Consider the following 288,358-nt stretch of genomic DNA (forward strand, 5'->3'; position numbering starts at 1 on the left):
ATTTGAGGTAAAATAAACACCCTCTCAGAAATTGCCACCCACCCCCTGTCTCTGGGTCATCCAGACCTTTTTGGTTATTTTTTTACCCACTTATTTTTCTTAGCTGGTTTGGAAAATCAGCAGTTATGTTGAGTTAACATCAATTTCACTGGAGCTCACGTCTCTACTGTAATTATTTATCCTAAAGCAAAAGCAGTTCATTTTTCAGTTTCTACCAATGCAAAGCACTCCTATGCCCCCTGTTGGTTCTTAAAAGACAGTTAGAAACAGAAAAAGTTGGGATAGAAATGAAATGGTCATAATAAAGATTTAATATTTTTAAAGATAGATTCAAGCACCTGCTAATTTATGCCCACCAAGGGATGTTTGGGATAGATTTGTTTTCTATTGTAATTTTACACGTTGCTGCATCCCCACTTAGCACCATAACAGAAAAAGAAGGTGGAATTTTCCATATCTGCAGGCAGATCTAGCTCTTTGGAATTTAAAAGATAAAAGATAAAAGGGAGATATTGCATGAGCCGCTAAAGAGTTGTGGACGCCGAAATAACATATTGCTCAGTCTTCCTACAAAGGTCCTGGACATTCAGCTGAGGCCCAGTAGAAGTTTGTCGCTATACATTTATACATTTTGTGGTGGCAATAGGTGACCAGGAGTGTAATTTCATGCACATTTATATATGTGTTACATTTACATACACACTTGGTTCCTTCTCTTTCCTTTTTATCCCCACAACAACAGCCCTGCGAGGTGAAATTCGGCGGAGAGGAAGCGGCGGGCTCACTCACAGAGTAAAAAAGCCTCATGCCGCACACGGTCGACTAAGGATTAGACTGAGCACACGCCCTACATTTAGGCACATTCCTCTTCAAAGAATCCCGAGAACTTTATAGTTTCCCACGTGCTGGGAACTGCAGCACTTTAGGTTCCCAGGATTCTTTGCATATGTTTCTTTTTAATGCATGGTTTGCCAACATTTGGCGCTCCAGATGTGGCTGGGCTCCAGTTCCCATCAGCCCAGCCAACACCGCAGACTCACCACCCTCGCCCTAATCACTATGCCAGACTGCCTTTCTGGAGTGAAGCTGGTGGATCCTGCAATGCTAAGCAGCAGGAAAAGCACGTGGCGGAGGGGGCGGGAGAAAGAGTTACGCTAAACCGGAACACGGGGGGGGGGGAAGAGCCCACACGCAGCGGAAGGCCTGTCATTCGTCGCCATGGCGACAGGCGGCCGGAAGTTCTGGCCGACGCATGAAGCTACCCGTTTGCCAGGATCTCTTCCTAGAGCGGTGCCGCTCTAGGCCTCGGCAACTCTATGGCGGAACTAACGCCTTCCTGGGAGACCGCGCTTCCGTTTCCGCCTACCTGTCTCCCTGTCTCCTGGGTCCGTCTTGACTGTTCGCGCTTCTCTTCCAGCCAGCCCCTGTGCGTGCTTCCTCCAGAGGAGCAGGTTGCCCCTAAGGCGAGCCTGGCCTCTCACTTCTCTACCTCAGTCCTCGAGGGACGTGGCCCACATGGCTACTACATCTGTGGTAAGAGTGGAAGCTGAGGAGGTAGCGCGGGGCAGTGGTTAGAGTGTCGGCCCCTGAGACGGAGGACGTGGGTTCAGGTCGCCCTGCCGCGTAGCTCTTAGGGAGGCCTAGCCTCTGCCTGCCTAACCGGGTTCGTTGTGTTAATAAGCGAGGGAGGGACACATGCGACATCCTAAGTGGAGGGCCGGCCCATGAGGCTATGTGAGGCCACCTCCTCGGGCGAAAGAACCGGCTTCCAAGGAATGTATTGCCAGGCTTCCGCTGCTGCAGAGGCAATGGCAAATGAGGTCGGATCCTTGGAGGTTGCTTTGTTCAAGAGTTTCAGCTGTGAGGCCACTGGGAGATATCGGGCCACTAGTGTGCTCTCTTTCCCTCTCAGCCTAACCTTACAGGCTTCTTATGTGAATGGAATGGGGAGGGATGGAACAAACAAGTATGTGGTCCTAGGTGACCATCACGGAAGAAGGGCCCACTACAAAGTTCATGGTGCAGGAGCACATCCCCCCCCCCCCAAGAAACAATCCCTTCGCCTTTCTCCTAGGACATAGTTCAAGGCATAACTTCACTGCTGCTTCTCTTCCTCTGTTTATGCTGATACTGTCTGGGACTGTTTCATGTAATTATGGTTGACAAAATCATAGTCATAGGTCATTTCTGGCAGTCACTTATATAAAGTTGTATGGCTTTGGGGCAGGGATTACAACAAAGCAAAATTATGGAAGAGATTTCCATCCATTAGCCATACTAGCTCTTGTATGTCACAAAAAGGAAATCAATTAGAACTTTACAAAATGGAGTTCCCTTCTCTGCATCTGACATCTTTACCTTACTGTTGACACCCTTCAAAAATGGTTTCATTGAGCTGTGTTTTTATGTTTAGAACTTTAAAACCTATGTGGATCAAGCTTGCAGAGCTGCTGAAGAATTTGCAAATATTTACTATGAAACCATGGATAAAAGGAGACGGGTATGTAGATTCCCAACAGCTTTTGTGTTTGGTGTGGGGTTTGGTTTTTTTAGAAGAATTATTTACTGCATTTCACAAAGTACATATCTTGAGTTTTGATGTTGTATGTGCTGATATTATTCATGCTAATATACATATTTGTACATGCTGAGATTATTAGATCATTCCATGTTGTCATGGACACAGCCTTCAAACACATGTCATTTGTTTCTATCTCTTAACAGCTTGATCCTCTGTATGTTTACTCAAAAATATGTTCAGTGGGAGTTTACTCTGTGAGAATATCTGTAAAGGACTGCATCCAAAGGCTACAATCCTATACCACTTGCCTGTAAGTCCTATTGAATGCAGTGGTGTTTAAATAGACATGTATAGGATTGTGTTATAAATAGTGCAAACAGGTACACGGAAGTGTAGAAGCAATGACTGAGCAGTTCCAGTTAGTTGACATGAAATGGTAGCTACTTAACCTGAGTGTTTCTCCCTTTGAACTCAGTGGGGCTCACCTTTCTGTAGACATAGAACCAAAGAATTGGAAGGGACTTTGGAAACCAAGTCCCAGCTCAGTGTAGGATTTGCAATGCAGGGTGCAACTTCTTGCATCCCTAACAGATGGCTGTCCAACCCCTGCTTACACACCTCCAGCAAAGGAGACTCATTGCCTCCCAAAACAGTCTATTTCGCTGTTAAAACAGTTCTTAATGTTAGGTTGTTTCTCTTACTGTTTTAGCAGGTGCATCATGCTGCTTGCTCATACTTAGAACGTGACCAGCTAAGATACTTAGTTCCTTTTCCACTGTACTGCTGCCAAGCAAGGTCTCCCACATCCTATACTTGGTGCTTTGATTTGGGTGTGTTAATTGCAAGACTTTAATGCATCTCTGTGCATTTTGTGGGGGGACTTCTTTAAAAAGCCTTACATATTTTTTAAAAAATAAAAAACCCTAAAGGAAAGGCGAAATTGTAAATACTGTATCTGGATGCAGCAACCTATATAGGAAGGGGTGCTGTAATTAAAGCACAGTTTCCCTTTGGATTTCATGTAATGCTTCCTAATGTTTCTCAGGTGTTGACCAAACTCTACCTGGACAAAGCGACCCTGGTTTGGAATGGGAATGCAGTATCTGGGCAAGCAGCACTTGCAGAATTCTTTGAAATGTTGCCTTCAAGTGATTTTCAAGTTACCACATTTGATTGCCAGCCTGTTCATGGTAAGATGCCTTGTCAAACAGTGTAGCCCACAAATCAGGGAAGATAGCTTGATTCTAAATATGTAAGCAGAATTATTTAACCTTTTCACATTATGTAACTTGCAATCATCCCAGTTTCAGAAATTTCAGTTGTTTCTTTGCGTTTCTGAATTATGTGGTTAAATTATGTCTACCCACTCTGTTCTTGTGACGTTTCTGCATATTCTTCCAAAAAATTGTAGAAATGGAAAAGCATCCATAGTGTCCCTGATGGTCTTTTGGAAAAGGTTGCGAGGAACAGCTTTGTTCCTATTTGTGCTGATCTTCGTACCTCAAGCAGAAAACTAGTGCAAAAAGTGTGACAACATGCTTTAAAAACGTGCTTATTAAATATTTTTTGTGATACAAAACAAATAAACAAGGAAAAGTACATATAGTGTCTCCACTTTCAACTCATAGAGTCTTTTTCACAGTTTGCTTACGTTTGGTATGAGACACTATTGTCACAGACTTAGGGGGAACAGGAGAGAAAAAGAAGGAGGGAGAGGGTTGGGGGGATAGTGGTCTTTTCATTCTATTGTGCAAGATTTTTGTGTCAGCATTTCATGGGTAGGTCCTTTATTTATATAGTTATTGATTTTTATTGGCATTGTGAGAGATTGGAGAGTCCAGAGCTTGGTTGGTTGCGTTCAGTTGGCTGCAGTATGGTTTGTTTGTTTGTTTGTTTGTTTGTATGTGTGTGGAAGGGTGGTGTTGTGTCAGATTGGCCATATTGATTTGTATGCTGTTGTTGGGAACAAGTCATTGTCTTGTTAGACAGTATGCTTTTTAGAACATCATTTCCTATCCCACCTTAAAGGATGCTGGACAGGACAGAGCAAAATCCTATGAACTGTAGAAAGAGTGCTGGTGTGGACATAACCTGAATATAATTGTTTTTAGAAGCCTTAAGGTTTAATTTGAGTTTCCTGTAAGTCACCTCTTTGGACAGTCCTTTGCCCAACTTATTTCATATTTTTAATTTTTAAAATTACATTTCTATACTGTCCTTCATCTGAGGGTCACGGGGCGGTTTACAATGTTAGCATCCATCTGTCTAGGGAGATAATTGAAGAGCTCACCTTTGGGGGTAAAGTCAAACCACTGGAGAGTTAAACCCCCCTCTTTGGCTGTAGAGTCCAGTAGGGCAGATGAAGACGTTTGGTTTTGCTGCTGCAGGTGCACCGTGGCATTTCTTCTCTTTGTGCTCCTTTCAGTGGCCATTCATCCTCTGGTCACTGCTGTGGACACACAGCCTGACTGTCTGTCTCCAGGCATTGCAATTGTCTGTAAGGGATTGCCATACAGTGGCAACCCCAGCCTCCATGTCACATTTGCAGACATCTTTGTAACACAGAGTCAGTCTGCCAGCAGGCCTAGTCCGTGAAGCCAGCTCCACTTGGAGCACATCCTTAGGGATCCTGCCATCTTCCATTCTGTGTAGCTGACTAAACTAGTGTGGATATTTCTGAAACAGAAATGTGAGCATGCTAGGAATGTGGGCTTGGGAGAGCACATCTTTGTTTGAGACTCTGCCCTGCCATGTGATGCCCAAAATCTACCTGATGCAACACAAGTGAAAGGCATTGCGGCTTTGCTCCTAGCAGGTGTAAGTTGCCCATGACTCGCTTCTATAAAACAAGTGTGCATAGCATAGTAACAAGCAAAACATAGTCAGGATGGCGAAAAATAGCACTGAAATTATTGCTATTTTTGTAGATTCTGTTTTCATGTTGCATTTTTGTATTTTATGGTTTTAATTTTTACTTCTAAACTATCAACAGAAGTATTGTTATTGGATATATACATATTGAAAATGAAATAACGAATAATGGTGGTGAGAGTTTGCTAGTTGGCAAGTTAGAGAAGAGGCATATCTCAGTGGCAGAGCATCTGCTTTGCACACCGAAGGTCCCAGATTCAGCCTCCAGCCTCTCAAGATGGTACTGGGATAGAATCCCTGTCTGAAATCCTGGAGAGCTGCTGCCACTCAGTGTAGACAACACTGAGCTAGGTGGACCAATATTCTGACTTGGTAGAAGCTGCTTTCTAGACACCCATAGAACATTGTAAAGTGGCACCTTGGACTAAACCATTGGTGGGTAAGTTGTGGCACCAATGACTCTCTTGTCATCCCTGACTTTTGGCTATGCTGGGAAATGAGAGTCCAACAATACATGGAGGGCCACAGGTTAGCCATCCTAGGGTTAAACAGTATAATAACAAGATGAACTTACTAATACTTCTTGAGCTTCACACACATGCGCATACCTGTTTCACGTTTGCACTATAATACTGACTGTATTGTTGGTTGCATTTTACAGGTGTTTTAATTAGAAAGAGGAGGAAGAAGCAATAACTTTGAAATGCCTGATAGCAGTTTTGTATAAACGTAGGCTTGTGATATACTGGCATGCCTTAATATCTTCTGTTCTGTTTCTTTCTTTAGAGCAAGCCACTCTGAACCATAACACCATCCTTGTTGTGACATGTGGGTCTGTCAAATTTGATGGGAGCAAGCAGCAGTACTTCAATCAGAACTTCTTGTTAACAGCACAAACCACAAACAACAACACAGTGTGGAAGATTGCGAGTGACTGCTTCCGCTTCCAGGACTGCCCTAATTAGTGGGCAGCAGCAGTTGGCTATGCTTCCTCTGGACAAGATAATTGGCTTTCAGGATGGTCGTACTCTGGATGTGAGAATGTACCTTCTCTTTGAAAGAAACTTCCTCTTGCCAGGAATTACCAACTTCAGAACAGCAAAAATCAAACTTACTTATTTAAGAATGCTGGTCTGTGGCTTCGGTATTTAAATCAATATAGGAAAATACTCTTATGGTTTACTTGCATTGATGACTCATTCATACACATTGTATACAGGCACCTTCTGTCACAAGTTGTATTTGTTTTGGTGAGAAATTAAAATAGCTGTAACAACAAGGTGAGGATGCAGATCCTGACTAACTTGAAGTCTTCCTAGAATCTGAAAATCTTGGTGCAAATAAGTACAGCTGGGAGAAGATTGTGTGAAGGAGAATGATAATTGTCTCTGGGCTTCCATGTATTTCTAGTAAAGGAAGCTATTGGAGAGTTATTAGGAAGACCTCAACACCCTGAGGCTATTTTTTTTAGCTGCTTTGGAACTGCTTTTGATACACTATGTTGCTTTGTGCTGTTTTATCTATGATTTGTTGAGTTTGTATGTAACCATTTAACTGGCTACATAAAAAATATATATTATTTTTTTAAAGGGGGGGGGGTTGGAAGAGAGATTTTGACTCTTTTGTAGCAGAGTTACGCCCAATGGTGATTGCTCCAAGCATATTAAAACTTGGTTACATTTTGCATCTACCCTCATCCACCTTTAAATATTGGTTTCCCCATGAAAATACTTGAGCTGGAATGCATCATAGACACTTAGCTTTGCAAATAATTAAACTGCTTGCATCCACCAGGATCTTAACTCTGCTGTTACAGCAGAGGTGACCAAGGAGTGTCCAGAGCACTGTCTAGTCCTGTTGTGTTGGATGAGTTTCAGTTGGTAAGGATCGAGAATGTAGACAAGGTGCTTGGATTGATCAGGACGGCCATTTGCATTCTGGAACTTAGTTCATCTTGGATGATAAAAACTAGCAGGGAGGAGCCAGGTGGCTGGACCAGGGAGGTGATTAATGTCTCCTTGCAAGAGAGGGTGGTCCCTGCCTGCTTGAAGGAGGCCACTCCTTAAGAAAGCCACTCCTTAAGAAACCCTCACTGAACTCGGAAAATCTAAGGACTCAGAAAAACTATTGGCCAGTTCCTAATCTCCCCTTAGGCAAGGCCCTGGAGTGGGTGGCCACAGATCAGATCCAGGTGCTCTTGGAGGAAACTGATTTTCTGTATACATTTCAATTGGGATTTAGGCCCAGTTTTGTCATAGGAACTGTTTTGGTCACCCTGTATGATGACCACTGTTAGGAGAGAGACGGAAAATGTCTCCTTGTTAATTCTTGACCTCATGGTATCCTGGAGCAGCTGTCCAAATTGTTGGAATATTCTGTTCCACCTTAAGGAACAGGCATGATTGTTGTATGTCACATATCTGTTTACACTCCAGCACAGTATGCTGGGAACTTCCGTTTGTGTATTGCTTTTGCTTTAGTTTTCTTGCTTTGGACACGAAGGAGATTAGACATGTTTCCTTTTGCCCTGATGTACGCTGAATAAACTGCTTGTAAATATGCTCACACAACAACTCCTGCCTCTTCTGTTTGCGCGGCGTTTACTCTGCTGAGTAGCGTGCCCTAGCTTCTGAAGCTCGGGTTGGAGATTCATGCTGCACCAAGGACTGGAGTTCGCCCAGTACACCGGCCGGTGCATGCCAACACAAATTGGGGGTGGGTGGCACTCCTTTGTGGTGGTTCCAGTTGTACTTGTGTGGTCGTTTCAAGGGAGTGATGCTTGGGAAGTTCTTCACCTTGGAGCCTTCAGTGTGGGGTTTCTCAGGGTTCAATTTTATCCCCCATGCTGTTTAACATCTACATGAAACTCCGGAGTACGTTGCCAGCAACCAAGCTCAGCATACTGCCTTTACACCTGCCGGTGAGGCAGTGGTTGTACTTGACCATTGTCTTGCCTCAGTAACGGACTGGGTAAGAGCCAACAAATTGAAGCTCAATCCAGGTAAGACTGAAGCACTGTTAGTAGGAGGTTCCCTAGACTGGTTGGATGGGAGGTTGCCTCAGAAGCAGTAAAAATAGATTTTTATGGTTTTGGGGGGGTGAAAATGTTGGAGAATTCTTGTCTCATGCTACTGCCATACCCACACTGTAGGGGTTCATTAGCACATGGGTGTAGGTGGGTGTCATCCTTTGGCCTCTATATATTGAAAACACGTAAGGCTATTTCACTGGGTTACACAAGTTAGCCATCCCTCTTGATGATGCCACAAACGCCAGCCACGTGGTGGTTTGTGTGAATGAGTCCTATATGAGTATCTGCATACTCATTTTGGGCTCCACACAAGGTAGAACCCTAGGCCAATTGGGTTTTCTTATCATGTGGAATTGTACTTGTGTGTGTTTGATGGTACAAATGTGTGGGGCCCTTTGAGTTTGGGTGTAACCTTCAACGCCTCCCTCTCCATGGAGGCACAGGGTGCAGCTACTGCAAAGGTGGCATTTTTCCATCTCCGCCGTATCAAACAGTTGGTCCCTTACCTTTCCTGCCCTGATTTGGCCACAGTGATCCATGTGACAGTCACCTCCTGGCTTGATTACTGTAACTCGCTCTACGCAGGGCTGCACTTGAAGTTGTTCCAGAAACTCCAGCAGGTGCAGAATGCCGCGGCGAGGCTCTTTACGGGGTCCTTGCCGCGGGACCACATTCACCCAGTGCTTTTCCAGCTGCACTGGCTCCCGGTGGAGTACAGGGTCAGGTTTAAGGTGCTGGTTTTAACCTTTAAAGCCCTTTGTGGCCTAGGACCCTCGTACCTACGGGACTGCCTCTCCCGGTATGCCCCACGGAGAGCCTCAAGGTCCATAAATAGCAACAACCTAGAGGTCCCGGGCCCTAAGGAAGTCAGATTAGCCTCAACCAGGGCCAGGGCCTTTTCAACACTGGCTCCGGCCTGGTGGAATGCTCTGTCTCATGAGACCAGGGGCCTGCGGGATCTGATTTCTTTTTGCAGGGCCTGTAAGACAGAGCTGTTCTGCCTGGCCTTTAGCTTGGAATCAGCCTGATCCCCCCACCTTTCCTTTTCCTTCTGTGATGGAACCCCTATTTGGGGACTTCCCTGGCTTTTTTCTGGCCAACATAGGACCAGTCTGGATAGTTGGCCTTGGTGAAGATTTGACGTTTCCTCCCCCAAACAGTTTTTGATCTGGGCTTCCACTGAAATGAGGCTGCATTTTAAGTTGTATTTTAATCCTGTTTTTAAGTTGTATTTTAATCAATTGTTTTTATACCTGATGTTAGCCGCCCTGAGGCTGGTCTTGACTGGGGAGGGCGGGGTATAAATAAAATATTATTATTATTATTATTATTATTATTATTATTATTATTATTATTATTATTTATTTCACACAGCCTTTGCATAAAAAGCCATTGTGGTGAGTGGTTGTTTCATTGGCAAGAGGGCTGGGCTAACCAGAATGACCCAGCAACTCCTTCATCCTAGGGTTGCTATATTTCAAAAAGTGAAAATCTGGACACAAAAGTTGTGGTACTTTTTTAGTTTTGTCCAAATTCCGAATGTATGGCTATCCTATTTCATCCAAGGTTTCAATGTATGAACAGGGTGATGGGTGAGATGAATTGCTCAATGTGGACGAGGTTGCGGCAAAAGACACACATTTGCTGAAAGGCAGTAAGCCTCTGTTCATAGATGAAGTGATGGAATCCCATGTTATGCAGTAAATAGTGTTGGGCAGCCTCTCCTGAGAAAGAGCCCCCCTCAAGTGCCTTACACCTTATATAGTGGGGAGAAAAACATTGTCTGTGGATGGCCTGTCTGAACCATCTGAAAGACAAAGCCTCCTCTTGTGATTAATCAATATTTTGGGATGGCTTTTTGTGCAGCCTTCAGAATAATTCTGTGTGTAGAATTGGACTGTTTGGCTCAGATGATGAGTGACACCTCAGACAACTGTGAAATTTTATCTAGTTCTTAGTCTATAGTAACAGTGTTTTTCTTGTTCAATCACAGCATTGTAACAGTGTTTTTCTTGTTCAATTTGTAGGCTGTTAAAAAAAGAATATTTACCGCATAATGCTTTACTGCTAACTCAAAAACATTTGACAAAGACATGTGCATTTGCATGTGATTTATTCTTCCTGATGTTTCATTGTGCAGGCATTTGTCTTTGTATTAGCAGGAGTCCTATGTGATAAAGTAGAATGCCCCTGGGTATGCTGTAATCTTTTTTAAAAAAATGTACATAAACCTTATGCATACTTTCAACCATAAATGTATGGCATTGGAATTAAATTATTTTTTACTTTACAGAAGCTTCAAAGGATATGCAACTGAAGAATGGTGTGAGGCCCATTAATATAATTTGCCTTTCTTTTGAAATCATTTTTTATTTGGTTTTTACAATGCAAAATTATAAAAAAAGTAATTACATATCCATATGGAGAGATTCCTCCGAATCTCAGGACTATATAATTTGCCTTTCAAAAATGTTCTTTCTGAAAGACACTGTATTAGAGAAATCTTTCCATCCAGAAGCTTTTACATATACAAGAGTCTCACCAAATTGTGGGAATGTGGACTGAAACATGACTATAAAGAGGTGCTACATTCATAGAAGGGTCTCTCCAGCTAACTTGCTTTTTCTTTGCCTTCCTTTGCCATGGCTCACCCTTCTTTACACCACCTGCTTCCTCACTTGTCCTAAATCTTCACCCAGCCCAGCTCTACCTTCCTTGATGTCTCCTAAATTCTGCCTATTTTGCTTTTGCCATGCCCCATTTTACGCCACCTTCTTCCTGCCTGCCCCACTTCATTATAGCTCGGCCTTAGAACTATGTTACGATGCATGTGGCTGTTGTAACGTATGTGGAAATATGGCCTACGGACAGGAAAATCAGATTACCCACCCTGGCAAAATGTCATTCTTGAAACCTTGATGTCTAGTACTTTCTTTTAACAGTAGAGGGAACTGGGGCTTAGTCAATTGCTCACTCACAGCTGCTACTGCCCCTATTCTCTTGATGCTAGACAAGGGCTAAACAAATTCAAAGAGGTTATCCAGTGGCTACTAGCCACAATAGCTATGCTCTGCCTCCACAGCAATGCTTTTGAATGCAAGTTACTGGAAACCATGGGAGGAAAGAGTGCTCTAGTGCATGAATCCTGCATGTGGGTTCACCACAGGCATCTGGTTGGTCACTGTGAGAACAGGATGCTGGACTAGATGGGGCATTGGCCTGATCCAGCAGGCTCTTATGTTTTTATGCAGGACATCAAGTCCCAAATGCAGGTAGGACAAGAGTGAACCATGACAACAAAATTAGGGGCACGTGAAGTCTGCCCCTCGGAAATGTAGTGGAAAGCTAATCATTGCAGTAACTTGTCACAAATACAGTAATTAGAAAAAGTCACAGAAATGGTATATTAATCTAAATCAAGGTAGAAAAAACAAAACACTGGAAATATAAACACTCCCATCTCCCAAATACATGCAGTTGCTAGGTGTATCAAGGTCTACACATGAAGTGTATCAAAGTCTATACATGGGTATAAAATTGCTCCAAAGTCCATGAACACAACAGGCAAAATATTAATCCATTTCAGATTATTATTCTCTCGACAGGAACAAACAAGCACTCGCTTGCTTCATTTCTAAATGCACTGCAGTGTTTGACATGTTGGACCTTTATCAAAGGAACAGAAAATTCCCTGTTACTGAAAATGACCATCGTTTACAAGGATAATAAATACCGTAGTCGTTTATTATCACTGTGGAGCTGCAAAATTCTGTTGATAGTGGACTTAGGCTGAAGTTTAAGGTCAACCAGTAAAATACCTAAGAGAGACTATAACAGGTCCCTGCTGTCAGCCAAATGTTTTTGCTTCCCAGTAACCGCAAATTACAACTGTCATTTATTATCACTGAACTGGAGCCAGATTAAGTTAGTTGCACTTAAATCTTATTCAAACAAATTTGATAAGTCACAATTGATTTTAATGGGTCTTCAGCACAACTAACTTATAGTGCAATCCTATGCACGTTATTCAAAGGTAAGTCTCAATGTGTTAATAAGTATTTAGGATTGCAGCCTTAGAGTGCAATTCTATAAATGTCTACCTAGAGGTTAGTCCCACTGAGTTCAATGGGGTTTACTCTTCTCTCTATACACACACACATATACCCCATTGAACACATTGAGAGAGATTGTAGACACTAAGAAAGTCACAGAAGTCAGCAGAAGACATTCATTCCTCAGTTACATTGCATTTGAAGGCAAGTTCATTGTTTTAAAATCTTCCCACTGGTATATAAAAAAGCAATTTTGGGGTGTCCTGGTTTTTACTTTTTGAAATATGGCAATCTACACCGGGAAGAAGACAATTCCATATAGATGTTGGCAACAGGACCTAGCATTTTTTATTATTTAAAACATTACTTTGCTGCTCTTTAATTCAAAATTTTCAGGATAGTTTGTGATATTTAATACAAACACTATAAAAAGCATAAGAAAGGGGGTTTGGGGGTTGTTGTTTTTTAAAAAAATGACACCTAAAAAATGATCAAACGTACACCAGAGGTTAAAAGCTTGGGAGGGAAATCTTGCCTGATACCTAATGGTATTCTTGATGCAGGCCAGCCTTTCCCAACCTGGTTCTACTGACTGTTCTTGATAGGTGTTGTAGTCCAAAACACCCGGAGGACCCCAGGTTGTTTAAGGCTGTGTCAAGAGATCCAGAACACTTTCCAGCTGAAGAGAAAATGGCAGAGCATGCAAGACTGGAGGTAGCCCACCACCCCTACTGAAAAGTAGAGGCACTGGTATTCATTTCTGGGGCAGGGGGTCCTCTCTTCCTCTGGGGGCAATTAAAGAGAACAAAAGGTTTGTGCTGTTAAAATCCAAAGCGGTGTCATACCAGGTCTCCAACCTCAACACACACACCCTTCCAACCCGCATGGCTTGCTCTCTTTGTTTCCCTGGCCAGCACCCCTCCTCTTAGGACTATTGATGGGCTGTGCAGCTGCTGAGGGTTGCAGGGGGCTGTTGCGGTGGGGAGAGAAGCTTGGAACTCAGGGCCCCAGAAAAGTATTTGCTTGAATGTCAGGGTTTGTGTGTTCACAGCCAAAGCTCATTGTAACATGATATTTTGAAGATAAATTATCCTCTCCTTTCCAGGGTGGTGGGCACCTTTTAATTGGAAACCCATCATCAAAATGGAGGTTAAGCAGCAAAACAGCTACAGATACTTTATATGAAATCCTCTCCATCACAGGGCTGCCTGCACAATATAAAGCACATTCCAGTGCCCACCACCCTGAAAGAATCTTATCTTCACACCCTTAACAAATTACAGTTCCCAGGATTCTTTTGGGTTGTGGGCAGCGGAATGTGCTTTAAATGTATGGTGTGCAGGCAGACTTTTAAGTCCTGCAAGCTCCCAAGGGAACCAATAAACCTGTCTGTCTTCCAAACAGAGCCAGAGATGGATCCCAGTCCTGGTGACTTGTGTTCTCTAAGGGAGAGAGCATCCCACGGTTAACTCCACCACCACATGGCCTCTGGCATATGTGTCCACTGATTTGTTTTGCAGTCAGCACAGTCTAATCTGGAGATGGAGAACCTAAGTTTCCCCCAGATGCATTTAAAGCACATGGCTACCCCGGAAGAATCATAGGAGCTGGAAGTCTTAGTGGGAACATCCGGGGGGACGGGGACGGGACAGGTTCTGCACCGCTGGTGTAAATACCTATATATACCTGCACAGCACAACGCTCCCTCCGCTTAAGACTAATTACAACGCTGAGCACCGAACCGTCTTTTTGCCTAGCGCCATCTGCCTCCCCATTCAAAGCTTGCACGCGGCTTCCTCGTGGGGCAAATGAAGCTTCTTGGTTAATTTTTGTTGTTGTTTCTTTGCCCCCGCCGAGCTGAGAGGCGCAGGTCGCAGTTCAGAATTCCAGCCTTTGAGCGGACCGCACCCCCCACCCCCGAGAGCACTTCTTCAGATTTGGGGTGGGCCGATCCGATCCTCCTCCGGAGCCTTCCCGCTCTCTCACAGATGCTCGCTGTCGTCGCCGCTGCTCCCCCTCTCCCCCCCGGCAGCCGCCGGCATCCCCTCGCCCAGGCTAGGCTCCCCGGCCGCCACCGCCAGCTTCGCTCCTGGTCCTCCTGCACCCCTTCCCAGGCTTCCCGCTCTCGCCGTCCAGTCGCTCTCGATGTACAAGTGGTAAGGGTCGTGCTTGGACTCCAGCTTCCTGGAGCGCGTGTAGGCCAGGATCAGACCCCCGGCCAGGCAGCCGTAGAATATCATGATGAGCAAGATGTACAGGTAAGCGTCGTCTGCGCCCGCTTTGCTGCCCGACGCTGTCGCCTGGCTTGGCGCCGGGAGTGAGTCGTCGAGGGGGCTGCTGCCTCTGCGGATGGCATTGGGAGCAGCGCCGCCGCCGCCGTGCAGCTCCTGCCAGAGCCGGCTCAGGAGGACCTGGATTCGGAGGCTTTCGCTGCAGTTCATCGGACCCTGCATCCGCCGCCTTGGCACGCTTGCTAGCCTCTGGTCCCTTTTGGCCTCCTTGCTCCGCGCCCCTTTCCTTGCAGGCGCGCACCGCCCGCCCAGCAGCAACACAGCCGTTGCCTGCTGGCCTCTCACGCCTCGGCCATCTGCTTCTCGCCTGGCGCTGGAGGGACAAAGGCGTCTGCAGCCTACCCCACCCCACCCCCTTGCGGGAGAAAGCAGGGGGCGCCTGCCTCTCCCCCTCTCTCGGCCGCCGGCCACCCAGAACTCTCCAAGGGGGATGGGCAGGGGGGGAGAGTCTCTCCGCCTCTAAAAAGCTTCTTTGTTCCTTAACTGGCAATCCTGGAGTCTGGCTGCCTTATGATATTGCCAGTGGTCTGCCCCCACCCCCCATCCCGCCCACTCGCCCATGAACTGAAATATGGGAAGGTGTCTTTGAATTTTTTGGGGGTGCTGCTGCTTTGAGATCTGAGCCCCCCCTTACCTATCACGCTCAGCGAATTGTGTTGGGGGGTATGGATCCATCAGTTTGTTGTTGTTTTTTTAAAAAAAGGTTTAGCTGTCATCATCGTTTTGCTAAGTCTAAAACTTTGCTTTAATTCTGGTGGTGCAGATGAAAAGCGAGGGGCAAGGGCATCCTTACTGGGTCTCTTCTTGTTGCTTTCCATAAATGTGCACAATGATGCTTGAGAAAATTTCTGTGCAGCCTTTTCCAAGCTGGTGCCTTCCAGATGATTTGGACCACAACTCCCACCAGCCTCAGAACCACTCTCTGGAAAATGGAACAAGCTGTATGACCAAGGCCCTGGGAGTGAGGGGTGGCACCCATGATCTCTGCGAGTGAGGCTTGCAGTTGCTGTGGTTTCGGAAGGGCCAAAACCAGATGGGACACAGGGACACCCATAGGAAGCTGCAGTTCAGACTATTTGTCTGTCAGGCCAAGCAATGTTTGCACTAGTGGCTCCCAAGTTTTTTGCTATGACAACCCACAAGTCCCAATTTACTTGGTATGGTGGCCCATCAGTTTATTATCACATTACATTTTGGACCTTGGATCTTCTCTGCTGCCAGCCACCAGACAGCAGTTTCCAAGGTTGAAATGCAAGAATTGGAGGTTTGTGACATTCATTTGCAAGTGCTAATGCAGCATTATAATACATGAACAAAAAAGCCCATCATACCAGTCAAGGATTACAAACCATTCTTATTTAGGGTTTGTTTATAAAGCTCATGACTCACTTGTGTGAGTTTTGCAACTCACCTGCATGCCATCATCCAGAGGTTGGGAAACACTGGCCTACACCAGTGTTGGGGAGCCTGTGGCCCTCCAGATGTGGATGGACTCTTAACAATTTTGTGGGTGTCAGGAATGACTGAAATATGGCAACCCTATCCAAAGGGACCTTCCCCATGTAGAATTTGTGCTCTGACACTGTTTCCTGGTGCATGTGGAAGGCAGGCTTGAAGTTTCATGCACTTAAAGTCTCAACTGCCAAGCATCACCACAGGATACTCTTCCATCTCTGGGCTTTTTTTTAAATGATGGGGGGGGGGCAACTTGGACTCGCAATGCAGAGGAACCACTGCATTTCGCCATTTTCTACAATCTAAATCTCCCTTTTTGCCCAAGCGGTTATTAGCCACACTGGTCAGAAAATACACACAATATTTTGTGTTACATTGGTTGGTCTAATAAAAGTACTGCCCTAGTAGGGATTTTGGAATTTTTCTTAGCTGTCAACACGGATACCTTTACTCTTTGTTTTAAGCACAATACTCTCTCTCCTCAGGTCAAACTGTCCAAATTAAGACATACATTAGAATCCTGGGAAGCAGGAGACTTTTCCCCTTATTTCTTTTTGCTGGTATATGTGTGCTGCAATTCTCAAGGTGACTGTAAAAAACTAAACACTGTTATTCTCCCCACCCCCTGCCCACCTCAGGTGGTGGCTAAATATTTATTGGGGTTGTCAGAGCTTTGAATGTGGCTTTGGCAATTTATCCACATTTGAGCTTTAAGAGGGATTTTTGTTGTTGGCTGTTTGTGATTTGTTTTTGTTTCGGGAGGAAATGCATTGCTATTGCAGTTGCTTTTAACGAAGTCACCTAGATGCTTTTGGGTAGGCTATGCATACATGAAGTAAATAATAAAGGTTGCGTGACATACATAGGACATTTTAAAACCCAGAGCTATCCTCTGTGTTAATTCATCTGGAATGTTTAAGACTCACAATCACCAAGCTGGATCGAATCCTTGTTTCACCCGTAAACTTTTGCCTTGTAAGGCCTTGGGAAGAGCTTCCCTCAAACTACTTGCTGTAGCTACTGGAGAGACGAAAGGAAGTTCTCCTTCATATTACTAAATATTTGACTATCTGTCCTTGACTATTAGTTATGGGACAAGTTAGCAGTTTACCACTCACTATGGCACAGCAAGGCTGAACACCAGTTTGTGGCAGATATACAGTAGGTGAGGACTACTGCTTTTAAGTCAGCAGTGGGGAACCTGTGGCTCTCCCATCATCGCCAGCCAGCATAGCCTGAGGTTGGGGGTGATAGAAGCTGTAGTTCAGCAACTTCTGGAGGGCCACAGATCTTGCATCCCTGCTTGTGGGCTGCCTGGAGTCATTTTATTGATCACCAGATTTCAAAATTAGCCAGGCGCCAGACACATTTTGCACCTAGCTATTGGCCACTTGTGACCAAGTGAAGATGCCTGGGTGGCAAGATGGTGCCTGACGTCTCCACCATCTGGAAGTGCATACCAGGGGATCCTTGGATCTTGACTGTTTTAACACAGTAATCCCACAACCTGTACAATTCTATCAGTTATATTTTATTTGCATGATCAGAACGAATTTCACGAACCAAAATGCCTTTTTTCTGTGCAGCCTGAACAGGAGCAGTCAACAGCATTAAAATTAATTGTTGTAACTTGTTTTCACTTACCCCACCCCACTGTCCTGCTCACAGTTGTGAAGAATATCCCTACATTATGAATGGTCCATGTCACCATTAAGAAAAAGAGGTCGGAACAGGCCAATATATATGTGGACCATCCCTGAATCAAGTGACTTTTCTTCTTTACGTTCTCAAAGCTCTTAAGACCTGGTAAGGCTGGGCTAAGGTAAGAGCTGTTTGTGTGAAGGCATTAACGAGCCCTTAAGCAGAAACCTGTGGCATGCACTTCTAATTCTAGATCTTGCTTTCTCTTTCCTTTAGTTTCCCTTTTGCTAATATATGGGAGAAATTTGAAGGTTGGGACTTGCTGAGCTGAAAGCGGCTAGATCTGTTCTCCATCAGCCAACTCACAGTTCCTCCATGCACAGAGCAATGCAGCAGAATGACCAAAAAAGGCTCAGACCACAACTGCATTGGCACCTGTTCTTAACAAGGGGCAGCTTGTGGAGCTCTGTATTCCTTTAGGACAAATGGATGGCTGAAAAATACCATAAATAAAAAAGACGTATATGAACAGGTGGTTTTGACTTTAAGAACTCACTTAAATCACGGCACCATCATGGTTGTAGGAATAAATTGGGACTTTGCTTCTGCTGTCTTTATGATACACAAATATACTTGGGAGTAAGCACCATTTTGTTGTAGAAAATGACATTAGATGTCTTGCTGCTCAGCCATGCCAACAAAAACATTTGCAAATAGTGTCAGCCAGTGGGACCTGGCATACCTATGCTGACCCAGAAACTGTTGTGGGGCCTGTTGTGCTGCAACCACCATCTGCCACATTGGCTGGGTCTGTGCCTCCATCACATATTGTTCAAGAGGGTTCCCTAACCCTTCAGAGATTTGTGGGGGTCACAGGGGGCGGCAGGATGAAGAGGAGGGGGCAGGAAACTTTCCTTCCATGAACATCCTTATCTTTGGATCCAAACTAAGAGTATCAGTTGCTGGGTGGGTAGGGTGATCAAATTTTGGACTTCAGCATGTAGCCAGGAGTTACCAGTAGCTTTTTTCCTTCCATAATATTAAATCAAATGCCCTCATTAGCCCTATATTCTCCACTTCCAAAAACCTCTATATTTCTTCTCCACAAATACTATTGTATTTTCTTTTGCAATAGGAAGGACCAATAAAGGCTGGCATAATCACAGTAATGTTAAGAATTCAGTTCTGAGTTTATATGCTATAATAGCAGTGGCTACACTGGGGCATCTTGGTTCTGTGGGAGTGTCAACTTCAGTTCCATATGCATTAGGTGGTTGAAATCCCCGCAATAATTCCGCAAGTTAGGTGGCAACATCCTCATATTGCAAACCTGGGGCTGAGAGTAGCTAGTCTTAAGGTCTCCTGGTTTTTGGCAGAAACACAGAACTTTGCTGATTTGTGCTCGGTCTCTTGGTCCCAATGCTCACATAAGCTGATCATCACATCACGGAAACAGGTGTTTAATACCCCCACCTCAAATCCTCAGTGTGCTAGTGCCCAACTAGTGCAAAATGGCAAAAACTCTTTAGGTATTCAAGTAAACACATGAGCAGGGTCTACAGCATGGGTAGGCAAACTAAGGCCTGGGGGCTGGATCAGGCCCAATCACCTTCTCAATTCGGCCCGCAGACAGTCCAGGAATCAGCGTGTTTTTACATGAGTAGAATGTGTCCTTTTATTTAAAATGCATTTCTGGGTTATTTGTGGGGCATAGGAATTTGTTGATTCCCCCCCCCCTTCCAAAAAATATAGTCTGGCCCCCCACAAGTTCTGAGGGACAGTGGACCGGTCCCCTGCTGGAAAAGTTTGCTGATCTCCGACAGGGATTAAGGTGCTAACTCCATCCCCCACTGCTATTCTTATTGTCCTTCAACTTGTGCAAAGTAATCTGAAGTGAGGATGCCCCTGTACACATGGAAGTTTCCCAAATTATAGAATCCTGGAAAATTTGGGTTCTAAAATACAGTGCACCTCCAGGAGTGCATGAGGCTCCCTGCTTCAAAACAAGGCTGGAACTAACACAACCACAGCCCCTGTACAAGTAGGCAGGTATATAGTTCTATGGCATAGGCAAACCTACTAACCCCACTTTGCCCTACCTGTGCCACTCAGTAGTGCTGGTTCCAGGTTGTTGGAATTTTTTTTTGGGGGGGGGTCTCCTTAGTGGCTTCCAGCCTGTTCACTGTCCATTTACTTGCTTCCCCCTGTGGGCCTAATCAACAGTACCGAGAGAGCAAATAAGGCATGTAGACGTTACTTTGCCTTCTCCTCTAATCGAGGAAAATATGCAAGCTCCAGTGATCAGTAGTGTATCACCCTACAATGGTGGAGCCTTCATAGGTGTCCAGTGATCTAATCCCCAATTTCTGTTATGTCTTCTTTAAATTTTGGCTCACAGCTAGAATTACCATGTGGTGCAAGCATACATCTTTGCCTTCAGCAACTTCTAATGGGACCTCAGAGAGTAACCTGTCTTGTTTTATAACATTTTGTGAATGCATGCGGTTTTCTTCGCAGTAGCCAGAAACCACCCATAAAATGATCAGCCAACATTTCTTAGTAACTCACATGTCTATAGCCAGAATAATGTGTTTTCAGACAATACTAAGCAGTTTCATTTGTTTTGGCAAATCTTTGGATGTATAAGGTGGTTTGCTTTGGCTTATTTCCTGTTCAAGCACTGAGGCAGTGCAAATCTAATTATGGGGAACACAATGACATAGCTGAAAGTTAATATTTTTTGTCATAGCTGGCAATTAAAGGCAAGCAAGGGTATTTGATTATGTTCTTTCTTTCAGTCCTCCTTTTCAAAGGCAGCCCCATAGTTAAACTTTTTTTTATTAAATATGAACTATTAAGATGTCATCTCAGTAACACCAACCAGGGCCTCTCTCAAGCTTTATTCTCTGTAATAGCCACATTTTACTGACTGATCTGAGTAAAAGCCAGTATGTGCTCTCCACAAAACCTTGCCTTGAAACAGGCAAATGCTAGTTCCTTAAAAACGTGCATATTCCAGTTATATTTTCACACATGGGAAAGAAAATTGATCTGAAATTTGGTGACTTAGTGCCTAATTAATTGATATCAAGGTTTTTTTTTACAAGCTAGTTCTTTAAGAGCCACTTAGAGCTAGTTTTCACTCTTGAAAACTTTCTATAATGCAGTGCTCTAGAAGCCTCTGGCTGAAGAGTGGTGTATTTTTTTAAAAGGAGAATCTAATAAAAAAGCAAAGAAAGAGCAAAGAACAGACAAATCAGCCACAAACCTCAACTCAACTGACAAATTTATTGATGTCTACTCTCACTTCCCAGCTATCCCAGCATCAATTTAGGAAGATTTTAGGGCTTATTTCATACTTTTTCCAGTGACAAAAAGGAGCCTTCCAATCAGCGACTGACCTGGTTTGCGCAACATAGTAAGCCAAACAAGTTTCGCAAGACTACGTAAATGTGCAGCCTCCTGCAGAGAAGCAAGCGGCTGCTTTGTTCCCATCTACTATTTTCTATATAGGCCAAGCTAAGCCAAGGCTTGGCTTAGTGTGTTGTCCCAACTGGGGGACTTGTATTTAAGCTCTTGCGGTAACAGCAAGCTATACCCAAGAACAACCCTGACTTTAGCTTGTGGTTAGTGAGAGAACTTAAACATCAATTCAGCTGACATGGTTAAACCAAATCTTGGTTTAGTTTGGCACAGCAGGAAAAAGTACTTTGCTAAAGCTTGGCTTACTGTTTCATGCAAATCATAGCCTTAGATGCATTGGATACAGGGGGGCCTCTATTTGTAGTACCATCACCTGGGCTCTGCCTACTTTAGGTTCCCTAAAAGGGGGAAAAAAAACCACACTCTTGTTTATCTCTCTGCAGTTTCTTGCTAAAGCCCTAGAATATTTTTCATTCCAAGACAAAGATATGAAAATGTAGGCGATATCTAAAAATTATGTAACAGTCCATCTATAGCTGCTGGGAAAGTGTACTGGTATGCAGGGATTCAAATTATGGAGGTTAGAAAACTGGAAACAAATGAGTTCCACAGAATGTGTTCCCTCACTAGTTTGTCTATAGTAATTACATAGGATGTAAGCTGCAGGGGCTGCATAACCTAGTTAAGGCTATATTCACTTGCCTGCAGGTAAGTTCCATTGAACTCAATGGGACTTACTCCTGGATAGAAATGTAAAGGATTGTGCTGTAAATGTATTTTATGGAATAGAAAGTCATGTGAATCTTATATGGACTTGACTTTTTTAAAAAACAAAACAAAAACAACTATGATGAGTCTTAAGCTGTGGGAGAAAACTGCGAGACTTTCACAGTGGGAACTTTTAAAAGTATATCTTCATGAATACCAAAAATGAGGTTAGTCAATAAAGGCCACATTAACACCAGAGCAAAGAGACTATATAGGTCAGAGATATACTCAGTGCATTCTAAACAAACACTACAAGCTGCTGTTAAGATTTAAAAGCACACAACAGCTATTAACTCCATACATTTGTTGTTTAAAGATTTGTCGTGTTTGACAAAGTCAATATAGCAAATTTGTGTCTAAGAAAGAGCAATTTTTATCACATACTGAATATAGTAGACTTCAACAATGAGCTCATGGGGGGGGGGTCACTAATCAATAGTGAAAGGATTTCCTGTTTATGTAAACAAGTGTATGTGTTTAGTGAGGAACTACCAAGAGGCGTTTTTCTGGTCCCAATGTAGGACTCGTCATACATTAGCAGCCCTCAGATTGGACTCGACAAGTTCAATTGGCAGTGTGCTGGTTTGATGGGAGAAGGATGGTTGAAAAATTGTCTAAACTATCCTTGTGCCTCAAAAATTAAAATTGGTCCTTAAAGACAGAACAGCTAGTTCTGGCCAGAACAATGGCTCAATAGGTTTGACAATAACTGAAACTCGTGATTTGTTGTTGCTCTGAAGGTTGACTGACCCACACATACACTTCATAGAAGGAAATCTTGCCCAAATCTTGAGTACAGGAATAACATTTCATACAAAAATCCCTTCATCATTTAGAAACAATACTGGATTGTTTTCTTTTGACCATAATATACACACTTAAATATTATGAATAAAAGAAATCTATCTTATAAATATTTTTAGAGCCAAGTCAAAGTATGACACATTGCAATCAAGGGTCACAGCTGTACAAAACTGGAAGCAATGTATAAAAAGGTATTAAGAAAAAAGTGCAAAATAGAACAGCATCAAGAATTGCCACATCTTACAGCATTTCTAATTCAAGTGTGAACTGCTAGCAAGGATATAAAAGTCCAGAGCATGAACTCAAGGGGGTGGGAAAAAGTAAGAGACAGCTGAATGCAGTACACAAAACACAAAATACAGGAGAGTTGCTGCCTTACTCTCTTCTCAACACACCAAGAATTCCAGTTTTTAAACAAACGTTTTCACAAAACAGAAGTTTTAAATACAGTATTTTCCCTTTAAACACATCCTCGAACAAAAACTTCCAAAGACCAAATTCATCACTCACAAATACAAAATTAAGCTTTTACATATGACTTGTGTGGTGTATTAAAAGAAATAGAAATGCCCTTTCAGAGGGGAAAAAAATAACATAAAAACCCATAGGACTTAATTTCTGGTGTTGATGTGCTTGGAAGAGCAGGCAGAGATCCCAATTCACCATACTTGGTAAGTAAAGGTGAATGCTTAAGAAAACAGAGACTACTGTAGCCATCAAACTTGTTTAGTCCCATTGATTTCAAAGGGAGTGTGCTAATGATCTGAAAATTTATGGATGCTGCATTATCACTGGAAGTCAGCGTAGTGTTGGAGGTGGTAAAGATCACAAACTTGTCATTTAGAAAAGGATTTTTAGATCCTTTGGTGTTTGAATAGGGGGAGTCTCCTTGTGATAGTATAGGACATAACCCTTAAGGAGCAGATAGGATGCATCTGAATATGGATTACGGATCAGCTCTGAAGTGTACTTGTTTCCCTTTTAGACACTAAAAACACTGAAAAACTGGCAAGCGGAATATCTCACCAGTAGTGCATTCTTTGCCCCGTCCACATTAAATTTATGAACCGAATGATGTGGTCTGTGATCAATAAAGGGCAGAAGCTAGTTTTACAGTTATTCAGTGTAGGGTAAAACGAAACTGGGTCTTTAATACCATAAAAAGTACCACAGGTGTCTCTTCTTCCAGAGTATTTCCACACAGCTAAAGTGTGCTTTTTAGGAGCCTAAACTATGGCCAACTGCACTCAATGTGTATTCAGTTAACTATCAAAAAACCCCCACAGTACGCTGTGGTAACATTTCTGTTCCAAAAAAATCTGATCGGTTACATTTTAATAAACTAAATTGCTGTGTGTTTACCAAACACACACATGGTGCAAAGCAGATGCATGCTAGGATCATTGTGGATCTGTTTTTGGCTGTGTGAAAGTAGCATTCAAGAGAGAAACATCTTTTTCTGTCTTTTAGCTCTACATAATGACAGTCAAATTAAAAGAAACTACTTTCTCTACCAAAGGACCTGAGATTGCAGATTTATGAGCAGCACTCTGGAAAGTATAAGCTTCATTCTGCTTACTCTTTCTTCAGTTTTTCCATATACAACACATAAATTAAATACAAGCTCATTTTTTCCTCCACTTGAAAATCATCATAGTGAAATTATTAAAGATGATTTAATTCCTTATGAGTAAGGGAAGCCAGAATATAAAAAGATAAAAACAATGGTTTACCCAGTGAGGGAGTTTCATATGGACACAACCATTATTTACTGGGAGTGAACAAATGAAACTACGGCAGTGGGTCAGTCATTTGGACAGCATCTTGAAAGTACAGTTCAGGAAGCCAGTACTGTTCCTTCTTGAAAATGAAGTGTAGCTTTCATCCATTTCACAAAATGCCACTTCTCCATTTATAATTATAGCCAACGTTTGGGGAATGACATTTGTTGCTTTGTTTTAGAAGGAATCCTGCACAACATCTTGACTCCCGATGTCTGGAGATTATTTACCGCCATACATTCGCTCAATGTCGTTGAGGTAATGGTTCTTCAGCTCTTTCCTTTTCAATTTGAAAGCATCTGTGACTAGCCCAGTCTCTGGAGTCCAGGGCTCTGGGCTTAACCGCACTTTGACTGGTATTTCAAATCTTTCAAGTTTCACTGCAGGATCAATTTGGGAGAGTGAAAAATGGAGATTAGGAAACATGACAGTGGTTTAATACTCAACTGATGTGAGCTCATGAACATGGCCTGCACAAAATATTCAACTGTGTGAAGTCTAGTAAAGAGAGAGCTTTTACTGCCTAGATTAACACAGGAAACAACACTGATTTTCAAGCTTCAGGGAACTCTTACCACAGATGTTTGTTCATCACTGCTCTCCTGAATGTCTGCCATGGAAACCTCATGCACTGAAGCAGATTCTGCATTTTCAGGTCAAGTCTGTTGGGCTTTACTCACATGTGACTAAGAATATGTCCAAGACATTCCTGCAGCTGCACATTGCAGTAGGTTTTTTTTTTTTTTAAGTGAACATCACTCATTGCTGCTAATTTCACTGAAGAACCCCTCACCGATAATCATAGAATTATAGAATCATAGAGTTGGAAGAGACCACAAGGGCCATCGAGTCCAACCCCCTGCCAAAAATCTTCCAAGGAACACTAGGGAACTGACTAGACTATATGAATTTTTGTTTTTTGTTTTTTTTAAATGTAAATATGCATATTGGTTACTCAATACAGAAACCTCCAAAGCATTTTGTTTACAGTGGTACCTCTGGATGCAAACGGGATCCGTTCCGGAGCCTCGTTCGCATCCAGAGCAGAACGCAACCCATGTCTGCGCGTGTCGTGATTCGCCGCCTCTGCGCATGACATCATTTTGAGCACCTGCGTGAGCGGCGAAACCCGGAAGTAACGTGTTCCGTTACTTCTGGGTCGCAGCGGAGCGCAACCTGAAAATGCTCAACCTGAAGCTACTTTAACCCGAGGTATGATGGCACTTCCAAGCTTTTGCCCAGGGCCAGTGGATCAGATCAAATTATACCAATCCTTAGACATCTTCACTGGTTGCTAATTTGTTTACAGGATCAATTCAAGGTAATATAGAAAAGTATGGTATAAATTAATTTAAGAAAGCAGAGCTTCATGTGCTGCTTTTCTGAAGTGTGAGCAGGAATGTAACTCAATAAGTATATTTAATTTTAAATTATCATTATAATATAACAAGACATTTAAATAAATTTTGAAATAAAATTAAGGCTATTGATTTTGCCAGAATGTAATAAACATTAATTTCGGTGTGTTGTGCTTCTTCAAGTAAGAATTCCAGTTTTGGCTTACAATGAATTAAACTGGGACTTCTGGAAAGCAATTGGTTAACAACTTGTTTTTATTGCTGTAGGAACAAGCAAGCTATGATGAGTTAACTGCCAACGTGGAAGAAATTAATTTAAAAGCTCCCATTTAAAATGTACCAATTTTTGTTAAGAAAGTACTTATTAAAAGACTGCCTGTTCCCATATGAACATAGTAATCTTGTTATTCTGTGGGTAAAGGAATGGTCATACTGTTCTTTCATTACATTTCATTGTTGTTTTTTGTCAACACATTACTGCATAAACTGGTGTTTTAGAATATTTGCTCTACTGTTTATAGTATGTTAATATAAACTTGAATTGGTAACTGCTGTGAGAATTTTGCTAAAAATATGAGGCAAAATAAATGAATTGAATTAAATAAAGCCTAAATGTTTTGCGGGTGTTTGTTTGTTTTTTTTAAAGAAAAAAATGGTGTACATATAGCCACTAGATGGCAGGAGAGTAATGAATTAGGATGTTCCCAAGGGCTGTCTGTATCCCAAGAAGCAATTCCGCTTTTTCTACCCTTACACAGCCCAGTTAACTTTAACTGACCGTTCCCCACCCCCGGTAATCAATATATTTAAATCTATTGAACAGTTATGGCATATCCAGTCCCTACATTTTGAGAGAGAACCCAGGTCAGGATCCATTTTTGCATTTATTCCTAATGCTTTCGGGTTTTAATCAGATCCCATTTCCTAAAACTCTTAATTTGAATTCTCTTTGCAGTACAGTTCTTGCTATGCCCACGACACATTCAGCTATGCTGCAGTGCTCGAGTACTAGACTTACACTGCTTGGCAAGGTTCATAGCATGAAATACCACGCAGCAAGTTTCAAGTAAAAGGAAGCACAGCAATGTTGCAAGTAAGCTGTGTATTCAGCATGCATCCAGGAGCTGGAATCTTGGGAATGGAAAGGATGGCAGTCCTGGACAGCTGAATACCGAATTCCCATGGGCTATTCCAGTACAACTTCTTTTAAAATGAAAGGGAGGAGGGGAAAATTGGATCCCTAAAAGGCAGCATTTCAATCAGTCACACAATATCCCCCACTTTCTATGGCAAGTAACCAAAAAGTGTTTGTCCAGACCTTTTCCTGCCTGCCACCCAAAGAAACAGAACAAGCATGGAAACAAGAGGAAAGTGTCACTATGTTTGGGGAAAACAGGTTTCTAGGGGTGTATTTTAAAAATAAACAAACCCAAAATAAAGACATGGCTGACACTCCAAGTATGAGTGGGGTTAGGCGATAAGGCTATATATGGCCTGGGGTGAGAGGCAGTGGCATGGAAGAGTCTTGAGGGCTAGTTAGAAAGCTTGTGGGGCTCAATGTGGCTCTTGCGCCAAAGAGGGTCCTCCACTCCTGCTATTGTCTCATTTTGTTTCAGGTCTGACTTTTGTATCATTACAATGGTATTCTGATACCCAGAAATAGCTGTTTGCTTACTTTTGTTAGCCATCTGCTTAATCTCTTTCAGGACTTCAGATTCCATTGTTGGATTGTTACAGATGTCCACCCAGCTGCCAGTTGCACCTTTCTGTTCAGCAAGAGCAGTTAATTTCTTCTGATTAGGAACCACAAAACTGATGACGTAAGATTGGTCACTAGAAAATAATGCAGGAGAAATTGATTCAGGACCAATAATCATACTTCTTTGCTTGCAAAAAATATATGCTCCTATGTGCTTTAGCTAGAAAAGTACTCCAATCCTTCAAATCTGTAGTGTGGGTTGTATCCAAGGCTAGTCCTTCTCAGAGTAGACACACTGAAATTAATGGCAACAACTAAAAGGTTCATTAATTTCAATAGGTCAGCTCTAAGTAAAATTTAGTTGGATATAAACCACTGGAGACAACTCATTTATCACAACGTTTGATTAATAGTCGTGAAAAGAAAAAAAGGAGTGCATGTAAGATTCAACACAATTCCAACACAGAAGTGTTAGTAAGAACAAAAAGGAAAATACAGCCCCATGTTTTTCTGCTACTTATAGGAAAAGTCTGTTGCTGTTAATTATCTCATTTCTATATAAAGACTAAAGATGAAGAAAAAGAGGGTTGCTTTTTTACTTGTAAAATGCTGGAGACATTCAGGTGCTACCTATTTGGAATACAGCAATTCTTTCCAGAGCTATGAGAGAGTTAACAGCTGCTGTTTCTCTGTGCCAACTTAATGTACCTGTAACCTGAGCTAGGGAAAGGCATGTGTGTCAGCTCCAAACCTGTTGAAGCAGCCCTGTGTCTAATTTCCACTCCTGCAATTCTATAGTCATGCAAGAAAGCCTTTAGATAGTAAAGAACAAGGCTCATTTTAACTAAATATGCTACTTTGCTTTTCAAAGTAATTTGGGTTTTTAAAAGCCTCCCAGAGACCAGCAAATCAAATTTATGAGCACACAAATTCATACAAACCTACCTTTTGGCATAAGCACATATATTGTCAATAAGTGGACAGTTTTTCAGAGCTGCCTCAACTTTGCCCAGCGATACATATTCTCCTGCCTGCAACTTCACCAAATCTTTTTTGCGATCTACGGAAATAATTGGGTGAAATGGTGCTTTAGAGAGAGCATGCAATTTGATCCTATACATCTTTACTCAGAACTGTGTCCCACTGTATTTGTGAAGCAAATACCCAGATAAATGTTTCCATTTACACCATGTGTTAGGAGAAAGCTCAATATACAATCAGATGTTTCATTTTGTTATTCAAAGTGACAAGGGATTTGCCTTTGCAACAGGGACTCTACTATGAGTTTGATGCCAAAGTAAAAAATATATACATAAAATTTAAAGTCAAGATTAAAAGAATTTCTGTTAAGATGTACAGAAAGACAGAATTTGGTTAAGGCTCTAATATAGCACACTCCTGTATAACAGGAAGACATAATACAATGGGTGACTGAAATCCAACCAACTCATATTCAGAGTAGATTCACTGAAATAAATGGAAGCTATTTAAGTCCACTGATTTCTACAGATCTTCTCCAGTATGACACACATTGGATATTAAATGTTTAAGTATCAAACTTTGTCCAAGCAGAAAAAAAGATAAGGCACCTATGATTTGCAGACAGCCATCAGGATGAAACTCTCCAATGTCTCCAGTGCAAAACCATTGTTGACCATTTTCATCAACAATGAAATCTTCTGCTGTTTTCTCTTCATTTTTGAAGTATCCCTTTGAGACATTAGGTCCACCAATTATAATCTCTCCCCTAGGGTTTGGCTGGTCTCTGTTCGTATAGCCTCCTGAAAAGGTTATATAAAATAATTAGCAATAACAATTATAGTTCTTGCTTTCCTGCAATCAATGAGAAATAAAGCAAAGCAGCTATAAAGCAGGCTATAAAAATAAGCAGTAAAGCTATATAAAAATAAAATGCTGTACTGAAGAAGTGAACATCAATGATTAACTGTATCAAGATACCAAATTCACAGGGACAACAAAATGCCATCCTTTATTAGGAATGACAAATGCCTACAATGCTTCCCCCCCCCCTTTTAATGCCAAGCCAATTGAGCCTGTTACATGACAGGAATGAAATTGACACAAACTCTGGCCTATGCATGGTTACTCAGAATTAAGACCCCCCCCCCCCAAAAAAAATTATGGGGTTTATTTCCAGTAAGTGAGCATACAATTGCAGCTAACACAGCCATCTTGTACATGCTTACTAAGCAAGCCCTATTCAACTTAACTGGAATTATCTTCTGAACAAATATGCATAGGATTGGTCTGTAAGTTTGACTGGAAAAGTTTTTCAGGGTTTATACGTGCATTGTATTAGTAACTGAAAAATGGAAAGTGCAGCTGTAATTTGTACTGGACATGCAGTGCTCTCTTACCTTCTTGCCAGTCTCGCAGTTTAATCTCACAGCAGATTAGAGGAGCCCCTACTCTGCCAGTGCTGTAGTCAGAAACTAGAGGAAAATCAGAAAAGATTTAAGACAACAGCCAAAAGAGTTTTTCTATTTTAAAATTCTAGGTGCTTCCAGACCTAGGTGCTGTTTTGTGGATGATATTCAAGCAGAAACAGGCAAATTCAACTAATGCAATTAAAGTGGATTTGACGCTCTTGTGCAACAAACCCACTTCCAAAATAAAACAAAATAAGACTTTTGTGGTAAAGAAAGCAATGGGAAAATGACTGAAAATCATGAGATAACTGCTTGATGCAACATTGCGTAACCTACCCATACATTTAAGATAACAAATCAGATGAATGCTCAACAAACAGATTCTCTGGAAGCACTGTAAGTTAAACTATAGAGACTAGATAAAAGAACAACCAGCAAAAAGTTAATTCAATTACTGTATTTTTTGCTCTATAAGACGCACCTGACCATAAGATGCACCTAGTTTTTGGAGAAGGAAAACAAGAAAAAAAATATTCTGAATCCCAGAAGCCAGAATAGCAAGAGGGATCGCTGCAGCGATAGCTGTGCAGCCTGCATTCGCTCCATAAGATGCACACACATTTCCCCTTACTTTTTAGGAGGGGAAAAGTGCATCTTATAGAGCAAAAAATACGGTATTTAGCAGAAAACCATACTGACCTCCTGGAAACAGAGATGATGTAACCCTAAATTGTTACCTTCAGTAATTGTCCCTGCTCCACAGGTTTCTGTTAACCCATATCCTTGGCCAACAGGACAGCAGAAACAAATGTTCATGAATCTTTGTGTTTGAGGTGAAAGGGGTGCTCCTCCTGAAAGCATCATGCGTACATTCCCTCCTAGAAGTGCTTTCACCTTGTTAAATAAGAGTCTTAAAGGAAAAGAAACTATCTTTAATAAACAAGTATGGGCAATTCCAATATCTCCTTCCTGACAAACAATGTGAACTGGATTATGCCCTATTGTTACAGCAATGGCTAGCCATCCCATTTTTAAGAAACTAAATGGAGGCATATTTATATGACATCCAATAATAATGGCGGTGTCTCAAACCAGGTTTAGACTGTGCAGTTCAAATCCAAATGTGCACATTCTGACTGCAATGCATTCATCCAAAGCCCACTGAAATGTCAGGAGAAAACTTTACGGTTTTAACTTCCACTCTATGCCCTTTGTTGAGTGCTAGCACTAAAAATGTTTCATCTGGTAGAAAGGTTAAAAAGGTTTCTTAACCTAGATGACATTGGAATAGTAGCCTAAGGTGCAATACATTAAGCCCTACATAAGAATTATTCAGATACACTTGAGGATGTACAGCAGCAGGACCATATTTGGGGTGCTTCTTGCACTGGTTCTTTAGAATACAAAATTAGGAGAAATGCATTTAGTCAGTTATTGCTCCCTATATAATTACTCGTAGCTATATAATTACTTGTAGCTTTAACATATTAACTGGCACATATATGAAATATACTTACAAATTACACAGAGGTGCATCATAACCCCTTTTTATTTGTTCCAATTTATAGTCATATCCTATCTTGAATAGTGTTTTCTGGATATAGTTCATCTCTTGAACTTTGCTCATAACGTTCTTATAAATTCGGTCCATGATTTCCTATAGAAATATTTTTTTATAAAGGTGAGTGTTGAGAAAAAATACCATTCCTGCTTATACTAGTACAGTCTGGCAATCTAAAAAGGCAACAGGAAACAGGAATCTCATTCATTTTAAACAGCTTAGTTTTTCCTTAGTTGTGCAATGCTTACTGTATAGTCTAGTTAATCTATTTATGGTCAATGTTAGCCGGGAGCCATTCTGCGTACGCAGAAGCTGAAATGCACAATGGAAAAATTGAGCTTTCCTCCCTTTCCCTCTGAGCTATGCTATTTCAACAAGATTTTAGTATAGCACACTGGTTTTTAATGTTTAAGAAATAGTTACAACAGTGTCTAATTTGCATCACTATAGTATCTGAGGACAACCTTCAAGGTCTGCAGTTCTAACCACCCCATTCTTTTCTTTTTGTTAATAATAATAATAATAATAATAATAATAATAATAATAATAAATTTTATTTATATCCCGCCTTCCCCAGCCGAAGCCAGGCTCAGGGCGGCTAACAACAATAAAACAGTACAAAAGTACAGCACAAACAACATTCTAAAATCATTCATTATAAAATTAATTAAATTCAAGCCACTGGCCACCATTGGGCCAGAGCTCCGCGAAGATTGCTGAAGGAGGGAGTCAGGCTGTGCCCTGGCCAAAGGCCTGGCGGAACAGCTCTGTCTTGCAGGCCCTGCGGAAAGATGTCAAGTCCCGCAGGGCCCTAGTCTCTTGTGACAGAGTGTTCCACCAGGTCGGAGCCACAGCTGAAAAAGCCCTGGCTCTAGTTGAGGCCAGCCTAACTTCTCTGTGGCCTGGGACCTTCAAGATGTTTTTATTTGAAGACCATAAGTTTCTCTGTGAGGCATACCAGGAGAGGCGGTCCCGTAGGTACGAGGGTCCTAGGCCGTATAGGGCTTTAAAGGTTAAAACCAGCACCTTAAACCTGATCCTGTACTCCACCGGGAGCCAGTGCAGCTGGTATAGCACCGGGTGAATGTGATCTCGCAGCGAAGACCCCGTAAGGAGTCTCGCTGCAGCATTCTGCACCCGCTGGAGTTTCTGGGTCAGTCTCAAGGGCAGCCCCACGTAGAGCGAGTTACTATAATCCAGTCTGGAGGTGACCGTCGTGTGGATCACAGTGGCTAGGTCAGGGCGAGAGAGGTAAGGAGCCAACTGCTTAGCTTGGCGGAGATGGAAAAATGCCGCCTTTGTTATAGCTGCAATCTGCGCCTCCATGGAAAGGGAGGTGTCGAAGATTACACCCAAACTCTTAAATGACAGTGCTGGCACTAATTGCGCCCCCGCAAGAGATGGGAGTTGCCCCCCCAATCCCATATCGTCCCGTCCCAGCCACAGGACCTCTGTCTTCGAAGGATTTAGCTTCAACCGGCTCCCACGTAACCATCCAGCCACAGCTTCCAAACATCTGGTCAGTGTGTCTGGGGCCAAGTCAGGATGGCCATCCATCAACAGATAGAGTTGGGTGTCATCGGCATACTGATGGCAACCCAGCCCAAAACTCCGGACAAGCTGGGCGAGGGGGCGCATAAAGATGTTGAAAAGCATCGGGGAGAGTATTGCACCCTGAGGTACCAAGGAGTGGCGCGATGACAATTCCCCCCCAAGTGCCACCCTCTGTCCCCGACCAGAGAGAAACGAGCGCAGCCATTGAAGGACTGTGCCCTGGATCCCCACGTCAGCAAGGCGGTGGTCCAGAAGTTCGTGATCGACCATGTCGAAAGCTGCTGACAGACCTAGAAGAATCAGCAGCCCCGACCCGCCTCAATCCAGCTGTCTACGAAGATCATCTGTTAGGGCAACCAGAGCCGTCTCGGTCCCATGACCAGCGCGGAAGCCGGACTGGAATGGATCCAGAGCCGATGTTTCATCCAGAAACCCACCAAGCTGTTCAGCAACCGCTCTCTCCATCACCATACCCAGGAACGGAAGATTCGAAACCAGGCGGTAATTGGATAGATCTAAAGGATCTAATGATGTATTCTTTAAGAGCGGGCGCACCACTGCCTCCTTCAGTTCCCCTGGGAATGTCCCTGTGCCAAGGGACAAATTGATGATATCCCCCAGGAGGGCCTGCACCTCGTCTGGACACGCTCTAATCAGCCAAGACAGGCACGGGTCGAGAGGACAGGTGGTGGGCTTTCCAGCTCGGAGGAGTCTGTCCACATCGGCTGGGGATATCCGGTCGAAGTGGTCCAATACTGGACCTGAGGACAGTCGAGGGGCCTCCAGTTCCTTTTTGTATCCAAACTGGCAGGGAGGTCATGACAGAGCAACAAGACCTTCTCCGCAAAAAAGCTCGCAAATGCCTCACAGCTGTGTGTCAAATTGTTATTTAAATTTGGCTGTCCCTCAAGGGACGTTAAAGACCTGATTATACTAAATAATTGCGCCGGGCGAGAGCTAGCAGATGCAATGGAGGCCGAGAAGTAGGACTTCTTAGCAGCCTTCACCACCATCTCGTAGGTTTTCATAAAAGCCCTATAAGATGTTCTTGCGGCTCCGTCACGGGCACCCCGCCATACTCACTCTAGCCGTCTGAGGTCCCGCTTCGTTTTTCAGAGCTCCTCGGTAAACCAGGGAGCCCGGTTTCTGCGGGGTCGCAGAGGGCGCTTCGGTGTGATCTCATCGATGGCTGCCAGGAGCTGGATATTCCAGCCCTCAACAAGCTCAGTCAATGAGTCGCCAGGGGGAGCAAGGTCCCGCAAGGCTTGGCAGAATCTATCAGGGTCCATCAGCCTCTGCGGGCAAGCCCAAATCGGCTCGCCACCTAAGCAGGGTGGGGGTGGAAAGTCAATCCTGGCTTTCAGAGCGTAGTGATCAAACCATGGCACCTTCATCGAAGGAGACATGATCACATCTATACCTACGCCAAAGATCAAATCCAGCGTGTGGCCTGCTTGATGTGTGGGGCCCGAAACAAACTGGGAGAGTCCTAGTGTTGTTTAAAAAAAAACCTCATAAAGGAGTTTTCCAATTGCCCCAGCACTGACTTTTATTTTCTGAGCATGCTACTTTATATGGGTCAGACTTATGGGACACTCATGAAACTTAATGAAGTAAGTTCTTTTTCTGCAAGTTGGACTTTCTGCCATAGCTTGCATTAGGTCTTTCACAGTGCAGTCATGTACATATCTATTCAGGAGCAAATCCCAGTGAAATACAACGGAGCCTACTCTTTGGAAAGTGGACATAGTTTTGTAGCCTCAATTGCTGGTTAAAATCACAATATTTTGTGGTGGCAGGGAATGAAGATAAGTTAGGTTGCCTATATTCAACAGCAAGTCAGCTATGTAAATTACTAGCTGCTAAGATATCTATAGCAATAGCATGGATTATTTGCACTCAATCATGCACTCAAATATCCCAGACTCAAGGACCAAATATAATTCTAAAATGTATAATATATATATTGGATTGCAATCCTATGCACAAACTTATTGGGGAAGATATGTCACTGTACCTTTTAACTACTAAATTAAAATAAAAAGTTACCATACAGATTCACTCTACTTCTTAGTGTTGAGGCTGTTGGGAGTGAATGATATGGAAAATAAAAGGAGACTTCTGGTTTGGGCTTGCCATGGCGGAGGCTATTGATTACATCTCTGCCGTTTTGCGCAGGACATTTTGAGGATGAGGTGGAAGTAACCATCCTTCCAACCACCCCAGGGCCGGGGGGGGGGAGGCAGCTTCATCCGCAGATCGCCCAACACCTGCCCCCCAATCTGGTAGGAATGAGGGGGCGCTGGGTGGAAAACACTTTGTGTCTCTTTGGCAACTCTCCAAAGTCGCCACCATGAGCGAAGAAACTCCTGTTTTTTAAGAGATAATTCAGACTTACCGTATTTTTCACACCATAGGACGCACCGGACAATAGGACGCACCTTGTTTTAGAGGGGGGCGAACAAGAAAAAAAAAATCTCCCCCTCTTGTTTTCCCGCTCTAAAACAAGGTGCCGACCCCTTTCCCTCTCCAGGCTTCAGGTTCCTTTCGACCTGGTGGTGGGGAAGCCAACCACCAGCCCCAAAGAGCAGGTCAGGGAGCAGCGGAAAGGCACAGCGGAGAGGCTGCTGCCATAGTTGCGCGTCACCTCTCCAGCTGGGAGAGGGTCGCAGGGCTATGGCTTCTTTTGCTCCGCGCGCGCTCTCCCGGTTGGAGAGGTGACGCGCGGCTATAGAGGCTCCAGCCATAGCCGTGCGTCACCTCTCCAGCCGGGAGAGGGTCGCGGGGGGCTTCTTTTGCCCTGCGCGCGCTCTCCCGGCTGGAGAACTGACACACAGCTATGGAGGCTCCTGCCATAGCCGCGCGTCACCTCTCCAGCCAGGAGAGGGTCGCGGGGGGCTTCTTTTGCCCCGCGCGCACTCTCCCGGCTGGAGAGGTGACGCGCGGCTATGGAGGCTCCTGCCATAGCCGCGCGTCACCTCTCCAGCCGGGAGAGGGTCGCGGGGCTATGGCGTCTTCGCTCCATAGGACGCACACACATTTCCCCTTCATTTTTGAAGGGGGAAAAGTACGTCCTATAGAGCGAAAAATACGGTAATTAACGAGCATGCTCTGAGTGAGGGGAGATAAACTACTCTGCCAACTGATTCAGCCACTAAGGAGCTAAATGATTTGAGTGGAAGAGAGATTATCTTTACTATGAAACTGGTATGTCAGAATGGAAAGGGGGGGGAGGGAACCACCTTTGTTTCTTTTTGATATACTGCGTATTTGCTATTTTACTTGGCAAATCCCCCTGGAAAGTCTGAATACCGATTGATTATGTATGCAAGTGAGACTGGACTGTATCGTAATATTGATATAATTTTGATCTAATTATTAACTGTGTGGAAATATTTACGAACTTGCAATTAATTCTGATGGGACTGTTAAGAGCGAAATATGGGAACTGAGGCTTCTAGCCAAAGTACAGGCTTATCTGTTCTGGTATGGTATGAGACGAAACGGAAAGGTTTGGACATATGCCTGTAACAATTGACAGAAAGCCAGATTTCTTCCATTTTGGGATGTATTGTATTGGGTAACAACTGGCATGAAGAAGCCAAAGTGAAAAACATGGAAGAAAATAAACACCCACACAGAAACATACTGTTTTGATATAACTTGCTTGCTGGACGAACTCAGAGGCTGTGAAAATGAACGAAGGATTAACATCGGATTGATTTATGGGAACCACCTGGACTAATTAAAAAAGCAGCGCAAATTTGAGATGATGGCAATCCTCCAACCTCAGAGCATAGGAAGTCAAACAAAGATTTGTGGTTTGGCTTAATATTTGGACTGTTTGGATATTTTAAAATTCGGAATATCTTTAATGTGGCCTTTATTGGATTGTTAAATTGGAACACTTAATAAATATTATTTTTTTTTTTAAAAATGGAAAATAAAAGTATTTTACTAGCCACTTGTCCCAGCCCATACTTACAGGCACAGCTGCCATCAATGTTGGTTTCAAAATAGAACAGTCTCCTTTGCTTCCCTTTTTAATTTTACTTGACTGCAAGAAAAGAGTATGAGAATCTCGGTTAAAAGTACATTAATAGCCCTAAGACTGCCACATTCCAAAAACAATTACTTTATTCCATTCAGTGAAAGAGAATGAACCTCAAAAACACAAGGAAGCCCACTAACAATACACTTTTCAATACTAAAAGAAACAGCAAAGTTGTATGTGGTTATCTGCAGGCCTTGAAGCAACTAAGTAATGAGACAAAATACTGAGGAGTGGTGCTCTTTGAAACCTAGCTTAAATCCATTTATTCACACAATAAGGGAGCTGCAAAACTTTTCCTGGCATCACAGATCTGTGCATGCTATTCAGTTAGTGAGCAAGATAAATATTATTTATTGCATGTTCAACATATTATAGTGCGTCAGGGTAAGCAACTGATGGGCTTGCCTGTTCAAGACACTCCATTATATACACATATATATGGGCAGGCTGTTAAGAGTGCTATAGATGGGTACAATTCTTTTTATTTAGTTGTAAAGCTGATCCTAAAGATGACTATGGGTGGTGAGGGGTGGATTATGCTGTTGAACTAGATTTTTCTAAAACCAGTTTCCTGAGCAAGGTTTCCTGAGTGCCTTTTTGGATGTTACACTTTCTTACACTAGCCACTAATGCGCTTTGAACATTTCAATGTGGCAAGACTAGGATTGCTAATCATCTCCATGCTATTCACAACTGTTGTGTTAATTCAACTGAATGTTAATACATTTCTTTCTTTCTGAACAACCAACAGGAGAGGTCAATACATTTGCTTACCTGGTCTGATAGTGTGAGAGGAGAGGAATATCCAATCCTGCAGCCGTAAGTAATACAGGAAATTTCTGCTGTCAGTTCTAATACATGAGCCAGAGGCAAATAGCCAATGTATGTGTCCTTGGGTCTAAAGGAGAAAAATTATGTGATTCAGTATAGCATGCAGGTTATCTGAACTTAAAAAGAGCCCTGCTGAATCAGGTCAAAGGCCCATCCAGTCCAGCACTCTGTTCTCAAATTAGCCAACCAAATGTCCATGGAAAGCTTGCATGCAGAACTTTAGTGCGGCAGCACTTCCTCCACCAGTGATTCCCAGCAATTCTTGTTCAGAGGCATACTGCCTCTGACAGTGGAGGTATAACATAGCCATTGTGAAGACTAACCTCCGATAGCTTTGCCCTCTGTGAATTTGTCTAATCCTCTTTTTATAAAGCGCAGATAACAGTTTTTATTCTACATTCCTTTTTCATAATTGAGGGCTTCTTGGATCTATGTTCTCTAACATATAGCCAGGCACATTAGATTACTTAACAGATGAAAGCTTTAAAAACATCTCACCAGTGGAAAGAATTTTGAACCTACTATTCAACTTCCTGGACTTGTCAATTATTTTCAAGCAGAGTATTCTCTCCAGCTTGGAGACATCAGGTTAAAATAGGTTTCCACTGTTGTTTTATTATTGCCCTTCTTAAGGCTACAACAGGTTTCCATTTAAAGTATGTTTCTATTCTCCCACTTCCTCACCAATAGTCTTCCAGACAATAAAAAAAATAAACCTTCCCTTTGGTGCATTCATGTCAATTCCAAGATGTAACCAATTTCCAAAATACTGGTGAAGTATCAGCCACCAGCACTTAGGTTTCCTTTGTCTGGTCTTCTCCCCACATATCTAGCACAGTTTGGTGGGGCCCCATATATGATGCCCAAAAAGTCTATTACAAAATCCTCAGACTAGTATTCAAACATTTCAGACCTCTGTTTTATAAATGGTTTGTTTGTTTTCCATTCCTATGTCTCCCCCTTAACTTTAGCAGCACCAGAGTTAAATACTCTATCACTACTGTTGCTGTAGTAAAGCCTTAGAATGATCCTGTCCAAGGTGCAAGGTTATAATCCAGTAAGAAGCAAGTAAATAGCCAAAGTATGAACCTAGGATCAATAAATAACATTTCCTAGGAAAAGCACATAACTTTTATCTTATACAGAATAATTTATCTCTTCTTTTGAACACTGTTCTGTTTAACCCATTCTAGTCCTTGTCAGTTAAGTCTCATGCTAATGATTCAGCCAGAGTGCAATCCCCCTCTCTATCTGCTGGGGGTAGGATGTAAAAACACATAGAGAAAGGAATGGAAAGTGATAGGAAGAGAGTTTAGAATGGGCCAACCTAATCCTCTCTGCCCTCCCTCCTTGCTTGTCCATCAGTAGCTGCAGTTAACAGCAAGTGCCACCCACCCACATGAACTTTAATAATTGCTAAGTGACAGGTGAGAGGAAGCACCAAAAAGGCGTTAATTGGCCCAATTCCTCTGGTTGCCATGCTGTTGACAGCTATGCTGCTATGCCCTGATCCTCCATGGGGAGAAAGCGGGATTGCACCATAAATGATTACAGAAAGACAGTGTTGCCTTTAAAAATGGAGTTTGAGTTTTTGATATACATCTTTGAAAAACAGGAAATGCTTACCCCAACCCTGGTATCCGTTCACACTGTCCTGTCATTCCAGCTATCAAGTTTTTATGCATCATCATCACTCCTTTAGGTCTCCCAGTGGAGCCACTGGTGTACATTACTAAGGCCATATCTGTGGCAGTAGGTCGACTTGGGGAGAGATTTACTAGAAAAAAGATCAGGGGCAACAAACATTACAGATCAGTACATCACAGAAAATGAATTAAACTGTATTTTATATTTGATGCCACTTAGCTGAAAAACAAGGTATAAACAAAATTTATAAAGAAATTTGACTGTAAGTGCTTTCTCTGTGTGGGAAACCAAAACCCGAATACTCTTATCTGCATTCCTATAAAAGGTCAAAAAGTCCCAGAAGTTTCTGTCTCTTAGCTTAGAACTAATTGGAAGGGCTTCTTTCTAGCAATGGAAATTTCCAAAGCAACTTTAATCTCACTGGGAAGAAAGTAGTGAAAGACTAAGATATGTGACACATCTACATGCCATTTTTATGTTGATGTTAAATCAAAAGTATCCTGCTTGGAGAAGGGCTCAAATAGTTCTCAGGAACGGGATCCATACCCTGCTGGTGTCGTTTTGATTATATCCATTCCTGCTGAACAGGATGAATGGTTCTGGCTATGAGTGAAAAATAGGCTTCATCTTTATTGACAAATTAGCTGGTTGACTGGGTGCTTTGTTTGCCCCTCTGCCAAGGCTTCAGGTGGACTTGAAAGAACTATCAACTTATAGCTGACATCTGGAAGTTTCAGTTGTTTTCCTGATGCTTTGCTCCAATGTAAGCACAGAGGAACAGGATAAAGCTCTTCCACTGAAGGTGACTGTCATGAGGCAAGTTTTAAAATGAATGCGAGTGGTGCTGTGAACCTGGAATCCAGCAGTGACCAGCACACCAGGTCAGAGGCTACAGTGTCACTAGCAAAGGAACCAGACCAGATTCCTGGCTTTGAGCCTGATGCTAGGACCACTTAATTTGAGGCTTGCAGGCAGGAGCCCATTGAACTAGCTCCTATAGCAGCAGGACTGAAATAAAACCAAATCCAGTATTCTTATAGGTGTATTTCCTGGGCCTGAGGGCCTACACACTTCTCCCACTACCTCACCACTTTACTGCCACAAGGACTACACCAAGTGATAAGCCATGAACTGCAGGAGATTGTCTGTCTTCAGGCCAGAGAGTTAGTATTTTAAGAAGGAAAGAACAGAGGTGGATTGGAGGCAAAGGCACAAGAGGTTTCAATTCACTTCCAACCCTTGTCAGAATAAATTGTTCACTAGTCTTCCTTGGTGGTGTGAGAACCAATCTTGCCTTGCCTTGTGGGCTCATATGCGGGACCAGAACAGGACAAGTATGGAATATACCCTGGGGTAGTAATTCTGTCCACCTACCAAAGCTTTAGACGTGGGAACTGAGGGAGACAGTGACCAAGCAGAATTAAAATCCCTGCACAGGGAATTCAGTCCTGCTTTCTGCAGCTGATCCAGCCACATATCTGCCTGTCCTACATCCAACTTCACATATGACATCAATGTGGGAGAGGTGAGCATGGTTTTTGGAAAATTTGTCAGCCTGGTGGACCAAATGGGACCCCATCCCTGGAATATTGCATTATCAAAATTTTAATACTCTACTCACTGGAATGAGAATAGCCAATCTAGAGTGCCTGTGGAATGCCCCCTCTTTAGCAGTGCAACTGGTGGTGACATTGTTATTATTTCAGCAGCATGTAAGGACTTACTTGACGCAGCATTTTAAGAATTTGATAGTTTGATTTTACCTGCTACTGTACTTTGATTATATCTGCTTCTATTTATTCACATGCACAGTTTTATAAGATTATTGTATGGCTTATTTCTATTATGTACTGTACAGTATATATCACCCTCATATCTATAGAGATCAGTGTTGGGGAACCAACTGCAAGCCCAAGGGCCAAATGTGGCCTTCTCTATCTGGCCCCTGGGACACTCTCCAGACCACACCCATCCCACAGGCCAAACCTTCCTTTACTCATTTAACCTGGGCTGAAATGTGTTACTGAACTGTGATAATGCCGCTTGCCTGAAAGGAGGCTGAAGAGATGTGTGGTAGTTATAGAAACCTCATGGCTAGAATGTAAGATACTGTACAAGGGTAAGAGTCACACCATTGCTTTGCCCACTTTTGCATCTGGACCCACCACCACAGGTATTTGGCTCCCAAAAAAGTTGCCCATAAGGCAATGTGTCTCTTGGGCTGAAAAGAGTTTCCTATCCTGATATAGATGAAGGATGGGCTAGAAACATTTTAAATAAATACACATGTGCATACAATATTCAGGGAGAAGCTTATATTTTAAGCAGCTTACAGTTTCAAACTTCTTCCTCATGATTAACATATATTTACAACTTTGCTTACTACAGTGAAAGAGGTGTTTTATAGCTTTAAGCAGCTGTGATAGCCTTTCACATGGTCCACTTACAGTTTTCTGATTTGGCTCCCAGTTCTTCTACTGCTTGCATGCTAAGGATCTCTAGTGTTTCGGGATAGTCTGACTTATTGATAGTCTTCTTGTCCACATAAATGATATGTCTGAGGCAGGGGATTTCTGACAAAACATTCTGATGAAGAAATATTTGAAGGTTGATTACACAGTGTACAGCAAAGGATCTTAACATACTGCATGTTTATTTTGATACCTCTATCCTTATGATGGTTTGGGCTAGATCAGTGCTTTAAAAATCTACTCCCCTTACCTGCAGCCATTAAACATCCAGTCCAAATGGAAGCATATTTTTATATATTAGTTCATACCAGAAGTATGAAAACCTTCAAATGAACCTTCAGAAGCTATCAATAATGTTTGCACTTTGGCTTTCCAGCTTTGTGCCCAAATCATGGTGGTCAGTATGCTACTTGTTTGTTTAGAATTTTCAAATAATTTCAAAGAATCATAGAATCATAGAGTTGGAAGAGACCACAAGGGCCATCGAGTCCAACCCCCTGCCAAGCAGGAAACACCATCAGAGCACTCCTGACATATGGTTGTCAAGCCTCTGCTTAAAGACCTCCAAAGAAGGAGACTCCACCACACTCCTTGGCAGCAAATTCCACTGTCGAACAGCTCTTACTGTCAGGAAGTTCTTCCTAATGTTTAGGTGGAATCTTCTTTCTTGGAGTTTGGAACCATTGCTCCGTGTCCGCTTCTCTGGAGCAGCAGAAAACAACCTTTCTCCCTCCTCTATGTGACATCCTTTTATATATTTGAACATGGCTATCATATCACCCCTTAACCTCCTCTTCTCCAGGCTAAACATGCCCAGCTCCCTTAGCTGTTCCTCATAAGGCATCGTTTCCAGGCCTTTGGCCATTTTGGTTGCCCTCCTCTGGACACGTTCCAGTTTGTCACTGTCCTTCTTGAACTGTGGTGCCCAGAACTGGACACAGTACTCCAGGTGAGGTCTGACCAGAGCAGAATACAGTGGCACTATTACTTCCCTTGATCTAGATGCTTGATCTAGATGCAAAGAAGGGAATTAATTGAGAGTCCCACTGATTTATAAGCCAAGACAATACTTTGCATCCCCACTACAAAATACACATAGCCACAAGTTAGTCCACATGATCTCCAGAATTTCAGCCTAATGATGAATCAGTTTTCCATGAAACTTAACAGCAACCCAACCCATATCTTTTGCAAGATTACTATTATTTATACCAAATGAAGATATCTCATCAAGACTTACCTTGAGTTTGCCTTCTAAAAGGTCTGTGCTAGTGATTAGATAAGATGCTCCAGATTCGTTCAGTCCATAGGTTACTGCATCTTCTCCAAGGGTCGCATATAAAGTAACAACTGTTTAACAGAAAGGGGGAGACTGCTTTAAAAAAAAAAAAGCTAAAACCAAATCTGTATTTCCTTAGCCATCATCAATTATTTTGCATTGAGGAATGAGTAAAAGCATTCTGGTTTTTCATGTTCATTTTATGTTTCACATCTACTGCAAAAAAAAAAAAAAAACCACCACTATCCCAAAGAATAATAAACCTGACATACCAATGCAAAATTCTGAAATTTGTAAGAAAAATACAGTGACTATTCATGCAAATCAAGAGACTTCCAAATGACGACTGTGCTTACCCTTGTGTACATTTGAGTTTTACACAGAAACATCATGGACAGTAAACTCTGGCATTGTATTTTAAAGTTACATACCAGTTTTGATAACTAGGAGATAACATTGCAGTGAGGGGGGAAATATAGGACCAGGAAAGGAGGGAACAAGGAGCCTGGGGATCAGAGTCCTATTTTTCAACAAACTTGCTCATATATGCCAGATAAAGCATCAATACTCACGAGGAAAGCTGTATCGGAAACAGGTTTGTGCTGCAATCATCCATTCAGTTCGGGTTTCACAAAAAATAGCAACTGTGCTCTTTGGTTTTAGCCCAAGTGAAACTAATCCTCTCCCAAAGTTGTTCAGTTTCTGGTTAGTTTCCTCATAGTTCAGCCACCTATAGTTTCCTAAGATCAGCTGGTTAAAGAGTAAAACACTTGTTTAATATACAAGAACTTTGGTTAGTAGGCTCCTAAATAAATAAGTAAAATATACTGTTGAATGACTTGATCAATATAACACGAGAAAGTATTTGCTAGAACAACAGTACCTAAAAACTAAATATTTTATTCATCATTAAGAAAGTCAGCCACAATGTTGGTCTAAAAGAAATGCAGGTTAACTTTCAAAATAGGCCAGCTGTGTTTGTAGTGCTAAGAAACCTGCCCAGTAAGGTGTCTGTGCAAATACGACGTTTTCGTACTATATCAATACAGCTTGTTCAATAACATTGTTCTCTGAAGTACTTTAGAATCCTCTCCCTTGATTAGCAGCCAACAATCCACATGGCAATAGAAATGCCACTGAAATATATACAAAGTAAATATCTTCAGACAGAAGCACATAGTTCCAATACTTGGAACAAGTACAGTATTAAACTTCATATCTATGTTTGCCTGACAAAGTAACTTAACAGTGGGTGATGCCTTTTGAAATGAGCACTGACCTATTTATTACTAATTTAACAAAAAAGTATTTGTTTTTTAAAAAAACCTGAACTTACTATTTGAATAGTATAACAAATAATAAAGTGCATAGATTTCAAGACCCTCTAAACATACCAAGTGCTTTAAAAAATGATCCCCATTCATTGCAAGTAAGATATTTAAGACATTATCAACCTTTTAAAAATACCTTATTAATGGTGTTTAAACATTTACCAAAGTTATTACCTTCTTAAATACTTTTCCATGGGGCTGCATTTCATTCTCTTCACTCAGGATCTCTCTTGTTCCAAGACAATCTTTTTTCCCAAATTTTGCAACAGCATGGTCAAACAATTTGTCCAAAGTGTCTGCTCCAGGCAAGTCTATAGTGGCTAATGACTCAAGATGTGAAATGGCTCTGTATGGGCTTCCAGGACTGTCCGAGACGGGTTTAGCTTTTAATCGCTTCGCCATAGCTTTTTTCTTCTTAGCATTTGTAAGAAAATACCATGGAATGAATATAAGGGCACTGTACAGATTTATCAACAAGTACACAGGAAGCAAGAGAAAGATGCGTAGTCCTAGCTTAGGGTTCATAATGGATGGCTTCCTGTCTCCTGTCCTTCAGGGATTCGAAGTGCCTTAGTTTTTTGCACGACAAAAGTAGAAGCAGCCGCAGACAAAAGCAGAATGAAGGTTTAGGTGGTTCAGTTTTAGAGTAATCACTGCAATGTTAGAAATACTGGAAGCCAGCAGCAGATTATTGGTGGTTGAAGATCATAGGTAATCAGATAACAGGAGGCAAAATTAGTAACAGTTTGTTAGCTTCAATCCTTTATTGGTTTCATCATAAAATGCAGCTAGATACTGGAGGTTGAAAAAACTGGTTTCATACTTATATACATCACATAACTGATTTTAAGGAGAATAAAATTCAAATAAATATTTGTTCCATCTACCCCATCTCAAATATTTTTGAGAAGCACTCTTAAAATGTTATACTTTTAATCCAGTTTAGCAAATAAGTATTGCATCATTGTGTTCAAAAGTTCATAGCTTTTTCTTTAAATATTTTTACTTGAGCAGGAGAGGATTTAGCAGTGCTGTTTATGACTCAGAAGCTACATTAATTCACTGTTTACTGGACTTGCGTACATTCAGATTCCTTGGCAGGCCAAAATACTGAACTGTTGCATTTGCTTATTGCAAAATGCTTCCATAGCCTCCCTTCTGACCTTGCTTTAAGACTGGCAAACAGTTTGATAGAAACAAGGTCTTTAACATATCCTAATATTCAGGCATTAGCCAATATAGATATGTGATTTTGGCTTCTTATGCGGAAGGAGCTTCTTCTGTTCAAATAACAGCACTGCAGTTTAACCATGGTTTCATAAAACCTATCCTTATATGCAATCAGATCAGCCTCAGTGGTCTTGTGCACAATATGGACATATTGCAGGGGATTGGACTGGATAACCCTCAGGGTGCCTTCCATCTTCATAGGTCTTTGATTCTATATGGGAGTTAGGGTTTAAATTTGCAAACGGAGAAAGTGAGTGATGGATAGAGGAATGATAGGCGCTGACTGAACAACATTCACTCCCATTTCACTAGGGCTTTCTTAAATATTCCTCACAATTTCCAGGGGAAATGCTGGAAGGTGCACAGAACACTGCTTTGTGAAATGGGCCCAAAACATTCTGATATGAGGGAGCAAGAAGCGAGGATCATCTCTTTACACACTTAATGGAGGGTTGCAGCGTGCTTCAGGATAAGGACTATTTTGGACAGATTGATGAAGCATAATGCAGAGGAACCTCAGGACAGGAAATTCCTCAGGAACAAGGAATTCAGACAGCTATACCCCAGTATTCAAAGTGATGTATAAACATATTTGATGTTTCAGGATGAAACACGCTGTGCTTTAAAAATAGATTTTAAATGACTGACTAGCATGTCAATAATTAAGATTCTGCAGCACCCATTATTTAATCATGATAATTGAATTTGCTCTAAGGTACAGCAGCAGCTACAGACTAGTAGCATGTATTACTCAGCTGATAAATGTTATTTAATTATATAGTGCAACATGATAAATTTCTGATTCATATTTATAATCACAGTAAAACTTTATCTGTCAAGGCCTCAATTCCTTTGAGGAAATTTAGCAAAGAAGCCAGCCATGTATACCATCAAAAATAAATAAAAAGATGTGCTTCATATTTAACAGCCATATGACTTGTAAGAAATCCCCTAGTTTCCATTTTATCAAATTGGAATAGTAATTCCTACAGAGTGTCTAGCTTTTATAGAAACATAAATATATGATTTACATCCATAGGTGAAAATGCTTTACATTACCAATATTCCAAAAAAGACATTTCCCATGAATTTAAATCTAATTTAGTTAAATCCCAAAGCAACTGTGGTACAATAACTTTTATCAGAGTCAACCAAAATATCACAAGGAAGTGGGAAAGCTTTCTAGTTTCCCAGGACTTTCACTGAGCTGCTAGATGTTCAGCAAAAAAAAAAAAAGGCCGGGGGAGTGGGGAGGAAAAAATATGGTTCTACGGCAGCAGTTCTGAACACCTTTGTGCTTGTGTGGATGACTTGAAAATTTCTGGGAGTTTCAACTTGCACTTTTTCGTAGTCCATATTGACACTGTTAAAAACAGCACTGTATTATGATGCTTTAAGCCATGGCGTTGTTGGCCTTATTGATAAATATGGCTCTGATCAAAACAAAAAATGAGTAAAGTGCAAACTACAGATATCCTCAACTTTTCTGCAACCTTTAACATGGATCACCTGGTGGCTTGTGTACCAGTTTAAGAGAACCAGTTTAAGCCTGTTGGGTCAGGCCCATGACCCATCAAGTCCAGCGGCCCATCTAGTCCAACATCCTGTTCTCACAGTGGCTAACCAGATACCTGTGAGAAACCAGCAAGCAAGATTCAAACACAAAAGCACTCTCCCCTCCTGTTGTTTCTAGCAGTGGCCATTCAGAAGTATTGCTGCCTCCAACTGTGGAGGCAGAACACAGCTATCATAGCTAGTAGCCATTGATAGATAGTCTTCTCCATTAATTTATCTAATCCTCTTTTAATCTTTCCTCCTGTGGGAGTAAATTCCATAGTTTAACTATGTACTGCATGAATAATTTCCATTTATCTAAAAGCCTCTGTCTGAGGGCATGATTAAAATACCTCCCCCCCCCCCACAAGTCTGCATGCTGTAGCAAGATGGAACACAGTGTTTTGTAGATTTTGAGCATGATCTAATGTAGCTTTATATAACAATTGACATGCTACATTTTGATGTTATAGACACTTTAATTCCCCCCATCATGCTCCAAAAGTTCATTTTCTCCTATCCTATCCCTTTCTTTTTTTAAGCTTAGCATCTAGCTGAAGGTGAATTCTTTAAAAATGAAAGCTTGCTTTGTATTTGCTGATATTTGAATTGTTCTGAATAAAAGCTACTACTGTTGCTTTCTCTTGATAAACTAGCATGGCTATCTGCAAATTTAGTTATTTTTCGCATAATGGCATGCTCATTTTGTTTTCCCATTTTAAAATGTGACAGCCATGGCTCTCCAATGAAGTATATTTTGACAGCTCCAAATAGGACTTCTAAAAATATATTGTGTTTGCCAAAAACAAAATGGTAGTCCCAAGACTTTCAAGTAAATTTCATTAATTTGTATTAGCTCTTTACTTAAAACCTGTTTTGATCCCCGCCCCCCCCCCGCCCCCAGTTAATTAAACACTCCAGTAGCAGTAAGTTGCACATAACACAAAAACACATGGGCAGAAATGTTAATGCTAGTTAAAGCTCTAGTGAGGAACAGTGATACAATATGACATAATTTAAGAAAAGATCTGGAAAATTTGTGTTCGAAGTCTGACAACAGACAAAGCATGCAACACCAATTCAGAGCCTAACTTTACATTTATACATAAATGTGTGCATCTGAACTCCCTTCTCCTTCCCCTCCAGGAAAAGCTTCTTTGGAATGGGGAGATTTTGACTGGAGAAAGTTTGTGTGTGTGTGTGTGTGTGTGTGCACGTACGTACGTGTATGCGTGCGTGCACAATTTCTTAGCTGCTTCTGTGCTTCCCATCACTTCCCACCCTGTCTCCCTCACCTGGGTCCAAAATGTAAAACATGCACTTGGGCTCCATGGAGGAGATGCAGCAGAAGCAGCAGATTGGTTAGGGCCTCGCTATCATCCACCATTACTTCCAATCTTCTCCTCCTAAAGTAACTTTTTTGGGCTGTGGGAGGGGCTGCCTCAGGATTCAGTTTCGTGCAATATACATTTAAGATGCTCGGAACTGGCCAATGCCGGTCAATATACAGTTTGCAAAAGGCTCAGTGCTGTCATCTCTATTCATAATGAATTAATAGCACCAATTCCATAATAAAAGATCTGAAATCAACGCAGGCTACCTAAGCAACATAAATAATCATTCAATACTAAGGCTGTTGGAAACTGCACTGTGCAAAGTTTAAGAGTAGTTATTAAGGAGCACCTCCCTAACAGACTGAAAAAGCTATACAATGAAAATATACTGTACTTTTCTGTCTATAAGGTGCACCCATGTATAAGACGCCCCCTATTTTGGAGTGCTCAAATTTAAGAAAATGGGGGGAGATGGCTTAGAGTTGTTGAGCTTTTTCGGGGGGGGGGGGAATGCCCATGGTTGTTGAGCAATTTGGGGGGGGGGGATGCCGAACTGAATATCACTCACCCAGCTGGCAAACGCTAACAATCGCAAGCAACGCAAGCCAAATTGCCGAAGTGGCAGCCAATCCAAAGCAGCCCTTGCCACATCCACTAATAACCTGCCCATTTGACAAAGCAGCAGCCAATCCAAAGCAGCCCTTGCAGCAGACACCATTCACCCACCCAATCGCTAGATCCTGCTCGCGGATGCAACCTGTCGCCCATCCCCCCTCTGCACTACCCAGGTATAAGATGACCCCCCATTTTTTACTTTATTTGGGAGTAAAAAAAACCCTCGTCTAATACACAGAAAAATATGGTATCTTAATGTAGAAAGTAGCATGGCCCAAAGGTGCTCCATTTATTGTTTTTTTGAAATGATGAGGAAAAGTCTCACCATTAAACAGTGTTTAAATTGTTTCCATATTATTTAAGGTCAACCCACTGGCATCAAGAAAAGTGCACTTCAAAGCTTTTAAACATAATCTCATTAAAAGTTTGTGCACTTCAGAGTACTCCACCAGTTAAAAACAGAGTGTGATATGAAAAAAGCTTATATCCGACTGTGGAGTTAATGCCACATAACCTATTAAAAGTTTGGGTAATTCTAATAGTCACATAAATATCTTATTTCATCTTTTTTCCAAGCAGTACCTGAAGTGTTACCATGAAAATTGCATGGTAAATTGCACCTGAGAAACTTTCAGATCCAGATGTTTTAAACACCTAGAAGGCCTGTTTTGAAAAAGTTGCTAGTCATCCCAATTCAAAGGTTGATAACCACACACCCAATCAAATACTGCTGTAGACATTAAATATATGACAGCAGAAAGATACAGGCTATATTTAGGATATATTTCTAAACAGGAAATTACTTCAATCAGCACACTTTAAAAACAGTACATAAAAAACAGATACATTAATGAAATATATTCAACAATAATTATTGGTATACCAAAATTCAAACTTACAGTTTTTCCAGGAGAAATGAGAACTCTTCAGAAGTTGCTCAGTCCACAGTAAGATGGGGATGACTGTTTGTAACTCTAGATTTAAAGTTACACAGAACTTTAATTTTCAAGTTTTATATGGCTATTTATCATAAACAAATTTTGCTTTTCAACAAAATGATAGTTTTTTGTTTTTAAAAAAGGCAACATCAGAACTTAAGAATAGTCTGTCAAATCAGGCCAATGGCCTATCTAGTCCAGTATCCTGCTGTCATAGTGGCCAACCGGATGTCTGTGGGAAACCAGTGACCAGAACATGAGCACAATAGCATTCTCCCTTCCTCAGCAATTGGTATTGCTACCTCATAGCTAGTAGCCATTGATAGCCTTCTCCATTAATTTATCTAATCCTCTTTTAAAGCTTCCAAGTTAGTGACCATCACTGCCTCTTGGGGGAAGGAGTTCCAAAGTTTGACTATGTAGTGAGTGAAGAAGTGCTTCTTTTTATTTGTCCTAAACCTTCCAACATTCAGCTTCATAGAATGTCCATGAATTCTAGTGCTATGAGAAGGAGAAAAACATTTCTCTATCTACTTTCTCCATGCCATGCATAATTATTTTATAAACTTCTATCATATCACCTCTTACTAGCCTGATCTCTAAACTAAGAGAAGTCCCAAATGCTGCAACTTTTCTTCATACGGGAGTCGCTCCATCCCCTTGATCATTTTGGTTGCTCTTTTCTGAACCTCTTACAATTCTACAATATCACAAAAGGCTTCTTGGAACAGAAGAACTGAGAACACAAGATGATCATGTTGCCCAACAATGACATGCCATTCAGGCAATCAAAACATTTGATTTCTGAATCGTTGCTTGTTTGGAACCTATTAATCATAGTGCCTGATCGCATGTCAAGGGAAACTATAGTAAACTGTAGCTTTTGTTTCTGTGCTCGCACAAAAGGAAGATCAAGGGGACCGTGTTCTAGTGCTTAAAGTTTGTGCATACCCTGCCTTATTGAACTAGGATTTGATTGTGTGAATTAGGCCACTAGCCTTCCATAAAGACTGAAATTTCAAAACGTTTAATTAGGACCACCATTGAATAAGTGTGCAATTAAATCTGCATGTGCTGCACAGATGGTATAAAGCAAATGGAAAGCACACTAGCAGAAGTATACTCTGTGACAACATTTGCTTCACATAGTAAAATCAGTGAGACAGACAACCTAGCTCATACATTTATCCACTACAAAAGAAACAGTTTTCTTACATATGCATAATTAGAAATTAAGACAGCCTTGTATTCAAGTACTAGCCCTGTACCCACAGGTGAGAAGGGACTGCATGCAAGGAAAATTGCAGTTGTGCTCTCTTGAAGGCGTTTCCAAAGCATGTTATATAATGGGTAGGATATCAAAATTGCAACCAGAAAAGGGGGGCACTGTTTCAAATATGTCATATTTTTTATTTTCTCCAGTCATTCAGACTGCCATCCTATGCAGTTATTTAGAAGTAAGCACCACTGACCTCAGTGGGACTTGTTTCTGGGAAAAATGTACATACTGAACTGACAATGGGCACATTAGTGTTTCTTTTACAGCAGGGGTAGGAAACCTCAGACCCGGGGGAGTCAAATGCAGTAAAATTTACATTAGTTCTTCTCACTTTTGTCTCTGGCATCACCAACCACAGGGGGAATGTGGTCCTCAGGCTGAAAAAGGTTCCCCATCTATGTTGCATGGTTACCTGCTACATGACCTTATCTTTTGCATGTTCCACTTCTAACATGGGACAGCATTTTTAATATTACAAAATTGTAAGAGTTTCCTTGGAAATTGTAAAAAGTTATTTGTGTTTTCAACTACTTTTGAGTACATTTTCTATTTTTGACAATATAGGGTATTACTTACAAGTACATTCAAGTTTCCCACCTCTCACCCCCATTTCCCTGCTGGGGAGAAAGGGGTAAGTTCATTCATTCTCATATATATATATATATATATATATATATATATATATATATATATATCTCCCGGTTTGATGTCACAGAGAAGTAACTGGGGAAACCCAGCCAGATGGGTGGGGTATAAATAATAAATTATTATTATTATTACTACTGATGATGTGTCAGCTCTATCAGGGCATCTTTGGAAGTGGAGTGGACGGTACACCAACAAACTCCTAATCTCTCTCTCATCCTTAAAACAAGATAGCAGTACAGTCATACCTTGGTTCTTGAACAGAATGTGTTCTGGAAGTATGTTCGACTCCCGGAACCATTCGAAAACCAAGGCATGGCTTCCAATTGGTTACAGGAGCATCTGGAAGCCACAGAAGCCATGCCAGATATTCCGTTTCCAAAAATTGTTTGAAAACCAGAACACTCAATTTCAGGTGTTGATTGTTTGGGAACCAATTTCTTTGGGAGCAAAGGTGTTTGATATCCAAGGTATGACTGTATCACCAAAGTAGTACCAGGGTTGATTATGCTTCAGAACCATCAATCCTATAAGAAAGATGCATCAATGCAGACACAATTTTTTGCAGTGAATCTGCCTGCAATACTAGAAAAACAACCACAACTGCAACAAGAATGTTACTGGCTCATGTTGAGGCAGTTCAGTGGCTGGTATTAGGGCTGGGCAGTAACTGTTTTCCAACATCGTAATATACCACCAGCTAAACACTGCAATCTATATCACAATGTCAGAAAGAAGCCCATATCAAAGCAATAGATGAGGCAAGTGTGCTAACACTCTGTTTGCCTGCCTCATGCACTGCATTGGCATGGGAAGAGTGGGGGAGCGAACGGGCTACCTCTCCCTCCCTGGATGAAGAAGCAGCCCGTTTATACCTCCTCTGCCTGTTCCAAGGTGATGGAGGCAGCTGGGGCAGCAACCTCCACTGCCTTGGGAAGGGCAAGAGATGCAGGTGGGCTGCCTCTCCCTCACAGGGAGGAAGCAGCCTGTTCGTGCCTCCCCCGATCCGTCCAAAGGCAGCAGTGGGAGCTGAGGCAGCATCTGCTGCTGCCTTGAGACAGAGGGACTGGTGAGGCTCAGCTGGGGGGCAGGAGTCTTCTCACCCCTGGCTAAGCAACCACAACCAGCGTGCATCTGCCAGAGGGACGGGGCTTGTTGAAGCAGAGGAAGGAACAAGCTGTATCACACCTCGCTGATGCAGCTTGTTTCTCCCTCTGCAGCAGTATGAGGGCAGACCGCGATGATGGCTTCACTCAGCGGTATATCGCTGGTAAAAATGCTACTGCTCCCGAGTCCCTCTGCCTCCAATGCCCGGCTGCAGCTTGTTTTTCCCTCAGCGTGCAGGGCACTGGTAGCAAAGGGACTCAGGCAGAGGTGGTTTCACCAGATATACACCACTGAGTGAAACTGTCATTGAGATCTATCCCTAATACCAGTCCTGGCCGATATATGGATATATTGCCCAGGCCTAGCTGATATGCAGTATTACACACACACACACACACACACACACACACACTCCTTTCTGGACTGCTAAATTGGTTTTTTTAAAAACAATCACTTGTAGAAAACATATTAGGAACCAAAAATAGAGTTTCTTAATAGTGTAACTGCCTTTGAAATGGGATTGGGAGAGGAGAATTTATTTATGTCATAAATAATGAACTCTTCTATCGTAATATATGCAGTCAGTAGTCAGGGATGCTATGGTATTATAAAACTGAAGACTGAGTGAGCAAAACTGGGACTATTATAACTCTGTTTGTGTCTAGTTTAAATTGGACTACAGAGATCAAATTCAGATGTTATTATCTGGCTACTGGGAGTATTCTAACTCAAATACACCAGCACCTCTTCCCCTTGGTATCTATGGCATAACATTAAATCTCCACTGGCATTAATGACCATACTAAGTCTTTACTCTTATGCTCATGTAACTTGGAAGCCCCACTGAACTCAATAATACTTCTGAGTAGCCACATATATGATTGAGCTGTTGAAACTAAAAGCAGCTTCTAATCCTTGTTCGGTCTCCAATATAGGTTCTTTAAAAGTGATCAGACAAAAAAATCATACCCTGGGTGCACTTTTCATTGTGGAATTTAGACAGATGTGAAACTACAACTCAGCAATTCTAGGACATTGTTTATTTCTGTTCAGGTGACAATGTCCTAAAATTCAGCCACAGCTTTATTTCTGTCAAGTCCTGGTTTGCCCAACAATGTAAGCCAAACTATGTTTACCAGGATAGTACAGGTTTACAAAGGGGAGTTTGCAGTTGCTTTGCTCCCTCCTGGTCCTTTTTACTGTCGTGCCAAGCCAAGGTTTTGTTTAGCATGTTGCCAAAACTGGGACACATGGTTAAGCTTTCTCCCCACTAATCACGACCTGTACAGTAGAGGCAAAAACAGGTCACAAGAATAATGAGAAGGCCCTCTTGTTACAGTATCATTAATTTTTAAAATGCGGCACATGGAATAAGCAGAAGACAAGATTACATTTTCCATAACTGCTTTTTTCCTCCACTCCAAGGTTTAATGTGAAAGAAAAGATACCAGAGATTACAACATTCATACAGAAATATACTTGTTATTTTCTATCAAGGAAGGCTTTGAAAGGCACTGCATAATTAAAAGGTACTTTTGTTCAAAGTTGTAAAGGTTTACAAAGTTGTAGAAGTTGAAACTTTTATGTCCACTACAAAATATTTGTAACGTTATCAAGGGCAGGTAAAAAGTTAAATATGTGACTTTTTAAAGCACTGTTCCATTTGCACACAGAAATGGCTAGCAGCTTAAAAAAGAAAACAAATGGTTGAAGATCAGAATATTTAATGCTATTGAACCAGAGGTGTTTGCACATCCAAGTCAAACTACCAATATGCACACAAACTGCAGCTACTCACCAAACGAAGCCTTCCAAGTCTGTCTGCTAGTCTGTATATGCATTAGGAAACTTATAAGGCTACAAGAACACGCCTACTAAGACAATACGTTTTTCTTTTTAAGTAAGCATTATGACCTATTACTTCCGATTCTGGGGAAATGAGTCAATACTTGTCGTGGCAACGGTGATGTTTCTGAAAGGTCAAACTGAACTGACCATTTTTGCAACTGCTGTTTTGTTGTAATATAAATATTCTGCATATGGTTAAGCACTTTCCTACATAGCCACAAATGTTCTCATGATGTATTATAAATCCCCAAATGCTTATTTACAATGAGGAGTCATCTGTCTTGCAGCAGAGACTAATAACCATGGTTGACCCTTGAGCTGATGTTCATCTTGAATAGCTAGTCACTAGGGTATGAACTGTAAAGGATGTGATAAAATATTAGTGTACTGTTAGTGGAGAATGAAATCTGGCCCCTTATCTTTCAGACAAGCAGTTAAGACATTTTCTTTCTAGTAGGCTTTTAATAATTTTTAATCATGCTAGCTACAGTGCCCTTTTATTTGTTTATACTCTGTATTGCTTTTAAAAATTCTATTAACATTTAGGGAGCAAATATTCTTCTTTCCCCAAAAAGCACAATATCCCTTTCGGATCCTGTAAATATGGGATTGCTGAAGTTGCTGAAGTTGTCAGCCACATATTTTTATTTGTTTTAATGGTTGCAGACAGCAATCATTTTGGCAAAAAGCACAATTTCATTGAGTCCAAGGATCAAAGAAATTACAGGATAAAGTTAACTGTTTTAGCTGGCAAGTTTAGATAAACCTAGCATGGTTTTCAACAGCTGTGTTTAAACACTTGCTTGGAAACTATAGACAACAACAAATTCCACACTGGTGAGTGAACAGGCAGAGGAATTTTGTGGTCTTGCACCAGAATAGAAACTAAGTAAATTGCGGGTAAAGCCCTCTTTTCCACACTCAAGTGTAGAACTGTAGTGAGACACCTTGATCATGAAGGTGGTTTTCCCAGGGTGAGGCTCATCCATTGCACTGCGGGTGTGCTGACCCCTGCGATTTCCCCAAATGCGGGAAACTCGACTGCATAATTTGTGGTAGTGGGGGACTGCGTTCGCGCTTTCCCCTACACCAAAAAAAAATAATAAAAAAAAGAACTGTAGTGAGCTGCTGGAAGAGTCATGGTGCTCCTTATCTCTCTTCTTCCAACCCCCCCTGCCACAATAGCAGGCTCATAAACGCCTCCCCCCCCCCCGCACAGTAACATTTTATAAATCATGTTTTTATAGTGCTGCAAGCTATAACATATCACACTGACGTATGATCATTAGCACACACTCCTCTGGGTACAAAGGAAAACAAATTGTATGTCCCTTCTTGCTTCATTGATACAAGCTGCCCACTTTTACGTAACTGGGAGCAAAGGGCAATTGGCAAATAACCTTGAGTACTATTTTAATTATTCTGCTTCGGTGTTATTTTCATAAATGTAAATTAAGATACACTGCATTTCTGTTGTTTGCTTCTTTCATCGGCATAAGCCCCGCTGTTAGTTTTAGACTGTCCATCCATCACATAGGTGGTCATCCTCTAGGGCTTTTGAAATTGTAGGCTCTCCATGTTAACACTGCTGTATTCCATCAGTCTGAATTGCATCTTGTCACAACGTTTTTAACTATGGCAAAATCAAGATTTGGGATAGCAGAATAGGAAGTTGTACTAGGAGCCACAGAGCTTCCCCAACTAAAGATGATCACTAAAGATGATCACTAAAGATTAGCATTTTTACCAAAAAAAAAAAAAAAAAAAAAGGATCTCTGCTCATTAAAAAAGAATCTCCAAGGGAATCAGAAACATGCTTAAAAGAAAGTCACTTTCTGATGTATTCATTTATAGACTACACACAGCTATGTATTTGGAACATTAGCTTTCAACATTTGAAGCTAAATGAGAAAATGGGCAGGTCACCCAATATATGATTGCAATGTAGACTATTAACTAAGTTCACACAGCCTGGCAGTTCTGTCTGTGTGAGGTGTGTGTATATGGTGGTGGGGAGAGCAGAGGGAGTGGTTGGCTGATCATGCTTTCCACACACACCTGCTTGCAGTTCACACTGATCATTGGAGACATTCACAAAGAGTCAGATCAAGGGGAGTGTCAGTCGAAGGATCAACATACTGGTTAGGAAAAGAAGTCGCAGAGCACTATCAAATTATCAGTAGTAGGTTCCACACATTTGGTTCCTGCAAGTGCCAGCGGAGTTGTCAGTGGAACAATTCTGCAAAGCTTATATCATCAATGGGAACTGATAGAGCTGTCCAAAGTTTTCCTTGGTGGCAATTGGAACCCTCATTGTTGCAATGATGAACAGCAACACTTAACACAATCCCTCAATTTTTTCTCCAATCAAATTGTTTTTTACTTCTCAGATTTATTCAGTCATTCCTACTTGCAGTTTTAACCAAGTATAAAATTACCTTAAATGTTCAGGTGGGCAGTATGTTTTGACCATTTCCTTATCTTAACTCCCTGTTCTTGGCACAAAACAACTGGAGCACGGTCTGTACATGATACTTCTGTTTTTGTGAAAGAACAAGATGCAGCCTAATAACCTAGTTCTGTAGCTTGCTTACCAGTGTCCCAGTATATAAAGCTAGCTCTCAGTATGGTTGGCTAATGGGGTGTTCAGAATGGAAACAGAAAAAGTAATCTTTGTCCCCTTCACCCCTTCCAAAACATTTTTCCTTGTTGGTGCTAAAGTTCAGAACAAGCCACAACATTTAATTGGGGGTAGCAACTTGCATGCTTAAAATTACTACTGGGAAATACAAAAGATAAGTTTGTGCATGTTGAATAAAATCCTAATTGTAGATCAATAGGAAATAGGATTGCAAAATTGTTAGGGTTGACAGAAATGGTGCAGTAGCAGACTTCCTGCAGAAAGGGACATCACTCATAAGCAATTTTAAGTTGCAACGTATCAGAAAACAGCTTTCACAGGACTTGCTCAATAGCAATGTACTTCCTGTAGGAAAAGCACACAAGTTTATGAGTGATGTCCTAGAATAACCTCTTGACTACGGAAGTGATGAAGCATATTCTTAAGAAGATATATAGCTGTACAATAGTTGATGACCAAGTAACCACATTATGTAGGTTATTAAAAAAGCAAATTTCCATCAGCTCAATTGGGACATTCTAGATTACCAATCCAATTACAACTACTCCAAACACAAAATAAGGAACTTTCACTAATTTCAAGCTAAAATCAGCATTGGATTAGCACAAGCCTCTTGTGCTCTTTAGATAGCCGGTGCAAGCACACATTGTCTCCATATTTCATTTGTTGGCTTTTGAAACACAAGCCATGTAATCAAAAGGTTATTGTAAGTTTGTAACAGTTGTAACATCAACATTAAACTACTGTACAAGGATTATGAGGGAACTGTTGCCCTCTTTGGCATAATTGCCAAATGGTCATGTTTACCATAACAAGATAAAGAAAAAAAGATTCTTACTATGAAGTAGTCCTAATCTGCATAGTTTGGTTCCCTCTCTAGCTATTTACCTAGCATGAGAAGAACCTCCAAATGTTGAGAACTGTAAACAAGAGGTAGGAGAATGTTCTAGCTTCAGAAAATTTGTTGAAAAGATGGAAATATTGTGTCATTATTCTCTCCCCTCCACCCAACACCATTAAAAAAAACAAAAACCTGTGCAACTATTCAACCATAATGGGCCACTGCACAAGTAGGCAGTTCCAACAAAACCAATAAGCAGATTTCAAGGGTTTTTCATCTTAAAACTAGAGTTTCTAAATTAGCTAATGTTACTGCCATTATAAAGATAGTACAGGAGAGCAATCCTGAAGCCATTTGGACTCTTCCAGTGACCTCAAATATTCTCTGCAGTGAGGAAGGAAATGGGAAAGCCTCTCCATTGTCCCTTTGTTCAAATCCAGTCTTAAGGGTGTATTTGTGTATGGATATGGATGCAGGTGGCGCTGTGGTCTAAACCCCTGAGCCTTGGGCTTGCCGATCAGAAGGTCGGCGGTTCAAATCCCCACGACAGGGTGAGCTCCCATTGCTTGGTCCCAGCTCCTGCCAACCTAGCAGTTTGAAAGCACATCAAAGTGCAAGTAGATAAATAGGTATCGCTCCGGCAGGAAGGTAAACGGCCTTTCCGTGCACTGCTCTGGTTCGCCAGAAGCGGCTTAGTCATGCTGGCCACATGACCCGGAAGCTGTCTGCGGACAAACGCTGCCTCCCTCGGCCAGTAAAGCGAGATGAGTGCTGCAACCCCAGAGTCGTTCGCGACTGGACTTAACAGTCAGGGGTCCCTTTACTTTTACCTATGGTGAGCCTGTGACCTGGATTCAGTAACTAAGTATATAGCATCTCAAAAGGAATGGCCAGGCTGCCTAGGTGGAGAAATCAGTGATCACTGTCATGTATCCTGACAAACAGGATTTCTGTGGTAGACTGCCCTGTGATGTATTTCTGTTGGAGACCACCTCCTTCTGTGATGTATGTACAGTGGTACCTCAGGTTACATATGCTTCAGGTTACATATGCTTCAGGTTACAGACTCCGCTAACCCAGAAATATTACCTCGGGTTAAGAACTTTGCTTCAGGATGAGAACAGAAATCGTGCTCGGGCAGCACGGCGGCAGCAGGAGGCCCCATTAGCTAAAGTGGTGCTTCAGGATAAGAACAGTTTCAGGTTAAGAACGGATCTCTGGAACGAATTAAGTATTTAACCTGAGGTACCACTGTATGGTGCTTTGGGGGGTGGTCTTGAGCTACAGGGTGGGTAATTTCAAAAGTCTATATAAGGGCTTGCACACCATTGTTCGGGGTTCCTCTCCTCCCTCCCTCCCTGTGTGGAGTGAGTGGAGGACCCTGTTGCAACAGTTTAATAAAGATCGGGCTTATTAGCTGCTTTGCTTCTCAATATTCTCTGGTTGGCCTCTGTTACTTTCTCCTACCGAGAGGGAACCTGCTTAAGGTCTTCATACAGGCTCTTGGATACTCCATAAGGGAAAAGGAGCAGTTGTTTTTTTCTTGTAACACTTACAAGATTGTTAAATACCAAATTTGCAGTCTTTATAAGCACCAATAACCTATTTCAAAGAGTTAATACACACATAAAGATAAAAGCAAAAATGCTTCTTTGGAGAAACATCATTAGGTTCTCTAAGAGCTGATCATAATCTGGTTTAGAATGTCTGCAACAGATCCCTTTTTGCCAACCTGTGTAAGACAATGGAATATATTAAGAGAAACTGAACTGCAGCTGTCCTGGGGGGGGGGCGAACTGCACTACCCATTAAATGACACTGTTCCTCTAGCAAAGGGGAATCACATTACCCCAAGCCCATCTAAAACTGCTACAGAATACAATTGTTTGTTGGCTACCCTACCAACTCATTTCATTTTCTAGTTTTACATGGAGTTTGTGTAAGGATGCCCAGAACCATCTCATAACAATTCCAAAGGCGCTAATGCCAGTTCCCCTCTTCAATAACACCACCTCCAATACTGCATCCTGTAACTTGTTCTTAGGCTTTATTACTTCTCATATAGCAGTGATTCCCAACTTTTATGAACCCAAGGTCCTTTTTTAACCTCAATTATTTTGCAGACACCCATATGCTAATTGTTGTAATTTTAGGCTCTGCTAACTGATACATGGCAAATAACTATTATGAATATTGCAAGGCCTCTTATATACTCTTGCCCAGAGGAGGTGGTGGAACCAAAGGTTGCTTGCTGTGACTTGTTTGCACAGGATAAAATTGCTTGCATTCACTGGCATCTTGAATCCGCTATTAAATTCACAAAGAGTCAGGTAGCATTAGTGCTCCATAAATCACTACTACAGCTAATTTCAATGAAATTTAACAACTCACAAACCAGCTAAAAAAAATATTGATCCACATCCTGTTCTTACTTAGCCAGATACTGGATCAAGTCATAAAATAGTCAAAGAGAAAGTATTACTTCTTAAATAGCAGTAGATTATAGGCTTTAATTTAGTCCATGTGCAAGCAATTGAAATGAAGTATGGACTAGTGATGTGAGATGAGAAAATTCTCAAGAATGAGAATATTCTTGAGAAATATTCTCTGCTAGAAAATTCTCCAGAGAATATTCTCCACAAACTGTAAATTCTAATGTAAGAACCAGTTTTACAACCCACATTTTAAAAATCTAGTAAATAATAAGTCAAGCTGTGATATTGCCAGTGTTAGTAATTGTCAGGGGTTCAGAAGGAGAGACACAGGAGGGGGAGCAAATGGAGAGTGAGGAGGAGGAGTACGAGGGGGGAGCAGGCAGTGACAGTGGAAAGAGTTATTCCACAAGCCTCTCCAGCGAATCGGAGGACTCACAGAAGGGAGTGCCGGTGGCCAGGGCGAGGGGGGTTCCAGGGGGGAAGCCTCAGGAGGAAGGGGCCAGCGGGGAGTCCCTGAGCAGCAGTTGGAAATCAGGACCAGCTTCCCCACCAGAGCGCAGTGGGGAGGGGGAGTCCCAGGAATCGGGACCAGTGCTCTCACCACCAGCGGGAGGAGAGGAGTCAGGTTTGGTCACGCCCACATCAGGAAGCGGAGAAACGGTCAGGAGGAAGGTTACCGGCTGGGCGCGCGCGCCAAGTTCAAATGTACAGGCGAGCGGCACAGCAGGGAGCCCGGGTAGGGAGCCAGGTCCTAAAGCCCGCCGGAAGGAAGGGGAAGACCAAGGGGGGTCAGCGTCAGAAGAGTCCAGGAAGGAGGAGACCCCAGAGGGCAGAAAGACCCAGCGAAGGAAAGAACAGCGTAGGAGGTGGAGCCGGGCGAGGATCTTAAACTGGTGTGGAAGGAGCAGTGAGTCAGAGGGGACTTAGCCGGTCTAGCGTCGAGACGTGGGTCTGCGCGCCCAGAGCCTTGAAATGGAAACTAAACTTCAATAAAGACTTTGTATATTATATCCACCGGGCGTTGGTCCTCTGTGAGCTGGGATCTAGAGGCAGACCTGACAGTAATGAATAATGATTTTTTTGGATCCAGTTACATTACTGGGCATTGTGTCATTCACCACTGGCAGTTTTGAAATGTGAGCTACAGAAAACCTTTTTTTAGTTTTAAAAATGCTATACTTTTAATTTGATGAACATTTGAATTTGTATGTATTTCAACTATATGTAATAGCCATTTTTCTATTTTGGTGTGACCTTATTCTTAGTAATTCTATACTGTTGGCCATACAGTGTGATTTTTTTTTACAGAAAGTAGCTTTAATGCTTTATACATTTAAAGTACCTAGGCCTATATGTGTAACAGCATATGAGGTGGCCTTGATTAAAACAGTTGACATTTCTATATTTTTATTTAGTGCCAGTAACTGGTTTTTGCAGTACCATTCAATGGTACAAGGTGCCATTTACCAGAGATTGACATACTGAAATATATTATCATATAATGATAATATATTTAATGTTAATAGCTTCTTTTTTATATGTATGCATATACAGTGGTACCTCTGGTTGCAAACAGGATCCATTCCGGAGGCCCGTTCGCAACCTGAAAGGAACGCAACCCGCGTCTGCGCACACACAGGTCGCCGCTTCTGCGCATGATGTCATTTTGCGCGTCTGTGCATGCGTGAGCGGCAAAACCCAGAAGTAACCCTTTCTGGTACTTCTGGGTCGCCATAGGACACAACCTGAAAACGTGCAACCTGAAGCAAACGTAACATGAGGTATGACTGTAGTTTTGTTTATCAAGCTGTGTTTTAGTCACCAAAACAGTTATTAAGTACTAGAACTATTAGAAGCACAAGATAGCCTATTACAGAACTTATTTGTATCAAACCTTAACATGCCAATTGCATTTATTGACTTGTCCTTTAACATGTACATTTTCTGATGGAAGAATAAAATATGATTTAACTACTGAATTTCCTTATACCAAACCTTAACATGACAATTACTGGTGCCATCACCTTAGAATGGTTTAACTTTAACTATAAAACATGTTTTACTTTTTAATTTGATACTTGCAAGTCAAGTGACAAATAGGCTTGTGCTTATATATTTTCACTGTGGTTCTTTTACTAAATATACAGTTAGTGGCAGGCTTAGTGATTAACATGAGTCATTCACGTTGAATTTTCAATTTCAAGTTTGGCACAAAAAATCAAAGAATGTGAATTCACTGCATTGCCCCACTGAATAAAAGCATCTGTACAGGTTTTGGCTGCCATCTGAACAAGATTACACATGAATATTACATGTATATTAACTAATTATATAATTTTCAATACATTAAAATTATATCATTTTCAATGCATTAAAATGATTATTCTCCTATTTTAAATGAAAATTCTCTAATATTCTCATTAATTGAGAATATTCTCTAAAAGACTATTCTCAAGAATTTAACATCACTAGTATGGAATCTATTTATGGGTACTCTATGCATGCATCTTCTGCACATGGAAGAGAATGTTATACTGGGGCATCAGTTACAGGACTCTTCTACTCTTCTACTCTGAAATTATAAAATCATTTACCAAAGGTACTAAAATAATAGAATTATAGAGGTGGAAGGGATTCTAAAACTCATAGTCCAACCCCCTGCAATGCAGAAATTTTAACAACACCATCATCCAATGTGAAACCATACTGGACCCTGCTTAGCTTTACAAATGTGCTAGCAATTTTATTGCTACACCAATTGTTGCTTTAAAAAAACCCACTGCAAGAAGAAATTAAGAAATTGTTCCACTGAGCAAGAAATCATAAAAGGAAAAATCTTTTTGTTCCAGACCAGTCTTTGCCTCAACTCTAAAAACGTGTGACAACCCAAAAGGGCAACTGTATATGGACAAATCCAAACCCCTAGGAATGGTAGATTAAGAGCTCTAGAAAGCAAGACAGTAAACATCTATAAAACGTTGCTTATCTGCTTTTCCATTTATTTAAATCCTTTCCCAGAGAAACTGCACATGAGAATATTAAGTGTGCATCTGTCCTTGAACAATCATATAACTGAATATCTACCTGTTCTTTAAACATTCTTTAAGACTCTGCCCTGTCATGCTTATGGTCTAGAGATGTGAATGACTAGGATTCAAAAAAGGCAAGGGGAAAAACAATCTGGTCAGATAAGTATTGGTGTTTGCATATTTCACGTTAGCAGAATCAGCATGTCCGAGAAAAGGGGGAGGCTAGTCACTACAACCATTCTAGGAAGCATAATGCTTGTACAACTACAAAATACCGTATTTTTCACTCTATAAGATGCACCAGACCACAAGACGCACCTAGTTTTTGGAGGAGGAAAACAAGAAAAAAAATATTTTGAATCTCAGAAGCCAGAACAGCAAGAGGGATCGCTGCGCACTGAAAGCAGCAATCCCTCTTGCTGTTCTGGCTTCTGTGATAGCTGCGCAGCCTGCATTCTCCCCATAAGACGCACACACATTTCCCCTTACTTTTTAGGAGGGAAAAAGTGAGTCTTATAGAGCAAAAAATACGGTAGTTATGACTACTCAAAAGCAAATCACCTCCACCATTTAAAATACAAGGACATTATGAAGCTATTGTTAATCCAGTACCCTTGTAGGAAGTGACTCCTATGCTCAAATTTCCTTTCCATGAAAAGCCAGTCACACTAGAAACAAAATCCTACGTCAAAAATAAACAAAATATAACATGAAAACTAAACAAATACTTCAGCCATTTAAGCTGCTCCCGCTTATGTGGGAGCAAACTCCACAAAACTCAGTGAGCCTTAATTCCGAGATGACACCATGATGTTGTTGTTGCTGCTGCTGCTGCTACTGTTGCTTCATACCGCCCTATACTCGCAGGTCTCATGTATAAAATTTCAGTTTTAAACAGCTTTAATTTTGTTAAAAGGTTCTATTCTGCATGTTCTCCTGCAACAAGAGTTCCCCCCCGAAGGGGGGAACTGTATTACCCCGCCTCCCGGTAATAATATATACCGTATTTTTCGCCCTATAGGACACACTTTTTCCCCTCCAAAAATGAAGGGGAAATGTGTGTGTGTCCTATGGGGTGAATGCAGGCTTTCGCTGAAGCCTGGAGAGCGAGAGGGGTTGGTGCGCACAGACCCCTCTTGCTCTCCAGGCTTCGCGGACCTCTCCGCAAGAGGGGGGAGCGCTCCCGCCGCTTGCGGAGAGGTGCCTGCATGCCGAAGCCTGCGCGCGCTGAGCTCAGCGCGTCCAGGCTTTGCGGACCTCTCCGCAAGCGGGGGGAGCGCTCCCGCCGCTTGCGGAGAGGTGCCTGCATGCCGAAGCCTGCGCGCGCTGAGCTCAGCGCGTCCAGGCTTTGCGGACCTCTCCGCAAGCGGGGGAAGCCAGCCCTGGGCTCCCACGGCTTGCAGAGAGCTGCCTGTTTGGGGGCTGGGGTCGGGGGAAGCTCGGGCGGGCCTCCCCCGCCTCAGCCCCGCGCCTGGGGGGGAAATAATTTTTTCCCCTTTATTTCCCCCCCAAAAAACTAGGTGCGCCTTATGGGACGGTGCGTCCTATAGGGCGAAAAATACGGTAATCACATTACATAGGTAAAAGGTAAAGGATCCCTGGACAGTTAAGTCCAGTTGAACTTGACTATGGGGTGCAGTGCTCATCTCTGTTTTCAGGCCGAGGGAGCCAGCATTTGTCCGCAGACAGCTTTCTGGGTCATGTGGCTAGCACGACTAAACCACTTCTGGTGCAACGGAACAGTGACGGAAGTCAGAGCACACACAAACGCCATTTACCTTCCCACCACAGCAGTACCTATTTATCTACTTGTGGTGGTATGCTTTCAAACTGCTAGGTTGGCAAGAGCTGTTACATTACATATTACATTACATTACATATTAACCTGCTCAAACCAAGAGCAAATGCTTCTATTTTCTTTGTCTATTCAGCCAAATATATATCATGATTCCAAATACATTTAATTAAGATTGCTATTCTTCAATAATAAGGAAAACTATTTTAGTGTTTGATAGCTTACACTGTTTTGTAATTAATATTTTTGCCATTCAATAGTTTTTTCTTAGATTTGGGGGTGATACAAATGAGAAGTCAATACAACAGTCCATTGATAACAATGAAAGCATCCCCATTAAGGTTTCAATCAACAATTAAGTATGGGAAAGTTGTATAGATTGCATAAGAGTACAAATAAACAGTATTATGTCTGATAGAAAGTTTCCAAATAAAGATGACCACAAAGGCTGTTTTAATTGCCATTCTTCTACACTGGTACTTCGGGTTAAGTCTGTTCTTAACCTGAGACTGTTCTTATTTTAGCTAATGGGGCCTCCCGCTGCAGCCGGAGCACAATTTCTGTTCTCATCCTGAAGCAAAGTTCTTAACCCGAGGTACTATTTCTGGGTTAGCGGAGTCTGTAACCTGAAGCATATGTAACCCAAGGTACCACTGTATTACAAACCTTTTGGCCAGAGATAATGCTTGATCATATTTAGCAGCAATGGCCCTGTTTGTTTTATGAACACCCACCAAAAAGAAAAATACTGTGATCACAATATTCATTTTTCTAGTTACCCAATCCACAAAACTGCATTTTTATATGAATGGCTGGAAAGGGAAAGCACAACTGGCTATGTCTGCAGCCTAAAACAATTAGGAATGTAGCACTGATGAATAAAAGTCAACTGACTATTTATATCCTGCCGTCATCCCTCTATGTTGGGACCTAACAAAGCTTCATATCCTATTCATATCCATAATGTGCCTATTTTGGAAGATAACAAAAGAGTGATAGTGTGAAAGGTAAAAAATATATAATGTCCTGCTCTTCAGTACTGCATGAGACAATGCTATTAAACCCTGTGGTGTTCAAATAATTGCTTTATATCTACAAATTGGCTAATTGCTGCCATATCAGTGACTGCTTTCCCAATATATACTGTATATACTAAATAGAAAGCTTACTTTTTACCCAATGAAGAAAAGCCACATGCATCAATTAGTTCATATGAGAACACAAAACATAGCTGATGTAGCCTTTTACCTCAAGCGGAAGATAACACTTTAGTGTCCACTCTTATCATAATAGACAAGATGCAATATGCAACCTTGGAAGCTGCTAAGCAGTGAATCACATTTTCTTGGTTTTCTTTCTCTCTTTCTGCTCCCCCCCCCCTTGTTACATCAGCATCAGGCCACATCCTGAGCCCAGCCTCCTGAGCTGCGTCTACAAAGGGGGCGTGAGAGGGAGGAGATTATGCTACTGAAAACCAATGACCAAAGGAAACCATCTGGTCTGAAGCCAGAAAGATGCTACTGATTCAGGGAAAGAATCACAAAGAACTGCTTACTTCTCATTCAGCTCCTGGGAAGGAGATACTCTAGCTGGACAAAGGCCAGAATCAGCTCACAGGGTTGTTTGTAATCCAGAATATAACTCTTTAAGGTACATTACTGACAATAAATATAACATCTCTTTCTCAAAAGCAACAGAATATAAACATTTGGGAATGCTAGAACTAAAAAACGTGGCAGACAGGAGGAACTGAAATGACAATTAAAGCAGAGTGTAGCAACAGTGATGAACATATGCAGTGATAAGCCACATATACCTACACACACACCCGTACCTGAGGCCCTAATAAAGGCAACATTCCAAATGATATGCAAGTCAAAGTGCATTTCTCACAATGGCTACACAACACATACTGACAATTAAGGGTTTGCTTTTGTTTCTTTGCAAGACCCACCTCTTGCAAACTGTTAGAATTACAAAAGTAAAACTGTTCCAAATGGAACAGAAGAATATAAATTTAACAGTTTTATCTGTTTTTATAATTGCATGCTATGTAGCTGTAACCTGCCCTGGGACCTTATGCTGAAGAGTGGGTAAGAAATTCTATAAGTAAAATAAATATGAAATAAACATCTGCTGCTGAGTTTTGTTAAGCCTATTCTATAGATCTCTCTAATATTAACAAAAATATTCTTAAATAACATGGGCCCACATATATTCACCCTACCACTGCAGCACCCCATTACAGATAAGAAGGCTATCTAGAATACCCTGAAATAAGCTGCCTCAGATTAAATCTTGAAATCTGAGCCACTAGCCCTGATCGGCATGCATATGCTTCTCCAACTTGCAGGATCCAATCCCTATTTGGCCACACTTCATCAACTTTACAGATGCTTTCCTCCCCACTCCTCTGCCAATTCTACACTTCTTTTCAGTGTTGTCCACATGAACCTCATCCCAGGTGACCACCTCATACTTAGCGTTCAAAATTAGCCCCTTTTCAGCTGGCTGTTGGCCACTTGCTACCAAGTAAAGATGCCTGGGTGCCAAGATGTTGCCTGACATCTCCACCATCTGGCTGGCTGGTGCTCAGTAGCGGTTTTTTTGCTGCTGTGCTATGGCATGCGTCAGATTTTAGATGGAGCTGATAATATACACAATTCATTTTCAGCTTTGTAATCTTGTAAAAAAAAAGCGCCTAAACATTCAGTTTGTGAGCCTGTAACCTAGGTTTAAGGCACCATTTGGCAAAAAATAATAATTATATCTGCTTCTAACACTGCTCATACTCCACCGTGATACTTTTTCAGAACCACACACCTATGTCGTCCCTTCCTATTCCTCTCCTTCTATTTTTTTGTTCTCTTAGACTGTTGTCTAAATCTTCATTTCTGCTTTTCTTTCTCTCCTACTCTTCTGCTTCTACATCTCCCACTTTCTTAACAGTGTTGTCCAACTTTGCTTTCCTCGAAAGTCCATAAATATAAAGTGATCATCATAGCATGATTACCAATTTCCAAGAAATGAAAGTTCTGCATAGCTTAGCTAGGGAAAACACATGGTATCAAATAATTTCTCAACTTAGTTACCAAATAGCCTGGGATTCATTTCACTGACCAAGACAGCGATAAGAATTAGATTGTCCCATACAAGCTAAATTGCTTTTAAAACAGATTACAATCCTAATGTTGCAAATATATCCCATGTTAGTTATAATTCTTCAAATTCATAATAAAACATATATAAATTGGTGTTATTCATAAATATATTACACACAAATTTACGAATGTCTACTTGTGGTTAAGCCCCTTTGTCTTCAATGGGCTGTACTCCCAAGCATTAAGTGTACCCAGGATTGCACTCTTGGCTGGAAGTAAATTCCATTGAACTCAATCAGTTTACAGATGAATAGATATATAGGAAATTATGTTGTGGTTAAGTCTCCTTACCTAAATGTAGCCTAATGTGACAAACAATATACAAGAGAGGCAATTAAAAAATAATATAGCAGCAATTTATCTCCCTTCTGAGAGCTTAAGTGCTGCACACCGTTGATACAAGTATTTGTGCTGCTGAAAGTGAAAAATCCTATGACAACCCCACAAACAACCTCACCCACATCCACACAACCCATCCTTTCTGATGCAACAGAAAGAAAGTGAGCTCACAGATGAGTCCATCAACTCAAGCACAATGTAGCTTTCTCTTCTAAGCAAGATCATTATCAGGATAAAGGGAAGATCATTTTAACTATTATCTGCTTATCTTAAGATGGTCTCAAAGTATGTTATGACTATTAGATTATTATTTTGGGGAAGGGAAATAAATGGCACAGGAACCACCATTACCTAGCCCTTATAACTTCCTCTATCCAGGGTGAAACATGATGTGTGTGCGGCATTTCTCAGTTTTCTTGTAGATAAAAGTCCTCTGTCGTGCATGATCTAGTTGAGATTCCTGCATTGCAGGAGGTTGGATTAGATGGGATCCCTGGGATCCCTTCAACTCTACAGTTCTATGATTGTATACATTTCCTTTTGCCCAAGCAAGGCCAACACATACTCTCACCAACTCCTGAATCCACAACGCACAGAATGTTTTGACTGGCAGGAAGATACAAAAATCTAGTGTTGATTTTCACAAGCAATAACCTGTGCCTTTCTCTGGGGTTTATGCCATCTCCCTATCTCCTGACAAAGTATCACACTAGTTACCCGCCAAATCTAACCTGTATACTAAAAAATACCGTCACTCAATCCAACCTGGGTGTGAGAGCCCTTAAAAATGGGCTGTGATATGCAGCCCTTTGTCCTTTCCATGCCAGACTACTAGTCCCTCACGTCAGGGTCCATTATCAATAATCAAAACCACTGCAACAGACGATCTATGGTGTGTTACTCATGAGACCAGAAGCCTGCTTTCTGGATTCCAAATTGTGTTTACACCAACCTCAAGAATTCTAGAAATCTCCTACATACGTAACCACTGAGCGTATTCTACTGGGTGAAAGTGTGGGGGTAGATAAAAGCAGACTTCTTTGTTTCCTGGGAGTCAGATAAGTTGAGTACTGACTGAGAAGTGCAGAGTGTGCTACCTCAGGATCCCTCTGAAAGCAATTGCTTCGTTTTCTCAAAATTCACCATGCCTGGGAGCTGAAAGAAATAATTGGCAGGTGCAATGGCAGCAATTACCTGATAGTTAAGACACCGCTGGCCTACTCTACAAAGCCGTTGTGCAAAGGAAGAGCAGAGCCAGGCTCTCCTAACCTTCCTGTTCTGTTATATGGCCACATGATCCAGAAAGCTGTCTGAAGAAAAATGGGAACTCCCTTGGCCTGAAAGCAGAGGTGTGCGCCATACCCCATACTCAAATTTGACTGGACTTAACTGTCCAGGAGTCCTTTACCATTTTACCTTATGTTACACGCCCTCCCCTTCTCCGTTTTATTTCCTCATCTTGACACTAATAGGAGGACTAAATACACCCGCTCCAGGGCTAACTAACACAGTTTTAGGCCTTTTTGGAGGCATGTTAGGGAACAAGGGGGTATGATACATTCAATACCTCCTTCAACCTGCTTCATTTTCAGGATGAACATCTGCTCTACACAGGCATCAAGTACAGAGACTTCCTCAGCTGCAAGATCTTAGGACTGCACCCTTAGTCAATTAAGTGATTACATTAGCCAAGGCTGTAACCTGAAACATACTTACATGCAACCCCTAAACATACATGAACAAAGTGGGATTTATTTCTGAGTAAACATGCAGAGAGGATTGTACTGCGCAAAGCATTCTGATTGGCTAAAAGGTGCTTCCACAATCAGATTTATTAAACATTTTAAAAACAAGCACTCTAATTAGCAACACCCTCTTGTCTTGTGGCATCATACTGACACACACATATATTGTCACATAAGCTTTCATCAACTATGGAAACTTATGCCACAATAGATCTGGTCATCTTCAAGTTACCTGAAGACCCTGTTGTTTTTGCTATAACAGACTACCATGGCAACCCCTCTAGAAGTTCTCCCTGAAGAAAAATTTTATCCTGTGCAAGAGAAAACAGAAGACCTATTCTGGGATACCTATTGCAGCCCAGGAATGCATCATTTAAATAAGAAAAGAAAGAGAACCCATTGTTTTTTCCTCATAAGCAATTATATGTAGATATAAGAGATTAATTTGTAGCAGAATCCATACATGCCTATTTAGAAATAAGGCCCTCTCAGTTCAGTAGTGTAGACTCCTAGGTAATTGGGAGAAAATTTTAGCCTAAATCAGTCAAAACTCATACATATAAACAGCAAAGGCAACAATTTTACACTGCCAGTTAACTTAGAATTGTACTGCATGGAAACCAAATACAGTGGTACCTCTGGTTACGAACTTAATTCGTTCCGGAGGTCTGTTCTTAACCTGAAACGGTTCTTAACCTGAGGTACCACTTTAGCTAATGGGGCCTTCCGCTGCCACCATGGTGCGATTTCTGTTCTCGTCCTGGGGCGAGGTACTGAACCCGAGGTACTACTTCCAGGTTAGCAGGGTCTGTAACCTGAGGTGTTTGTAACCTGAGGTACCCACTGTACTGGAATCCTCTACCCACCTACCAAAAGTAAGCCCCCCTGAACTCAATAAGCAGACATATAGAAGATTGCACTACTAGTTGAGTATTTGTATGAATTTTAACTGATCTGATTAATCTATGAAATGTGTATAAAATGTATGTGTTACACACACACACGACTCAAGTGTGAGGGCCGTCATGTATACCGAGTTTCTGTAATGTTTTATTGATGTTATTGTATTTTTTATTGATTTTTTTAAAAAAAAACATTCAGAAGGTCAACAGGCAAACAAAAATGGCATTAATAACATATATTTGAAGTTTTGATGCCCAAGCAGAATATAAATCCTGTTGAATGGATTAACATTAAACATACAAACACAAATTTTAGGGCTCTCATTTGATTAAAGAAACCCTGGCTTAGGGAGGAAAGCAGTATGCCCTTTCCCTGCCAGAGAACCACATTTCTTCTCATGGACAACCATTTGGGAATATAGCGGTATGGCCAGAAGCAAAAGTGTGAGGAGGAGGAATGCAATCCTTACTTTTCTAGGCTGCATCACAGCCATGCAAATTCACAAAGAGGTTTCCATACACACACCCCTACATCCTACCGGCAAGCGGCTTTGAGGATGTACACCTGTCTAGGCAAAAGTAGCGCCACCTGAGTAGGGGTTCCTACCCCTGCCGATTAATCGGATGGCCTTGAGCTGATTGATCTACCGCTACATCCCACACTGAGGGGAGGGCAGGGGGTCAGTGAGGCTGAGGGGGAAATGGGTGGCTCAGAGAAAAGGGAAGCTGAGCAACGCAGGTGGCGTGTTAATAAAGGCGAGGTCAGAGGAAAGCGACCCGAAAGCCAGCTTTGAAAGAAAAGGTGAAGTGAGATCCCCGCTTCCTGCTTCTACCCGACCGGGGAAAGAGCTTTCATCCCCTTTGGCGACGGCTGGAGGGAAGGAAGCAAACTGTCTTTCGTAAGGGCCACGCAGCATCACTCACCTCATGCGGCGAAAGGAAGCGGCGACTCCTTTCCGGCACATATATATGTACTCTATATATAGGGTGGGCAGGTGAATAATCTCTCCCAAATAAAAATGGGCGGGAAGCGATCTCCTCCCCCCCCCTTAAGAAGCGGGGCGCCGCCAGGCGAATCTCACCGTGATGTGGGGCGGGGAACGAGCGAGAACTCTTTCCTGTCCCCGGCTGCCGTAACCGAATCTCTCCTCTCCCGCAACTGAAGCCGGTCCGCTGCCCGCCTCACGCTGTTTAAAATGGCTGAGGGGGGAAAGAAAGCGAAGCAAGACCACGGGAGAGGAGGCGGGGGCCGAGCCGGCTGAGGTAACAGGGGGGAGGGGAATTGAGGGGGAGGAGTGGGTATGTGCCCCGGCGCGTAGACCAATCCGAAGCCTCGCTCCGCTGATTGATGCGAAGGGCAGCCTCACAGAAAGGAGGAAGGGAGGGCGCGAGCGAAAGAGAGAGAGGGGGTGGGAGGTTTGGTGGTGGTGACAACGGAGCCGGCCGTGACGGTGTTGTCGTCTTCGTCGACGGCGTCGGCTGCTCAGGCGGCTGGAGGGTGAGGTGATGGGCTGGAGGCGGGCGAGGTAGGAAGAGAGCCTCGCCCAGAGAGGTGGCGGTGGGCGAGCGCGAGATCTGACAGGAATTCAAGCTATTCTCTCGATCTGGGTTGTTGGTTTTGGTTTTTTGACCGCCAACGTATAACAGATCAGACATATATATGTCTCTCATAGGTTTATTTATTAAATTTCTATACAGCCCTTCATCCAAAATATCTTATTAAATTTCTATACAGCCCTTCATTCAAAATATCTTTGTGTGTGGGTGTGTGGGTGTGGGTGTGTGTATGAACATTTGTGCCCCACTCTAAAGTAGTCAGAAAGGCTGCCAGAGCAGCATACATAGTTAAAACAAAGCAGTCCCTACTCTCAGAGTAACAACAACAACAATAAAGAAAAAGTACACCGCACACAAGGAAAAAGGGACAGGGAGGGAAGAGGAAAATCAAAACAAGTTTGTGAGCTTGCTCGCTAGAATGGTACATGCCTTGGTTATCTCCCGCTTTGACTGCTGCAATGAGCTCCATGGGGCTACCTTTGAAGGTGACTTGAATACTACAATTACTCCATAATGCAGCTGCTAGACTGGTGTCTAGGTGTGGCCACCAGGACCATATAACACCAATCCTAAAAGACCTATGTTGGCTCCCAGTACATTTCCATGAACCATTCAAAGTGTTGGTGCTGACAATTGAAGCCCTAAATGCCCTTGGCCTTGTATATCTGAAGGAGTGATTCCACCCGTCATTCAGCCAGGACATTGAGATCCAACTCCAAGGCCTTTCTGGCGGTTTGCTCATTGGGAGAAGTGAAGTTACTTGGAACCAAGCCAAGGGCCTTCTTGATAGTGGGGCCTGCTCTGTGGAATGCCCTCCCATCATATATCAAGTAGATAAATAACTGACTTTTAGAAGACATCTGAAGGCAGAATGTGTAAAGGAAAGTTTTTAATGTTTAACGGTTTATGGTTTTTTAAAAATTTTGCTGGGAGCCACCCAGAGTGGCTGGAACAAAATTGCAATTGTTCATTAACAGCAACAATGATAATTTTGGTACACAAAAAATCATCATAAAAGGACAAATCAAACAGTGGCTTCCCCCAGTTAAATTAATTTAAGGACACAATGAAATATTCAAGAAAATTACTTCATGACCCCCAGTTAAGTTAAGAGCACAAGAAAATTAAGTGAAATCTAACTGGATAATCATGTGAGTTAAATCCATTAGCAGTACTATGAACAATGTAACAGTACAATAAAATTGTAGGGTGTATGGGGTGTTAGGGGAGGAGGAGTAGCTCTGGTGGGGAATACATCATGCTCTATCTGGGATAAATTGCCCTCCTTTGATCCCTACCCTGCACTCAACTCTCACCTGTGGCTCCTAGAAGCTGTCAGCATGCGACTGTGGTCACACCCCAGTGTGGTTGCCATATTTTGAAGAGTAAAAAAGATGATGCTATGACGGCCATTCAAAGGAAATAAATGCAATCTGTCTCAAATTTTACCCCTGAAAAAGAAGTGTGCATGCACACGAAAGCTCATACCTAGAACTAACTCAGTTGGTCTTTAAGGTGCTACTGGAAGGATTTTTTTTATTTTGTTTTGACCATGGCAGACCAACACGGCTACCTATCTGTCCCTGAAAAAGAGTGTGTCCTGGAAAAAGAGGACACATGGCAACCCCCAGGAAATTGCTTCAACTGGCCAGCTAAACCAGGTGAGGGTAGCTGATTGGTCTCAAACCCTCATAAGTTAGTGACTTCCCCTGCATGAGAAGACAGACTCTAGAAGATTGAGCAGACAAAACCAATAGAGGGCCAATGGTCAAGGAGGTTTCTGCATGTGCTGTAGAGAGAAGTGAGGGGCAGATGGGGCTTATCAACCTGAGAAGGTAGTCCATCTAGGAGAGTGAAAACTTTGACCCTAAACCTCCTCTGCTTTGTGGGATATCTTTGGAAGAAGAAAATGCTAAGGAGTAAACCCTACACAAATCTAGAGTGGAGTCCCTAAGATGGTTGGATGGCACCTTGTATGCCTCCTTCTGTCAACTCCTGCAGCCAAGCTAGTGCCAACTGTATTGCTATTCATTCCTTTGGACTACATCACTGAGGCTGAGAAGGAGGCAGCCAATAATAATAATTATAATAATAATAATAATTTTATTATTGATACCCTTCCCATCTGGCTGGGTTTCCCCAGCCACTCAGCCTAGGACTCCATTCACCCTGTTCAGGCATGTGCCCTGGGGAGGTTCACTTTGGTGCTGCTAACGCAACAGTTTGACTTCACCTCCAGAGGCTCACTCACTGTCTCTTGAGAAAGAGGGATACCAGCAAAAAACACAATAAAATCATGTAAACTTGATGTCGCCACAACCAATAATTTCTTGAAAACCATGATAAACTAGTGTAAAATATCAAGCTATTAAACAAAATTATGTTATTCAAAATTATGATGGAAACACAGAATCATAAGATATATTTACTTGGACCGCAATCTGGTATTCATTTTCATTGGGAAAAGGCCAGTCTAATTTGGTGTGGCTTACTTCTGGCTAGACATGTATAGGATTTCACTATTAAGTAAGTTCAGTGAAGGAAAGTTTCCCACCCATTCCTCCCCACAGCAGTCCCCTGTGCCGAATCCCTCATGTTTTCATTTATTGCATTTATATCACACCTTTTTCTTGCAAGGAGCTCAAGGATCCCCCTTCCTCTTTTTCTATAGTTCTATTTACCCACTGTAGAAAAAAGAATGCAACAGCTATCCCTGCCCCCCCCCACCCCAAAGCATATTTGGGTGAAAAACTGGAATTTGTGTATGTAAAAGGATATAGACTTGGCCCTGGTACTGAATCAGGCATCAGAAATGGGGACTCAGCTGGGTTAGAAACAGCTTAACTAACCAAATGCACCTCTAGCAGTGAATATTCACATGGGGAATAGTGTCACATAGTGACTTTGCATCTTTCCCAGTTAACAATGGATGATCACCAAATGGGTATCAGAGAATGTGAACTGATTAGAGATGCTTTATACATTGTCCAAGTACAGACCCTCCAAGTATCCCTATTTTCCAGAGACGTTCCTAATTTAGAAAAGCCGTCCCAGTTTCTGATTTGATCCTGGAATGTCCTGCTTTTCCTTAGGACATCCCTATTTTCATTGGAGAAATGTTGGAGGGTATGGAATTATCCAACCCCCAAGCCATCTGAAGGCAATCCTGTATAGGGAAGGTTTGTTTAATGTTTTATTATGTTTTTATATATGCTGTAAGCTGCCCAGAATGGCTTGCGCAACCCAATAAGATATGTGGGGTATAAATAGTAAAATTATCATTATGGAATGGGACATCCCTATTTTCATCAGAGAAATATTGGAGGGTAGGCAAGTAATCAACACAGTACCCAAGTGGAGAGAATATGTATATCGGCCAGTCAGTGCACACACCAATTAATGTTGATACTCATACAGATCAGCAATGCATGTGGTGGTTGCATAGGAAGCAGAAACTGCACAGTTAGACTACTGAATAAGGTAACAGCTTTTCTGTGCAACCCTGTTCTTGTTTACTCAGAAGTAAGTTTTACTTTGCTCAGTTGGGCCTATTCTCTAGAACGTGGGTGAGCAGATCTTCTTAGCCTTGTAGGATTAGCGTTGGGGTTTTTGCCTTTTTAAGTTTATCCCTGACATCCACTTCAAGATGCAAAATAGTGGCTCAGCCAGATGGCTATGAAATAGAGTGCTTCTGAACAAATGCTCAGCCCAGGAATTTGAGATCAGTACCAGAACCAAGCTTACAAATACTTTCAGAGAAAAAATCACTTCGGGTTTTCCCCCAAGCATACATTTTCAGCAACCTAATATTATGTGGAGGCAAGCTTTTCAGTTGTTTCTGTTGTTAGACAATTGGAAATCGATGTCACCTGAAGATCTACCAGTAGATGCTAATCTTCCTTCTTCCCACCAACACGGACCTAGAAAGTGTGTTTGGATTTCAGCTTTAAACACCTACTATTTGTAGCACGGAGAGAGGCAGGTATGTATTGACAGGTTCAATGACATTTAAATCAGATCTGTTAGCTTAATATCCAGATTCCTCATTATTAAATCAAAGTCCACGGATGTCTGTTATTTGTATACTGTAATTGCAGCTCAATGCAGTTTAGAAATATAGATCCACTACTTAATCATACAATAAACTTCCTTGTGGGTTATTTTAAAATGTGTGAAATTGAAAAAGGGAAAAATAAACCCTTTTGCTCATCTTTAAGATTATTTTTTTACGCTAAACTTTCATTTGAGAAGTCACTTAATGAAATTGGTGGTTGAACTCTTTCATAAACTCAGTAACTTGAGACTCATGAGAAAAGAGTGGGAAATGGAAACTAAAGTGTTGATATAAGAGGAACTAGAAAATGCAGCTAGGACAGATCTTTGTGCTAAAATGCACATTGTAAAAAAAATAATCTTAAGTATTTATTTATTCCCATAGACGTTTTCAAATTCTGGATTAGTGGCCTTGTACACACTGGTATGAAATATTGTGTGCTCAATAGACTGGTTTGGCATGCAAATAATTGAAACTTGAACTCTTCTCATGATTTTATCCCCTCAACTTCCAGTTTAAAGACATGACCATATTTGGTGTAGGACTTCAGAACTGATTCTTTGGGGTTGAAGTTACGTACAAGATGTTATCAAATGAAAAGGAAGAACACAGTCAACAAGGCTTTGTTTTTCTGCTGTATATAGCACACAGAGGATGAGGAATCTCTCCCCACCCCCATTTCATCCAATCTGAGATCACAACAGTCACAGTTCCTTTTCTGACTACATAGTAAAAAAAAAAAAACCAAAACTGCAGCAAGCTATAGTGGAATTTAGTGATTCATTCAAAATTCGAATGAAGGTCCATTAAAATCAACAGAATGTGATTCTAATTGTTTTGGATGAGTATGCCAAATCCTTGAACTGTTTTGGGAAATACCAAGGCAAAATTGTTAATTGATTCCTAAGGTTTAAGCGCACATTCCCTGCCTAATCCTTGAATGAAAACCCCACTTTCTACCTCCTCTCCCCTTTCTGTTACAACAGTGGATGGATGTGTAGTCAACATCCAGTTAAATCCTTCCTTATTCTTTCATGTGAGATAGAAATGCAATCTTAGCTTACAAGGCTGCATATATTATTAGCATGAGTGGATATGGTTGTCAGATACTGGATTTTTCATACCAGGCTTGCTGGATCATGTCAAGGGCCTGTCTAGTCCAGCATTCTGTTATCACTATGGTCAAATGGATGCTTATGTCAGGCCTGCAAGCAGGATCTGAGCACAAAAACACTCTTCCCATTGCACTTCCAAGCAGCTGGTGTTCAATGGCATTCTGCTTTTTTTGCTGTGCAAACTTTTCTCCCTCTTTTGGTTCATTCGCATTTCCATTTGCCCTGTAATTTCTAGGCATGGGTCCAAAAGGTTCTTCCTTTGTCCTGTGTCCAGAAATCATGGGACAAGTGGAAGTGTGGATGAGCCCTTTTTGTGAATAGTTTGTAAATACACCTTTGTTTCGTTTGCTGTTCTGTCATACAAGTGCACACACACAAAAAAGGCGGTCAACTTGTGTATGTAGTACGAGGTTTAACTCCTAGCTCAGCCTTCCTCAGCCTGGTGCTCTCTAGATATTTTTGACTACAACTTCTGTCAGCTGCAACAAATATGGCTATTGTTACAGGATAATAGGAGCTGTAGTACAAAACATTTGAAGGGAACCGATTTCTTCTTCTTCTAAGAGTAGTCTCTGGTAAAAAGGCTGGAAAATACATTTTCCTGAAACTTGAATAGCCTCTGCCCAGCAGAGTACACAGTACCGTGCTAGAACTGACTCAGGATAAAGAAATTATGCCACACATATCTGTAATGTGTTCTTCAGAACCTCTTTGTTAACTAAAGAAGCAATCCAGCCTTTATAAGGCAGTGGGTCATTTCCATGGCCTTAAGTGGAAAGGTGAATTGTACAGTGGTACCTCGGGTTAAGAACTTAATTTGTTCTGGAGGTCTGCTCTTTACCTGAAACTGTTCTTAACCTGAAGTACCACTTTAGCTAATGGGGCCTCCTGCTGCCGCCGCACGATTTCTGTTCTCATCCTGAAGCAAAGTTCTTAACCCGAGGTACTATTTCTGGGTTAGTGGAGTCTGTAATCTGAAGCGTCTGTAACCCGAGGTACCACTGTATTGTTAATTGAACAGTAAGACTTCTTACTGCTTTCTGAGGGCCAAAATAGCTAAACTACAGGAAATCTGTGATCATATTCCCCAATGTTTTTTGGATTCAGATCCCAAATTGGATCTAGTCTGCAACACTAAAACGAGATATGATCCTTCCCCTCATACTGTTTGCTCAATCTAAATTGTGTGCACATGAACATAAACAAGTTGCTGTTTGTCCCATTGAGTGTCGAGGACCCCCAAGACACCCCCAAATAAAACACGGTTCACACATCATTTTTGTTTTGGTTTTTGGCATAATTTTGGCCACAACTTTATTGAATTACAGTATGTGAGTGGTTGCTTAGGCATTGGTTAGCGACTGTCTGTTCCCACTTGGAGGTAGGAACAGAACTGACAACCACACCCGTGTGGAAGTCAGTAAGGGCAAACAATTTTGGGGAGAGAATAAAGCTGGGTGCCAGGCTCTCACCTTTCCCCAAATGCTCCCAGGGGCTCTTGTGTGGCCCTGGTCCTTTGCCAGGGATTCGGACAAAAGCATGGCGAGCCCCTGGATTCCTTTAATGGAATACCCTTGCAGAAGCAGCATTGGAGGAGCAGGCACAGCCAACCACATCCCCTCCACCAACCAAAAATTAACCAATGCCTAATCACAACCTTACAAGTTGTGATGATTTGCTACGCAGTAGGCAAAACCCAAATGGCAACAGCCAATCAGCCAAATAGTAAAATTCGTCCGAGCCCCCGCTCTAAAGCAGACGCCCCCATGACAAGAAGAAGAAGAAGAAGAAGAAGAAGAGGAGGAGTTTGGATTTGATATCCCGCTTTATCACTACCCTAAGAAGTCTCAAAGCGGCTCACAACTTCCTTTTCCTTCCTCCCCACAACAAACACTCTGTGAGGTGAGTGAGGCTAAGAGACTTCAGAGAAGTGTGACTGGCCCAAGGTCACCCAGCAGCTGCAGGTGGAGGAGCAGGGAAGTGAACCCGGTTCACCAGATTACATGTCCACCGCTCTTAACCACTACACCACATTGACAAGGCATAGCAAGGTCAGTTTGAACAAACCCTAAAGAAAGGGAGGGTGGGCGAGTAATCCAATGTGCGCAGCGAAAAGAGGAAGCTCAACGCTGCGCACAGGGACCTATATAGCACCCCCATCAATCAAATAAAATTGCAACAATAAATTTTCCCCAGCAACATTGGAGGTGCCCAATCAAACTCATGGCCATCCAAACTAACCCGCCCAGCAACAGAGGAAGTCATGGTTACTCCCACCACAACACGTGCTCTCTATGAAGGAGAACCCACTTTGGAGAAAACATTTCCATATAGGTACAGAATAGTTAATGTTAAGTTGTGGGTGAACATATCAGACGACACAGTGATTCTTCAAACAGCTCTTGTTTATTCAGAGGCCAGAACAGAACTGAACAGCAAACAGCTCAGCCGGCCTGCTTTTATAGGCAGCCCGCTGTCAACATTGTAGCAACAACAACCCAGGGTTTCCCGCTTAAAGTAACCGACGTGGACCTGAGTGAAAACTATATACACGATACTCCTGGTGGCCAGGGTGAGAACTTCAATACATATCAGTTAAAGACAGGAAGGGAGATTTATATCGGAAAGTGACATTGGAGGAACAATTAACCCTACGCGTTCCAGCAGACCAGCATATAGGCCCATTTCATTACTGTATAGTTGCCTAAAACCTAGGTAAATTTGTAGCATCATGTCTGCTTTTCTAAGCAGCTCTTTTTGTTATCTTCTTTGTCTAAGGGAACACAATTAAATCAAAGGCAATCAACATGACTGGCCTTAGAGACGATGTGTCCCTTCGGCTCATTGCCCAGTGTGTGTGTACTGCTCACCCAATCCTAATCTGCCCTGAGTGAAGCATGCACTTTTCAGATTTATAATGAATTATGCAAAAAATAATAATTATGAAACATTGCAGACCCCAAAAATAAGCCATAAGGATTTCTAGTGCCTTCAACATACTGCCATTTTAATTTTCCCATTTCTATTATTGGCCATCATTTCTATTATTAATGGATGAAGCCTGAAACCCACAAAATTCCTAGCAGGCCCTAATTTCAATCTGCTGTCTCCTTCCACACTCCATCTTAAGACTCTAAATGTTTGTCCTGTTTTTATTTCATCTTAGAATGGGTGGGTGGGTGGCTGGCTGTGATGGGGGTTAACCCATTTATGATATTTTATTCTATGTTTTTTAGCATGCTTGTGTCATTTTTATTGTATTTTTACTTTGTACATGATTTGGGGTTTTTTTGTAGGGAGAAGTGATATCTATAAATTTAACAAATCTAACTTTCTAACCTCGTGTAGATTTGTTGGCTTTGCTGGTCCATTTTTTTCTTCTTCTCCTACTTCCTCTTTGTTTACTATCTAGCCTATTGAAGTGTTCTGGGAAACGCCTGCACACTATTTTGTAACATTTTAGTTAGATTAATAATGGTATCGCCCTAATGTGGATTTTTGATTTCCCCCCCCCCCCTTTACAGGCCAGCATAACTACCTCTTGTGTGTGTTTACCAAAGACTATGTAAGCTTTCAAGTTCTGCAAAACTCTCCAGAACGGAAAGGTAGCAAAAGAGAGTAGGCTTACATGTCCATAGGAATAATGATTTGGCCACTTTAGACAGTTAGTGATACAAAACATTTAGTACTTCAGACCCAGTGTAGTGGCCATGATGGCCATGGCAAAGATGATTTTGAAGGGGTTTAGATAAATTTATGGAGTGTATGCCTAAAACTCTTATTTTCCATGATAGCTTAAATGTAATTTTCAGGTTCGGCGTACCTCTGGATACTTGTTAGAAGGCATCTGGTGGGGGAGTACTGTTGCCTTCCGACCTTGCTTATGAATATCACAAAAGCTGGCTGGATGTCCACAAGCAGTGCTGGAGTAGATGGACCCTTCGCCTTATCTAACAGGTCAGGGCACTTGTTTTTACACAATAGCTAACTGGTCAATAGGATCATAACCCTATGCTTGTATGTGAGATCCAAGCTTAATTTTAAAAGTCATATCCTTGTGCTGTTGCCTATGCCAATGCTGTGGCATTCAGTCTGGATATACTTCTATAATGTATGGTTGAGTTCACTCAGTGATGGTTGGAAAGTACATGCCCGGATATACTCAGTTTATTTTTACTCTGCAACATGTCTACATCTTTCAGACCCGAGTCCTGGTTTGAATACAAGTCATTGCAAGCTACTGCTTTTCCTCTGCAACACTATCACCACAGCTGGTTTCTGTGCCATCAAAATATTCAGGCACATGCTGCTGTATCACAGAGAAAATTGGCTAGTGATGAAATAGATTATTGTGGGGTGAAATGGAAGGCAGGAGGAGACTGAAACACCTCTCCTGTCCACTTCTCTGTTGAAAATGGCACCTTTCCCCCCACTAGCTCTGTCGTGACGTGGGTTCAGCCCTTAAAAACAGCTCTGGATACTTTTTTTGGGAACAAACCGTTTCTGCTGGAGATGTCAGGGCACATCAGGAATTTTCTTGATGTATGGCAAGCCTTTGGAGGGGCTGCAGAAGTAGTTGTTTTGCTGATACTGACTAACTCACCTATGCCTCGGGAAACTGTGGAGACGTTTGGGTCTGATATGGCTTTAGGAGAAGCAGAAGCATCAGGGATTGCATGTCGTATAGAAATGTTGTTTTGTAGAAACATTTTATTCTGAATTTTATTTTATTCCGAAAACTTAAAAAAGATCAGGCTGTGACCAACAAAACCCAGACAAATAGATCCAAGCCAGAAGGTCTTCTATCCACTGATGTTACCTTTTGGAAATATATCCTTGACTTACTTCATAACCGTATGGTGATAAGTTAAATTATTCATACAAAAACAGAAACTGAGAAATTGTAGTTCCATCAATTGCCGTACAGCAGTTTTGCCGTCACATACCCTTGAAGTCTATTTTTGACTTCTGATTTGGCATGAGTACCATCTCTGTGTGCTTATATGCTTACAATCATGGTGCATTATAAATAGCCAGCAAAACACATATCTGCAGTGGAAGTGCAGCTTTGTAATATGCTTGTATATAACAGCAAACACCAGTTTTAAGCCATGAGATGCCAGTGACCAGCATTAACCTTCGGCCTAGTAGGAATGAATAACTAGCAACAGATATTTCACACTGGGCTGCCAAAGCATGTGTTAAAGACTTGCCTTGCTCTAGATGTCTACAGCATGTCACATAACCAGTGACCGAGAGCAGCAAAGAAGGCAGCAAGAGCATGCCAGCAAATTCTTTAAATACATTTCATCATCTTTCATATCAACATAGATTTCTAGCTAAAGTTAATGACTTGGTTTTGCAAGTGAACTACTTCTCAGAAGAATCATAAACTTGTAGAGTTGGAAGGTACCCCGTGAGTCATCTAGTCCAACCCCCTGCAATGAAGGAATCTTAACTAAAGCATTCAAGACAGATGACCATCCAGGCACAGTACCACCAGGCAGGTCATGCTCCCCTAAATCCACTTCTGTTGAAAACCAAGTTGCCCAGTCATCTAACATCCTAAGACAGAAGTTCTCTGCGTAATAATCTGGTGTGTCTAAAGCATAGAATACAATGACTTATGCTTAGGATGTCTGTTTACAACATCACTATCATAGAATCATAGAACTGTAGAATTGGAAGGGACCCCAAATAGTCCCACCCCCTGCAATGCGGGAATCTCAGCTAAAGCATCCATGACAGATGGCCATCCAACCTCTGCTTAAAAACCTCCAAGGAGGGAGAGTCCACCACCTTCCAAGGGAGTCTGTTCCTCTGCTGAACAGCTCTTAGCATCAGAAAGTTCTTCCTGATGTTTAGTTGGAATCTCATTTCTTGTCATTTGAAGCCATTTGTTTGGGTCCTACTCTCAAGCAGGCGAAACTTGCTCCATCTTCTATTAGATATTTGAAGGTGGCTATTGTATTATCCACATATTTGATGAGTAAGCCAGGTGTGTCCACCCCATCTAATATTTGTGCATCTGGTTCTTCCTGCCTAAGTGCAGAACCTTACATTTGTCCTTATTGAAATTCATTTTGTTAGTTTAGGGCCAGTTCTCCAATCTGTTAAGGTCATCTTGAATCCTGATTCTGTCTTCTGCTGCATTAGTTACCCCTCCCCAGGGGTGCAATCTCGCCCTCAGGATTGTGGGGGCCCGCCGCCATAACACGGATGTGTGACGTCACATACACACACCTGCACATAATGTGTGTGATGCCACACACAAGACATGCAACATCACATCATGTTGGGGGAGGGGGGGCTCCTTCAAAAATGCAGTGCAACATTGCATGTTGTGCATGTGACATCATACGCACTATGTGCAGGTGTGTGCATGTGACGTCACACATCTGTGTTGCGGCTGATGGTGACTCTTCCATCTCCTCTCCACGACCAGAGAGGTATCCTTTTCCGTTGGGAGGAGCTCAGACTTGGAGGTAGAGAGACTCTACCTCCATGTCTGAGCCCCACCCAGAAAAGGGTGACTCCCTGGCTGCGGAGGGTGGAACTGAACTGATTCTCGGGGGCTGTGCCACAGAGGCTGGCTGACTGCCTCTCTCCAGCTTTGCTCATTGACTTTGTGGGTGCCCAAGCACCCACGGCCCACTGAAGTTGGCTCTTATGCCCCTCCCAGCTTAGTATCATCCACATATTTGATGAGTATCCAGGCTGACCTGACAGAATATGCATCCTGCAACCAATTATGGTTATTTGTGCAATTGTGAGCATGAAGTAAAGTCAAAGAATCTCTCATTTAAAGAATCTCCATAGCCCACCTTCTGGAAAGTGCTATCCCAATGCCTTATATTATTTTGGTGATAGTGAATACTTTTCTGACAACCAATGGTGCCTAATTGAAATACTGGATCCAGGTTATGAAACTTCAGACCTGCACCTCCCTTGTTTTCCTGCCCCTCCTACTCTCAAATCTTTTTCAGGAATTGACCCACCAGTAATAGGTGAGAGACAAGCAAAACAGAAATGCATTTTTTTTTCTGTATTTTTTGATTTTTGTTGCATTAGGCAGATTATTATCCTGAGTCAACTCAAGAGGATGTTTCATAACCTGCCTATGTCTGTTTATTGATTTGCAAGCCTGGGCATCTCAATCCAGCTCTGTTTTTCCCCCCTTTGGTTGTCACCTGGCTAACTAAAAAGGCATTTTTAATTTTTACTCCTAAAACAATGAGAGCACAACTGGCAGGTTTCTGCTTGTCTAACATGTTGTAATTAATGATTCAATTCAGACTTTGATCTATTACATCTCTTAGTTTCTTGCCAATTGTAACAAAGGTCAGGAGCTATGGAGTTCATGGTATTTCATCCATATAGCATTGTTATCCATTCACCATGGCAGCTCTGTAGGAATAAGATGGTGAGAGAATTTAAATGCAAATGCATTCTTTTGTGATAGAAATGTGTGTGAAGCTAACACCTAGATGTTCTTTAAGATAAAAATAACTCAGATAAAAACCGCTCATATGCATAGTTGTTGTGATTAAAAATGCACAACTCTTTAGCAATATGCAGGCAGCCAGATTCTAAGCATGTTTCTTCAGAAATAAATCCCACCGAGTTCCATTGTATTTGGGACTAAGCTCCTTTGAAGCTACAATAACAATACTGTAGTGGGTTCTGTTAGGTGTACCTGTGAACCAAGGTATTCTTAGCTCCTTATGGGACTCAGTTGCATGAGTGCTCCCAGGTAAAGGCTTTCCTGAGTGGCCATCATGCTGAATCAGTTTGTGTTATAACAGCTATCAAGAGCTATGTGGCAAAAAACAATACTATCAAAACTCCACAAAGTCAAGCACTGGTAGCACTAACCCTGCATGGTAGTTGATGGCTAGTGCATGAGATATGTCCTCCTCCCACTTCCTTTTCTAGTTTGATAGTATCTTGCGCTGGATTTCTATTCATTTATGTATGTAAAACATTTTACCTCGCTTTTCAGCTTATTGCCTGTTGTCTGCCTGCCCCCCACACCATTCAGGAAAATTGCAATGACATCAGTGCCAGGACAGCAGCTCTGCAGCACTGTCCCACCACACTGGCTACTCCTAAATATCAGCTTTGGACATGACAAGAAGTTGGGACAATAGGAAGTGACAAAATATCAGCTTTGGACATGACAAGAAGTTGTGACATTTCTTGCCCTCTTTATCCCTGCTTGTCCTCAACAACAGTCATGACACATTGTACTTGCCATCTGCCTCCACTGAGCGGCAACTTGGTGAAGGAAGTTGTCATAGTACAAGTTATACAAAAGGGTTTTTGCATCGGGGTCAGCCGTAATGGATGCAGGCTGATGTTATCCACACTGCAGCTGTGCAGCATAAGTACTTTACGCCTCCGTCATCACAGTATTGTAGCTGCTAAACTTCGTGAACTGAGTCTTTTCGTTTTGGTCAGTAACTTTCTGGACCTTCCACCTTCTTAGGCTTCTACTCAGCAGTGGCAGAAGAGAAATGTAGTGTTCCCACCCCACTCTTCCAGGTTATAACCATCACGGTCACAGCCAGTGTGGTGTAGTGGTTAAGTGCTGTGGACTCGTAATCTAGTGAACCGGGTTCGATTCCCCACTCCTCCACATGCAGCTGCTGGGTGACCTTGGGCTAGTCACACTTCTCTGAAGTCTCTCAGCCCCACTCACCTCACAGAGTGTTTGTTGTGTGGGAGGAAGGTAAAGGAGAATGAATGAGACTCCTTCGGGTAGTGATAAAGTGGAATATCAAACCCAAACTCTTCTTCCTTCTTCACTCACCTTCAGTCACAAAGTAGTTTTTAAAAAAGTCACTTAAGATTACATTGCTGAGTTTTGATGCTTAAAGCAAGGATGAGGAGTTTAAGGCCCTCCCAAGGCAGTTGGATTATAACTTCCATCAGCCCCAGCTGGTGATGATGGGAGCTGTAGTCCAAAAACATCTCCAGGGCCCCAGATTCCCCATCCCTGTCCTAAGGCATGTATAGTCATCAGAGGCATGGACAGCAACAGCAGAAAGGCCTGCAAATTGCATAAAGACAGACCTAGCCTTTTATCAGCCTCTTGTGTGCTATGCTCTTGCCTTATCCCTGGCTCAAAAGACTAGAGGCACACCCACACCCAAGCACAGGTAACAGTGCACACTCTGTTGGATGCAAAACATGACGCAAGCTCACACTTAGGATCTTTATTTGTGGCATCTTTAAGTACATAGCTAGCCACCACCCAGGTATGTGCCACTTCTTTGATGAGAGTATTAGGAACATGTTAGGCCACTATCAGAACCAGTGGCCCTCCATACGTTGCTGCATCATAGCTTCCATGCACCATCCCTGCTTATTAGCCAAGGTTTCTTAGCCATTTCTGCACTTTTCTTTCCTGCTGCCATTCCCACCCATCATGTATAAATTGGCCTCTACTTCACAATTGAAATCTAAGCCTATACCTGTTTCACCCATTGGATTTATCAGAAAATAGCCATAGGAGTATTTTTCTTTTATTATTTTTGTGCCCTGTGAAGCTCTTCTATTAAGTTTTTAGGATGTTTCTCAGCAGGTTATTCCTTATAGGCAGACCAAACATACTCTCTTGTCTATTTTACCTTAGCCTGAAGGAACAATACACGGTCTGTACAGTTGCGCGGAATGAAATGAATGAAATGCACTCTTTATTCAGCAGATAACCACTACTTCGTGTTTAAAGTAATTAAAGTGACAGTTATACAAAATGTCCTTGTACTTATTCCTAGTACAAAGTGGTCCATATTTTGACTTTTGGGAATGCTTTGTTATAATTTTTTGTGGGCACGCATGCACACGCACACATGTCCATGATAAGATCCCACTTTACAGGCTTCAACCCATCTTCAATGAATCCCTCTGTCATCCTGGTTCTGTCTCCTAAGCTGAGTTCTTTGCCCTCTTGGGAGAAATGGATGGGGAACTCAGCAGTGGAGAATGGTGGACTCAGATGATCAAGATCGATGCTTGAGATGGGCTGCGCCATTCTGACTCTTTATAATTTGAGCAGAAGTGATTGCATTTGTGAACACATTTGCTCTGAATGTTTGTTGCATCCCTATCACAAAAAAGGTCTTCCCTTGCCACAAAAAATTGTAGGTGGCAGGCAAGTTTCAAGGGGAGACAATGCCTCTCTGTGGTCTTTGCATAACCCTAGAGTGCCTCTTCCCAACCTCCATTGACCTAATCTCTGAAGGCAGATGCATCTGGAGAGGGACCTCTGATGATAAACTGATGCACTGGCAATCTTGTGCCTTGGCGTCCTTTCCTCCAGAGATCTTTTATTATTGAGCCTGCTTAGATATGTAACACAGCTTATTTTATTGACTGGATGATTTTATTGATTGACCTTCTTTCCCTCCCGAAGGAATACACTGTGGAACAGTTAAAACATGCTGGGAACAATTGAGTTAAAAACATTCTAAAAGCAGCTACAGTTAAAAACGTTATTCTATTCAATGATCTTGGGTTTGCTAGGAACAGTATTCTTCAGCAACAAGAATAAACTTTGCCTTCAGTTCAGAATATAAAGAGCTGTATAGTTAGTAATGATAAAGATATTCTACTCCTTAATAGAATGTCTATTAAGAGGATATCAAGAATATCAAGAGGGAGGTAGCAGCAGACTTAGGTAAACCTCAGGGTTTGCAGAAGTACCAAAAAACTTAGGGGGGAGGGGAACTCATGTGTGAAATCCCTTCAATGAAGACCGAGCATGCCCAGTGGCCATGGAATGCTGGAGGAGTTGGCACGAAACCTCCAAGGGCGAGGGTTAATAGAACAGAATATCCTGGAACAGAGCAGAGTTCCGGACAGCCAGCTAGGAACAAAACACTCCACAACACTTGCATTATTTTTTGTCATGTTGAAATTCATTGTATTTGTCATAATTTAAAGCCACAAGGGATAAAAATGAATAAAAATACAAAAATACAATAGTAGGACAACTATGAATTAAAGGTCATTTCTTCAGTATTTTAGAAGAATTACAAAATAGAATCAGTGAAAGCCTCTCATTCAGGTACTTGTCGCTTCCATTGTCTTTACAAAGCAAGTTTATTTCAGTAGCTCCTTATCAGGCAATCTATTTCCATATTGGTGACGGCAGCATATTTCTGAACAGTTGGTTCTTGTTGCTGCGGACAAGAAAAATATGCAGGCTGGGAGGCACAAATTGTGCTGCTCTTGTTCTCTTCTTACCAAGAGATTCGTACCACCCTCCCTCAGTGAAATAAATTATCCTTGAGTCAGCACTACCATCCCAGAGGAGAGTTTCTCCCCCACCGCTTCCCAGACGGGACATAATAATCTATCATTCATTGTCTTGTTGAGGAAGGCTAACAAAGCGGCTGCCTTGAATTCATGCAACTGGAGCATTACGCATTCCTGTGCCTTTAAGATGAAAGCGGTTGCTATGGCTGCAGTGACGTGGTGCCACTGATGGAAGGAAATCCATGAGTGTGTGTGTTGTCTTTGACAATTCATATGAGAAGTTGCATTGCTGGCTAATCCTACAAGAGAAAACAATGAGGGGTCTAAGATGACATTGGAGCTGACAATTCAGATAAACCTTCATTAGCCCAAGAGAGGGTCCTCTTTTTTAGAAGGGCGGGAAGCCTACCCCCCCAAAAAAACAACCCACCCCTCCAACGTTTCACAGGTGAAAGTAGGCACACACTTGTAACAACCCCATTCTCATGTCAACAATTATTTCCTGAGGCTTTGAATCACCACCACCATAATTTTGCTGAAGGATAATAATCTGTTTTGTTGTGTTCATTTGCACTTCCTAGCCTGTCCTGTGCTCAGGGGTGCAGCTAGGTAACCTTAGACCCTGGACTTACTGGTCTTACAGGTGAGTAGAGTCTGCATCTGGTAAGAGCATTAATATGGCATGTGGGAGGAGGTAGCAGACATTTAAAGTGGGCTCTGTTAGGTGCTACACAGTTTTCAAATTTCATACCATGGCCAATTCCACATCTCTAGAATATAAAACTCTATTGTTATTCTTCCTTGATAGGAAGAAAACACAGGAAATGATGCAGTTTTTAGATGTGCAAAGCTGGATATTAGTTTTAGGTGGTATGCTAGCCTAATGAAGAGTTCTAGAGAACTTGAAAGCTTGCATACTATCTTGTGACATTTTTGGTTGGCTACAATAATGGTAGGGATGCAGGTGGCGCTGTGGTCTAAACCACAGAGCCTAGGGCTCGCCGATTGGAAGGTCGGTGGTTTGAATCCCTGCAATGGGGTGAGCTCCCATTGCTCGGTCCCAGCTCCTGCCAACCTAGCAGTTCAAAAGCACGGCAAAGTGCAAGTAGATAAATAGGTACCACTCTGGCGGGAAGGTAAACGCCATTTCCGTGCACTGCTCTGGTTTGCCAGAAGCGGCTTAGTCATGCTGGCCACATGACCCGGAAGCTGTACGCCGGCTCCCTCGGCCAATAAAGCGAGATGAGCGCCGCAACCCCAGAGTCCGCGACTGGACCTAATGGTCAGGGGTCCCTTTACCTTTTACAATAATGGTAGCCAAAGTCCTAATGAGGAGTTGTTGTTAATGAATTTCCTTACTGTTAAGCTGAGAGAGACCTCTGTTTGAAACCCGGGAGAGCCACTTTGTTTCAGTAGACAATACAGTTAGATGGACCAATTTATGTCTCAACGTAAGGCAGCTTCCTAGATTCCTATAGTTCAGTTGGTAGAGCATAAGACTCTTAATCTCAGGATTGAGATTAACCCCACATTGCAGGGGGTTGGACCCTCATAGTCCCTTCCAACTCTACAATACTATGGTTCCATGGTTGCTAATTGCTGGAGACATTGTGGTGACTATGAATGAACATGCACCTGAGGAAGTTTTTCCCCTTGCAATCAAACAGTATATAACTGTAAAGAATTAAAAAATAAAATAAAAGGTTGCTTCCCTGATTCCCAAAGTTCACTACCTCTACCAAAATTAGGTTTGAAAGAAGTCCTCTACTGCAGTAAATAAAGTCAGTTGTGCTGTGTATTTGGTTGCATTTTGTGTGTGGCACCCATGATAGTTTCTCCAGTTTGCAAATTTGTGCACAAGCCCAAAAAGATTGGCAACCCCTGCTAAAAACGATAGTCAAAGCATAATGCATTTGGGGTTTCTGATTACCTGATTACCTGATTATGTTCCTCTATGGTGTTCTGTAGCCAAGCCTGCCTTCCACTCAGCTTCTTTGAATGAGAATTGTTGTGTGCCCAAGGAACATAAATTCACACCTGTTGCTATTCCATTTCTCCCAACCCTTCCGTTATGCGGCATATGAATGCTGGCACTGTTCCTGTCCCAGCAGCTGGGGGCTCTGACTACTGCTCCCTATAGGTCATTAAAGATTAACTTTTAATGAGAAACTAACACTTTCAATGTCAGTTTGGAGGGTATGAAAATAAGCAAATGCCAATCAGGCACATTGGTGTCCCTTGTTCCTCAGCCTCTCCCATTTTTATTTTCTTTCTGCTGCTTGTTTCTCTCATCTTCACCTCCCCTCCCTCTATTGACATTTGTTAGACTGTAAGGTCTTTGGGGCACAAAGCTGTTCTTTCTCCCCTCTCTGCAAGGGCCCAAACAGTCATGATATTAGATCTATGAATGCATCTAGAAGTTCTGGTCTCCCACCTCTTTTAACGGCAGTAGCCAAAGGGGAACCCAAGCAGGATCTGGACTGCAGTGTGTAGGAAGTGAAGATTACCAGGGCCTCTGCTGTCTTAAATCTTCAACAGAGATGTGTGGCATGGAGCTTGGAAGAGATGTAAGCCCCCACCTTGAGAATTCTAGGGACATACCATAGCTGAGTGGCAGTAGAGCATATGCTGTGCATGAGAAGGTATCAGGTTCAATCCTTGTCATCAAGTTAGTGGAAAGTGTGAAAAAACAAGCCTGAGACCCTAGAAGGCCACTACCAACTAGAATAGGCAATGCTGAGCTATGGCTTATCTACATTTACCTTCTTTCTTTCTTTGGCCCCATGAAGTCCCACTCTTTAGTCTTCAATCAGAGCAAATGTCAATTTAGGTTTTCTGTAGGTTGCTGTTTGTTCTGATTAGACTTTAAAGGGCAGGGGCTTTTGTGGGGAAAGCTGTGGAGCAAAAAGAAAGGGAATGCCCAGACATGGAGCTCTAAATCGCAGACCATGCCTTGAAAGAGCAGAGGGAAGGTAAGTATGGATAATCCCCTAGATGGACGCACAGTCCAATTTGACTTAAGGCAGCTCCCTGTGTTCCTGGGCTAAGTTCCTCATAGATCTAAGTAAGACAGTAGCAAGGCCTAATGGATGACAGGAGAAAAAAGATCTATCTTTCAGAATAATGGACACCTTGCTTTGTTAAATACTTCTGTACCATTCCTAGACTCTAGTAGGACTGAGATACCCTTAATTGCTAATTGCGAGTGCAGAGCAAATGTGGCTCAGGTTGGGGCTTGAAGGTGGAAAACCCAGTTTAAAATTTCTTCTCAAACATGAAGCTCCCTAGAAAGCCTTGGGCAAACCACCGTATCTCATCTTAACTGACTCACACAAGCATAGAACCCACAAAAATTATACTACATCATCATCACATGCACACACCAAAAACAACAACAACACTCACACCTTACAAAGTCCAGATAATCCAGACCCATAGATGCACCACACCCCAGCTCCAAGTGCTTGCTTCAGCTTGCTATCCCAGTCAGGAATGGCAGAGGCAGGTGGGCTGCACTTGGAAGTGAGTAAAAGCAAGTAAAGGGGGAACATTTTCAGATAGTGGCAGAGCAGTGACAGTACTGGGTGGGCAGCTGCAACAGTGGCTGAAGGGCCATTACTGAGTTATGGCTTCTGGTGACAAAGGGACTTGCCACTCTCACTTGGAAAGTCAATTGGCAGCAGTTAAGCTCACTGTGCAGCCTCAGGTCATTCAAACTGTGTGGGTGGAGAGTGCATTTTCACACTTTGGCACAGCAGACCAAAAATATGTTTTTAAAAACAAAGGAGCTGAAAGTGAAAACAAAGGAAAAGGTCTTGCCCTTTGCTTTTCTGGCAAGAAGCCAGAAAGCAAAGCAAAAAATGAACTGGCTGGTTTCCCTTGTCATTATTGTCTGCCCAGTTTTCCAAGCACCATAGCACCTGCTGCGTTGGTAACAGCACTCACAGTGCTGTTCTAAAGCCAGGCGGCTGAGGGTAGCTAACCATGGCTGCAACAATCTACCTACCTGTTAAGTTGTGGGTGAACATATCAGACGACACAGCGATTCTTCAAACAGCTCTTGTTTATTCACAGGCCAGAACAGAGCTGAACAGCAAACAGCTCAGCCGGCCTGCTTTTATAGGCAGCCGGCTATCAACACTGTAGCAACAACAACCCAGGGTTTCCCACCTAAAGTAACTGACGTGGACCTGAGTGAAAACTACCGTATATACACGATACTCCTGGTGGCCAGGGTGAGAACTTCAATACATAACACTACCGGTACTTCCCTGCAAATATGCCCCATTGAACTCAATGAGACGTACCTCAGCAGGTAAACCGAAGACTGGGATAGCCAGTCTTGAGTCATTTTGCTGCCTGAAGCTAAGGACAAAATCATGCAACTGTCCATTCCTCATACATAAGCCAGTCAGACTGGCACTTGAATCTTACTTCACTACTGAGGCAGGATCCTGAGGGCAGCAGACTAGCTTGGGTGATAGCAAAGCAAACTGCAGCACTCCTTGTTCCACAGCCCTCAGCACCTGCCCCGACTGATGCTGCCACTTTGCTTAATGAGAGTAGCCAGCAAAAAGAACGTAAGTTTACCCTGCCAGGATGTCCTTAGAACCTGGAACAATCCACAATATTATCTTTTCAAAAAATAGTATCGTGAATGAACAGAAGCTTTAAAACCCAATACACCAGGATTTTTATATTTTAGCCCGCAGTAAACAAAATTTTTATCTGTGGTTACCTTAATTTATTTAATAATTAATCAAATGGCTTAATAATCTTTATTTCTTATTCCCCCCCCCCTTAACAAAGTACAACTCCTAAACATGGCACACAAGCAAGGGACAGAGGGCAATAACACAAAATCCTTTTGCTCACTGCTCTCTCTCCACTACAAATCTGACTCCCTTTGTCTCTGTCTCCGTCTCTTACACACAGTGTCATTTCCTGGATTGGATTCCACTGTTATGGAAACAACTCTTTCATTCTCTAAGAGATTTCAGAAGGTGTGAGGGAGGCCCACACTGTTCTGGGAAACTGGAAAGAGAGGCCAGAGGCATGTACAAATGAGAACAGCAGAGTGCTTTTCTCATTCATCCAGTCTTCCCCACCCCCTTCCTGTCTGTACTGTAAGCCATTAGGCAATTGAAGTTTCCTCCTGCGCTTCCTGAAATATTTTTGGAACGCAGTAGATAGAAGACAGAAATTTGCTAGCAAGCATCTGAGGACATCCTTTCTCTATTACAGTACTGTATTGGTGTTGCATCACTAATTGGTAAGCCCAGGGGTAGGCAACCTAAGGCCCGGGGGCCGGATGCGGCCTAGTCGCCTTCTCAATCCGGCCCACAGACGGTCCAGGAATCAGCGTGTTTTTACATGAGTAGAATGTGTGCTTTTATTTAAAATGCCTCTCTGGGTTATTTCTGGAGCATAGGAATTCGTTCATTTCACCCCAAAAAATATAGTCTGGCCCACCACTGTCTGAGGGACAGTGGACCAGCCCACAGCTGAAAAAGGTTGCTGACCCCTGGGTAAGCCCTTGCCCAAAGTATCTTGAGGTTTGTCCGCTGAGGTGAGGAGAGTTCTGCTCAGAGGACAAGACCCGCTACCATCAGCCTCACTGATGTGGTCCAAAGGAAAGCCAAGCAATTTCTTTGGCACCAGCTTGGTTGCAGGAGTTGCTTGAAGGAGACGTACAATGTGCCACCCACTCTTAGGGACTCCACTCTGATTTGTGTAGGGTTTATTCCTTTGCCTTTTCTTGTCCTGAAGATATTATGCAAGGCAGCAAAGGTTTAGGATCAGAGTTTTTCTTCTTCTATAGGGGCTCCCTTTCCAGGTTGATGAGCCCTGGTAAACATGCTTAACACTGCTCTGCAAGTTTGGATGGATTGTATTCATGATGTACCAGATATGTTTTAAGGATTTACCATCCAAATGCCATCAACTACAAATTCACCTGAGGCACAACAGCTGCACTTGACTCCTTCTTTTTGGCCGTTGGATAGTAAAACAGCATCAGTCGATGGAGGACAACAAGAGTAAAAAGCGCATCACCTGACAGAGGACCACACAGTTGCTGCAGCTGGGGGATGAGCTAGGATGAAAGCCAATGGGAGCTGCCACAACAACCTAATGTTAACAGAGGCAGGGGAGAGAGATGCTGCTTCCAAGGTACATTAAGTGTTGGAGGAGAGAGAAGCAACAACAACGTAATTATATGTTAGTAATTTTAGGTAAGCTGCCTTGAGGATCCTTCTGGATCAAAAACCAAGACGAAAATAAAATAAAATATATAATACCTTCAGGCAATTTTAGTAATTAATATAGCAGCAGTCATCTCAGGAAACATTCTCTGAGGGCTCCTGAATCACAGTAAAAATAGAAGCATAGCATAGTGTTGTTTCAGTATTATAGGAAACTACAATTTGAAATACTAAGAATTACAATAATTACATTGCTATTAGTGACTCTAAGAAAGCTTACTCAATACTTAATTGGCAAAAAAAATTATTTGTTTCTGAAGCCTTTGGAGTCATTTCAAGGCAATGCAAATTACTGTTTTATGTTCATTGGAGATGAGTGCATTATTTTTAGTGCTACAAATAGAAATAACAGCTGTCATTTACACAGCCCAGCCCCTTGCAAAGTAGTTGAAAGACACACCCAAGCAGCAGCAGCAGCAGCAGCAACAACAACAACAACACAATAACAGCAGACAAGCCAAGAATATGTTGAGTCTGCCACTTCTGTTTTCATTTTTTGAAAGCTGCACAACTGGAAGCCTGGACAAAGCAACCCAAATTGGAGTGTGCCATCAGATAGTGTAAGGATGGTGTGCCCAATATCACCTCTTGTATTATGGGGACAGCTCAGCATATGTCAGTCCTGCCAGCCCTCCTGTCATCTGAATAAATAGACATAGGAGTGATACATACTAGGAAGCCTGGAGGTTTGGGTGAATGGAAGGATCACATCCAGTGTGGCTCCCAGTGTGTTTCTGGGCACAAATCAAAATATTGACTTAATAAAGATGTATTCCTCATGCTCTGGACTCATTTGGTTACTTCTCCATTGCCTTGCCCAAAAGAGCTATGTTGGGCAAGATCCAAGAAGGAAGTCAGATAGACAGCCGCAAGCACCTTGTCCAGATCTGTAGGCCTCTAAAACCAGAACTGATCCCATGTAGGAAGTGGATCTGCAGAAAAACCTCGCAGCATTAGCTTGTAAGGTACAGATTCTTGGCACCAGAGCACAGTGGTTTAGGACGCACATGGAGAATTTGGGATAAAGAAAAGGTTTATCCTGATCATTAGAGTCTTAACTTGAAACTGATTGTTTCATAATGTAATTTTAAAAGCTATTCTCCATAATACCAGATTTAAAAGTTTAGTGCAAGAAAACCATACTAAGCACCTTTGGAGGGCGACACTAATGCTAATTGAGCTTGATAATCTTGTAAATCTCGCTCGTTAGTGTTGAACAAATCTTTAGCTACACACCAACCCTTTTCTGTATTAGCCTAGACCATAAAGAGAGAGAAAATATACTAAGGGCTCATTCACACTTTGCTCCACACTTTCTAGGCATAGGTCTGTGTTTTCCAGACCCCTGTCCAGGTGGTTTCTTTCCCCCCATTTTTCTTTTGGTCCTGGCACTTCCCCTGGGAAAACCCATGCTTTACCACTGAAATACATTATACGCTTTATACCCCATATACGCACACTCAACCACTTTGATCTGTTGCACTGCACTGTTACTCATTTCACATTTATAATAACTGATCTTTTAATGGCAGCACCTACACTTTGGAACTCCCTGCCTTTTGACACCAGGCATGTTCCTTCACTGTACCCTTTTTGGCACCTTCTAAAAACATTTTTGTTTAGACAAGCCTACCCAGATATCTAGAATACTGATTTGGGTGCCAATCTGCTTTTGATTGTTTTAAAATGTTGCTTTTACTGATAATATCACTGCTTTATCCTTTTGTAAACTGCTCTGTGTTTGTGTGAAACAACCAAGCGGTGCATAAATTCTATGAAATAAATAAAATAACTGTTGAGGGTGATCATTGTAATTAGCATTGTGTCCAAGGGGCCCCCATTACCCACTTCAAATACATAAGACTACGGAAGAAGCCTGGTGTGGTGTGGTGTGGTGTGGCTCATATGCTCCTGTGGCCAGGCTAGGAATGTGAGAGCAGGCAGGCTTTCACTGATAAAACAGCAACTAGCCACAATGTGTAATATGGGAATGCTGGATGTAATTGGTGAATCAACCCACCCAGAGGTATAGCTGGGTTTCTGTGTTTAGTGCTTCCAGTAGCTGAGAAACAATTGCAGAAACTGCAGCTGGGCCATACATTCTTCTGGACCTGTTTTGCAGAATCTGTTGCTGTGGACTGGTATTCAGATTTCTGGAATGCTTCCTTTCTACTTGAACATACTTATATACTCCCAGAGACCACACATCATTGCACTCCAGACCCAAATGGACCACTGAAAAAGTCTGGCTCCTTAACACCACTATAATCTGAGGGGTCCTGGCCAGTTGGAAAGAAACCTTTGCCAATCTGATGTCTTCCAGATGTTCCCACCAGCTCCTACCTTTTAAATCAGGGGTGGGGAACTTCTGGCATGTGAGCCAATGTTGGCCTGTTGGCCTCCCCAATTTGGCCCACTAGGCTGTTTTGGTCAAGCTGTGCCTGCCTACCCTGCACCAGACATCATATTGGACATCCTGCTGGAGAGTGGGTTAAGCCACTATGCTGCTTGGGCTTGCCGATCAAAAGATCGGTGGTTCGAATCCCTGGGACGGGGTGAGCTCCCTTTGTTCAGTCCCAGCTCCTGCCAAACTAGCAGTTCGAAAGCACACAGTGCAAGTAGATAAATAGTTACCTCTCCATTTCCACGTGCTGCTCTGGTTTTGCCAGAAGCGGCTTAGTCATGCTGGCCACATGACCCGGAAAAACTGTCTGCGGAAGCAGATGAATGCCAGCTCCCTTGCCCTTTAAAGCGAGATGAGCACCACAACCCCAGAGTCGTTCGCGACTGGACTTAATTGTCAGGGGTCCCTTTACCTTTTTACTGGAGAGACCTTTAGTGGATGTTCTCTAAAGCACCTCCCTCCCTTTATTAAAGCTCACTGGAGCAACCTTTAATTTGGGGGGGGGGTGCTTTAGAGAGTGGTTTGCCTCTCTGAAGCATTTCCCCCTCCCTATCTTTAACATCACTCCAGCAAAATATTTTCAGGTGGTCAGTGTCTGTCAATCATGTGATCTGGTAATGTCATGCAACTGACAAGTGGGTAGCCCTGCCCACCTGTCAAATTTGGCCAGTGAGGCTGATCCTGATAAGGATCTGGCCCATGGAGCCAAAAAGGTTCCCTGTCCTTTTTAACATCCCACAGTTTTAAAACATGTGCAGAACACTGATACAGAAGATTAATAATCAGGTATCTCAACTGATTTAAAAGAAGGCTCTGTATTTTGAAGGCTTTCAAACCTTCCCACTACACCTTCTCCCCCCCCACCCCGGTCTAGTGCACCCTCCTGCTACAAATCTGATATTTGCTCCTGGGGGGGGGGGGGATACAACAAAAGCCCGTGCATTTCCTCCCTGTCAGTGAAAGTAGGAGTTTATTCCTGTGTGTTTCACTGAGTTATGTGGGAACACCCCCACCTCTGACATCATGGCTCCAATCAAACCGAGAGCCCCTATGCCTTATTTTAATAGGTGGTTGAAGATGCAATCCTCTACAGAATTACTAAGAGTCAGCCCCATTTCTGAGTACGTACGTTTGGGCTAGCACTATGTGTCTCCTGCATCACATATTGTCTGACCTTCACTTCAACATGCAGAGTGTTAGAGCTGAAGACAACAGGTTGACTTAGCTCTCAGCCCCCACTTGTGGTCAGATAAGTCATAAAAATAGCAGGAGTAAGGCTGGACAGCAGCTGGTGTCAGCTGCCTCAGCGCTAGTCATGATGACGTGTTTATGTGGAGAAATAACAGATGTGGAAACAAACAGAAGTTGACGTTACGTTACAGGAGAAACACGACAGGAACAGGGAGATTTTCGGAAGGGGGGAAGAGGAAAGTCTCCTAGCAACAGGATGAACAACTGTTTTTAGAAGGGAGCTTGATTTGGCTAAAATTGGGAAGGGTTGGGTGGGGCTGGTAGACTTCATTTAAGTTTCCTCTCCCTTCCCCCCGTAAGTTGTGCACTGATAGAGGCACCATTCCTCATGCCCCATGCATTACTGTTACTTTTCTCCAGCAACTTTTCTTTTTAGTCGGGGCCAAAAGAAGAAGAAGAGTTTGATATCCCACTTTATCAGAATGAGTCTCAAAGCGGCTAACATTCTCCTTTCCCCTCCTCCCCCACAACAAACACTCTGTGAGGTGAGTGGGGCTGAGAGACTTCAAAGAAGTGTGACTAGCCCAAGGTCACCCAGCAGCTGCATGTGGAGGAGCAGAGACGCGAACCCGGTTCACCAGATTACGAGTCTACCGCTCTTAACCACTACACCACACTGGGAATCAGGAGACTGACATAGAGAAGAGGGTGAAGAACCTGTGACCACCCAACAGCCATAGGACTCCAGATCCAATTCACTGTGGTACAACACCTGAAGAGTCACAGGCTTCTACCCAAGGTGTACAGCAGCCTTCACCAACCTGGTTCCTTCCAGATGTTTTGCACTAAAATTCTCATCATTCCTATCCATTGGCTGATGTGAGTTTTAGTTCAAAACTACTAGAGTGCAATAGGTTGTAGAGCATCTGAGCTGTTGTTCCATTTCTTGGTGGTCAGGCCACCACAGGAGCATGCCTTCCACACTTTTTGTCAACAAAAGGCTGAAAAGGAGTGTAAGAGACAGGGTGTGCTCCCTGCTGTCCCTTAACACCAGAAAATGGGAGACCACTCAATTCAACCACCTTGCATTTAGCACCCTTCACTGCCACCAGGAAGTTTTCCCAGTGGGAAATAAGAGTTGCCCAATAAGAAGAACCCTGTAGCTGGAGCAGGCTTGTGGTCCATCTAGTCCAGCACTCTGTTCTCAAAGTGGCCAGCCAAATGCCCCAATGAGAAGCCTGCAAGCAAGACCTGAGTGCAACAGCACTTTCTCCTCTTTTGGCTTCCAGCAGCTAGAATTCAGAAGCATATCACTTGTGACTGTGGATGCAAGAGTGCAGCCATCCAACACAGTGTTCATCAGGGAATTAATTATTTAACTATCTTGTCTTCTGTATTCCACCTTTCTTCCATCATGGATCCCAAGGCAGGATACATGTGACCACCATGAAGTCAGACCCTTTCAGGCAATAGCTGGACTCCAGGTGGCAGCCTCATGTGCCTAAACAGTCTATATTCCACAGAGTAGCCACTTGCGGGGTGAGGTGGCCACGTGTCTCAGAGCAGCTCTACACAGTAACTACTGAAAGGGGAGTCATGTAACTCCCAAGATGTGCTTGCCCAACTAGAGCGCCAACAACTTCAGGCTGCATCTCCTGATAGCAAGGCTAATTAGAACACCTTGATCACTTTCGGCAGAGAGTGGTACACACCCACTCACCTTTTATTTTTTTCATGACTGCATACCTGCAGTAGAAACCCTGCCGGGATTACTGTGTAATTAAAGGCAGAAAAACACTTGGGTGTTGAGGAAGTAGCAGAGCACCTGCCTTGCATGCAGAAAGTACCAGGTTCAACCCCCAGCATCTCCAGGCAGGACTCGGAAACTTCCCTGTCTGAATCCCTGGAGAAATGCTGTGATTCAGTATAGGCAATGCTGACCCAAACAGACCAATGTTCTGACTTGATATAAGGCAGATACCTTAATGCATGGACAACAATGATCACAGTCTTGCTCTCTGCCTGCATAGTAATAATTTCCCAAAGTTGCCCAGCCTGATTCAACCCCAAAATGTTAAATCAACCCATATGAATCATTTGTCTCTTGAATCAAGTACAGTGGTACCTCGGGTTAAGAACTTAATTTGTTCTGGAGGTCTGTTCTTAACCTGAAACTGTTCTTAACCTGAAGCACCACTTTAGCTAATGGGCCGGAGCACGATTTCTGTTCTCATCCTGAAGCAAAGTTTTTAACCCGAGGTAATATTTCTGGGTTAGCGGAGTCTGTAATCTGAAGCGTATTAAACCTGAAGTGTATGTAGCCCGAGGTACCACTGTAGTGGCTGATGACCACTGGAGCTAGTGAGCCAGTGGGCAGGGCAGCTAATGGACAGTAGAGCCCGAAAGTCAATAGAGATACTCATCTTACTTGTTTACTTCCCATCCTCCTCCATTTCAGAAATATAGTGGACACTTAAGCAATGTTCAAAAACAAGCACCAGATACTTAAGACCAAACCAGCAGCAAGTTGGATGCCTCTGGAGGAATGCAACACCATACTATTATCTTCATTCCATCGGGGCAAGCATTTCTGCTTGCCAGATTAAAGGACCCCCTGCATCCTCCTACAATGTACTGTTCTGGGGATTTTCTCAACAAGCCAGAGTTGATTTGGGGAGGGCACATGGGGGAGTAGAGGGTGAAATCCCCATTACGCTAGCAGGATTTGTGCTGGCTTCTACTAGTGCAATGGTTGAGTTAAAATTTTATACCTTATACCTGGAGAGCTGGACAGGAAAAATTCCAGGGAGTCTCTGAGTGATGAAAAATGTATGAATATGACTCTATGGGACACAGGAATGCTGAGCTGTAGCTCTGGCTTTTAGGGTGTAGGAAAAATAACCATAGGATTCTAACACTCCTTGCCTCTCCTGCCCGAATCCCTCATCCTTACTTAACAGAGCATGCCAATACAATATGGTCAGATGCCAGTTTATTGATGTATGGTTGGCCACATGTGGCTTTGGATGTGAGCCACAGCACCCTCCTGTCCATTCAGGAGCATTTCCATGAATTTGGCTGGAAAAGCACAAGACAAGAGGCATAGAGCAGTGGCAGCCAGTGAAATGAATCTCCAGGACAAACTGCCAGGTGGCCACTGCATCACAGCACAAGGAAGCAGGAGGACATTCCCAGTGGTGGTTTGTTCCTCTTGGGACTGGTACGCTTAAAGGCAGGGAGACCAAAAGTACATGGAGCCAGAGCCAACGATAGGCAGACGCACCCCACGTGCATCAAGGCCAAGGCAGCAAAACACTATACACAAAATTAGAAAATGTGTGAAAGGCATTTGAAGTAGAAGTAGCAAGCACAGGAAGCCCAAATCTAGATTAGAACCCTGGTGTGCTGGGCAGAGAGGCAGGCTCTAACCCCTTGCCCCCTATGCTATGATCCAAATTTGGGCTGAGCCGCCCTGCCTGCTATTTGAATTTAAAGGAAATGCCTCCCTTTTCTTTTATTTCAAGGCAAATAACAGGTGGAACATTTTGTGCTGAGGCAATTGGATGCCTCCAGGAACCAAGAGGACATTTTTTTAAGGGAACATATCCTCATTATTGACCTAATTAGCACTACATGGACGTATGCAGGGCAGGCCCCACAGGGTTAGATTATTCCTTTGAAGATGCACTTCAAAAGAAGAAGAGGAACTGTTGCTTTCAGGTCTGGGCCTTTGTCCAAGGGCCTGTCTTCCCTACGTCTCCCTTCTCTTGCACCAGGTATCTGCCTGCTCTCCCCGCCTCTCTCAGCTTAAGAACAAAAGAAAAGCCCCACTGGATCTGGCCACATGGGTACCTAGTTCAGCATGGTGCTTCCTGCAGTGACTAACAAGATACCTCTGAGAAGACCACAAAAAGGGCTTGAAGGCAATAGTCCTGCTCTGCTTTAGTAACCAGTGTTATGTGTTAACAGTGACTCAGAATGTAGCAGTTAGTGGTCATAGCTTGTGGTCACTGACAGACCCATACTTCTCCAAGCATTTGCCCAATACCTTTTTAAAAGACAGTGGCCATCATCCCAAATTCATGTTACCTACTTCTTTCCCAATCTGCCAGGCTCCTTATTTACTCATAGACTTGCCTGCCTGCTGCTTACCTGTACTCTTGTTTCAGCTGCTATTCAACAGTGGCACCTACAGATCACCTTACTTGCTTAGTTTAGTATTTAAATGTGTATGCTCAAAGCATTTCATGACAGAACAAAAAAAAATGCAGACGGATATACCATTACAATAACAATATAATAACAATAATATTACATCATTTCAAAACATAACAATCCCAACAAATACAGTAACTCAGTTTGATTCTATGAGCATTATAACGTTTACAGCTCACATGCTGGCCTGCAGCATAATAACACAAACCTCCTCCACCTGTTTTCTTTTCTCACCTTCAGCATGTGAAAGAGGCTTCCTTCCTGCCTGCCTGTGCGCTTCTCCTCTCCAGTGTGGTGGAATTGCTTTCCTGGCTCATCACATCCATGCTTCAGATGCTGAAGATCCTGCTCCAGTACCTGCAATTTATTGGTATCCACCTATCCAGCCTTGGCTTACTTTCAAGGCCTCCGCCCAGCTAGTCACAACTCAGTCCCTCCTTGCTCTGCTACTACTTCTGACAAGTCCCGTCCTTTTCCATCTGATGTCCCTCCTCCACAGCCTTCAGACTTGGGTTTATTTATTTTGCTGAGTATGGTTTTGCCCAATATGTTTTGGTGCCTGAAGATGCAAATCCAGGTGGTTCCTCCCACAGCTTACCGTAGGGCACAGCCTACTAGGGAGTACTTCTGCACAAGCCCTGCTGGAATGAACAGGTATTGTGAAGCACGTTTGAAGTTTCAGTGGTGGCCACTGGCCAGTGAGGTGGGGAACAGGGCAGTAGGTGGCAAAGCATCCACTATGCATGAAGAAAACCCCAAGTTCAAGTACCAGCATTTCCAAGCAGGACTGGGAAATATTCCTGCCTGAAACCCTAACCATGGCTTAGTGTTATGTGTACACCCTGCCCAGCAGTTTAACCATGGTTTATTTATTGCCAACCACCAGGATCTTAACCATAGTCTGTGTGGCTTATGAACCTTGGTTTGCTTTAATTGTGGGTTGGTGTTATGTATGAAGCAGGCCACTATCCTGAAGTGTTCTGGGAACAGCAGCTGAGTAGGCAAGGCAAGGAAGAGATGGTTCATCATTTTTTAAACCATTTGAAACTATTTTTTTAAAAATAATTTTTTATAGGGGCAATGATTGCAAGCCCCCAGTCCTTGGGGGCTCGGACATGGGTGTCAATGCAGGTGAAGAGTGAGCCCAGAGTAGGGGGCCAAAAGTCCATATTGTTTTTAAGGTCCTCTGGTGGAATTAGGTCTTCCCCTGGGGTCTTCCCCAGTCTTTATCAAATCTGAACTGAAGCCTTTTTAAAGGCCAGTTATTGAACATATTCTGTTAATGTTTGGCGAAATAAAAAAATTAAGCAGTTGATAAAACAGCACCAACTGCAAATATTTTTTTAAAAGGCAAAGTGGTTATTTATGTTCATTTTTAATACAATATTTCTGTTAAAACTCCCCCCTTTAAACACTATTGCACAGTGTTTTAATAATTAAAAAAGCATGAATTAAAATACTGAAAAAAATATGTGGCTATAATGGGATCTACTGAAAAGATGAAATAGACAGTGTTCAGAGATACAGCTGCATGGAAATAGGCTCAACCACTCAGTACATCACTACATGTAGCACAACCAGGTGTCTTTTAAAGAAAGAAGTGTAACATGAAGGCAACCACCTAACTTGGGTCAATGGGAATTGCTGTCCAAAGTCCTGGGGGAGCAGCACCAGGTGGGTGAAGGCTGTGCTAAGGCCATCTACACCTGGCAGATATTGTGTTCTGTACTTTCCAGAAAGTTTGGATTTTCTGTAATTTGAGAAAAGGTGGAAATAACACAAGGAACACAGAGAAGAACAGTGATTTGATGACACTACGTAGATGCTGTTTTAAAAAAACACAGCAAGTTTACATAGGCATTTCCATGTTCTCCTGACCAGAGTCTCCTTAATGCCTATTTTGGCATTAAGAGGTATATAAATTGACCAACTAAATGAAGCACGGTTATTCCACACTAAATGCAAAGTGTGGAAGCAGCTGTGCAAGGCAGCAAGATGTTTGGTGCTTGTCAGCTCAGAAGAGGGACAAAGGACTCATCAGAATGAATACTGTTATGAATTTGGAGGATCAGCCTGGATGATGCCCTAAATTCCTCCCAATTCTTGGGATCCTGTATCTGAGGGGCTAGAATGTTTGAGAGCAAGTTTGCCAAACCAGTTCCTTTGTTTAGGTACTGTCTTTGGCTGATTAATTAAGCACCATGTTTTGCATAACCAAAGGAGTTGCTCTGTGCCATAGAACAAATGGGTGGGCCCCCCCATCTTTGTAGGAGAACAATAGCCAATGTTATACATCAGTTGAGCTGGAAGTGGGCTGGTAGCTGGAGACACAGAGACATGCTCGCTAAGGGCTGGATCCAAAGTTGTGGCTCATGGAGATTCAATATATTTGGAAGTGTTAATACTGTGAGCATCTCCATCCTATGCTCAGGTTGTTTATATATGTAAATAAATCCATAGATGCTAATGACACGACAGTGTCTGCCGACCTTCATTCCAAGGAAATTGAACTCAGGGCAAGTGCTAGAATCCCTGGCATCTCTTACCTCTTGGAGACTGGAGTAGCATTTAACAATAATTTTTAAAAGCTCTTTATTGGCAAGCCAGTAAGTACATTGCAGACCCTGACTTATTGCAGTAACTTTTGAATATCTCATTACAACTGCAGCAATGTTGTCAATATATGTGAAAGTCACCCTTCTGAAAACAAAACACACATAGATATACCAATAGGGAATTAAAATTTAAGCAACGAAGTGAACTTGAAGAGTTAATTGCATTTTGGCAACTCTCACCTGTAGCCATTGGCAGAAGGGAGCCTAAGATTTTATTGATTCTGAATGAATTCATGCCTATTAAAAGAAAATGCAGGTATTACCACAGCCCTGTTTTCCACTTATGGCAGACCTGTTTGCATCAAGTGCAATGAACTGCAACGTTTATTATTGGTTGTACAACTATAGCAATATTTCAGTTTAGAAGACATGAAAAGCAATAACCACAAATCTTACAAGAGAAGTGAACTGATCTGCACCTGCCTTCAGCAGGATTGAGATGAGAGAGTATGCACATTTTAAAACAGCAGACAACCACCAGGAGGCATCACACTCCACAAAGTATAATTAAGGAGCTGACGGAATTAAAATACAAGCTGAGTTCAAAAGGTATACTACATGCCTTTGTCTTTTTAAAAAATGACATTCTTTTTGTGTTTTCCACCACAGAATTCTAGGAAGGACTGTATAATTTTCTTCTTCTTTAATAAACCAAGGGAGGGGTGGAGGTGGGGAAGCTATATTCTATAATTTATTTATTTGTTTTCTATTCCAAACACCAATATAAATATTCTTAGGGTGGCTCACAGCAATAAAAGAATCAACAAGATTTACGATTCATGATATTTATGAATTACGAATCATGAATTATGAATCACGAATTATGATTCGCGGTTCATGATATTTATGAATTATGATTCGTGGTTCATGATATTTATGAATTATGATTCGCGGTTCATGATATTTATGAATTATGATTTAGGATTCATGATATTTATGAATTTTGAATTACGATTCATATTTATGAATTATGATTTACAATTCACAATATGTATGAATTATGATTTACAATTCACGATATTTATGAATTATGATTTACAATTCACGATATTTATGAATTACGAATCATGAATTATGAATCACGATTTATGATTTCCAGCAGCGGGGGGCCGCTAGGGATGCATTGGAAGATGGCCGACAATACCATCTCTCCGTCTCACACAAGGTAATTAAGAGGCTGATATGGAAGTATGCAGCCTCCCTTGTTACCCCAAGGGAATGGGGAACACTGCCTCGCCTGTGGTTGCCATAAATCACCCCCGAGTTTGAAAGAAGGGGGTGAGGGCACAAGGCGCACAGCACTCGTGTGGGATAGCTCTCCCGGATGCTGTCTCTGATCACGCGGCCTGGTTGCAGCAGCTCAAAATAAACAATTAGAGAGAAGCAAATGCACATATTTCGAGTGAAGTTAAGACTGCTAATTGAAGTGACCTCTGTGAAGTGAAGCGACGGGCTGGATTCAACAGGAATATATCAAGAAGAAGGATCAAAGGGTCGGTATGTCGGAACGGGACGGAATGAGAGGGGGACTTTTCTTTTTTTATCTTATGTGATTACCTAACAATCCCCCCGCCCAGGAAGAATCGTTGCAATTACTGATTACAAGCGGGATGATTAAGAACTGTGTGGAAATGAATTACTAATCAAAGACATGGCTTGTGGAATATCTGGAAAGGAATGAAAGGCCTTTGGAATGATGCAGTTATAAAAAAAGACTTGTTAGGAAGCAGGCCTGGTTGCAGGATTTACGATCGATGGGGAGGAGACCATGGCTTTGTTATTATATTGGACTGTGAGTTTGACCTGGCAGAACCCCCTAAGAAGATTGAGGAGAGAATGACAGGCCTGCGAGGACTAATGGGCAGACTTTAAGAATGTTTTGTATGGAAGTGTTGAAATGGCGTCTGTCTGTTTGAATATGGCTCTTGGAGGAATGGAAAATCCACACAGGATATAATAACGTTTGTTTTTAACCCGCTTGTGGAGACTATCAGTGGTCACAAAGAAAGGAATATATGATAACAACAAGAAGATGAGGAAAATAATAAAGAGAAGATTGGACAGAACTGTGAATACTATTTGGACAGAACTGGGAATATTAAAGCAGCAGCAAGAGAGATGTTTGGATCCCTTTCTGAGCTCGAAGCATGGGTACCCCCAACAAAAATTTAAAAATTTGGCTTTGTAATTTGTAATTAATGTGATTTGATTGGTTTGTTAATAAAAATTATATTAAAAAAAAAGAACAGGTAGCATAACCCCAGAACAACTACTAACCTGGACATTTAAAACAATGAATAAAAACTAGCAGCAGCAGCAAGTCTACACAAATTAACAGTTAACAGCCTGGGGAAATAACCATGCCTATTGTGTAAAGAAGGCACCAGGCTAGCCTTCCTGGGCAGAAAATTCCATAAGTGGGGAGCCACCACTGTGCAGGCCACCCACCTGTCATTTGATGATGGGGGGATTTGGAGGGGTGTCTAAGGTAATGATGTCGGCACGGAGACAGGCTGATACAGAGGTTCCTTCAAGTACACTGATCCCAAGTTGTGTAGGTCTCTCAGTGTATCAGCACTAATGTGCTACTCAGAAATCAGCCAATAGCCAGTAGGAATATTTGAGAATATGTGATATGTGCTCCAACTAATTCAGCGCTGGATATAGGGCAGTGTGGGCAGTTCCCCCGGGTAGGGTGCCGAGCCGAGGAGGCACAAAATATATAATATTGAGAAGATCCATTAAGAAACTGTATCTTATCCAACTGTATGAAAAAGAATAATTGTGAAAATAAGAAATATTGGGGGGGGGGGATTTTGTCCTTGCTTAGGGTGCCTTATTACCAAAGTCTGCCTCTGACTAATTGGTCTTGATCAAGTCTTGCCGCTGTATTTTGCAGTAACTGAAGATTCTGAAGGGTCTTCAAAAGTAGCTCTGCAAGCAACACATTGCTGTAAATTAGAGGTTATCATAGTAGATAATTGTAGGCAAGGTATCTCTAAGGCTGGATCTAGACACATCAAAGAAGAGTGTTAAATGTGTTTCAAACTTTGTACAGTAGTACCTCGGGTTAAGTACTTAATTCTTTCCGGAGGTCCATTCTTAACCTGAAACTGTTCTTAACCTGAAGCACCACTTTAGCTAATGGGGCCTCCCGCTGCCACCACGCCGCTGGAGCATGATTTCTGTTCTCATCCTGAAGCAAAGTTCTTAACCAGAGGTACTATTTCTGGGTTAGCGGAGTCTGTAACCTGAAGCATATGTAACCTGAAGTGTATGTAACCCGAGGTACCACTGTATGAGAAATTGGGTTAGCAAATACAGTATGGAACTCCACAGCGCCATCTGGTATCGCAGTGTTAGAATGCATAAACAACACATATAAAGTGTTCTTTCTTTGCCAATGTAGCTGAGTCCCAAGCTCCCACCATTCCTGGCTACTGACTACACTTACTGGGGCTGCTGGGAGCTGCAATTCAGCAACATCTGGAAGGCAGAAGATTCTCCAAACCTGCTCTAGACAGAGCTGGTGAAAGGCATTCCAAAACACCAGTGCCATCCAAGATTGACTTGTAAGAGCAGATACAACCGTCCTAGAGAAAGAAGTTGAACTCCACCTTCCTGGTTAAATGAGCTACCTATCAACAGTACTTCCAACTTGTCTGGAGTGAGCTTCAAGTTATTGGCTCTCATCCAATCCATTACCAGTTTATGGCACCAGCTTAGCGCACCCATTGTTGTTGTTTTTTTACCTGACTCAGATATAAAAGAGAAATAGAGATGGATGTCAACATGAATAGTTTATTGAGCTGTAACAATGACAGATATTATCATCTGGGAAGCTGCAGTGACGGAAAAAGAGCACCTACAGATCTGTTCCATTTTAACAGGAGATGTTAAGTTCAATGAAAATACAAGAAAAAAAATCGTTACTTACTTTGATCCCTTTGGGATTGGTCATACTACTAAGTGTGTAGCATGATCCTAAGCATGTTTACTCATACTGGAATGGAATTCTGTAAGAGTTACTCTGTAGTAAGTGTGTGATTAGGGCTACAGCCTTAAACGAATACATTTATTTATATACTGTACTGCATGCCTTTTTAATCTACCCTTCAATAATATTCCCCGAGTGGTTTCCAAAACAAGCAAATGACTATGAAAATGTTCATATGTATGTATAATGATAGAAAGATACACACAGACAGACTGCATAACTCCTACCCAAATTGGGCTGACCTTGGGTACACCAATCTGAGATCTGAGGGACAGGACTAATGTTTAATTAGGACTCTTTAAACCCAAATTAAACATATGTTTGGGAGGGGGTGAGGAAGAAAGAAATGCTGCACCTTCCTCATGCAGCATACTGTGAGCAAGAGGGCCAAATCCTGCTGAGTGCTGCTCCACAACTGTGTTACCTGTGAACTATCCAAGCAGCCAGATCCCACCCATGTCTATCTTCAGCCCCCCAAATCAGCAGGATTTGGCTCAGAATTTGGGATTTGGCCAAATCCAGGCTGGATCTAGACACATCAAAAAATGTTGCAGGAAAATATGTTGTAAACTTCATAAATGGAATCACATTGGTGAAAGACAGGACTCCACAGCACTACCTGGTGTCACAGTGTTATAAAAACACATATAAAGTGCCTTTTCTTTACTAATGTAGCTGAGTCCCCAGTGGAGAGCCTTACTGGATAGATATTGCAAAAATAAAAATAAACAAATAAAAGTGGCACAAGACAACTAGATTAAAATTGTATCTTAAAAGGACAAGAAAATGACCTGTTCCTGTTGACAAAGTCTATAAGGTAGATACCAAATGAACATCTATGGGGAGAGCATTCCACAGTGTCTCGGCATCTGTCCCACTTGACAATCCTGCCATAATTTCTTTCTTTTAAAAATTTTTTTTTTTTATTAAGAGTGTTTTTAATACAATAAAGAGAAAAAACAGCATAAGCAAAAAAACAAACAAAAAAGAAAAACAAACATAAAATTTGGCATCATGTAATAACCATTTTTTCTTCATTTTTGGACTTCCTCACGTCTCTCGCTCCTACTTTCCAAATTTATAAGACTTTAACCAGCAATTTATCACCTTATTTCCATTCTTATTATACCCATTTCCAATATTTTGTCCCTAACTTTGAATATTTTTGTCTAGATCTTAAATATCTAATTTTACCATAATGTTTATTCAAAATTTATTTTTCTCATAAAATTCACTCATTCTCATAATCTTTTCACCAAACTTTATGCTGCCCTGTTATTTTCAAATCTCTCATCCTTCTTAACACTCGAATAATTTACAGTGTTTTTGTAGGTAGTCCTTGAATTTCTTCCAATCCTCTTCCACTGCTTCCTCTCCCAGGTCTCGGATTCTGCCAGTCATTTCTGCTAACTCCATATAGTCCATCAGTTGCATCTGCCATTCTTCCAGCGTGGGCAAATCTTGAGTTTTCCAATATTTAGCGACAAGTATCCTTGCTGTTGTTGTTGCGTACATAAAAAATGTTCGATCATTATTTAACACCCTCTGGCCAACAATGCCCAAAAGGAAGGCCTCTGGTTTCTTAGGGAAGGTATACTTAAATACCTTTTTCAGCTCGTTATATATCATTTCCCAGAAGGCCTTAACCCTGGGGCAAGTCCACCAGAGGTGAAAGAACGTTCCTTCAGTTTCCTTACATTTCCAACAATTATTGTCTGACAGGTGATATATTTTTGCTAGCTTGACTGGGGTCATGTACCACCTATATATCATTTTCATAATGTTTTCTTTCAAGGCATTACATGCCGTAAACTTCATACCGGTGGTCCATAACTTTTCCCAGTCAGCAAACATAATATTATACCCAATGTCCTGTGCCCACTTTATCATAGCTGATTTAACCATTTCATCCTGTGTATTCCACCTCAGCAACAAGTTATACATTCTTGAAAGTACCTTAGTCTTAGGTTCTAACAGTTCTGTTTCCAGTTTCGATTTTTCCACCTGGAATCCTAACTTTTTATCCAATTTAAAAGCCTCTTTAATCTGAGCGTATTGTAACCAATCTCGCACTTTATCTTTTAGTTTCTCCAAACTCTGCAATCTCCAATTGTCTCCATCTCTTTCTAATATTTCCCAGTATTTCGGCCATTTGACCTCCATATTGGGTCTTTTCACAGCTTTAGCTTCCATAGGTGATAGCCACCTTGGGGTCTTGTTTTCTAATAAGTCTTTATATTTTGTCCAGACATTAAACACTGCTTTCCTTACAATATGGTTCTTGAAATTCTTGTGAATCTTAACCTTGTCATACCACAGATATGCATGCCATCCAAAAGCATTGTTAAATCCTTCCAAGTCTAACACATCAGTGTTTTCAAGAAGCAGCCAGTCTTTCAGCCAGCAAAAAGCTGCTGCTTCATAATACAACCTTAAGTCTGGCAGGGCAAACCCCCCTCTTTCTTTAGCATCAGTTAATATTTTAAACTTAATTCTGGGCTTTTTGCCCTGCCAGACAAATTTAGAAATATCTCTTTGCCACCTCCCGAAACACTCCATTTTATCCACAATCTGTAAAGTCTGAAAAAGAAACAGCATCCTTGGCAATACATTCATTTTTATAGCAGCAATTCGGCCCAACAAGGAAAGTTTCAGTCTTGACCAACTTTCTAAATCTCTCTTAATTTCTGACCAGTACTTTTCATAATTGTCCTTAAATAAACTCAGATTTTTTGCTGTTATGTTCACCCCTAGATATTTTACTTTTTTAACCACGTTTAACTCTGTCTCCTTCTGAAACCTTTCTGACTCTGAAACTGTCAAATTTTTCTCCAATACCTTTGTTTTTTGCTTGTTTAATTTAAAACCCGCCACCCGACCAAAGTCTTGAATTAATTGTAATGCCCTTTTCGTACTAGATTCTGGCTCCTGTAGGGTCAAAACTAGGTCATCTGCGAAAGCCTTAAGTTTGTACTGTTTCGCTCCGACCTGAATTCCTTCCACCAACCGGTCCCCTCTAATCATATTCAAGAACACCTCCAGGACCGAAATGAATAACAGTGGGGAAATAGGGCAACCTTGTCGTGTTCCTTTTTCAAATCCTGCCATAATTTCTTCCACTTCCCTAACCGTGTTTACTAAAAGTCTTCTAGTGAACATTTTATGTTGCAGATGCCCATTATTCTTTGGCATGTGAGGTATAATCAGGACTTTGTTCCAATGCCATATATGGAGTCTGTAACCAAGCCTTCTCATTAGCCCAAACCACATAATCACAGACAAAATCAAGATGCTACAAGTTCAGTGCCAGCGTCATTTACTGTGAAAATGGGCTTTCTAAACCAAATGAAAGCATTTGCAAAATTCCAAATAGTATCTGCCATCTTAGTGCTTTCTCCTTTTCTATCATTTCTTAAGGGTTGGGTAAAATAAAGTAAAAGTACAGTGAGGGGGGAAAGTATTTGATCCCCTGCTAAATTTGCCCGTTTGCCCTCTGACGGAGAAATGACCAGTCCATAATTTTAATGGTAGGTTTATTGTAGCTGTGAGAGACAGAATAACAACAGGAAAACCCCCAGAAGACAAAAGTCAGGGGATCAAATACTTCCCCCCTCACTGTATTACCTGTTTAACCATGTCTGTATTTCTGTGGTGGTTGTGCATTCAAACGCAGCACTATCCTTAGAGGGAGATAAGTGAGAATTAGTATTTTCCAGCAATGAGAATCTGGGAAGAATTATTTCGTCCTCTCCACTTTGGGACACTTGCATCTAAAGCAACTGAACCCTGAACCAACACCAGGTGTGTTTACCTGGATTACAAATAATATTAATGCCTTTGTGGTTGACCCTCCAGAGGTTGTTGGCCCACATCTTCTAGTCTTCTTGACTATTGATCACGCTGGCTGGGGCTGATGGGAACTGAAGTCCAACAACACTTGGAGGACCATAGGCTGCCTACCACTGGAATAAAACACAAACTGCTGGCGCTTTTTCTTCTACAGATGTGTACATGCCTCCCCTTTGAAACCCAAGAAAGCACTACTGGTGTGCACATGTAGGCAGCAAGCACTTGAGAAGTGCATTCTTGGGACAAAACAGATTATAAAAATTCCAACAGAATGCATTTTATATTTTTGCATTTTATATTTTGGCAGTGGTTCCCAAACTTATTTGGCCTACTACCCCCTTTCCAGGAAAAAAAAAATTACTCAGCGCTCCCCTGGAAATCTAGCTTCTTCAAGTGAACAAACAGAAGGATGTAGTGACCAATTTGCATTCTTTCATTTATCTGTATGTCTACCTACGTCCTACAACTGAACGAGGAGGTGAACTAGCCCCTGGGATTAAAAACCCATGGGGTGGACCCAAGTGAAGCCTGCTGGCTCATCCGATCTGTCCCGGGGCAGGGCTGGCCCCTGCGGGCCACCTGCCATTGGCCAAATAAGCAGGCAAGCTGTGATCTACTTCCTGGGCCTGGATGAAGCTGAAAAGGGTTCACTCAAGCCCGTGAAAACCCCTTGCCTCTAGCACGACTGCCAGATCCAGAGGAGGAATTGCCGCCATCCCACAACAGGCCCCAACCTTACAGGATGCAGCATTACACGACCGATGAAACATGTACGAATAGTTTTTCATTTTTTTCTTCTCTTCTTTATGTTTATAAAAGGTAAAGGGACCACTGACCATTAGGTCCAGTCGTGACCGACTCTGGGGTTGCGGCGCTCATCTTGCTTTATTGGCCGAGGGAGCCGGGGATTCGAACCACCCCGCGACAGGGTGAGCTCCCGTTGCTCAGTCCCTGCTACTGCCAACCTAGCAGAATACCGACCCCTTATTTTTATTCAATGCCCCCCAATTACACCTGAGGCTATTACCGCCCCTCTGGTTCGTTCCAGCGCCCTCCAGGGGGCAGAATTGTCCACTTTGGGAAGCATAGGGGTGACATCATGTGTATAGCACACTGGAAAGATGCCCTGCCCCCCACCAAATGCGCACTGCCTGACAGTGTGTTCAGACTCTAAAAGAGTCACATTGCTAAGAGAGTCCAAAGGCCGTCAAGCTCTACATTTTCTCTTCCAAGATTCCTATAGTTTGAAACAAATAACAAGGACTGGTGGAAAGCCTCCAACATTTCACTGATGAAAATAGGGATGTCCCATTCCATAATGAAAATTTTACTGTTTATATCCCATGCAATTGCCCCAGCACTCTGGGCAGCTTCCAACATATATAAAAACATAATAAGACATTAAACATAAAAAAAAAACTTCCCTATATAGGATTGCCTTCTGATGGCTCGTGGGTCAGATAACTCCATACCCTCCAACATTTTTCCAATGAAAATAGGGATGTCCTAAGGAAAAGTGGGACATTCTGGGATCAAATCAGAAATTGGGATGGCTTCTCTAAATCAGGGATGTCCCTGGAAAATAGGGACACTTGGAGGGTCTGGGAAAGGAACCCTGCCCCCAACTCAGTGTTTCTCTTCTGAGAACAGCACTTATGTAAACTTCAGAGTGTCAAAATCCTCAGAGGAGCTAATGAAGTGTGAACAGTGTTAGCTGACTGTGAAGCTACTCTGATCGGCTTACCCACCCTGAAAAGAATATATATATATATATATATATATATATATATATATATATAGGATTGCAACATGTAGAAGACTGATGTTCTTCCCAAATATAGATTTTTGTACGAAACAAAGAACTTATTTATACACTTGGCATTCATTCACAGCCCACTGCAGACATCTTGCCATTAAACTTGCAACTGCCAGTAATTGGCAATCAAGGAAATGTGAAAACTGCGCATCAGCACTTCTATTCATCTCTTCCCCTAACATGTGATCAGTATGTGATCAGTTAATGTTTCTAATATGTCATTTCTTTTATCTGTGACTCCTATGTGTATCTAGGTCACCTTTGGATTGTGAAGTTAAACTTATCTCAGCATATGCTATATGTGATCTGTATGCATTTGGAGATTGGGGTAAGGAGTCAAAGCGGTAGATGGGAAAAGGTGAGGGCAAGGGTGAAAGTGCAGATGGAGGGGGATTTGCGCCTTGCCCCTTCACCATCTTCTCCCTCAGGCAGCAGCGTAGCTAGCCACTTGGGTGCTTGGTGCGGGGACATGTCCTGCAGCTGGGGGTGGGGCGAGCTGCCCGTTGGGGCGGGGTGAGCCTCTCCGCAACTTGGAGCCTCTCCGCCGCCTCCCCCTCACCTGTAGGGCAGCTGAGAAGATGCAGTAGGCAGACGCAAGTCCCACACTGCCATTTTAGGCAGCACAGATCCTGCAGGCGCCTAAGTCACTATAACACTCCAAAAACTCACAAGAGCCCATTTTAAAAAAAAAACTCATTTTGTCACACACCCCTCAGTGATGACACCTGAGGCAGACCGCATCCCCCACACCCCCCTTCTTCTGCCACTTCCCCCAGGGTCCAAGCTGTTGCCTCTATAGGCTGTTGCAGAACACTAGTCAAGGAATCCACAGGAAAACTAACTGGGACCCACAGCAGAAGCAGTCTCTTTAACTTGCATACAAGAAAACATTTCTGACAGTCGTTTCAGAAATGCATTGGATTCTAGTATCTCTTGCAGCAGAAGCTTCATTTCAAATCCTATTATATTCTCTCGGGAAAGCGTTGATACTTTGGTGACACATTCAGGGCATTTGTTAAGTTCATTTGCCAGGCTTCTTCCTATCCACCTTTTCTTCTGGACCGGATGTTGTCAAAAGATCTCTTGATTCAACATCACCTTGAGAGGTAAATGGGGCTCCTTTGATCTAACATGGATAGAACAGATTCACTGCAGAGCAAATCAAGGCTTTGAGCTTTTTATATCTGGGGCTGGGGAGGGGGGCGGAACCTAAAGCTAACAGATATTCTTCCATTTCTCACTCCTGCTTTTCACCCACCTTCGTCTCCCACAGGCAAGTGTTTCTAATTTCTATTTTTTAATTTTTTTGCCTTGTGAAAAAAGAAAACCAGCTGCTGCAAAAAGAGAGAGAAATGGCACAAGTAATTGCCCTGAAAGCTGGCTGATATGTGATCTAAGCCATTCCACTTGCTACATTGTAATTAAAACATGCAGCTGTTCAGATTAAAAATCATGAAACCACAGTGCGCCTTTTATTTATATGCTTCTACTTTATGCACTCAAAGCTGACAGCTTATTCTGCACTCTCTGGCAGAATATTCCTGCTAAATTAGATCCCCAAAAATAAATTGACAGAAAGTGATGGAGATTTATGGCGCAACTTTGCTTGCACCCAACTGGCTTCCAAGACTGAATGCTTACCTTTGCATACAGTGAAGAAATTGGTGAGCAAAGCCATCTCATGAATGAACTATTAATAACAGGGAGAAACCAATATTAACACACACTTTAACCACCATGCACACATAATGCTTTACTAATGTACCGTACTGTTATGCCGGTTTAGAAATTGCAAGTGGAGTCTAAGGAAGTTTAGTAATTAGATGAAGTCTGCTTCTCCCTGACATACTCCCAGTGCTGTCCATTCTTGGCTTCTACTAGTTGCATTTCGTCAGGAGTGCAGAGATGATGTTCCGACTTTCTTGGTGAGAGATCACTGACTTTCATATTTCCAGGGGTAACCCACTCTCCATATGGTGATCTGTGGGCTAGAAATATAAATTGGCACACAAAAAGGAGCCTTTGCAGAGTGTTTAAACTCTAGCATAATGTCAGCCCCAATTAAAAGGCTTCATAGTTAGGGAAAATGTGTGTTTGGATCAATGCCTTGGGCTTCACATTCAAATCTCAAGGAGTGATGCAACATGAACATTCAAAAACCCTTCTATGTCTTGCAAGTTCTGAACCCTACCCCACCCCTTAAAAAAAGAAGTGCACCAGTACACCTTGTTACTGTAATGCAGGGCCCAAGAAAATGGTTGTGTGTCTAAAGAGCCCTCTGAAGACTCTCTAAATAACCAGAACTGGATGCTATGAACAAGGGTGACAAATACAGGCCTTCTGAATAAAGGATTGTCTGCAGACCGCAGCATTGCAAAACTGTTCCTAGTGTTATAACAGCAGCTATTCAGTCACACTTCAAAGGGCCAAGTACTACCCTTCAAAGTGGGGGCAGTGGCATAGAATTCTGGAGTGGCATCACATGCAGAAGAACTGTGTGTCCACTTAAGAATCCTTTGAGCAGGCAAGTAGTAGGATGGGACCGGTGTCATTCCCACACCCGACTTCCCCGTGATCTAACAATGCAGAATATGGGAATGTGCTACAATTGCTTTAATAGTTTTTAATATGTGTGAGGGGTTTTCCCCCCGTTTGTTTTTTTGAGGAAGGGGAGATGCGTTTGGACAGCAGGAGGCTGCCAATTGCAGTGGCTCTGTGTAGGAGGAAGTATGATGTGTGAGATGGGGCAGCTCAGGTAAGGGGCACAGTTAGTAACTGTGCCATGTGCCAGCCCCTCCTCCAATGCGATTGTCCTGTCAGCCAGGCCTCAAGTCTGCTGTTACTGAAAGCCAGGGTGGCTCTGAATAAGACCTCTCATATCCATTATCAGGGGACGTGGGTGGTGCTGTGGGTTAAACCACAGAGCCTAGGACTTGCCTATCAGAAGGTTGGCAGTTCGAATCCCTGCGACAGGGTGAGCTCCCGTTGCTTGGTCCCTGCTCCTGCCCACGTAGCAGTTCAAAAGCACATCAAAGTGCAAGTAGATAAATAGGTATCACTCCGGCGGGAAGGTAAACGGCGTTTCCGTGCGCTGCTCTGGATGACCTGGTTCCCTCAGCCACATGACCCGGCTCCCTCAGCCAATAAAGCGAGATGAGTGCCGCAACCCCAGAGTCGGCCACAACTAGACTTAATGGTCAGGGGTCCCTTTACCTTTACCTTTACATCCATTATCAGATTGTGGCTGAGGAAGATGATCTGGTCTGTATCACTGAGAGCTGGGTAAGTGAGCCGAGTGGAGTTGATTTCACCCAGTTGTGACCAGCTGGTACTCAGTGCAGAATCAGGGCACACTTGAGGGTTGGGGGTGGTCTATAGAATTCCACCCCCTGGCTCTATTTTTGTTGTGGGGAAGGATAGAGCTGCACAATTGAAATAGATTCCCTAATTCCCTTAGTTTACTGTCTGCAGTGACTTTGGGCTCACCCACTACCAGTATGCACCCATGAAAAATTACCCCCACTCCAAGGAGTGCAGTCCACAGCAGAAAAAACATTCCCCATACTCCTGGCCTATTTGCACTGACTGGCAGTGGTTCTCCAGGGTTTTCAGACAGGAATCTTTCTCACCCTTAGCTGGAGATTTCAGGGTTGAACCTGGTCATAGTAACCTAAGAAGTCCTATGTGAAACGCTAAGCGGACCATTCACTCATTGAATATTTCAGTCCACTTAAGATGCATTAACACAGTTAAAGGAAACATTTCAATAAAGGCAAAAGGCACTTGAAATGTGGAGTACAGTTGGAGAGGAGCATTATCTGGGGAAATATGAGGGTAAGATGCACTTGGCTTGAGGGCTGGAGGTTCCCTGCCCCTGTCTTGGGAAAACCAGGACATCCTATTTTTTCACACAAGAGCACAGCAGCTGTTTTGGGTGCTGTGATCTCATACCATGATCTTACCCCTGCAAAAAGGGGCAAGATTAAACATGGATACACCAATAAAATTAAATAAAATCAAGATTCCATGCACTCCACTCCATTCCCCCTTCCTTCCCACCCAGGGCTGCCCTTCTCTACCTGCGTCTAAGAGCCAACGCATCATGTGAGCAACCACTATGAGCTGAGGTCAGGAGAGGTGGCCATGGAGAAGCTATGGAGAAGTAACAGGGTGTTCTCTCACAGTCACCACTGCTGCTGCTGCTGCTCAGGACAAGTGCCGGCTCACCCTCCTCCCTAGGCTTGGCGGTGGCAGCACTGGCAGGAGAAATAGGGACATTTTGGGATCAATTCAGAAGCCGGGGTGGCTTTTGTAATTCCAGGACTGTCCCTGGGAAAAAAGGGGCACTTGGAGGGTATGGCATTTACATCACAGATAAAGCCGTATATACTGCAGTGAACTCAATGGACCAATGGTCTGACTCAAAATAATACAGTATTTTTTTTGGAGGGGGGGCAGTTGCCATTGGAGTTATGAGAAAATGCCATGGATGCTAGTCAGAAGATGACTGTCCTGGGGAGTAGTAAAGGTAAAGGGACCCCGACTATTAGGTCCAGTAGTGACCGGCTCTGGGGTTGCGGCGCTCATCTCGCTTTATTGGCCGAGGGAGTCGGCGTACAGCTTCTGGGTCATGTGGCCAGCATGACTAAGCGGCTTCTGGCGAACCAGAGCAGCGCATGGAAACACCATTTATCTTCCCGCCGGAGCGGTACCTGTTTATCTACTTGCACTTTGACATGCTTTCGAACTGCTAGGTTGGCAGGAGCTGGGACCGAGCAACAGGAGCTCACCCTGTTGTGGGGATTCGAACCACCGACCTTCTGATTGGCAAGTCCTAGGCTCTGTGGTTTAACCCACAGCACCACCCACGTCCCTGTCCTGGGGAGTAGTGTGGTACAAATAGCTGCTACCTCTAAAAGAGAAGAAAAAAAAGGACAGCACCATAAAATGTTTCATTTCATTCCATTTATGAATTGCTTCCTATAAAATATCTCAAACTGATTTAACAAAGAACATATATAATGCCATTTTATTCATCAGACCAATGAACAATGCGGGTTATTGTTCTGTTTGATGTTAAGTTGTGCATTCTTGTATTCTTATACAGTACTGTAAACCACCCTGGATGAAAGGTGGTATGTGAATTTAATTAATTAATCAATTAAACAACTTCATATACACGCGCGCGCACACACACACACACACAAGTTCAGATGCAATACATATTGAGACTAGGACAAAAATGGGGCAAGCATGACCTCCATCAGCTGAAAAAAGGCACCTTGCTCACAGAGAGACAAAGAATTCTAGACACTGTAGTTTCTTAAGGGCTGCTGGGAATTAGAAGAAGAAGAAGAAGAGTTTGGATTTGATGTCCCGCTTTATCACTACCCGAAGGAGTCTCAAAGCGGCTAACATTCTCCTTTCCCTTCCTCCCCCACAACACTCTGTGAGGTGAGTGGGGCTGAGAGACTTCAAAGAAGTGTGACTGGCCCAAGGTCACCCAGCAGCTGCATGTGGAGGAGCGGAGACCCGAACTCGGTTCCCCAGATTACGAGTCTATCACTCTTAACCACTACACCACACTGGCACTCTTAACCACTACACCACAACTAGTGTTGCCAGACCCCCGCCCCCTGAGCTGACCTGAAGTCTCCAGGCTTGCCCCATCACCCCCAGCTGGCAGAGGAGGGCTTCGTTCTCCAGATGGGCAAGAGGGGGTTATGAGTGCAGTATTCACCTGGCATGAGGGGCAGTGCTGCAAAAGCAAGCAGAGCATGTGAAGAGGACTAGCAGGAGCCAAGCTAATCCAGCTAAGGTTGGATATAACCCTTGGGTTCTATGACAGGGGCGGGGAACCTCCAGCCCACAAGCCAAGTGCAACTTACCCTCATATTTCCCCCGATCATGCTCCTCTCCAGCTGTACTCCACATTTCAAGTGCCTTTTGCCTTTGTTGGAATGTTTCCTTTAACTGTGATAATGCATCTTAAGTGGACTGAAATATTTGAGAGCAGGCATAGAAACCTCTGGCTTTTGCATAGCTGGAATAGAGCCTTACAGTACAAAGATAAGAGCCACATTATCTGCTACCCTCCCCTCTGCCTCTGAGCACCATGCACCATTGGCATGCAGTTCCGGGGGTGGGTGTCATCCCTACAGGGGAATGCAAGCCCTCGTGCTAATAAAAATTCCAACAGTTGCATGGTGTGCCTGGTATCAGTGCAGATGAAGTTTGGTCTGTACATATTTCAATAATAAACAAACCAGACAAATAAATCACCAGAGGTACACCCATAGACCTGAGATTATGATGTTCTCTCCCCAGCTGTTGCTATTAACTACAGTAAAAGGGGTCCAGGCGTCCTTTACCTTTCATTAGCTACAAACTTCACAAAAATACATGATAATGTTGGGCCTTTTCTTCTTCCCCAAGCAGGTGCGCCGAGTTGTGCCCAACATTGGGGGGGGGGCACATCACGTGTGCATGACATCACATGCATGACACTCCCAAAACCAGCCAGACCCACTCATCCCGCAATCCACTGGGCGCATTTTCTGGAGGGGGCAACCAGGCACCCTCTCTGCAACAGGCTCCCATTGGAGCCTGTCTCTGACATGTGAGAGCTTCCTCGGACTGGAGAGTTGGTGGCAGAGAGCTGCCACCCCTCTCCTCAACTGGGCTGCAACACATGCAGCTCCTCCACAGAGGAAAGAGGCTGCTGGCTGTAGGCGCCCGGCCACGGCTGCTCCATCCTTGGGTCAAGTCTGACCCGAGGGGTGGAGAGGGGCTGTAGCACTCAAGGCCCCCAGCCATAGCTGCTCTGTCTCTGGTCAGAGAGGCAGAGAGGAGCTGTGGCGCTTAAAGGATAGGGCGCATGGAAGGTGATGTTCACCCTTGCAGGTCCTGCCCAGCTCCACTGTGCTGCATGTTGTTGTTGTTGTTTAGTCGTTTAGTCGTGTTCGACTCTTCGTGACCCCATGGACCAGAGCACGCCAGGCACTGTGCTGCATAGATTTGTCAAATTCCATTTGTCATCTTATATTTCTAACTAAGTATTTGTTTCTTTTCCTAATTACATCTGTCTCCATCAGTGGAAGAGCTGAGAAGCGGAGTTCACTCCATCGGCTGTGCTGTGGCAGGCCAGCTTCATCAGGCCACCTCTCCCCTCATTTGTCTGTCACCTGGGGCAGCCATTCCACCAGACTGACTCAATGGGAGATAGTAGAAGTAGTAGTAGTAGTAGTAGAAGAAGAAGAAGAAGAAGAAGAAGAGGAGGAGGAGTTTGGATTTGATATCCCGCTTTATCACTACCCGAAGGAGTCTCAAAGTGGCTAACATTCTCCTTTCCCTTCCTACCCCACAACAAACACTCTGTTGAGGTGAGTGGGGCTGAGAGACTTCAGAGAAGTGTGACTGGCCCAAGGTCACCAAGCAGCTGCATGTGGAGGAGCGGAGACGCAAACCCGGTTCACTAGATTACGAGTCCACCGCCCTTAACCGCTACACCACACTGGCTCTCATAAGAAGTAGGGCTCACTCTATCAGGCCTCCTGGAGGCCCAGCTCCACCAGGCACCACCTGCTCAGAATTCGCTAGCTGACTGTTAAACCATTGTAGCTCTGTGAGGGGAACAGGGGATCTCCTAATCACACTCAGCACCTCTAACAACCTCCAGTTCCCAGGATTCTCTGGGGGGAGCCATTGCTGTTAAGGTGGCATGCTCCTGATTTAAACATAAGGTGCAGATGTGGCCTAAAATAGGTCTCCTGGCCTAGACAAGCATGCAGTCTGGTGCAGGGGAGATAAGAGAGGAAACAGAAGAAGATGGAACCATCCTAGCAGGAGGCCTCTGTGTGCACAAACCACAATTAGCTAATGTGTGGGTGTGTTCCTGTGACACAGCATTACCTGAAAAGTTTCATGTATGAAAACAGACTTTAACAGTGACAGTTTGCTGAAACCTTGATTGAGGGCATGTTGGTTGTAGCCCTTAGCTTCCATTCAAGCTATACTTTTTCTGTTATACCATCTTCAGTATATAATTTAGATATTTTGAAAATTTGTATTCTTACTACATTTATATTCCACATCTTTCAGAGACATCACCTTGCCAACAAAGGTCCATATAGTTAAAGCTATGGTTTTCCCAGTAGTGATGTATAGAAGTGAGACCTGGACCATAAAGAAGGCTGATCACTGAAGAATTGATGCTTTTGAATTATGGTGCTGGAGGAGACTCTTGAGAGTCCCATGGACTACAAGAAGATCAAACCTATCCATTCTTAAGGAAATCAGCCCTGAGTGCTCACTGGAAGGACAGACCCTGAAGCTGAGGCTCCAATACTTTGGCCACCTCATGAGAAGAGAAGACTCCCTGGAAAAGACCCTGATGTTGGGAAAGATTGAGGGCACAAGGAGAATGGGACGACAGAGGAAGAGATGGTTGGACAGTGTTCTCGAAGCTACCAGCATGAGTTTGACCAAATTGCAGGAGGCAGTGGAAGACAGGAGTGCCTGGCGTGCTCTGGTCCATGGGGTCATGAAGAGTTGGACACGACTAAACGACTAAACAACAACATTCTTACTACATTTATATTCCACATCTTTCCATGATGGAACTCAACGGCACAGACCATATTCAGGCCTGCTTAACCTCTGATTTGTAGGCCCTCAGACCATGCTTGGTCCCTGCAGTGCAGTGACATTCCTAAGCACACTGTTGAAAAGGGCTTTACATGGGGAGCCATCCTGATTTTGACAGGATGATTCCATGGCAAGTACTGTGTCACCTTTAAGAAATGCATGTGGATTTCCTCTAAAGCGTTTTAGCGGTATGAGGTGTTAGGGGAGGGGTGGTACCTCTGGTAGGGGACATGTCTTGCTTCTTTTGGGGTAGTTGGTCCATCTTTGGTCCCCCACCCTGCACTCAGTTCTCACCTGTGTCTCCTAGAAGCTGTCAGCATGCAATAGCAGCCACACCCCAGAAAACAACTTTAACAAGCCAGCCAAACCAGGTGAGGATGGCTAATGGGTCTCAAACTCTTGGCGAGTTAGGGACTTCCTCTGCATGCGAAGACAGGCTCCGGCACATTGAGAAAGTGAGACCAATAGCGGGTCCAACAGTCAAGGAGGAAGTTTCTGCACATGCTGCAGAGCAGTGGTGTCCAAACCTTTTTCAAACAGGGCCAGATTTGACGAAGTGAAGGGCCATGGGGGCTAACCAAAGTTGTTGACCTTTTTTAGGACTGAAGTTGTTCAGCTTTTTTATGATTTTACCCCAAAGATTGAAGTTGCTGAGCTTTTAGGATTTTACCCCAGGAAATAAACAGCCACAAGGGCTGGATTAAACCGACCCGTGCGCCGGATTAGACCCCCAATATGGACTTTGGACATGCCTGCTGTAGAGTGAAGTGAGTTGCAGATGGGGCTCATCAACCTGGGAAGATAGTCCATCTCTGCCCCTAAGCCTCTACTGCTCTGCAGGATATATTTGGGAGAAGAAAAGGGTTAGGGTTAGGGTGGTTGGATGGTGCCTTGCAGGCTTGTAGGCCTCTTTCAAACAACCCCTGCAGCCAAGCTGGTGCCAAATGTATTGCCATGTTTTCCTTTGGACGACATTAGCAAGACTGAAGGGTGTGTTCCTTGTCATCTAGATCAGTGTTTCCCAACCTTGTGCCTCCAGCTGTTTTTGGACTAAAATTCCCATCATCCCTTGCCACTGGTCTTGCTAGTCAGGGATGATGGGAGTTGTAGTTCAAAAACAGCTGAAGGCACAAGGTTGGGAAACACTGATCTAGATAGCCCAGAATCTCCATACACCTTTCCTGGGCTTGTGCCCCAGAGAGGCCACTTAGATGCTGCTAAGACAGCAGTTTGACTTCACCCCTGGAGGTGCACTCCATTTTTTCTCGAGACATACAGATGCCAACAGCAGCAGGAGCAGCAACAACAACAGTGTGTCACCTTTAGGAAATGCCACTGGACTTCCTCTAAAGCCTTCTGGGTTCAATGGATGATATTAAAATGAATGTGCCTACTTGCTGTTAATCACCAATGGCACTGCCACCATTTCAGAAAGCCAACAGGATGAAGAGAGGCCATCTGAGGTCAAATAAAAGGAAAAGTGAAGAGTTAAAGTATCTCATATCCAGGGAATCTATTGCCTTTGGAGGTCTGTTCTGCTGTTAACACAAGATATGGATGTTTACTCAGGTTCATAGGAAGGTTGCAGATTAACCAATGAGGAGAAAAGCTTTGCAAATAAGGAACAGCAACTTGGCTCTGAATGTAGCAGCAAGAGTCAGGAGAGTTTTTGTCAAACTGCAAGCAGCTCCACAAGTCTTTAAGAGTAATAATTCCTTAGCAGAGTACTGTGGCAAGAACACCATCCTTGAAAAATAAGCCCACAAAGATTAATACCGGTAGTCTGAAATAAAACCTAGCCTGCGAAAGAGTAATAGCAGTTGGTGCCACTGGATGGCAGGGTGGCCAATGGTAGGTGGAGCAAGAAGCAACAGTAGGCAGAGTCATCCATCTCTGGTTTTGCCCCCAGGTTTGCAATTACTCTAATAACAGTTATGCACTGTAGCTCTTCCTTAATTTCTGCTAGGATCCCACCCAACCCGGATGTTCTGGAGATCACCTTTGAGGAAGAAGCAGGGGTCTTACAAGGAACCCCATACAATTTAGAAATTGCAGGACTTCCAAAGGCAGCCTGAAGTGTTCCCACCACAGCCCCCTTGATAATCCATTCCACTGCAACCCCAGCTGTGCCTTGATTTGCATTTCTCCACTTTGCCACCTTGACCTCAAGAATGATATGGTGGAAAAATCCAGATTTGGGTGTAGGGGTTCCCATTTGGTTCTAAGAAGGCTGCAAGGGTGTACTCAGGTGAAGGCTCAGATGTAAATGTAGCTCAGTGACAGTGGCACTGGGGCGGCAATTCACTAGAGAGAGATACATGAAAATAGGAGCCATTCCTGGCGAAAAGTGATAGCTGGAACATGTGCCATCTTTTGTATTTAGCTGAAATAGCAGCCAGCCTTTCACTGTAGTACAAGACTTGGTACACGGAGCCTGCCTCAAGTGTTATTCATATCATTAGTGATATCTAACGCTGTAAAGTCACTTTGTTAGTGATAAAACAATATTGTTTATCACTACGGATGTTTTCTCTGTGGATACCTTCTTTCTGAGCCTCCTAATGACCATTATATTAGGTTTCCAGTTATCTTGATGCTAAGTCTAAGCTCTTCTCCAAGAGCTTTCCCCAGGATTTAAAGTACACTGTCCATGCAACTGTGCTAGGTTAGGTCCTGTGTGTCGAGGTGGAAAACCTCCGCTTGAAGATGGCCCATCAACCCTCCTTTCTAGTTCTTGGAACTCTTCCTAGGCTGCAGGCCTTACTGGTATCACTGGGATTTTCTGTAGCTGCTGGTTATGTACATGTAGGGTAGGGAGATTTAAGCCATCCAGCCTCTACACCTTTTTTTTTTTTTAATCTACTGGCAAGTCTGTTGCTTTTCCTTTCTACTATGGAGCTAAGAACTTTTAGAAGGAGGCTTAGCAGGCAAGCTTGATTTGTGGCTAAATCTCAAAACTTTGGGGCTGAGATTACTGCCTCCTACAGCAATAAAAGAAAAAAGCTGTTTGTGGCCCAGTGGGCTAGCTACCTGGCTGCATAAAGTAGTCCAGATCCTGTGCTCTTCTTCCTTAGAGGTTCTTACTCATATGCCCCACCCAAGGCAGGAGTGGAGAGTTGCTGGCACTTGTCTGTCACAGAGACAATGGAGGGTGTGCCTCCTGGAGTGAAACCAAAACACATTTATATACCACTTAGTCACCTGCATTTCTAAGCACTGCACATGCTAGGTTCCTATGTGCAGAAGGCTGATGTGATGAAATTCTAGGCTCCCTTGTGCCTTTGGCAAGGAGCTGTATCAGCACTGCCCCCCCCCCCTGCATACCACTGGCACTCTGAGCCAGAGTGGACAGGTGTAATTTTTGCACACACATCCTTGGCCTGCACTTTTGGTAGGGGGCAACCTGGTCAACCCCTAGGTATGTGCCTGCTTTTCAAAAAAACAAAACAAAAACCCTCACCAGCCCTGCAGTTAGAAATCCAGCATGTTAGGTGGAAGGCTGGGCTAGAACCCTTTTCCATGAAATGCAGTTTCAGGGGAAGAGATCCTGTGGCTCACCAGATGTCCTTGGGGCTTCAACTCCCGCCATCCCCATCCAGCATGACCAACGGTCAGGAGCGATAGGAGTTGGAGCCTAGCAATATCTCGAGGACCACTGGTTTGGTCTAGCTGTTTCTGGGGAGGTTTTTAGTTTTTCTTTTTAAAAACACTTTGCGGAAAGCACAGAGGAACACTGAGGCTGCTGTCACCTACACACATTTACCCGAAGTTAAGCCCCACTGAAGGCAGTGGAACACAACACACTCCAGAGGAACTGTTTGCGTTTGCGCTCGCAAGTGGCGCAGCGGAGAGGCAAAGCCTGGGCATAAAGCGAGCCCGCGGAGCAAGCGCGGCAAAGCGCGCCTCTCCGCCTTTTTTCCTTACGCTGTAGTGACGGGCTGACTGAGGCGACAAGTGGAAGCGAGGCGGAGGAAGAAGAAAAGGGGGCAGCAACAGCAGCGCGGAAACACAGGAGCCGCCTTCTAAAGAGGCGGAGCGGGAAGACCCGCGCAACCAATCCGGGGTGCACCTTCCATTTTTTAGCCTTAGTTGAGCACGTCGGTGGGGTGATGCTGCTTCGCTGGCTGCTGTGGTGGGGGCGGCGTGGTGGTGGTCTTCTCCTGGAAGAGGCGAGCAGAGAGTAGCAGCAGCGGCGGCGGCGGCGTCCAGAGCGCAGATTGCGCCCCAGCTGCGTTCCGGGCTACACCTGAGGAAGGGGAGCCGATAAGCGCTGGCCGCCACTTCTGCCGCCGCTGCGCCTCCTCCTCCTCCTCCTCCAGTCTGCAACCCAGAGCCGGGCTGTTGGGTTTCCTCATGTAGCGCCTGCCCCGGCAAGGGCTGAGGGAGGGCCTGCAGTACCGCCACGACCCGCCCCCTCCCTCGCTCCCGCCTTCCCTTGAGGTACTGGGAGGGAAGGGGTGCACCACGTCGCTGGGAAGTCTAGCTGGAGGAGGCAGAGGACCAGAAAGCACAGCTTTTTTTCCGGGGAGGGGAGATTATAGCTAGCCCCTTCCAGAGACAGAAAGAGTTGCGGGGGGACTTCCATGGAAGGTAGGGGCGCGCGCGCGCGCGAATGGTGTTGTGAGGAAGTGGGGGAAGGCGGAGCGTAGCGCCAGTGAGGGGGAGGGAAATAAATGGACTAGATGAGCCTAGGGGTCCCTTCCAACTCTTCAATCCAATAAATAAATAAATAAATAAATTGCTCACCTCTTGCTCCCTCCTCCCTCTCTTCGCCCCCTCTCCGCTTTCCTCTTTCGCGGGAATTTGGTGAAAGTGTGGTGATTAAGCGAGCAGGCCTACCTTCAAGGGTTGTGGTTGCTGACGATCTCGTTTGGCAACCACATCGCGTTGGCGAAGCGCCTTTTTTCTTTTTTGCGTGGGGAGCTTAGCCGGGTTGAGGGAGAAAGGAGCCGTGCCGAGTAAAGAGGTTAAAAAAAACCCCAAAACCTGCCGTGGCTCTTTAAAAAAAGAAGGTAATGTTGCCTCTGTTTACTTTTAGTTTCTGTGGCCTTTTGTTGCCTCTCCGCCCACAAATTTACTGTGAAGGATGTTGTTTTATTGCATTGCTTTGTGTATTGTAGTGCCTGTTGTAGCAGATGCGCGGATTCCATTGGATGAAGAGTGGCTGTGAAATATTTCAAATAGAGAAATAAGAGTCGGAAATCATTTATGCAGGAGAGAGAGAGGGAGTATGGGTATATTATATATATATATATCCCTCACCGCTGTTTTTGTGTGGTTATTTTATATACCCAGGTACTACCAGCCATGCTTCTTTAGAAACCTGGGCAAACAGACACAATGTAACCGGCACACTGTGTGTTTGTTTATACCTGGTGTGTTTTTGTACACAGTGTGCCAGTTACATAGTGCCTGGGGTTTTCTGGCAGGTTTTGCCGACCGGGTGGCCTCCAGAGGCCTTGCTGGCTGGGCCTGAGAATTGTAGATCAAAACATCTGGATTGTGACAGGTTGCCAAAGCTCTTTTAGGGTCATAAAGCAACAGTTTGCTAACTGGGCCTTCTGCTGGAAGAGAGAGCAGGGAGCTTGGTTCTGTTATGCGTTCTTTCTTTATCCTGTTTTCTGGTTTGATAATTAAGTTGTGTTTCACTTCCTGTCCTCCCCACAGGTTTGTTTAGCTTCTTACCTGAGCACCCTAGAGTGAGAGCTGAGGATCACCTGTCTAGTTCCTTTCTGTGTCTCACAAGTAGAAGGGAGAGGACTTGCTGATAAGGACTCTTCTCTGTTTCATGTTTCATCACCCAAACAGCATATTAGCTTTGATCTCATCAAGCGCCCACCTTCTCCAGGACGGCCAAGCAGAAGAGGAACAGAAGGGGTTTGCCATGAGTCGATACAGCTTCTCCAATCTTCTGGACTGGATGTACGGTGGGGTGGACCCAAGCTTTGAAGGCAACGGGGGTCCTGAGTGTGCTGCCTTCCTCCCCTGGCAACAGCGCCTGGTAGAGACCCTGATCTTCTTATGCGTGGGAGTTCTGGAGGTGGTGGTGTCCCTGAAGAAGATCAAGCGAACCCATTCCAAGGAGGTGGTGGACCTGCTTGCTCAGTCTCGGAAGAAAGAGGAGAGCATAGGGAAGAACCTGTTGCTGGTGTTCTTCTGCCTCACTTTTGGATTGGAAGTGGGATTCAAGTTTGCTTCCAAGACAGTCATTTACTTGCTGAATCCCTGCCACGTAGTTACGATGATGCAGGTGAGGAATACTGTTTTTTAAAAAATAGCCTTTGGACCCCTTTTGTTTAGCCACACTGGAAACAGAATTATCCTAGAAATATCTGCCTTTTCTCAGGGATAAAAGTAGATAGTATAACAGGTCATTAGCATAATAGGCATTCATTCCAGATATGGAGATCATAGGAGCCAACTCCTAGGGGCCAAGGTCCCTTCAGCCCTCTCCTAAAATATTTAAGGCCCCAACCCCCAAGTTAATGGGTATTGCCATTCAAATGGTGTGTGTGTGTCTTGTGAATGATTGTGTGGTGTAGGGCTTACCTGCCCCTCCCAATATTTTATTCAAGTTGGCACCCCTGATTGGATAAGGTTTCGTTTTTGGCAATGAACTCCTTTGAAATTATCCTGCTTAGCGGTGTTGTGTTTTCTAGGATCAGAGTCAGTATGCCAGCTCTGAATAACAGATGCTGAGTGTGACCAGGAGGAAAGCATCATCGCACTCAAGTTTTGCTATTTGGCTTCTTGTAACTATCTAGTTGGGACGCGGGTGGCGCTGTGGGTAAAACCTCAGTGCCTAGGACTTGCCGATCGTATGGTCGGCAGTTCAAATCCCCGCGGCGGGGTGAGCTCCCGTCTTTCGGTCCCAGCTCCTGCCCACCTAGCAGTTCGAAAGCACCCCTAAGTGCAAGTAGATAAATAGGTACCGCTTTATAGCGGGAAGGTAAACGGTGTTTCCGTGTGCTGGCTCGCCAGCTGCAGCTTTGTCACGCTGGCCACGTGACCCGGAAGTGTCTCCGGACAGCGCTGGCCCCCGGCCTCTTAAGTGAGATGGGCGCACAACCCTAGAGTTGGACACGACTGGCCCGTACGGGCAGGGGTACCTTTACCTTTATCTTTAACTATCTAGTTAAACACTCTGGGAAATGGAATGCTGATCCATCATGGCTCTTCTTACTGCAAACATTATTTATTTTATGTTATATATTACCTCCTTGCAGCAAAGCTTCTAGGGTACTTTACAAAAAAAGAGAGCACCAAGATAAAATAAATAGCTAATGTATAATAAATGGTGGCATGCAATAAGATTATATTCAAAACCCTGGCAGAGCCATATTTGTTACCCCAAAGATAAGACTGGCACCATGGGGACTTTCCTGGGCAAGGAAATATTTAGTTTTGAACATGCAGAAGCTTAGATTTTTCCATAGGGGGGAAAAGAATTGGGAATGGTTGACTTCTAGCTAAAATAATACCCTATGAATGTGGGGTGGGCATTTCTAGGCTAGGCTGTGTGGTGAAGTGTTTATGTTACTAGTTTATGGGTCTCACTAATTACAATTCTAATTGCATCAATGGGACTATCGCCAAACTCCTGATAAGCAAATAAAGCTTGAGTTGCTGCCAACCACAGCTGCTTACTGAGCCTAAAGTAGCCAAGAAAAACATAGCTTCTGCCTTTACTACAAAGGGAACTGCCCCCATATCTTAAAGAGGGCCTGTTATGATACTGTATCTTGGACTAAATGATCTATGTTGACAACTCTGAAATCAGACAAATTAGTTCTTACAGAGGAAGAGTGTGTGTGGGAGCAGCTTTCAGGCAGCAGAGGACTTTTCAGCTGTGTATGTCTTGGGGGGGGGGGCTATGCAATTTCTTTTCCTTTATATTTTATTAGTAGCTGTTTCATTCAGCTCTCTGCTTCTGATTTCCAGGCAGGAATCTTTGAAACAAGAGCGGTAGCAAAATACTTTCAATTAGGGCCAGCCAAAGTTCACATTGTGGTAATTGAGCTTTCGAGATATGTAGACGCTCTTCCTCATGCTGGATGTTTAAAAGCAAATGTAACGGGATGCGGGGGAGAGAGAAATATGGGTAAAAAGAGGGCATGATGTAAAACATTCTCTACAGTTTGTTTCAGTCTTAAGTTGGTGATTAAAGGAACTGATTAATGAGTTTGGAATTGTGCCTTAATGCAAAAGACATTTGGTTACAAAGATGATGCAAGGACAGAGAAGGAAACACTTAGGTTGTCTCTAACTGAGTTCTGCTCTGAGTAGAACCATTGAACTTAATGGACCTAAGTTAGTCATGACCATTCATTTCAATAGGTCTACTCTGAGTATGATTTACACTGGATACAAACCATTTATTTGGAAATACGAAAACCAGCAGTTATGGATCTATAAGCAACTATATATGTTGTGTTGTGACTACAGCTTCAGTCAGGTTGAAGTGATAAGTATAAATACCATATATTTAATGTGGCTTGTCAATATCCATTTGCCTTCACTGGGTAAGAATTGCCTTCAGGTAACAAGGCAAGGTAACAAGGGAACTACAGATTTAAATACTTGGCTGTCTTTTTCTCTGTCCCTTCATGTATTACATATGTGTTTATATTTGCTGGTGGCCTAATAACTGTGGACCTATTTGTAATGCTGAGCAAAACTTCCCAGACTCTTGTCCAGGGATAGCAAATGTAGTGCCCTCCAGATATTGTGTCTTACTGTCATCCCCAAGTCATCATGGGCAATGGTCAAGGATGATGGGAACTCACAGCATCTGAAGGCAGCATGTGGGCTATTCCTGCTCTTACCCATGCTGCTACTGTGGCAAAAGATGTCATGTGCATGGAAGCTAAAGTGGGTGCATCATTTGCAATAGGGACGCGGGTGGTGCTGTGGGTTAAACCACTGTGACGCTTGGGCTTGTCAATCAAAAGGTCGGCAGTTAGAATCCCTGGAACGGGGTGAGCTCACGTTGCAGCTCCTGGCAACCTAGCAGTTCGAAAGCACGTGAAAATGCAAGTAGATAAATAGGTACCACTCCAGTGGGAAGGTAAATGGTGTTTCTGTGCGCTGCTGTAGTTCGGCAGAAGTGGCTTAGTCATGCTGGCCACATGACCTGGAAAAACTGTGTGCGGAGCAGACAAATGCCGGCTCCCTCGGCTTGTAAAGCGAGATGAGCGTTGCAACCCCCGAGTCGTTCGCGACTGGACTTAGTTGTCAGGGGTCCCTTTACCTTTACATTTACCCCATTAGGTCGAGATTTGCAGTGCATTTCTTGCAGCAAAGGTAAAGGAGATACCCACTTAAGATGTCATCCCAAGACTCCTGGAGGGGAAGAAAGTGATTTTACTGTACTCATCCATATTCAGGGTTGTAGCATCATTTCAAACATCGCAAGGAATTATTAGCATTCTAGTTGAAGGTAAAGAGACCCCTGACCATTATGTTCAGTCGTGGCCGACACTGGGGTTGCGGCGCTCATCTCGCTTTATTGGCCGAGGGAGCCGGCGTACAGCTTCCGGGTCATGTAGCCAGCATGACTAAGCCGCTTCTGGCGAACCAGTGCAGCACACAGAAACACCGTTTACCTTCCTGCCGGAGCGGTACCTATTTATCTACTTGCACTTTGACATGCTTTTGAACTGCTAGGTTGGCAGGAGCTGGAACCGAGCAACGGGAGCTCACCCCATTGCTGATCGGCAAGTCTTAGGCTCTGTGGTTTAACCCACAGCGCCACCTTCGTCCGTAGTTACGTTCTAGTTACATGTGGCTTGTTCATTGCCAGAAAGAAGCTGTGAAATTTTTACCTGTCTTTTTTACCTAAAAGCTTGAATCCTCCCATCTTAAAGACGTACGGCAGTTTCCATCACCAAATAAAACAAGTCATCAAAAAGTTTGATTACATTAATAAATAAAACAACCACACTAAAACCAGCAGAAAAAATACAGCACAAAAAAGCAAAGAAGGGCAGATAATGGGAAGAAAAAGTCCATAGGAGTTGGCTAAAGCAAAAATGAATAAACAAAAAAGCAGGACGAAAACAAAAGGCCCAAACCAAAATCAGATACAAATTCAGTTTAGTCCAAAACCTGTCTGAAAAACTCAAGATTTAGTTTGGCACCTACTTACTTCTGATAGACATATGCCAAACTTTATTTGGCAGAGGTGCCTGGAACAAGGCATCTAGAACATAAGAAGCTGCTCTCCAGGATTTCAAATTAGGCTTTCTCCCAACTCTGCCTGGAGAGGCCAAGAGTTGAACGCAGGGCCTTCTGCATGCAAAGCAGAGGGTTTAACACTGAGCTGTAGTCCTTCCTCTAACATAGAAAGCTGCCTTTTACTGTGTTAGACCACTGATCCATCCAGCTCAACCTACACTGCTCTCAGTGTTTGAAGCTCCCATTGTTCTAGGCGTGTTTTGCGACAGGGAATTTCATTAGTGCAAGCAGTTTCTGAGCTCTGGGCGCAGTACTGCACCTAAGATTTCAGATTAAAACTGCAGAGTGGAAGGAAAAGAGGACCTTTTTTGCCTCCCCACTTCCAGCTACTCTCTGAAGACTGGAGAAGAGACCCTCTTAAGCAGGGGTCAGCAACCTTTTTCAGCCGTGGGCTGGTCCACCATCCCTCAGACCATGTGGTGGGCCGGACTATATTTTGAAAATAAAAATAAAAATGAATGAATTCCTATGCCCCAGAAATAACCCAGAGATGCATTTTAAATAAAAGCACACGTTCTACTCATGTAAAAACACCAGGCAGGCCCCACAAATAACCCAGAGATGAATATTAAATAAAAGGACACATTCTACTCATGTAAAAACATGCTGATTCCCGGGCTGGATTGAGAACGTGATTGGGTCGCATCTGGCCCACGGGCCTTAGGTTGCCTACCCCTGCTCTTAAGAATATTGGGGGTGGGGTGGTCAGGGGAAGGACTAGACCATGTGAAAAATGGACATGATATTTTACCTGCAATTCATTCATTTTCAGCTTTGTATTCTTGTTATAAAAAGATACAAAAAATGCCCAGACATTTCATTGTTGCGCCCATAACCTTAGGTTTAAAGTTTAAGGTGCTGTTTAGCTCCTAGATTTCATAGCTAAGTTTCTAACACTGACTGCTCTCTGGGGTTTTATTCAGGGGCCCTGCCTAGGATGCCAGGAGTGAACCAGGGACCTTCTGCATTCAAAACAGATGCTTTACCATTGAGTTCCAACCCTTCCCCTAAATGTTCCTCTGATTCTGAGTGGACTGTCTGGGGCAGCACATACATCTTCCAAGCCTTGAAGGCCGTTGAAGCAAAGATGGCCAAGTCCTAGGTTCTCCAAATGTTGCTCCTTTCAGCCATGGTCAGCACACCCCATTGTTGAGGGATGATGGGGTTTGAATCCCAACGGCATCTGGAGGGCCAGAACTTAGTCACCCCTGCTCAGAAGTGTTTTTTTGTTTTTGCTGTGGTGTCAGCCATGTACATGGCACTTTGCAGAGTACAAGGGGACAGTTCCCTGCCCTGAGGGGCTTACAGTCTAGAATTTGACACATGGAAACAACAAAGGAAAGAGAAGAAAGAGCTTAAAATCTCTTTGTTTGCAGGCACCTGCAGTGAATTTCTTTTTCTGCACACACACTATTCTATAAAATGCACTTAGAGAAGCAAGTTGCTTCATAGCTCCTTACCTGCAAACATTCAAACCACCACTTTATAAACAGTTTTGTCACAATGCTTGGAAGAGACATTTCTAAAGCATTCCTTAACCTGTCACCTGAAGCTTAACTTTTTTGATGTCTTTTAGGCTGTAGTCTGTGTGGGAGGTGGTTGCACAAATCTAACTCTACAAGAGCTCAACTTAAGGTCCCATTTTTCAAGTACGTTTGGGTATTTCTCAAAAAAAAAAAGTGGCTGAAAATCACGGAAGGAAAAGTAGGTGTATTTATTTGTACAGTGACTGAGTACCTTTTAAAAGAAGAATGGCTTGAGAGAGGTACAACACTTTTAATGCTTCATTATAAGCCCTTCCCAATATTTGGAAAACTGCTATGTACACAGAATCACTTGATTTACACAAGACTGTAGAAAGTGGCAGTTAAACTGGAATTATTATTTGGGTGCATGCATCACAGTGGGATTTGGGACATGACACTTTGTTTTGTCCTCTTACATAATTTTAAATGGGAGGCTAATAAGCCTTTTCAGTCCAGGGAGTTTCATTAAATTCCATTCAGACCCCTTTTTGGCTGGACATACTCCTTATTTTATTTTTTTTAAAAAAGATTTTTTAACAATTTTTTTGCAACTTTAACAAGGAAAAGAAAAGGATGAAATAAAATTCTGAAAAGAAGGTGCTGTCAACCTAAACTCTGTTTCTTGGCTCCCTGATCATGCAACCTCATTTACTTCTAGCTCAGTTTACATATTCAACTCTGTTGCATTTGTTCTCTTGTTCACACTTACTTTATTAACACATTTATAGCCCACCTTTTCTTTAGGGTGCTCAGGTTGGCATACGTGGTTTTCTCCCTATTTTATCTCACAACAACCCTCTGAGGTAGGTTGGGCTAAGAGAGAGTCTTTGACCAAAGCTTCATAGCTGAGTGGGGATTTGAATCCTGGTCTCCCAGGCCCTAGTCCAACACACTCTTTAGCTGTTCTTATCTCTAACTCATCTCCCACTTTTCCAGTTTCCCTCTTCTCTCCTTGTCTGTCTATCTAGAGTATTTGTACCCAGGCTACTTACTGGTTTATGTATGACAGGGCCTACATTAATACAAAGCAGCTGGTGTACATAGATACTAATGAAAGAATAATAATGTTCCTACAAATTCTGTTCCCCCCAAACATCTAAAGAAATAATAATTACCCCTGATCCCAAAATCAAGTGTGGGATCTGACTTTTCCTGAGCATTTAATGTCGCACAGAAGGAGAAGAGTTGTGAGAGGCCAAACCAAACAAGAGCATTTTGACAAAGTATGGTTCCCCTATATCAGCTCTGAAAGCAGAAGCGATGTTAATGCAAGACCGCCAGCTACACATACTTCGTCATGGAGAGGCTGTGTCATGGATAGTTCAAGCCTTGGCGATGCATTCAGTGATTTAGTTGATAGTGTCCCTGCTCCAATTTTCTGCTTGTATATTACTGAGTTATGCATGTAACGCTCTGTAGGTTTTGTTGGAGTTAATGTCATTTTATTATGAGACTTAATAAAATATTTATTAAAAAAGGGGGGGGGGAGTAGTACTCCCAATCCACCAGTTTCAAACAGGATCAGTTATTATCAGTTGTTATTTAGCAAAAATAATATTTGCAGTTGTAATTTTGCATGATCTTGTAGCTATCGGTCTAAATTAGGTCAAACTGGCTTTCTCTAGCATAATTTCAAGCAACAGCTTGTGTGTGAAAACTTAATGAGGAGGATTACTATTTTTATAGTGAGGTATCTCCCACATGTGTTCTAGTTTGGAAACAAATGAGCAAGAAACGAATAGCTTGCATAAACACAATTATCAGCTATCTGCTCAAATATTGGAAAACAACAACGGCTTCTCACTGCTTAAATGTGGCCCTCTCTCAGGCAAAAAGGTTTTTTGCCTTCAAAGTGCCTAATGTATTTCAAATTTAGCAGACCTAGAGGCTTTTGCAAAAGGTCTTAGTTCTGCTGAATTTGGCTACGTTTTGGAGTTTGAGAAGAGCAGGTTGTCCTCAATGAAAGAGCAGTTGCCTTTTAATTAATGCACAGAGAAGATTTTGGCACACTGAGAAGCGCTGATCTTTGTGCTATTTTGGAATGCCGTGTGGGGCGAACTGAGCATTTTGTTCTTTGCTGTTGCTGCTCCCTTTTGGGCTGGAGACGACACCTGTTCTAGGCAGAGCTTCAGGGTAAACCTTGCAGACACCTTGCCCCTGACATTTGCAGGTGAGCGGAAATGCACCGGCTTAATGTACCAGGAATGGCAGTGAATAGCAAGGTCACTTCTTTTGCTTTTGTCCCTCTCCTCCATAACTTAATGTACAAATGATGCCCCCGATTTGGAACTAGAAATACTGCAGAACCTCAAATGACGCTGCAGTCTTCAAACTGATCTTGCAAGCAAAGAGAACATGGAATAGGCATGTGCAGTGGGCGTTTCAGCTTGACCTTTGACATTATTTAAAGCAAGAGTCAGGGACTTTGGGCCTTGGGGCCAAATGTGCCCCCCTTGGCCTCTCTGTACAGTCCCCAGGAATCTCCACATGCTTTCCCCCCAACCCCTCTACTGACACTGCTCCACATTTTCCTCTAGTTGTTTTGCCAAGCTGGCAGACATGTTATTGAACTGTAATAATGCCTCTTGGTTGCCTGGCTGAACATGTAGAAACCTCTTACTTTTCCATAGCTGGATGATAACCTCCTGTACAGACAGAGAAAGTCACAAGATTCCTGCATTGCAGGGGGTTAAAGTACATAAACCTAATGGTCCCTTTCAGCTCTGTGATTCCATGATCCATTTACCTACCCATCACAGGCATGTGATCCCTGGAAGGTTACCGACTAGGGAATGTGGCTCCCAGGCTGAGGAATTTTCTTCACTCTTGAATTAATGTCCAGGAGTGAGTTGTCTAGGTAACCAAACCAGTATTAAATGTCTCCAATGACCAGCCAGTGATGCCATTGGAAGGACAGAGGCTATTGTGTGACTGTCCTTGGGAGGTAGGAAGTTACTGATATTAATATTTTACATTTAATTTCTGAGGTGGCTGTGTCAACCACATGGGGAGAAACTGTTATGTATTGAAGTTCTCACCCTGGTCACCAGGGATATAGTGTACAGTGGTACCTCGGGTTACATACGCTTCAGGTTACATACGCTTCAGGTTATAGACTCCGCTAACCCAGAAATAGCACCTCAGGGTAAGAACTTTGCTTCAGGATGAGAACAGAAATTGTGCTCTGGTGGCGCGGCAGCAGGGGGCCCCATTGGCTAAAGTGGTGCTTCAGGTTAAGAACAGTTTCAGGCTAAGAACGGACCTCTGGAACGAATTAAGTACTTAACCCAAGGTACCACTATATATAGTTTTCACTCAGGTTCACGTCAGTTAATTTAGTTGGGAAACCCTGGGTTGTTACAGCAGGCTGGCTGAGCTGTTCAGTTCAGTTCCAGCTTACTTATAAAGAACTACTTGGAGAAATCTCTGTGTCGTCTGCTATCTCCACCCACTATTTAATAGAAACGGAAGCATAACAACTACAAAAGGCATGGTTTTGCATATAGCATAAGCCTATGGATAGCTATCAGGTTTAAATCAATATGGCACAGACCAGGTGTGGTGAATCTCTGACAGCCAGATTTAATTCCCTCTGAAGGGAAAGGGCTTTTGGATTTCAAAGTGTGCAGTTGTAGCTGCTTCCTCTGTAAGAAAATAGTCTCAGCAGGCTTGTGTTTCCTGGAAATATAGAAGAAACAGCCCATGCAGTTTGCTGCTATTGTTGCTCTTGCAAACACAAGTTGAAATCAGAGGTTTTAAATAGCTGCAAAGTTCAGGTTTGCATTAGTGTTACATTTTCTGGGATTACTGAGGATTTTGCCTTTTCCACATTTTGGACAGATAAAGGGCATACAGCAGGAGAGTTCTTATTTATTCACAAATTTATTCACAAAGGGAAAGGTCTTTGAAGAAAATATAAAAGGGAAACTTGAACAACATTAAAATTAGAATTAAGTGTTTGAATCAATAATATTAATACAGATATTAAGAAGAATTGGAATTAAAATTAAAAATTTGGTTCTGTTTTCATGGAAAATGGCTTTCTCTCTTTCGGTGTGTGTGATATGGTGTGTGAAAGGTGTGTGATTATAGCCCCTCTCGCACCTGGCAGCTTTCCTGTGGGCTAATGCAGTTTTCAGGCCCAAAACTGAAAAACGATGGTTACAGATAGAGTGAGTCATCTTCAAATATGTGGGGCGAAGTCTTTCAGCCTGTTGTAAGTCACCATCTTGAATTGGGCCTGGAAGAATATAGGAAGGCAGTGCAAATGATAAATGTCCTAGCTTTAGGTAGTTAAATAATGGATGGCCTTTTAAACTGTGGGTGGGTTTATTGTTTTTTTAGTTACTATGGTATATATTTTTGTGTTTTTATATTGTAAACCACCCTGTGATCCTTGGATGAAGGGCTGTATAGACATAATAATAATAACAATAACAATAATAAATAATTTAATAATAATAAATACTACTAATAATTAATAAATAAATAGAATTGGAGTAATATGCTCCCACCTTGATGTAACACTCAGCACCCAAATGGCTGGAGGTTTGTCACTTCTAGCATACAAACCTAACCTTTTCTTTTTTGATCCTTTTTTCCTTTTGAAAAGGTTACATTTCCCACGCTCCACTTAGCAAACAGAAATTATTTGCTTGGTGGATTGGCCAGAAATACTGCACTCCTGAAGGCTGTTTAGTGCTATATGTTACTGTCTACAGTAGGATTCATATTTAGTTAACTACTTTTAAAAAACCCAGAAGGTACTTGTAGAAGTTAGTCAAAAATTCCTTTGTCTAATAATGTTTCTTTACCAAGGTTTGGGTTGGTGGAATAACAGCTCCTTGAATTAGGGGTAAGGTTTTGTGGATTCCAGTTCGTTGTAATTGCCTGTCATAACTCTGTTAATTATGGTTCTATCAACTTGAAAAACTGGAGCATCAAATTTGTAACAATTTGTACTGTTAATATTTTTGTTGAGCTACTCAATGTTACATGTTATGATTAAGCCATGATTTGTTTAGGCAAAGTGAGATCCATAGGTGCTAGGGGTGCAGGGCTCTCAGGGGAGCCAGGCCAAGACTGTGGGGCCCAAGAGTTGAGTCCGGGGAAGAGCCTGCCCATCGGTCGGAGCTCCATAGTGGGCTCTTCTGCTGCGGGCAGCTCTGCGCCTTGAGTTTGGGGGGTGACTGAGCTAGCAAGATGCTTAGGTGGCCGATCGGCTCTGCCCTCCTGCACACCTGGGACTGGGCAACCTGGAGGGGCGCCGAGCGGATCTTTACACCCCGGCGCTGCATATGCTTAAGACAGCTCTGGTGAGAACCCATGGTTTTTGCTGGATTATGAACTATGGGTTTATAAAGTGATGGTGTTTTATTTGAATGTCGCAAGCTTGCTTAATCATAGTTTGTTTGATTGTTCTACCCTTGATGCTTGCTCAAGCTACAAAGTAATGAGAGCAGCTGGAAAACACACCAAATTTTGGAGGAACAACTTATAGCTTGTTTCCTCATCATTTGTTGAACAAATGATGGCATATTGATTGATTGATTGATTGATTGATTGACTGATTCAATTTATATCCTGGCCTTCCTTTTGAAGGAGCCCAGGGTTGCAGACGCAGCAAAGATAAAATATGAAAAAGAACAATAACAACTAAGACTGTTTCTAACACCCCTCCTCTAAACAGTTAAAAGAAATATCGATCAGTGATCTGAGGTATGCCAGGAACAGTGTCTTTTAGCAATCAAATGCCTAGGTAAAGAGAAGTATTTTCAAATTTCTACTGAAAGTCAGTGATGAGGGGGACAGATGCACCTTATTAGGGAAGGCATTCAAAAAATGAGGGACTGCCACTGAAAAGGCCCTGACCAGGTCATTGCCAACCGGGCTGCCCCCACCACCATGGTCAATGGTGTCAAAAGTGTTAGCATGCTTTAGTATTCTAACATGTTTTAAATCATTTTTCTTGATTTTACTGTTTTATCTTTTGTACTGTAAACTGCTTTGATGTTGTTGGGTTTTTTGTTTTTACAATGAAGCAGTGTATAAATTTATGAAATAAATAAATAAAAGCCACTGAAAGGTCAAGGAGAACCATCAGGGTCACACTCCCCCATCTTGATAGCAGTCATCAGTCAGGGGTAATTAAGGGTGTTGTGCTTCTAAAACGGGGCGTGAAACCAGACTGGAATCATCTGAAGAATCTGCTTCCTCCAAGCATCCCAGAAACTGGCTAGGCACCACCCTCACAATCACCTTGCATAGCGAGGGAATATTAGAGACTGGTTGGTAGTGTCATTTAGAATCTCTGGTTTTCACATCACCTCTTTCAGGGAAGAGGCCACAACTCCCTCCTATGGTATGGCATTGATCTGAACTCATCCAGTCATTCCGGTTCTGTGAGATGTTGCCATACATGAAGGGATCAACAGGGCACATAGTCAGCCTCACCACTGCAAGTGTCTTGACAACATTTTTGGGCTGCAGCAACTGAAATTGATCTTGCAAGCTGTCATTGGGCAGGGTACCAGGGACCTCCAACATGCCTTAACCAATTTTGGCATGGAGCGGAGTAGTTTCCCCCTCAGCATGATTTGCAAAGCTGTTTGAGCATGCTCCTGAGTGATCCGTTTCTAAGTGACGCCACACTAGTCTGGACTGGTTTAATATCCTGCTCTAGACGATTGCCTGCTGTGGAGCAAGGCTGCAAGTGGAGAGTTGAAAAATCACTCAAGGCTCAATTGAGTTGGTAAACAATATTTTCCAGCATGTTGTGGCTTCCTAATAACACCTGCCCTTTTCATTTTCATGGCTGTTTTATCAGACTTCATAAACTAGAGTTGCGCTTAGAACAAATATGTTTTTAAAAGGAGTGATGTGCATCACTAAACCTAACCTTGGGTGTAGCCAGGATTTATTTTGGGGCAGGGGGCAGACTTTTTGCTAGTGGGGTCAGAACCTCAGTTAAGAAATTTTTTTCCCATTGATTTACTTGATTTGGGGAGAACCTTCCCCCTGCCCTTCCCCTTCCCCCTTCCCTCCTTGGCTATGCCCATGAACCTAACTTATCTTTTTGTTCCTAATGGTCTTTCTTTCAACCATTTCTCCACAAGACTTTCCTTGCACTGTCAGAGCACTCCTGACATATGGTTGTCAAGCCTCTGCTTAAAGACCTCCAAAGAAGGAGACTCCACCACACTCCTTGGCAGCACACTCCTTTCCATTGTAGTGATCATGTTTCCAAGACTTGTTTGCTCTGAAAGAGTTCCGTGGAAAGGAGTATCTACTGAGTGCACTATTTAGATTAAAAGCAGGTTTTACAAAGAGCATAACCCAAATGCAGCCAGCTTGTCTAGATAATTCTTGCAATTAGGCTTATGGATGTCTTTGAAAGGTTCAGTGAGTAAACAGGGTATGATCTTCCTTGATCTGGTATTCTTCAGTTCTTAGCATTGGTTAATGCCTGAACCTTGAATAATGCACAGGAAATTCTGGTTTTGTGAGAGCAATTATTTTGTTGCAAAATAAATTTGGCTTTGCTTGCAACACTGAATTTTCTCAGTTAAGGAAACTGTGCTGAGCTTTTTGCCTCCCTTATTGGCAGATGACTCTGTGTGCTCCTCTGTTTCCTGGGCAGGGAAAAGCATGAGAGTCATTTCTATTCTTCTGCAGTTTCTCTCTGAAAAATGGTTGAAAACACTGCTGAAGCTGCAATCTCCATGCACATGTGCTCTGTGTACCAGGAGTGAGAGGATCAGGGAAACTATCATACCTTTCTAGATGGGCGAAAAGCATAGTGAGGCTGTGACCAGCACACTGGAGGTCTGAAGGCGTTTATAGGGATATGATGATGCGACTTGTGGGTGGTGTCAACTGCTGGTGCCTAGCCTTTATCACAGAGGTGGGTGGCTCTTATAAATAGACAGATGGAGACTGGTTTCCAAGGAGGCTGCCTTTCTAGGGTGGTGACAAGTATTGCCATCAGTGAAGGCTGCCGTCTTCTTGGAGCATGATCCGAAGGTTAAACAGATCTAGGTCCAATAATTGCCTGGGAGGAGGGCTGCGTGGCATCCCCAGGTGTGCTGCTTTGACATCCATCATGGAATAAAAGCAGAATATAAGGCTACATTCACATATAAGGTTCTTAGGAGTTGAGGCATGTGTATTGGCGACTTTCCAAACTCTGGATTGGCTCAGGAAATGATCCAAGTTCTTTCCAAATCTTTTGGAATGAATTTGCATGATGGGAGAGGGTGTATCAGGCCAAATGCCTATCTAGTTCAGCATCCTGTTCTTATAGTGGCCAACCAGGTATCTATGGGAAGCCTGTGATCAGGACTGGGAAGCCTGTGATCAGGACCTGAGTTCAACACAGGGGCGTAGCTAGCCGCTCCGGCACCCGGAGTGGCAAGGGCAGGGCAAGCCGCCCAGGGGGCTGCCGTGACGATCCACCCGGGGGGGGGGGGCGCCACGGCAATCTGCTCAGGGGGGCTCCACGGCAAGCTGTGCATTGAGTCCGCCTGGCGGACGCAAGACCCATGCTGCTGTTTCAGGCAGTGCGGGGCCCCGAGCCACTGCGTCACTCCCAGGAGAGATGCGTGGCTTGGGCGCGCTGCAGGCCAGGCCCCGTGGTAAGTGCCACCCCCCACAATTTTGTCACCCCCTCAGGGATGACAGCTGGGGCGGACCGCACCCCCCGCACCCCCTTCCTACGCCCCTGGTTCAACAGTGCTCTCCCCAATAGTGATTCACAGCAACAGGTATTCAGAGAAATACTGCCTTTCACAATGGAGGTAGAACAAAGCCATTGTGGCTAGTATCCACTGGTAGCCTTCCTCCCCTACCATGAATTTGTCCAGTCCTCTTTAAAAAACCATTCAAACTGGTGGTATCACAATATCCTGTGGGAGCAAACTCCACAGTTTTAACTATCTGCTGTGTGGTGAAGTGCTTTCTTTTGTCTGTCTGGAATCTTCCAGCACTTAGTTTCATTTGGAGGCCCTGAGTTCTAGTATTATGAGAAAGCGAAATGTATAATTTTATACACTTCTGTCATGTATCTTCTGATTCACCTTTCTTTCAAAGCTAAAAATGCCCCAAATGTTGTCACCTTTCCACATGGGGAACTTGTTCTTGATGATTTTGGTTGCCCTTTCCTGAACCTTTTCTTGCAATATCCTTTTTTGAGGTGAGGTGACTGAAACTCTACACAGTGCTTCAAGTGTGGTCTCACCATAGACCTGTATAACACTATTACAATATCAGCAGTTTGATTTTCAGTCCCTTTCAGTAGCAGCCACAGAACGGAGGAAGATCTCTTTCCCTCTACAAAGTGACTCACTGAGATTATGTACTGCCTGACGCAGGTGGCTGTTGCTGATTGAATAATGCTATTTTAATAGCTTTTTATCTGATGATTAGTACATTGTATTGGAGTATTTGAGTTCTGATTTGTTTTTGACTCTTAGATTCTTTTGACTATAATGCATCTGACTATAATGCAGTTAAGACATTTTCTAAATAAGATAAATAATTTTTGAGATGAGCGAGTTCTCACTCAGTTATAATGCAAGCTGCCATATCACGGCCTTCAATATTTGGAGAAAGCTGGAAATGGATTATTGATTGTCTTCTGTATCTATGTGAAAATACAGCTTTAAGCACAGAGTAAGGGACCAAAATAAAAAATGAGTTCACCAAATAGGTTACACAGGATATAGCAAGGCTGGTGTCATTAGCAGTGCACATGTGTTAAGGTGACAGTAATTACTATGGAATTACGTGAGTTCCTGCTGTTGAAATAGCACTGATGTTAATTAAGCAGATCCGATGTGGCTTGGATAATGTTTACAGCCCTGACAGATAGGGCTTCTGGCATATGACGGCTGTTAAAACAAGCGTCACTAGTGATTTATGAGTCTGAACACTGAAGTGGCAAATGTATTTTGTTTCATACATGAAGCAGGGATTGGCCTTTCCAATTTCCATGCTTGTTGATGTCTTGTTACAAACTAGGTGTCATTAGAGACATTAAGACCCAGGGAAAATTGGTCGATGTATCGATTCCTTGCACTCCTAAAGCCTGATAAACTGCTGGGCTCCCATGGTGACTGTGGGGCCCTTGGTGCCAACCAAAGCCTTCCGGGAATCCCAATTTTGGGGGAGAGGGGTGCCTACGTGCCAGATGTTTTATGAAATTATATTTTGTGCAGTCCACAACAGTTTGTTAGATTTCACATTGGGTCCAAAACGGTTGGGAACCTTTGAAAGCAGAGAGGGGTTTTGTGTGGAACAACTAAAACAACGGCCCACATATATTTACATTTTTTAAAAAAAGAAAACTTTTTTTCACAGCATTTTCTTGAATTGTGTATAAAAAAGAATATAAACACAATTGGGATATACACCAAAGATAAATTGTTTGCCTGTCACATTACAGAACCACTCATCACTTGATGTTTAACAGCTGTGCGAGAGGACAACATTTTTTTAAAAATAAATCACAGTTATGCAGTCCAAATTTCATGAATTGCTGCTGGCAAAGACCTTTTCACTGGCATTGCTCTAGATAAATTTATGGGGATGGTGTTTCACCTCCCCTTTCCCCCCATCTAGAAATGTGAGTTTCTGAATGATGATGTTGCTGTCTGCTTACTGAGCTCCAACCATGTGTACCCATCTTTGTCCACTGTCATGTTGACAGGGCCGGCCCACCCATGAGGCAAGGTGAGGTGACTGCCTTGCTCTGCAGGATCCACAGGGGCAGCAGATTTGGCCTCCAAGAAATACGTAGCCCTGTGCTGCAGTTGCTGCCGTAGTGGCAATAACAGCTGGGGTGCAGTTCTTCGAGAACAGATCTTGCTGTCACCTCAGCAGCTCCTTCCAGTTCTGCCACCTACAGAGGTGGTGCTACTGGTCTCCTCTGACCCTTGGCCCCAATGTAGATCTTCATTCCACCCTTGTTCTTCACGCAGATCTTCACTTACCTCTTCTCCCCTGGCTGGGGGGTGTCGTGCCATTTTGTGGTTTTCTTCAGGTGCCAAAATGTCTGCACATTGCTATTTCACCCCCCCTCCAACTTTTCCTTTGTTGTTTGCCCAATAAGGCATAGTTGTGTAGATCCTATAGCAGCTGTTTTCTCCCAGGTTTAATTCATAATTATTATATGAATATGGGACGCAGGTGGCGCTGTGGGTTAAACCACAGAGCCTAGGACTTGCCGATCAGAAGGTCGGCAGTTTGAATCCCCGCGATGGGGTGAGCTCCCGTTGCTCGGTCCCAGCTCCTGCCAACCTAGCAGTTCGAAAGCACAAAGTGCAAGTAGATAAATAGGTACCGCTCCGGTGGGAAGGTAAACAGCGTTTCTGTGCGCTGCTCTGGTTCGCCAGAAGCGGCTTAGTCATGCTGGCCACATGACCCGGAAGCTGTCTGCGGACAAACGGCGGCTCCCTCGGCCAATAAAGCGAGATGAGCACCGCAACCCCAGAGTCGGTCACGACTGGACCTAATGGTCAGGGGTCCCTTTACCTTTACTAAGGACTCATAAATTTGAAGTGTGCAAAAGAACATAGAGAACTGCCATCCATGGTACCAACCTTTCCATATTGCTGCCACCGCCACTGTGCTTATAAGCTCCCAAACTAGTGGGGAAGCAAGGATCCCCATAAGTCCTTGGGCTGTTATCCTAGAATTTGGGGGAGCTGCCAGCCAACTCCCTTCAGCTTCTACTGGGTGCAAGAGTTGATCCATATCTTTAATATTCCCTAAACTTTAAAGCAGTCTGGCTCGTGGGAGATGAACCATAGTGTTCTATAACAACCAGCCTACCTACTGTATTCAAAAAGGTTAAGAGAATTTATTTTAGATAAGCAATGAGTAAGGACATGGGGGAGAGTGCAATATGTAATAAAACATAAACTCAGCATCTAATTAACACTTGATCAGTGCTTGCAGGCAGGGAGGGCTGCATCATTCTTTCAGATGTTTCCAGTGAACACAAATAAGACTTTGGTATAATACTGCTTTAAATATATGGTATTAATGTGGTCTAACTCTTTGCCCTCCTGTGTGGGGTCAGCCCTTCAGTGATCTGGTTACCAGTGATCTTCAGTAGAGGTTCCTGGGAATGCTTGTGGATGAGCTCTGCAACCTCATGGGATCTCAGGGTTGTACCCAATGTTAGCCATATGCCACTGAAATTAATGCCCACCTCCCATTCCCCTTACAGAGCTACAAGCCCCAGAGTGGTTTAACAATCATTCCTTCTTCACAGAGAACTCGTGAGAGTTCCACAGTAACTCTATGTGTTTTCTACCAACTCTTAGTGCCCTTAGCAAACCATGGCTTCCATTATTATTATTATTATTATTATTATTATTATTATTGGGGAGCCATTGCTGTTTAACATGGTATCACAATGTTTTATGGTGTGAATGTAGCTTGGTTCTCTGCTGCCTCAGAGGCAGGACTGGTTCTAATGGGCTTATGTTACAGTAGGGTTCATGTTGGTTGAACATCAGAAATTTACTGATGGCAGAACAAGTGGACAATGGAACTAGTAACCTAAAGGGCTTGGGGTGGGTTCGAGCAGAGGCTGGAGATGCTTTGGCTCTGGATTACCCGCACTGAGCAGAGGGATGGACAAGATGTCCAGTGATATTAATGTACTTCATGTTACTTGACTGTTGTCAAACGTTTTGGATGAGCAAGCCCCACAAGTGTCACAGAACACTTGGATACCAAGTGTACTCTTGAATTTGCTACTCGTCTGCTCCCCCCTGAAAGTTAACAGGCCACATGAACTTATTTGGTCATTGTTGTGCTTTATGTGTAGGGGTGACATATGTCTAGAATTTCTCGAACATAGCCAGGATTAATCCGTCAAAAATGGCGTCTGGGCGGAATTTTTGAAAGCCGGTTAAAATGTCCAGGAAAACCTGGGCGTATGGCAGCCCACACCGGAAAAGTGTTGAATTGTTTTCACTTCTTGAAATATGGAAACCCTATTTATGTGGCCACACCAAATTCTGATTGATAAGCTCACACAGTAGCCATATGAATAGCAGGGATAAGAAGTTTGCTTTTATCAGTTGCTGGAAGCTGCAGAAGGGGAAATGATCGTGAACAAGTCCTGTTTAAGGGGTTCCTGCAGGCATCTGGTTGGCCACTGTGAGAACAAGATGCCCAGACTAGGTGGGCTATTGGTCTGAGCCAGCAGGCTCTTCTTATGTTCTTAGAAACTGTAGCTCTTGGTAGGGTATTGTAATCAGTGCTTCCACTTGAGCAATAAGTTAAGGCTCTGCTGATGGAACTAACGTGAACTGGCGGTGAACTTTGATATCAGGTGAGTCATAGTAGTCACTGTTGAAATAAGGAGAAATATCCTGAGAGAAGTTGAGACTGAATATTTGCACTCTTGATGGAATGTCTGATAAGTGGAAACATCTGGCGAAAGCTGTTAGAGCAGTTTAAAACAGTGAAGCAAACTATTTGTATCATGCTCTGCATAAAAAACATAATTGTGATTTGTTTGTTTGTTAATATTTCAGATTTTTCTGCTTGCCTGCCCACCCTGTCATCTTGCAATGGTTGTCTTCAGGTAACACTTTTATCAACTTTCATATGTCATTTAATTTTATGTGAAATATTTTAGGTCACATGTCAGAGGGGAAAAAACTTACCATGATTACTAGTCACTTCATTAAAAAGGTGACTTGACAAGATAAAATACAAACAGATAAAATCAATTTAAAATCAGAAAATTTAAAACAATGTACATTACATGATTCCTAAAATGCTCACCCAGCAATACAATAATGACCCTAGAGCAGCATGTAATAGTTACATAACAAATATCAGAAAATAAAAAGCATTAGATCAGGAAAACATTAAATAATTTTAAACTTATATCAGTAGGTATGGGCCTGATAAATTCAGTTATGCATCTTTTGGCTCTGTCACTAACTGGAAAGTGTCACTAACTGGGAAAATGTGCATCATTATATACCAATTACATAAGCATTGAAATATAAACATCTATATCTATCTATCTGTCTGTCTATCTATCTATCGCTCATCTGTCTAACATCTATAATTAAAATATGCAATAAAACAAACACAGTTATTAAAACAGGAGGCTTGGATTGAGAGATGAAGAGAATGCTTGTATATAGGTGCATGATCTGAAGCCAGCTGAATGCCAATATGGATAGGCATGGATAATGCAATTTTCTTGTATTTTTAAAAAAATCTTCTTACATTTTATGCAGTCATATGGAACATCTGTTAAAAATGTATGTTCTTACATTGTAAAGGTGACCCTGTACTTTCCCTTTTTTAGGTTGCAGATGCATATGCTTAATGGGGCACTCTTGGCGTTGCTGTTTCCTGTGGTTAACACTCGATTGGTGAGTAAGCAAAACCTGCCTCTCTCCTTACTTGACTCTGTGTTCTCTCCTAGATATTACTCTTGCATTCCATAACAACACTTTTTCCCTGGACAGACACTTGACCTTTGCAGTGGATTCCAGGCAAGGCCAACGTGGAAGTCAGCACACAGTACCACTTAGGCAATGCTCTCATTTTAAACAGAGTACAGTGATCTTTGACCACACACATTTGTAATAATGGAAGTACGGGTTATGCTAATGTCTCCTTTTCAGGTAAGAATGTTTATCATGCAGCAATTAAAACCAAATAATTAAACAATCATTAAACATAGCTATATAACTATGTGGGTCACTTAAAGCAAGAGAACCCCACACTATTTGACTAGAATCTGAATGCACAGAGTGCAATTTTGTGTACTGTTGGTTGTTTGCACTGATCTGTCTTGACTTCACCCCCAGTGGCCTCTGGGTGTGAAGTCAAACCACTGAAGAATCACAGCACCTGTTGTGACTCCAAAGATAGTTAACTCATAACTGCTGCCTCCCTTCACCTTTTCCAAAAATAAAATAACCAGGTATTCATATTTTGGAATGAGCTATGGAGCTGTGCATATTTTTATTGTTCTCCAGCCTATCATTTTAGAACAACAGGTGTCCTGTCTTGATGACAGTGACTGAAAAGAATTGGGTTAGTAAACTCAAATCTTGTTTCGATACTTTAGCAGTTCTTCCCAACAGAGAATCTTAATGAGATGTCTTATGAATCAACAGCTGGTTAAATTAAAAGGTAAAGGGACCCCTGACCATCAGGTCCAGTTGTGGCCGACTTTGGGGTTGCGGCACTCATCTCGCTTTATTGGCCGAGGGAGCCGGCTTACAACTTCCAGGTCATGTGGCCAGCATGACTAAGCCGCTTCTGGCGAACCAGAGCACCACATGGAAATGCAGTTTACCTTCCCGCTGGAGCGGTACCTATTTATCTACTTGTACATTGAGGTGCTTTTGAACTGCTGGGTTGGCAGGAGCAGGGACCGAGCAACGGGAACTCACCCTGTCACGGGGATTCGACCCACCAACCTTCTGATCGGCAAGTCCTAGGCTCTGTGGTTTAACCCACAGTGCCACCTGCATCCCTAATTAAGATTAAGACCAGATTAATGATTACCTTCATTATCAAGATTATCATGGCTTTAGTTGAGAGGAGCAGAAGTGAACTTGTTGGCAAACCAGAATGCAACTTTCAGTCAGATTTCATTCTCCAGATTTTGCACTGCCATTTCCATTTCCCCAAATGTGCACAAAATACAAATTTCACTTTTAAAATGTATTTTAAAACTGTGCATTCTGGGGGTAATATACTGAAAAGCATACAAAACACATACTTTTCGAGGAAGAATCTATACAACCTGGTCAAAACAAATTAAATGCAGATTCCTCTTCCCTATACATTTTTAAAAACAGAATGATTGAATGCCAGTGAAACTGACATGGTTAATCTATCCATTCTTGCTCATGTCAGAAAAACTGTTGATTCTTTCCCCCCTTAGTGCCCAATTTGAGTGTGCAGATAAAGGGATGCCTCTGGTAGATGGCATCTGTCTTGTTGATAAGAACTAGGCAGGCAGCATAGCAATACCCTGTGTTTGGACAAGCCAATTCAAGACTTGCTTGCCTCTCATAAGTGGGTGTTCCTAGAGGGAGGCCGTTTCAGACTGTTCCATTTGTATAGGATGTCACTGGGTGTGGTGATGGTGGTAGCACACACTAGTCCTCTGAAATATTTGTTCACCTGCCTCCACTAACCTTTGCCTACAAAATGCTAAATTCAGATATAATGACTTTTGCTTGCTGTAGGCCTTTGGCATGGTGAGTCACAAATAAGTATCTGCTCTGAATTAATGCAGAGGAATTAAGACAAGCCACTTCTATATCAGACACAGATACGAGGGCCAGTGAACTCACAAAGTGCCAGTGAAGTTAACTCTTTATTCAAAGAAACAAAACAGCTCAGGCCTAATGAGCCCAGTAACTCTCCACAGTAGATCTTGCCCCAACTAGGCAGTTATGAGGACTGAAAATCCCTGCCTTCCCACAGCACCCTAAGATGACTCCTTGCCCTGGTCCTTCCCAATCAATCTGAGACTTCATTGCCTTGTCTCCCTTTGCTCTGCCCTCTGCTGTATCCAGGAGGGCAGCGGAGCTGATTGCAGCAGGATGGGGAGACTCCCTGGCTTCTTCAGCAGCCTGCCTGATCTCTGCTTTGTGGCCCCTTCTCCTCTCCAGCCTCCTCTTCTGCCTCAGGTTCTGGACTGCTCTCTGCCCCAGACTCTTCCTGCTTACCAAACCCTGTTGCCTCTTCAGCTTCTGACACCCCCTCCTCCCAGCCTGCTCCCTCTTCTCCCTCTGACCATTCGTTGTCGTCCCACCACCCAATTCCCTGGCTCTGAGCGTTCTTCCCTTGCAGGTCACCCAGCTGGTGCCCCCCCCCTGCATCCAGCCAGTCCATGACATTCTATAATATAGGAACTTTCCTGAAACACACACACACACACAAACAAAAACAAAAACAGGGAAGTTAAACACAAATTTTAAAAAGAAATGCAAAAGATATACAGTTTCCTTCTTGAAAAGTTTTTTTTTAACCGTCATTTAAATGCTTTAATCTTCAGAAAGCTAATGAAATAAAGCACAACTTTTATCTGTTACAGGCCTTCCTTACTAATCCCCCTTTTCCTGTTGGACCATTTTAATTAGGGCTGAGAGGAAATTGTCACATATCATGAAAGTGAGTGTATAAGAAGCCAGCTGTCATAATTACAAAAGTCAGTTCAGTAATTTCTAATATGCACAGCACCAAACCTTTCTTTATAACCAGCAGGAGTAGTTTTCCCGGCTTTTGTTGGAAAGCTTAGAACCCGCTGAACAGATTGACACAAACAAGGTGTCATTGAAACCCCCATGATGTACAAACAAAGTACTTCCAGTGCTCAGTTTCACAATCTGCTCGCTGACATTTATAATTCAAAGATCTGCCAAGCCCCCACTTTAGCACTTGGGTGTTTGTTCCTGCTGCCTGACCGTGTTAGCCACATAGTGAACAGCAGCAATTTAGGCCCAGCGTTCTCTGCCTGAGCAGGCTTTGGTGATCCAAATGCAGAAATAATAATGGCTTGGTTCGCAGGAAACTATGGTGTACTGAGACCGTGTGAATGCACTGCCTCCTAGGGAGAAAATCACAGCCAGTTTGTTCCTCTCTAGTCCTTTTTATCCTAGTGTGTGGTAGAGCAGCTCAGACAAGCAGTGCTGGCCCACCAATGAGGCAAGGTGAGGCAACTGCCTTGGGTGGCAGGATCCCCAAGGGCAGCAAATCCTGATGTAGGTCTTTATTTTCCCCCTTGTTCCTGATGTAGCTCTTCTCTAACCTTTTCTTCCCTGGCGGGGAGGGAGACCCCATTTTGTTGTTCGCCTCAGGTGCCAAAATGTATTAGGCTAGCCTTGAAGAGACAGGGTTGTATCATTCAAACCCAGGGTCATGGGTAATACTTCTCTGCTAAGCATGAGCTACAGCCCAGGTTTCTTCCTGGCTGCAGATCATGGTTTTTTATTTAATAATAATATCCTGCCTTTTTCTCAGACCAGGATTCAAGGCGGCTTACACAAATGAAAACAGCACTGATAAAATGCAAAACGTTAAAACCATATTAAAAATAATAGTTGAAAAGTAATTAAACTCTAATAGAATTAAAACAATATAAAAACAAATATTTTAAGATGCAGATCATAAAAAGAGCACAGCACTATTTAAAAGCCCTTTCCTTAAAAACAAAAAACAAAAAAACTCCCATCAGTCTCCCAAATCCCAGAATAAAACAGTTTTCACCTGCTGGCGGAAGGACAACAAGGAGGGAGCCAATCTAGCTTCTCTAGGGAGGGAGGGATGACATTCTGATCAGAGTTCTGTCTTAATTGCAATGCTGCACTGAGCTAAAATTACCTGGGAGGGGAGGAACAAAGCAGCTGCAGTTTCCTTCCTGAGAGTTTACACATACACACTAAGCCCTAGTCTGGTTTAGCATTACATGCAAATGTGGCAGTATTCCCCTCTCAACTTCTCAAACATGGTTAAGTGTTTGGAACTGCTGCCCCCACCCCCAATGAAAAGAGAGCCTGGAGCCCCCCATGGGCCTGTGGGCTAATTTCTCTTCTCCCACATACATTTCCCTCCCATGCTTTTTCACTATTAACTGTAGCAGCGGTTCCCAACTCCGCAAATAACTGCTTGTGGACCACTTAATGATTTTTCTATCTCTTGAAGCAATTGCAATGCACTGTGCTAGATGCTGTGTGGGTTTTAACTGCATTTTTAAAAAAATCACTTCTTTCATTTTGTATTGCAGTTTTCCATTTTTAAACTTTTATTTATTTCATTTACATCCTGCTTTTCTTCCCAAGGAGCTCAAGGTGACATATATGGTTCAATTCCTCCCTATTTTATCCTCACAATAACCCTGTGAGGTAAATTAGGCCCGAGACTGTGACTGGGCAAAGGTTTTCCAGGGAGTCCCATGGCTGAGCATCAATTTGAACCTGAGACTCCCAATTCCTAGTCCAACACCACACATGAATTGATATTGCAATACAATATAAGAAATAAAATAAACAGCAACATGTCATTAAAAACAGTAGATATAATATAATGCAATGCATATGGTGCCTCCCATCTTTAACCACAAATCCACAGACATGTCACAGCCCACCTGAATGAAGCTCAGAAGCCACCTGTAATCTGTGGGCCACAGTCTGGAAATCCCTATCTGTCTGGTAAAGGTAAAGGGATCCCTGACCATTAGGTCCAGTCGCAGACAAATCTGGAGTTGTGTGCTCATCTTGCTCTATAGGCCGAGGGAACTGGCGTTTGTCCGTAGACAGCTTCCGGGTTATGTGGCCTAAGCCGCTTCTGGCGAACCAGAGCAGCACACGGAAACGCTGTTTACCTTCCCGCCAGAGCGGTACCTATTTATCTACTTGCACTTGACATGCTTTCATACTGCTAGGTTGGCAGGAACGGGGACCAAGCAACAGGAGCTCACCCTGTCGCGGGGATTCGAACCACCGACCTTCTGATTGGCAAGCCCTAGGCTCTGTGGTTTAACCCACAGCGTCACCCACGTCCCTGTCTGCCTGGTAGGAAGGTGCAAATAATATATCTTTTAAAACCAGACTACGTAAGGACAAAAGCTGATGCAAAAATTTCCTGCTAGGTCTATCATATAGTAGGCCCTGCAATACATTTTGCCTAATGTCTTTAATGTGGTCACTGCCCTCCAGGCATATGCTTGGAGTATACTTCGTCTTCCCCTTGCAATAACTCTGTGAGGTAGGCTAGGCTGAGAGGCAGTGACTAGCCCAAGCTTGCCCTTTGAGCTCCATGGCCGAGTAAGGATTAGACTAGCATTGAATCAAATCTAAACTTCATAAAAGACCACATGAGAAAAACATTAAGTTGTTTGGGTTCCAGACAACAAACCTAGTAAAATAAACTGTGTAATCTGGAAACATTTGCAGCTTTCGTAAAATTCTTAACTGCATTTGCACCCTGACTGTGTAACTGGATGATGAATGCTAAACTTAGACCACTGAAGAACTAGCTCCTCTTGGGACTGGGATTATGGCAACATCAAGCTTCGACGTTGCTTTGCTCAGCTGCCTTTTCCAAGGCAAACCTCCAAATGGTGTTCTGCTACCTCATAAGGCCTCTTTGAAACTGGAAACATAGAACTATGAATTCTGGAAGCAAGAAGAGGCAGAGTGGAAGTTGGACTGGGACAACCGATCTCGGTGATCATGGGTAGGAGGAGGAGTTACGCTAAGACCAGACCATGTCATTACCGAGGAAGCAGGCTTAGTCGTTGTCTGAGGACTATCCCTGCCTCCAGGTCTGGTCCTGACCGGACAGATACTGGAATCAGCAAGGGATACCCACATGACCTGAAGGTGCTGCTGTGCAATGCCAGGTCAATGATCCATAAAACCATTGTGATCCATGATTTGATCATGGATGGAGGATTTGACCTGGCATGTGTAACAGAAACTTGGTTGGATGAAGCAGATGGGCCTGTCCTTGCCGCTGCTTGTCCACCAGGTTTCTCTTACGCACAGCAACCCAGGCCTTGTGGGCGGGAAGGGGGGGTGGCAGTGATTTTTAGGAAGTCATCAGTTTGCACCAGGCATCCTATTGGAAAGACCCAGTTCTCTGAGTGCATGTTCTGGAAGTTGGGCAATAGGGGCAGTACAGGATTCCTATTGGTGTACCGACCTCCCCGCTGCACCAAGGATTCCCTGCCTGATCTGCTTCAGGTCGTGTCGGATGTCCTCCTGGAGACACCTAGTTTGGTTGTCCTAGGGGATTTTAACATCCATGCTGACACGACCTTACAAGGGGCCGCTCGGGACTTCGTGGAAAGCATGGCCTCCATGGGGCTGTACCTGAATAAGTCTGGCCCAACTCATAGCCACAGGCATGCCTTAGACCTGGTGTTCACCTCTATGGATGTTGGTGATCTGTCATTAAGTAAAAGCGAAACCAAAGAAGTGCCATGGTCAGATCACTTCCTGGTGCAACTGGACTTCTCTGCGACCCTTCCCCTCTGCAGGGAGGTGGGACCGATTCAGATGGTCCACCCCCGCCACTTAATGGATCCAAATGGTTTCCAGAGAGTGGTAGGGGATGTTTTATCCCATGTTGATGGCCTTTCAGCTGATTCCCTGGTGGCCCGCTGGAATGTGGTGTTAACCAGGGCTATTGACTGTTTGGCTCCAAAGCGCCCTCTCCGATTGCATGGAGCCCGGAGAGCCCCGTGGTTTTCCACGGATCTGAGGGCAATGAAACAATCGTTGAGATGGCTAGAGCGCCGGTGGCGGATAACCCATTCTGAATCTGACCGGACACGGGTTAGAGCTCAATGTCGAGCCTACCAAGTGGCGATAGCGACGGCGAAGAAGACATTCTTCACCGCCTTTATTGCATCTGTGGAAAACAGCAGCAGGAGACTCTTTCAGGTGGTTCGCAATTTAGCGGAACCACCTGCTCCATCAGGGCCCAGTATGGGCCACTTGATTTCCTGCAATAACTTTGCAAAGTTTTTTGCAGATAAAGTCGCTCAGATTAGAGAAGAGGTAGATTCCACCGTGGGAGCAGGGCCGGGACGGGAGAGTGCTAGAGTCCTGTCTAGTCAAGTTGTGTGGGATCAATTCCAATCTGTTACCCCCGAGGATGTGGACAGGCTGCTTGAACGAGTGAAACCAACCACTTGTCTCCTTGATCCTTGCCCATCCTGGCTTATAAAAGCTAGCCGGGAAGGACTGGGCGATGGGCTTCGTGGGGTGGTGAATGCTTCCCTCCGTGAGGGAGCCTTCCCAGACCTGCTGAAAGAGGCGGTTATTAAACCGCTTCTTAAAAAACCATCTTTAGATGCAGCCACGATGGCCAACTATTGCCCAGTCTCAAATCTTCCATTCTTGGGCAAGGTAATTGAGCGAGTGGTTGCTGAACAACTCCAGCCACGCCTGGAAGAAGAGGACCATTTGGATCCCTTCCAGTTGGGATTCAGGCCTCATCATGGGACTGAAGCTGCCTTGGTCACACTGGTTGATGATCTCCGGCGGGCTAGGGACAAAGGTGAGAGCTGTTTCCTAGTTCTGCTGGATCTCTCAGGGGCGTTTGATACCATCGACCATAACATCCTTCTGGACCATCTTGAGGGGCTGGGAGCTGGGGGCACTGTTATACAGTGGTTCCGCTCCTTCCTCCTGGGCCGTGTTCAGAAAGTGGTGGTGAGGGATGAGTGTTCAGACCCCTGGACTCTCACTTGTGGGGTGCCTCAGGGTTCTGTCCTCTCCCCCATGCTTTTCAACATCTACATGAAGCCCCTGGGAGAGATCATCAGGGGATTTGGGCTGGGTGTTAATCAGTATGCGGATGATACCCAGCTCTCCCTCTCTTTCAAATCAGAACCAGTGAAGGCAGTGAAGGTCCTGTGTGAGTGCCTGGAGGCGGTTGGAGGTTGGATGGCGGCTAAAAGATTGAGGTTGAATCCTGACAAGACAGAAGTACTGTTTTTGGGGGACAGGAGGCAGGCAGGTGTGGAGGATTCCCTGGTCCTGAATGGGATAACTGTGCCCCTGAAGGACCAGGTGCGCAGCCTAGGAGTCATTTTGGACTCACAGCTGTCCATGGAGGCACAGGTCAAATCTGTGTCCAGGGCAGCTGTTTACCAGCTCCATCTGGTACGTAGGCTGAGACCCTATCTGCCTGCGGACTGCCTCGCCAGAGTGGTGCATGCTCTGGTTATCTCCCGCTTGGATTACTGCAATGCGCTCTACGTGGGGCTACCTTTGAAGGTGACCCGGAAACTACAACTAATCCAGAACGCGGCAGCTAGACTGGTGACTGGGAGCGGCCTCAGAGACCACATAACACCAGTCTTGAAAGACCTACATTGGCTCCCAGTACGTTTCCGAGCACAATTCAAAGTGTTGGTGCTGACCTTTAAAGCCCTAAACGGCCTTGCTCCAGTATATCTGAAGGAGCGTCTCCACCCCCATCGTTCTACCCGGACACTGAGGTCCAGCACCGAGGGCCTTCTGGCGGTTCCCTTACTGCGATAAGCCAAGTTACAGGGAACCAGGCAGAGGGCCTTCTCGGTAGTGGCGCCTTCCCTGTGGAACACCCTCCCACCAGATGTCAAAGAGAACAACAACTACCAGGCTTTTAGAAGACATCTGAAGGCAGCCCTGTTTAGGGAAGCTTTTAATGTTTGATGTATTTTAATATTCTTTTGGAAGCCGCCCAGAGTGGCTGGGGAAGCCCAGCCAGATGGGCGGGGTATTAATAATAATAATAATAATAATAATAATAATAATAATAATAATAGGTAGCAGGGGCAATGTACTTTTTTAAAAATCAAAAACAAGCTCTGCATCGTTGATTCAGTTTGTCAGATAAAAGTACAGTGGTACCTCAGTCTATGAACAGCCCTGTTAACGAACTATTTGGGATATGAACTCTACAAAACCGGAAGTAGATGTTCCAGAAATCGAATGGAAGCAGAACGGCGGAAGGGCACCAGCAGCGGGAGGCCTCACTAGGGAAAGTGTGTCTCGGTTTAAGAACGCTTTTGTTTAAGAACGGACTTCTGGAACGGATTGCATTCGTAAACCAAGGTACTACTGTAGTGTCCCAAAGCCTGTAGGGATTGGATTGGGTTCCATCTTGGCTCTGACTTCTTTATATGGCTTCAGGCAAAGCACTCGAATTCATCAGCATCGGTTTTCCATTTGTAACCTGGGGAAAATTTATCTGTATATTCATAGACTTTATAGGCCACCCTGTAGCTGCTCCCTGGGGAGCTCACAAAAAATATCTCCTAGACTAGGGTTATTCTAAGAAGTAATTTAGATTTAGGGGCTTGTCGTGGAAGTAAGTAACTCAAGTTGAAGTCTAGGAAGAAAACTTGGTAACCCTGAAGAGCTTTGCACGTGGTCTTTTAGTATCTAGTTAGTTAGTTAGTTAGTCCTGTAGATCTCAGTTAATTGTCACATTAATTTGTGTGTCACATGTGATTTTAAGAAGCATTTACTTTAGAAATCAAAAGATAAAGTAGAACCTAAGCATTGATTTCTAATTTACTTTGAAAGGGCTTTGGGTGTAGAGAACGATGGTGAAACTGGCATAGAGCAGAGGTGGGGAACCTCCTGCCAGGGGCCAAATGCACCCTCCACAGTCCTCTCTCTTTGAGCCTCAGGACTCTCCTCGTACTAGGCTTCCTACTTAGCCAGAATCCCTCTTCCCAGGTCACACCTCCTCAGCGAATTCTCTCTCACTAGGCCAACTGTGTGCACCCTCTTTGCCGGAATATGTTAATTCAACTCTGTTTCTCACCTAGGTGGAGAATAGAGAGGAGTGTATGAGTTTGTGTGCTGCCTCTTCCATTGTACAATGCTTGATTCTTATGTAAGGGAGGTAGCCTAGCAGCGGCAGCTAATGCTTCCTCCCAAACAGTAGGGCCGCTCATAACTCTGGCTCCACCCCCAACCTCCACCTGCCATTGTATCTGCAAGTACATTTGCTGGCTGAATGGCAAAAGCACTGTGTTGGAACAACTAGGTCAGTGAAGAAGAACCTGCGTCCCTCCAGGTACAGTTGCAGGAGTAGCCAACATAGTGACCTCTGGGTGTTGTTGGGGATAGTAGTCCTGCAACATCTGGAGAGCATCAGGCTCCCCATCCATCAACTGAATGGATCATTCCCAGAAAATCAGGCTAAGAGTGATGATGATAATGATATGGTGTACAGGGATTCTGGAAATAGGGGGAGGTGTTACAGTGCAGGCCAAGAGGGGAGTCTTGTTGGCTAGGCAGCCCAGGACTTCCATATACACTGCCCAGGCTTGCGTCAGGGTGTGGGTGTGGGTGACTTTTGTGCTGCTAATACAGCAGTTTGGCTTCATCTCTGGAGTCACACACACTCCATTGTCTCTCGAGGCAGATGCATGCCACCAATAGTGCAACAGTAACGTGCTGTTCTGTGCCAAACTCATATTTGGAAATATGAGTAGAGTATAATAGCTGTTGATGACTAATAAAAGCTCCTCTTGTCATTAATTTTCAGTGTCTTTAGTTGTAGATGAGTTGCCAGCATGCCAATTTTGTGTCTCAACCAAGAAACACATTTTAGAGCCTGTAGTAAAACTTAAATGGTAGTTAAACTGTGGGTGCTTCCTCTATCAAAGCATGTTTAACTTTTAAGCATCACAGGATGCTAGTGGCCCAGCTCCTCCAGGCACCTCCTGCCCCTGACCTGTTCTAGCTGGGAAGACCTGTTTAGGAATTGGGCTCTGAGTTTTGGTTTCGATTTTCTTTCTTCCCTGTCGCTTTTCGTATGTGTGTTGGGATTTCATTTTGTATTTAGATTGCAAGCCTTCAGGTAGGGGCTGCCTTGCTTTGACTGTATGTAAGCCACTCTTGGGAGCCTTTTTGGCTGAAGAGCATATTACAAATACTCTAAATAAATAAGAGATAGATAGATAGATAAGATGCACAGTGTGGGAGCCTTACTCTCTCACATGTTAGCATGTGTGCATTCAGTGCTTGGCTCTTACAGCACAACCCTAACCACATTTACACAGAAGTATGTCCTGTTGAATTCAGTGGGATTTATTCACAGGTAAGTGAGGTTAACAGCCTTTAGGAGTAAGTCCATTGAATTAAGTGGATTTACTCCGGGTATGACAGTTAAATTATCACCTTTTATCTCTACATGTATCCTTGTATGGCAAATGCCATGTATGTAATTGTCTGATAAAGTTGCTGGCCACAGGCTCAGATTTGGCATATTTTGTTTATTTTTTGGTCATCAGTCAATGCGACCCTTGTGTCCAGGATTTCTATGGCGTTCAAACTTCACTATGTGGAGGAAAATGTTTTGTAACAATTTACTGGTAAGAATAGTCATACTTGTGCAATAATGTGCCTGGACTAATAAACAGCAACTGTGGTTTTGACTAAGCTGCTCCTAATCTGCACATTCATGGCTTCCTCTTAGATGGCTGGCAGTGCTTCTTAGGATGATGCAATATCAACACTGGAAAATCCAGAACACCCAGGTTTTTCCCCCCTGCACTCACCATTTCCTTCAATCCTTGATACATAATGCATATAGTTAAGAGATTCTGAGGGATTGCTCCTGTCTTACCTTGTTTGCCTCTCTTGGCCTTCCTCAGGGTTGACAGGCTGCTTACAATATTGTCAAATATGGCTCAGAGTGAAGAATGGGAATAGCCCCAGTTGAAATCTTGCTTTAATCTTGTAATAAACTTGTGAGGCAGCCTAATTCTCTCTCTCAGCCCAAGTATCTCCCCAGCTGCATTATATGGGGCAGCAATGCTTAGCATAATAGGTTGCAAGGAGTACTATGATAATGTAGGCAAAGTGCTTTGTGCTCTCAAAACCATTAGTAGCATTAATGATAGTATGGCTCTGTAATATAATGGCTAGGTTGGCATGTAAACTCCTGTGGCCCTGAGGTGCTGATTGAAAGCATCCAAGTCTGGGTTTCAACTACCCCCATCTGTCATTGCATCTCACTTTGCCTCATGGGTGCACCAGCCCTGGCTGTAAGAGAATCATAGAATCATAGAATCATAGAGTTGGAAGAGACCACAAGGGCCATCGAGTCCAACCCCCTGCCAAGCAGGAAACACCATCAGAGTACTCCTGACATATGGTTGTCAAGCCTCTGCTTAAAGACCTCCAAAGAAGGAGACTCCACCACACTCCTTCGCAGCAAATTCTTCCTAATGTTTAGGTGGAATCTTTTTTCTTGTAGTTTGGAACCATTGCTCCGTGTCCGCTTCTCTGGAGCAGCAGAAAACAACCTTTCTCCCTCCTCTATGTGACATCCTTTTATATATTTGAACATGGCTATCATATCACCCCTTAACCTCCTCTTCTCCAGGCTAAACATGCCCAGCTCCCTTAGCCGTTCTTCATAAGGCATCGCTTCCAGGCCTTTGAACATTTTGGTTGCCCTCCTCTGGACACGTTCTAGTTTGTCAGTGTCCTTCTTGAACTGTGGTGCCCAGAACTGGACACAGTACTCCAGGTGAGGTCTGACCAGAGCAGAATACAGTGGCACTATTACTTCCCTTGATCTAGATGCAATACTCCTATTGATGCAGCCCAGAATTGCATTGGCTTTTTTAGCTGCCGCGTCACACTGTTGACTCATGTCAAGTTTGTGGTCAACCAAGACTCCTAGATCCTTTTCACATGTACTGCTCTCAAGCCAGGTGTCACCCATCTTGTATTTGTGCCTCTCATTTTTTTTGCCCAAGTGCAATACTTTACATTTCTCCCTATTAAAATTCATCTTGTTTGTTTTGGCCCAGTTCTCTAATCTGTCAAGGTCATTTTGAAGTGTGATCCTGTCCTCTGGGGTGTTAGCCACCCCTCCCAGTTTGGTGTCATCTGCAAATTTGATCAGGATGCCCTTGAGTCCATCATCCAAGTTGTTGATAAAGATGTTGAATAAGACCGGGCCCAAGACAGAACCCTGTGGCACCCCACTAGTCACTCTTCTCCAGGATGAAGAGGAACCATTGATGAGCACCCTTTGGGTTCGGTCAGTCAGCCAGTTACAAATCCACTGAGTGGTAGCATAGTCGTTACAAATCCACTGAGTGGTAGCATAGTGGATAGCATAGTGGGTAGAGCGTATTAATTTTTGCTCTTGTGAACCCAGGTACTTGTTCTTAAACTAGGATACTGCTGCCGAATACCTGGGATTCACAAGTGGGGAGAGTGATGTTGCACTAATCTTAGTGATTGGCTACTGTCAGAACAGAGTTCTGGAGTAGATGAGCCTTTGGCTTCCTTCATCAGCGGCCTACTCAGGCCCTTGTGCCCTGATATGTGTGCCCTTGTTTCCTGTCACACATGGTGTCATGAATACATGAAATAAATGTGCTACTGTTTACTCTGTATGGCTGTGTTTAATTTGATAGATGTGATGCTCTTCCTTTTTCATCTTAGATTACAGTGGGTGTTGGCTATTCCTTGTTTTAATTATGTTGATTAGACAGATGCCGGTGGTGTACCAGGAAACATACTTGTTTTGTTAGCCGAACTGGAGAACAAACCATTCTCATTCTATGAAAGATTGTTTTTGTTCTACATGTTGTTGCAGCAGAATCATTTTTCAGAAGTGTTCCCTTTGTGGTGATTATGTAAAACAGTAGAGGAACCCTGTCAGAAATGAATCCTTTGTGTGTTTGTTTTTTACCTAAAACTGTTCAAAAAAATCACAGTTTAAAAATGTTTTCTGTGCAAGGTTTTTTCATCATTATCTTTAATAAATAGTAATAGGTAACAAAATACATCCAAACAGAGCATAATACCTGTCAGCTGCATATTAAGAATATCCCTGGGAGATATACTTACGATATCTAAATACAGACATGTGACTAAGATAGCAATGAGGATTAAACTAGCAAATGTGGTATTAAATCTTTCCAGAAAGACATCTGGGATTCTGGTGGCATTAAATTGTCACCTTGCTTAACAACATGTGTCATAAAAGGCCCCCATGTTGCCATGGGGGCCTTTTATAAAACTTTTAAAAACAGTTGGCCAAAGTGTATATTTAGCAGTTTGTGAAGATTTCTTTATGTTTTTGAGAGGATTTGCTGTTTATTTAAGACCCTTTCTAAGTAGTGTAATTTAGGGGTGGGTAGACTTCAGGCTGTACTTTGATTTTTCCTGTAGCTTTGAGAGTTACCAACCAGAGACAGATGCAAAATGTTTGCATAGGGAGCCTCGGTATGTTTAGAAAGAAGGCATTTATTTTTAGGACTAGAAATGATCTCACAGTCCTTTCACCTAAACCTGCTCCTGCACCAGCTAAACATTACAGTATACCGATATATCACGATGTCTGAAATAAGGACGGTTGGCTTCACGGTTTTTCCTGTGTTGTGATTTTTGCATAGCGTGCACATACGCACACATACATCATGATTTGTGATACATTGCCAGATCAAAAATTATGAAACTGATATAATGATATGGGCTTCAAACCAGTTTTTGCCGATATATTGATCTATCACTCAGCCGTACCAGGAGCTAAGCCATAGTTTGGCTCAAGCATTACATCTGAACCTGGGCCCATGATTTCTTTTGCTTCAAACAAACCAGGAATGGTAAGTCAAGAACAAACCTTGAAGATCCAAGAAAAAACAAGCAAAGGTTTGCAAGTAAACATCTGATGCTCTTGCACATGTCAATTTAACCAGTCAATTCAGCATGAAATCTAAACAGCTGAACTCCTTGCAAACCAAAGTTAAGGGTAACAAAGCTTGAAAAATTGGCTCCATAATTAGTGGGAGGCTGTGATTGTTGTTCAGTGCACTTTCAGAAGAAGAAGAAAAGACCAAATGCATTATGGGCTATGTGCTGCAAATCAGAGGCTGTGAGTCACAATTGCTCACTTCCGAACATTTTCTAGTACCAGTGACAACCAGGAAACATTAATGATGAACCTGAAATGCACTAGGGATAGCAGTACTTTACACCACAGTAATTATATGGGTTATTATCTCACATATTACATGGCTCACACAACCTGTTAAATGAGTGAATAAGCCCATGACCATAATTGTGTGTTTTTGCCCTAAGGCTTGACAATCAGTACCTGTTAGTATCTATATCCTCAGCTGGGGATTGAAGACTCAAAAGCTTTTGCTTCTCTTGTGCCAGGATTTGAGTCCACAGTGACCCTTGAACTAGTCACCCAAGAGCACTGGTGAAGCTTTGGAACTGGGAAGCATTTCAGATCTGTTTTCCTGTTGTGTGATTTCTTAAAACTGAAGGAGGCTGCCATGATAATTTTTACACGCTCTACGAATGCATAGAAAGTTGAGCTGAAATATCTCCTGAATGGCTATTCTCAGATGCAGTTTTGTAAATAAATGATGGCAGGATGCTTCTGAATACTAGCTGCTAAGAGTCACTGGTGGGAAGAGCACTATGGCCCTCAGGTCCTTCTTGTGGGCTTCCCAAAGACATCTGGTTGGCCCATGTGAGACCAGAGTACTTGACTAGATGGGCCTTTTGCCTGATCCAGCAGGACTACATCTATAGTGTTATGTTAACTTATGCATAGTACTTACTGCTTTCTTTTCCTTCTTTCCCCAGCTACCTTTTGAATTGGAGGTCTATTACATTCAGCATGTCATGTTGTACATTGTTCCCATCTATCTACTGAATAAAAGAGGTATGTAGTGTGTGTGTGTGTGTGTGTGTGTGTGTGTGTGTGTAAGTGTGTAAGGCTTATTCGGAGATTTTTTAAGGCCCCCTACTTTGCATTTAAATTGTACACATTTTGTATACATATTTTATATGCCTTCGTCCCCTAAGTTTGGAGAGGTGCACAATCCAATTGGAGCACATCTATCAATCTGTATAGAAGTTGAGGCTTCCAAATGAGGACTTTCCCCACCTCCATCCCTAGATACATTTATTCCATGTTATACTTGGGAAGCAGAACATGAAATCAGTGAGGCTAAAAGCCTGCTGGAACAGAAAAAAATAATAATTTGGGAGCCTAGGGAGTTCGTAGGAAGGGGACAAACCATATAAAGCCTCACATTTCTTCATGGTCACTCTGATTTTTTGAACAAAGATCAAAGTTTGTGACACTCCCATCTGAAGACTGCTGCCTTGCATTACGATAGAGGTACCTCTTGCTGGATTACAGCTATTTGCTGCCCTCTAGTGCTGGCCCGAGAGAGGTTGACCAGCTTGCCTTCTAAAATCCTGGTTGCCTTGGAGATATACACAAAGTTGTAGAGGGGGGCCAACTTTGCATTACAAAAGCCCATTGGAGGTTCTAGGCTGGTGAGCAGTACCTTGACAACATGAGATCCAGGAGCTGTTGCCAGCATCTGTTCCACATGCATGGGTTCTAGGAGTGTGGCCAGTGCCAGACCTTGTAGGACGGTTGCTTAGAAAGTGTAAATTCCTGATTAGCTTACTGGAAAGCAGTCAGAACTGCAAGAAAGGGAGAATATTCTCTAGCACAATTCACAGCAACTTAGTGTTTATTTTTCACCATTTCTTCTATGCATTTTCTCAACTTTGTTTATATATATTGGCTAAAAGATTCTATAACCTTCTCATCCCACCCAGCCCCACCACAACCCAGCAGATCTTTGTTCCCTAGCCCTTTGAGCCACTCTGCCTAGCCCTTTGGACTCACCTGAGCAGCACCTGGCTCCTGACCCTGCCTCTTACTCTCATTGACTCCTTTTGCTTGGCTGCAGTATGTTCTCGGACTTTGATAATGCACCTTGGTTGCCTGGAATAGATAGATAGATAGATAGATAGATAGACAGATAGATAGATAATTTATTACGGTCAAAGACCAGCTCACATTGATTGCCTGGATTAAGGATTATGTGTGTAAGATTGCCTGCTGTCCAGAGGTAAATTTTGCATTTGTAGCTTTTCTCTCTGGCCTTGGCCACCACTGCCATGTGGCTCTTGGAATGCTGGCCTGGAGGGAATATGCATTCACAAATGTGCTCTAGATACACTTTTGAGCAGAGAAATATTCAAGGGGTGTCATTGCTCAATGGTACAATCCCTGGCATCTCCTGATAGAGCTGAGAGTGTCCTCTGCCTGAAACCCTTGAGAGCCTCTGCCAGTCAGCGCAGCTGGTGCTGAGATAGATAGACCAATGGCCTGGCTTTGTATAAGGAAGCTTCCTATGGTCCTAACCATGCCAGAACATTTGGGAGGTGTAGATGCTAGTGGATAACTGCATTGATATTGGTGTAGTAGAACATGTGGATGATGCCAGTTTGTATTGGAATTTGCAAAGGCTAAATTCCTCAAGCATCCCAGAATCTTATGCTCTCTCATGCACATTCATTCTCTCTCTCTCTCTCTCTCTCTCTCTCTCTCTCTCTCTCTGTGTGTGTCTCTGTCTCTCTCTCCCCCTCCCCCTCTCTCCCTCTCCCTCTCCCTCTCCCTCTCCCCCTCCCCTCCCTCTCCCTCTCCCCTCCCTATCCTGATACCAAAATGACAATTGCTGCACATTTTGCACCCCTTTTTGACTTTAAAAGCAAGCTGCACAAGGGAGTCACGTGTGCTGCAATTGCTTGGCTTTGTCTCTCTTAACACAAGGTGTTGCATGTGTGACTGATTCCTGGGGTTCTGTCTTGACTTTCTTCCTGCTAGCTCTGTATACATAGGGAGGTGGTGCTTGGGGTGTGTGTGTGTGTGTGTGTGTGTGTGTGTGTGTGTGTGTCAGCACCAAAACATCCAATCCTTCACTTGCAGGCTGAAGTGGTACAGCCCAACAATTATTTCACCACTCAGTGCTGCTGATTACATAGCTTGCTGCTCAGCCTTAGGACATTTTCACATGTGAGATTTAAATTGCGTCTTCTGATATGTGCTGGTGCAGGAAAGCAGCGGTGCAAATGAGCAATGAGGCTGTCTTACAATTGCATCACAACCTGTCTCACAAGAGCTCCTGCATGCCTCTGGTTGCGAGCACTGAACATTTAAAGCACATCACTCCTCCCAAAGAATCCTGGGAGCAATCGTTTACCCTCTACAGGTCTGCAATTCCCAGCATCCTGGACAAACTACATTTCCCAGGATTGTTCGAGGGAAGTCATGTGCTTTTAATGTGTAGCTTGATTGCAGTCTCTGTCTAGGAAAGTTCCCTTTAAGTTCAAAGCTTGTGTGTGTGGCCTGTATCACCCAGCAGGAGGAGCCAGAGCTCTCTCTTCTGTCGAAGAGGATGTGGTTGCTCCTTTTGGTGCCTTTTTTCAGCTTAACGCCACCATTTGTTTAGAGTACCATTTACAGATACTGAAGCCCATGAGTGCAAGAGTAGCAAGGGGGCTGGTGCAACCCCCCCTCCCCACAGTAGCATTACACATTATGTATGTACAGGTAACTCACAACTTACGCACATTAAACTCGTGCACGTTCAGCTTTATGCACTTAGCAAAACAATTTTTTTAAATTAGAAAGGGGGCAGAATGCGGACAGGTGTCCGGGGGGTGGGGTGGGGTGGAAATACTTTGGCAATCTCACCCACCATTGCACCCAATGTGTTTTGACTAAACACAATTTTGGCTTTACACACTATCCCTGGAACATAACCTCAGTGTGAGTTGAGAGTCATGTGCATAATATTGCTATACAGTGGTACCTCGGGTTAAGAACTTAATTCGTTCTGGAGGTCCGTTCTTAACCTGAAACCGTTCTTAACCTGAAGCACCACTTTAGCTCATGGGGCCTCCTGCTGCCGCCATGCCGCCGGAGCACGATTTCTGCTCTTATCCTGAAGCATTCGGGTTATTCTTAACCCGAGGTAATATTTCTGGGTTAGTGGAGTCTGTAACCTGAAGCGTGTGTAACCTGAAGCATATGTAACCCAAGGTACCACTGTAAAGGCTTGTTGTAGGTGCTAGAATTTAATTAAGGATTGAGTGTTATCAGACCCCCAAGTGTTAGAAAGTCATCAATAACAGTGTGTATTAAGATGTGTGTTAGAAGCTTTTAACCCAGGGCTCCGCAGCCTTTTTCAGCCGTGGGCCAGTCCACTGTCCCTCAGACCATGTGGTGGGCTGGACTATATTTTGAAAAAATATATAAACGAATTCCTATGCCCCAGAGATGCATTTTAAATAAAAGCACACATCCTGCTCATGTAAAAACACACTGATTCCCGGACCGTCCGAGGGCTGGATTGAGAAGGCCTTAGGTTGCCTACCCCTGTTTTAACCCTTTGGAATTAGCCTGTGTGAAAAACTAAGGCAAACTGCCTGAATCGTGTATTAGACACTTCTCCACCCCCTCGCTTGCTTGCTTGCTTATTTATTTATTTATTTATTTATTTATTTATTTTCTAAATGCATTTTTTATATTTTATACATATATTTACGTTAGATACTTCTAACACGATTTCTAAGGAAATCAACATGTGTTAGCTTGGGGTAATGATCCATTAGCAAGCCAAAGGATGAAAGGACATGCACCATTTGCAAATCAGGGGATTTTATTGGTCCCTCAACTGAGGATTTAGTTTAAAAAGACAATACTAGTGTTTTAAGGAAAGGTTTTGTTTAGAAAGGAGTTAGGAGTTAAGCAACAGTGTTGGGAAGTAGTGGGCTGGAGAGAGAGCAATGTTTGAAAACAGTGGTTGGGGTCTGCTTAAGTCTAAGGCTACTGTGGCTATGGAAGAAGCCTCTTGGGGCATGTATGCTGTGGTCCTCTCCCTTGTATGCTCAGGTTGTATATATGTGTAAATAATTCATATACCATAAAGACACCACAGTCTCTGCAGTGCCTCATTTTTCCAAAATGAAACACAGACCCTTGACAAGTGCCTGAAATCTTGCAGGACTGTGGAGATTTGGGGGTGGTGTTTAGCATTTCTTAACCACCCTTCAGCACAGTTAGACTAAGTTGTGTTTGTTGCTGCACAAGGGGCTATGAACTTATGGGGACTGCGTAGAGCAAGTTGATTTTTCTTTTGTCTGGTTATCCACCAGTCTGTGTATAAATACGGAATTCTTACTCTTTTATTTCCTGATGTCTAGATAATACTTTATTTAGCTATTTCCTATGTTTTATGATGCAGAATCTCGCTTTGTATTTTTGTGACTGATTTTTATGTATAATGTTTATTCTGACACCGAGGAAGAAGCTGTGTTTAGTTAATTGTGTTTTGTAGAATGTGTATGGGGGGTTGTTGGTATTTTTAGCATTCATCTTTTATTTAAGATGTGTTAACCTACCGGTACATTGTAGGACGCGGGTGGCACTGTGGTTTAAACCACTCTGCCGCTTGAACTTGCCTATCGAAAGATTGGCGGTTCAAGTCCCCATGACGGAGTGAGCTCCTGTTCTTTGGTCCCAGCTCCTGCCTACCTAGCAGTTTGAAAGTACTCAGTGCAAGCAGATAAATAGGTACCGCTCCAGCAGGAAGGTAAATGGCGTTTCCGTGTGCTGCTCTGGTTTTGCCAGAAGTGGCTTAGTCATGCTGGCCACATGATCCAGAAAAACTGTCTGCGGAAGTGGACAGACGCTGGCTCCCTCGGCCTGTAAAGCAAGATGAGCGCTGCAACCCCAGAGTTGTTTGCGACTGGACTTAACTGTCAGGGGTCCCATTACCTTTTTAACCTACATTGTAAAATACTTAGGTTTGTTTGTTTGTTTCCTTATGTGCTCTTTTACCATAAAAATCTCACAGTGGGCTGCAACAATAAAATATACAATACTAGAACAGGGAAAGTGTAAAAATAATTAAAAGCAGTTCCATAAAACAATACATTTTTTTTTCTTAAAGAAGAAATACATATACAAAAACAGTTAATATTTCCAGTAATTGTTGTCAGGGTGGGTTAACCACAATATGACGTACTGTTAAAAACAAATAAATCATTACAGTCAAAACAGAACTCACTATTCTGCCTGTCTAGTTCTGGACACCACAATTTAAATGGGATATTGAGAAGCTGGAATGTGTGCAGATAAGAGCAGCCAAATTGATCGGGGTTCTGGAAACCAAGGCCTATGACAGGCATAGGCAAACCTGGCCTTTCAGATGTTTTGGGACTAGAACTCCCATCATCCCTAGCTTAACAGGACCAGTGGTCAGGGATGATGGGAATTGTAGTTCCAAAACATTCAGAGGGCCGAGTTTGCCTATGCCTGGCTTATGAGGAATGGTTGAAGGAGCTGGGTATGTTTAGCCTGGATAAGAGGAGACTGAGAGGAGATATGATAGCCATCTTCAAATATCTGAAGGGCTGCCACATGGAAGATGGAGCAAACTTGTTTTCGCCTGCTCCGGAAGGTAGGACTTGAAGCAATGGATTCAGATTACAAGAAAGAAGATTCTGACTAAACATCAGGAATACCTTTCAGATTAGAAAAGCTATTCGACTGTTAAATGGACACCTTTGGAAGGTGGTGGGCTCTCCTTCATAGGGGTTTTTTAAGCAGAGGTTGTATGGCCTTCTGTCTGAGATGCTTTAGTTAAGATTCCTGCACTGCAGGGGGTGGGAATCAGTGACCATTGGGGCCCCTTTTTACACTACAGTTCTGTGAATCTTGATTCAGCGAAAGAGGTGTGCAGGGAGACCTCTCAACTGCAGTTTCGTAGCAATGATAAGGTGCGTGCTGTATTCTTGGACAAAATCTGTTTACTAAACTGGTGTGGCGGGATGCGGGTGGCACTATGGATTAAACCACAGAGCCTAGGACTTGCCGATCAGAAGGTCGGTGGTTTGAATCCCCACGACGGGGTGAGCTCCCGTTGCTCAGTCCCTGCTCCTGCCCACCTAGCAGTTTGAAAGCACGTCAAAGTGCAAGTAGATAAATAGGTACTGCTCCGGCGGGAAGGTAAACGGCTTTTCCGTGCGCTGCTCTGGTTCGCCAGAAGCGGCTTAGTCATGCCGGCCACATGACCTGGAAGCTGTACGCTGGCTCCCTCAGCCAATAAAGCGAGATAAGCGCCGCAACCCCAGAGTCGGTCACGACTGGACCTTATGGTCAGGGGGTACCTTTACCTTTACCTGTTGGCCTGGGTTGGGTCATCTCAAGTTATCTCTTTTCTGATGCAAGTGACATTTTAAAAAGTCAGTCTGGGATGAAGCTTCCAATGTTGCATGTTGTTTTTGCTCACACCTAGAAATGTGAAGGAATAAACTGGCTTCCTAATGGTCTCCTAAGCTCTGGAAGCATCTGATCAGTGTTGAGGCATCCGTGTTGGGAGAAATATACAGGGAATTCATGGCAGTGATATGCTTTATTTATTTAGCACTAAACTTGAAATAAATTTGAATTTTGCCCCTTAGAAGATTCCAGGCATCCAAATGTGTGGTTTTGCTTGTTTTGCATAACATGGCTCCTTCTCTTTCTGTATTTCAGTTGTTCAAAGAACACAGCAGTGGTGGTGAAGCAGTTTGAGGAAGGGGGAGAAGGACTAGGTTGGAGGAAATTAAACTTAATGAGAGGCCAGGAGGAGCAGCCAGGAAGCAGGGAAATTGCTTTTGAAGACTGATGAAAAATGGTCTATATGTGCAATCAATCAATGAAAAGAGAGAGAGCAAAACTAACCTAATTTTAGTTGTCTTCCTCTCCCACCCTCTGCCTTTATCACCAGTATTTCCATACACGACCTTGCTAATGGAGCCACAAACAATAAGTTCCAGCCCTATCCAGAGAGAGAATTTCATTAAGGAGATAAGCAACCATAAACTGAAGATGAAAGGCTAGAAGGGAGTGAGTTGCATTTGAAAGCCTTCCAATGTTTTGCTTCCTTCTCCAGCTGGCCAAAACATGTACCATTTGTTCGGAACTGTTCTGAGCATGCTGTGGATTTTAATTTTTATTTTAAGTAGGGATGTACCTGTGCTGGAAATCCAGGAGTAAGTCAGGAGCCTCTGGGGCAGTTTCTACTAGGTGTAGACTATTTGTGGGTCTGAACTACTGTATTTTTCGCTCTATAGGACACACCTGACCATAGGATGCACCTAGTTTTAGAGGGGGAGAACAAGAAAAAAAAATTCTCTCCCTCTCTGCGCAGCGCCCCCTCAGCGCAGTGCCCCTTCAGCGGCAGGAGAAACGGAGCCCCTTCCATTTCTCCTCCTGCTTCGCTGAAGGGGTGCTGCGCAGAGAGGGAAAGCTGTGCAGCGCCTCTCCAGCCAAGCGAAGCCAGGAGAGTGAGAGGGATCAGTGCGCACCTATCCCTCTCGCTCTCCTGGCTTCAGGCGGCTATCCCTGAAGCCAGGAGAGTCTTGCTCTCCTGGCTTCAGCGAAAGCAACGCGGAGCCTCCAGAGCGCAGCGGGAACTCCCGCTGCCCTCCAGAGGCTTCATGCGGCTATCCCTGAAGCCATGGAGCCTGCATTCACTCCATAAGATGCACACACATTTCCCCTTAATTTTTGGATGGGAAAGGGTGTGTCTTATAGAGCGAAAAATACGGTATATACCAATAAAATGCCCTAGTAGATAAGACCGAAGGTTCATATCATCCTGCTTCCACACAAAAAGCGGTTCAGGCGTGGGTATCTGTCCAGCATCTTGTGCACTAAAAGCAGACACATTTCAGAAAAGCTGAAATAAATTTTCTGTCTCCCTGTTCTCTTCTAGCACTGAGACCTGTGAGGTTTGCGTTTCAAGATAACTTGTATGTTTCAGAAACCCCAGTGGAAGGGGTCTGTTTTAGCTGCATGAATAACACCCCTCCCATCAGTGAGAGGCTGCCTTCAGTACAGAATTCATAGAAGCATAGAATTGAAAGGTTGGAAGGGGCCCAAATGGTCATCTAGTCCAATCCCCTGCAATGCAGGAATCAATGCTAAATAACCCCTGACAGATGGCCACCCAACCTCTGCTTAAAAATCTCCAGTGAAGGAGAGTCCACCACCTTCTAAGGTGGTCTTCTCCACTGCCAAACAGCTCTTAGCTGTCAAAAAGTTCTTCCTATATATTGAAAGTTCTTCCTACGTTAATTGGCTTTGCCATTATTGTAATAGTGTCTTCAAGAGAAGCACTGCCCTTTGTTTTATAGGCAACCATTTATTTACATGGGGGGTGGGCGGGAAGAAAGAAGTGCATTCAAAGGCCACATTGATCAGCCTCCCCAGTAAAGCTTTCCTCTCATTGTCTGTCTCTGCTGAAGAAGCATGTGCTCACTCCTGGCATTTCTAAGGATTCTCCACGGAGTCTGGCACTCTGCTTTCCAAAATCCGCCCCCCCCCCCGAAGCTTGTGCTGACCTTTAGCCACCCACTGGCTAAGAAAGCTTATAAGCTGCTTTGTGCCTGAAAGCTGTTTCCTTCCCTGGAAGCGCACGTAACCGCCTCTCCTGGGAAGTCAAGGTGCTCAGTGACGAATGCCAAGGTTGTGTAAATGGCATCAACTCCTACAATATTCAGGCAGCTTTGCCTAATTGGCAGGGCTGTGCTGTGCACTGGATTCAGCTACAGCCCAAATCACTGAGCCTAATCAGGCCTTTTTGAAGGGATCTGTGCCTTGTTTGAGTTGGGTTGAGGCACCCCCAGATAGTGATACAGATACATGGTAGTGACCTGGGGCTGTCAGAGGCAGGATGTCAGGCAAGAAAGAGACGCAGACGTGAGCGATAAGCCTGAGGAAACTGAAATGGAAAGAACTACTGGCCAGCTGCATCTTCACAGGATGAAGTGTGTATGTGGGGGGGAGAGATGCCTTTCCCACCAGGCCTCTCCTTTCCGCCACTGCAAGACCTCTTTTCCTTCCTGATCCTGCCACCTGCACAGGATCTGATCTTCCCACTTAGCTGCTTCTGCTCCTTTTTCAAGTGGCTTCCCTTGCATGTGTGGGAGCATCAGTGTGCAGAATCAGATTGTCTTGTTTACTGTGTGGCAAACAAAAAAAAGTTCTCCATGTTTTTGCAGGTGGTGGTAGTAGAAATCTGTTGTACACAGCAAGAGTGGACTAGAGGCTGAAGGTTAGGAGATGCAGGTTTGGAGAATACTTTGGCAGCAACTACACATTGATGCTACTGTATTCTCCAAACTCAGAATCCTACGTCTGAGGCAGTAGTGGAAGCAGAAGCCTTCTTTTGCTGGTTACATCCTCAGAATGTCTGGTTTGAAAGGCTCCAGGATCTGTAACCATGTGTGTGTTGTTCAGATGCCTTTGGAAACATACAAGGCATAAAATTGTGACTGTGTTCATAAGTTAAGGTTTTCAACTGAGGTATCCCCCGTCTTTTGGAGGTAAGGTGCAGACCCTAATGGTTGCAGACCCAGGAATGGTGCTCCACAGTTTGTAATCTTGGTGTGAAAATTAGTGCCTTATTAAAGAGGCACTAGTTACTTGGGAACTATAGCAATCAATGAAACATTGACTTTTCCTTTCTCTCCATCTCTCTGTTTCTAATAGGTGTCTATACTCCTGAGCCATCTTGGAATTTCTGGTGGGCTTTATTATCCACTGGTCTGATGTTTATCTACCACTTTAGCGTTTTACAAATTCTGGGACTGGTGAGTGAACATTAATGTTTGCTATATATGCCTGCCAGTAGTTGAAAGAGCATCTGCTTAATGCTACTGTGACTTACCTAGGCAATATTGCTTTGTGCACAGGTGCTTCCGAGTCACACCTCTCTTTGCAGATGCTGTATCTGGCCAACTGCTGTTGCCCAGCCTATTAACAGCGCCATGGGACGTTCAGGTTCAGGGAGTGACCGGCTTGCTGCTTCTGGGTTGCTAAGGGAGTTGGGTAAACAAATTGGTTGCTGTGAAGCTTGTTGAACCATCCTTTTCTCCCCCTTCTCCTAGGCCACACAAGTGAATTTGAACAATATGCTGTGCCCTGCCATCTCGGATCCTTTCTATGGCCCTTCGTATAGACTTTGGGCCTCCGGCCACCAGACGATCATGACTTTGATTCATGGGAAACTCATAATTGGCATCTACTACAGTGCTGTGCCTGTCTTTAGGTTCTGTGTGGATTTGCTTCGACTCCCAGCTAAGAAAATCTACTGAAGCTTCTTCTTGGAAGGAAGTGTTTTTTTATAGGAAGCCTAAAAGGACTGGTGGTTGTGCTGCAGAAAAAGGGGAAGAGGAAAAAGCACCGTGGATTAATGGTTCCCTTTGTTACAAAATAAGGTGTTCCCTGCTATTCCCAACTGACTACTGATTTTTCACTGCCCATAGCCAATGGCAAAACTTGTGGCCTTATCCACTGAGAGGGTGACATTCATTCCCAGCAGTTTCTATCCTTTAGAAAACAGAATATTGCTACTTTGGATTGAAGTGTTCCAGGGTCTCCCAAATCTTGATATATGGTGTCCTTACTGCATCCACTAGTTCTTAGTAGATAATCACACAGGGTGGTGATTAGGGCTGGGCAGTGTATTGAAACATAGTTTGCAGATCACATTGTGAGAACTATTTCAGAATAATTGAGCTGGCAATGTATTGCAAAGCACAGACTTCACAACTCCAGAAGGCAGTATAATTGAGAGCCCTCTGGCAGCTGGGTGCCTGCCTTCCTTTTCCCCTCCAATGGCTAAACACTCTACTCCCAGCCTCAGCACCTCCCCGTAACTGTAATTGCAGTGTCTCTACACTGCAGAAATCGTGGCTGGGCTGCTTCTTCCTTCTCCCTTTGTCTAGGGAGGAGTGGAAGGAATTTGCACACCAAACATGAGGGCTTGCCTGCCTCCGATAGGAGGAATCTACAGTGCGCATAGCACACTGCTCCTTCACCTGATCTCCCTCGTGGCTGCTCCTTCAACTGATCTTCACTCTCCCCAAACCTCCATGTTTCAGACATAGATTGGAATGTTGAAAACCAGATATCTACCAGTCCTAGTGGTGGTTCTTATATTTACCAATAAAATGCAGTTTATCTTGTTCTGTGGGCACTGAACATCTTGTAGTATCCTATTTCTGCCAATTTCACTTGATTCACTTATCATTAATTGATCACGGTGTTCGGCATCCCCTGATCTTCAATACAAATTAGCAAGATTCTGTTCTGTTTAAGCTGGTTGAAACCATGGGGAACAATTAACAGCCCACTAAAAGAAACAAGAAATAAAGACTTTCCAAGCTACAGTGGATTTCTGTTCCAGTGTGCTCAAATCCAACCATATTGTATTTGGTTCCAGCTCATAGGTTGGTTTTCTATACCGATAAGTGAAAAACACGAAGAAGGGGGGAAGTATGTAATAAATTTAGGGAATGAATTATGGGGTGATGCAAGTAGTGCCTGCGTAGGAATAATTGTTCTACAAAGAGACACTGTCAGTTTGGGTTGGTTAGAATTTTACCCTTCTGCAAACTGAATCATACAGTATTTAAAATTAATGATGGTGTTTTACTTAAACACACCTGATGGTGTTTATGTTTAGCCTCACTTAACCACACCCATGAAGAACTAGTTGGTTTGCCTGAGCAGAGGTGCAGAAATTTTTTAGGAAGCAGGTGATTGCTGGTGACAAGTAGAATGGATTTGTGTTACCTTTTCAGTGTTAGCTCAGATTTGAAGAGAAAGGTGAAGAATGCTCCTCTGTAACCTTCTGAAGAACTATTCTGCTTAATGGTCACACAGTGTCCTGTAGTGACAATGTTTTAAGCATTCTCTTTCTCCCTCACCCCCCCCCCCAATTCTTCTGGTTGCATTGCCTTAGTTGTGGAATGCAAGATACGACAACTGCCATATTTCCTCCAGGTATATTTCTCCAACGGGATGCGTTCTGCAGTCACTGATACCTCAAGGAGAAAGAAGTTGCCTTAACGGTCAACATTGCAGCTCATTTCATTCAACCAAGGGAAGATGGTGGGATGGAGATTCGTACAGCTGTGGAACTGCAAAAGACACGACTGAGTATTTTACTTCAGTTGACCAAAACTTGAATATTTAACTGCAATTTGACATACAAAGAAGAGTATTCTGGACTTTTGTCTTTGTAAACCTTTTTGTTTTGGGAATCTTTGTAGTGTGTGAGGAATTTTGTACATGTTATACTGTGAATACTCTTTACTACCATGAGTTTTATCAAAGATGCTCATTGATGAGTTCCTGTTTCACAGCCCTGCTTTTCATATGCCTGTTTTCTGCTTCTGGCAGAGCATTGAAGGAGGGAGTCTTGCATAATATTCAGTAATCCTGTCCAGGGTTGCTCTTTGCAGTTGCTGTGGTGAATCTTAATGTCTAGGTTGTTTACTCTCCCAAAGTGGCATATTTAAACAAAGGCATAAGACAGTGAAATTCCTAGCATAGCTGTAATCCTTTATCGTAGACAAATAGACAGTAATGTAGGATGCAGCAGTATAAAATCTTAAGAGTTCAAAACCTTGAAAATTGTAAGCAATTGTGCCTGACCTTTCTATCTGTTAGAATTACTTTGAGTAGGTTTCTTTCTTTGATCACAGTGAAGCCACCTAGCCCTTAGTGATGACCCTTTTTGTACTTGTTTCCAGTTCCATCAGTCCCTCCCTGGAGCAGAAATAGTAGCTGTTGTTTTTTAGGTTTTGAGTGAAACTTCTGAATTGACTGAGAGTGGCCAAATCTTTCAACCCTGTGCCATGTTGCTAATCCACAAGCGGCCTAATCCTTCTGCCTTACCTTTTCCCAGCCCCTTTCAACAAACATATTGGTGCTTCTTGATCACCTTAGTCGATGCTTCAGATTCTCCCTGGAAGTGACTTGCCACGCCATATTTTCTCCCATTGCCCTCTTTCAAGTGTTCCACCTAGTTTTGCTTTCAGAGGAGATAGCTGAGCGACTTCAAACTTGTCACTAAGGCTGACACGCCTCTTCTTCTGAGGTAAGCAAAACTGCATTAATGATCAGTTTGACTGGGTTAAACACACACACACACACACACACACACACACACACACATATTACTAGTTTCGGTGACAGCATTACTGGTCTGGATAATCACCTGCCTGTTACTTGTGACACATACTTTCGTGACTGATGAATGGGAGGCTGCCTGCATCAGTGTGTGGGGCACTTCATGCAAGTATGCCCTTCAGGGCTCTGGTGTGTGGCACTGTGGCATATTCCAGTCTGTAGTTGTGAATGTTGGTGAGTTGGGCTGCATTCTTGAAATAAAAGGACTGCTGGTCAGTATAGAACAAAAGTGTGTTTGGCTTCACTCCAGACAAAGAGCTGCCGAGTCTGCTCTTGGTAGTTGCAGAAGTTGGCTAGCTCATTCAGTAAAGGGACCTTCACCTAATAGAACTTGCTTTCTGTGTCAGTATTCTACAAATTGGGTTTTCCTGAGTTTTACCTCCTGAAGCCAAAAAGACCCTTCTTATAAACTTTTTTTGGGTGGGTGTTTCGGTTAAGTGACAGGACAATCCCCTTCCCTGTTAAGAACTTCCAAAGCCTGATTGGTTCTAAGGTAGAAGCCTGAAATTTCTAATGACTAGTCCAGAGTTATGCACTTATCTCTGTACTACTGGGGAAGATTCTACAGCAGGGTTGAGGAAACTATGGCCATCCAGATGTTGCTGGACTACAACTCACACAATGCCTGCCCATGCCCATGCTGGTTGGGATTGATGGAAGTGGGAGCCCAGTAACATCTGGAGGGCCATAGGTTCTGCATCCCTGCTCTTCACCACTACCATAGGTAAAGCCTAACCTACTTAAGAACTGCATCCTTTGCCAAGAGGGGCTTTTCATTTCTGACAGGACAATTTGTAACAGGTCACAGCTGGTGAGAATTTCCACTTGGATAGATGTGTTTGTCCAGTGCTTGACTTCCAGATGAGTTGGGCCCCCTACCTACTTTGCCTTTATATGCTGTCCTGTTCATTGAAGGTGGATGTGTAAATTGTCTTAAGGAGCCAGAGGCTGGAATTTGTAAGTTTCATTACAGGCCTCATACCTCTCCCACCCCTAACTAAAGGACTGTCTTCATTGCTTCTTTAGCTAGTTTTCAAGGCATAGCGTTGCAAGGCAAAGTGTAGTTTTTGTTGGGATATGGTGCTTGAATAAGTGGGGTGCCAAAGTCTGTTTCACTTTAGCAGTGCTTTTTTTCTTAAATAAAGGTGCTGGCACTATGTTGTTGTTAACAGTAAGTGCCACACTTTTAACATTTTTTGGGGGGAGGTGCCTGTACTGAGTACCCTTGAGGACCCCTAGAAAAAAGCACTGCACCTTAGAATGCCTGTGTTGCTGTGCATTGTGGATTTTTACTCCTCCACTTAGATTATATGGCTGGATCAACATGGACTTGGGTTGCAATGCTTTCGTGTTTGGAGCTTCTTGTATAATCTTTCTGGCTGTAGAACTCCCTAGGGCTGCAGGGTAGCCTTCTGTTCAGCAGAAGCTGTCCTTTTGGACAGCCAGAGATGGAAGGCCTGGGAAGGGTGGCTGTGATGTGCACTTTAACATTAGAGATCAGCCTTACCCAACCTAGTGCCCACCAGATAGTTCGAACAACTCCCATCTGCAGGGCACCTGGTTGAGGAAGACAATTTTTAGAGTACCTCAGTGTAGCTGTGACTATCTTTTCTGTGGCCTATATCAGAATTTTGATATTTTTCTGTATTGCTAATTCAGTGTTTTGTAAAGGCCGTATTCATTACTCCTCTTTTAGAATGAACTATTTTGCTATGTATTATGAACTTGAGTTTGTACGCCAGTAGTCTATAGGGCAAAATACCCTGATTTCTTGTACATTTGTGGTTGTGTTGTGTGATGGAGGTGAAGATTAACCTACATATGATACATTTCTGCAGCAGCTATGATTAAGTATTTATTTTTTAAGCAGGAACTGTGATCCATAAATGATTTATTAGGTGTCTTTAGGATAGTTAACCTATCCTCGCTGTTTGGGCCACCATCCAGATCAGGGGAATTCCTATTCCTTTTTTGCCTCTTTATAAATATGGGAAAAATGAGTTTTTAATGGCAACTAATCTGAAGCTGCCATTCTCCTGCAGTAGCAGACATCTCCAGCCAGTTAATTTAAAAACAGCCATCTCATTTTCTCCCTTTCTTGGCCAAACTGTATTGTTACTTTGAATTTCTTTTCAGTGGTACCCACTGGGCAGAGGCTTATTCCATCAAAGCTGGCAGTGGGATGTGTGTGTCTCCACTGACCTATAACCTGCCCTGAAGCCCCCCTCTCTTCCACTAAATCCTAGGTGTCTTATCGTAGGCTCAATTTTATAAACTACTCCTTCCCTTTTAAAAAAAAGTAATAAAAACCCATTAGGTAACATTTTCCAAATGCACACACAAAAGTAGATATCGCGTACTTGAATTTATGGGAATTTGTATTTGTGTCTGAAATGACTATCTTTATCTCTTAATAAAATATTGTTCCTGGGGAAGTTGGTTGCATTTATTTAAATGGAATAAATATCCCTACATCCAATTAGCACAATTGTGGTATAAAGGAATTAAAACAAGTTATGCTAAAGGTAACTTCCACTTTTGGACATTTGTGGGATGGTGGCTAAAACATCCATCCAGAATCTAAAGAGCTTGGACCACTCCTGAGCAAAAACACAAAGCCATCCTTTGCTCTAAAAGTCCTATGGAGATGCAGGAAGTTCATAGTTGCTAATGACGGCAAGAGCACCAGCTAGTAGGTACCTGAGAGCTATGCACATTTCTAGGAAAGCATATAGATAAGAATATAGATTAAAAATTAAGGATAAGGCTGGTGGTTGTGTAGCCAAATATAATAATTTTGGAGCCTATCAGCTAGTTTAATCCATTGATCTACATATCACACTATCAGCCTACAGCTGGCATAATAGTTTCTCCTTTAAAAATAACTGGATTGTGGAATTGCCAAAGGGGGGTAATTATGTTAGGCAGCTGGAGCAAAAAGAACAAAAGGTCCTATGGCATCTCAAAGATCAAAATGCATATGATGGCAATAAGATTTCATGGACTACATTGCTGACCCAGTGAACTGTGGTTCACAAAAGCTTGTGCTCTTAATACATTTGGTGCCACAAGACTCTTGATTGCGAAAGCGAACTTGTAAACTGTAATTTGACTTGGAGCTTTGAAAGTCTCCCTGTTTTATGTCACCATATTACTACTGAATCAATAGAAATTTAAGACCAGGAGGTCTAGATACTTAATAGGCATGGAATTCTGCTACTCCACAATCACACACCTAACTGGAGGGGAGGAGGGAAAGCCAGCCCTTTAAAGTTTTTTAAAAAAGCAGCTGGAAGAAAAGCACAGCTCAAATTCTGAGCTTGTGGAAAGCAAGCCCCCAAAGTAGCTTTTATTACAAAGCATGGGAGATCTTTCCTTACGATTTACACAAACATGGGTCATTTACATAATGGAAGGGGCCTAGCAGTAGCTCCAACTGAAGCCAGGTGATTGGAAGCCGGAAAAAATAAGGTTAAAGGAGTGGCAAGGACAGGGGTATTCAGCCACAAACTGCAACTCGTACATCACACTTGAAGGAGCTGTGGAATTCTGCTTCTCCAAGTGGACTTCGAAAAGTTGAAAAAGTCCACTGAAACACTTCAGGAGTTTGAATTTACATGCAACAGAGGAACACCAAGTACAGTGGTACCTCGGTTTAGAAACAGTCCTTTTAACGAACTCTGTTTACGAACTCCGCAAAGCCGGAAGTAGTGTCTTAGTTTGCAAACTTTACCTTGGTCTAAGAACGGAATCCAAATGGTGGAAGGGAATCAGCGACGGAAGGCCTCGTTAGGGAAAGTGTGCCTCGGTTTAAGAACGGTTTCAGTTTAAGAACGGACTTCAGGAACAGATTAAGTTCGCAAACCTCGGGTTAAGAACTTAACTCGTTCCGGAGGTCCGTTCTTAACCTGAAACTGTTCTTAACCTGAAGCACCACTTCAGCTAATGGGGCCTCCTGCTGCTGCCGCACCGCCGAAGCACGATTTCTGTTCTCATCCTGAAGCAAAATTCTTAACCTGAAGCACTATTTCTGGGTTAGCAGAGTCTGTAACCTGAAGCGTATGTAACCTGAAGCGTATGTAACCCGAGGTACCACTGTACAATGAATTGGCTAACAAGTTGCTAATAGGTAGAAACACCTTTAAATCTTACATGATGCTCACCAGAGAATGCCCAGTATGTTTTCCCCCTCATGGGTACCTACTGTACTTCAAAGAAAAGCCCTCTGCTTACATATTGAAAAGCTAACATGCATTTTCAAGGTTAACTTTAAGCCTCCCTATCTCCCATTTTCTTGCATAATGGTGGCAGCTGAATGTATCTGGATGACTGCAGTACATTCTGGTTGAAATATACCAGGCCAAAACACTTTGGGGAAAAAAGCATAAATACAAGCAGTGGTTATTTCTTTTTCTGCTTAGTTTTATTGGGTAAATGATTTAAAAGGTAATAACAATAGTGTTAAAACTACTACAATATCTTTCCACAGCCATTATCTCACAGACCCACAAATTACCTTCTAGATTTTTTTTTCCTTTTTCCTCATTTTTACCTTTAAGCCATACTTATAAAAATGCCCATTTTATTCAACAGTATCTTCACACTAATAGCAAATAAACATGGAAGGATCTAGTTTAAATGGTAGGTTGTTTGTGGTAATCTGTGATAATATTGTAATCAATAGTCAAGTTACTAAGGAAGGAAAAAAATAGGGGCCTTTAAGCTACTCCAGGCAGCTTTTCTTTTTTTGCCCATTTGTGTCACCTTGTTGCATTAAAGAACTCATTATGCTGGTGAACCATTAATTCTTGTAACATATAAAACACGAAAATAACTTAGAAACTAGATCCAATCTTTTGAAAAGAATCAACTTTGATATACAAAACAGTCATAAGTTGTTACAAAAGTTCTTTTGTTCTCAGTGCATTTGTGTACCAGCAAAGTTACTGGATCCAGAGCAAAAGGAAGGTATTTTTTTTTATTCATTTTTTTAGTCTTCTTCTGAAACAGTAATAAAAAAAAAACAAGGAAAAAAAACATATCTTTGTATATAAAGAATAATCATTGCTGGTCTTAATAAATGTAACCAGAAACCCTTAAAATCTGAGAGGCACACTTCGGGTTTCTATATTATTTTATTTAAAACACAAAAAGTCACCAGTTCTATTTCATTGGAGGAGTCGCTTAGGCTCCTCAAAACTTAATTCAATTAACATCACTAGCAAAAAATCAGTTAAGAAACTGTACAAAAATAAAAAAAAGTTAACCCATTTCATCCTGCAGGGATTTTGGAAGGACTGGAAGGCAGGCTTTTTTATTTTTATTTTAGGAGCAGCATTTAGGCTTGGCTGGAGGATTCTTTGGTTCGATCCAACACACAAGAGATGTAATCTACTCCAGGCAACAGTTTCAAGAACCTGCACAGTTGAAGACAAGTGAAAAGGTTGAGATACATACGCATCGGGGTGTGTGGTGTGGCCTGGTGCTTCCAGCTGACAATTGTGTCGCGGTTGGTGCAAAGCACCTCCCATCCCACCGGAGCCTGCTACGGCCCCAGCGGGAAAGTGGCAACGATGCAAGACACATCACTGCACAAGACTCTTCCAGCTACTGGAACGGTGTATGTTGTGTGTGTGCAGCTCAGGGACGCAACTCTCCTTCAGCATAACCGGAGAGACTTGTTCTGAAACTGCCTCATACCACACGGGTGCAGGAAGCAAACTTTTAAAGCTAGAACAAAAGCGCCTTTTGGAATGAAATAAGGCAAAAGTAACTGATCAATGCTTGCCCAAAGCTCAGTGATCAATATTGACAGGAAGGTGAGAAATCTGTCTGGGATTTTCAAAATCAACACAAAATGCTCCAATTTCAATTTGCATATTTAGGAACAAACCACAAGGCATATTTCAAGCCTTGTTTTTTCCTTGATTTGTTTTCAGCAAACAGAGCTACTATGTTCCTGTGAAGTACATCATGTTTTGTACGAATAAACCTACAATTACATAAGAAACATAATCCTTTGTGTCGTTGGCACTTCCATGCTCAAGAGGTAAGTGCCAGGAAAAAAATGTCAGCAAGAAACAGATTCATCTATATGTAAAAACAGAACATTTGCTGAAGCTTCTGTCTCACAACATGCCAAGCAAAAACTCTTCCTAAATGAACATATGCAAGATAGGCTCAGAAGGGTCTGGAGGTTTTTCATGTTTTTTTTTAAAGCATACCTTTCCAGTTTGTATAACCCTTTGAACTAGTTTTAATTTCCCAAGCAACAGCTACTGAAACATAGACAAATATGCATTGTGCATTACACTGTGTACAAAAAAGGAGACAAAATGATCCGTTTTCCTCCCCCAAGCCATGGTGGGAAGTATTGCTGACCTCGTCCTTCAAACCCTGCAGGATATTTTATTTAAATCAGTATTTCATTATTACACTGGTAAGAAATTCTGTATAACATCTGCATATATTGAGGATTTTTTTTTCTAAAAAAATCTGATATGATTTCCGAGTCCGCATGACCAGTCACGTGACCTGCTCAAGGTTGATTAGCACCTTTAAATACACATATATTTATATATATATAATAGATCTTTTTAAAAAACTTCTAACAATGAGCTCACCCAGAAGCATGAGCTGTAATGAGATAACAGAGGAAAGATGGGATTGGGTGGCCATGGCTGATTTTTCAAATGTTTTGCAGCAGATAATATTTTTTTCAGCTTGTGCTCAAGTTTCCCTTTAAAGGGCAAGAATGAAAAAGTTGCATTCAGAAAGCCACTTGTTGATACCTGTTGCTTCAAGGTGAATCTGCTTTCCAACACCCAAATGGAAAGGGTCCCCACATAACTTCAACAGAAGCAATGGCCAGTTCTTTTCCTGACCTGCAATGTCTGCCAGACATCTGTTGGCTACTTGTGTTTTCAGGCCTTCTGCTCACTTAAAATTAAGGCATTAAAACAGAAAGTTAATATTTGGACATCAAATGCTGTGGAAGAAGGAAATGACAGCATTCCCTGTGAGAACTTTCTCTGCTAGCTTCCCTGTTAATGTGAGAGCCACCCTCTGCTTGCCTCTCTGTACGTATGAGAATTAAGAGTACGTATGAGGATTCTTAACCAGCTGCTTGACATTTAATAGTGTTTGGTTTTGCCCACACTCATCTATCCTCCTATAGGTATGCATATGAACTCCACATCTAGTGAATGAAATATGCTGGGATTCCTGTGAAAATGTATTTGGTTCCTCCAAAATTTATTACTGTTATTTATTAAATTTATATCTCACTCTTCATCTTAAGATCACAGGGCTGTTTAGCAAAGAGCCTATCCCCTTGAATAAACACTTCATCACTGTCCACGAGAGTTCTGTCAGTACATTAAATAAGGTGAGTCCCAAACTACTAACAGCTTCCAATTTCATGAACGCCTTTTCCTTGTCTCTCTTTCTCATTGCTAGAGTCTGATCAAGACAATAACTCTTTCAGCCCCTTTCATGTAGGACAGAAAGACAGTCATTGCCACAGGACTGATCCCTCCGGCTCAGAACCATTCAGATGACTCATTAAATCCAAACATATTTTTCATATCCACCACCATGACTACTTAAAACAGTAATTGCGTTTGGTTGATTGTAACAAACTCCAGGCAACTGGAATATGTTGGGAAGAGAGATAAGAAAACCGATTTCTGCTCTCGAACTAATTTCATTCCTCATCAACTCTCAATAGAGAAAGGAGTTCAATATAGCCATCTTTTCTCCAGTTTATCCCTATGCCCCCCCATTATTTTGATAACTTGCATCCTTGTCAAAGGCACTAATACCTAAATCCATTGACTTCCTTATACGACAGCTGCTACATGCCAACGGCTTCAGCACAAAAGCAGCTTCTATCCTTGAAGTCTTAGAATGGCATTGGTGCAAACAGTCACTCATGCACAAGCCACCTTGCTATACATGGGGCCTGTGAAGGCCTTGAGTCCCATGAGTAAAAAGGTGGCACACCGCCTTCCTAGATGTGCAGCAATTAAAATGGCAAATGCATTGGCCAATATAGCCTGAACTGGCTTTGCAATAAAATTCTTCCTATATGATCATTGTATACCACGCAAAAACCATAGCTGCCTTCTATTCATAATCAAGCAATTCATCTCAAAATCTGCCTCTCCTAGGATTATCAGAAGGATCTGAGGCTCACATATTTACTTACACGAAATGAAAACAAGTTTATAGGAACATTGAGGATTGTACAGCTAGTCCTACTCAGGCCTCCTTCATAGTCTACGTTTCTGACCTAAATCTTGTATATTTTGTTTTTATGAGCAGCTAATCATGCTTGTATTCTCTAATCCAAACCCTTTAAACATTATACTCTTTCCTTCCATCCACAGTCTTACAGAGAAACTTGACTGATATAGTTCAATGTTAATGAAGTTAGAATTTTAAGGTTTTATATAAAAAGAATCCCAAAAGGTCTATATACTAGCCAAAGTAAGGATTTTGTAAAAAGAGAGTGAAGGGGCTCTTTGTAATGATGCAGCGTTTCCATCCGTTGCCATGATGAACTTAACCTGCTGTGGAGAAGCGCCATCATGGCAACGGAAACTATCATCATAAAATTGTACAGTAATAGAGATAGCTAGACCAAGAGGGGGCGGGGTCTCCTGGGAAGAGGTCTGCAGAGAAGTCCAGGGACTGGTCATGCGGCTCAGTGTCAGGAATAATGGTTGTATGGTGGGAGGGGGTGCCCAATGCCATTCTGGAAGTGATGATGCTGACGGTGAGCAAGGTATTCTGTGTAGCTCATGGTCATCTTCTCACTGCGGTACCTACAGGGGCCGGGGATGGGGGCAGAGAGGGAGAAAAACAGAGACAGAAGGGTTTAAAGAAAAGGAGGAAACGTTCAGGATTTCCCAAAGCAACACATCAAGAAACAGACTTCTGACTGCAAAATATTCAGTGAGTAACACAATGAACACACATTGGAGTCTGCATATAGAGGCCAGACACACATATGTCCGTACACAGGTTCCCTGCCCCTTTATGATCCATTATCCACCAATGACCTAGGACATGGGTAGGCAAACTAAGGCCCAGGGGGGCCGGATCTGGCCCAATCGCCTTCTAAATCTGGCCCGCAGATGGTCCAGGAATCAGTGTGTTTTTACATGAGTAGAATGTGTCCTTTTATTTCAAATGCACCTCTGGGTTATTTGTGGGGCCTGCCTGGTGTTTTTACATGAGTAGAATGTGTCCTTTTATTTCAAATGCACCTCTGGGTTATTTGTGGGGCATAGAAATTCATTCATTTTCCCCCACTTCAAAATATAGTCCGGCCCCCCACAAGGTCTGAGGGACAGTCGACTGGCCCCCTGCTGAAAAAGTTTGCTGACCCCTGACCTAGGAGCATGAATTTTAAGAGGAATAACCTAAATAGGGTAAGCCTTGGAAGGGACAAGGCCATTATTAATTAATTGGAAGAGTATACCAATGTTGATTCCTACAACTAATCATTAGGGCTGGAGAATGAGTTTCTATAAACACCTGCTATCTAGAACCAGCTTGTGGAATGCCCTCCCCTCTCTCTTATGACCTAGACTAAAAAACAAACAAACCCCACCATGTTTTTTACTTTAAAAACAAAACAAAAAACAAAACAAAACAAAAACCCCTGGCTTCCTGTATGTTATTTATCTGAAGCTATTTTTCTGTTATTTATCTGAAGTCATCCCCATGGCCCACTGACTAAGGAGAAGGCAATTAGTCAGAAGAGACCTGTTTTCAGCCATGGTCAGATTTGGCACAGGGAAGAACTCACTAGAGTCCAAGCTTCTAAAACAAGCACACACCGACATGCCAATTCACCAAGCAGCTCTTGGGCTAGCATTCTTTGTGTAGCTTTTCCTTGTCAAATTCAGTCAGCCCTGGTCAGCATTACCATTGGTCAAGATGATGGGAGTTGTAGTCCAGCAATATCTGCATGATACAATGCTGGCTACCTGTACCTTAAGGTTTGGTGTCTAGCCCAATGCCTTGAATGTGCATCAGAGACAGTGAAGGGCAGCAAAAGCATCAACAAAAAGCACATGCACAGGACCTGTTTTATGTACTGCTATGATTTAAAAAAGGGACGCGGGTGGTGCTGTGGGTTAAACCACAGAGCCTAGGACTTGCCGATCAAAAGTATGGCGGTTCGAATCCTTGCAACGGGGTGAGCTCCCATTGCTCGGTCCCTGCTCCTGCCAACCTAGCAGTTCGAAAGCACGTCAAAGTGCAAGTAGATAAATAGGAACTGCTCCGGCGGGAAGCTAAACGCCGTTTCCGTGTGCTGCTCTGGTTCGGCAGAAGCGGCTTAGTCATGCTGGCCACATGACCCGGAAGCTGTACACCGGCTGCCTCGGCCAATAAAGCGAGATGAGTGCTGCAACCCCAGAGTCAGCCACGACTGGACCTAATGGTCAGGGGTCCCTTTACCTTTACGATTTAAAAAGTGCAACTGTTGATATATCAGAATAAAATGAATCGCCAAAGAAGAAGAAGAAGTGAAGCTAAATGGGAAGGCAGGTAAGACCCATGAGGACAAAAGCATTGTAAATTAAACCAGAAGTTCTACTAAGGAATTAATGTGCATTTTGGTGTGGCTGCCAACACAGGATCTGGCCCATGATCAGCAACACGCACTTATCTGGAATAGTTCTGGAATTGCCTTTAAAGGTAGTTTGATGTTTAATTACACAAACAGCACAGATTGGCAAACATTTAGCCATTAAAGAGAAAAAAAGGCAGAATTGTTCTGCTGTGTTTAAAGTTTCCCTTAAAAGCTAAACTGGCTTGAAACTGAAGCAGTTGCAATCCGGGTCTAATTAAGTCCACCCATTCGGCAATGTGTACATGACTGGGGAAGTAGTGCCTGGTTAAAAAGACCATACCTCTCCATCAAATTTGCAAAGATCAGGGATGTGGAACCTGTGGCCACCCAGATGTTTGACTCCCAACTCTCCTGAGCCCGAGTTAGAATGAGGCATGGTGGAATATCAGCTGCAGCCAGATCTGGATGGTCACAGGCTCTGGCATAGATCATAAGCTATAGGCTGACCCAAGTGCCAATACAGAGCTACGAGGGAAGCTGCTCTGCAAGAAATTGGTAAAATTAAGAGCCCAGAACAATCGCCAAGTCCAATGATAGCTTTCAAGGGCTCAAAACTGATCCTAGATCTGTTCAGCACAAAAGCTGGTCCAGCCATGACACAGTGCTCTGATGTGAGGGCCAAAGCTTTTGATGTTAAAAGCATGAACTCATTCAATGTGCCTACTTTTAATCACTGTATGTGTCTATTCTTTATCATCAGTCATTTTAGTAATTGTATACTGTTTTGTGGTGTTTTACATTTTATGGTATATGCTGCCGTGCACCTCCATGCTGTATTGCATGAAATGGTGGTATACAAATACTTTCCTAAACAAACAAACAAACAAACAAACAAACAAACAAACAAACATCCCAGTTAACAAAAGCAGCAGGGGGTTTTCAGCAGGGGTGCAGCACAGGGAGAAAGGGTTAAGCCCCCTCTGCCGACAGCCTCAATCCTGCAGCTAATACAGTTATACATTTAATGTCACATTTGCTTTGGGCTAAGAGCCTGAAAGCAACTGCCTCAGCCTCTAAATGAAGAGCTTCAGGACTGCTGCTCTCTCATACTGCAATCTGTTCATCATCATAATCAATTCCACTTTGCAAAGCTCTAATACCCTAATATGCCCAGACTCCTAGAATCCATTAGATCCAGATGCAGAAGAAAGGGGAGAATATTTTATTAAGCGTCATTATTAGATCTTTGCTGCCATTATCAGGAGAGATGCTGCAGGAAACAGCTCACTTTTTGCCAATAATAAAACTGGCGTGCCCATGAAATGCAGATTGTAAGCATGGAGAAAAATGGACTCCTACCTGGTCAGTTTTATTGTTTTCCTGAAATCATTTGTAATTGGAGCCTTGTAGCCTCCTTTTCTCAATAAGGAATCTATGGTCTGAATATGGTCCCATCCTGTTGAGAATCGTCAGGGGAGGAAAATACTATTAGAACACAGAAACCAAAAGCCAAATTGCAAGGTATAACTAGTGAAGACATTGTGTAGATGCCAGGGCCAGGTCTAACCATGCAGCGTGCAAATTCTCTCACCTAGAAAAATGCCCTTGCAAGAAGAAATCTGACCTATTTCTTCCTGTGAAGAAGGGTGGGCAGCCACAAGGCACACACAATTCTGCTTTCTAGAGCTCATTTTTTAAACATTTGATGCTTTTAGTTTGTATACTGACTTGTGATGTTTTTTATGGAAGAGCAGCTTCATATAACTGTTTTTAATATGTATGTAATAAGCCAGCAAGAAATTTGCTGCCATGTTTGCACTAAAAAACTACATGAAGTCATTTGCAATTGAAGATTCTAATGGTAATATTGCATGTATGTTGGTTAAATCTTGGCCGCACAAAAGGTAAAACAGACACACACACTCTCAAACTGCAGCATCAAAACAGGGCAAGGCTAGGGAACCCTCTGAGATGTTGTTGGGACTCCCAACTCCCATCAGCCCCATCCAGCCTGGCCAAATGGTGAGGGATGATGGGAGCTATAGTCCAACAGCTATCTGGAGGTCCACAGGACCTCCACCTACAAGCTGGACTACATGAAGACCCAGGTTCACAACCACAGACAATTCTGAAGTTCATTGGGTGATCCTGAGTCATTGTCCATCCTTCTGAGACAGTTATTGCTAACGATAAATAGAGGGAAGGGACTATGTGTATCACCCTGAGATCCCTGGAGGAAGAACAGGATAAACATTTTGTAAAAAAAAAAAATCAAAATCAAAAGCAGAACTATGTTCCTATTTCATGCTTATATCACAGGTGGGCAACTGATAATAGCCATGGCTTAGAAGTAACCTACTTCATAATTCCTTAATTTACCCTATTTTACATCTCAGTACAAAATGGTGATCAGCAAATGCATAACTTACATTTTATCAAAGATGCTGTGCCATAGCAATGAACAAAATAACCATGTTATTTAATGAAGAACAATCTAACCACCTTTGCCCATTTTAATGGTGACTGTGCAGTGGTGTTATTTGGTGGACTGTGCCAACCACCACTATGTTTCAGAGAACATTCCCACCCTCCCACCTGGTTTCATTTGCCTTGTAAATCTAGAGAGCCTGTTATCTCCAGAGACCTTTACAGCTTCTTAGAAGATACAGGATGAACAATTATCCCAAGCATTTCAATACAGGTTGCTGTTGTTTTTTTAAAAATGCAAACCATGTTGGGTTTTTAACCAAAGAGTTGCCAAGGGACAGAGCAACACCCGCTCTATGTTGATAGGTGATCCTGGCCAATGGCAGCTTTCAATTTAATACTGGAATTTGAGGCTCTGTGTCACGTAGTATTTTTGCATCACAATGTGGCTTCTTGTGTCATTGATGCCCCTGGCCTTATGCCTACTCCCCACATCCTGTGACAGCAACACCCAAATATGTATGTAACCTGCTGGGCACTTGACAGGTTGAAGCCACTCAATTCTGGCACACTGACTTGCATTTTTCCAATAATGTTCACTCACACATCGTATTTTTAGAAGCACATTTTAAAAACCATAAAGTGCGAAACATCTCAAAGAAAAATGGAGGCCGGAGTCTCCTCCAAACAGCAGCAAATCGAAGTACATGCAGATGAAGTACCAAAAGTGACTGCCAGACAAGAGGAACATTATAGCAATTATGAGTAACTGTCACATCACTTATTTAAAATACTTTCCCCATGTTGCTGATGATAGCCCCATGCACCAAAGAACAGCTTTTTGTCACAGAGACATGTGGACGTTGCTCTACGTTTCCTATTTGGCATGCTACTGATCTTGATACTCAGCTACCTTACTGTAGCACATTGCTAGCTTGCTGCAATGTATGGAAGGATTCCCAATAAAGGGACTTAGGGTTGTATGCAAGTAAGTTATAGACCCACTGAAATCGACTGATGTGGCTAACTGGTCTATTTGTTTCAGTGGGTCTACTCTGAGCATGACTTAGTTGGACACAATCCTTTATTTTCTATTGATACATAAGTGGCATTTAAAGAAGAGTCATCCCTTACAATTAAAGTATCGCTCCATCATCTGACATCAGCGCAAGGTCAAATATTGCATTTTAAGTTCCTAGGTATGTTTAAATTCTTCACCAGAGCATATGAGATAAAGTGCAACAATGACCTTGCTCCTTTGCAACCTCCGGTAAGTAGGTGGCGGTGCGTTTTGATCCTTTTTCATTGATGAATTCTATTCTAATACCATGTACACCCACCTGAAAGAAATGGACAGCATTATTAGGACATTGGAAAAAAGAAAAATGAAAACAAAGAGATAGAAACATAAATCTCAAAGAGTCAATTCTGCATTTTTTTAAAAAGGTCATCCCAAGTCTTGACCTTGTTTGCTCTTCCAGGGTATTTTTTTTAAAGTCACACTTAGCCTCTCTTGAATGAGAAGCTGAGAAGAAAGAAACATATCCTTCACTTAGGATGCTATGGAATACGAATGACTCCATCAGCATCTCGTACTGAAGCCAATAAAAGGTCGGCAGAAGTTGAGTCCTACTGTCTCCTATGTGAGCACATCTGCTCCCACTCACTTCTCAAAAGTGATGGGAGTGTTCTTGCTATACTCAACATACGATACATCTGCTGAAGTGACTGTCCATGTCCAGGTGAAGCAGCTATTTTATATTATAGCAGAGACTTACCAAAAGCAATAGGACTAACTCCATTTTAACAAATGGCCAACCAGCTTGGTGAAGTTCAACGGATCAAATAGATAGCTTAATAATTAAAGGCTCTGAAAGGTGTCCTCTGAGTCCTTTTCATGGCAAAGCATCTCACTTATTCAAAGTGGCTTGAGAAATATCTAAATGCTTACGCAATCATAAGCCCCCAAACAGAGAACTACAGAACTGATACATGCTAAGACTTCAATGGGGTGACACAAGAGACTTGCAATATTTTTTTACAGCTGCTTCAGAGAAGATAAGTGTAAAAGTCGATCCCACAGTCTCAAGGAAGTCACACTGAACCCTATTATATAACTATTTGTATTCCCTTTTTTAGAGTAGTCTTCATGTGGAAGTAATAGTTATGTCAAACTGAGATTACTGATAAATTGGCTGGGCGTCAAAAGCCGTATTTTCATAAAAATTACACACAAACAAAAGTCTTCCCCATGCCTGCTTAGACTTGTGCACTGGAATACTGAGGCTCAAGGAGGCCCACCCAGTTAGCAGAGTCAAATATATTTCAGAATGCAATACAAAACCGATATTATTCTCACTTTCACATCGTCATGGGAGAAGGAAGTAGCATTTGTGTTCATAACCCCTGAGAACTCTAACTTACAATGAACTTCCCAATACAAATTCATTTAAGAATAAGCAAAGACTAGTGCAAATGATTTCATGACAATTCATACATGCAAGCCAGCCATTTTATTCTCTGCACAAACCTAAGACTTCTAAGCTGGGACAGCCAAAGTTAGCGAAACAACCATTTGCAATGGAGATTTGCACTTGGCTCTGAAGTTAACTACATCATCTCTGGGAAACTTGCCACGGAGAGGCAAAAGACAGGCAGGCTAACCAACCAGGTTTAACAGGACAGTCAGGTGTGACTATGCAAACTAACTATTTCCAAGACTGATGAAGGATTCAATTTAAAACTGATTTATGATCCAGTTTATTAGATACCTAATCAGAACTGCACAGGAGGAGCTAATCACCAATGGGACCTCCACTGTTTCCCCATTATATATTCACAGCCCCTAGGAAAAAATAATCATACCAACCCATCCAAGGATACAATTGTGCTAAAGACATGCCACTGTGCTTGGATACCTTAGCTTGCCTGGAAAGGTAGAAGAGTCCAAGAGCTGACACTTGGATGGTTGAAGAGGAGTAGAAGAAACCACTTGGGATGCAGATGGATGTTGCAGATCTTCACATACACTCCCTGCCTGACAAACCTACATCCATTTCCTCCCAGGAGGTTACAAATACCATGCTTGTTGAGGCTGATGGGAGCTTGAGTCGAGCAACACCTGGAGGGTCGTAGGTTCCTATTCCCTGACCAAGAACTAAAGTTATGGTTTAGCATTATGTCAAAACATGACCTGTGAGTCCTTTCATCTTTCTAAGTCTTGTGGGACCAAGACTACTTGTTCCTTCCTGTTTACTAAAATAACAATGAAAGCCTGGGTTCTGGGTGCCTTCTGAGATGGGAAGGGTAGCTACCAGGGGCAGAATTTGTTGGTTGTGGCATCTTAACTATGGAATCCTCCCTTTCACCTAGTGCCAAATTTGGCATATTTTAGATGCCAGGTTAAATTGTTTGCACTCCCAGAGTTTTTAATGGTTTTTAGATTAGCACCTAGCATTTCCTGAAGGGATCACTACTGTGCTGTTTAATTGCAGTTGTTAGCAATCCTGAGAACTGTTTTAGTGAAAGGATAAGCATGTTTCAAAATCTGATCAGATCAAGGTTACTGTGGATTGACTTTATTATATGCCCCAATTATTTGTAATCAGGGTTGGATAACAGTGCTATACCAATGCACAAAATGGAAGGCTGACACAATACAGAGGGGATGTAATAGAGGATTCTTCTGGAAATCAGTATATAAACACTAATGCCATGTGAAAAACCAAGATGGAAGGCATAGCTAAAGGTGAGCATGGAAGAAATAAACATCTCTTGCTCACAAATATGGATTATGATTATGAACCCTTTCTGAAGTTATACTGGTGGCTTCCATGGAAATATTTTTGAATGATTTATGCAGTGGTAGCATATGCACTAGAGACAGTAGGCTAGAACATTTTAAAGCATTTTTAAAAGGAATGACATGTGGACTGGGAGCCAGAAAGAAGTTTATCTCTTACTTATGGACCCTTTCTAAACAGAAGGGCAAACTGTATGTCTGCAGGACAATTAGCAAACACTACCTACAACAGAAATGGCCCCATGTGAAATGGGAAGATCAGAAGTATCCAGAACCACAGAATGTTTGTGACTTAGAAACATGAGGCATTTTTTTGGCTTTCTGTAGCACCGAGGTGCAATGGCTTGGCTCTATGTGTGAAACCACCAGATGTTTATACATTTTCCTGTGAAGCTTTCACCACCACTTTCTATCAGACACACATGGAAAATATAGAAATATTTTATCAAACATTGATTGGAACACACACCTGTTGCTCTGGATTCTGTGGAGAACGACCGGGAGAAACCGCTACATTTCAATCACAATTTTCGCATATCATATTCTCGGAGAATGCAGAAGAATTCACCCCCTCTGCTCCCCCCATAGGATAAGAAACAATGGATTTAAGCCACAAAACGCGAGAATAACCGTTTTGAAATATAATAGCATTTCAACTTTGGAATTCGGTGCCTTGGGACACAGTGGAATCTTTTGTCTTGAAGGCTTTCAAAACAAGACAAAAGATAGGAATTGCATAGGACTGGGAACTGATCGACTAAGTTGAGAACTGGGTCCAGAGATGATAACCACCACTTTATTGGTAGCCTAACTAAGAATGGGTTCCAGGTGTCTAGGCAGACCATCTCATGGAAACTGGCAACGGTATAGGAAGGGACAAAATCCCATCTGCTACTGTCAAGATACTGAGATGTTGTACCAATTCTGTGCCCAAACTTTGGCTCAGTTCTTAAAACTTCAGTTGAGCAAGAAGCTTAGACTTTTGAAGTAAGATCTGGAATCATGAGAAAGCAGTTTTCTCTCTTTTAGCAAACTGTTAGCAGTTGCAAAATTATTGCACCTGTGCTATCTGGTACCAGCGTCTCAAGGCCGAAAGTGACCAGTCCGTTAATGGGGCAAACATTCTTCAACTGTGCTGTCATGAGTTCATCAAAGAGTTTTGGAAGTTCCAGCTGAGAAGCAGGTTACTATGCTAGAGGGCATGAGACATTTCCTTAACATTACTCCTTTGTCCCCTATCTTGGTTCTGAACTTTCTGACTAAAACCTTAAGCCACACCTCTTTGAGGGGACAAAGAGTGTTTGTCATGTATCCAGTTTAGGCAAGGTTTTGTTATTTGTGTGCGTGTTTCCTAAACCCTTCCGTAACAAGGTTCATTAGGCATGGTTATTTAGGTAAGGCTTTGGTTCGAAAACCAGTGTCTTGGATCACTTTGGTCACATTCTGCTACTATGCATTTGGCTGACTTTGCCTGAGGCTTCAGGAAGCAGAGAGTGGTACTTTTCGCTCTTGCTCCTTGGGGACATCTGGTATGCAACTTGAGAATCTCCTGACTCAAACTGGGTGAATCAAACAAGTGGGGACAGTTTACTTCCTTTGAGGGTTGGTTTACCCTGGAGCTGAGAGTAACTTCTGCCATCAACATGGGCAGCCACAGACCTGGACTCTGGATCAGGCTTGAACTATGACCTGGGGGCAGGCAGCATATAGGAATCGAGAGGCCAAATTCCCTTGATCCTCAAACCCTTGACAGCTACCTTTCTATACTGGAATTAAAAAAATGCAAAAGCCAATAAAAACAGCATAACAAATAATGCAAATAGCATAAAACAACTGAGTACAATAAAGATTTGAAAGCAGTGGTAGGCTAAAAGCAGTCTAAATGAAGTCTTGTTCTGATAATGTCCCAGACTGTTTCCAAAGCCTGCCAAATGGCGGGCAGTCAAGGGACTTGTTATAACTCTCTTGGGAGACTACTTCACATCCCGGGTGCCAAAAACAGAAAAAAAACCTCTCTTTTGTACCCACATCTGATAGCTGAAGTAGAATGCCATTCTAATTTCTAAGATGCCATGGTCCCAGATCATTTTCTGAGTCTGGAAATAAATTAGCAAACATTCAGGCTGGTAAAGGACCTGGCCCTAGACAGTACCCTGGTGACCATATTTTACACCAATTGAAGTTTCTGGGCTATCTTCAAGGACAATCCCATGTATAATGAATTACAGTTACCCAACCTAAAAACATGATTTGAGTATCAATGACTGAGCCTAGGTCTAACATTTCCAGGAAAGGCACTGCTGGCCTACCAGATGGTATTGGTAAAAGGCAGATCTACACATTGTGATCCAAGACAAGGCAACAGTTGTTCAAATTGGATGTTTCGAGCAATGGCTTTTGTAGAAAGGAATTAACTTCAACCATCTTAAGTGTTGTTTGGAACTTTGCTCTCCCTTAATGAGGCATTTATCATCTCAGTGACCTACACTCCAAACATTGTCTTGGCAGATTTAAAAAGACAAGATGGGGACAGGTCAAAAGTAAACATGGTGGGTCTCGACTCTTCCAGAATCTTGTCCATGTATCAGATTGTACAAACTGAAAAGCATCCATAGGAAACAGAGTAGGCAGAGTCCTAGAGTCATGGAAACTATTCTGCTATAACTATGGCATCTACATAAGGAGTGGATATTGTTAAGATTTGTTTTTTGCCACCAACACAGTCACAGAATAGGCTCTTACCTGTGTATGGTCGGATTTGGCCCAAGTCTTTCGTCACTTATGCTCTAGTCATCATCCTTCTCATTTCACTGAACCCACTCCTCAGAAAACCAAGGAGATGGTCCAACTCTACAAGACAGGAGAGGACGTATGGTTGCAATTATGTTGACAGCCTATGTTACTTCCAAATTCTAGAGATCAACCAGGGCATTGATTGGGCAGTTAATCATATTAGTCAGGAAAATCTCCAGGAGACACCAGGAGAGCAGTGAGATCCATAATTATCAGGGAGTGGATCATCCTAAAAGGTTCCCCCACCCCTCTAGAAGTTAGAGGCTGCTTCAAATCTAAACCTCATCAGATAATGAGACATCCAGCACAAATGCAGCTGTAACAATGACATCTATTACCTCCCATTGGATCTAATAAATAATTTTGTTAAGCTGAGTCTAGTAAAGGTGGGATCAAAGACTCAAATGGACCAACCACCACTACAGCAGTAAGAAGAGATCATTGATCTCTTATCCACAAGGATTTCAAACACACGATAAATGGATGCAGAAAATGTAACTAGATTTAAAAAAACACCTAATTACTTCCAGCATCTACCATCAATGAGCTACATCAAAAGGAAATTTGACAGGCCCAGATAATGAAACTTCATACGAGAAATTAATTCTCAGAAGTCACTCAATGGGGCAAGCCAGTTCTGATACTGTTTTTCTTTCTGATGACAGCTTTGGAAGAGTTCTACAGGTACACACAGCTCTTGAGCTTGATGCAACAGGAATCCAGTTCATAGCAAATACACTGAAAGAAATACAGTAATCACATCTACTCTTATGAGTTTCACTATACGCACATCCATCCATCTATCTATCCCTTCCTAAAGCCATATCAGGGATGGAAAAATATTTTGAACCATACCCTGCCTGAAAGTGGCAGCTTTAAAGTATGAGTATTGCAGTGGAGATTCATAACACAACTGAGAACCTTAAATCTGGTACCCTCCAGGTGTTTTTGTATTACAACTCCAATAAGCCCCAGCCAACACAATTGTAGTTTAAAACTCCTGGAGGGCTTCAACAGAGGAACAACTAAACCTAAAGATTTTGTTATCCCCTTCAATTTGCCTATTCTGCAATTTTGACTTTCTGGGTGGGGCTTGGGAATGACACTGTAATCATCAGCATGACTGCAAGAGGACTAAAAATATCTGAAGAATAACAAGATGAACAAAAGTTACAACATGAAGAAGTTTCTTTATTGTTTAGGACTGGAACAAGCCTAATACCAGACATTCATCACCCAGTTCCTGTCTACTATAATCCCTCCATCACCATTTGCATGAAATTGGTAACTGTCATATGCCTGCATTCCCTATGTATGTGGTGTTTCAGTTTTAGTAAGACCATTGGGTTTACTAACCAGGCCATTATTTTGTAGTCTCCTTCCATAACTTCTCTAGCATATGCAGAGAACTTGGTGGAAGAGAGAGCTGTTCGCCCTTGTATTGGGCTTTTGAAGGAGATATAAGCTGCACTTTGCTGTGGCTTCCTTCTGCAAAAAACTCCCCCCCTTACCTCCCCACAATTGTCCATGGTGGAAAGGGAAGGTGGTTATCCGCCCATAATCTGGGCTTTTGCAGAGAATTTTAACAAAACCACCATTGGAAAGTAGTCCCGCACCCTTTCTCCTTCCTTAAGTTTTCCATGGAAAAAAGGAGAGTAGTTTCACTCAAACAAGCAGGACAGCAATGTGGACAGAGCAAAATTTGCTCTCTGTCTTTGGTGAGAATTCTGCCTAGCTCCATCTTGGCCTCTGGCTCTTGTGGCAGAATTTTCTGGCTTTTATGGAGAAAGAGAGACAATTTATCCAGTCTTTTTTCTTCCTGCATGCAAGTTTGGCATTCTTCTTGGGCACAGCTGTGCTACCCTGATCTCAAAAGGGCTTCCTGGCTCTCTCGTTGCCACACTTGCACAAACTGCAATTTACATCCTGCAGTCTCTCTTCACCAAGAGAATGTTGACATGATCTGGGAGTCATCAACCCTACAACATACTTTCTTCCCTCCCTCCCTCCCTCCCTCCCTCTTCTATTTCTCCTTCCCTCCTACACCTCCACTTTGAAATATGTTAAATCCTCCTGCATTTTTTTAATAAAAAATAATAATCTCCCTTCTTGTCTCTTCTTCCTCCAACTACAGTTCTTTGCTCCTAGCTCTAAATTCTGTGTTCTTGGGAGCACATGTGCAATGGTGCTTCACTAAGAATGAGAGAACAAGTACCTGTTGCAAAGGTCGTATAATCTAGAAATCAATCATGAGAGAGACAACAGAACAAGGCTATGTGATTAGTACAATTGCATAAGTCTAGGCTTAGTTTACAAGGAATTGTGTCAATTGCTTCATAGAAGAGGTTAAAGGTATACAAGTGGGAGCTAAACAGTACAAACTGAAAGCATTTGCTGATGACTTAGTATTGACTTTACAGGAGCCAGAATCTAGTACTAAAAGGGTATTGGAACTGATTCAAGAATTTGGACAGGTAGCAGGTTTTAAGTTGAACAAGATGAAAACTAAGGTTTTAGAGAAAAATTTAACTGTGAAAGAGAGAGAGAAGTTTCAGGAGGAGACAGGGCTAACATTGGTTAAGAAAGTGAAATATTTAGGGGTTAATATGACAGCCAAAAATGTGAATTTATTTAAGGATAATTATGAAAAATGTTGGATTGAAGTGAAAAGGGATTTAGAAATATGGATAAATTTGAAGTTATCATTGTTAGGCCGAATTGCTGTGATAAAAATGAATGTGCTGCCAAGGATGTTGTTTTTGTTTCAAACATTGCAAATTTTGGATAAGATGGATTGTTTCAAGAAGTGGCAGAAAGATATTTCCAGATTTGTTTGGCAGGGCAAGAAGCCTCGAATAAAATTTAAGATATTAACTGATGCTAAAGAAAGAGGTGGATTTGCCCTGCCAGACCTTAAATTGTATTATGAATCAGCTGCTTTTTGCTGGCTGAGAGAATGGCTGCTTCTTGAAAACACTGACGTGTTGGATCTAGATGGTTTCAATAATGCTTTTGGCTGGCATGCTTATTTGTGGTATGATAAGGTAAAAGTACACAAAGCTTTTAAAAATCATATTGTTAGAAAAGCATTGTTTAATGTTTGGATAAGATATAAGGATTTGTTAGAAAAGAAAACCCCAAGATGGTTGTCACCAATGGAAGCGAAGGCACAGAAAAAACTCAATATGGAGGCCAAATGGCCGAAATATTGGGAAATTTTGGAACAAGATGGAGACAGAATAAAATTGCAGAGTTTTGAAAAATTGAAAAATAAAGTGCGAGATTGGCTCCATTATTATCAAATAATGGAGGCATACAATTTGGACAAAAAAATTGGCTTCCAGGTGGAAAAATCAAAATTGGAAACAGAATTGTTAGATTCAAAAATTAAGAATTTGTCAAGAATGTATAACTTGCTGTTGAAATGGAACACTCAAGATGAAATGGTGAAATCTGATATGATTAAATGGGCACAAGATGTTGGACATAACATAATGATGGCTGACTGGGAACAGTTATGGACCACAGGTATGAAATTTACGGCATGTAATGCCCTAAGAGAAAACTTAATGAAAATGATTTATAGGTGGTACATGACACCAGTCAAGCTTGCAAAAATCTACCATTTGCCCAATAATAAATGTTGGAAATGTAATGAGATTGAAGGTACATTCTTTCACCTTTGGTGGACATGCCCAAGGATTAAGACATTCTGGGAGGTGATTTATAACGAAATGAAAAAGGTATTCAAATATACCTTCCTGAAGAAACCAGAGGCCTTTCTCCTGGGCATGGTCGGCCAATTGGTGCCAAAGAAAGATAGAACATTTTTTATGTATGCAACAACAGCAGCAAGAATACTCATCGCGAAGTATTGGAAGACACAAGATTTACCCACCCGGGAAGAATGGCAGATGAAGTTGATGGACTATATGGAACTGGCGGAAATGACTGGCAGAATCCGAGACCAGGGAGAAGAGTCGGTGGAAGAAGACTGGAAAAAGTTTAAAGATTATTTACGGAAATACTGTAAAATTAATGAATGCTAGAAAAATGTTGGAATGAAGTTATATGGCTTTAGTAGAAATGTTATAAGGAATTAAGTATAAATAGATTAATAGATTAATAGAGTATTAAAGGAAAAAATAAGGTTAGAATGTGCTAAGATAATTATAGGATAGAAAACAGAGGAAGATGGAAAGGAATTGCTGAAAATATTAACAGAAGTGGAATACAAAAAGGGAGGTGTGAGGAGGTCGTGGAAATAAGTGAATGAAAGATAAGACACTGAAACTATTTGATGTGTTTTAAATTGTTTTGTTTTGTTTTGTTAGTTTAAATGTGTTAGTGTTATGTAGTGTTTTTGTATTGTATTGTATTGTTCTTCTTTTTGTAGTGTTTAAATTGTTGGAAAAGTAATAATTTTTTTATTTTTTTTTAAATTACTTCATGGAAGAGGCTGATTTTGAAGAGGGATTTTAAAGTGAAAAAAGAGAAAGGGAGAGAGACATTTTAGAGTTAGTTCCAGACAATAGAAGGGAGGTAGGACTCTTTTGTGGGAGCCAGAGGCCTTCAAGCAGTGAAGGTGGTAGAACTGAATGAACAAAGGCAGGAATATGTTGGCATATTAAGAGCAAGTTTGGGGCGGCAGTGCCAGAGAGAGCTTTAAAGGTCACAACAAGAAATGTGTGCAGGATCCAGGAGAAGACAAGAATCCAGTAAAGGTATTTAAAGAGAGACAAAATCAAACCTTGATTTGAATTCAATGAATGTCAGTGCACTGATCCTGATTGGATCACTAGATTAACAAATTTAAGTTGCTTTAAGTGATCTGAAGGAAAGGCAGAATGAAAATGTAAGCTATCATTCCTTCTCTCTCCTGTTTCATGTCTCCTTTGCTCCTCTCATGTCCCCCCCCTTAAGGCAGATGCTCCTAGCTCTCATCTATGACTCCTAAAGCTGTCAGCATATGACAGCTGCCACACCCTGAAAACGGCTTCGACTGGCTGGCTAAATGAGGTGAGGGGAGCCAATGGTTCTCAAATCCTTGATGTGTTAGGGACTTCCCATGCACTTGAATAAAGGCTCTTGCGGATTGAGCAGCTGAGACCAATAGTGGGACCAATGGTCAAGAAGGCAGTTCCTGCACATGCTGTGGAGGGAAGTGAGGGGCAGATGGGGCTCATCCACCTAGAAAGCTAGCCCTTCTGAGAGAAGAAAAACTCTGGTCCTAAACCTTTGCTTCCCTGTGGGATATCTCTAGGAGAAGAAAAAGCTATACCAATCTGGAGTAGAATCCCTAAGACAGTTGGATGGCGGCTTGTATGCCACCTTCCAGCAACACCTACAGCTAAGCTGGTGCCAAATGTACTGCTCTGCTTTCCTTTGGACCACATCAGTGAGGCCGAGAGCAGGGTCTTGTCATCTAGGCAGCCCAAATGCTCTTTATTCTGGGAAGGGTCTAGCTGTGGTCGAGGGATGAAGGTACTAAGAATGTCACTCGGGGAAAGGAAATTTCAAGAACTAGGGTAAGGAGATGAGAACAGTCGCCCTATGTGTCTGTTGCTGTGATAAAAGTAGGGTCAGACCCATTATTGGCATACAGTTCAGATGCTAGGAAACTGCTTTGCATGGAGTAGCCCAAATGTTTCCAGGACCAAGATGTGAGGAAGAAGCAATGTTTGGCCCTGCACATCCAAAGATTTAGCACATGTAAAAGGGAGCAATAGGAAGCAATCTAATAACAAGCAGGAGCATTGGTCCATCTAGTTCAGTCCTGTCTATAGAGTAGGATCACATCTTGCATGGAGGTTATGTTCTTTGGGTATAATGTAAAGCCAAAATTGCAGATAGTCAAAATAACTCCTTGGAACCACCCCTGTATGAGCAATCTTATCTTCCAGAGCTGGCATGACATGTTTGAGGCCCATCAGAGATCTTGCGAAGGCCTCCAGAGCCCATGAGAGAGTTTTCTGGAGCACGGTAAGCACGGCAGATAGCGCAGAAAGAGCTTTTAAGCTCTCTGCCTTTTGTGTGTTTGTGTGATTTCAGTTGGCTGGCTGCCAAGCGCATAAAGTTGAAATTGTGCAAGTTAAATCCATCTAGGTTGAGAGTTGATTATACTGACTGGCAATGGTTCTCCAAAGTTTTAGGCAGGAAATCTTTACCAGACCTACCACAAGATGCTGGGGATCAATTTTTGGACTGTCTGCATGCAAAACATGTATTCTGCCAGTGAGCTATGGTCCAGTGGCCAGCTGATCTCTTTACTTCTTCTTCCATGTGTCTGTGTCCCTGGGGCCACTCAAACTGCTTTGATGAATAGTATGTTCACATTTGAACCAACCCTTAGCTACTGGCATTTCTTTTACGCTACGTAATGTGTCAGCTTTTTTTTTATGCAGACACTAGCAAAGTTTGTGGGGTGGGAAGCCCTTGCTCTGAGAGGCATGCAGTAACAACATGCCCAGTTTCCTGATAGCAGGAGCTGATGAGCAGGGTGAGTCCCACAAAGCCATGCCAGGGAAGAATGAATGGGGCAAATGAAAATGCCTGTATTTGTACACTGTGGTCCCAAGTGACTCTTCTGGCAAGTAGCTGGAAAACATGCAAATTATACTTGAACAACAGGTGGAACAACAGCAATTTGGTGGGGGGGGGGAATACAACATATGGGAGATAATAACAGCCAATTCACTCATCCCCCACTGAAGAGGCATGTATTTCTCAAGGGAAAATATTAAACTATCCAGTGGGGAGGGGATCCTTTGCCTGCCTGTACCAAAGTGCAGATGCATCCCTGAGTCACATCCTTAGCTTCACTTGCCGTAAAAAGCACCACATTCAACCATCTAAGCACCTGAAATTTAGAAGTAGTTTTGCACCTGTCAGTTATTTGTTGTATTAGCTCCCACAATATCATTAACAGCATACCTACAGAAGAAAGGTCTCCTTTCAGGAGGACCTAGAAATGAGCTACATTCTCTCTTAAGATCATATTCTAGCCATCTTGAAATTACCTTTGGCCATTCACATTGCATAACTGCATCTTCCTTAAAAGAAACACGGATGATATAAGCTCTCTCACTGTCAGAGGAGAATAATTCTTTTAAGGTCCCATATTTCAATAAAATTCATTCTTTCTCAAAGGATGCTCCATCTTGCTTAAAATGGAGAGGGGGGAAGAGACACACACCTCAGGTCTGAGAACCAAATGCTGCCCTCCACACTTCCTTGTCCAGCCATTAAGCTACTCCTAAGGTCATGCCCCCTTTCTCTGGCACCTTCTCACTTCCTCCTCGCCATCCTTGAGAGCCTTGTCTGGCTTAAATGTTTCTTGTTTGCCTGCACGGAAAAGTGTGCAAGTGGGTCCTCTCCTTCCCTTGTTATCAAACATTTGTATGACTGGAATGTAGCCCACTGCACAAAGATAGATGTCACAAACATTGCCCTACCTACTTTGTCTCTGCTGCTGTCCACCACTAGCATGCTGTTTCCAGAAAGTTGCCCATGAGACAATACAACCCTCAGACTGAAATGGTTTTTCACCATTGCCTACAATGATATAGGAGACCACAGCCTAAAGGATACTAGGAAATAAAGGGGGGAAGGCACCCCAAGTCCCGCTGAACAATTAGTTTCCATTGTGAAGACCCTTCAAATAAATGCCAAGATTTTGAAAACACATTAAAAAAACCAGCCAGCCACTTCTGCTGTCCCTACTCTCTAACATTTAAGTACTGATTGCCAATCTTCCTGGAAATCTGTTCCTTCTTTCTCCCAACTGTTGTAATTTAGAATGAGTACCTAACCAAGCAAAGGTTAAGTACATTATGTGGCACCTCTAAGTGGTAATGAATGAGTGGCTACTTTTGTTGATGCTGAATGGTATCTAGAAGAATATAAGAAAAGCCCTGCTGTATTAGAGGAAAGGCCCATCTGGTCCAGCATTCTGTCCTCAAAGTGCCCGATCAAATGCCTATTGAAAGCCTGCAAGCAGGGCAAGAGTGCAACAGCAGTATCCCCAACAACTGGCATTTGGAGGCATAATGCCTCAGGTGCTGGAGGAAGAACATAGCCATATCCCTTTATGATTTCTTTTAAATGGCGGAATGATGCAGCATAAGGAAATCCGAATGCTCTTAACCTTGTGTTTTTCTTTGTGAGGAAAGTATTGTAGTGGGGAAACACATGCAGAGAATAATCACCTGGTGGAAGAGGGTGGTTAAAACTTTCCCACAGCTGTTGGTTGCCTCCGGAAAAGGTTCTTCAGTGCCATTTTTATCCCACTGGCCTATGCTCCCCATCAGCTAAGCTCAAAGAATGGAAGCAAGTTGGGTGGGTGAAAATGGGGGTTTTAGAGAGAGCACTTCTAAGGGAGAAGGAATAATTTTCTGAGTACAGATTTGCCAAGGTAATGTGCAGCTCAGCCCTAAGTTCCCTGACTACCTGCCCCCTCCGCAACAAAACAGTAAGAATTTAGACAGTTTTCAGCACTTAATAATGTAAAAAGAGCCCTGTTGGATGAGGACAGTGGCCCATCTAGTCCAGCACCCTGTTCTCACAGTGGCCAACCAGATGCCCCCGTGGGAAGCCCACAAGTAGGACTTGAGCAGAACAGCACTCTCTCCTTCTGCAGTTTCCAGCCACTGGTTTTCTGAAGCATTACTACCTCTGACTGTGGAGGCAAAGTATAGCCATCATGGCTAGCAACCTAATAACCTCTCTCTTGTAGGAACCTCTCTAATTCTTTTTTAAAGCCATCCAAGTTGGTGGCCATCGCTGCCTCTTGTGGATTGCAGATCAAACTGGTCCAGTTCACACTTAACACTAAGCCAAACTATGGCTTAGCATTAACAAGCAAATGTGCGGGTCCAAGAGAGAAGAGGCCACTTTGCTCCTCCTCCAGCCCTGCTGTGAGCTAAGCCGCAGGTTTGCTCATGGTTTACCTCCCCAAACACATGAGTGGCAAGCTACAGAACAAACCTTTGACTACTGTTTGTGGTGTGTCGGCAGCCTAGGTTCAGACATAACACTAAGTGAAACAGCAGGACCCCAACATGTTTGCTTGTTCCATTAAGCCATATTTTAGCTTAGAACTACATATGAACGAGGTCACCTGAAGATTGTTGGGTTGTTGGGGTTTTTTTGTGTGTGTGTGCTACACAGTAATCCGTGAAACCCTATGGGACTTTGCTCTGCGGCCCATTGAAACCAGAAGACATTCTGCTACTTGATTATATTAATGGATAGACATTTGGCAATGTACTAGAATGAACTAGAGAGTCCAAACTTGACACTAAGAACTGGTCTTAATTGTGTATCCTTTTGCTTATTTAAATGCTAGCTTCAGAATGCAATAGCTGCTTTGAAGAGACCTAAAACCATATTGTGACTATTAGGAAACCTCAAGTGCATCTTTAGAGAACTTAATGCTCTTCACAGAGTACTTTACTGTACTTTACTACATCGTTCACAGCTCAATTGCTCTAAAATGTTAGCTATCTGAACGTCACAAAGGTAGTTTCTAAGCATACCCATATCCAGTTTTCTGCTACTAATTACTGTCATTGAAATTTTGTACATTTTTATCTGAGCGCAAAAATTAAATGAACTGCAGTTAATAGCAACAAGTTATTCACACGAAGCAGCCAACTGGCAGTCTGTGAAGTTGCATGCAAAGGATCATTATACTTATTAATATCTGAAACCATGATACAACCAAGAACTCCATTTCTATTTTTGCAGCTTATAAAACAGCCAGTAGAATTTCTAGAGGGGAGAGGAACCTTTTCTCATTGTAGATACATCCACAAAGCTCAGGCTGTGCCTGAATATTGACATTCAAGGGTGGTTTTGTTTTTTTGGCTTTGTTTTTTTTTAAAAAAACAAGAACAAAAAGGGGTATAAAGGCCCAGGCAATCAGAAGCCCTTTCCATCTGTGAAGTGCATTCTCCTCCTCTTCCGCGTTGTATAAGTGACTCTGTCTAAGGCTAACCCTAAAGGTAATTTACAGCCTTATCAGTGAAAGCAACCATGGCAGATATTACACATTTTAAACCTGCATGACAGAGGGGAAAAAGAAACATTAATGGTCACTTAATCAGGAACACTCAAAACCCTACATTAGAACTCATCTGAGGCATATTAAAGCAAAATGCTGTAATTTTATGTAGCACTCTGCAATTACCACGAGGAGCCCATTATTGTTGCAAGTGTCATGATTTTCAGAAACCTATCTAGGCACCCTATATAAATTGGCTGTTGCAATGAGGAGATGTAAAAAATGCTGAAAATGCTCTTGTCCTGCAAGCTTTCATGTTCTACAAAGAACCACATGCAGTTTTTAAATGGCAAATGCTCACTTAGGTGCTGCCACGTCCATAAAATTTATGGAATAAAAGGGATAAAAGCACATTTATGTAGTTCTTCCTGTGTGGCCTACACCGTGTTTGTCCAAGGATGCTCTCATTTCAGTTACTCAAAACTTCTTCCTTAGGCCTAGTTCTCACTGTGCCTGAGCTGGAGTACTTCACATGGCAGGAATGATTCCTACTCACACAAAACAATCATGTTGGGAAGGATACTTTAAAACCCTCTGTCCTGATAACTATTTATATTAAGTGTGAGTTATTTTCTTGTAAGGAGAAGCATCCCATCAAATGGGCCTCACCTGCAATCTACACTCCAGACAGATATATACTGTCTCAGTGAGAAATTGGCCTCTGAGATAGTACCGTGACTAGGTATGAACTGGGCGAAGGTTGGTCAAAGGAAAAAATTGAAATTCTGTGTGCTTGTAGTTAAATGCAATGTTGAAAGTTTATTTGCCAGGCGACACACTGTTCCAGAAGAGCATCATATGTTTACTTTGATTAAGTAGAGGTCTATAACCATCTCCTCTGTGCATGTTTACCCTAGTGCAGTGCAAAACAAACTCTAATGAAGGATGACAGTACTAAGCGACTATGCTAAAGTATTCTAGTCATATTTTGTTTTAACAAAGACAGAGAAATTGTGCTCAACAAAGCAGCAACTCTTTTCACAGAGAGAAAGAAAGATTGAGAATCCTTACCTCCCAGTCCAAGTAATCACAGACATCTTCAAAATTAGTAAGTAGAGACACTGAGCAGAAAAGCCGTGGCAGCTCATCCCTCGTCATTGGGGGAAATCGGCTATCTTTAAGGGCACTGCGAAAGAAAAAAGAAAAGGCGGGGATGATGATTTTCATGCACCTTATTGTAAACAGAAATGTGCACTGAAATGGCACAGCTGAACATATTTTTAGCCTTAATAATAAATTATTAGCAGTAAATGGAAAGCTTCTGGACACTAAAACTGTTCTTTCTACCATATGTTTAGTTATTTGTCACATTTATCACCTTTCCTTCAAGGAATTCATGGTGGGTGGATAAAGGTTCTCTCCCTCCTTGCCAGCTGCATCTTTAGAAGAACACTGCAAGTTATATTAGGCCAAGTGAAACTGGCCAAGTTCACACATAACCTTCAAGCAAGAATGGGGAACTTCCAGCCCTCCATATGTTGCTGGACTAAAACTCCCAATATCCCTGGATGTCAGCTGGGTGGGACTGATGAGGGTTAGAGTCCAATAACATCTGAAGGGCCACAGGCCCCCAGCCCTGCACTAAACCATTGTTTAGTGCTATGTGCACAAGCTGGACTGAGCCTAAGCAAAGTTTTAGGCTGACAAGCTCTCCCTTCTCTTCCTCTCGCAGAAGGACTTCTACAGAGTTTAGTTTTACTTTACACAAATCCTGGTTTGTGGTTATAAACAGAGAAACAAACTCTGATCAGTTTCCAGACAAACCAACTTCAAACCATGGATTATGAAACTGATTTGTTCAACTAACCAGATTATGCTGTAATCTGCAATCTCAGCTTTGAGCTTGTTGTAGCTTGTGCATGTAGCACTAAACCACAGTGCTATGCTACGTGCTATGTTACGTGTAAACCAGGCCACTGACCAACCCAAGGCCACCCAGTGAGTTCCATGGCCAAGTGGACCTGAACCACTCTGATTCTAGCACCCAGTCAGCTTAAACAAGAGCGAAGCAACCCATGGATCAAGTAATTCATCCCCTGCAAGTGTATAAGACCATGCTCCAAATGGGAGAAAAAACATTATGGAAACAGCTCTCAGCGCTAACCAAAGTCCAGAACTGACAAAGCTTTTAGACGTAAATGATTAATATTTTAAGGATAAATATGTCACATAGATGTGCAAGTTTGATATCAGAATTTCAGTATGCAGAGAACAAACGACATGTATTGCAGCTCTGGAGCACAAGGCGTTTTGAGGAACAGAGAAATGGTTAGTCAGTGAGAAGGTTGTGAATTTGAGATAATCCGCAACTGCTCCATATTCCTACTAGAGAGTACAAAGTATGACACATCACAGATTTAAATGAAGAACTGGGATAAACTGGACAGAAATCGTTAATGACAATACATTTCAAACAATATTTGAAAGAACATCGGAGTACAATATTTGGAAGAGGCAAGCACACAAACCTGAAGAGCAGAGAAAATCTGTATGTGTGCTCACTTATACCTAGGGGTGGAAGTTTGCTCCAAATATTTCTTTGAAAATTGTGATGTTGATTACAACAGCTAGCCTCTGAACATAAAAAACTGTCATAATGTGCAATACTGCATCCATATTTGATACCCAGTTATACTGCACTTCAACATTTGATGTTATTGATATATTACATTTATTTCCTAAAGACACCCATAGAGTGTGACAGCATATCCCACATAGCAGCTGACCACATAAGCACTAGGCCTGGGCTATACAGTGGTACCTCAAGTTACATACGCTTCAGGTTACAGACGCTTCAGGTTACAGACTCCGCTAACCCAGAAATAGTGCTTCAGGTTAAGAACTTTGCTACAGGATGAGAACAGAAATCGGGCTCCAGCGGTGCAGCAGCAGCAGGAGGACCCATTAGCTAAAGTGGTGCTTCAGGTTAAGAACAGTTTCAGGTTAAGTACAGACCTCCAGAATGAATTAAATACTTAACCTGAGGTACCACTGTATATCAATATATTGCCCAGGAGCAGTATGAGGAGCAGACCATGATGTCGGCTTCATTCAGCAGTATATCGCTGGTGAAACCACCACCACTCCCGAGTTTGTCTGCTAATGACTTCCTCCAGCGAGTGTTGCTAGCAGAGGGACCCAGGAGTGGTAGCAGTTTCACCAGCGATATATCGCTGAGTGAAACCCCAATCCCACTCTGCCGATACAGCTTGTTCCTCCCTCTGCATCTTTAAACACAAAAATCTCATCTTGCATTAACTGGTTCTCCACCACCACTTTACAAAACTGTGATCAGCCATGTGCAAATAGGATCCTAGCTCTTTTTTTACCTGTTGCCTCAGTGGCTTCTAGCTGCACTGGAGTACAAAAGCACTCTGATTAAGTTGAAGCTGTGCTAATCAGCTGGATGCAAACCAGCCACAGGGCTCTCCACAGGGCAATCCTCCCTGGGTGTGAGCCACATTATAAACTCCACAGCATTGTTAACAGCTGTGACCAAAAATGAAGCAAAGCAAGGCTCCCAAAGCACTGAAATGCCTGTGAAGTAACCACAGATCCGTCTGGACTAAACAAAATGCAGTTTGGTGGAGTTTTTTCCCACATCTCTCTGGGGTGGAAACCTTTGTCTATGGTAAATTACATGTTTGCTTTAGATAATTGGCCATCAGCAAAAGAGCTGAAAGGACAGTGAGTTTCTTGGGACAATTCAGAGGTGTACATTTTGCTGTAGGAACATTTGTTCTGTTTGAACTGAGTGGTCAGCCATTACTACAGGAAGACAAAACAATGTTATGGGACAACACATGCAGAGGCAAAGGCAGAGAAAGATGAAGAAATTTCTTTGCTGAATTTAAATGACAGAGATTTAAATGAAACTATCCCAGGAAGAACATGACAGCGAGGGAACGCTAGCCTGGACCCATCCATCAGAGAAGCAGCAGCTGCAAGTAGCTTGCTCCTCTTTCTACCCCGTTGCCCCCAAGATGAAGAACTCTCTCCTCCTCCTGCCAACTGCAGTTGCCTGGGGATTGTGAAAGTTGAGGGAAAGCACACTCTGGCCTCTGCTGCCAGTCAGAGGAACAAGGGCTGCTGGGCCAACTGTATCACCTTTTATTCAAGTAAGACCACCAGCAAGAAAAGGCCAGCTTGGTGCCAACTGAAATTTCTGTTCACAATGTTTGCTTCCTGGCAACCTGGTTATTGAGCATTCATCCAGATTTGCTTGCACAGAGGTTATATGAATTGCCAACTGATTGTTTCCCCACACTTTCTAGTGCATTTTTCTGTCACTTGCCTTAACACAAAAAGTCCTAAATTTGCCAGGTTGAAGTCGATTCCCTCCTGCAACATAATGACAATCTGAAGGGGACCTTCGTCATCACTTTGCTTCGGGATTCATCTTCCCTTGTGTGGCCACAACTCCACTTCCCAGCATCCGGTGTGAGGAGGAAGGGAGGAAGGAGGCTGAATCAAAATGTCATCAAAGCAACAATTGTGCTTTCTGACATTTCCAAGTAATACTTTTAGGATGAAATCCTGAAAACACACTAAGACTGACTGAACACAGTGAGAACTCCTTCTAATCTAAGTAAATCCAGATAAGACTGAGCTATTAACTTATAATATTAATATAAATAAATAGAATCACAGAAATGAAAAGCTGAAAGGGACTCTGAAGGTTATTTAGTCCAACCCCCCACAATACAGTAATAGCTTTATATTTATTTGGATTTGCAATGTGGTTGTGTGTTAACTACAAACTGCAATACTTTGCCTGGTCAAAGATTATGCTAACATACCTGTTCCTTTCTCATTTTAAGATTTACCCTTAGCAGTGAAAATGCCAAAATCGTTTTAAAAACCTTTTGGTTTCTGAGGGCTTCCAAACAATGAGAGAAAGTCCAAATGGATAGCTTTTGACACGTGATATTTAAGATAGTCTGCAAAATGCATAAGTAGTCATCTCGGTCCACAATCTACAGGACAGCACCTATTTTAGGATTAATAGGTGGCTAACCAGGTGGTTGTGGGAAGTCCACAAGCAGGACCTGGGTGTGACAGCAGCACTTCATCCCAGTTACAGGGATGAAGTTAAAGCAATAACAACTATGTTCAGACACAATACTGAACTATGGCTTAGCATTACATAAGCAGGACTGGGTGAGCCATAGGCTTACAGACTCCCTTCTGTTCTTGCTAACCGCAGTTCAACTTCAAACTGTGGTTTATGAAGATGGCTTGTTTCAATAAACTATAGTTAAGATTGACTGCTGCTTAAGGTCTCACTTTTTGAAATCATGACATTTCATAGGCATGTACTACAATGATCCACCTACAACTTTAATTATGATTTCAGCAGACCCGTTGTTAGTCTAATCTGACTAACTCTGGGAATAACGGCTACAACCCTGTGCTTTTGGTGGCAATGATTTCAGATTACGAGTACTAAGCATAATAGTACACTTTTAGGGACTGCATAAATAACAGCATGACCTCAGTTATGAAAATGATACGCAAATGGTGTTTCATGCCACCAATATACATCAGTGACATACTGTTCTCAGTTCAGGACATACCTCCAACCCAGCGCTGCATACCAAAACCAGTTCCCCACCACCATTTTGGGATCTTGCCAAATGCGAACAAAAAGTTTTGAGATAGCAGCTGTCTCTCATTTCAGGGCTCGGAGGCATGTGGCTGCCTGAGTAAGGCTTTAAGAAACATAAAGGTAAATGAAAATTAGAAAGCTACCCCACAAAACAAATGGCCAATACAGTGGTATACAACCCAGTGATACTAGCATCCACTGTATAGATCTGAGAAGTGTACTCCTACTTAGTACTACTTTCCAGTGCAAAGCCAGTAGTGGAGCACTTGCCGAAAACCATTGGGGAGGAGTGCGAATGGCATGGCTTTGCTGCCTGGAGCAGAAGGCAGGAAGAGGCATGACACTACTAACAACTGAGTAGAAGCTGGCATGAGTGAAGCATTTTTTTTAAGTGCCCACAAAGATGTATGCCGGCAATAACATAAGGAAAGTTTCACACCCAAGTGAGGGTGAGTGACAGCTTCTGCTCTCTTTGCTAACAGAAGACATTTCAGCAAAACACGATTGGAGTGAATCACTGCCATCATCACTGCCATCACCACCACAACCATCTCTATTTCTAATGTTCAGACTGTTAAGTGCCACTGACGTAGCCAAAGAGACACCACACCATCCATGCGCAAGTGGGGCAGAAGTTTTAGCAGCCTTGGGGGAACATCATGCTTTGGAGAAGTTCAAAACATCTTTGGTGGTGGTGGTGGTTTTTGTTGTTGTTGTCGTTTTAAAAAAACCCTCTAAGAGGAAGGAAAACCACAAACCAGGGGAAAGAGAATGAAATTCAGTGAAGTGTTTGGAATCCTGATCAGGAAAACTCCACATTTTGTTGCAAGTCCCAGTTATTTATTTATAAATTATTTATAAATTTTAATTGAGCATCAGCAACAGCATGAGAGAGGCATTTGTCAGGAATTCAAAATGTCTTCTGAACATTATGGAACAAAGGCAAAGGATGCTAAATGTTCATCACCTAATTTTAGATGTGTGATAAATATCTAAAAACAAACAAACACCAAAACACCCTCAAGATGGCATACCAGAAAAGAGATGCATGCAATGCTTGGCAATACAATGGCTTTTAAAAAATAACTTGTCTGGGGAAGCAAACTGGGGGTGGGATTGAGTAGGTTGGAATATACCAGAGAAAACTATGATTGTGGATTTGGAAAGGTAATTCTAGAGAGTGTCATGGACAGTAGTTGGAAAATTGAAAAGAATAGTTGATGTCTTCTAATAATTTAGTAATACGCAGGTCCTGTTTATCGAACACAATGTGTTTCCTGGAAATCATTTGTTAGGAGAGTGTATTTGCATAACGAGTCAATGATTTCCATTATTTCCTATAGAAATATTTATAATGCAGGATTTGTCCACACACTTTCCCCCACTCTCTTCATGGTTTCTTCCTGAAATGACTGCAGGCAATCAACAAAAGAAAGACAAAGACAAACAAAAACAAAACCCAACCCTAACGGATTTGTCTGAACTCTCCTGCTCTCTGATGTATCCAATCTTGCTCCCCGAAGGAGCATTTTCTGCCCGAAAATGGCTGCTGCCAATAAGAAAAGCAGAAACAAACAAGGAAGTCGGCTGTTTGGATAAGTGAATCTGCAGAACATATAGCAAGGTTTGTGCATAATTCTTTAAATGTGGATAAGTGAATTTTCAGATAGTGAGCAGGCAGATAGCGGGACCTGCATGTAGATACGTAAGTAGGGCTGATACTTGTGGAGAGCTTTATTTTCTTTCAACCTTACTGATGATATAGATTTTGTGCAAATACAAAACTGGTTTACTGAATTTGGACTGAAAACCAGCTGCCTTCACCTGGGCAACACAGCTTCCACGAAGCAGTCTAGTTAAGTAAGCTACTGAGTGAGGGCAAGACTTATAAGTAGAGCAGTAGTGTCTGATTGATTAATCAGGTGTATTAAACCAATTAAATAATTTTGACTGACAAAAAGACACTCCTGATTTAATAAGGATTCCATTGTTGCTTTTTTAAAAAAAAATGCAAGTATTTATAAAAAATGTAGAGAGAGAAAGCCCTCCTTCGCCAATGAAGAAGAGGGAATGCTTATTCTGAAAGGGAATGCCTACTGCTACATGTGTGCGCATCAGCTGAAAAACAAAGTTTGTTTGTTTTCCTTAGAACTATCATTTTTCAAATGCATTTTAATCCATTTAATTACCCAAAGTTAAAACTCAATATGGTCAGTCGACTAGGATTTTTTTCAGTTTGACAGCAGACAAAAAGTATTTACAGAACGGTGGCAAAGCTCTAGAAAGAGAGCTTTCCCCACTTTATTTTTAACAGCCAGAGGGCAAGTCCAACATTACATTTCAGCAAACTGATTGCAATGAGTCAGTGACACAGCCAAGAATAGAACTCACGAGTCAGGGCATCCCTGCCTGCTTTTTTACTTGCTTCCCCACACCCATTCCCTTTTTATAACACAAGCTATGCAAAATATTGCCATGCCCCAAGAGTTCAATAGCAAGCAGCTTAAATCCAGTTTCAGAGGGAACCATTAAAGTAAAACTAGTCCCACTCTTAGAGCGAGGAAAAGTCAACTGATGTTTATTATGGCTGTGAATTGGTGGAGAATCAGGATTAAGAGAATTAACAGTGAATCAGAAATTCTTTAGTGCGATTCCTACTTCAGCCACAAATTAATTAATTGGCCTTAGATTCTATCTTGGCCTCAGTCCCTCACACTCATGGAAATAATACTTACCTATAATACAGGGCTCCTGTATCAATTACAAGATAATGTATGTGAGAAACAAAGAAGACATCTTGCCCAATGAGCTAGAAATCCCCAAAGCGGCAGACTCCATAACAGTGGGAAGTGAAACTGGGTCCCATGAGCAATTCAGTACTAGAGGGACACTATTGTCCCCCTGACCAAAAAGGCCAGAGCAATCTTGAGATGGGAAATGAAATCAAGGAGGCATTCAAAAGAGAAAATGCTGTAGTGGTGGGTTATTTCAAGTATCCTTAGATAGAATGGGTACGTTACTGTTCCAGTTAGGACAAAGTTAAGATTTCTAGATACCTTAAATGACTGTACCCTAAAACACTTGTCATGGAGCCAACCAGAGATGAGGCAATATTTGACTTGATCTTAAGTGCTGCCCAGGACCTGGTTCAAGATGCAAGTGTTGCTGAATAAACTGGGATCAAATTCAACATACAGTCGTACCTTGGAAGTCGAATGGAATCTGTTCCTGAAGTCCATTTGACTTCTGAAACGTCTGAAAACCAAAGTGCGGCTTCTGATTGGCTGCAGGAAGCTCCTGCAGCCAATCGGAAGCTGTGGAAGCCCTGTCAGATGTTCGGCTTCCAAAAATAGTTCACAAACCTGAACAGTCACTTCCGGGTTTGCAGCGTTCAGGAGCCAAAACTTTCAAGAACTAAGCTGTTCGAAAACCAAGGTACAACTGTATATGTAAGTGGCCAATGGCCAAGTCAATCAAACAGAATCATATTTGGCTTCAGAAGAGACTTTGGTATTGGTACTGGTACTGGTACTGGTACTGGTATTGGTAAGAAAGAAGCTGAAAGGCCAATTCAAGAAAATAGTCTCACCAGAGTGCTTGGGGTTGTTCAAAAGCATACTATTAAAAGCTCACCTAGGTGGTCTACTGCTCATCAAGAAAACTACCACCAGGGTGAAGATGAGGCCAGATGGTTAAATAGCAGAGACAAAGAAGCAATTAGAGGGAAGAAGGCATCCTTCAAAAAATGGAAGTCTTATCTTAGAGGACAAACCAAACCCTTCTCGCCGATGGGTTAGGTTTTTTTTTTATATGCAAGGAACTCACCCACCCAATATGTGACAGCATTTGAATGTGCAAATCCTCCACTCACACTTAAAGTGATAGAGTCCAGGCATAGCTTTAGATTTTTAGTTTTGTTGAATTTATAAATGTCCCAGAGAAGCTAAGCTAAGGGGATTCATAATGTCTTGGCACAGCCTCTTTGTGGATGGCCTGACAAAAAAAGAAAAAAAAAAGAAACCCCCCACACAGCTGCTGATACCGCTAAGCATTTCCCAGCAAAATTCTGCGCTGAATATTTACCAGCGCATCCCATGTCCTCCATCATGGGGGTGGTCCTGGCACTGCAAATAGGAGAGCGAACTGGAAGCAAATGAAACTTGAGATGGGTCATGGTTTACCCAGATCTTTGACTCAGGGCAAAGGAATGTGTGGTGTGGTGGGGCTTTCCCTGAAATGTGTCCCTTATTCCAAAACAGCCACCATGGATCACCTATTCCCTGGGATTTCCCTTGACAGGAACCAGGAGAATTATGAAGATAGACATTAATTTAGAGACAGAGGGAGTTTGTTAACATCTATTGATTTTTCCATTGCCAGGTTTTAGCTGGCTGAGGCCACTAACAGGCAGCGAGGGAATTCTTGTTATACTGACAATCAATATTTTCCTAGTGAAACCCCAGCAGCAATAAGCATAATTTAGCTTTATCAAAAGAGCAGCCAAAACAACAGCTTCTTTCATCTGATAGTATAAAGAGAAATACTGCTCTTGAGAGAACAGGCAAAATTCTCATTCCAGTTTTTGTAAAGAAGCTTGAGAGAGATCATTTTCAGGCAGTCCCCTTCCCACCTTTGAGAAGAAAACTTGAAATCCAAAATCTAAGTTGATGGTGAGAAATAGCTCTGCTGCATGCATCTTCAAAAACTAAGACATGAAGGATTTATATATATATTTTAACACATACACAGCTACTGCTTTCACACATCATGTTAAACCACGGTGTAGTGCAACTTGTGTGAGCAGGAATGAGCTGCAATAAGCCTTGGTCTCATGCACTCACACTTATTATGCTGCCAGGGGTTGTCTGAAAAGCTTTTTGGTTTGGTAACAACAGGTTTTTGTATTATGGGGAGTGATGAACTGTGTTTAATATTAACTATGGTTAGGTTCAAACAATCCAACTCCAAACTATGGCTTTTGATACTGGTTTGCCAAAACTAGTTCATGTTAACAACAATTATGGGTCCAGAAGATGCAACAAGCAGTTCTTTCTTTTCAGCACAAGCACAAGACGTGATGTGCCAACATAGCCAGTGTCTATGCTTGAGACTAGACAGCAAAACAACCCCTGCCCTAAATCCAGACCTGTGAATTATGTGTACATCCTGAACACTGGCTGAAGGCAGGAAAGGAAATAAAAAAAACACACTTGAATTTCCTATGTATTGTTATTTTGAACCGGAAAATGCTTTAAGATCACACAGGCTGCCAGCTGAGACAGAGGTCATACCAGAGGACAGAAATAAAAAAGCACATGGAACTGATATGGTACAACAGAGAACTGGATATTTGCCCTGGGTAAGAACAGGAGTGAAAAAAAAATTCTCCATGAGATCCTTTTTCAGTCCTCTCAAAAGTTTTAAAGGCATTTACTAGTTTCCAATACATTGTTTAGAATCTGCATCCCCAGCATCCTAGACATTTTATGCTATGTTTATTTTATGTTGTTTTGCTTTCACTCAAGGGAGAAAGTTCTTATACACCAAAGTTATGAAGCTGACAAATTGAAGAGTCCTGGGAGATTTTGTGGCAAATGGAGGGACTGAGTTAAAAGAGGAGAATTTTTTTCTCCCTCCTCCAAAGCTGCGTTACCCAGAAAACTCATCTGCCAGCCACTTCCCATGCAGCCCCAATAAAGAGTAACCTGATGTGTTCTCATACTTGTAGTGGCTAAACTGTCCACACCTACTTCAGCATAACATACCTGGTATTTCTGTTGATCTAAAGCAAGGAGGGCAACCTTTTACAGACCAAGGGCCACATGCCCATCTGAGCAACCTTCCAGGGACCACATGCTTGTAGTGGGTGGTGCCAGTGTCTAAAGTGGGTGAAGCAACAAATGCAATTTTTACCTATGTACAGAAGGTTAATTTTTATACTTAAAGGTAAAGGTAAAGGTAAAGGGACCCCTGACCATTAGGTCCAGTCGTGGCCGACTCTGGGGTTGCGGCGCTCATCTCGCTTTATTGGCCGAGGGAGCTGGCGTACAGCTTCCGGGTCATGTGGCCAGAATGACTAAGCCGCTTCTGGTGAACCAGAGCAGCACACGGAAATGCAGTTTACCTTCCCGCCGGAGCAGTACCTATTTATCTACTTGCACTTTGAGGTGCTTTTGAAGTGCTAGGTTGGCAGGAGCAGGGACCGAGCAACGGGAGCTCACCGCGTCGCGGGGATTTGAACCGCCGACCTTCTGATCGGCAAGTCCTAGGCTCTGTGGTTTAACCCAGTGTTTCCCAACCTTTTTTGGGCAAAGGCACACTTGTGTCATGAAAAAAATCTCGAGGCACACCACCATGCCAGATGGGGAAAGGTCACTTTTTACTTATGTAAAAAAAAATAAAAAAATAGTAACAGCATAGAAGGTAATGGTAGATGACTGTTAGGGTCTCCCCCCAAATGCAGAATTCTATTAATATCTTCCTTAGAGAGCCGCGTTAACCCCTGTAATGCTTTCTATAGAGTAAGCATAGGGGACACTGGGGGATGTGGAACCAAGGGGGCAGTGGGCCAAAAGAGTTCGGGATCTACTGCTTTAAACAGAAATAAGAGCCAGTGGGTTCTACCTTTTTTAAAGTATCGTTTCAGCGGGGACAGCAGTCCGGATTTCCAAAAAGCGGCGCTTTTTTGCGTCTGAGCAAAGAAGAGAGAGAGGGGAAAAAAGAGAGAGAGATTGATTTGTGGCTGCGCAAAGGGGGGAGGAGCCCAGGAGTAAAAGTAGGAAGGACGAAGGGAGGGGAAAGGAAAGTTAATAGAAGGAAAGGCGGGTGGGAGAGAAAGAGAAAGAAAGAGGGAAGGAAGGGGGGAAGAGAAGTGGAAAGGAGGGAGACCGAGGCGGGGGAGAAGCGTCTGGAGAGTTGCTCCGAAGTTTGGGGCGCCGCGGGGGTGGGCGCGCGTCCCAGGAGGCGGAGGCCAGCCCGGGCTGGGAGCCGCGCCGCGGCCCGGGGGCGGTAGGCGGACCGCGGCTCCTAGGATGTGGAAAGGGGACGGCGGCGCAGGGGGAGGAGACCCGCACGGCTAGGGCAGCGCGCAGGGGGAGGGGAGCGGGCCGGAGGCGGGTGAGGGGGGCCGCGATCCCGCGCGCCGCGAACATGGCCTCCTTCCCCGTGGGCCCCGCCGAGCCCCCCGGCCGGGGAGGGCGGCGCGCCCCCGCCGCCGGAGGAGAGCAGAGGCAGGAGGAGGAGGACGAAGGCGCTGCCGAGGAGGCGCGCCAACTTCTGCCAACTTCGGCGCCCGCCCCGTCGCCGCAGGCTCCTCCCGGCCGAGAGCCAGAGGACGGCGGCGGAGCAGGAGGAGGAGGATCGGGTTTGGCGACGGCTGCTGCGTCCTCTCCAAGCGCGGGGCTGGCCTCCGCCGCGCCCGATCCTCCGCGCTCGCCCGCTTCTCGGCGGAGCAGGTCTCGTGCGGGTGCGAGGCGCTGCTGCAGGCGGGCGACCCCGGCCGGCTGGGCCGCTTCCTGGGCTCGCTGCCGCCCGACGCCGAGACGCCGTGCGACTCGCCCGCCTCCCTCCCACGGCATACTAGGCAACGTCTCGCGGCACAGTAGTGTGCCGCGGAACACCGGTTGGGAAACACTGGTTTAACCCACAGCACCACCCGCGTCCCTATACTTACAGACATAAAAAAAGCCTGCTGGATCAGGCCTGCGGCCCATCCAGTCCAGTATCCTATTCTCACAGTGGCCAACCAGATGCCTATGGGAAACATGAAAGCAGGACCTGGGCACAAGAGCATTCTCCTCTCCGGTGGCTTCTAGCAACTGGTATTCAGACACATTACTGCCTCAAACTGTGGAGGTAGAGCATAGCTGTCATGGGTAGTAGCCACTGATAGCCCTGTCCTCTTTTAAAGCCATCTGGGTTGGTGCTGCCTGTGGCAACAAGTTCAATAGTCTAATTCTTCATTGCATGAAGAATTACTTTATTTTATCTGTCCTGCATCTTCCAGCATTCAGCTTCATTGGATGTCCATGTGTTCCAGCGCTAAGAGAATGGGAGAAAAACTTTTCTCTATCCGCTTGCTCCAGGCCATGCATAATTTCATAAACTTCTATCATGTAACCTTTCACTCGTCTCAGACACTGCAACACACTTCTCTATCCACCATCCAGACAAGCAAGAGGCATAATCAGCCAGGCAAAACACTAGGGATGTGAAGCAGGGCCAGCAAGTGGGGGTGACCCATGGTGAGGTCTGAGGGCCAGCTAGAGATGCCTTAAGGACTGTATGAAGAGATTGCAGCCTGCAAAGAGTTGAGGGGAGGAGTTCCAAGAACCTGAGAGCTTGAGGCCCCTCAACACGGGTCTAATGCATTAGAATGTGCCTCACCTGCCAAGACTCTAGCAGTCTGAGAACAGCACGGTTTGAGAAGCAGCTTTGAAAAGGAAGTGTGGGCTGTTTGGTTGCCTCTATCTTTATCTTGCTTTAAGTACAACAAATATTTTCTATTGAGTGTACACAAAATAAACGTTCAAACAATATACAACATTCTCAGATAAAATAGCTCAGGATCTAAGATAAGGCACAAGCTGTCTCCTTTCCTAGCATAGAAGGTGATTCGTATGCTGGGGCATGAAGTTGCAACACCAGACACAGACAAGAGGGTACCTATGTCAATTGATGGGGTATCCCCAGTCCAAGCTTAAGATCTGTCAGTGATGCCTTGGTTCAAATTTCATCATATGAGGAAGGCATACTGGTCTTTTCCAGTGGCCAGCGGAGCTCTGAAACACTCCTCTGTGAGCTGTTCATTTGACTCCCTCTCTCAAGGCATTCTGGAAGCAAGTAAAGATGACATTATTTTGTTCTGCTTTTGGAAGTCAGTCCCCCCCCCCCCAAACGTTGGTTTCCTGCTGTTCCAATGGCTGTTCTCTGTGGCAAATTTTAATGTGCAATTTTAATAGGTTTTATAGAATTGCTTTTTTTAGAAGCAGTTGCTGAAAAGTGGTCTACAAATTCCTGCAAATGAATCTGGCAGGCAGTTACATAGATTCAGTGGGCAACAGACCCAGCACGTGACACTATCCCTAGAAAGGCCACTTCAGCACACACAGAGACACCCTGAGAGTTTGAGAAAAGTGGTACTGGAGCAATATTTCTGGCCACTGCCTGCATTGGAAGACAACTATTTCAGCAGCCTGCAAAGTCGCTGCTGGGGGAGCATCCAAGCTCAGACAATCCCTAATGCACAGTGGTTTCACAGAAGCAGTAAATGTACTTGGTCTCCGAAATTCCACAGAACATGCTGCACTCCAACCTGATGGGGGACTGTCCAGGCCAAACCACAAGCAGAAGAGGAATATCAGGGGGAGTGGGGCATTTAAGTGAGCTGCCAGAGAAAGGGGCACGTGTATAAGCTCAGCTGGCCCATTTGAGCTTTACCAAGTTATCTGCTGAATATTGATACTGTGTTTGGGGGAAGGTCTCCAAAGAGTTGGGGACTTCATTAAGGTAATGGGTAACTTCCCCCTCTGACCTTTTTTCTTGCACTCCCATATTTATTTCGTTAGTCTACATGCTTTCCTTGGCCTTAGCCTGATGCACTAGACACAGGAACTATTTCCAAGACACGTGGAGTCATAATTTTGGCTGACCTATTCTGATAAGTACAAACATACTGCAATCATGGATGAAGTAGGGGACAAGGTTGATTTTAAGAGCAAAGGAACATATAGGGAAATGGTCTGAATCCACAGATTACCTCTATCCTCTATGCCTTTTCTCAATCATGTTCTTGACACTGAAAGTGAGAAAAGCACCTGGGGTGATAAGCAGTGGGCAGAGAGAGAGAGAGAGAGAGAGAGAGAGAATTTAGCACTCCTTAATTGCATAACACTTAAATTCTTTTTTTAAAAAAAATATGTTTTCAACATGATCTGAGTCTGCATTATTTCTAGTTTTGGGCTTACATGCCAGAAGTAGCTTTTGAAAGTTTCACGACTGTTAATTCAGGTGCAATTTACACTGCAATTTGGTACATGTTGATTTGCAAAGGCACTTATATTATGTATCACAGGCAAAGTCTGAACCCAGTTCCCACTAAGAATGCCTGCAGCTGTGTCACAGCCCTCTCAAGTACCTTGCCCCAAAAGGGGTATTTGCAATAGGATGGTAGTTGTTCAGTACCATTCAGTGCAGGATGGGTTTTTTCCAGGAGTGGCCACAATATCATCTTCTTCAAGGTGGGCAGTACCATCTCCTGAATTCAGACAGTCATGCTTCACCCCAGCTAGTTTTAATCAGCCAAGAAGAGGAAGGATGAAGAGGGCACATCGTTAGGTGCATGCAAGCACCATGTCAATGTAATCAGGTTGCAAAAACTGAAACTGATCCCACAGAACATGGTTTGATGGGGCACTGGAAATCTCTTCTGGGACTGCATCAGTCATGGCATCTAGCTTGCTAAAGAGAAGACTGTCTTTGTCCTCAAAGTGCTTAACATGGAGGGTCTCTGGGGTGTCCCAGACTCCATCCGCTGATATACTGTAGGTGTCAACAGCTAATGGACCACCCTGAAGTTCTTCTGGGCCGTTTCTCGAGGATGCACCAAAGCAGGCCCTCTTCACTGCTTTCACCATCATGCTCTAGCATATGTCCAGTCATTGTTGCACTAACTCAGGGGTAGTCAACTTTTTTACACCTACCACCCACTAATGCATCCTTCTTGATGGTAAAATTTCCTTACCGCCCACCAGTGTTCGATGGAAGGAGGATTCAGTTTGTGCCATAGAGCCCCCTACCGCCCACCTAGAATCCTGAAACGCCCAGTAGTGAGCGGTAGGAACCAGGTTAACAACCCCTGCACTCTAACCGTCCTTGACTTGTTTCCTCACATGTAACTCCCAAGTACACCAGGCAGCTGAACGTGCTCCACTGGATCAGAGAGTATGCTCAGAAACAATTATATCTATAGTCCTCTGAATCTCAAAATTCCAGAGCAAGTCAAGGGCCTCAGGACAATCACCAGATCTACCAACTAGAAAATCCCTCGGAGCATCCCTTTTGAGTCCTTAGAATAAAGTTTAAAACCTGTAAAGAAAAAACAGCAAGAACACCAAAGGGGCAGAAGACCTGCAGTTGCTGAACTCCCTTTAAACCTGGTTAATGATTCTTGGTTCCTCAGAGAACAAAACAACACTGAAAAGGTCCTAGCCCCTGATAAATTAGATAGCTGCTGAGCCAGCAACAGCACTATCACATAAAAAGCAAACAAACAAACCCTAATTAAATAATTAAAACAGATTGTGGAGCTCAGCCAAGAACGACCTTTCTCAACGCCATCTTGGCAGCATCCTTTTGAGTCTGTAAATCTCTGCTGGCAGATCATCCCAACAGGTCCCCCACTTATGTGGGGTGAATTGGTAAATACTGCGTTGGATTCCTCTGTTGCACAGCTCTAAAAAGTCTATTTTGCTTGTTTATTTAAGACACTTATATACTGCTTAATCATTAGCATTTCTGAGCCCTTGCAGTAGTGGAGACACAAGATGGGATACAGCCCAATGTCACCTGAATAAAATTCAGAGCATAACCAAAGGGCTAAGGACTGAAGAGGTGCTTAAATTAGGATGCATATGCACAGGATGTAGCTTTGGACTCAACAAAGCCTCTATGTGTGGACCCCCAATCACATAGGGGCTATGTGAACTAATATTAGAAACCAATATAGAAGTGAGAAAAACAGCCAGTTCTGCAGGAGGAGAAAATGTTTTTCTGTATTGTTCATAGCAACTGGTATTGAAAAGTTGGAATATATTACTGCAGTGTACCCAAAAGAATCAAATCAGCAGGCCAAAGCAGAACTACTCAGTTTGATTATTATCTCATATCTCATTATTTCTACATCAATATGATTGCACATGCCAGATGGTCAATATATAGGGTTATAATTCCAGAGCTTTTTGATTGTGCATTATGTTTTCAAAAATAGTAGAAATAATTTCCTAATAATAGGCTCCAGTAAGACCCTGAACTATGTAAAGTGCTAACAGTTTACATTTTAGGAAAGCTCTTTTATGCTTTATACTGTTCAGGAAGCATGTGAAATCATACTATTTTTAAAGTCTTTAGCCATGTCACACAGGAGTAAGACTAAGGAAGGCTAAGAAGAGAATCGCCCACTGCAAACCAATACAGTGGTACCTCGGAACTTGAACGGCTCCGTTCTCGAACATTTTGGCTTCCGAACACAGGGAATCCGGAATTAAGTGCTCTGGTTTTCGAACATTCCTCGGAACATGAACGTCCAATGTGGCTTCCGCGGTGCAAAAACCTAGTTGCTGGCCAATCGGAAGCCACGCCTTGGAACTCAAACATTTCGGAAGTCGAACGGTCTTCCGGAATGGATAATGTTTGAGTTCTGAGGTACCACTGTACAGGCAACAACCCATTTAGGTGTGTTCAAATGACACACAATTGTGCACATGTGCATGGCGCCAAACCCGGAAGTAGCCCCAAAATGTCATAAAGAGAGCCAGTGTGGTGTAGTGGTTAAGAGCGGTAGTCACGTAATCTGGGGAACCGGGTTCGCGTCTCCGCTCCTCCACATGCAGCTGCTGGGTGACCTTGTGCTAGTCACACTTCTTTGAAGTCTCTCAGCCCCACTCACCTCACAGAGTGTTTGTTGTGGGGAAGGAAGGGAAAGGAGAATGTTAGCCGCTTTGAGACTCCTGAAGGGAAGTGAATGGCGGGATATCAAATCCAAACTCCTCTTCCTCCTCCTCTTCTTCTTCTTCTTCTTCTTCTTCTTCTTCTTCTTCTTAAAGATGTCATGAAAAGGGGCAGGACAGGGTAGGGGCAGAATGGGCTTACATGCACTCTGCCCATGCATGTGGGGGTCCAGAACATAAGCCCCACACAAAACGAGGATTGCTTGTCTGGAAAATCAGAGTTGATTAGGAGAGCAAAGCACCAGAATTACAACCAAGAATAGTTCATACAACCTATGAGCAACCTATGAAAATACCTATGATAATATCACATACCCTGAAATCTAAACGGTGCAGGTTCACCACAATTATCATTGAAATGTGAAGGTGCTCAGCACAAATTCATTATTTATCGGTAAACATTGAAATAAGCACTGCTGACTGAGGATTTAAATTATGACTACACAACCTTTGTAGAAAGGCAAATAATAATGTACAAATAATGCTGTTAGTAAGTCAGCAATAGCGTTTTTTGTTCTATAAAATCAAACCTACAAGAGACAGACAAACAGATACAGATACAGACACAGACACAGACACAGACACACACACAGAGAGAGAGAGAGAGAGAGAGCGCTATACCACTGCTTGCATTGCTCACCAACACTACCTACAGTCCATGACTCCCCAAACTACCTCCCCGACACATTCCCTGAACTACAAACCCTCAGACCAGTGGTGGGAAACATTTTTAGCTCCCACAAGTGGACAAGGCAACCCACCTTTCAATCACATGAGTTGCCCAAATCGCAACACCAAAGACTGAAATTAGGAGTATGGAAAAGCTTGTAAAATCTTGTCATGCACTGATCACCCCATTGCAATTCTACTCCTCAGTGACCCTCAGTGTCCTTCGAACCCAAGCATCTCCCCCCCCCATATCACTTTCTCACTACCTAACAGCATCTTTGATCTTGCTCCATATCCATCAGTCCCCTCCTCTCGTAACCAACTAACATTTCTTTCTCCCACATCTCTGTCTCTACCCTTCTCTTCCTGTAAAAGGACCTTCCCCTACTATCCTTCTTTCTCTACCCAGAACATCCCTCCCCCCCCACCACACATACCCTCATCTCTCCCCCATGAGCACATATTCTACCCTCACATTTTCCCCTCCCTCTTTCTATCCAAGAACACATTATTTTATGCCCCCTCCCCACACATCTCACCCCAAATCCTCTTCCCTCACACAACACTCCAAATGCATCCTCTGCCCCACACGTATTTCCTGAAACCTTTCTTCCCTTTTCCCCAGAGGGTGGACTGAAAGGGAAAGCGCTGGACCAGAGTGGAGTAGCCTTTGCAAGCTTTCCCTCTCTTAACCTGCTGCCACTGTGTCTACCATGGGGAGCCAGAGAAGGATGGCTGCATTTTTCCCCTCCTGTCTTCTGTAACCAGTGGTGGCAGTGATAAAAGGAGAGTGGGAAAGCCTGCAAAGCTCATCCTGTGCTGATCTGCCCACCCACTTCCAGTTACCTCCTCTTTGTCCCTGAGGCCACTTGTCTACCAGGGCAGCTTACCAGCAACTGCCTTGCTTCATCGTCGCTTTCTAGGCCTGCGAGGCTGCTGAGGCTGAAATGGTGGTGTTTGTGTCCAGAGCACAGTGGAAGCAGAACACACTGATTGCTAAGGGACTTCCCTGCCCTACCTGTTCTGCTGCAGCTCTTCCGCCTCCCCCCACAAAACCTACACTGGTTGCTTGCCTGTCTACGTTGCCTACCTGCTGCTCTGTCATCCTGCTGCAATTCATGGACAAGCCAAGTACAGCTTAGCATTTTTCTCACAAAAATAATATATGGCAAGTTAAGAAATCACTTTCCCTCAATGTAACATGGATAACAAGACATTTAAAATGAGAATTGGGAAATACAGGAACAACAGTGAGGAGCAGCCTTCCCCAACCTGGTGCCCCTCAGATGCTTTGGACCACAATTCCCATCATCGACTGGCATTGGCCATGCTGGTGCAGGCTGTGAGTTGCAGTTCAAAACATCTGGAGGCCAGCAGGTTGGGGAAGACTGGTGCAGAGGTACAAGAAAGCAGAGTGGCTAACATGCACCAAATATCAGACACAAGAAAATAATTTCTTGAGACTTGAGACTTCTCCCCACTTTCCTTTTAAACCTAATATGACTGCAAATCTCAAAGGGTGGGTAGCAAAGGCCTTCCACAGGAGCAACAGACGCTGGCTTCCTTCTTTCCCTTCATCCCCAGTGAAGAGAGAGCAACACCTGTGTCCTCCCCATCCTCCACAAAGGAGAGGAGGAAGCCAGTGGGGTTCTCAAGTGATGAGAACAATTGAGCAGCTCCTGGTCCTGCTGTTCTTCAGAGTCACACTGTGCAACCACAGCTTGATGCTCACTGAACACTGCTGGTCCAAGGACCACAGTTTGGGAACCCCCAGTTTAAGTCTTGAAAGTTGCCCTTGAACTTGTGCACAGATATTTCAAACATATTAATGCAAAAATAAGCAAATTTTCATTTCATTAAAAGGAAAAGGCATGTTTGGGGCAACCGACCCTGGAAGTGGGTGCATGTGAGGAAAGGAAACTGCAATTCAAAAACTGAAACAGAGTTGAAAGGCAAAGTGTAATACATTTCCATGAACCTGGGAAATTTTAGTTTTTTTTAATACAGTGGAGAATGCAAAAGGCATCAAGATTTTACATGGAGGCAGGAAAGGGAAAGGAAACCCAGCTCCCTTGAACTACAGGGGATCAGCTTTTAAGGAATCTTCCTGTTAACTACATTCTTCCCAAATAAATTATTCTATTCATATTCTCCCATAGAACAAGTCACAATAAAGAAGGATGGGCATGCCTCCCTGGGTAGTGAGTCAAATTTATCTTTACACTGACTGGAGACGGTTAGTAGCAAAAACATGAAAAATGTATTTAATACAACGAGGAAGTGCCCAGTGCCTGCCATCATCCGACAAGACTGTTGCCTGGCAATGACTGCTATGAACTGTTTGCCCAAAAGCCTTCAAATCATTTTTGGTAGGCACACTCCAAATGCAAGGAGTCTATTGCTACACATAATGTTAATTTTCAAATGCGCATACTGTATAGATTTGATCTGTTTGGACTTACAGTTGTTGCATAATGATAGTGTTAATGCAAAAAGAAGAAGAAGAAAAAGCACCTGTTGGGAGTTCAAGGGCAATTATGTTAAAATTGTCAAGGATTTCTGTTTGAGAAAGAGCCCCAACCCATTATTATTCATTATTATTATTATTATTACTTATTAAATTTGTATACTGCCTTTCATCTGAAGATCACAGGGCAGTTCACAACATAAAAATACAACATGAGAACACAAAATAATAAAACCAAAAAACCTCCACTAATAGCCCCCCTCCCATAAACACATTTAAAAGGCCATAGAATGTTAATCAGCCCAAGGCCTGGTTCTTAAGAAATGTTTTCACCTGGTGCCTAAAGATATGTAATGAAGGAGTCACATGGGCCCCCCTGGAGAGAGCAATGCACAAGTGGTAAGCAACCACAGAAAAGGCCTGTTCTCATGTTGCTGCCCTCTGGACCTCTTGTGGAGGAAGCACACAGAGAAGGGCCTTAAATATGGCCACAGCTTCCAGGTGGGTTCATATGGGGAGAGGTGGTCCTTGAGATATTGAATTCCTGAGCTGTTTAAGGCTTTATAGGTCAAAATCAGCACTTTGACTTGAGCCCGGAAATTAACTGGCACCCAGTGTAGTTGGGCCAGGATTGGTGTAATATGCTCAAAACATCTTGTGCCAGAGAGTAACCTGGCCACCAAATTCTGCACCAACTGAAGTTTCCAAACTGTCTTTAGAGGCAGCCCCACCTACAACACATTGCAGTAATCTCACCTAGAGGTTACCAGAGCATAGACAACAGTAGTTAGGCTATCCCTTGTCCACATAGGGGCAGAGGTGGGCCACTAGCCAAAGCTGACGGAAGGTACTCTTCACCACTGAGACTACCTGAGCCTGAAGTGACAGCAAAGGATCCAGAACAACCTCCAAGCTGTGTGCCTCCTGCTTCACAGGGAGCGTAACACCATCAAGAGCAGGCAAACTCCCATCCATCCAGTCTAGGGAACTACATACTAACAGTGCCTCAGTCTTAACTACTGACTAAGACCTTTGGGAACAGTGCAGATTTAACCCAGACTACCTACTAGCTATAAGTTTGCAAATGAGCATCATGCATTTTCTCCCTCTCACTTTTTGTTTGCCTTAAACTGCTGTTATATGGTTCAAACCTGCTTAGCATCAATCCTGGTTTAGCATTACACCCACTTAAGGGACAGGGAAAAGAACAAAGAAAACAGAAAGAGCCCCACTCGATCAACGTAAGGGGTCCATCTAGTCTAGCATCCTGTTTCTCAGAGCTTTTAGGAAAGCTGCAAGCAGGGCATGATGACAATAAACATCCCCTGCTATTGCTCCCCAACCAATGGTATGTAGTGGCATGCTGACCCTTAAGCGGAGGCTTCATCACAACTAAAATGCCTTTGACTGAGCTGTTTCTCAATGAATTTATCTTGATTCCATTTTACACCCATGCAGGCTAGTGCCCATCACTATTATCTTGAGACAGCAAATGCCCCTTGCACTGAGCAGGGGGGAAGGGAGGCTGCTTCCAATTTGCAACCCTTGGTGTGCAAGGAGCCATTTGTCTTCTTCTTCAAGTGCCCCAATGTTTTCACCTTTCTGGAGTCCTGACAAGACAGCTCTTCTCACTCAGGCCACCGGGCTTACTGGTCATGTCACTGTGTAGTCTCTGAATAGGCCCAATGCAAAATGCTAAAATAGTATCTGTAGGTGAAACAGGCTGCCTTCACTGTGAAAATACAAGCTGTAAAGAGCTTTGAAAAGGAATCCTGCAGTGAAGAGTGCATGTCTGGACTGGAATTATTAAAACAATTACCAGTTATGTTGGCTCCTGTCTTTATTCCCCAATAACACCCAGGTGTATCACATAACTTCCTCCCTTCAACCCTTCCCCACATTTCAAATTTTAGACTGAAAGCTCTAAGAGCAGGGGGACATGCCCTTCTGTACTCTGTAAAGTGACATGGACATTGAAAGTGCTACAGAAATCATCATCATCATCATCATCATCATCTGGGAAAGCTAGACGACCTCTTGCAACATAAGAGTCAGTATGACCAAAGGCACCAAAAACCAATGAACACTAGAAAACTTGGGGAAAAATACTAGATTATGTATTGTGAATTAAATAATTGTGCAGTCAATGAAGATATCACATTTCTTTGTGCTTTCTTGTATTTCAGGGTTTATTTCTTTGCTCTGCTTTATGGGAAACCCTCAAAGAAATATGGATTATTCTATTACATTAAAACTACATTTAGCTGTCCTAAATTATGGGAACAGATTTGGATACATGGGCACTAACTCTCAGGAAAATTTTGTATTTGGCTTCTTTAAAGTACCAAAAACAGTGTAATAAATGAAAGCGCAATTATCTCCAAGTGCTTACATCACTACTTTAAACAGTATACATGCATGCACATTATCTGTGTTCTGGGGTACAAATTTCATTTCTTCTTCATTCCCCTTTCATAGAAGTGGAATGGATCTATACTGTAGTCAAGAAGAATCCTGCTAGGCCAAGAATCATGGACTCTACTACCTTAAAACTCTAACCCTACCCCTATCAGTTAACATACAGATTACCAACAACACTAAGGCTAGCAAAACTTCTTGGTCACTTAACACCTACTCAAAATCATGCTTCCTTCATGACATGAAGGTGGTAACAATGTTAAATTTAGGAATGCTCAGAAAGTGGTTTGGACTATGAATTTATGTTTTATGGTGTCTTCAAGTAAATTCTGAATCAGACTCAGAAAACCCCCACCTCTGCTTAAATGTCAGGCCCAGTTCAGAATGGGCTTGCCTGGCTCAGTCCCTACCTCACTGATGCTGCATATGACCCCCTATCTTTCCTTGTTTAGGTTTACTATGTTGCACCATAAAGATCCTGCTGCAAAGTCTTAATTAGACAGCAGGACTCTGGGCCAAGAGCATTCCATGCACAGGGATCCCTGGGAAATAGGTCTTGAAACTAGAAATGCCCAAGGAACCCAGTGGTTGACTAGCATTCTAGAGGATAATGGACATTTCATTTTGAGAATTTCTCCACCCACCCCTGCCAAATGAGGTTAAAGGAAATAAAGATAGTAAGACCGTAACAAATTCAAGGGGAGAACCTTAAGAACGACTGCTCAACAATACATGAAAAATAGTTTGTCAACCTGTTCTGAAATGGTGTAGTAAACTGCTTCCAAGGTCAGTAAATTCTTGAAGAAGCTGGAAAACACAAGGCAATTTTTTTCATAATCTAGATTGCTATAAATCACACATTCTGCTGGTTTACTCAAAATCATACATTTGGTCTGTCATACACTATTTGGGTGCAAAACACAACAAATGCTTCAGCATATTATTTTTTTAAAAAATTCTCTCTCCTACTACCATATCATCACATTTATAGTCATGAAGAATAGTAAAGTCTGTGCCAAAAGAAAAATCCATGAAACATATAGCCAGAAATGTTCTTCACTGTGGGTAGTCTCATCCCTTCTACATAATCTGTGTGATGTGGCCAGTTAACAAGAACTCTATTCCATGCCATTCAGAAAGGACGGGGAGGGGGGCAGGATCAGTGCCAGTAATGTTAGGAAAGCTGATTTTTCATCACATTGCAACCTTTGACTTCATGAATGAGGGGAAAACATGTTACACTGGTCACCTGACTCACCTCTCCCTTTAATAAAAAATATTAGCATAAAAAGTTAGTTCTGAAAATATCAATTCCACTATTTATTCCTTACATACAAAGAGTGACATTACCAGGCATAGAATTCTTTCTCAATTCTTTTTTTCCTGATCACCTTTTCAAAAGATCATTTGGCCAGCCTTTGCCAACCTGGTGCCCTCCAGATGTTTTGGACCACAACTCTCATCAGACCTAGCCAGCATGGCCATACTTGCTGGGTTGAAAGAAGCTGCGGCCCAGAACATCAGGAGGACACCTTGTTGGAAAAGATTGCCCCAGGCTGTTTTCTAACTACTGCACAATAATGTAAAGCAAGAAGCTACTGTGACAACCATATGAAGCCACAGACTTTGAGCATACCAGCAGGTGAACTCCCTGCATTTGATTCAAAAAGCTGAAATTCTGGAAATGCAAAATATGTTACAAAACCCACAGCAATGATATGAAGCACACTCCACTATATGCCTACCACCTGTCAAGACAGGGATGCAGTCCTGAAAAATGCCATCTTGTGACCCACCAGCCAATCTAAACTTAATTCAGTGACTGAACCTGTTGTAGTGCAGTGCACCAGAGCTCGGGCTACAACAAAGCATGTCTCAATTTGATTCTCATCTCTACTGTGAGCTCACTACTAGGTGGCCTCTCTCTTTTCCAGCCTCACTTAAAGTAAGGTTACCAGATTTTTTTCAATGAATCTGGGGACACTTTAATCAATCAATCAATCAATCAATCAATCAACCAACTAAATACTACACGTTCGGGACATTGATGTTGCAGTGATGGCGGTGGCAGCCGCTGCCTTGACCTCAACCACCACATCTCCCCTTCCTCCGAGGCTTCTATCTCCTTTTCCCATGAGCCTGGGTAGCCCCTGAGTTGTTAGTTCTTCAGTGGTGGTGGTGGGGAAGTGGTGTGCGGTGCGTCAGGCATGGAAGGCGAAGAAGGAGGGCCAAGTGTGGCAGCAGCGGTGAGGCTCGGGCAGAGCGATGCCTCCCTTCCCATTGGAGCAGCCCCAATCCATTCCTACTTGCGTGCAAGCAGGAGGGGGCGGGGATCTCTCAGCTGGGAAGGCAGGCTTCCCATTGTCTAACTGAGAGATCCCTGCCCCCTCTGGCTTGCAAGCAAGCTCTTATAGGCAGCGTAAAGCCTCCCTTCATACCTGAGAGATCCCTGCCCCGCTTCTGCTTGCACGCAAGTAGGGGTTAGAAGGCTGCCCTGATAGGCAGCATGAAGCCTCCCTTCACAGCTTAGTTGCTGGGGTCAGGGAAGGTGGAGGCAGCCTGGAAGTTGCATCTTAAGAGCCTCTGCACCACCATCATATGGAGACTTCTATGCAGCTCCTGAAGCCAACCAGAGCCAACTGCTCCGGGCTGCTAAGACTGCCGCTGCTGCTTTTCCCGGGGACATTAGATGAAATCCGGGGATGGAATTTGCCCAGGGACTTATTCTCAAATCCAGGGACTGTCCCTGGGAAATGGGGACATCTGGTAACTCTAACTTAAAGCACACAAGCCCAGCGATCATTTCTCATATCAGAGCAGATAAGCTGGGGACAAGTTAAGAAATTATTGTAACTCAGTAAGGTTTGCAGGTCAGTAAGGCAGAGGGTTTGGCTCCCCTGACTCAAATGGCACTTGCGTGCAAGAACTAGACTTTCCCACACTTTCTACATGAATTGAACAGATGTGAACAAACATGGATGTACTTGTCATGTGTAGTTTGGCCCTTGGGCTATAAAGATATGGTCTCCGAAAGCCAGGTTGCTGCAGTGCATCCTTGAACATCTGCTATCAACTGGGGACAGTACAAAGGCGATAGCCCCCCCCCCCCGCAAGAAAGTGCAAACTGGGCTGTAGCAGTTCCTCAAAAAAGGGCTCTCTCAAAGGATGGCTGCTGAGTTTATAAAGCATAAAAAGAATTTGAATAACAAAGGTTTGTGAAACTGTCCAGACAAATCACAAGAAAGCAAAAATACTCAATGAAAAATCAAATTCACAGCCCTCAGATTCCTCTCCTTCAGAGTATGCCAAGAGAGTTGAATTGCCAGCAATAAATTTATGAGTAGTCAGGGTAAGCACAAAACAGATTTGTCTCATGCCAGTGACGCAACACATTACCATTTGTTAAGTCAGATCCTTTTGTGGCCGGAAGTGAAGATTATCCCTTAAACTGTCCCACCCCTCAAGGTCACCAGAGCTGGGAACCATAAGATCCAACTCCCATTTCCACATTGATAAAGCAAATTCTTCAGTTACTGGCATCCAGGCATTGCTTCCACAACATATAAAAGATGCTATTCAGACCCTATTAAACTGGCTCCAAAAGGGGTAGCTGATCCCTTTCTTCTAGGAATTCTGAAAGTTTCAAAAGGGAACCCAGGAAAAGTCAACATTGGGCCCAGCAACAGGACAAGACCACAAAAGTTTGTATCCAGTGCAGGGAACTGACATTTTCTTTTCTCCCGACTCACCCAGCTCCTCATTTTGTGGTGGGGTGAAGGTCTCCCAAGGGCATCGTAAGGGCCAACAAATAATGACTCCTTTTGACAAAGTGGGAAGGCAAGTGGACTCATTAGCAAGAAGACAGAATTCTTCTGGGGCTCTTGCTATTTAATATTGCAAATTACAAGGCACTAATGGCAAGGTATCAATTATTTTTATGAGAAACAGTGTTGGCATCAGTTCTGCATCAGACTGAAGAGAAATTAGATTGCACAGGCCTTCTGCAGAGAACTGACCGTGGCTACATACAATCTGACAACAGTATATATCCTTTTCTTTGGGAAATGATCCCAAAGAAAAAATAAACAAACAAAAAGGGGAAGAAAGGGGGCAGGGTTCTGGGGAAAATGACTTTGGCAATCCCAGCCACCACTGAATCCGAAGGGTTTGGACTAAACACTATTTTGGCATTAGGTGAAATTCCTGGACTGTAACCCCCACATTAAGTTGCAATCTTACAGTATTAGCAAAAATATGGAGTATTCACAGTAAAAAGGAAAAAGAAATTATAATGTTTAACTAAGACTGAGGGTGGGAGAGGAGTTTGGATTTGATATCCCGTTTTATCACTACCCGAAAGAGTCTCAAAGCGGCTAACATTCTCCTTTCCCTTCCTCCCCCACAACAAACACTCTGTGAGGTGAGTGAGGCTGAGAGACTTCAGAGAAGTGTGACCGGCCCAAGGTCACCCAGCAGCTGCAGGTGGAGGCGTGGAGACGCGAACCCGGTTCCCCAGATTACGAGTCCACCGCTCTTAACCACTACACCACACTGGCTCTCCACACTGGAGTATCCAAGAAGCCAGTACCAGATCTACAGATGATCTGCCCTGTGGGAAAAAAAATATTTAAGACTCCGGGCACCTAAATCAAATGTCCAGGTGCTACGCAATTATGTGCCTGGGACAGATTTGTGTGTGTGTGTGTGTGTGTGTGTGTGTGTGTGTGTGTGTTTGTGTCCCCCAGCTTTGTCTTTCACCTTCAGAACTCAAAGGGGAATTAAAGGGCTAAAGTATTATTATTCTTATTAGTAGTAGTACCCTGCTCATCTGACTTGGTTGCCCCAGCCACTCTTTGCTCTAATATTGTTCCCATTTAAAGAGTTATGGAATGATACAATCTATTGCCAGACCAAGTGGCCAAGTGGCAGCTCATTTATGCTGGCCCACAGAGTAATTTTTATAATTTCCCACAGTCTGGTAGAGCTACCAGATTTTACCTACTATTTATTTATTTATTTATTTTCAATAAATTTGTTACTCAATATGGCTTCTAAGCAGCTTCCAAGTATAAAACCAATTACAAAACATCTTTTAAAATTACAAGCTAAGTTTCACTTTTAAAAATTATTATTATTGGATTGTATAAACAAGGATCATAGAAATACTGGTATGCTTTCGAACCTAGCAGTTCAAAAGCATACCAGTGCAAGTAGATAAACAGGTACCACTGCAACAGGAAGGTAAACGGTGTTTCCGTGCGCTCTGGCTTCCATCACGGAGTTCTGTGCGCCAGAAGCGGTTTAGTCATGCTGGTCACATGACCCGGAAAGCTGTCTGTGGACAAATGCTGGCTCCCTCGGCCTGAAAGCAAGATGAGTGCCGCAACCCCATAGTCATCTTTGACTGGACTTAATCGTCCAGGGGTCCTTTACCTTTTATTACCATAGGAATAACAAGTGATACAAAGAAATAGAACAAGTATCATGCCATTTGTACATCACAAAAATAGCATAAAAATTTGCAGTAATACTTGGTTCGTGACTTGGTTTAAAAGAAAACAATAATGAAGGGGAAACAGGATAGAACAGCCTTAGCAGATAACATTCAACATCACATAGCTACATGCCTAATCAGAAGCCTTTGCAGTTGTGCTTAGATTAAGTATGAGTAATAGTCATTTTTCCTCTTACGTTGCTACCGAAACAATTCAGTTTTAAGGGGAAAAAACAGTTTTCAAAAGTAAGGCAAAGAGGGGGTGAGTCTCTCCTTTATAGTTTCAAACACCATAAGTGCCCTGATCAGCAGTGGGCAACCATCTGAACTTGTTTTCAGTCTGGAAGTTTGGAAACAAGGCCACCCAGAAATAAAGGTGTACTTTGTACATGCTCAGGAGGTTTCCTAGGTATAGAGAAGTATATGAGCCTGTAAATGAAAGTATTTATAAAACAAACAAACAGAAAAATGGACTTTCAAGCACCTGTGAACTTTCAGGTTGTAAATAAACTGAAAACAATTACAGAATGTAGAGTAGTTAGTTGAGAAAGGGGTAAAGAAAGAAACTGGAGTTGAGTGAAAAAGGAACTGGCTTGATCAAGCTGTGAACAGTTTACAGAAAGGATCTGGAGTGAGGCAGATCACGGTTGTTGTTATTATTATTATTATTATTATTAATTTTATTTTATATCACTTTAGATTTGTAAGAAAAAAAATCTCAAAGCAGTTTACAACCTACATTAAAACATCAAATAAAATGATCTAAAACAAAACATTACAAACGAAAATCAACTATAAAGGACACAATTAACAGGAAACTACAACTTAAAGATTTCAAAAGAAAGCATAATAAAGGAGGTCAAGTACAGAATACACATTTAATGCAATGATGTTAACAAAAAAAAATTAAAACATTCCAAAATAAACTAAAATATAAAATAAACATTTAAAACAATTTAATTAGCAAAAGAATAAATTTCTGTTTTAAACATAGCACATTTCTGCTGCTGTTGCTGCAACTGCTGGTTCATGGTAGACAGCGGCTATAGAAGCTTGGGCTCAATGGTCTGGGTCTACACACTAAGAGACCTGTGCTAGGCAGAGAAGCTGAGGGACTCCAAGATGGCGCTAAGTATGCACTCAGTGTCGAAGGAATGTACATCATTAAAATAAAAATATTTCTCCTCCATCCACTGTATAGGGATGTTTCCAGAAGGACCCCGTTTCCCTCTCCCACTCTCTACCCCCAACCACATGGACATGGAATGTTAACATTTCGAACTGGCAGCCCGAAACCTGAACCTTTAAGTGCTATAAGAGCACAGGAAGAAGATTGCTAGTCCAACTAGCTCAATATTATCTACTTTGACAGGCAGAAGCTCTCGGGGGTCTCGTGACAGTTTTCAGTTCACCTGCAACCTGATCTTTCTAGCACAAAGGTGAGGAACCCTTTTCAGCCCAAAGGCCATATTCCCTTATGGGCAACTTTCTAGAAGCTGCATGTCAGTGGTGGGCAGAACCAAAGACAAAAGTAGGCAGAGCAATGGATGTGACTGTTACCTCTATACAGCAGGTCACATCCAGGCATGCAAAAGCCATATGTTTCTAACCCACCCCCATCTCTCCATCCAAGCAACCATGAGGCTTTGTAAAAGTTTTAATGGAATATTGCAGGCAGACAAAGCACTCAAGGAGGGTTTGGAGTGGGGCTGCACAGAGTCCCAAAGGCTGGATGGGGAATGCCAAATCTCTTGTCTCTGTCTCACGCACACATTGCCCCAGCAAGACCTGAAAAGTTCCTGTTCCCTGGAGCTTTGAAAAGAAGTACTCTTCTTACGACACACACTGGAAAATTTTGTTGCAATTCCCAAATTTAAATCAATTGTGCAATTATTGACACCAGTGTGGGCAGCTGACTCAAATAAACATATTGCATGGCAAAATACATTTCCAGTCCCTGGACCACTGCCTGAAGATTGAAAAGGCACACAGTAAGAACAGAGAAGTTAGCTTACGCTGATCCAGTATACCCATCTTTCAGAAAACAGAAAATCACATAAAAATCTATGAGAGACTGAAGTCCAGATACTAATTCTATTATTGGCCACTGCTATAAAAAGAATAAAAAAGTATGTATCAGCCTAGGTATGACTCACAGGTGGCATCAGGTGGCATGGAAGTGAAGGGTTAATTACTACTTACCTCTCCAGTCCAGCAGCTTCCCACTCAAGAACAAGATGCCACTGAAAAATAAGGTGTCATGGAAATGTGTAGGATTAAGTTAATTGCAGCTGATCGGAAGCACCTGCTGGAGAAGTAGTGAGAATACCTGCTGTTTGAGAATGTTGAATGTGTCCATCCAAGCTTTATATTTACACACAAGGTTTTGTGTCACACTTTCCTCAAATAATTTAAAAAAAGAGAAAGGTGATGATAAGGGTCTGTTATACAAAAGCCACAGAAAATTTTAGGCCACAAAAACCTCCTCACAAAAAACAGAACCCAGTTACAAGATTTTGTGACAACAGGCCTATGGAATCAGTAACTGTGTGAGGAAAAAACCTACTGCATTTCAAGCGGTCAGAAATTCCTATCAGCTGAGTGTGGCTGAGATAAATGAAAAGAAACAAAATCTTACCTAGTAAGTGTGTACTCCCTGAGTCCTGAATGCAGGTTCATGGCAGAAAAGGTACCTATACATCCACGCAATCGTTTGTCTCGACCAATCTTCCACGTTACAAAGAGTGGGCTGTTTGGGAAAGAGGAAGGGGAAAAGGAGAACATGACAGGAGTTCTGACTGTGATCAAATCAAGTCACCCACCTCATAGTTGAGAACAAAACTATGCTTGTGAAATGCTGTTAACAGTATTACTATAAATATGCCTCAAGGCTCATTGCACATTGTCAGGGTTTTAGGGAGAGAGGAGACAGAGAGCGAGGGCGAGGAGGAAGAGGACGACAACGAGCCGAGGTTGTCCCAAAGTCCGTCTAGCGAATCAGAGGATTCCCAGAAGGGAGCCCCCCTGGTCAGGTCAAGGGGCAATAGAGAGGGAATCAGTCAGAAAGAGGGGAACGAAGAGGGAATCCCCAGTGGGAGTGGCAAAGCGGGACCAGCTCCCCCGTCGGAACGGAGTGGAGGGGGGGGGAGTTGCCAGTGTGTCAGAAAGAGCAGGACAGGAAGGAGGAAGGGGGAGGAGTTCGGAGCAAGACGTCCTGCCTGAAAGGGAGGAGTGTAGTACCGAGAGCAGCGTAACTGTAGAAAGGAAGGTCAGAGGCAACGTACGCGCGCCAAGTTCAAATATAGAGGCGCGCGGAAATGAGGAGAGCTCTGAGGAGGAGCCTGGTGCCAAAGCACGAAGGAGGGGGGAGCAGGCGGGAGAAGACTCAGCCTCTGGGGAGTCCCGGAAAGAGGGAAGACAGGGGGGCAGGAAGACCCTGCGGAAAAGGAAAGAGAGGAAAAGGTGGAGCAGTACAAGCCTCTTAAATTGGTGCAGGGGAGGGACGGACTCAGAGGGGACTTCTAACATCTAAGGGTAACAGATGCGGAGCCACGGAGTTTGGATGTAATGACGACAATGATCTTCAATAAAACCTTTTGTATATAGCTTGGACTGGACTTTGGTCTCTTGTGAGCTGGGACCCAGGGTGGCTCTGACACACATGTTCTTGAGAATACTGTTGTAGTTGAGGTGTCAAAAATACAGGTAAGTGGAAGGAAATGAATAGGAAGGATAGAATACTTTTCAAGCACTTCTCCAACTTCCTATGCAACACTGTACATGTTTCACTACTGCTTCTGACTGTAGATCAACCTTTCACAACCTGGTGCCCTCATGCTGTTTTGTACTACAGTTCCTATCAGCCCCAGCAAGCTGTTTTAAATGAAACTTTAAGACCTGGTAGTTTAAATCTGCTCTACCTGTCCCAGGCTTTGAATAAATAGCAAAGCTGACTTTAGTGCTGATTTTGAGATTTTATTGCTTCTGCTGTATTCCAAGTACTACTAATTTTACCACGTTTGTTCTGAATAATAGCATTCTACTTCAGTGATGTTTCCATTTGATTGGAAGCTGCCTACAATTCCCCACCCCCAAGGTAGGATAAAAATGTTTAAAGCCTATCCACAAATGTGACTACCCCTTTCCCTCTTTATGACTCACACACTTCTGAATTATGCGTCGACACACACACACCTAGAAACAATTAACTTTCCACAAGTGACCAGGTAAGTGGTTAACTGTGAGCTGATGTGGAAAAAACAGGAGCATTTCACATGAAGAAGGCTGTAGATTTCCATCCCAATACGCTGAAGAGAAATCTCATTAGCCTTACTATTATTATTTCTTGGCCTTCTTATCTACCCTTGACTGTAAGGTCCAAGGGTAGGTTACAACAATATAAAATGCAAGTTTAAAACCAGTTAAAGGAACTTACAACCTGAAGAATAGGGAGGGTAATAAAAATATATCTCTGGTGTCAAAGGCCAAGATAAAGAGGTGCATCTTCAGCACATGATAAAAGCTATACAATGAAGATGCCATGCCTCTGTGATGAGGGAACTGCTCCTTCCCAGGCTGCTACAGTTTGCACTCAACTCATAAAATATAAAACCACAGAATGATTAAAATAACAGAATAGCAGAACATCAATGCAGGAGGAAAGACATCCTACCCCGTCCCCCCCCAAAACAGAGCAAGCCAACCATCAACCAGGTCAGCAGACTCCCAACATCCACCGGCCTCTATACCACAGATAAGGAAACAGGTTGGTTGGTACCCATGGAAGTCTGAGTTTCCATCCCTGCTTTAGAAAGAACAGGATGGAGGAAATCACAGAACATCTCCCAATGATGAGAAAAGATAGCAGAAGTGCATACAGATCTATTAGGAAACTCTGAGGCAGGCCAGAGCAAGTTACATTGAGAAAGTAGGCAATTATCAGTAATTTTAGTCTGTTTATGCTGGTAATTCCCAAGTGGCATGCCAAGAAAGCAATGCTAAGAGTGCTGTGAGAAACAAACTTGTGGGCAGAATTGTGTCTTCCAAATTTCACTGGTGCCTTGTGGAAGCCCAATATTTGCTGTGTGCCCCCCCCCCCACCTCTTGCCTTCTTTTCTGATCAATTCACCAGACAAAAGGGAGATAATAGTGGAAGGGGATAAGCTTGAAGGTAGGGTAAACAGGAGGAATATGCAATTACATGTAGGTAGACTGAGCTGCACGGGAAAGGATTTCTGCAGTACCTCAGAAGATACATCTCAATCATTCTATTCAGTTGATGAAGGAAAGCAGCAGAATAACCGTTCCTTGAATGAAATGTGCCCAGAAGAGTGACTAATGACAGGGAGTGGGACCCCCCCACCCTCATTTAATTTTTCTGCAGAAAAATTTCTATTTCATAATTTCATTAGCAACAATGAATGCAAAGCTTGGCAGTTTCCAAGTTTTTAGCTTTGTTCTCTAAACAGAAGTAAAGCAAATATGCTAAATTAGATCACTCTCTAGGACATTATAAAATTTTCTGATTCAAACTGAAAACTTTCCTAATTCACATAGGAAAACTAAACATTTTCCAAGATGAGAGCAAATATGTTTGAATCAGGAAAAAGAAAATAAATGAAGCTTTCATCAGCTATCAGAAGTTTAGGGAAAATACAGTCATACCTTGGATTCCAAACACCTTGCGACTCGAATGTTTTGGTCCCTGAACACCGCAAACCCAGAAGTGAGTGTTCCAGTTTACAAACGTTCATTGGAAGCCGAACGTCTGATGTGGCTTCCGCAGCTTCCGATTGAGTGCAAGAAGCTCCTGCACTCAATCGGAAGCCGCGCCTTGGTTGTCAAACATTTTTGGAAGTCGATCGGACTTCCAGAATGGATTCTGTTTGACAACCAAGGTACGGCTGTAGTGGTTTAAGCCTTCTATGAAAAAGATTTCTCTTGTCACACTCTATTCCAGTGCAGTGTCTGGAAAATCTTTGGTCCTCAATATCAAGAGTGCCATAAACCTTCTGCAAGTGAGGCTGGGAAGCACACAAGTCTGCACAAAAGAAAAGCTGCCACTTCTGAGCCAAAGCCACTGTTTGCAGACAGCCTTTTTTCAGAAACAGGAGAGCAAATGCTATTCACAGCGACGCTGGCTATTCATTGTGAGTGCACCAACCTGCTGCAGCAACGCAAGGCAAAATTCAGTCAGGGTGCCGCACTCATAGAACCCTTTACATAGACCGCACAAGCAGTGCAAGTATTAATAGAAGCACACAGTTTATGGTGATGGATACCCTTAAGAGAATTAATCACACTAACTTTTCCCAGGCTTAGGGAGGAATATTCAGAATTCTAAAAAAAAACTGGCTGTAAAGCCTTTGACAACCAACCAGGGTTTTCCCCATGAATTTCAACATAAGCTTCAGTTGTTGTTGTTTATCATCATCCTCATCATCACTTTACTCATAAAAATGACTCAAATTGACTTTCAAAAAGTTAGCTCAATCCAACAATTTCATGTATATGGAATCTATTTGCATATACCTATATCGATTTAAGTTGGTGAGACTTTTATATTAGCATGCATTTGTTTCCACTATGTAGGATAGTAAACTTATTTGAAAATCATAAGTTAATGCAAGCTGGCTACAACCAACCATCATCCTGAGTCCACAGCTGATCAATACTTTTATGATTAGGTCTGCTGAAAGTGATTAGGACTAATGAAAATAGTGGCAAGCTTTACAGTTTGTGTTCAGTGGCCTTCAGCCCCAACAGTAGGTATTACCAGCACAGGCCAAAAACAATTTTTTTTTTTTTAAAAAAAACCCTCTGCTGGTTGGTCCCCCTTGGAAGGGAGTCTCATGATTATGGTGCCATAACCGAACAGGTTGTGCTCCTCTCACTCATATTTTATTCAGTGGCAGATGCCATCAGGAACAGGGGCCTTCCTTGAGATCTTAACAGACTCCCTTATAGGTACATGCCATATGGCAGAACATGATGCCTATGGTTTTGGGCTCAGGTTTCATAGCTAATTGCTAGCATTCTGAGTTGACCTGGAAACAACAGCTGCTAATGGGTTTATACAGTAAGTATCTTGGATATGTAAAATGGAGTTTTGATGACACAGAACCATAATGTATTATTAAGAGACTGGAAGTGAAACAGCCTAGGCTTTGGAATACCCTCCCTTTTGAAATCCATCTGGCACCAACACTGGTTGTTTTTCACCATAACTATCTATTTAGTCAGGCTTTTAATTGGGTGGATTCTTGATATATTGGGCCACTGATCTAAACAGAGGTTACTCTAATTAAACAATATAAACATCAATGGTATTATTGAAATGGTTTAATATCCTTAATGGACCTGAATTGTTAGTTTATATTATTTATTAAAACATTTAGGGGAAGCTTTTCCATCACCTATGATCTCCTCACTGAGAAACTGCTGTTGTGCTTTCTGCCATCCCAGTGATTGCTGAACAGTTTGAAAACCACTGCTTTGGGCAATGATATCTGCCCCAAAGAGAACCATGCCTTAATTATATAAAATACTTCTTACTGTAGGTAAGAAATTTCAGGAAAAGAATGAAGCCTCCTCATCGCTTACTTTCAATGCCCCCCCCCATTATTCTGATCCCATTGGACATTATTTTGAATCGCCACAATAGGCATCTAAACAACTGGACTCAGTAAAGTATTTTTCTTCTTTGAAACTGATAGTCTGAGGATTAATGTTCCAGATACTTATGGATTACCTTTTGCGGGGGATTATTATCCTCAATTGCTGTGTAAAGCAGAAGGCAAACTGAGAAAGTGAACGACTGAGAAGTGCAAAATGGTTCAGAAGTTCAGATGCTCCCATCACTGCCTCATGATAGTATACTTTACTTCTGCAGACTTAATCCCACCATAAGCAACCCCCTCATTAATGTTTTACAACAAATTCCATACACTGTACCAGTGACCTACTTTCATACAATGTCACTGGAGGTACTCTAAAAATCAAAGATGTGCCAGCTATTTTAGTAGTCAGCCAGCAAATTACAAGAGTAAATGATCCGGGATCTGTCATGCTCTCAGCAGCAAGTGCCTGAATTATTCCTCTGAGGGACACCAAATGCAACTCACCACACGCCCTGCAGGTGCTGCTTTGCGTTTTCAGAAATGCAAAAACTTTTCAGGGCGGCGGGATATCCATAATGACTTTTGCCTTTCCACATGAACCGATATACCTGCACAAATGACAGCAAATCTAGGCATCTTCCAAGACAATAGAGAATCTGTATAGGAGATGGGGAACCTGTGGGTTCTCCAGATGCTGTTCTCCTACCCCAAGTCACAGATGATGGGAATTGTAGTCCGACAACACCTAGAAGATCACAGGCTCTGCACCCCTGATATATAAAAGTCATTTTCCAGCATTCAGTCAGTTTACCGTAGCTTGGAAAGCGGTAGGGAGACAACTACATATGAAACACATATAGGATTCTCCTGGTTCCACCATGATCCACAAAAGGAAGGCAGGGGGGAAATGAATCTCCTCCCACCCCATATGGAGGAAAAGGGCTATGAATGTGATGCATTTTTAAAAAATGCTTAATCCCCTCCCCCTCAACTTGAGCAAGGAAATGGGTTTGAAAACAGATAAGCCATGATGCATTGTCTCCATTCTGCTTTACTTTCCCCGTTTTTTGGTGGAAGTGGGGAGAAGCAACAAGTTACTTAGCTGTATCTCTACCAAGCTGCACTCCTTGCTTTGGTAAGCAGAGCCTGGGCAGAACTGCAAAAGCAGGCCTAGTCCAATTCACAAAAATGGCCTCTATGATGGACAAATTTATGGGACAATTGTCCACCCCCATCTCCTTGCCCTCCCAATTCATCAGTGGTCATTATCATAGACCTAGGGAGAAGTGAAATTTGGCCTGTTTCTCCAGAACCAGGCCTCTCCTATGCTTACAAAGGGAAATAAGTTTGAGTAGTGAATGGGAAGAGAAACTGGGAGGTGGGGATGCTGAGTAGGGAAAACACACTGAAGCCAGAGAAGTGAAGAGGAATAAAGGCCACACTCATGTAACAAGACTTGGAAAGGGAAAGGCTAGAACTCTCTCATATAAAGCATATCAACCCATGGGTGAAATTTCTTGGACTTGTATAAAACCAATACAGTCGTACCTTGATTTTCGAACAGCTCAGTTCTCTAACGTTTTGGCTCCCGAATGCCACAAACCTGGAAGTGACTGTTCCGGTTTGCAAACTATTTTTGGAAGCCGAATGTCCGATGAGTCTTCCTATTGGCTGCTGCGCTTTGGTTTTTGAACGTTTTGGAAGTTGAACGGATTTCTGGAATGGATTCTGGTTACAGATAGGTAGCCGTGTTGGTCTGCCATTGTCAAAACAAAATAAAAAAATTCCTTCCAGTAGCACCTAACTCAGTTGGTCTTTAAGGTGCTACTGGAAGGAATTTTTTTATTTTGTTTTGGAATGGATTCTGTTCAACTTCCAAGGTACGACTGTAAATGCAGAGATTATAAAGCTGCATGTTCACAGCTCTGCACATTCTCCACATGTTTTCTCAGAGGTGATATTTTAATTTATTGTGTTGTGTGTTTGCAATAAGCAAATGGTATTTTCAACTCATTTTTCTCTTTTGACAACAATCTTTAGGCCAGGCATAGCCAGTGTACTCCCCCTTCAGATGTTGTTGGGCTATTACTCCCATCATCCTTGACCACTCGCTATAAAGGCTGAAGCTGATAGGTACTGGAGTGCAACAACATCTGGAGGGCCATCATTTCTCAGCCTTTTTGGCTAAGATCAACTATAGTAACATCTGGAAGGCAGCAGATTCTACTCGCCTGTTTTAAGTGATGGTTGCAGAAATGACTTTAGACATGACCAAACAAGCTCAACTTATCTTTGCTTCTTTTGTACAAACAGTGAAAAGTTACTAGCACAGATGTGGGCATTAGCTTTATTTTTGTAGTGAAGAAACAGAATGCCAAGTAAGCAATTTCTCCATGAAGCACATTCTTTCAGACATTGTTCAGAGAGCCCATAGCAGCTAAAGTTAGCAGATCTGAGGATAGACTGAAATACCTATTTATAGCACAAGTGAGTATTGGGCCTCTTCCAAAAACACAGCCAAGAGAAAACTTTTTTAACCAAGATGTATGAAAAGAAAACCTGAAATGCACACACTTAAAACATCTGAATCTAGAGAGTCAAAAAAGCTGTTTAAAGGTTTAAGAGAGAGGATTAAAATGCAATCTCCCCTCGAAAGATGGATGTAAGCAATACATACATACATACATACATACATACCGTACATACATACATACATACCTAGTCCACATAGAATGAATTAAATCTGTATGCCTTTGATCAGTGTTACAGCTAATATGGTAGGGAAACTATATTGCAAATTATATTCTGTGACACGCAAAGCAGAGGCACACAAACACACAATTTTATGGTTAATTACCGCAACCCACTTTTTGAGCTCTATTTGTAGTGGCAGGATGTAAGCAGACAAATAAAAATAAATAAAAACTGGAGAAAAATATTCAAAAAAGTGAAAAAGCAGGTCTTAGGATCAATCAATCAATATAAATTCACTGTTCTATCAAAAGGCCATGACAAACCCACAGCAACAGTACCAATAAAACAGTACAGATCATATAACCATAATAAGAGCCAACATCCATGATGTAATAGAGAGGTTGCCAGACACCAGCAAACTCATACCCAGCTTGATTTCAAATTAAATCTCTGAATCACCACAAAAATTTTATTTAACTTCTCCTCCTCCTTCTTTGTAGTCATTGCATAGAGGGCCACTCTGTGTGTTAGAAAGCTACTATCATCATTCAAAAGAAACCAGATAATCTCTGCTGGGGTGTACCTGCTTGCTTGTGAGAAAAAGTTCATAAAGCGATCTCTTGGGTGTCTATATAAAGGGCAGGTTAACAGATAATGAATGAAGTCTTCAACTTGAGACTGACCACAAAAACGAAGTCTGTCTGTATATGGAACCTTGTTGTAGTGGCCATCCAAAACTGTATCATTTGGATGCAGCTCAATATAGGAAGCTGGTGAGAGTTTAGTCAGATAAACAGTTCTAAAATGCTCCATTTTCAAGAGTGGATACCATGAGGAAAATATGGTATTTCTAATTAGGACTATCTTCAGACTCTGTTTGAAGGGAGAAGTTCATTGCTCAAAGAGCCTGTTCTTCAACAGACATACTAGGCTGGTGCTGAATGACAGCCACCATATGGAAACTTCTTGTAGCTGACTCCAGACTGTACCTGCTCCATACACTACAGTCTTCCATGTGTTCCAGCTTGCTACACCGATCGGCCCCATATTGTGTCGCTCCATGCTGCTGAAAAATGCTGTCAGGAATTTATTTCTAAGTTTTTCGGTACCCCATATCATAAAACATCAAGGCAGTGTGCAACATTAACACATAAAGCACCATTAAAAACAATACAGATAATAATCATTAAAGTGAGCAGCTAATCAAAAACTTAAAAATTAAACAGCTATTAAGGCCTACAGCATTAAAAAGGTATTAAGAGATGTCTGAAAGTCAAAAGTAAGAGTGCCTGCCTAATGTCTGGTGGAAGAACCTTTCACAATATGGAACAGGCAGTACTCAATGCCCACCTTCTAGTTGATGCCAGCTGGGTCTCTGTAACACAGGGAACAACTGATATATCCCTCAGCTGGGATGTAAGGGCTCAGGCAGTTCTAAAGGTGTCCTGATCTCAAGTTGTTCAGGGCTTTGTCTGTCAAAACATTAACTTTGAATTTGGCTAGGTAACCAGTGCAGGTACCACATTCTATCTGCCCCCATCAGCAGTTAAGTCACTGCGTTCTGCAGTAGCTAAAGTTTCCAGACAACCCTACATAGAACACACTGCAGTAGTCTTGTTTCCACCAGGAATGTCTGGTGGAGAAGGGAGAAAGGAGAATCTGTATGGCAAACCATCATCCCCTAACAATGGATCGTTGGGTAAAGAGGTACTACACAAAATTAATTTAAAGCAGGCATAGGCAAACTCGGCCCTCCTGATGTTTTGGGACAACTCCCATCATCCCTAGCTAACAGAACCAGTGGTCAGGAATGATGGGAGTTGTAGTCCCAAAACACCTGGAGGGCCGAGTTTGGGGATGCCTGATTTAAAGTAGCTGTCACACAGCACTCAAATTGTGAGATGCATCTCAACATCACATGCCGCAGAATTTGCAAGAAAACATTTTCTTCCTACAATACTTTTCTATTTTTTTTTCATGTGTTTCCTTTTTGAAGCACAAATATCACTAGGCAAACATGAAACACTAATGTAACAGAAGATATTGCTTCAATAGCCCAAGTATGTGACAATGAATATGAGAAGAGAGGCATGTGGGGATTGACTGACTGTATGGCGTTTCTCCAAATACATGCCAAGCAAGTAACAGGAGATGTACTCATCAAGACCATGCATGAACACATGCTAGCTAAAGTGCTGGTGAGCAGGATCAAGTCAGTGCATGACAGATTTCGGCTCTCCCATAAATCATACAACAGGTACCATAGTGTTGAGCCCCCATTGCTGTCTCCTATCCACCAGCCTTGTCATTGGCATTCATTATAACCGCACTGTTTGATCACCTCTAGCTTCTTGACTGGCCACATGTTTCACATTGAAAAGGGGAATTTTAACATAAGAACACTGCCTTGATGAAGTCTGCTTGACAACCTTGAGAGGGAACTTTTTAAGTACTCTCTCTGACTCAGATATCAGGAAACAAAGGAAGTTGCCTTGTAATGAGTCAGACCAGTGGCCCATCTGACTCAGTACTGTCTATGTAGACAGGCAGCTGCTCTCCAGAGTTTCAGATAGGGAACTTGTGCAGCAAGAAGGTCTTTCCTTCAACAAGCCTCTATTTTTCTTTTACCTATTCCATGCATCTAGCTCTCTTTGCTTTCCTGGACATTCTCACATTCCCCCCACCAAAACCCTTCCACTTAAGAACTCATTGTATATTTAGCAGCCAGCATCTGCTTTGCCTGCAGATTGGGTTCTTTCTCTACTTTGTTATTTTAGGCTGGTAGAGTGCAGGATACAAGTCAGCAACTTCCAAGAGTTAACTCAACTCAAATAAACAAAAGTGTTTAAAATCTTGTGCCCATCCTCCAAAAGTAATTAAGTACAGAGAATATCTTAGCCAGTTAGCGATGACTGCATGTGCTTACAAAAGATTGTTTAATCTATAAAGACTTTTCAGGGGAGGTTTGCCAAGTATACTTACTTTCAAAAAATGTACCAGAAGATAAACTCTACACCAGTTTATCACTAGCAGCCAAAAACAACTTAAAGTTCCAACAGATGTTATTACACGCAAACACCCCAAAGGAAGGGGTGTGGCTCAGTGGCATAGTTTATGCTTTGCATTCTGGAGGTCCCAGATTCTATCCCCAGTATCTCAAGGTAGGGATGGAAGAAATTTCTGTCTCAATCCATGGAGACCTGCTGCCAGTCAGTGTAGACCATACTGAGCAAGGTGGAAGGCAGCTTTATGTGTCCCACCCACAACACACAATTAAATGCAAATTCAACACATACTATGAAAGCAAAATGCCCTGGATTCCTAACATCTCCACTCAAAAGGAACATGTAGCAGATGATGGGTAAGACTTCTGCCTTAGAACCTGCAGAGCAGCTGTCCATCAAAAGTAAACAATAGCAGACTAGATTGACAATAGCCTGATTTAGTAGAAGGCAGCTTACTAAGCTACTAACAAATGTTGCTTTATGACCTTTAAAGCCCTAAACGTCTCCACCCCCATTGTTCCACCCGGACACTGAGGTCCAGCGCCGAGGGCCTTCTGGCGGTTCCCTCACTGCAACAAGTCAAGTTACAGGGAACCAGGCAGAGGGCCTTCTCAGTAGTGGCACCCGCCCTGTGGAATGCCCTCCCACCAGATGTCAAAGAGAAAAACAACTACCAGACTTTTAGAAGACATCTGAAGGCAGCCCTGCTTAGGGGAGCTTTTAATGTTTGACGGGCTATTGTATTTTAATATTTTGTTGGAAGCCGTCCAGAGTGGCTGGGAAAACCCAGCCAGATGGGCAGGGTATAAATAATATATTATTATTATTATTATTATTATTATTATTATTATTATTATTATTGAAACAGGATTTCTACAAGACAGCACAAACGCTTACTAGTATTCATGAGGACATGAACTGATCAGGGGCAAAATAAACTGGACCTTATGGAAGTGGTAAGACAGCCACCAAAAATAGTGACCCAACATCTCATCCTTCCTTCATAATGTCTAAAACATGAAGTAAAATGTAATCACAATTGTGATGTTACTAGATGTTACCGAGCAACAGATGAGGTGATATGGGGCTGCTTTTTTCATGCAGCATTTATAACTGATTGCTATACTATGCTCTGCATAATGACGCATTTGAAGACTGTCCGGAAATGGCAGCTTGTACAAAATATGGTCACTCAGTTATTGAGCAGATCAGGTTATTGAGAATATATAACACTAGTCTTGCAGTGGCTGCCTATATGCCATCAGAACCCAATTCAAGGTGTTTGTGATGGTTTAAAACGCCTGAAACAACTTGGGATCTACAGTATTTACATGAATCTAATGCGCCATTGAATCTAATGCGCACCTCAATTTTCAAAACCTTGAAACCAAAAAAGTATTTGGTGGCAAATGTAAATGTGCCCTCAAATCTAATGTGCACCCTAATTTTCACAACCTAATTTGGCCAAAAAAGGTGTGCATTACATTCAAGCAAATACTTAATGGAGTGCCTCCTCCTATACTGATCCAGAAATGCTGTAACTCGACAGTGTGACCTGGAAGTTTGATGGGTGTGGGTGTGGGTGTGGCTGGAATGTGGTTTGTTTGGTTGTTGTTGCTGTTTTGCTTTTGTTGTTTTTTTAAGGGATGGCATCCAATTTCGTTGCACTGTGCAATGTTGCACTTGTGTAATGACAATAAAGAATCTATCTATCTATCTATCTATCTATAATCAGGGAGGCTCTCTGGCTGTACTTCAATTTATTATATGGCAACTTGAGAGACGACTGTCTCTGTTCTTGAAAGCCACCTATGAAATGACCTCCCCTCTGACACTGGTTGCTAAACAAATAACAAACAAGTAATTGTTCAAGTAGCTACAATGAGTTCTTATGTCTCATCTAGAATCAAACCTTTATAGAATAGTGTTAACAAAATCTCAAATTCTGAGATTTCTATAATGGTAAGTGCTGCTATGGGCTAGGACTTAAAGTACAGCAAAAATTAGCCCTTTTAAGTAAAACTAAGAGGGTAGCAAATTAAGCTGGAAGATCTTGAAAACTGCAACAGGTGTCCAAATTTAAGAATCAACAGCATCCCGAAGTTTGAGGGAAGGTTGGTGGAAGCTTTATGGCATTTTTGTCCATTAGTGGGTTTCTGTTTTGCACCTATGTACCTGTGCTCATAGGGACGCGGGTGGAGATGTGGGTTAAACCACAGAGCCTAAGACTTGCTGATCAGAAGGTTGGCAGTTGAAATCCCCGCAATGGGGTGAGCTCCCGTTGCTCGGTCCCTGCTCCTGCCAACCTAGCAGTTCGAAAGCACATCAAGTGCAAGTAGATAAATAGGTACCACTCCAGAGGGAAGGTAAACGGCGTTTTTGTGTGCTGCTCTGGTTGGTCAGAAGCGGCTTAGTCATGCTGGCAGCATGATCCGGAAGCTGTACGCCGGCTCCTTCGGCCAATAAAGCGAGATGAGCGCCGCAACCCCAGAGTCGGCCACGACTGGACCTGATGGTCAAGGGTCCCTTTACCTTTACCTGTGCTCATAGATTACTTGGAGCATATTCATCAAGTGCTGGTACTGCAGTCTCCAAAGCAGCCAGACCAATGGGCATTAGCTGGAAATGATTAAAACAAAATAAAGGAAATAATTCCCATAGTACCTTATTTATTTAGGCAAAGCATTTTAATGCTGCTATTCAGTCAAAAAGGATCAAGCATAAATTAGATATTCAACCAGGTACATATAAAGATGCTTACTTTGACTTTTCCTGCCCATCTGCTCTGACAAAGAGTGAGATCTCATCACACAGCTGTTTTGAGAATCTCACATTTCAAATATACATATGGGGCTTCCACCTAGTCATCTTTTCACAAGCCCAGAATCAGCTTCATACCTCCTACCGGGAAGTACAAAACCTCTTAAGAGCAACACAAGGCACCTAATGCAGTAGTCATCCAAGAATTGAAGTCAAGAAACTATATGAGTGGTGCTAGAAGACTGAAAAGAAAAAGAAACCACATATCAATACACTTGAGTGAGCATTTAATCCATTTGATTTTTTAGCTGCACATACTCACAAATTACTAGCATTTTATTTAGACAAATAAAAGGTTAGACTATTGTCTTGGTTCATTTTTAACTTTTAATGACAGACTAGTTGCCTTGGGTTATTCCTCCTCTAAAACTTGCAGCCATTCCAACAGTCTGAGGAAGAGATGGGAAGAAGGATCACCTTACTGGCTCTGCTGATACACCCGATCCTTTTGGCTCCTCCCCTCTCTGAAGTTTCAGAGCCATAGCAGTGTTGCAGCAAAAATGCACTGCAGTCCATTTCCATCAGACGCATAGAAGCATAGAATCATAGAGTTGAGATGTTTTATGGGTCTTTTCCCTCCCCCTTTTTGAAGATGGGGCAACAACATCTGTCTGCCTCCGGTCTGTAGGGACCTCACCTATTCTCCAAGAATTTTCAAAGATTATAGACCAGGGGTCAGCAAGCTTTTTCAGCCGTGGGCCAGTCTACCACCCCTCAGACCATGTGATGGGCCGGACTATATTTTTGGGGGGGAGGAAATGAATGAATTCCTATGCCCCACAAATAAGCCAGAGTTGCATTTTAAATAAAAGCACACATTCTACTCATGTAAAGCATGCTGATTCCTGGACCGTCCACGGGCTGGATTGAGAAGGCGGTTGGGCCGCATCTGGCCCATGGGCCTTAGGTTGCCTACCCCTGTTATAGACAAAGGCTCTGAGATTACATCCTCAAACTCCTTTACTTTTATTGGGTACAGCCTCTAATTCAAGTTACAGTGGTACCTCGAGTTACAAACGCCTCAGGCTACAAACATCACTGACCTGGAAGAGTTACCTCGAGTTGAGAACTTTGCCTCAGGATGAGAACGGAAATTGTGTGCCAGCGGTGCAGCAGCAGCAAGAGGCCCCATTAGCGAAAGCACGCTTCTAGTTAAGAACAGTTTCAGGTTCAGAACGGACCTCCGGAAGAAATTAAGTTCATAACTAGAGGTACCACTGTATTTGAAACATGAACTTGGAGACACTAAACAAAAGCGACTTCTGCAATTTAGTAAAAATAAAACCACTATTTTAAACAAAGTTATTTTTTGTGTTTTTCAAAGACATGCACAGTTTAAGTATCAAATACTAAACAAAAAAAGGGAGCTAAATCTTTAAATTATATTAACGTTATCTCAAATACACACAGGATGGGTAAATTTCTTTTTTTTTTTTTAATAAATATTTATTAAGGCTTTTAAATATAAATGCACACATAAAAAACAATCTTACTTCTTTTACAACAATTTCAACACTTCTTTGGACTCCCTCACGTCTCCCGCTCCCATTTACATCGTTAAAATTTTTTTCCAAACAAATTATCAACTTGTTTACAATCTCATGTCCACTCATTCAAATATAATCTAGCACTTCTTCCAAAAAATTTTTATATTTTCTTTAGTCTCACTTATCATCAAATTTAAATCTAGTTTAGTGGTGGCCAATTTTTTATAATCTAGCATCCTTCTTAACATTCAACCAAATTACAATGTTTTTGTAGATACATCTTAAATTTCTCCCAGTCTTCCTCCATCTTCTCTTCTCCCAGATCACGGATTCTGCCGGTCATCTCGGCCAGTTGCATATAGTCCATCAGCTGCATCTGCCACTCTTCCAGTGTGGGTAGATCTTGAGTTTTCCAGTTTTTTGCAATAAGAATCCTTGCTGCCGTTGTTGCATACATAAAAAATGTTCTTCTTTAAGAAGGATGGGTAAATTTCAGTTTGCTGGCTGAAAAAGAGCTTACATGTTGAGGTGTCTGGAAATTCTCCCTGAGAGCAGACAGACCACACGGTTGCAGTCAATGGAAGAAATTTTCAAACTGGTGGATCTCAAGGAGTCGATTCAGTGGATCTGAACAAAGGATTTGTCCTAACCCTGGAATGTTGAAAGCTTTCTAGAAAGAAAACCTTCAGCCCACATTGCAAATCCATATCTGAGTAGGCTGTAGTTTTGGAATGAAGTAATAGGTATATTAGCATCAATATAGTCTTGTATAGCACCATGATTAACATAAGATTAGGAAGTATAAAAGAATAATGTTTTGTTATTAAGACAACTGAAATAAGCACAACTCTTTTGTGAAAGCAATTCACCTTTTCTATGCTCCTAACATCTAATTTTTTAAACAAAAAACTCCCAAGATCTTTTCCAAGTATTTCTAGATGCCTGCTACCAAATGTCAATTTCAAATATAACTAATAAATGCTTCATGAAAGCTCTTTTGTCACAAAGGGCTTAGAATTTAGATTTATTGCGAATGCTTTTCAAATGTCAAGCTTATACACAAATAACATAATGTAAGGGTAGCTGCTCTAAAGCTTGCATCTAAGTCTACTTTTGAAAAACCAAAATCATGAAAATGGCTGCCTCACAGAATCTGACTTCTAGACCCCTATACACTGCACACAACCTCTTTCCAACGTCAACATGGTTATTATTGTGCATGCAGTTTCAGAAACAGACTACATGAATAGTTTTATTCCCATGTACTATTGGTGTGCCATTGATAGACAGCCTCCTTCAGTTTTGCTTAGGCCATTTCTGAGCTCAAGAGTTCAATGAAGTGCCTGGTATCCTTTCTTAAAGGATGCTTGGTTGGTGCAAGAATACTGAATGGCACTCATGGATACCACATTTTTAAATCTTCCAGTCATTATTTCTGGATCTTCCACTAGTACCCTGGATGCTCAGAAAATGCATTTGTACAGATGATTCTAACAATGAGCTAGAAAAGCTATACAGTACAGCCAACGCATGTGAAAAACACACTGTGTCAAGGCAAGAGCTGAGCTCTCCAACACAAATGTGAGGAGGTGGCCAAGGCAAAGAGAAGCATCTCAGGAGCAAACCGCCAAGGAGGCTCAGGTACTGGGGGTGATTAGGTGTGTGATTTAAGTTTCAGCTGGTGAACCAACTTAATTGAGAAGACCTAGCAAGAATAATCCATGCTCTGGTCACATCTAGGCTTGGTACTGCAACTGTTCTACATGGCTTTGCCTTTAAAGAAAGCTTGGAAACTTCAGCTGTTTGAAAATGTGGCTGCCAGAGGGGGAAAGGCAGTCAGATCATGCAACTTCCTCATAATATCTGCTGCACTGGTTGTCAGTGTGTTTCTGAGCCAATTTAAAAATGCTGGTTTCAATCTTAAAAGCTTTGAATGGTTTGAAGGACTGCCTGCATCTATTAGCAACCTGACTATATCTTAACATTCAACAAGAGAGGCTCTCCTCAACTGCCTACCAGCTAGACTGGTGAGTATGAAAGAGACTGTCTTCTCTGTGGTGGCCCCACAGCGCTAGAATTCATTCCTACTGACCATCAGGAAGCTACTACACAACAGTCCTTTAGAAAGCTTTGGAAACTTTATTTGTTTCACAAATAATTTGTACATGAGTAGCATTTATTTATGTGCTATGCAATGTAATGGAGAAATCAGGGGGAACTGTATTTAGATTTGGGGTTTGCTTGGATGCTGTACTACTGCTGGCTCATTTTGTGTAGGGGGAGGGTATTTTGTTGAAATTATGCTGCATGGTTCCTATTTTGTATTATTGTTATGTGTTTTATTTTGACCACATTAAATCAGCCTGAGAGAGTTCATAATTGGAAAATGCAGCATATACATATTTTAAAATAAATAAATTCTGTTGGGGAAGAGATGAATTGAGGTCTTCTAGAGTCACATCTCAATGGTAGTGGGCACATCACAGAGCTAGTTGCTACTGATTTCAAGCACAAGAGAATGCTTACACTTTGTATTAGCTGGCTAAAAATAAAGCAGTGGATGTCCTCATCCTTATTACTGCTTTCAGTTTAAGGATACACAAAGGATCCATCTGCTACTGAACATCTTTGACATTAATAGTACAGCCAATGCCAACACCAAGTCCTGGAAAAGACTGCAGCAAAATCATCATCATCATCTATTTTCATACTGTATTCATCATGCTGGTTTAAATATATTATTTTCCACTCACTTCAAGTTCTCCATCACTGTATCAGGAGCTTAGTCAAACCATCACAGACAAGATGCAGACAAGACCCCTAGATCAAATTAGGACAGCCTGTTCTGATGCAAACTATGTACTGTATAGTGTTTTAGATAATCATTGTGTCACCATGACAGTTAAACACCTTGGATTATGTTATGTTTAAACAGCAGGGAGGAAAAAGGACCCTTTTGCTTAAAACTATAATGGGAGTTACAGCACATCTGGTCAAATCAGTGTAAGGATTAACTTTATCCTCTGTATGAAGAACACAGGAAGAAAAAAAAGGGTAAGCCTGGAAAGAGTCACTGAGGAAATGCGAATGAAGAAGTTAACATGGAAGCCAACAACAGAGTACTAGCTACTTCTGCCAGTGACAAACTCCAGTTTCCGAGAGCACAGCCGTTTTGTTGTTCAGCTGCCAGGGAAAAGTCAGAGTTTGCACAGATTTGTATGGTTTTCACTTTCTGACCCCAGCGTATCACTCGACTGCACAGCACCAACTCTGTCACGTCCACTGGCTCATGTCTACACAATTTTAGCATAGCAGCTGAAAAAACAACATTCAGAGATTGTTGTTCCAAATTATCAGCCTCCTGTAATGTTCATTTTTTTAATAGTCAGGTTTGTGAGGCCAACCACCTCTCTATAAAACCCATCTCCAATATTGTTTCACAGTGTTCTAGCACAGTGTTTCCCTCAACCCGGTGCGCCCACCAGATGTTGTCAAACCCCAACTCACTTTGGTCCCATCCAGCATGGGCAATGGCCGTAAGGCAATGCAAGGAGCAGTTGCCTTGTTCTCAATATCTCTCAGTGAATTCTGGGTAACTTCTGAGAGGAGAAAAAGCCTCCCTCCCCACCAACTCCAGAGACAGGGATCTCCAGGGCAGATTTGCTTCCAATCTTTTTTGGTGCTCCTAAGTATGCCTCTTGACTTCCTCTTGTACAAGTGAAGAGACACAGCTTGAAGTTATAGTGGGAAATACTTAGGTACAGAGATGGGAGGGGATCAAACCTGCCAGCCACCTTGACGAGTCACCAGTCACCACTTCCCTTCTTCTCTTTCCGTGGTTCATTTTCCACACCATACATCCCTGCATATTTTGCATGAACTAAACCATTCAGTAAACCATTGTTCTATCAATCAAAACTTATTTACGCTGTTGAATTTATCTTAAAGCTACTAGCATTTTATATTATGTTGTCCTCACATCAGACATAAGGAAAAGGTTTGTGTTTGGAAGTAGAAAATGCTTATTTGTCCTTGCTGAGACCCTGAGCATAAGTGGTGATGATATTAATTTTGGGGAGACCAGAAAAGCAGATCAGGTGCCAAGCCTTGCTCTACCTCAATGATAGAAAATATGGGGAAACTGAAAAATAATTATACCTTTTTATTTACCCCCTGCCAAGGCCTGTACCTAGTTCACTTTTAAAAAGAATTCACAAAAGCTCAATTTTTACCTATTGTACTCCACTCTGCAATTAGAGGCCTGACACTTAACTCTACATGCCTTTTATTAAAGCAGGCAAAACCGAGGCATACGTCCAGTAGTACTTTTTACCCAAATCAAATTTCTATCCCTAATCCTTATTTACCTGACTAAATTCAACACGCTCCAAATCTGGCACCATGGGTTTCCTCATGGGTGCTTTTGGAATGTGCAAAATATATGGGAACCAAATAATTTGTGTTCAGAACATTTCTACAGGAATCTGAATTATCAATATCACTCAATGCACCCTCCCCCAGCATGAAGATTATACCTCCTAAACTTTCCACATGATAATGAATGAGTTTCTGGCTTGCAACATTTCAGCTTTGCTTTTTCAGAGTTAACAACGGTTTGCCATTAATTTTAACTGTGCTGTGAACACGAGTGCCTTTTAAAAACATTTTAGATCTAGTGTGGAATCATTTAACAATAGAGAGGTGGGGTGGAAAGAGAAAAAGGAAATATTGTGGAAAAATTCATCAGCACAGTTCAACCTACATCATCCTAGGATGGCTATGTTAGAGACAGATAAAAGCCAGTTATCTCAGGCTGCAGTCATATGCCTTAAACACAAAACCATATTCTCTAATCCAAGGCTTGCCTACCCCTTAGGCTTTAAATCTTCAATGGAGATTGCTCTGGGAAAGTCTCTCAAGGGAGGATTACACAGGCTAAAACTGACTAGTTTTAATTGAAGTTTAGAAATATATGACCAGTATAATACCTAAGATCTTAATCTCAGCCTTCAGTCTCCTGTGGAGGCCTCAGAGCACGATTAATATTGCTTGCATCACCTGTTTGGGTGTAACACACGCAGTCGTCATAGAGACAATTAAATTGCAGCAGTGACATACAAGGGAGATGGGGGCCTTGTGAGCAAGGTAGAAGCAGAGAACGGACTTGAAGAAGGAATGACATTAATTATTTTCATAGATCAATTAAAAACCCTGCCTTTACATCTATTTTGTTTACACCAGCTCAAGGTTCCTTAAAATGGTGTTCAACACTTACAAAGCAAACTTCTATATCTAGCACTAATAATAAAATTCCAGACTAAAAGACAGCTCACAGCAGATACAAATATAATCATAGGATTAGTAAAAAGCCTTTCAGCTCAAACAAGCTCAAAGCCTGCCAAAAAAGGAGTATCTTAAATAGGTGCCAAAAGACCTTTGGACGGAAAACATGAGCCTCCCTAGGTAGGGAGTTCCACAACCATAGTATAATCACAGAGAAAACAACTGAGGCGGCAGGAAGAAAGAAGTGCCTCACCTACAAATCTTTAGAACAAGACAGGATCATTTGGAATGAAATGGGACCTTTAGATATCCTGAACCTAAGTTGCTTAAAAAGGTCAAAAACCTTGAATTGTGTCCAAAAACAAACTCAAAGCCAGTAGCTGTTGGAGCAAGGGGTTTACATGCTCCTAAGAACCAGCTCCCTTTGCTGCTGCATTCTGGATCACTCGGAAGTTTCCAAATACTTTCCAAATACTTCCAAGGCGGTGGAAAGGAAAGAGCACCGCCGTAATCCAGTCTCTCTGTAACTAACACACAACACCTGACCCCACTCCAGGAATAAGCTCAGTTGACACTCTTTGTGGTGTTTGTGGTGGCCAAATGCATTTTCACTATCTCCTGAGTTCACATGAAATTCATGCAGAGATCTTTCCCAGACCTACTTAAGAGATCCTGGAGATTGAACCTGAGGCCTTCTGCATGCAAAGGAGATGCTCTGCAGTGGACTTTCTCCACTCTATTTCAGAGTGGTATCATATCTGCACTAACTAGCAAATAATTAATTTTGTGTGTGGCTATCAGTAAAATGCAACTCAGAGCAATGAATTAGATAGCTAACCCTAGAGCAGCCGATTTGTCTGACACCAAGAGCCCTATGGGATGGAGGGCAGCGATTCATTTGCCTATTATCAAAATCAGCTTAATTAACACAATTCATATAAATTTGCGGGGCTCTAGGCCATAGCTCTTGCTCCTTCTCCACACTGCCACTACTACAATAATTAAAGTCACATTTTGAATATTTTGGTGCTGTTAATCAGTTAACCAAGATTCTAGTCAGACCTATTAAGATTCTGTAGTGAAGAACTGCAAATTAAGAGAGGCCACCAACAGATTTCTCCTCATTTGCTCCGAGAAATCTTGCTAATTCAAGGAAGCTTAAATTCTGCATTCATTCTGCAACCCTTTCAACAACTTGGTACGCCCTCTTCCTGGCTTTTAATACCAGGGTACATTCACCAATCTTTGTTTTGAAAGTACAGGAATCCCCTGCTGAGTAGCACAGTGGCGTCTCTTAAGTATACAGCATTTATGAAGCATTTGAAGAAGGTGCCACACTTTAAAGCCTTACCCACTATGATGCAAATAGTTTAAATAAAAAAAAAGAACATCTCTGTAAAGCCTTTTAATATTTAGGTGGAACATTCTAGAATAAATCAAAATACAGAATAAATAAGAACAGATGAGAATAAAGAATATATAAGGATAAGTAATAAGGAGCCATAGATTTTTACTTTTTCTTTCTGTAATTTTGAAACTTCAATAAATATTATTTTTTTTTAAAAAAAGAGCCATAGATGTTGCTTATAAAACTAGTTACAGGTAGGTAGCCGTGTTGGTCTGCCGTAGTCGAAACAAGATAAAAAAATCCCTTCCAGTAGCACCTTAAAGACTAACTAAGTTTGTTATTGGTATGAGCTTTCGTGTGCATGCACACTTCTTCAGATATCTGAATGATACGAGGATCAGTGCATTTGGTATCTGAAGAAGTGTGCATGCACATAAAAGCTCATACCAGTAACAAACTTAGTTGGTCTCTAAGGTGCTACTGGAAAGGATTTTTTTTTTTTTTTTTTTGCTTATAAAACTGGTAGGTAAACTCTCTTATTAGGGTGCCCTAAGTATATTGTAAACCACTTTCAGAGCCCTTAGAGAACAGAAAGATTTATGAATTCAATTAGTGTATGGGGTGTTAAGAGAGCGATAGTACCTCTGGTGTGAAACACGTCAAGCTCCTTCTGGGATAGTTTGTCCACCTTTGGTCCCCCGCCCTGCCCTCAGCTCTCACCTGTAGCTCTTAGAAACCAGGTGAGGGCAGCTGATGTGTCTCAAACCCTCCATGAGTTAGGGACTTCCCCTGCAGGCAAAGACAGGATCCAACGGATTGAGTGGACAAGACCAATAGTGGGTCAAGAAGGCAATTTCTGCATGTGCTGCAGAGGGAAGGGAGAAGCAGATTGGGCTCGTCAACCTGGGAAGGTAGCCCATCTGGGAGAAATAAATCTCTGATCCGAAATCTCTGCTGCCCTGCAATATATCTTCGGGAGAAGAAAGGGCTAAGGAGTAAACCCTACACAATTCTGGACTAGAGTACCTAAGATGGTTAGATGGGACCTTGTATGCCTCCTTCCAGCAACTCCTGCAGCTAAGCTGGAGCTAACTGTATTTCTCTATTTTCCTTTGGTCCACATCAGCGAGGCTGAGAGGGAGGTCTTGTCAAGTGAGCAGCCTAGGACCTCCATATACACTGCCCAGTCTTGTGTACTGGGGACGTCACTTTGGTGCTGCTAATGCAGCTGTTTGACTGCACCCCTGGAGGCATACTCCATTGTCTCTTGAGACAGACAGATGCCAACAGCAGACTAAATAATACACATCTTCACCACTTTATGGATTCTGTGGGAATACTATGAAAAAGGACCAGATGAAAGGTGGCTGAACAGCCATGGACAAATATCTAGGTATTCTTTAGTACAACAGTGAAACACTACATTTCAACAATCCTCCAAACCAGAGCCTGGTGGATTATGAATGAGCCAAGGTGCCCTCGGCTTCCTCCTCCCTTCTCTTTTTTTTTGTTTAATAATATTTATATACTCCTTAATCAACAAAAACCTCTAAGCGGTTTACATAACACATGTATTCCCCTATCAATTCCTGTATAATGCTAAACATACCTTGTTATGGTGGTGAACTATGCTTAGAGGCTGGCTTCCAAATCAGAATCAGAAATTGCTGGGTGAATTGGATTATCCATTTTCGTATAGAGGAAAAGCCCTAACTATAACTTGCAGATTTTGACTTAATAGCAAAATCAAATAGGAGTATGCTACTCATAAACCTAAGTCTCATTTCTGATCTCCTGATCCTTGATTTAATGTACCATGTGAAATCAGACAAGGGGAAGTATTCATATTTGCATAAAATTTCGTATTTGTCTGAAAACACTTCTACATGTTCTGAGGGAAAAGAAATATTAAACACACCAAACGTGTTGACATACTCTAGATACAAAGGGCAGCTGATTTTATTAGAGTCATGTTGGAAATTGGCTCCTAAAGAATACAATTCTCTGAGAACAAAGAAATCCAAATTGGCAAAGGAAGTTTGTCAACCCAAGCTAAAGTTCCTAGGAACAATTTTCAGGCGCGAGTCGAGACAAAAAGCCCGACACAGGAAAAGGAACACCCGGTGAACAGGCAAGTAGAGGTGGTAGCATGATAAATGAGCCATATCTCTTTGTACTAGGAAATGAAGTCATAACCAGATATGTATTTTACAAATTTAAAATTATTCATTTATTATTATTAATTTAAAGTTATCTTATGGCAATATACTTAAGATTATGATAAGAGTAATGTTGAAACACTTGTAAGAAAACAGTCTAAACGTACAAAAGATTGAGAAGCACTTACTATATGGGCTCACGCTAGTAGAATGTCTATCCATTTGCTTAAACAGATGAAGATGACAAAGAAAACCTAAAGGAATGTACTGCAGGGTACATGGAGAGAACCTAAAGAGTTCAAACCACTCTTCAAGTTCAGTTTACACCCATGCCACATTCAACTTCTTATAACTGAGGCCTCCAACTCATAAATGTTTTGCTAAAGTTAGGCTATTCATGTCCCAACATCAAAAGCTGAAGTTATGTTGAGCCACCTGGACAGGTTGTGGATGTTTTACACAGCTTGGTATTCCTTTTTTAATAATCAGTTTGCCATCTCTGCACCATGCCTTGATACATCTGAGCATTACATCTGAGCCAAGTTACAGGGAACCAGGCAGAGGGCCTTCTCAGTAGTAGCACCAGCCCTGTGGAACGCCCTCCCACCAGATGTCAAAGAGAAATACAACTACCAGACTTTTAGAAGACATCTGAAGGCAGCCCTGTTTAGGGAAGCTTTTAATGTTTGATGGACTATTGTATTTTAATATTCTGTTGGAAGCCACCCAGACTGGCTGGGGAAACCCAGCCATGTGGGCGGGGTATAAATAATAAATTATTATTATTATTACCATTTAAATGCTAATCTGCAAAAGCTTTAAAAGAATGTACTGGTCTGACCAGGTGTTGTTGTTTTTTAGTGATTTGTTTGTTTTCACTTTCAGTTGTATAGTAGTACCTCGGGTTACATACGCTTCAGGTTACATACGCTTCAGGTTACAGACTCTGCTAACCCAGAAATAATATCTTGGGTTAAGAACTTTGCTTCAGGATGAGAACAGAAATCGTGCTCCGGTGGCGCGGCGGCAGCAGGAGGCCCCATTAGCTAAAGTGGTACCTCAGGTTAAGAACAGTTTCAGGTTGAGAACGGACCTCCGGAACGAATTAAGTACATAACCACTGTATTTTATTGTAATAGAATTTAGATGCTGCTTTTCCAAAAGCCTTTGTCAAGATTGGTATACCAAAACGTAAATATAAAAAACCCTAATATTTCCTTATTGTCTGATGAATGCCTAAAAATACTCCAGCTTTTTCCACTGGTTTGTAGAAGCTTAATGTTACAAAAGTTGTGAAAAAGTGAACACACTTCCTACACACCCTCATGGATAATGCATCTCAACAGAACGGGATCTGAAATAAGGCCTTGCCTTTAGACCCTAAATGGGGGAAGTATCTAACAAGAAGGCATTCTAGCAGATAGAGCAGCTCTCAGCTGTTAAATGCTTTAGACAGCTAATGACAAAGACTTTGAAGCAAACCTGTAAGCTAACAGAAAGCCAATGAAACTACAACCAAACATTTGTAAAAGGCTGCTATATTTTACATCAATTTGAAGCTTTTCAAATGTCTTAAGAAGGCAATGTTATGTAGACTGTTTTGCAGAAGTCAAGTCACAAGGGTTTCATTGCATGATGAATGGCTGGTAATCTCCTATTATCTAGGGGTGTGTGTGTGTGTGGGTGCTGTTTACCTTTAAGATGGCAGCATAAAAAAGGCACCGGGACTACAACTACCTCTTGATCATCCATGAGCAAAGAAAAGCTGAGTTGAAAAACATCCTCCAGCTGAGAGCCTAGCTCTTTAAACGGAATATGTTCTTCAAAGATCCTACTGTATATCCTGCCATTTTCACTTTACAGAGGTACCTCGGGTTAATTCATTCCGGAGGTCCGCACTTAACCTGAAACTGTTCTTAACCTGAAGCACCACTTTAACTAATGGGGCCTCCTGCTGCTGCCGCGCCGCTGGAGCATGATTTCTGTTCTCATCCTGAAGCAAAGTTCTTAACCTGAAGCACTATTTATGGGTTAGCGGAGTCTGTAACCTGAAGTGTATGTAACCCGAGGTACCACTGTATTTGTATTAAGCATCATGTACTGATGTACATTAGCACTCATCCAATCCAATGCAGCCTATAGACATTGATTCAAGGAAGAGACAACTGCTCCTGGATCCAAATTAAAATCTAATGTTATTTTATAGGCACCTCTCTCAAAATTTCCAAAGAAACCCAGTGTGATGGCCTGGGAATCTGATTCAGAGGCTGAACCAGAGGAATCCCAGCCTGCACAGGAGTCCCCGCCTCCAGGGCCGGCTGAGCCGGGACAGGGCCTTGAATCTGAAGTGCCTGCACCTGTGCCGGATCCTCAGCAGCAGACACCAGATGAATCCATCTGGCTCCGGAGGTGATTGAGGGCCCATTGCCTACAGGTGTGCCTCTCCCAACCCTGTCAGGGGAAGGTGAGCCTCCCCCTGGGTCCAGTAACCCTCCAGCCTCTCCTGAGCTGCAGAGGCTCAGGGCAGAGAGGCGGAGGGAACTGGGTTCTCTCAGGAGGAGTGCTCGCCTTAAGGCCAGGAGAGGCGGATCACCTGTGGGCCAGGACCGCCCCTGGCCTCAGAGAAGATAAAGGCCAGTCAGCCCGGTCCCAGGTTGCGGGAGCAACGTCGTTGAAACCTGCTTCTGCCAGCACCCAGACCTGTTCTTCCAGAGTTCCCGACCACACCCGGCTTCTTGCTTCGGACCCCACTTCGCCCTTTGTGGACTGTCTCCAGACCCTTGACCCAGGACCGGACTCTGACCACGCCTCACGGTAACCTCCCCCCGGGACCAGCACACCCAGTCAAGGTAGATATTCAGCAAAGAATAAAAGTTTGTGGAATTTCACAAATTGCTTCCTATGAGGTAGAAAATAAGTTACAGTAAACACCTCCAAATTCTCCCAAGACCTACAGGTGAAATAGCTACATTTACCGTCTTTCAAGACCACGAACACCAACAGGGTCTCAATTATTGGCCAATAATTTCCAAAATCTTGTAGATCAAATGATGGCTTGTCAATGACATCTGTACCTCTGCCTATTTAAAGGTGGCCAACATACTACATTTGGCTAGTGAAGAGTTAATAACACAGCCATGTCGCCAACATCCAACAAGCAAGTGGCTGTGTGGATAAAACTCTTGTTGACCAATCTTCGGGGAACAACAGCTAAAACCTACCTAACCAAATGTGAGTGAACAGGGCATTAAACACTGCAGGTCTACACTCTCCATGTCAGCAGCCGCCAAGTCAGCCCTAACACAGGCAATTTCATCCTCAAAGTGCCTGGCAAAAATGTCACAGCAAGCTGATGAGGCATCTGTAAATAAAGAAGCAGGAGATTGTAAAGGTTCTCTCACTGCCTTAAAGAGCCCCACTAGACGGCCCTGAGCTGACACTGATGGTGAAGTAAGCCTTCATCACTGTTTCATAACCAGAGAATAGTCCTTTAAATAGACTCTATGATGCAAGTTTAATCAGAGGCAACATAAATTTGCTGGATTTAAAATATATTGGAGCTATTCTAAACTTTAAGGAGCATCAAATTGGTTCCCATGAAACCAAACTGAAGTTACTTGAGACCTAATATTCATGTGCAAGCAAAATTATTTATTTTTCATCGAAACATTAAGCACTGAAAACTCCTAACTGTGGCATTCCAGGGAGTGATCTCTAAATAGCTTAATGAAGGGAGTTCCATGGGTAATATATTCTTAAAGTAGTCACAAACTAACCTGTGGGTGGAATTAATTTCTTACACATTAATTAAATGCAAAGCTGAAACTCGATATTCTTCAGCTGATGCATCTGACAGTGGGCTTTGGCCCACAAAAGCTTATGCTACAATAAATCTGTTAGTTTTGAAGGTGCCACAAAACTCTTGTTTTCCCTGCAACAGAGAAATATAGCTAACCATGTGGAATTAAACACACTTTTGAGGATTTTCATGGAGTCACAGATTTTCCTTAGGTATATGTGCACGGTTTATTTACTCCAGAAGAAAACCTTAGAAATTACACCCACACAAAAACTATTGGGAAGAAAACCCTTATTAAAATCAAATCACAACTCAGGGGAGAGGGAGAAAATGGCAAGATCAAGTATTATCACAAAAGTGGACCTGTGCAAGAGTCTCTTTCTTCTATTTTCTTTGCAATCTTTAATTCACAAAAACAGGTAGATGATAGACCCTCTGCAATGAAACCATGTAATCAAAATTTTAAACACATATGTAGCTTTAGAGATAATTAGCTGGGAGTTTGGGGGAAATTAAGAGGCTCTACAAACCATGGCACTTACAAAGGTTAAGAAGCACATAGGGGTCTATTTAAATTCAATACTACATGCACATTTGCACAGGCAAGGATGCTTGTTAAGGGACTGAAAGGAGGCAGAATCTTAGCATTCCTCAAACCCCAGAGAAATCCACCCAGAGAGAAGGTATTTCCTATTGAAGATACCAGTCCAGATCCTGAGGAGGGGCACTTTCAGGGGATGCTGCTGGAAAGTGGGAGCTGAAAAGAGACCATTTGTTTGAGTAGTTAATGGTGTGTAGCACTTTGAATCTCAAATAGTACTGTACATGTTAAATTACGAGATTTGAGAGTTTTTTAATAGTCAAAGTGTATATACATTTTACAGGGATGCGGGTGGCGCTGTGGGTTAAACCACAGAGCCTAGGACTTGCAGATCAGAAGGTCGGCGATTCGAATCCCCGCAACGGAGTGAGCTCCTGTTGCTCGGTCCCAGCTCCTGCCCACCTAGCAGTTCGAACGGCGTTTCCGTGCGCTGCTCTGGTTCGCCAGAAGCGGCTTAGTCATGCTGGCCACATGACCTGGAAGCTGTACTCTGGCTCCCTCGGCCAATAAAGCAAGATGAGCGCCGCAACCCCAGAGTCGGTCACGGGGTCCCTTTACCTTTATATACATTTTATGAAATGAAATACATACTAGACTGTACTTGAAAGCCAAATCCTTCCCCAAGTGTAGTAAGAGAGACATAGCTCCATAGCAGAGCACATGCTTTAAATGCAGAAGGCCCCGTGTTCCATCCATGGAATCCGTTGCAATGCTTCTCAAACTTGCGTCTTGAGCTGTTTTTTGGACTACAACTCCCATCCATCCCTGACCACTGGTCATTTGCTATTTTGACCAGACAAGTTAGATGGGCGAGTGGTCTAAGAAGGAGCCTCCTCAAGTATCCTGCACTCATCACGCTACTGATAATGGCCTAGTTTTCAGAGTTAACGGGGAACAGAGAAAATGCTCCCAAGATGAATTTTAATAGGGAGAAATGTAAAGTATTGCACTTGGGCAAAAAAAATTAGAGGCACAAATACAAGATGGGTGACACCTGGCTTGAGAGCAGTACATGTGAAAAGGATCTAGGAGTCTTGGTTGACCACAAACTTGACATGAGCCAACAGTGTGACGCGGCAGCTAAAAAAGCCAATGCAATTCTGGGCTGCATCAATAGGAGTATAGCATCTAGATCAAGGGAAGTAATAGTGCCACTGTCTTCTGCTCTGGTCAGACCTCACCTGGAGTACTGTGTCCAGTTCTGGGCACCACAGTTCAAGAAGGACACTGACAAACTGGAACGTGTCCAGAGGAGGGCAACCAAAATGGTCAAAGGCCTGGAAACGATGCCTTATGAGGTACGGCTAAAGGAGCTGGGTATGTTTAGCCTGGAAAAGAGGAGGTTAAGGGGTGATATGATAGCCATGTTCAAATATATAAAAGGATGTCACATAGAGGAGGGAGAAAGGTTGTTTTCTGCTGCTCCAGAGAAGCGGACACGGAGCAATGGTTCCAAACTACAAGAAAAAAGATTCCACCTAAACATTAGGAGGAACTTCCTGACAGTAAGAGCTGTTCGACAGTGGAATTTGCTGCCAAGGAGTGTGGTGGAGTCTCCTTCTTTGGAGGTCTTTAAGCAGAGGCTTGACAACCATATGTCAGGAGTGCTCTGATGGTGTTTCCTGCTTGGCAGGGGGTTGGACTCGATGGCCCTTGTGGTCTCTTCCAACTCTATGATTCTATTCTATGATTCTATGCTCCTCCTCTAGAGCAAGAGAATCTAACCATGACCCCTGACTTAGCTTTACAGCTGAACAGAGGATCGTGGTTTGTTTTTATCAAAAATTTGCTTCAAATTATGTTTTGTTTGGAGTGAAACAAACCATGATCCTTGGGCTTGAAGGGCCAAACCAGGAAGAAGAGGAGTTTGGATTTGATATCCCACTTTATCACTACCCTAAGGAGTCTCAAAGTGGCTAACATTCTCCTTTCCCTTCCTCCCTCACAACACACACTCTGTGAGGTGAGTGAAGCTGAGAGACTTCAAGGAAGTGTTACTAGCCCAAGGTCACCCAGCAGCTGCATGTGGAGGAGTGGGGACGCAAACCCGGTTCACCAGATTACGAGTCCACCGCTCTTAACCACTACACCACACTGGCTTGTTGCTTCCACTAGCAAAGGAGCAAAGCAGAAGCTATTTGAATGCTTACAGTAAGGCATTAAAATATGGTCCACCATGGCACGACATGACTGCCATGGAAAAAACAGTAAGAAGAAACAGCCATGAGTAAGAACACAAAGGCACCAAACTTAGAACGGGATAAGGTGTTCTTGCACTTGGAAAGACTACTGTTTCTGGTCCCTACCAAGAGCTGTCTTCAAAATAAATCAAGGGGCCTCCAGGAAACACAGGAAGTCAGAGACTGGTGCTGTGCAGCATTCAAGCTTATTCACCACAGTTCTTAACCACAGGTACAAGAGCGGCACTAGAATTAAGTTAAGTGACCAGTTTGGCATTCTGTCATTTCAAGCCTAAAAATCTATTGATCAAACAATCAAGACAATTTGTCTTGTCAGTATGGAAGCTGGCACAGAAAATCTACCTGGTGAGGGGTATAGACTGAACAAATTTTAGAACATCTGATAAAAAATGACTAAGTTCTCGCAGTTTAATAGCTTGCTTTGAACCAGTGTCTTTGTTCTGTCTGCGTTTTTGTATCCCCTGAAAACACAGTTGAAGCTTAATCTTTTGGCAGTTCAGATTATTTTAACAATTCAAAATTTTTGTGAAGGTGTGCCTTCTGCTAGTCTGGTGAAAATCCATTCAGTGTTTCCAAAATTGTGTGGTTTCAAAGTGCCTGTTTTAATGAGCCATGTAAGCACATAACTAAGGCCAAGTATGACAACACAGCTCTGTTTGGCAGACTGAAGCTTCCCTGGTGGTGCTTTCTTCCCAGGGGTCAACAATTTCATTCAGCACTGCAAGGGCTCACACAACCTCTAGCAAGCATGAGAAGGTCTAGGCTTCTTCTCAGGGCAAGGCGGGGGGATTCCCACTCCCTCCCCAGCCACAAAGATCAGAGGAAGCCTGGGATTTACTTTGGCTCTATGCCCACTAGGAGTTCGGACTACCAAGTACAAAGCCTTTGCCTTCCCCTTTCAGCTCTAAGTTGGAACTGGAAGGCAGATTTGGGTCAGTTTGTGTTGAAGTTCATTGGGTACTCCAAAAGATCAGCAAACGACAAAGCCCAAGCAAGCCTTGCCTCTACCCCACCAAGCTGGATGAAGAGTGGGGATAGAGACCAGAGTGGGAGGCTGATAATGGACTACACGGAATCCCCTACTGTCAGGGAACTGCCATCGGAGCCAAGAGTGGAGGTAAGGTTCCACAATGACGCCGGAGAGGGAACCAGCAAGGAGAGAGGGAGAGCTTCCTCTGGGGAAGGAAATCAGCGTGACGCCAGGAAGAAAGGGGAGGCTGAGAGGGCTTCGGAGGGAGGGCTCCGAGACTCTTCCAGCGAGACCAGCGGGGAGTGCACAGGACCTCCGCTGGGCACGCCCACTCTGCGCAGAAAGCTTCCGCGCAGGGAGGCTAGGCGGAGACTTGGTGTCAAAGAACTTTTATGTTGGAAGAAGTTCAGGAAACGCCCACTGACGGATTCTGCCAGTGATTAAGACAGCCACAGTGTAAGGGCTGTCCAGCCAGGGAAAAGTTTTAGCCAGACAACCCAGCCTGGAGCAGTTGCGGCTTACGCACAAGCAACCCCAATTCCCATTACACCTACCAATCTCCAAAGTTGTAATTGGAGAAGAGAGCAAAGACTTGTCCCCCAACTTTGCACTGTGTTTCAGATACACAGGGCAAGGTCAGCGACAAGCCTCCACCTAGCATTACTGGTTGCACAATGGATGTGTTGGTTAATATGGCATCACAGGTGAAGTCAAAATTATTAGCTGGCTTGGAGCAGAGAGAGCATTATATATACCGTATTTTTTGATCTATAAGACTCACTTTTTCCCTCCTAAAAAGTAAGGGGAAATGTGTGTGTGTCTTATGGAGCGAATGCAGGCTGCGCAGCTATCCCAGAAGCCAGAACAGCAAGAGGGATTGCTGCTTTCTCTGCGCAGCGATCCCTCTTGCTGTTCTGGCTTCTGGGATTAAGAATATTTTTTTTTCTTGTTTTCCTCCTCCAAAAACTAAGTGCATTTTGCGGTCTGGTGCGTCTTATAGAGCGAAAAATGCGGTATATACTGATACAATGGGGAGCTACCACCATAGCAACTATGGACTGTAGAATGGTAGATGATGTCTTGGTGACACAAAGGATTTTTTTTAAAAGCATAGTGGCAGAGAAGGATACACTGAGCAACTACGGAACAAGCTTATGGCGAGCAGGCAAGGTATTTAGTGAACTCTGTTAATAAAACAGACAGCATGAGAAATACTATTATAGAGGGGAAAACCTTATCAGTAGAAATGCTGGATTTATTCAGAAAACTATACTGGCAGAATAGAGACTGTGAAAGGAAAACTCACTCCTGTTTGTAACTCATTTTATTTTAGGCACTTTTGCCCCAGTTTTCAAACATGTTCACACGACAACTATAATTTTATTTCTTACATTTATCCCACTTTTCCAACAAGGAACTTGAGGTGGAGTGCATGGATTCCCCCCCCCCCACTACCCTGTGGTAGGTTAGGCACACACACACACATGCACACCAGAGTGGATTTGATTTAAATCAAAACAATTTAAATCATGATTTAAATCACTAGTCAGTAAGACTTGATTTAAATCATATTTTTTTTACAGAAAGGCATTGCTGCTGGTATAATCTTAATATTTACAACCAGATGAAAGTTTCATTTTTGGAATAATACATTTTCAGAGGAGTTTTTACAGTTATATCAAAAATTACTGATTTGGTTATACTATTAGAAATATAGACAGATAATTATGAAATTATTGTGAGGTTCAATAAGTTGTGAGGTTTAATAAGTTAACTGTTTATATTTGGACAACTTTTCTACTGTACTTTATTGGAAGGAGAAAAACAATCATTTCCTTAATAACAATTTAAACAATTTATTTAACTAAAACAATAACATTATAGCATATGTCTCCATGTTTGTTAACTGATGTGGTTAAACATTTTTTTTCAGCACACATGAAACACTTAAAACAAATCCTTGTTTCCTGATGGCCTTTGGACTATAATGTAACTTAAATAGAAAACTATCTTTACAAAGGTTTTTTCCTCCAAAAGCATTTTATTTTAAAAATCCAAATTAAATTTTAAAAAATCAATTTAAATAAAAAAAATCCTTTTAAAAAAATCATTGTTTTTTTATCCATCCTGCACACATGCACACACAGACACGAGAGGGGAGAAGGCAGGGAGGGAGAACCAAAATCACCTAGTGAGTTTCATGGCTGAGTGAGGATTTTAATCTGGGCTTCCCCAGTCTAGTCTAACACCAATGTTAGAAATTGAGATAAACCTTGGTTATGGAAGCAACAACTGAATGTCTAGGCGTGCTTTTTTATAGCAAGAATACAAAGCTGAAAATGAATGAACTGCAGCTAAATATTATGTTCATTTGTCTCATGGTCCAGTCCTTCCCCTGCCCACCCCCCTAATATTCTTAAGAGGGTCTCTTCTCAGGTCTTCAGAGAGTAGCTGGAAGTGGGGAGGCAGAAAAAGGTCCTCTTTTCCTTCCACTCTGTAGTTTTAATCTGAAATATTAGGAGCAGTACTGCGCCCAGAGCTCAGAAACTGCTTGCAATAATGAATTCCCTGTCGCAAAATGTGCCTAGAAAAATAGAAGTTTTGAACACTATATGACACTAACCACTGCACAAGCCTGCCTATGCAACGGATCTAAGAAATAAAGTAATTCTTAGCAAGAATGACATAATGGTGGGCTTTGATGGTCCACAATCAATCACGAGTAGCTCAGATTACATTCTGAAGAGGAGCATATGTTTTGTTTAGGAATCACTGAAGAGTTAGGGATGCAGAAATCACTGGAGGAAGCTAGAAGGCTTAGATAAGAGACTTACTGGCCAGCCAACAAGTCAGCACATGGAATAAGGAGGCTGGGCATGTAACTCTCAAGATGCAGCACAGTAAGCTGCCTTATGCCAAGCCACAGCACTGATCCCTTTAGCTGCGTATTACCTACACCACTGCTATTCAGTGGTGGGTTGCAGCCTGATCCAAGATGAGTCACAACAGGAACACTACTACCATGCAAAAATATTCAGAAATGGGTCCCCCAGTGCATGTGTGGATTAAAAGTGGGTCCTGGGCATGGTGGATAAAAATCAATGATTTTTTTTTTTTTAAATCGGATTTTTTAAAATTTAAATCAGGGGGTTTTTTTATTTGAATTGAATTTTTTAAATTTAAATTGGATTTTTAAAATAAAATGCTTTGGAGGAAAAATCTTTCTAATGAGAGTTTTCTATTTAAGTTACATTATAGTCCAAAAGCTATTCATCAGGAAATAAGGATTTGTTTTAAGTTTTTCATGTGTGCAAAAACTCAGTCTAAGGTGTGTTTTTTAAAAAAAATCGTTTAACCACATCAGTTAACAAACATGGATACATATGCTATAATGTTATTGTTTTAGTTAAATAGTTTAAATAGTTATTAAGGAAATGATTATTTTTCTCCTTCCAATAAAGTACAGTAGAAAAGTTGTCCAAATATAAACAGTTAACTTATTAAACCTCACAATAATTTCATAATTATCTGTCAATGTATTTCTAGTTGTATATCAAATCAGTAATTTTTGATATAACTGTAAAAACTACTATGAAAATTTATTATTCCAAAAATGAAACTTTCATCTAGTTGTAAATATTAAGATTATACCAGCAAGAATGAGTCTTTCTGTAAAAAGAATTATTTAAATCAAGTCTTACTGACTAGTGATTTAAATTGTGATTTAAATCGATTTGATTTAAATCAAATCCACCCTGGTCCTGGGTCTGATAAGGCTGAGGATACTGTACAGTATTGGCCCTCCAGGGTTTCTGAACATAAGAGCTCTGCTAGATCAAACCAAAGAGCTATTTTGTCCAGAATCCTGTTTCCAGTAGTGACCAATAGTTGCCTCTGGAAAGCTCACAAGAAGGACATGAGTGCAACAGCAATCTTCCACTCCTGATCTCAGAGACCGGCATTCAGAGGAAGCTTGCTCTAATTCTGGAGAATATATATGCCCATCATCTGAGTCTCATACATTTCTAAAGCCATCTAAGTTGGGGTCCCTCACCACATTTTGTGGTAGAGAATTCTGTAGTTTAATTATGTGTTTTGCGAATAACTAGTTTTTATTTTGTTTTTTTATTTTATTTATTAAATTTGTATACCACCCTTCATCCACAGATCTCAGGGAGGCTCACAATATAAAACACTTTTGTTTTCTGTATCTTGAATCTGTCACCCTTATAGCTTCATTAGATGACCCTTGGTTTTTGTAGTATGAGAGGGAGAGGAAAAGTTCTGCCAACTTTTTCAACACAATATTTTATATACATGATCCCTGTTGCCCTATTTCATTACAAACAAAAAAAGTCACAACTCTTATAGGGAAGTTACTCCAGCCCACTTACCATTTTGGATGCCCCTTTCCTGCTTTACAGCAACCAAAGCTGTAGCAGCTGTGAGGTAAGTGTGCTCTCACCATAGATTTGTAGACAGGAGTCTTTCCCAACCCTACCTAGAGATGCCTAGAATTGAACATCAAGCATCACATGGCCAAGGACCTACAGGTCCAAGATGCATTTGCTGAATACAGTCATACCTCGGGCTGAAGTAGCTTCAGGAAAAGTATTTTTGGGTTGCGCACTGCGGCGACCTGGAAGTAACGAAGGGCATTACTTCCGAGTTTCGCCGCTCGCACAGACAGTCAAAATGACGTCATGCGCATGCGCAGAAGTGGCGAATCGCAACCCGCACACGCGCAGACGCTGGTTGCGTTTGCTTCTGGATGCGAATGGGGCTCAAGAACGGATCCCGTTCGCATCCAGACGTACCACTGTAATAAGGTATTAACTGTTGCAGACAGTGGATGAGTGCAAGAATGCAGAAATACACATCAGCAGCAACCCTAGTAGGGTACATGTCACTACTAAAATGCAGTGTGTGCATTTTAAATTGTCATGTAGCTTGCAGGGTATAGAATTTTCGCCATTCCTAGTCCAGAAGAAGCTGAGGAGGAGGAAAGGAATGGGAGATTCAGGAAGCTGAAGTAGCATGGAGACCACCAAAAGGCATAAACTGTTTCTTGTTTTTATATGTTTTTGAAAGTGGAAGCATTTTTGGCAGGGATGCATATTCTCTCTCCCTCTCTTTGTTCCTCTCCCACAGCTTAAAATATTACTCATCAACTTCCTTGGCTTCTGACATTTCAGCAGGCATTGGTCACATATCTCAAAGCCTACCTTAGCAGACAAAAGGGAGTAGAAACTGTCATGAAAATTCAGAATTCCAGGAAGCTGAATTCTATGTTCAGGAAATCTCGCTTAACTCTCATGGAATAGCAGCATAGGTACTGCCCTGGTAACTGTGGAGGCTCAATGCACAGGAAGAATTTTGGTGAAACTGAAGCCAGGACAGCTTGAAAAAGACAGCAGTCATGTGGTAAGCCAACCACTACAGTTGTTCGGATGTCCAGAGAAATGGAGGGCACAGTTACACTTGGCTTTCCATCTGGCCAGAGTCTAAACCAGCTGTCTCTCATGTTACAGCTGCCATGGGGAATAGTGTACATTGGAAACCACATGGAAACTGGCCATCTGTTTCAACCCACAGTTGCAGGAGGGATAACCAGAGATTACAACTTCACCAGTGGCCACTAGTGAAGTGATGCATCTATAGGACCTAGAAACTGTACAGCAACTGAATGATGACAAGAGGGGAAAGGAATTTTCAGTTCACTGAACACATGAATACAATACAGCGGTATTTCTGCATAGCATAATGGGAGGCTCAACCTGAAGTGAAGGCTGAAAGCAAGATAAGACAGCATTCTGTAAGTGGGACAAGTGGGAGCTGCAACAAAATGTGGCTGTGTATCCTGGAAGAAGTTCAGATTTCCTGTCAATCAGGCAGCCATGCCCTCCTCCAGGATACTTGCTCCGCCGCCACCCTTCATTTTTCTATCCCAAGGAACATTCAACATTCCATAGCTACTAAGTATGCTCAGTCTAAACTGATCTGTTAGGGTGTGGCATTGCTTTTTAATCTAGTTAGGTTTTCAGTTTGTTTTTTAATTGTACTTCTTTAAATCTCAACATTCCGCAAATCTCTCATTCCTCCGTTTTGGCTGCATTGTTATTGCACTCACCATCTGAGTTTGGTGTTGGACAGAGTATTCTAACGCAGGTGGCTTGGAAGTACTTTGTAACATACGGATAAGGTAAACTAGCTAGGATGAGGCAAGCAATTCATAGAAAAGAAAATAAGGTTCCTGATTGAACAGAAAATGTTGTGTGAGGGGTGTTGTGTATATAGGGGCAATGTGTATGACAGCTGTACAGCATTTTTCTATGCCACACAAAGGTCATAATCCTGTGTGCTATGTTAATCAATCAATCAATCAATCAATCAAGAACAATTGCTACCTCCCAAGCTTCCTTATTTTTGTTCAGTAACCTGGATTAGAATCCCCACTTCACCCATAAAAGCACATTGAAAAACTAAGTAAAATATACTTTCTTATCCTTTTACGTTCCTATTTGTAGGACGGTCATACAAAGGATAACTAATGTGGTTATGTCATGGCAAATGTGCATCTTTAAGTTAAGAGGTTATGAGAACTCATAACTTAACTCTGATACAGCAAAGAAAAAATTAATTGGTCTAATGCCACACTGAACAGAATACAGAGACAGATATGAGATATTCAGGTTTAGCTTTGTGTTTCGCTATGCAGATTTCTGGCTTCATAGGCAAAAAGATCAATCTCCATATCAAAAAATATTCTGATAAATATACAAAGTTCACAATATATGTATTGAAGAGTTTGGTGAAGCACACAGTAGATTCTATGCAAAGCAGCAAACAGTGCTTATTATTATTGCAATGGTTTCCTATATAGCAAATTTATTTGAATAAATTATCAATATACTGTACATGGTTATGGATATACACTGCATTCAACTCCTTACTTAGCCATCAAGCTCTCCCTGAAGTGGTCTGGGTCACTACTGGTCTAACCATTTACAGGCACTTCTCACAATCCCCTTTACACAAATGCAAAACCACACACAAAAACTGATTCAGGCTCAGCCCTTTACAATCACTTCACACAAATAAATCCAAACATACACATAATGCAAAGCACTACAACCAACCACTACATACAGGTTGTTGTTCCCTCTTGCCCCTACACCCCCATTTCCCACACCTACTGGCTTTTGCAAGCTTCCTGAGGCTTAAATCCTACACATGAGAGTAAGTCCCATTGAACTTGATGAGCCTTAATTCTGAGCAGGCTAGTACTGTATAAGATTGTGCTGTCAGTCTGGCAGCAGATGATCATTCAACTGAGAAGCTTCACCCGGCACAACCTAGCCCTGAATGTGTGTTGAAATATGACTTGCCCGTACTTAAATGATGGATTGAAATTGAAATTTTAAAACCTCACATTTTTATGGATACACAACAGATTTTCACCAAACCAGGAAGGAGAAGACCTCTGCAATTTCCTTGAATTTTTGAGTGTATCTAAACCAGCAAAAGGGAAAAACAGAAGGTATATTTTAGATGTGCAAATAATTGTCACAAAGTGGATAAATTTGCACTTATTAGGGGAATCTTTAAACAACTGCTGTATCTCAGTAATTTCTTATCAGGTTTTATTTTTAATGTGGTCAATTTATAGTGTGCTTAGCATGAAGATTTTCTGTGTTAACCTTTAGATAATTTGGACAAATAGTCTTGATTTTATTAGGATTACAGTGGCAAGACTTTACAATAGCACAATGCCATTTGATCTTTACACCTTAACTATACGGCAACAATGTTTCTGCAATATAGAGTGGTGAATATCCTTACTGGCAAAACCTGCAATACAGGTTCAAACATGTTATAGGGATGCTAGTTGCTATGTGGGGATGCATGGCTTGGGTAGTTGGACTCCTCCACTCAGGAAGATGGTGTTCTACCTTTCTTGGACAGGGCTGTATTCCTCATAAGAAAGAAGTCTGCAGTCTAAGAATGTTCCTGGATCCAGCTGCCACTGGGGACCCAAGTGGCCTCTGTGGCATAAAATATATTCCATCAGCTGCAACATCTCTTGGACATATTTAGCCTCAGTATATTGGCTTCCTGGGACACAGGTGGTGCTGTGGGTTAAACCACAGAGCCTAGGACTTGCTGATCAGAAGGTTGGCGGTTCGAATCCCTGCGACGGGGTGAGCTCCCATTGCTTGGTCCCTGCTCCTGCCAACCTAGCAGTTTGAAAGCATGTCAAAGTGCAAGTAGATAAATAGGTACCGCTCCAGCGGGAAGGTAAACGGCGTTTCCGTGCGCTGCTCTGGTTCGCCAGAAGCGGCTTAGTCATGCTGGCCACATGACCTGGAAGCTGTACGCTGGCTCCCTCGGCCAACAAAGTGAGATGAGCGCTGCAACCCCAGAGTCATCCGTGACTGGACCTAATGGTCAGGGGTCCCTTTACCTCTACCTTATATTGGCTTCCTAGAGCATGACTATCTACAATGAGTTCTCTTCTGGGTTCCCTCCCAGTCTGAGCAGTAATCTGAGAGATAGCCTTCTCAGTGCTGCTACCGTCAGTAGAATTCCCTTCCCTGGAGCCTACACTACCAATCTATTTTTTACCTACTATCTTTGGTTTAGGCACTATCTCTTGGAGTAACAGTGGTAGCCAACACAGTGTCTACTAGATATTTTGGACTACAACTCCCATCAGCCCCAGCCAGAATTTCCAGAGGTCAAAAACACCTGGAAGGCACTGCACTGGCTATCCCTGACCTATCTCAAAGGGCTGTTATGAGAGTAAAAGAGACAGGGAAGAACTTGTATGCCACCTTGAGCATATTATATAAATATAATAAATGTTATTGAGTGATTGCTTATGAAAAACAACCTGAAAACATGGTGGTATATGAATTTGTTTTAAAACTAATAAATGAGGGGCTGTACTTTGAAAGAGGACATCCACTGTGAATTTTATGCTTGCTGTGGGGTGGTGGGGGTGGAAGTATTATGGGGTGAATGGTCCTAAAGGGACATTAGTGAAGTTGGAACTGAGGACCTTCTTCCCCCCTCCTGCCGGTGTAAGAAGCCAAGAAACACAACTGAGGTAGCTACAGAACTGCTCACTGGAGAAAGAAGGAGTTATATTTCAGCTAAGAGAAAGCTATATGGGAAGGAAGTAAGGGATTATTCACTAAAGGTTGCTGCTGATGAAGCAGTTGCTCTGAAGGCAAAACTATTGAATTACCTTAGCAAACTCTACTACTAAACCCCCTTTAGCTACGGTAACAGAATGAAGGGGAGAACTGGCAGGTGAGAGGAAGGGTACATAACTTTTCTCATGCCAATGAAACTCTCCATTGGAGCCACCTCGGTCCATTCCCCCCTCCTTAGCTGTGTTTACTTCTGTTCTCAAATGGGGAGGGGGGTGTATTCTCAGATGAAAAACTTAGAGGTGGATGGAAGTGTCAAGGATTCTCTTTCTGCCTGCTAGTTCTTCCCTGCATATACCATCCTCCACCAGCACTCCACCCAAGCTCCCGAACAAGTACAGTATGAGTGTTAGGAGACAAACAGGGTGAGGAAGCAGCATCCTGGGAGATCTATTAAGTCTTTACAGGGAAAGCAGGAAAAATCTGAAGGGTGCTCACAAGATGTGTTTGTTGGGGTACACAAAGGGGTTGGGTTGAGCCATGTAGAGGTGTAGGAGAGCGTAGCTAGAGGGAGAAGGATGCTATCCACTAGACGAGAGCAATTTCATTCAGATGCACTGAAATATTCACTATTGCTTACAATAGAAGAGTAATTAGGGATAATTGGTGGGGGATCCCTGGTACATGCGAGATGGGAGCACTGTTGGGATCTAGGTCAGACGTTTTAGGCAGTGTGAAAAATACATGGGGGGAGCACACAAGGACAGTAACACTGGAAAGGAGTGCTATCAGAGATAAAAGGTTGTGTGTTTTTATAAAGTAAGTAAGGCTTTTAGGGATTGTGAGAATGGCTGTGTGTGTGTGTGTGAGAGAGAGAGAGAGAGAAGTTGTTCTTAGAGCAGGAAAAATATGAGGATTCTAACAAAAGTAGTTGGAGCAGCACACTGGAGCAACAAGACAAACTGGAGAGCTACCTGCTAGTCTAAGGGGGGGGGGGCTCTTACACAGAAAGCAATCGGTTTGGGGTTACATTGTGCTAGAACAAGAGGAGCATTATGTATTGGAGGGTCAATGGGGAGGGTTGCCGGATACTTCTTGGTACACTTTTTAAATATATACGGAGAGAGGGAAAGCTTGCTTCCAGTATTGTTTGGATTAATATACGTGCAATCACATATCCATACTAACGCTACCACTTTGCATCGCTGTAAGCATACTTAAATTAGTACACTTTTCAGGCACCCACCTTACAGCCCAAACCTGCACTACGTGGAACGGAGCTTACTGAAAGATTCAATGAATGCACAGAGGGATCGCAGCCATTATAAATATTATGAATTAGAACTAGATGGGAAAGCGGGTGGGGGGAAGAGTACACGACAGGCAAATCACATGGGGGGGGGTGTCCTGCAGACTTCTGGGTTTTCAAAGAGGGGGGAATAAATAAAACTATGAGCTAAAGGTCATTAAAGAAGTAACCCCCCCCCACCGCCTTCCCCACCCCATGCACACATACACTGAACTTAGGGAGGGGTCTTTCCAAGGGGAGGCTTCCCACCCACAAATGCAAGCACCCTTTTCTTTCCGCGGACAGGAGAGGGGGGGGGCACCTTCTTCACTTACTAAGGGTCGTTGGTGAAGCGGGGGCTCCGCGGGGGCTGGTAGCCGTACAGGTGACAGTAGAGCACGTCGAAGCAGAAGCAGCACATCTCGGCCGACACCACCATCTTCCTGCAGCCGCCGGGCCCGACCCCGGGCGAGGAGAGGAGCGAGGCGGCGGCCGGCGCGGAGAGGCCTCCTGGTCCCGCGCCGCAGCTGGGCGGCAGCGGCGGGGAGAGGGCGCAGCCGGGGGAGCCCCCCGCCAGCCCCCCGAGGCCGTTGAGGCGGGGGGCGCCCCCCGGCAGCGCAGGAAGGGACCCCGGCTCGCCGCAGCCTCCCCCGGACCCCGCCGCCGCCGCCCCGCCGCAGTGCGAGCTGCCGCCGCCGCCGCCGCCGCTGCCCGGGCCGGCCGAGCCCGACGGAGGGGAGCTGGAGAGCTTCTGCTTCTTCACCCCGCAGCAACCCGCCGCCATCTTGGAGCCGTCTCCCCCCACGCAGCGCTTCCGACCCATGGCGGGGGGGCCGCTCCGCCGGCCGGGGGACGTGCGCCCGCCCGCCCCGCCTCCGCCTCCGCCTCCTGCCGGGCCCGCTCCGCCTGCAGCCGGGGAGGAGGGGAGGCGGGCAGGAGGGAGAGGAAGGGGCGAGCGGAGGGGGAGAGAGAAGAAGGGAATGCGAGGAGGCAGGAGAGGGATGAAGGGAAGAGATGGGGGGGGGGGGAAGGATGAGGAGAAGAAAGAGAAGAGGGGGAGATGCGGGGAAGTGGGGATGTGAGAAGGGAAGGAAGAAAGCGGGGAGGAAAGGGAGAATGTGAGAAGGCAGGAAAGGGAGAGAGAGAAAGAGAGGGATGTGCGGGAAAGAGTAGAGGGGACGCGGGAAAGAAAGGGCGAAGGACGTGAGCGAGAAAGGGGAGCGGGGATGTGGGAAAGGAGGCGATCGAAGGGAGGAGGAAGGGGGATGTGGGGGCAGCAGACGAAGAAAGAGATGTGGGGAAGGAGGAATGAAAGAGATGGATGGGGGGGAATGTGAGGAGAAGCGGAAGATGGGAAATGGAAAAGTAAAGATGAAGGAGCGGTGTGCGGGGAAGACGCGGCAGAAGAAGGAGCGAGGGACGATTGAATGGAAGGAGGGAGGCAGAGACGAAGAAGGACCCAGGGAATAATGGCCGAGCAACAAGGATGAAGGGAAAGGGATGTGGAGGAGAACGGAGGGAGGAGATGTGTTGGGAAATTTAAAACAACGACAACGTGGGAAGGGGGGGGCGTTGATGTACACAGTGGGGAAAAGAAGGGGTATAAGGAGAGAAAAAAGAAAGAGCAGCATTAGTAGCCTCCCCCTTGTCCCATTTTGACAATCCCCTCCATATCCCATATTTCCCCCTCCAGGCAGCACTCCACGTTCGTTTCTCAGTGTCACAAAAGTCTTTATAGCATCAGCTTACGACGGTGTTTGGTTTGGGCTTTTTTTTTTTCTTTTCGTTTTAATTGCATTATTAAAAACACACAAAAACCAGGTATACTGTCTGCAAGGTTGAAGTTCAGCCTGCCTCCCAACCACCCCTCCCTTCGGAGAGAACTGAAGAATGCCCTACTAAATAATTCACATGACCTGAGTTGGCATGGAGAAGGAAGGCGAAATATATAAGTCTGAGTCAGCAAGCCAGAGCCTGGGAGGATCCTGTTTTTTTAAACACCACCAAACCCCCAAAAAACAGCAACGTGCAAGCTGCTACCTGCCGTTGGCTACCTTATGACTGTGATCTATTTGGTGGGAAAGGTTCGCCCATGGCTCCCAAAAACACCACCAGAGAGAAGGACATCCTTTATAAGCAAGGTGAATGAGGCAGCCCAAGAAGTGCATACATTTTTTTCATTGGTTTTAGAAAGATACATATAGACAAGCAAAATAAAACAATTATTTGGAACTGTTCTTCCTTCCTCTCTCCCCACCCCACCCCAGCTTTTAATATTGCTCATTGACACTTAACAGTTAAGTAAACAGACAATCCTAGGTATACTTAGTGAGGGAAAGTAATAGCTGCCTTTGAGGCTTCTTCCTAAGGGCAAATGGACAGTGAACAACATCCTCCATGTTGAAATCCTGTAGTTTCCCACAAGAGCCATAGGAAGCTTGACTATTTTAAAACCAGGCCAGTGACATGAGTGTGAGATATAGGGTGTATTTTTATATATCTGAGCCTTGAAGCAGGGGGGTTAATCTACTGTAGCAAGATGTCATTATGTTCAGGGAATGGCCTTTAAGGCAGATCATACCACCTCTGCAGCTTCATCATGCATTGCTAGAGCAACTTATTTTAAAGCCACTCACAACCCCTTTTGATTAATTGATATATTACAATACTTCAGCACACAGTGATCAGGTTCAGTTCAAGTCCAGAACGCTGTTTTCGTTATGGCAGGCTGATCTACACCCACACTATACACTTAAAGCTATACGCTATACACTTATATATTGCTTTACCAGTCATGGAGAATCCTGGGGGTTGCAGTTTGTTAAGGGTGCTGGGAACTGTAGGTCTGTGATGTCAGCATGCTGAACATACTACAGTTCCCAGGATTCTTTGTGCAAAGACTTGATGGTTAAAGTTGTTTAACAGTGCTTTAAATGCATGGTGTGGATGTGATGCAAGACTAGCCCTCCAGGAAGCTCTTGAGCAGAGTATTTAAGGCAGCAGCTCTCTTTGCTTTTTTGTCCACCTGCCGTTCTGCTCCTCTACCTGTATAGCTGGGGTGGGGCAGTACTAGCTTCACCTCAGTATGCCTCTGAAGCACTGCCACTGAGAATGCAAGTTGGGAAAGTACTCTTGTGCTCAAGGTTCTGCTTGTGGAGTTCTCATAAGCATCTGATTGGCCACTGTGAGAACCAAATTCAAGATCAGAGTTATTGGCTTCATCCAGTTGGGCTCTTGTGATGTGAACCTTGGAGGTTCTCTCCTTGCCCTATCCTTGGTGATGTCAGCCTCTTTTTTGTCTCCATTCACCTGTGTCCCAGTTTGCAGCTTGCTTTTACTATCCCACAGAATTCAGGGGGGTTAAATGATAACTCCCAACTGCTCTACATAGCATTCAACATTCTGGCCACACTAAATTGGGTGGACTGCTTCCTGAGATTAACATTGTTAGGGCACTAGCTGTAAAAGGGAGCAGAGGCGTAGAACTCATTAAGCGTCAAGATAGATATGTGGTGACCTTACAGAAACAGTGACTGTGATCTTAGAATACTTTAAACAGTTATGAATGATACACTCCAACTGAACATGATGAATCATTTTAGGGTCCTTAACAACTCTTCTGTATATTTTTTTTAGGATGCATAATGACAAAAATAGAATAGTGATTCGTGCAGTAAGAAAATAGTACATCTCTTGTTTATTGATGGTTTCTCACCTTGGTATTTTAAAAAAAGAAACGTTCTCCTGAGGTTCTTTTCTCTCAGAGGAGGATAAAAGCACCAAGGGGAACAAACAACAGATAAGGAAAGGTTCTGTAGTCCTTGCCCACAAGCTTATGCTTATGCTTTTTTAAAAAAACACCACCACCCACTCACTCCTCTTGTTATATGATTGAGGAAGGTCAATGTGTAAACATCCAGATCTGCTGCCATAAAATCTAGTTTGTTCCTAAGAGACCTCTCAGAATTTGAAAAACTAAGGCTTTGATGATATAACCAGTGTGCCTGGAAGTCAGCCACACTGAACTCACTAGGACTTATTTCTGCGTAGGGATGCCTAGGATTGTGTAGTAGTAGTAGTAGTAGTAGTAATTTTATTATTTGTACCCCACCCATCTGACTGGGTTGCCCCAGCCACTGTGGGCAGCTTCCAACAAATATAAAGCATAATAAAACATCAAACATTAAAACCTTCCCTATACAGGGCTGCCTTCAGATGTCTTCTAAAAACTGTATAGTTATTTATCTCATTGACAATTGGTGGGAAGGCGTTCCACAGGGTAGGTGTCACTCCCGAGAAGGCCCTCTACCTGGTTTCCTGTAACTTTTCACCAGAACTACCAGAAGGCCCTCAAAGCTGGACCTCAGTGTTCAGGCTGAACAATGTGGGTGGAGATGCTCCTTCAGGTATACTGGGCCAAGGCCATTTAGGGCTTTAAAGGTCAACACCAACACTTTGAATTGTGCTCAGAAACATACTGGAA

At 42.9% G+C, this 288,358-nt stretch overlaps 5 protein-coding genes and 1 long non-coding RNA gene across 19 annotated transcripts in view; 3 read left to right on the top strand and 3 right to left on the bottom strand.

The window, feature by feature from the left end:
• Window positions 1-1,336: 1,336 nt before the first annotated feature.
• NXT2 (nuclear transport factor 2 like export factor 2) lies at window positions 1,337-7,965 on the top strand. 2 transcript variants are annotated; one of them, XM_081847316.1, is made up of 5 exons: window positions 1,337-1,533; window positions 2,414-2,500; window positions 2,725-2,831; window positions 3,567-3,711; window positions 6,179-7,965. In XM_081847316.1, exons 3-5 carry the CDS (start codon window positions 2,754-2,756, stop codon window positions 6,355-6,357), a joined length of 402 nt encoding a protein of 133 aa, XP_081703442.1. In that variant the 5' UTR covers window positions 1,337-1,533; window positions 2,414-2,500; window positions 2,725-2,753; the 3' UTR covers window positions 6,358-7,965. The 2 variants fall into 2 exon arrangements, with proteins under 2 accessions (XP_081703442.1, XP_081703441.1); XM_081847315.1 differs by lacking the exon at window positions 2,725-2,831 and having other exon boundaries at window positions 1,340-1,533.
• Window positions 7,966-11,803: 3,838 nt separating this feature from the next.
• On the bottom strand, window positions 11,804-19,513 carry KCNE5 (potassium voltage-gated channel subfamily E regulatory subunit 5). Its single transcript, XM_081847314.1, has one exon. The coding sequence runs from the start codon at window positions 14,926-14,928 to the stop codon at window positions 14,458-14,460; it is 471 nt and encodes a 156-aa protein (XP_081703440.1). The 5' UTR covers window positions 14,929-19,513; the 3' UTR covers window positions 11,804-14,457.
• Window positions 19,514-21,131: 1,618 nt separating this feature from the next.
• Window positions 21,132-104,657, bottom strand: ACSL4 (acyl-CoA synthetase long chain family member 4). Of its 6 annotated transcripts, none has more exons than XM_081847036.1 (16): window positions 104,547-104,657; window positions 50,446-50,520; window positions 44,988-45,227; window positions 44,055-44,232; window positions 43,444-43,553; window positions 42,180-42,318; window positions 39,712-39,862; window positions 38,029-38,152; window positions 37,186-37,257; window positions 31,603-31,742; window positions 30,823-30,995; window positions 30,074-30,148; window positions 29,285-29,476; window positions 28,641-28,755; window positions 27,672-27,829; window positions 21,132-25,018 (listed from the first exon to the last, which is right to left on the bottom strand). In XM_081847036.1, the coding sequence occupies exons 3-16, from the start codon at window positions 45,213-45,215 to the stop codon at window positions 24,861-24,863; spliced, it is 2,013 nt and encodes a 670-aa protein (XP_081703162.1). In that variant the 5' UTR covers window positions 45,216-45,227; window positions 50,446-50,520; window positions 104,547-104,657; the 3' UTR covers window positions 21,132-24,860. The 6 variants fall into 6 exon arrangements, with proteins under 6 accessions (XP_081703162.1, XP_081703158.1, XP_081703161.1 ...); XM_081847032.1 differs by having other exon boundaries at window positions 44,988-45,483; XM_081847035.1 differs by lacking the exon at window positions 104,547-104,657 and adding an exon at window positions 73,334-73,490 and having other exon boundaries at window positions 44,988-45,224.
• On the top strand, window positions 73,630-105,872 carry LOC309333617. Of its 2 annotated transcripts, none has more exons than XR_014152596.1 (4): window positions 73,630-73,777; window positions 81,394-81,549; window positions 82,790-82,934; window positions 104,553-105,872. It is a non-coding gene; the product is annotated as an uncharacterized lncRNA (long non-coding RNA). The 2 variants fall into 2 exon arrangements; XR_014152597.1 differs by lacking the exon at window positions 104,553-105,872 and adding an exon at window positions 94,314-96,522.
• Window positions 105,873-129,179: 23,307 nt separating this feature from the next.
• TMEM164 (transmembrane protein 164) lies at window positions 129,180-181,522 on the top strand. Of its 7 annotated transcripts, none has more exons than XM_081847234.1 (7): window positions 129,180-129,298; window positions 130,903-131,485; window positions 150,548-150,597; window positions 151,339-151,405; window positions 167,138-167,216; window positions 176,904-177,004; window positions 177,302-181,522. In XM_081847234.1, exons 2-7 carry the CDS (start codon window positions 131,024-131,026, stop codon window positions 177,506-177,508), a joined length of 966 nt encoding a protein of 321 aa, XP_081703360.1. In that variant the 5' UTR covers window positions 129,180-129,298; window positions 130,903-131,023; the 3' UTR covers window positions 177,509-181,522. The 7 variants fall into 7 exon arrangements, with proteins under 7 accessions (XP_081703360.1, XP_081703359.1, XP_081703362.1 ...); XM_081847233.1 differs by lacking the exon at window positions 129,180-129,298 and adding an exon at window positions 129,343-129,675; XM_081847236.1 differs by lacking the exon at window positions 129,180-129,298 and adding an exon at window positions 129,343-129,675 and having other exon boundaries at window positions 131,044-131,485.
• A 3,271-nt stretch (window positions 181,523-184,793) lies between these two features.
• Window positions 184,794-288,358, bottom strand: part of AMMECR1 (AMMECR nuclear protein 1) — a 131,824-nt gene continuing 28,259 nt past the window's right edge. The window contains exons 2-7 of the mRNA XM_081847165.1: window positions 284,211-284,781; window positions 242,085-242,195; window positions 211,077-211,191; window positions 194,657-194,747; window positions 192,340-192,436; window positions 184,794-189,220 (exon numbers count right to left, since the gene is read on the bottom strand). Of these exons, the coding sequence (XP_081703291.1) occupies window positions 189,106-189,220; window positions 192,340-192,436; window positions 194,657-194,747; window positions 211,077-211,191; window positions 242,085-242,195; window positions 284,211-284,781 (1,100 nt within the window). The 3' untranslated portion in view covers window positions 184,794-189,105. The remainder of the gene's footprint in view (window positions 189,221-192,339; window positions 192,437-194,656; window positions 194,748-211,076; window positions 211,192-242,084; window positions 242,196-284,210; window positions 284,782-288,358) is intronic.

The sequence above is a fragment of the Podarcis erhardii genome (genome assembly GCF_964252035.2).
Source record: "Podarcis erhardii genome assembly, chromosome: Z".
Lineage (NCBI taxonomy): Eukaryota > Metazoa > Chordata > Lepidosauria > Squamata > Lacertidae > Podarcis > Podarcis erhardii.

What these genes read in the sequence shown, in the direction of transcription:
- NXT2 (XM_081847315.1), top strand. An exon ending in CCATGGATAAAAGGAGACGG is followed by an intron (nt 2,501 to 3,566) that starts GTATGTAGATTC and finishes AATGTTTCTCAG; the next exon opens with GTGTTGACCAAACTCTACCT. An exon ending in TGATTGCCAGCCTGTTCATG is followed by an intron (nt 3,712 to 6,178) that starts GTAAGATGCCTT and finishes TTCTTTCTTTAG; the next exon opens with AGCAAGCCACTCTGAACCAT.
- KCNE5 (XM_081847314.1), bottom strand. Translation starts at nt 14,928, where the DNA reads ATGCAGGGTCCGATGAACTGCAGCGAAAGCCTCCGAATCCAGGTCCTC.
- ACSL4 (XM_081847032.1), bottom strand. Translation starts at nt 45,338, where the DNA reads ATGAACCCTAAGCTAGGACTACGCATCTTTCTCTTGCTTCCTGTGTAC. An exon ending in GGGAGCCAAATCAGAAAACT is followed by an intron (nt 39,863 to 42,179) that starts GTAAGTGGACCA and finishes TCTTTTTTCTAG; the next exon opens with TAAATCTCTCCCCAAGTCGA. An exon ending in ATATGTGCTTATGCCAAAAG is followed by an intron (nt 27,830 to 28,640) that starts GTAGGTTTGTAT and finishes ATTATTTTCTAG; the next exon opens with TGACCAATCTTACGTCATCA.
- TMEM164 (XM_081847234.1), top strand. Translation starts at nt 131,024, where the DNA reads ATGTTTCATCACCCAAACAGCATATTAGCTTTGATCTCATCAAGCGCC. An exon ending in CTGTGGTTAACACTCGATTG is followed by an intron (nt 151,406 to 167,137) that starts GTGAGTAAGCAA and finishes TTCTTTCCCCAG; the next exon opens with CTACCTTTTGAATTGGAGGT. An exon ending in CTATCTACTGAATAAAAGAG is followed by an intron (nt 167,217 to 176,903) that starts GTATGTAGTGTG and finishes TGTTTCTAATAG; the next exon opens with GTGTCTATACTCCTGAGCCA.